The sequence below is a fragment of the Falco cherrug genome, chromosome 5 (assembly GCF_023634085.1).
Source record: "Falco cherrug isolate bFalChe1 chromosome 5, bFalChe1.pri, whole genome shotgun sequence".
Taxonomy (NCBI): Eukaryota; Metazoa; Chordata; class Aves; order Falconiformes; family Falconidae; genus Falco; species Falco cherrug.
The window spans coordinates 25,946,418-26,173,608 of record NC_073701.1 but is presented as its reverse complement, the minus strand read 5'-3'; the positions used below and the strand labels follow the sequence as shown (position 1 = coordinate 26,173,608).

Sequence of the window (227,191 nt, the reverse complement as noted above, 5' to 3'; positions counted from 1 at the left end):
CTCTTACATCTTCAGTAAGAAGATATTATGGACTGCTCAGGCAAGCTGCTGACTTTGCAACTTCTTTGCCTCCAGAGGGATGAGGATACCTTTCGTCAGCACCCACGAAATTGTGCATGCAACATGGCCACATCTGTGTGTGGGAACAATGCAATGGGGCATCACCTTCCTTCAGAGCCTTGTGCCATGGTGTGAGGCTCCTGCTGAGTCCTTTCCAGCAGGCTTTCTTGGCATGCGGGACCTGACAGTAGCACACTTCCTCCTGATGCCAGGGGACCACCTGTGTGAAGCACCAGCGATATCTGACCCATGCACGGTGGCAGAGAGAAGCCATAATGGTGCCTCCTGTACCACAGACATGCAGCAGCAATGGATCATGAGACAGAAGTCAAATGAGTGAGTCTTCCACTTTCAGTGTTAGAAAGCAGGTCAGCAGCAAGCACAGGGGGAAACTGGTGCAGCTGGGACATCTGCCACCACATGCCAAGGATCTCATTCTTTTGGTCTTGATGTGAAATTATTCTCTTCCAGAAGAGGATTGATATCTTATAGCCTCCCCTTTTATTTCCCACTAAAAATGAGGTGTTCAGGTCACCTCCTGGCTTTTATTTGTGTGCTTGCAGGTGCCAACATTAGGTTTTACTTCTGCAAACATAAAGAACAAAGCAGTGACTCAGAGGTAAAACACTGATTTATTTCCTGACTTCAGCCACCTCAGCTGGGCTGGGTGTATGGAGATGAATATACTTACAAAGAGCACTAGTACCTGCTGACTTTATTGCAATGAGCTAGAGATTCTTGTAAACTTTAGCTACGTACAGTTCATGGATTTGTACCGAGGATCAATCATTAACTCATTCAGATAAAAATCTTCTTCCAGAACACTGGTGTGCCTTTAAATCTTCCTCTGAACTCAGACAGTCTGAGTACTGAGTAGTCTTTAGTATTACTGATTTAAACAAATAAAGAGCAAGAGAGGCAGAGAACTGCTCATTAATAATTTGCAAAGCACTTCACTGAGGAGGAAGTATCGGCCTTTCTTGACAAGGCAGGAAAATGAGGTATTATGGGACACAGTGATTTGTTCAAAGTTGACCAAGATGTCAATACAGTAGTAAAATACAAAATGTTACCTTGTGAGAATGAAAGTAAGATTGAAAATAGAAGACATTTCTCTGTTTCTCTTATGGGTGATAATGAGATTAACCCAAATATTAGCCAATTGTTCAACTGCCAATCTTTATCCAGGCACGATTATAACTTATTATGGAACTTTGTACTTGCCTCTTTAGACATAGAGCTCTGCTTCTGGAAAAAGAACAGCTAAGGAAGCAAGGGCAAATGCACGCACCCTACTCAACCAAGCAGTAGAACTTGGTTAATTTTGTTTTCTGCGATGTTATCAGCGAGCAGTAACTTATTACAATGTCACTGGAAAACAAAGGTCACCTCAGCAAAAAGAATCTATGGCAAGAGACTGGTCACAAAAGATTATTCTTTTGAGAAAATCCTCCTGAAACACACATATATTTAAAGCAGCAAGATGACAGCTTGAGATAGAAGCCATTCACGCAGTCATTAAATCCATGGAAATTGTAGAGCATTTGTACATTGCAGTGCGGTACGGGCTTCTCAGAGTACCTTGTTGGCTCTCTTTTCAGTTTGTTACAACACAGACCCGGAGCAGCTGGTTCTAGCTGGCTCTGAACCGCCGTACATCAGCAACAGGTCCATTCTGCCTGCTTTAACAGGGTAACAACCGGGCCTCCCCTTCTGGCATGCCCTTCCCATTTTTATACATTGCTCTCACTCTTTCTTGTTCTCCATCTCCAGGGAGAGACAGAAAGATGTTTTTTGTCTTGCTGATGTTGCCAAAAGACTCTCTAAGTGTAAAAAGTCTATCTGAGATAGATATTATCTTGGAAAACATCACCCTAAATGATTAAAAATTTAATGTAAAGAAGAGATCTGAGAACAGAAAAATAAGCTCAAAGATAGACAGTGCTGCCAATACCGCTTGAAATATATGAAGGTCAGAAAATGGCACTGCTGAATAAAAGCCTTGCAGCATACCTCCCAGCCTAGGCAAAGTGCGGGAAGAGTTACATACCCCCATGTTGTGTGGTAACTGACATAACCGGTAAGCCACAGCTAACCCGTTCAAGTGTGGGCAATAGCTGAGCCATCTGGCTCCAAAGCTTTCTGTGGGAGTGGTGAGAAATGCAGCGGTGGAGACTTGATTTAATTACACCTATTTGTATGTGGGAGGAACAACAGGAACCTTACGGCAGCACACAGAGGTACAGAAGGAAGGCAAGGATGGCTGGCAAGTTTTAACCTCAAGAAAAAGTTGGAAGAGCTCTTTTGGTATGTGAAAGGCTCGAAAGCACTCATTGCTGCTGGAGCACCAAAGCATTCAGGGAAACAGGACTTTATAGGCAATCTTTGTTTAGTTTGTGAGAAAACAAATGCTTCGGTTTGTATGTAAAACATTGTTCCTCTAGTAAACTTCTTTGTATTAACCTTTTCTTCTCTTAACGGAACCAGCCTTCAGAAGACTTGATTTTCACTAACCCCTTGAGTGAGGCTTTCTGTTGTTGCCTCTGGTCAAGTTTCTTTATTTCTGCTGGAGTTAAACTTTATTTTCTTCTTAGTTACACAATGAATCTCTTCTGGGATTCAGTTCATGGCCTCTAGCTTTGATTCCTCTGAGCACTACCTTGTGCTGTACCCAACAGTAAATCTGTGTATAACATTTTTAGAACATAAATCTACAGGACGGTGAGAAAGAAGATACGTGAACTCAGCACCTAACAAAAATACATGTGTGTTTCGAAACATTACAAACATTAGCTTATTTAGGGATGACTTGGACAGTACCTTCTCTGAGGTCTGACAGAAAAATGCCATTCTCTGATAGATATGAAACTCCAAATCAAAACTAGAATTAAAATTCAGCTTGTAATATAGAAAATCCGTACTTAAATACAAAGTGATACATAAATAACCAAGACAAGTCCTGCCTAAGTTAAGGTACAGATCATCATAAAATTTTGAATCTTCTGTGAACTGCGTATGGTATAACCCACAAACCAGTTCTGCCAGCAGGGAACTGATATAGCAAAAGATAGAGTAGGATGCTAATTAGAGAAGAATCTCACTCATCTCAGGCCGTCATGCACATTCCAGATGAAAAGTCTCTTCTGATGGCAACAGCAATTACAAAGCACAAAGCAACTGCAGTGCCTACAACAGAGATATACAGACTAAGCAAGCAACTGTGAGGGAGATACTTAACCTCGGTTAAATCAGCAGGCAAACACAGAATCCAGCATTCAAAGACATGATGTGACTTTCTGCCTGAGGCTGCAGGCTGTGGCTTCTTAGCCTGGGGAGTGGCTTACAAAAATGAGAGAGACTCAAGCCTGATGTTGGCTCTCCATGCAGCACCCAGTGTATGTATCAGAACAGGGTGGGGACCCTGAATGTATAGCGTTGTGCTGGCTTCCACCAAAATAGGCACACGGCTCTTTTGCTGCTTACTGCCCATTGTAGGACTCACCACACCTTAGGGATGATCAGAAGTAACCCACGACAAGCACTCCAAGGGGGGGGTTAGACAAATCCTAGGTATTAACTGCTGGAACAAAAAAGATGGGTAGATAGCCCTCTGAAGAAAATGCATGGCTGTTTCTTTTCACCCAGACAATGCTTCTAATACAAATCTGTTTTGTCTTGCTTGACTGGATAAAAGGGAACATTGTGTTTAACCTGTTTCCCCCTCTTGTCATTTTGGGCCCTATCAAAGGTGGTTGTAGGGACTACCCAGCAGCACATTTTGTCCAATTCCAGCCACTGTGATAAAGAATCCTATTTATACCCACTACAGCCAGGGCGTCTTTCTCCACCACACACATGAACGCTAACATGTAGCTCTGCACTATGATAACCAGAGGAAGAAACATTCCTGCTGCATACTGCCTCGATGTTAATTTTGTTTTACCCCTTTTTTGCTGCACAGAAGCATTTTGTCTGTTGCAAGCAAATGCTTGGAATTTGTTGAAAGCATGTTGAGATAAAGCTATCAAGCATATCCCTTAGTTTTACTGAAGGATTACCGCTTAGAGGGAGTAATTGCTATTCAATCAGTTCTGTTAGGCAAGTCTTGCAGAACGGCATTCGTTCAACAAAGACTGATTGCTTTTACAAGTCAGAATATTCTTCATTATCACTACAACAGGTTAACGAAGTATGTTTTGCGCTATCCAATTAATCTCAGATATTTGGATACCATTAGCAACAGTGCTTCAGCTTTGATTTGCATTAACTACAGGTGAAAACAAACTTCCATAAGGTCATGTAAGTAAAAAGGAGAGAGAAAGCAAGCTATGCTCAAGGAAATGTTCTACTCTTCTCCTGTTTCTTCTTTCTTCTGCAGTGACAATCAACAGCCACTATTTAAAAAAAAGTTTAAAAAACGTGGTCTAAGCTCCCCATTTGAGACATTTTAGCGAGGTCTGATTCCCGTGGCAAGACTGACAACTCTTCTAAGTGTACCCCATATCCAGAATCAATAGTCTCTAGATTTTTTCCAGATCAAGTTAAATTCCTTGTGGAAAATAGTGAATTAAAAAATTAGCCAAAGCTGCTCCCAATATTGCCCACAAGTTCCTTATGGTCTGACAGGAAAATACATTCCAGCAATATCCGGGGAGTGCTTTTCCCAGGAGCTGCTGGGGAGCTGGCGGTGAGCTGTGCTAATCCGCTGCTGATGGCAGCAGCCAGCTCCTGGCCACCATCTCGTATGGGCCCTGCAACTTCTCCCTCTTCTAAGAGGGGCCCATGCCTGGTTAGGTGGTGGGACAATTGGTAGTGACTCCTGGGGAAAAGATAACAGCTTGTGTGGAAGGAGCTGGTGGCTGCTATGAGCTGTTCCTCTGGCATGCTCCCTGCACGGGGTTCACAAGCTCCAGGAAGGGCTGCAGCTGGAAGAAGGGGCTCTGTCCTCATGGAAATGTGTGACCATGAAATGAAGTGCTCTTTAGCATTGCTTTGCATTTATTTCCAATGCTTAGCCTGGGAGAACTCTGCTCTCTCTTGTTGGTGCTATGATATGTGGGATTGTGCCTTATTTAAAGAGCCGTGTACTGCTAAGGTGCTGTATACATTAAATATTAACCATACTCTCTCTATGAATGATTACCTAAACATTAAAATGTTTTAGTTCTCTTCTTAACAAATCAACACTTGGAGAGCAACTCAAGGCTGATAAAACACGTGGAAAGAAAAGCATAATTATTACTTCCTTCCCTGGAAGTCTCAATATTGCAATACTCCTTTAACTTTCTTTTCCTTATTGTAAAACCCAAGCTGTCAAGTACTTAGGATTGTTTCTAATGAGGCAGATGGTACATGCACAGGAGTTTCAGCATGCTTCTCAATAATTTATAGTGACTTTAAACAGAGAGACTTCAAAGCTGTTGCTGCATTTGCAGACTCCTCTAAGTTAGCTTCATCCATCCTTGTTTTCCTTCATTCTGTTCCACATTCCACAAAGTCCCTTGGATCTTTCTGGGCTGAAATGTGACAATGTGGAGCAAAGGCTGTGAAAAGGATATAAATGCTGCTCCTATTCCACTTAAACTCGCACTTGTATCCTGAATCACAAAAATAGCATTCCATTCGTATTTATAATTTTTTGAAATGTATTTTTACCTCCAGAGATCAAACAGTGTCTAATTTGGAACTCAGTACTTCAGGCAATCTTTACGGTATACATCTGAGGCTTTATGCACTGCAAATGGCTGTAGCTTTACCATACTGAAATGTGCCATGATTTTACATTCAAGCATAAATAGCACTAAGCATAACTGCACAGACAAGGGGTCTGAAACCTCAGAAACTCCACGATCTTAGTTTAGGCTGTATCACAGATTTATAGTCAGGATTTTGAACTCAGTCTTTAAAGGAATGTCGTCACTTTAAAGGAAATCCAAGTTCTCTACTGAAAAAGAGTATCTATATTTTACTGAGCTAACATTGCTGGGGAAAGAAAAGTTTTCCCATGTTTAGACAATATTTTCATCTTGTGCCTTGTGAGTCAAATACCTTTTTGGTTTACAGGCCTGGCAGACAGTCAGAAGGAGGGCATAAGTCTAAGGAAATTAAATACAGAAAGTGGAAGTTAAACCTCAGCTATTTATAGTGAGGTTCTATTAATATTAAGCACTGCAAAAATAAGGAACGAGCTCTGAACCAAGCCGAGCACTCAAGCAATGCAGGTTCTGGAGCAGGGTATGTACCACATGGACTAAATAACTCACCTTGCTGAAAGCACCCGGCTACTGCATCTAAAACTACTTTGGTATTCCAGTGTGTGCAGGGTGGATGTATGTGGAGAGATGAAGGGTTACAAGTAAAGAAACCTGGCTCACTTTGTAGAGTGTTGATGTTTTCCCATAGCACAGTCTCAATTTGTCTATCTGTAGGTGAGAGATAACAGTAACCATTTTGCAAAGACGTTTTGGTAATGAATTAATACGCATAGAGTGCTCTGAAGATAAAAAGAACTACTTTACATTTGGCTTAGATAACAAAAACCTTTGAAAGCAGTGGTGGCTTCACAGAGGCATTTTCTTTTTAGGTAATGTAGTACTTTGAGATTGCTGGTATTTGAATGCAGTGCACTTATAGTAGTTCTAATTTTACATTTCGCATGGCTGAAGTTGAGTAACAAGCTGGTCATGAAAGCACTCGTCAGTCACATCTTCAGATTGCATGAGATACTCACGTTATGCCCACCGTCCTGTCATCTGCTCCACATAGGTAAGTGCCCAGCATCTAGATGGGACTCACTAAAGTCCATGGCACTTAGCTCCAACCCAGGGGTCTCTTTAAATCAAATTTCAAAGGAATGAACTGAATGGCAGGTCTATTCATTCTTGTCAAAGCAAGTTTTCCAACCAGCTGTGAATGACACGAGATAAACGCCGCTATAGCCATGAAGAACAGCTGCCACTTCATCTTAGAGCACTGACAAGCTGTACCACTATAGAAAGAGTTACCTGGGATGGATCAGCATTGAGCCATCTGAGTTTACAAAGGCTGTCTGCCTCTAACAGAGGTTTCTTGCCACTATAGCAGAGTCATTTAGTCTTTTATAGGGGGATAGAAGACAACCTCTGTACTGCAAAACCAGTAGCTCTTTTTCTGCTGTGATCATAGGCCTTTCCCACCTCTGGGTGGATGAACAAAATATTGGGCCCACATTTTCTGCATTCAAAATTCGATCTTCAGGGGAGCTCATGTAGCTCTCCATATTAAATTCCTAATCTGAGCAAACAGCATGACAGCATTGAATACCAAAAATCAATTTCCTTGAGAGAGGTAATCAACACTTATAAAGATGAAAGCCCTCCCCAGGGAGGGTATCCTATGAATAAATTTAAATGGACACAACTGCCTCATCATTTATTTCCAAAGTTTCCTGGTAACTCACTTAAGGGGGATGAAAGGGCTTCTCTTTCCCTCTCATATGGAAAGCTCACTCATAACATTTTCTCAATCGCGTACTATTATAACAATATTTTAAACATCTTTTTTCCTCTAAAACCAGTCACCAAACCTTATTGCTGAAGTTAGTTTCCTCCAATATGATAGAAGAGAATTTATTAATAGTAACAAGTGAAATATGCATTTTCTAATATCCCGCTTTAGTCAAGAAGGAGTAATTCTTGCAAAGGTCAATATTTTTTAACGGGTTATTAAGCTTCTACTGAATTGTCAGCTATAGTATTGAGCCTTATTTTGGTGCAAAGTCAGGACTTTCTTCTTTCATTCAGACAATGACTCAAACCTTCCACTGAGAGGAAGGCCTTACTTCAGATGAGAGCTGGCTTTATTCCAAGTATTTTTTCCCAGGATGTACATAATTACTATTATCATTTTTTCCCCTGTATTTTGTTCTATATATAAAGTCTTCTCAATGTTTGTCATTCACAGGCTGCTAGATGTGGATGTCAGCCCTTTGGTATGGCTCTTTTTATAGTACCTCTGTTCTTGTTACTGGTCTCATGAATCATGCATGAAGCCTAGCTTTCAACTTTGTTCAAAATTATGCAATAATTTTTTATGCTCAACCTGAGTTTCCAGTGGCCTGTTGGTATTTTATGTTGTTAACAGAACTAAACCATGGCTCCTGCTGCCTTTAGGTATTACGGGGAGTTTTTACCTGCATTTCTCTAAACATAACTGCAGGATTTATCAAGGGAGGTATCTAGAAACAAAGACTTGCAGTGGCAGTGACTGTAAAGTTTAGCTTCAGCTTCTTTTCCATTTTCATTTGGCATATTTCTGTAGGAAAACCAATAGTTCATTTGTCAGAAATTACCCCATATTCCACAACAAGGGGCAAAGGTGCTTCTCAAGGGAGATAGAGTGCACAGACATTTTCTTTAGAAACAAAAGATATATTTTTGGAGTTTGTTTATTTTCTTTAACCCAGACTATATAATTATTTATACCATTGCCTTTCAGAGAGCTCCACAGGACCACCTGTAGAGACGATACAGAGGAAGGGGAAGGAGCTACACAGGTTAGAAGCTTCTCCAATCAACTTTGTCATGAGAACATTCACACAAGGGGCAACCCTCTGGGAAACTGCTACCAAAACAAATAGGCGGAGGAAAAAAAGTTTGCCTTCCCCTTTTTTTAAACTCTCAGAAGAGAACTCTTTTAATTTAAAATTGAAGGGAAGGAACACCCAGTGTAAGAAAATTTTACCCAGAGCAGTCACACTTCTGCTAAAACAGTCCTGCAATGCTGTTGCCAAAGGCACTTCTGCAATGAACACAGATAAGGTGGGAGACCTCCCCAAGCTAGACGAGAAAAAGGAAGAAAAGGGCCAAGTGGGAAGAACTTTGATAAGTAACAGCTCTTGAACTGCCTTTCTGTCACCATGCACAAATTCTGTTACTATCCGAAGCATCTCTGTAGCCAGCTAAAAACAAAGCCAGCCCTCCAATTGACTTCCGTTGGGTCAAGCATCAGAGCAGGCTTGGAGGTGCAATCCTTCCTCCAGGCTCCTCCCGTTTCCTGGCCTTTCCTAAAAGCTGGACATTTGCTACCCCTCAGAGACCCTGCGAGCAGTGAGGTTCACTGGGGGAGCTGCAGCAGCTGCCTGCCTGCCAGGAGCTGAGCTCCCAGATCAGTGCGGGACTGGCTGCTGGGGGAGGATTTTGAGCCCCTTGCTGTCAGAGCAAGGCTCTTCCGCAATGGAAAAGGATGTTGTGGTACGCTGTACTGTGCACAGCACTCCCAAACCAATTTTACGCTGGCTTCAGCTCTTCTTTTGCTTCTACATCCCCTGAGGGGTATGCGGAATTCTTACAAGGAATTCTTGTACTGAGACTATGCAGATGTTGCAGCATTTCAGAGATTACTCAGATCTGTTGGAAACACTATATGGGGAATCAGTGTTTTATTATCTCTCTCAATCTCAGAAAAGAGCAAGCATCTTTGCTTTAATTCTCATTTGCGTTTCCTTTAATGTTGATTTCCCTTCTTCATTTCCTGTCTGATACCTTTGAAACTTACCGTTATGGATCTTTATGAGCTAAATAAATGTAGAAGTATAAGCCAAGCCAAGGCACTGCAAACTGATGTAAATAGAAGTAGACCAGACAGCGTGGCATTAAATGAACAAAAATGGCCAGTTTATTCACTGGAACAGTTATGCATTACACTGTAATTTTAATTGGAACATAAAGATGTAAGAATCAGTATATTGGCTTCTTTAAATTATTTTCTTCAGCACTAGAGTGTTTTTCCCAACCATTTGACTGCATGATCATATTACACATGTACAAGCACAGACTTTATGAATCCCTCACAAGGCATTAATCTAGGATTGTCTACAAGAACAAGGAAGAGTTAACATGGAAAATACTTCAATTTTAAAAACAAATGATGCATTTTTGGAAACAAGAATTATTTAACTTTTTTGCTTTTAGCATAAAGTAGCAACAAGAAGAGTTTCCAATATTCAGTCCTTAGCAAATGAACACATATACTTTTATATTCTTCACCACCTAGAAACACTCTGTCATTTAACCCCAAGAAGGCAGGACAACATACTGTCAATTCAACATAGGAGTAGCTGAGTTATTACAGCAGTAAACATACAGTATACAAATTTGTGTTTGTCACAAACTCCACCAATGTTAAAACTCGTTTGAAAGGAACACAGCAATCTGTATGGTTTGTTAGATACAGAACATCATGCAAATGGAAACATTCAAGAAATTACAAAAGTCACAAAACATCAGTTTTCTTTTTTTTTTAATTGTTTACAAAGGATCGAGTTAATTAACCCTTTAACAGTCAAACCACAGGGCTGAAAATCAATAGGACAATAACTAATAAAATTGACTTAATTTATCTGCTGGCATAGCACACACAGCCATATCTGTGAACCGGAGAGAAAAAAAAAAGCTAGATTACTCTTATTTCTTCTTCATAGCTGATAAAATAACAACGCAACTAGCAAGCCATTCTACTTGAAACTTTTATCAATCACAATGTTTATTGATTTCCCAAATATTTTTGAAATCAAATAACCAATACAAACTGTTTAACTCAGATTACTAATGCTGAGGAAAAAAACACACACTCTTTTCCATGCTTTCTTTTGCAGCAAATTGTGATAACCAAAATAAATACAGAGATTTGGAGGAAGACAGTTTTGAAACACAGGGCCCTGTCACCCAAAGTCTGCCTGCAATCAACTCCAGTCATGGAATACAGGATTTTTCCTTTACCTTTTGTCAGTTTGTCACTTGCTTGCCATTAGATTTCACAACAGGGATTTTCAAGACTTGCACAGGAAACAGATTAAAAACCAATAAGGATTTAAGCTGTGCACCTCTGAATAAAAGATACGGTGTCTCTGTGACAGTCCTCTTGCCTTTCTAGCAAGAGGAATATGCAGATCGCACAAGAAATAAGAATTTTCTAGCTTGGTTATGGATATGGAAAAGCTAAACGATGTTAAGAAACTCATGCACGCATTTTACATTGCATATTTAGATGCATATGTGCCTGAAGGCGAAAGGCAATTGCTTTTTTGTTTCTCTTCCACAGGATGCTTAATTATACTAAAAAAAATCCTTAATTGCTAAAAAAGTCTGAATATTGTATATCCCTTTCAGACTCACTGCACACACAGCAAAGGAAAATTGAAGAAAAGCAATGACTGTAATTTTTAAAAAGGTAACTATAGCAATTACCATACTTCAAAGGTAAAACATCAGTGCCTGCCATTCTCAAATGAAGACTTCCAAAGTACAAAAGAAAGAAATTTACTGTAACTTCAGTGGATATGCATCTTCCGCCAAAGAAAGGAACAGACCTCAGAAGGGCTGATATAATCTATACCTTATGACGATGATCAATGCAGCTATAGTCGAACTGGTAGCACAACTACTGACTTTGGCATTGCACGCTGAACGACAAGGTTGGTATCAAAATAAGGGCCCAGATTCATGGGTGTCATTCCCAGTGTGATAAGGACTGGGTTATATCTTACTAACAGCTTAAGTATTTTCAACATAACTGCCATGAGCAGCCTTCATAGGTGAGGTCATATTTCATAAATGAGGCTATATTTCATAAAATAATCTCCTTTCTGTTCACACTTAAATATGGCAAAAGGCTTAAGTTTACCATTTTTAAAAACAAAAAATAAACTTAAAGTCATCTTGGCATTCAAACGTGCAGTGTTAAATACAGTTTCATTCTAAGAACCCTACTGTATATTTATGATTACATTAGTTTACTGTGAAAAACGTGGATGCAGAGAGCAGAGAGATGCCAACCTGTCAATCAGATCTTTCAGAAATAATATTCCTATTACCTCCATCTAGAAGGCAGAAACTTCTATACGATTAGCATGAAAAATGGTAACATTTCCTCTTTCTGTAAAACCTCCATTTATCTTCTGACTGATAGAAAATATTTTTCCATACTATTACATTTTACAGTTCATTTATTTATCTTTTCCTCCCCATATATTTGATTTATTTCCTTTTTTTTTTTCCTTTTCTGTTTTCCCCCACACATTTCATATAAACTGGATTTCCAGAAGTAGATCATTTCACTGAACAAGGAATATTTTTTCACTACATTCGAAAATAAAACCCAAACCCAAATGTCCCAGAACTGAATAGGGTATTCCAAATCCAAAGAAATGTCAAGGCCATCACAGAGAACAAAAGCTGCCTTTCAGATACAAAAGTCAGAGCAGGGTTTGAATTGCTTCCTCACTGTGTAGGACACATTTCGGCATTTCTGAGTATACTCAACTATTACAAATACATGTATATTTTTTTCTTCATCTTTAAAAATCAGAATAAATATCAACACATCTAAATTAATTTTAAATTGGGAAAATATAAGAATTTGCAACCCTTAAAAAAACAGGCTTTCATTTCTGGTTTTGTCTGCATGTAAATATTTCGTATAAAATCTCTCACAAAGTTGTACGTTATTAATCACTATATAATAAAGAAGAATTTATCATCTCAAGTTCAAGATATGGATTTTATTTTGCACTGGTTAACTGATAAAAGTTGTCCCAGGGACCTACACAGGTACTTACAATGCAGTAACTACAGCCATTTGTACATTTACGTTGGTTTGTTTCTAGTTCTCTTACATTTCCAACACTTAAGTTTTCTTACATATAAAAAAATGTAAATTGAAAACTTAGAAATTAAATATTTAAAGCTTAAGAGAATAAAAAATTTAATAAAATCACTTATTTCTATAAAAAGGGGCCACAGTTTCTATACCATTGGATGCTGTTTCATAACTCTTGATCCACATGGACATACCAGTACAATGTTTCTATTTTCCCAATCTGCTCTGCAAATCACAACTGGAAACAAATATGTTTCTAAAGCACTGTTCTAGTACAACATTTTTTCCACTAAATTCATATCTATATAGAAAGAAAATGTATTTCACTGAATTTCTGTTTATTTTGACTTAAATTTGGGGAAAATGCATTTGATTTGGATATGAAAATAGGAAAAACTATTCCAAGTGCAGCCTGCAGTAACTGTATTCAAAGTGCAATGCAAATTCTTTTTCTTTTTAACAATATACAGTAGCTGTCTTTGTTGAACGCAGACGTGGTCACTGTATGATATTCATACACCAGTCTGACAAGGTCAAGAAATTCTGAGACACTTTTTGAAGGCAGCATTTGCCTCAGATAAAATGTTGGTTTTTAAAAAATAAAAATCAAAATAGCAGCCAATCTCAGTGTTAGACATTATAATAGAATGGAACAAGATTTCACTTGACTTTTCTATGACAAGACAACACATAGGTTAAGTACAATACAGAACAGGGATGTAAATGCGTATGAGAAGGATCATGTGAACCGCATGGATACCGAAGTCGAAACACTGCTGAGTGCTGTCTGTTTGATCTGATCAGAATTGGATATCAGTTTGTTCCTATTTTCTCCACCTCTGGCTCTGAATGTTTTGTTACAATAGCTCAGCTGCTTTGCCAAGGTTACACGACATACGTTGTTGATGACATAGAGTATTTGTATTTACAGCACCTTAGTTACTGGTACTATGGTAATAATGATTTGTTAGGCACACTGAGTGGTCACTGATCCTTTCCTCTGCTGATGTTTTGTGTATTGTAACATTTGGTAAGCACTGTTAGTAACAGAAGACTGACTTCATTTTCTCAGATCCAGGCAGAATATGAAAGAATTATTCCAACCACACCTGCAGCAATTTTTTTTTTCCCCAGCTGCTCTCCACCTTATGCTGAACTGGTTTCCCACTTGTAGGTCATACGTGTGCTGCAGAGAAGGAATAAAGACGTGGAAATATCTAAGCCTTTCTTCTGTAAATAAATTAAGGCCACCTGACAAAGCAAGGAGTCTGCTAGTTACCAACAAGCAGGCAGGGATGCAGTACTGCAGTCTTTTTTTTCTAGCTGATGACCAGACGGGAAGCTCATAGATGCTGAACCATGACTCCCTACTTAGCCGCTTGCCTTGCTGTCAGGTACTGTGCAAAATAAATTCTGCTATCTTTGATTTTGTTCTGAAACTCACTACTTTTTAAGAAAAAAACCCCAGACTTACTCAGCTTTTACAGGAAAGAATCTTTAACTAGGAACACTGTGCACTGTTGCGATAGAGTCTGTGTAGCGTAGATCACCTGAGTATTTGTCATAAATCGACATGAGCTAAGGTTCTGCGTCTGTTGATTTTTGGCAAGGAAAAAATGCACTACAGTAAAGTCTTACTAACTCTGATCCACACCATTAACCCTACCTGCATGAGTTCTTTCATCACAGAATGCTTCACACAAAATGCATACGACTTTGCCATTCGCACTAGCCTTTCACAGTAAGGCCTCGAGCTATTATCCTGAATATGGGAGCAGGAAGAAAGAATGTTTTTAAGTAGCACACAACATTTTACTTGTTTTAGATTTTCTTTCTCAGATACCGAATAGAAAGTAACCTCAAAAAACAGCACCAATTCATCTACATGTCTGAAATGCAAAAATATAGTTACATTGCAAGCAAACAACTGAAAACAAATCAATACATCATCCTTTCATCTCCTTCTTAGGCTTAATAATTATCTTTCAGTGAAGAGCTAGAACAAAACCAGAAGCTAGTGTAATAGGAATTAAAAACCAAGTGCATAAACAATATCAGTGCAGCAGCAAAATATACAGTCATTGTTAACATTCCAATTCAACCTATTCCCAACATTTTTGTGCAATAAAAATTGGCCATATGCTGGCCAATGCAACAAGCCTCTTTTTAATATTAACACAGTCATTCTTCACTTAAGCTATTTCTGTTTTTAAAAAAGAAAATCAATTAAATACAACTCTCACAAAAAAAAAAAAGACTGTATCTTATAAACACAAAATTCTGGTGCAAATAAAGTAAGAAATAAATATCACACCCTTAACAACAAAAGGAAATTTGAACTGGTTCCTATGGCTGAACTTAGAGGATGTGAGGGTAGGATTTTTGTAACATACTTTTTTTCAGTATTGGCTTAAGTCTCTCATTATTTCCGAGGTAAAGCCAAGCAGCTGGGAGAACGTTTTTGTTGACATGTTAAATTTTACTACACTTTAGTTGTGATAGCAAAGTTTGAATACAGTCGGAGGAACCATAAAAAGTCTTCTTGATAGGTTGGGCTCTGTGCTTTGTGTTCTTCTTCTCAACCTTCCCTCAGTCGCCAGAGCAGGGGATATGAATCCAGACTTGTCAATGCAGCAACAAGGCAGGATTGTCTACCCGCTTGCTGGGAACAACCCCAACCTTTGTTGCATGAACTCCACTCTGTTTGCATTTTCTCTTACGTTGCATATGAAGATTAGGGGTAAGGAGGAGGCTTAGAGAGACAGTTGAGAGGGGCACACTGAGAGCTGGAATGTGGCTGCTCTTCTGGAAGAGCATTAGGACTGAAAATTAGAAAAAAAAAAAAAAAAAGAGAAAAAGTGCTTAAAATACAGAGCAAACTTTTTACATGCACGTAAATAGTACAGGACTGGAAACAAACTTTAAAAGGGGATGAAGCCTCATCTCTGAATCTGGATCCTCAGATACACAGTATACATAAAGAAAATCCTCAGTGTGCACACACATTCAATGACACCTGGATGCATATCTGAAGTGGCACAGATATCCTGCTTGCCAGTTCATGTACACAATTTCTGTGTGCATGCTCTGATGAAAAATGCTGTGTGGAGAAATGAACGCATGTGCAAAATGGGGGAACAAATTTTGAAAGACAATATAGGTGCCATCTTTGTGGGATCATTAAAGATTTTCTATATGCAACTCTTTAATTGCTTGAAATGAAGGACAGTGCCATTCTGGAAATAAGTTTTCATAACTTTGTGAAAATGTGATCTCTTACCGAATGTGACCTATTTACTAGTACATATGAACAAATACAGTGTAACCTTCTTCATCAGGCAACCTAAGCATTACATATTTTGTAATTGACACTTCCAAAGGGGCTTTTTTGTGGTTTGTTTTCTTTTGGTTTTGTGCTGTTTGAATCCTCTTCAATTCTGTCATATACTTTGTCGCTTGGCTGTTTTTTGTGTACAATTTGTTTGAAAACAGTATTCAACCCTTAAGCCTCTAAAAGTGCATCTATAGCGTGCACTGTCCTATAGCGCAGAGGTCTGAACCAGCGTTCAGCAAACCAGGTGGGCCTGGAGTAGCAGCCTAGCAGTGGCAGCACAAAAATAAGGGGCCGCTAACACAAACATACCCCACTTCATCCTGCTGAGTGCCAGGGTGCTCCTGCTAGAAAAGTTTTGGATAATCAGGTTTGCTCATTTAAAGGCAGCTCAGCAGTCTGCACCACACAGCAGTAGGCAATGCAGGCATAAATCGCCCTGTATGATTCCTCAGCCTTGACCTGTCCTGTTGTAAAAGGATGAACTTCAGCTCATCTTGATGATGTCAAGCTAAGTGACAGCCTTTAAACTTTCAAGGAAAGCATGTGGCAAAACAAGATACCAAAATAGAATGCAAGTAAATGTAATTTATTAAAAAAAATAAATTAAAAAATCAATCAAAAACCAGTTTTCCTATGTGTCTGGGGAGACTTTTTTTCCTAATGCTTCAAATGTTCTGCAGTCTTGAAGTTATTCCAAGCTCGACAGTGTGATATATATGAAGCACAATCATTTATGTCCCTGTCTTCAAGAAAATTTGCCTTTTCCGTTTTCCTTCTTTAGAAACCGAGATGTTACATATTATCTCTGCAGCAGACTATTGGAGTGTTGGCTGAAGGGATGCAATTACTCTATTGCTGGAAATGAATCAATTTGAAATGCCAGAGGTATATGAAAATCTGCCACTGGAAATGCCAGCTATACTGAAATTGTCTGTAGTTCCACATATAGCACCTACTTGGGGAAACAAAGAAATGACATTGCACTTGCTTGAAGACAGAAACAAGTGTGCGCCATCACCATTAAGAAAGTAGATGGCAATGTCCACATTTTCAAATCAGAGAAGCCTAGGAGACAATGACCACAAATCCACAGGTATTACAATTCAGCAGGATTTACAGTCCTTGCACCTCTGGGTTTGTTTTGGGTTTTTTATTTATTTGAAGATCATAGACTTGCACATTTTAAGTTAGATTCTCTTTCACATTAATGCTCCTGAAGATGAGTTTTGTGATCGCAGAATAGCTGGTGAAAGTGGGTTATAGAAGCTCAGGACCTCACAAGCTTTGTTTTGTGCTCAGCTGTCTGAGTAGGTCAGTCCCCAACATGTAGTGTTAGGGACTATGACTCTTTGGTTTCCATATAGATTTAGTCTAACCTAAATCTCTATGTATAGATAGGCATAAATACTTAATCTAAAATATTTTCTTGCAACTTAGTAGTTGGACTTGTTTAATCGAACACTCTGAGAAGACACAAACCCTGTCTTCTCCAAGTAATTTTTTCCATGGCTGTATCCTTTTCTTCTGCCATGTTCTGTCACACACAGATGCAGATACAGCATCTAAAAAGGTGTCTGATCAAGATCTTTGCCTGCTCTACCCAAATGAGTCTGTATCAGGAGTGACTACAGATGGATCAAAAAGGTCTGCATTTACTGTCAAACTTATCCACTCATCAAGAGCCAGCCCCTGGCTTGAGCTCCTCCTAAATTTACAAGATAGGCTTAGGAGAAGCACTAGTCTTAAGTCCTTCAGAGAAACAAAACCAATTTAGAACTTGAACATCACATTTGGGGAGTAAAAACAAGGAGGTGGTCACATTACCCTATGAAGACTGCCTGACTCTCCTCCCTTTCTGTCCCATTTGATTTGTAAAGGACTTCCATAATTGTCAGGAAGGAACAGAAACTTGACCGAATTTTCCTTGCTCATTAGCAGAGATGTGTTTGTCTTTTGGGGCTTCCTTCCCAGCTTTAAAAACAAGCAACAAGCTATTCATGCTCTGAGGGAGAGGACTGGTGAGGAAATGGCCACAGTTAAGACTTATGTACAGCAATGGCCTGAAAGAGGGCCTCTTCGAGACACAGCAGGTTCTCCTCTACACAAATATGCACAAGCATATTAATGTTTTGGCATGACCTTCAGTACAAAGTCAGCTCTGACTGCAACTACTGTAATAAAAACTATCCCAGCCTATGCTCAGATTAGGAAGCACTGTGCTTAGAATTACTTTCATTATTACATTCAGATTACACACTTCTGTGCACAGAAGAAATGTAAAACTTTGTTTCACCATTCCCCTTTCAACCAATAATAAATATTAGGGGCATTAGGAAGAGAAAAATAATTACAAGGCTACAAGGCACCTTTGTAGCAACATGTATACACCCATCATTTGCAGTAGGTTTCAGTCTTTTCCTAAAGCTCTACTGTTACACCATCCTCTCTTCAGAAACACAATATATCCAGTTCAGTAATGCAGACTACCGTAGCAGTATATAAACAAAAATTAGATCAGAATCAGCAAGCGACACATGGCACTCAGTGTGCTTTTGATGGCAGTATAGGTGATCATGGCAGCAGGTCCTGGAGCTGAGCTATCAGGCACATTGACAGTCGTGGGCAGTAGAGGATGGCAGGTGAGATTAATAACACAAAGCAATAGAAAGACATGGAAGAAACTGAAGCTGTTGACTGTTAACTGAGAATAAGGAAGAATATTGTTACATTCCCCCCATGGGATATGTGCAGCTTTTAAAACACTTGGTTTTAATAGATATTTTTGTAAACCTCTCTTTAAAGGCTGGTGTCATTTGGGGATATATTCATTCAGCTGATGAGTGAAGCCTGTGTCATTTTTTGCGTTAGTATTATTTTCTGGTTTTAAGCATATCTTTTTTTTTTTCCCACCAGTGCTCTAAATGCTAATCATGTATTTCTAAAATCAATTGAAAAAGAGCATGCAAAGCCCTTCAGTGTTAGTAAGTACTCTGCTCTCTGCCTTAAAGATGCCATTTGCATGCAATATTGTCTGGCATTGATTCTAAGTGTAACAAATCAGCAATGGAAAATATAAACAGACCGGTAATATTTTCAGAATGCAACTATTCTGCATGCAGTAATATTTTACCTTATTTCTTATTTTATATAAAATACAAGCATTATTTCTTAAAAAAGATAATATTAATTTAATTTGCAGTATAAGGTTTTTTGGGTTTGTTTTTTGTTTTTATTAATACATAACTTGGGTCTACAGTTTGTCTTCTAATAAAGAAAATGAGATTTTCACTGCATTAAACAGAAACCTGAACATTATCCAAAGACAGACATGCTTTTTTTAATACTACATGATGGCAATATCTTAGCCCTGTCCAATCTTGTCCATCGGACAGGTAGTTACAGACGCTAGGAATGGTGAACATCATCCAGTAGTTTTCAGGGTAGGCCTAGGTTTGGGTGCTTGCCCCATACTCCTGAGCTTAGAAATTTGAGGTGGTGCATGGAGGGCAGAGCGAGACTTTAATGCATTGTTGCATTGGTTTACTTAGAAAATATCTTACTAAAAGTTCTAACAGATTCTTTAGATCAGGTTCCAGTTGAAATATGTAGACTTAAGCAAAAAGACACAGATGAACATGTAAATAAATTTACTAGATGTGTCCTGGAGTGTCATTTGGCTTGAATCTGTTCATAGCTTACGCAGTGAGGTTCACCAAAACCTATGCACTGGAATCACAATTACCAGAAAATCCAGAATTACACAAATCCCACTTAAAATCCAGTATAGATAATGGATGAGGGAAATCTTTCTGTATTTGATATTAAAGTTCAAAGTGAATCTATGTGTTATGGTCAGGAATACTAACTAGCTTGAACATGATTATACATACTGCAAGTTGCAGAAAACATCCGTGTGAATTACAAATCTTAACGAGCTGTTGTTTAATCCTGGGTGAGATGCCACTGAGAGGTCACGTTACTGCAAGAGTAACGTTAAAGACTTAAAAACAAGCATACCTCTCTCAAAATGGGTGACTTCAGGGCTGGACAGAACTTTAATCTGCATCATTTGGCATCACCACATGACTGAAAGCATGTCCCATGCCAGGAGGGACTGTCAGAGGACAAGGAAGGGCAGTGCAAGCTCTCGTCTTCCTCCTCTGCTGGATTTAGAAAATCTGAACCTCAGCAAGCCTAACTGGTTCTTTACATGACTTCAAATTTTACTGCAGATTTCAATTACTTTGTTTAAAGCAGATGGCAACTTCTGCCATCAGGCTGACTTGCACTAAATCTTGTTAGACTTCACTGCTTTATGACACTGTGCAGCTACTTGGCTGAGACAAGCAAGGCAACAGTGCTAATATCTCAAAAATAGTGTGTTGTTTTCACCAGAAGAGTATCAATCTAGTGGTAAAAAGCAATAGTCATTTAAAAGTCAATAGTTCAGCTAAGTATACAGGTGTGTGTTGTTTGTGAGATGACTGATCTGATTTTTTAAAAATATTAACCATATCTGTAAATATCATTACTGTTTTCTATGTGGCAGATTTTGATTTGGAAACAGTGGCAAGAAGGGCCTCTTGAACGCTTACAGTTCTGGTTGTAGCTAATGGGGTCTTCCTAACTGCAGAAGAATTCAGGGACAAACCAGAAAACCTTGAGACTTTCCGTTCGGACCTTATCCCTTTCTGTGGGTTTGTTTGCAGAACAAGGTAATGCTTGTGGATAAATGTATAGCAGCAACAAATCAGGTAGGTCTTCCATTCTGAAAAGAATTTTTAAAATTGCAGGAGCAATTTGTTTGTTAGCATTTAGGAAGGGATGGTAGTAGAGTATATTCTCCACCAGAGGAGTAGCTCTGGAAGGAACAGGACAGGCTTTGGTTTTGTGATGGTAAATTAAATAGGGTTAAAATAAGAATCATTGACATTAAACTTCTGTGTATCCAAAGCACCTAATGACATTCTCAGACTGCTGTAACATCTAAAATACAGCAGAACTACTTCGTATGGATTTTAAATGGAACTAGGTTTTTTTAGTGTGCTGTAAAACTCCTATGGTACTTATCAGTTATAATGAGCTTTTGCCAAATTTTCAGTAAGATTTTTGTAGTACCTTTAAATAGAAGGAAGTTAATAATACTTCCACTTTGTAGGGAATAAAAGATAAGCACAAATGAAGTGGCTGTTCCAAGACAACTGAGAGAGCCCCTGTGACTCTCAGAATTAGTGCTTGGCAGTGTCTGATGTGCAGTCTGAAATCTGTAGCATACCTATTTCCCGATGCACATGAAGTTTAGTGCTGTGCGGGAAACAGCTTCATTATATGTAGGGCTATAGATCAACTTGGTCACTACAGACCAGGCAAAGGTCTAAAAATAATGTAACCTATTATAGGCATAAATGAATGTATGCAAATGATGTACCATGAACAGATAAAAGAAAAATATTGTAATCTCTTTTTGCTTAGGTTTAGGTTTGTGCCTTGATTAACTCAACCACCTCAGAAGCACGATTTGACCTTTGCACCAGCTATGAACAAGGACACCAGGAGTTTACTTTTAACAACAAGATTAAGAACTGACTGCAGTGGGTCTGAGTTTCCAGGTCAAGGAGAGCTTTCTAAGAACTGTCTGCTAAAATCTTACAAATGCCTTTAAAATGCCATCTTGCAAAAGGGAAGCCTATACCTATGCCTAAAATTAAAAGTCCCCTTTTAAGTAAATTTATCTAGAAACAAAATAAAATCTTCACTATTTTGGCATCATTGAGAAACTGTCTATATAAAAAGACCAAATGAGGACTGCAAGATCCAACGCTGCATTTTTTTCCATGTTTTTACATGGATATAAGCGCATGAATGCTGTCATTCATGTCTGTGTTGTCACTGCAGAGTTATCACTGTTCCTCAAGTTGTTAAAAGTTTGCTGTTAGTGAAGAAGTGTAGGGAAGAGCTTTTGTACAAGGAAGAGGAGGGGAGTTGCAGACGTGCATGCAGCTATGTGCAAAGAGAGGAGAGTTAGTTAAGTTTACCTGACAGTCTGGCAATCTGGCCCCCTGGCTAGTTGTGAGCCGTGTGGCGGTATGGAGGCAGCAGGCTGCTGACAATCTACAAGAAACTGATAAATTAGACATATATACAGAGAGATTACAGAGCAAGGGGTTAGTAACAGTAGTACATAGGCTACGCATCTGATGGAGAGATTTAGTGAGGAATGTGTTCTTGGTTCCTTATCTCACAGAAACATCTTTTTTCTGATAGTAATAACATTAGGTTTTGCCTCTTTTTTCTTTTCAGGAGAAGCAGTAGAGACCTTGGGGTTTTGTTTTTCCTTAGCACTGGCAAATTTTTGTTTAAACAGACAGCAATAATGGGCTGTATTCAGGATCTGGGTTTAAGCCTTGTAATTCTCATTCTTCTGCTGCTGCTGAAGTTGTTTTGCTTAATCTATTATAAGAAGTGTCAATAAAGCTACTCAACTTCTCCAGTGAACTTACATCCATATAACAATTACAGATGTCATTTCATTGTGGCCTTTGAGAAAAAGCTTGCAAGAAAGTTTTCACAACTTCTAAATAGTGCTTGTGAGATTGTTTTTTGTAGAGAAAAGAGAGAACTTGATACAGTCTGTTTTCACTCTTCCGTCTAGATTATTTTATCAATTCTCTGCCAAAGCAGTTTCCTCATTAATCACTTGCAAAGCTGTATTCTAATTCTTAATTTATTAAATAACAGTAACACCAAATAATCCTTTGTTGTTACGTTTTTACTGCGACATTTGCAATATGAAGATAGCTTTAAACTCAATATGTGTGGGACTTCATGAAAGCAGCTGAACAAGAAAACCCTGCTTTCTAGCTCACTAGTTTCTACCAGGATTTCCAGATCTCAGGATCTGCTCATTTTCCCCGCAGTGGTCTGGCCTTTCATTCCACTGCCTGTGTGATTCAGACTGTCAGATAACAGTGTCAGCAGGGTCTTTTTGAACATTAAAATCTATGGATGAAATTCTGACCATCTGGAAAGCTGCTGGAGATTACTCTTTGTTTCCAGCAGGGTTTGCAGACCTATTATCTTCTCTGACTGCTTCAACCTAATTCTTAACTGACAATTCAGTGGAAAGGAGTTACTTTCCCCTGAACCTTAAAAATGAGACAAAAGCACTTCATGTACTTGGAAAGAAGTTGATTCTGTTTTTTTCAATTGGTTCCTACTTAAAGCTCAACACCAGTAATCATTTCTCTTTACAAGGTAGGTGTTTTCCAAAACCCACTTCTATTCTTTGTCTCAGTCAAGTGGAAGAATATACAAGCAATTTGCTGTCAAGGGTCTTGAGGTGACATCAGGTACAGTGCAGAGAAACACACCTTCCTAGCAACACTGAGCATCACATCAGCTATCACATTTCTGTTTCACACAAGCCCAGAGTGCTTCTCCCTACTTCCTATGAAGATCTGTGCTGACCTCCAGTGGGTGGAAGCAAGCGTACCCAAATCACTAGTTTCTTCCTGCTTCAGCCAAGAGGAGAGTGGTTTGGACCTATTTTCAATTTCACAGGTACCTACGTCAGAAAAATATATGCAGTTAGTGCTGGCACCATTGTGTCAGGAAGTAAAAATGGAATGAGAAATTATACTGTGCCATTCTCTCATTTATCAGGATGGTCACTACAGTCCTCAGTACGTCTTTTATCAGAGGAGTGCAAGAGTTTGCTGTGTATTTGACCCATGAATACAGTCATTTCAGTGCAAAGCTCAGTTAAAAGAAAAGGTGCCTGGGGGGACAGACAGGGCAGGTTAACTGCAGATGAGAAATGATTGTAAAAAAAATAATAAAATAAAATTTTAAAAAGTTAATGCCTTGTTCTAAACAAACTAGCTTGCAGAAGTCCAAAGCAAAGTCATCGCTGACAGCTTATAGAAGGTAGTCAGTGAGAAAAGGAGTACAGAACAGAATGCTGTGTGATAAAAAGATGTGGACATAAATACAGAAGATTTTGTTCTGACAGGCTTTTCCAGAACAAGGCAAATGCCTGATTTATGATCCTATTCTAATATCTCAAACATCCTGCAAATATTTTATGATTCCTCTTCATCTGCTAGATTTGGCAGAATGCATGAACAGAGTGCCAGTCTGCAAGCATTATGCAAGCTGCATAATAACTATTCCATGTGAACAAACTCCCTTGACTTCATATGAAATAACAATTTACCTGGTGTCAGCAATGCTCACATAATCTGGCTCACACTCACATCGGTATGAAATCTAGTGCTCCACATAACAAAATGGCTGAATCGTCTTCCTGCATCCTCCAGGAGTGAAGTTTTGAGGATTATGCTAAGAAAGAGCTAAGCAGAATGCATATAGCTTAGATACACACATTTCAAATTCAAAGGCGCTCATAGCTACTTATTTCCATAGCTGTGCCAGAGCTACCTTTATTCCTTCTATATTTAATCCTTTTAAGTATTTTGGAGGGTTTGTAACACTACTCTCTAATGTCATGACAACCATAAAATGACTTCTTGTTACATGGTGCTTAAAGGTGAAAACTAGCAGACAGCAATTCAGTCCTTCATTTCTGCTAAGGAACTCCTGCCTGTATCAAATAAATGTTTGCTTCTTTCTGAAATACTCTGCTGACGGTTAAGAGATTCAAAGATGTCTTTGCTGATTCTGTGGTCAGTGTCACATACCATAAAGACAAGGTAAGAAAGACATGCCCTCTTTTACTCAAAAATAAAAATAAGATAAAAAATTATGTTGGAAGATGCCTGTTCCCAGTTATTATTCAACAAGGGGTGTCAGTTAAGCTACGGAGTGAAGGAGATGCTTGGGGAACACCAGCACCAAAATTATTAATAAAGTTATTAAATACAGATTATTTTATTTCTCCATCACGTCCAGTTGCTGTGAGAAAATAAACTACTAGGGGCGCTCTGTGTGTGTGTGCTGACTGATCTCTTAAGAGTCCTTTTATGATTCTATGAACCTATAACCAAGAAATGAAGTTCAGTGACCATTTCATCCACAAAAGGCAAAGAGCTACTGTACACAAAAAAATCATATGATGGTTTTCACTGAATTCAACAGCTGGAGTCTTTACAGAGTCCCATGGCAGTATCAGACAATGTTCACCGCTATATCTGTTGGAGCTTTGAGGCTTGACTCGTGCTATACATTAGGCCTGTTCTGATTTTCCAGTTCTTAACATTTCAGCCATTTTCTAGCAATGGTGGTGTAAAGGCCTCAGAGATTTCCTCTGTCTCAGATTAGCCAGTGCTGATTTTCCTTTGGAATCTAACACCTAGTCCTAATCAGGTTCCATCAGCTCCTGATGCAAGAGCATTAAAAATACGAAGCTGAGAGAAGCTACATCTGCTCATATGAGGATTGAATGTGCTGCTATAAATTACTGGCTTAGAGCAAATCTCAAAAAGAAAAAAATGCACCAAACTCTTTTCCTGTGCTTCCCTTTGGCTCAGCCACAAGAACAACCCGTTTCCCTCATGTCACAAGGTGTGCTTTGCCCTCCGGTTTGTGAGGTGTGTGATTCTAATCAACACAGGCCTGCTTAACTGGGTTAATAGTGTCCAAGAGATGGGCATTGCCTTCTGTTGACATCAGCAATGTCCTCAGTGAAAACACTACATGCAAGCATTTTCAGTCCCACCTGCTCAGGAACCAGCATACTGCAATGGAACATTTTAGCACATTTTGACACTCAGTAAATTACTAATCTCTGTATAGTGCTGTCAAAGATAAGCATTGAGGATGCTGTGAATGAGTAACTGATACATAACATACTTTTAACTGTGTCTAGTTCAGTTAACTAGTGGAGACCTTTTTTTGGTTTATCTGAAAGGGTAAAATTGAGAATCAAGCAATGAACCAATCAAACGTTCTTTTTTTTTTTTTTTTTTTTTTTTACAGTTAATGTTACATATTTGGTATTTCTGATGTGAAAAACACTGGGAGAAAAATCTGTTCTTGGTGAAAGAAAAGCTGTCAAGAAACACTTATAACAAAATACAAGACTGAGGCTTTTTCAGTCTTTTAAAACAAATTCTCCTTACCATCCCACTGACCACCCCAGGCCAACAGAAAATCCTTGTTTCCTACCTAAAAGTTTTCAAGCTACCTAGCTTTGTGTCATGCTACCCAATGTCAATTGAACTTGCCCCATAACGTTTGAGGAATTTGATAACATGTCTATGAAGATGTTATTGACAATTTACTTGAAATGAGAAGCTGTCTCCATTTATATTGTGATGAATTGTTTTCTTTCCCAAGATGTCAATTTAATGGGAAAAAATAAATGGTTAATAGCATGAGTCAAAAGTATTGGGCAAAGAACAAATCAGTAATCTTATGACTGTGCAGAGGCAGAAACATGCTGCATCACACAGAAAGTCCTATAATGACAATAAATCAACCCTCTCTACTCAAAGGTGGGGAACAAGGAAAATTTCCAAACCCAAAAGACAAATGCGAAATGTCAAGAAGAACAGGGCAGAGAACACTAAAACTCTCACCAACCTCACCGTATTGAGATTTGTGGAGATGCTTTCAAACTGTAATCTGACAGGATGAGAAAAGTCCCAAAACTGTTTATATCCAGTGGTGACAGGCACAGAAGTTTTTACTATTTTTTGACTAGCTGGTTTCACTTACAATTTTTCTCTGTTTTTCTAAAGGATGTCAAGAAAACCTTGACCTTCCTCAAGGCCAAGAGGAACTTTAAGTGGTAATGGTTATCACAAAGAACATCTGGTGAGAGGACAGCTGTGGCTTACTTTAGGAAAAAAGCACAAACAATGGTAGAGGTCAAAGATTAGAAGTGTCTCTCCCTTCTGCTTCCAGGGTCAGCTTGGGTCTGGAAATAACACAGTTACCTCTGCCCTATGCACAGCCCCAGTGGGTCAGTCCGCCAGCTGCCAACTGGGAGCAGCTCTGTATTTCTGTGGGCTGTCCCTGGAAGTAGAGGACTATAGTGGAGCAAACCACATGGGTTCCACTCAGAGCCTGGTCAGCCTTATTAACCCCAGCTCTCAAGAGCAGGGTTGACTCGGGTTGTCCTGGCCTGGGAGCAAAGTGAGCAGCGCTGGGGGACCAAGCCATGCTGTAGAGCCATTGTACAGCTCCATGACAGCCAGCCCTGTTCTGGCACAACTAGCACACAGGCAGCCTGACGAACTTCACCAGCTGCAAGGCAGCCTCTGCACAGACATTTTCCAGTACCCAGATGCTCTGGGTTTCCACACTGTCTGAGTTTTACCTCCATTCCCATTAAACTGAATAACGGATTGTTGCTTGGAGATAGACAAATTTATCAACCAAGTACCAACTAAGTTTTGGCTTACTTCACGGTAAAGCTGATCTACTGTAAAATTTCTATGTCAAGTCTTGTAAATAGCCAGGTAACTCAGATCTTAAGCTTGCTATACAGAGAAGCTTGGTGTCTGAGATTATTGTTGGTTTGAGAAGTTTCAACAACAATGAATTCTTCCACTCCTTATTTCTTAGTCTTCTCAAAACTTATTTGAAGAATAACAGTTAAGAGATGCAAGCACACTGATGAACTCCCATTAGCACACAGAGCTGGAGGCATCAGAAACATCTATATATTGCACTAAGATGCAACAGGCCAGCAGTAGGATGCGTCTAAAATCCTCATCTCCTGTCACCTCCACATGTCCATTCTCTTCCTTCCAAATGCGGCCCAGGAATGTCCCACTGTTTCTACAGACTCTTGATACAGGCTTCCTTCTGCTCCTCTTCCTCTCAGCTCCTTACCTTCAGGACAAGGCCAGACAGAGTGAATGTAACAGAGAGCCTTCTGTTAAATGCTGCTCAAGAATAAAAGCATGTGATTAAGCTTATTGGAAGAGGTAGGGGATTTAATTGCTATTTCTTTATAGCATTTAGAGAAATGCTATCTGTCTTGGCAAAGCCAACTTGTGGAGCTTCACTAACAACTTCACGCACTACCTGGCACATAACACAGACAGACATGGTTTAGTAGGTCACTGATTCAGTGGTTTTCCAGAACGTGACAGGTTTCCTGGCTATGTTCCAGTAAGTCCTTTCATCTATACAACAGCTACAATAGATGAAGTGGTTTTTCTCCTTATTTCCTTATTCTGCATGATTTGATTTCTACTTTCTTTTTAGACCTGAATTACCCCAACCTAGAGAGCTGTTTTGCCTTCAGCCCATGTGCTTCAGCAGTAACGTGACTGCTGGCTCAAAGTACAGTGATAAAGCTATAAACCTAGCCTTGCCCTTTGCTGTAGCTCATATTCAGTATAATTTAAAAAAATAAATAATACCTAGTCATTAACAAAATTAGTGAAATGCATTTTTCTCCAGTTACAGACTAAGAACATTAAGGTTTCTTGTCAGCTCTGTAGGTTTTTTCACACTTTCTCTGTCATGATGTGTTTATATTGTTTCTCAAATGATTTCTGTGAATGCTTTAAGTAATTCCTCATTAAATCTACTGAGAAGCTAAATAATGGGTTAGTAAAATAGCAGAAATGGAAATGGTAGAAGGTGAGAATATATATTCAGTTCCTCTCTTTTATATACAGTTCATAAAAAGCACATTTAGAAAGGTCTGATGGTTCAAGAAATACTTACTCATTAAAAGACACACACATTTTAAACATTTCAAAAGAGGAAAAGACAGGTCTTAAAAATACAGGTATCGCCACACTTGTGTCTTGTTGATTACTCATCTTTCATGGAAATGTAAGTGTCTAGGATACATTTCAGACAGCCAGAAAAAACACCCACAAAACCAAACCAAAAATACTTGTGCTATTTTATGGGTGAAGAAGGGCCTGATCCAAAAGTTGAAGTCAGTGGGAACTAACTTTAGCAGGCTTTGGAAGAAACAGCATAAGGTACAACTACAAGGTTTCATAGCCCTAAGAAATACAGACAGGGAGATACTTACAATCAGGGATACTAGTCTTGATTAAAGAATTGCTGGTGAGCTTACTCCATACATCACAACATCCCAAGGAACTGCTCTATTAGAGAGCTAAAATATCAGCATGTCTAATTTAAACAGAGACTTACTTCAGCTTTGCCTATTTTCTGAGATGAGAAGCACAGTATTGAATATTCCTGTATATTTGATGTTAAAAATCAATAAGTCATGAAACCACATTAAACCTTGTCATAAAAGAAGATGAAGATGGATATTTTTTGTTACCAACATTGTCAAGGTATTTCAATAACTGTTTCAGTTAATTGATATGACTGGATTCCAAAGCCCAAAATTTTCATAGAAAGCAACAAATATCTGGTAACACGCCTTAAAGATATGATGTGTCACCTGTATACCTGTTTAGTTAGAAACAACCAGAAGTCTAACAAGATTTTACTGGAGAACTTGAACAAATGACACTAATATTAACCATTCCATCCAGCAATGACATAACTTAGATAACCATGACATAACTTAGATACACCAGCAAAGCATGGAATTCACTGCACTTTTGGGTTTTTTTAGTGTTTTAACAAACTGATTGGGGCTTCCATTAAAAGTGGGTTTTATTTCAGAACTGCTTTCTTTATATAGTGAAAAATACAAATACAAATCAAATGAAACTTGTAAAACTGCAGTGAATTCATGCCATTATTCCATTCATGCCAGCTAAATTATATTGAAGTAGCTAAATTATATTGATCAGCATGAAATGTATGGGTTTGATCTCATCAGTGATAACTGGAAAGCTAAATGCAAGAGAGAAAAAGCATAGAGCGAAAAGGTCCTATTCACAGTGGCACCAAGAGGTAAAAGTACATTGAGCCAGCTGACTTCTTCATCAGTTACAGCCAACTAATGTCCTTGGCAAGGATACTGTTCTTCAAATTCAAAATGGCCTCCACAAGGACAACGTACCATGCTTGAAATGACATAAATATGCAATGCTCATTAAGCTTACTTAAATGAGCATATCAGATGCAGGACGTGGCCCTGAGAGCAGGAAGATATATACATATATCTGTATATATGCACTAATACTGCTCATTAAACAATGAACACATATATACACAAACATGGCATGTTTACAAACCCCACAGAAAATAGAACAATGCAGAACAAAAAAGTGAACACAGATAGAAAGGTAATAATGACTGAATTATCCTTTTTGTGAAGAGCATCATGTTCCAGTGAAAAAAACCAAAACAAACCAAAACCAAAGTACACTTGATTTTAAAAAATTCTGCTGAAAAGAAATAAAATCTATTTTTCACAGAGAGCAGAGACAGATTAGAGCAATACAACATGAGTCTTGCAATAGCCAGTATCTTGCCCGATTACACAAGCTCAGACACATCTTGCAGGTACAGGATCACCATCAACACAAATACATTCTTGGTAGATAAAAATACAACATATTTATTTATAGCTGAGGATTCAGAAGAATCACCCACAGATCTCTAATGAGGCAAAGGGAAATTTGCACTCAGACTGTAAATTTGAGTTGTCAGAATAAAGTTGTGTTTTTAAAAAAATAATAGTTCTGAAGAACTTGCATGTTCCACCTGCTTTGCATTGCTTGGATGAAGCGAATCAAACTTACCTGACTGAACAATTCAGAGCAGACTAGTCTGACTAGTTAAATATTATATGGCTGCATATCTTATTTAATAGTCGTGGCTCAGTTAACCGTCTGCACTACTTTTTAAGAATAAACTTTCACTTAATGTACAGATAAATCCATATTGTTCATGAAGTAGCATTCAGAATAAAATTCTTTAACACAAAATCAGCAAAGAAAGAGGTATCTAGGCCCTAGTCATATTGATTTTCCTTTTCATTAATCTATAAAATTCCTTCATGAAGGAAAAGAAAGAAATAATTTAAAACTGTTCACTGGGTGACCTGAGCAATCAAAGATCTACAAAGCACCCTCCTAGCAAAATTCATGTCTGAGCTGACAGTGTTCCTCAAAGGACTTCTTCCACAATAATTTTCAAAAGAAGCTCTGCTTTCCTCCATGTTCAGATTTCTAACAGTCCTGCTGTTTCAAAATTGAGAAGTGCATAAAAAACGAAAAGTTGAGGTACTGAAGCAATGTTTATAGCAGCAAGGCTTAGATACCCACAAGCAGCTTTCTGACATTGGACTTAAGCTCAAAAGCAAAGCTAGAACTATTTTTGGCAAAATACTCTTGAAGAAAAAAAAATGTGCACAGCTGAAGACCTTGCACATAAAGCTGTTTCACCACACAATGAAAGAAGACACAAACCTGTTATCAAAAATTTATTCCCCCTACCTTTCCAATGCTGTAAGATATGCAGGCTCACCTCTGCAGCCAGCCTCTGCTGTGGAGAGTAGTGTCAGCCTGAGCATCCCTCGATCATTTTCCCAACCCCATCATCCAAAAGGGCAGGGTAAAGACAGCTTCATTTCCTATCAAGAGTTTCTACCCCTAATATTCCTTTTGACCATGCTTTTCCATATCTTCATGCTTCCTAAACAAGATGAAGAAGCAAGGAAGAGGAGCCAAAGCCAAGAATCTTGCCCCACATGGTAAATTCCACTTTAACATTATTTTAAGAAAAACATACAAGGAACATGAGCTTCTGATTACACAGAGAATAACCTTTTACAGAATATTTCTGAAAATTATATCCTAAACACTGCCCCTTGAAAAAGTTCAAAATCCAGAAAGAAAAAACTAAACCAGGAACACTCTACTCAGCAGACCTTCTGCCCCTTGTGTTAAAATGTGTTTGTACTACGTCCAATAGATCAATGCATTCCCAGGTTTCTAACCTATTACAGTTGAAACCACTTCCAGTGTAAAGGGCAATTAGTAAAGACAACTCTTAAGCAATTCCCTTTGAGTCTCAGCTTACAGACTTAATTGGAAGACTTCTTAGGACCTCTGCATTGGGGTGATTGACTTTTTTTCATTATTATTTTCCTTGTTAGCTTCTACTTACAGATGTTGATTAGCTCTTGGAGACACTATTAGGGTCACTCTATAGAAATTTCCTTTGGGATAGAATTTCTGTAAATTAAGGTAAATTTTATGGTAAGAATGCAAGCCAACAAACAAAAGCTAGTTGTTGGTATCATATTGTTATTCATATTTGATTTGCCTGTAAGCATAGAGCCACAGCAGAAATTAATCTTGGATTACTTCTATATTGACAGTATTAACTACATAGTCTTAATTATGTGTGACAGGTGGTGAGCTTAGTGCTTGAGCAGTTGCTGCACTATTATATGGCATTTTTTATCCTGTCTTTCCATATCAGTCTCACCTTGTGAGAATTAAATGCCATTCTGTAAATCAGTCTTGAAAGACACATGAAAAGCAAGAAAACTTTCAGGTTTAATGTGCTTTCAGAAATGAGCAACTCCACAAAATTACTTGATTTTGCTACAGTCTTTCTTTTTACAAGTTTTAGAAGAACAATTTTATGAAATGGACTTGTAACAATGAAGAACAATAAAATCTAAACCCTACAAAACAAAAACTTGGGACTGGAGTAAACTAGCATAATTCTGCTGAAACCTGTGGGGCTAGTCTGGTTGTGTCAACTAAACATCCAACCTCAGCTGGACCTTGAGTTTGAGAGAAATGTATCACATTTTAAGGCTACTTTCCTTTTTCTATTTTAATAAAGTGAAATATATGACTGTACAGAATTCTCTAGAAGGGAAAGGATTGCTTATTATGATCTTATGATCTGATTTCCTTGGAAACACGAAATACTTCACTATTCAAAGTGTTTTCCTGTGCAGGATTTTAAATACTGAAATCTGCCTGGTGATACCTTACAAGCATAACAATAGGGAAAAGAAGCATCTACCACAGTTTGTTTGGGGTGCACTCCAATGAAGGAGAGACTCTCAGGTGGGCTGTTGTTGACTCTGTTTAAGGGAGAATGCTGCAGCCATTAGTTGTTCTCCATCTCATAAGCCTGTTGGGAAACCTTTTTCTTCAGGTGCATCATCCCTGCAAGAATCTTAATTGATTTAATTTTAAGTTAAAATCACAGAACTTTATATTCAACTTTTAGAATTTCCATGCTCAAATAAACAGAGAGAAAAAAGTGGTATCAGGGCACCCACAACAGACTTTTTCTGTCATGTTCTTTCCCTGAAGAAGTCAAGATAAGCATATTTCGTATTTGGGACTGTGGGATATTAAGAGGCATCTGTTGACTTCGTCTTCAAGGAGTTTGAATGGAACTGCAATGGAAATGTCACTTCTAATACAGTGTTACACACTGTCAAATCCAGCCTTAGGCTTTCTACATGCCCTGAATTTTCATGTAGTTATGAACACAGTCATGTGCAAATGTGGGCTGGAACTGTGCTGGGCACATACTGGCTGCTTCTGTCTATCAGAAGAATAAAGACTTTAAAGTGTAAAAATAAATGTTAATAACAGAAGTAAAGAAGAAACACACAGCAAAGCTAAGTGCACACTATTATCTAGGAGAAATAACCAAGTGGCATTTTCAGCCACTGCAGTTAGGAGCTATTAGTTCAATTAGAAAGCCCAGATAAAGTCATACTGCCACAGTTTATGTTGGAGGGACATGCGTGCTGATTTAAAGCTGAGGGCAGTCAAAGGGAGACCAAGCAGGAAACTACAATCTATTTCTTGAGAGGTCTTCGGTTCAGCTGGTCTTCACCCCTGAGTCTTCACCAGAGTCTTCCTCTGAAGAAGGCAGGCAAAAGCAGTCCCAGCTTTCCCTCTGCTAGGTAGCCAGCAGCAGTCAAAGCCAGAGCTGGAGCACAGTGAAGGCAGACCCTTCTGCCAAGCACCAAGTCCAGAAGGAGATGCAAGAGAAAGACAGGCACAGCTGGCCTCTGCATGAGGCAAGGGAGCCTGCCTGGCTTCTCCCTCTATCAACTTGAGTTATTTAGGCTCCTGGCCTCCATGAAATGCATTACCAGCCTCCCAGTCCCCACCACACTGGGACCCAATGAAAGGACAGGAAAGACCACACATCATATGGATGAAATATTCAGATAAAGGAAACAGTTCACAAAATTTAAAAGAAAAAACAAACCCAAAACCTGATCCCATTTAATTTAGGCTTAATCGTTCTTACCCCACTACTGAGGACACAGCCTCAAGCCAAGCTATACTCTGCTCCACGGTGTTTGGGTTTGTGTGCTGCTCTTGCAACCCCCAGATGAAGAAGCACGTGTGGGTGGCTACACTTCTTGCTGGCTTGCTTGACTGCCTAAATCATCTGAGAACAGAAACTCTTTCTGATACAAGGCTTTTAAACATTCCCTATAAAACCCTTCACTGTTTCTTACTTTCAGGAAGCAGATAATTAGACAGAAGGTAAAAAATCCTAGTTGGTGCATCGTTCCTTTGATCTGCTAACAGTAAGAAATCTTCCAGAAACTGGTAAGAACAATGCTGAAAAAGCCCTACCTAATCCTCAATCTGGTTCTAGCACAGACCCTGCTAATACTGGAATCTGAGTGCTCAGAAATATCTCTGGTTTGAGCTGGTCGGTCTCACAGGCTGAGACTAAGGCCGTGTGATAGCATAAAATTCTGACAAATGCATTCAGAAAGCTGGGACTGTTGTAGATTCATAAGGACAACTGTAACATAAGTCATTAATACTGTCTCAAGACCCTTACATTCTGAATATGTAGAGATGTACCTAAAGTATACCAGACAAGACTGCAGGCAGACATTATTTGCTGGACAATTCTACTTTTTAGGCTGCTTCACCCTTTGGCCTCTGTTACTGGAAAAAGTGAGCGACTGCGTCAGAGTTTCTCAGTCTGTGTTGAGAATGATGATATCTCATGGGATATCAGATGGTGGTCCACAAAAATAGTGAAAATAGAAAAAAAAATATTAATGCATGAAGACAGGATACAGAGTCCCAGATTCAAAGATCACATATTTCATCATTTACTAACAATTTTACAATACACTTAAGTTGTGTTTCCCTATCTGTTGAGCATAGTTCTTTTTTTAATCATTACTTCTTCCAACCACTAGACTGCATTTATATACAGTCAGGATTCTTCACAGAAAGGTCATCCAGGCCTGGCACTTTTGTAAATTGTACATGGGAAGTACAATTACATTTAGAAGAGTCTAGTAAATTGTACTTTAGAAGATTGCCATTTTTGGGCCTAGATCCTCACATTTCCAAATTACGTAGGCGAGTTTGGCTATACAGCAAATGGAAAATCCAGTTCTTTAAAGAAATTTAAGTGTCCATCAGAAAGAAAATGATCCTTATTCTGTTATAGGACAAAGTAGAAAGAATGTAAGAGACATTGCCAGTGTTTAGGAAACAGACTCCTGTTGATGGAGTAGAAAATGAACATGCGGTCTTCCATTGCCAACAACAAAAAAAAAAAAAAGGAACTGCTGAAAGTTCAGTACTTTACACATTTTAAAGCCTTTGCTTCTTTCCCTCTCCCTGCCTTTTCCTCCCCAGGAGCCAACTCTTTTAATTTTACTGCAACATTCCTTAGGAAAATGTCTTGTTTAGACTCTCTGCAGTTTTACACTTGTCCTCTGAGTGGGTGTTATTTGCATGGCACTACTCAAAGGCGGCCTGCGATATTGCTGGCACTGAGAGATATAGCATACTATTGGGTATTGCTTAGCTTTCCAGAACAAATATCTGCTTCAGCAGAAACCACTTTATAGGCCTTAGCTTTTATATTTTCTACTTACATTTTTTGTGCATAACAAATTTCAAAACAAAGAATGAAAAAAATCACCACCAGACAAGAGTGTGCCCATTTAAAGGCTAAAGGTTCTGCTCAGACACAGAAAAAAAATAATTATCAACTTGTCTGTCAGGAGAAGAAAGATGTCACAACCTTTGAAATTGCATTCCAGTTTGCATTTCCTTTCTATGCTTGTTTGAAGCAGATGCTACATTTTGGCAGGAAACAAAGAGCAAAAGCTTCCTGCAAAGATAAACCTCATGACTCAATCTATATAAACTAAATCTCTCTGAGTTTAACATTACCCTTTAGAAAAACCTGATTGAATGCTCCAGGGTGAGCAGAAGACGGATGCTGCATAAGCTCCTGCACATTGCCAATCACTCCCTTGCTGGTCCTCACGCATCTGACTCCTCTGTCCCATTGGGTTCGTGACTTCCATGGGGACTCCAACACAACCACCAGGCTAAGCACACCCAGGCACAGGGGTGCAGCTTCTGTGGATGACAGCAGGACTGCACCCACCTATACCACAGCAGGACTTTCCCCTACTGCATCTGGAACCAGTTTGGGCCGCTGCCAGCAGAATGTCATCTCCTGCTACAGGTGATACAGAAGGAGACATTTTGCTTTTCAGGTCTCAAAAATATGCCCAAATTAGATTGCATTTGCAGTGCTGGGAGGGTTCCCTGCTCTGCTAAACACTCAGCACCACATGCACCCAAGGAAAAAATGTTTACCTGGTGTGGCCACGGTTAACCTTTTTTCCTTGCTGAGACGGTGCCCATGGATGAATTCACTCATGGAAGGGGGGCCCCTCAGAAGATATGATTCTGTGGAGGCAGGATGAGGGGGGGCTCTTAATAATTTCTGGAGGTAGGTCCCTGAAGTCCTGGGATGGCTCTGATCACAAAGGGAAGGTGAGAATAGTCTTGCAGGAGATCCAAGAAAAATACATATGGAAACAAAAGAGTTTTACTTTAATTACCTTTCAAAGCCTCATGAATGACAACATCATGTTAATGTGCTTAACAGGTAAAAATCAACTAGCGTTGCCACCCCATGTCATTTCCACAGCAGGGCACCTTGCCTGCATTGGAAATCCTGGTGCGTATTAGGGGAGGAGGAAATGAGGCTGAGTTATATCCCAGCATCCTGGAGTCAACATGTACAAGGCTCCCTGAATGTGCTCTTGTTTTTGCATTGTGACTAGAGCATATAAGAAAAGGGAATGGTTATGTAGGACTTCTCTAACAGAGAGTCCCCTTCACCTTCAGAACTGTGGAGGTCCCCACATCTATAGAGCTTTGGCAGGGCAGTCACAAGACAAGATGAGAACTCACTGCTTGAACAGCAAAATATTTGCATCAGGTTATGAATGGCAGCCATCCCCCTTCAAAAAGTTGCTTGCTCCCATGTAGAAAAACTGATCTGAGTGAACACATCCCATATTCTTTTCACACTGATGAAGAAAAAGTGAGCATCAGCGCTTAACAGATAGATGTAGATTTGTTTGTGTTAAGCACTGAAATGCTCGTAGAGCACAACCCTTTTTTTATTTCAGATGCTCGTTATGGAAAACCTTAAGGAAAACTTAAGGAAAACGTCATAAAGAAAATACATTCACACTGATATTAAAGACATACAAGATGCACTGAGACACTGACAGAATATAGTTCAAAACACTGCATTAAGGAGGAGGAAATAACAGTGAGTAGGTGGATCAGAACCACATGTTGCCAGGCTTTGAATTTCTTATTCATATCCTCCCCACCTCCTCCCCAGTCGAAGTACGGAGGAAAAAAAAATTAAAAAAAAAAGAAAATAATTATAATGTTTACAATTCAGTGAACAACTTTAATTAAAGTCTGGCCACTGCACTGTACTGTAAAGATCACTGCATGCATACCTTTTCCTCTGAGTGCCACTGCTGACCAGTAAGTTTGGTTGCTGTGGGCCCTGACTATGCAGGAGGAAAGTGTCTATGCTTGGCACGGTGGCTGATGCCTCCTCACTTACTTTAGGGCTGCCGATCTTGCTCTTTCCAAGCTTGCCTTTGCTGCGTCTGGACTGCTCATGGTCGAACTCTAAATCCTCCAGTCGCTGGGTAAGGGCAAGTTTTTGCTGGATAGCCATGCGCAACAGAGAGTTCAGGGTCTTCTTCTCATCCTCCGCAGCTGCAAGCTGCCTCTGCATCTCATCCAGCTGTGTGACGTACTCATCACACCTGGGAAAACAAACAAGGCAGAAATCTGGGGAATTGATCCAAGAACCAACCCTACTGGTGATCACATTCCTGGGCTGCAGTTACAGGGGCAGATTCAGGTCCAAGTTTTTGCCAAACATAATCCTGAAAGCAGACAGCCTGAATTCTTCCTTTCCCACTTTGAATAGATTTGGACTTGGATCTGAATGCCAACATTTCCTATTCAGCAGGAGAACCTGTATCTATAATATCAGATTAGTCTGTGTCAAAGTAATAGGCTTCTAATGCAGATGAGCAATCAGAGAGGGGTGTGGGATTATCTCCAGGCTAGACCACAAATAGCAATTCTGGGTGCTGGTTCTGCTAGTAACTCACCATGGATAAGGATGTCTACTAATTGATAAGACTATCTGCCATTAGACAGTAATATCCACTTCAGCAAAACATTACAAAAAATGATGATGAAAAAGACTGCAAGTACTCGGAACACCTGAACCATCAGATTTTGTGAAATGAGAATCCCTCAGTTGTTTGCCATTGTTAACTGAATAAAGAGGTACCATTCCAGAAACTCCACACCTGGAAGTTATTTCACATTTACTGTTAATTAATTGTTACATCTCTTGGAGGTGTGCTCAGGTATTCATTGCTACAGTTACCTGCTCCTTCTTAACCCTCAACCTCTTCTATCTGCAAGAAGAATTGTATCTTTCTCACTTGCTTTAGATCTCTCAGATTTTGAAATAAAACCCCCTTTCTCATGATTTTGTTAGCATTTAAGACTGAATTCAGTTTAGTTCTGCTTTAAACAATGATTTCTACAGTGAGCAGGAAGAGCAAGGCGTTTCAGAATGGCCTTTATCACTTAAATGGAATAGCTTCAGTTTGTTAACAACAGACCATTTATTCAGTAAGAACCAAGAGTGATAAATGCATACCGGTAGTGTATGATTCGCAGATCGCAGTACTGTCTGACCATTGGACATTTATGGCAACATCCAAGACTTTTTCATGTTAAATGATGCAGCTTTCACCAAATCTCTTCCCCATCTGAATAAATCTATATAGCTTTGCTGTGTAATTACAGCAGGGTAATTGATGAGGATTTAACTTTACCAATATCACTCACAGAAAACAAGCATAGAAAATAATTTTAGTTTTCCTTCTTATAATATGTGATGCAATAAACTGTCAAATTATTGCAAACTGAGGGATGAAACTAATTTCTCCAAAACTAACTTTCTCTTTGGGAAACAGAAATACTTGAAAATTCATAGTTATTCTTCACACATGAACACTCACATATATATATTGCACTCTCCTTTTGAGTAATTCAGGTGCTGGAAGAAAAATTACGAAGTCAGACATAGTTTCATGTACAGTTTCAGTATTATCATTCTTCTGCAGGACCTTAATAAGCATGACTGTCTATTCAAGCCTTGAGGAAGAGCGATATTTCTGAAACACTGGTTGGCTTAAAGCCAACTTGCACACCTATTTCTGCTCCAAGCCATGAGATGTCTATTGATGCTTTAGCCAGTTTCTTTGACAGAGACATTAGAATGACATCAGCATTCTGGAGATTAAATTAAATTAATTTGAAATAGGAATTAGTATAATGCCTGTGTTATGAGAGTTTTAAAGACTCATTCTTGCAACCAGATGGATCCTGTATCCAACTCTTATTCTCTGCTGCTTTCTAGGAGACATCTTTTTTTTCCAAATACATTTTCTGTTAGAAATTTTAAACAGTAACACCTGCAGCAACACCTGTAGCACAGTGCTGCCAGGAATGAACAGACTTGCTTCAGTATGCCAGTAAGAAAATTCTGGTTTTGGAAAAAGACTGGGTTTCCTCAGGCCCCAGGATGTGTTCTTGCTATTTAGGCAACTGCTTTGTAAAACAGTGTAACTGAGCACTTAAGAGACATAAGCTCCATGAAGGTGGGTATTACTAAAGCAGACTTAGACAAAACTGCTTTTCGCTACCTGCTACAAACTATAACAAAGCTGGCCCTAGGAACGTGGATATACTACACGCTGTTAGCTGGCCTTATACTTGAGACAAGAACAAATCTTGTTAATACATTTTCCTACTGTTCTGGTTAATTATATGCCCTTCCTAGAAGCCTCCCCATAACTGCTAACCCACATTTTCGGCAGTTCACTGCAGTGTTTTGTGGTTCCAGTCATCTGACCTCCACCATGACTCGAAGTTTCCCATTAATTTTCACAAACACATGGTCCATTGTCTCTGTGTTTTGTTGCTCAAGCATGGTGATTTTTTTGTTGAGAAATAGTGTTCAGAAAGGTTAAACCTAAATCGGTTAAGTAAACGCCATAATTAACTTCAGAAACTGCTGAATTAGCAGCCTCAGATCTCCTTGAATCTGCAGCAGTGAAGGTTATTCCATGTAGTGGGAGGCAGCTACTGCTTGCAGCCACGGCATTTCCCTTCACTGAAATATTCCCTGCTACATGCAAGTGTGGGATTAAGAGAGAAGTGTTGCCGATTAAAAAAGAAAAATGCATTACACTCACCCAAATTGCCTTTTGCCTACACATTTTACAAATGTTTGTGAAGTCTCACAGTATGCCAAAGAAGAAAAAGGTTAAGAGCTCCTAAGAGAGATAACCTGACACAGCACAAACCGTTGTGGACTGAGCAGGGCTCCAGGATGCATCAGGGTTCCACGAGGGTCTCTCAGAAGTACTCACACAGTAGTGAATAACGGAAGTTAGGTTATGTCCTGCTGAGTCAGCTCTTTCCAAATTTGTCTCTTGCCCCAGGACAGGTGTAAGCTGCCAGTAACTATTAAATAAACAGCACCCTTATCTTGCTGTCTGCTGGTCTACTTAATGCCAGAGCAAAAGTCAAGATTTCATCTCTTTCTCATTTCTCTTGTCTCAGTAAGGAAGCAGATAGACAGACAAGCCCACTTATTTTGTATTAACTGATCAATAAGCTTATATAGGAGTTTAAGGGAATTCTAGTTCCATCTGTCTCTCTCATCTAGGAAGGCAAACCAAATACCGAGTCAGGTTTATGCATAATTTAGGTAACATAAATCATAGCAGATCTTGAGCTAAAACCCAGTCATGCTGACAGTGACAGGCTCCTGCTCTAGCCATATAAACATAATTCTCTTCTGCTCATAAACGTTTTCTCATCTAGGATAGATCCAGGACCTGTCTGCACTTCCTAGTCCATCTCTTCAGTACACGTTTTTCATTAAATATTAATCATAAGAAAACGTTTTGATGGACGGCGAATAAAATCAATGCATGCAGCGTCAGGACTTTGGCAATATCACTAGTAATATTTCCTCTCTCCTTTTGAGTATCTCTGTTGAGGCTGGGAAAGCAAGCAAGTAGATGGACTCAGTGAAATTAGCTGCCTGAATCCCTTTAGGATCCTGCTTCAAAAGTATGTTCTCTCCTTTAGCACAAGACTTCCCTTCTTTTCCCGGGCAACTCCTATTCTAGACTGGAAAACTAATGTTTTAAAGAATTTATTTTTCATTTGCCCTCTAGATGAGTGCTGGCCACCTGTCTCACTGCCTGACACTCTCACAGCTCCTGCCGTGGGTCAGCAGCTCAGGGTTGGAGTGAGGGGCAATGACAGGCCGAACAGAAAAGGCTCTCACCATTTTTTTAGTTTTTCTGGTAGTTTACCAGTTTTTTACCAGCTTTTCTGGTTGTTTATTACTACCAGAAGCAGCCCAGGGCAAAACAAGCAGGCTAAAGGCAGGAGCTGCAAATCTGATGGGCAGCACATGGCCCTGGCATCAAACAGGAACTTCAAATCTGCTCTGCCAACACCATGCATCCCACAGGAAAGGTTTTATATGCTGCTGCTTTCTTTTTTAAGAGAGATCTTTGGGGAAAAGGGAGCTTGAACTGTATTGAGGACATATTCTTGACAGGTCTGTAGTAAATTCAGAAAGGAATCATAAGGCTAATGAATAGGTAAGAAAAAAGCTGTAGAGATCAGAACCACAGAGATTTTGGATTGGGAAAAAAAAATAGTCCCAGAAGGAAAAAGAGCAAAAGTAGAGATGCAAGCAGAATGGATGGACTTTTGAGTGGAAGGAGAGAAGAACTGAAGAAAGAGCTTAAGGATTGGAAAGATACACAAATGTAAGGGGAAAACACAGAAAAAGGATGGCTCCTGCTTTCTGTATAGGGGAGATTTGGAGAAAAGTGTTTTTGCTGTTCAGTCCAGAAACAGGTGTGCTGTGTTGTCCTTATAACATGGCATGACCTTTATCTGGTGCATTTGAGGAACAAACTGTGCAGTTCAGCACCAGAATGAACAACCATTTGGGGACCAAATGAACAGAAAAGAATGGTTTATGAAAGAGAAAGCATATTGCTCTATCAAACAGTACATGAAATAATTTTCAGGTCTATAATATAGCTCTACTATCAGCAGAATGTTCTCCCTACAGTACAAATTCAGGAGTAAGTACCATGTGATGCAGGATAACCATGGAAACCATTGTTTTATTCAACAGAAGACTAAGCAATTGCTTTTTTATGCTGAAGGTTGCTATTGCACCTAATGTTACTGCATGGAGAATCTTACAGTCTTGTATTTTCAAACAGATTTCTCTTCAACAGACATCTAGAGTATATCAGCTCTCTGTCGTTTAAATAACTGCTGTTCCAAATGGACTATTCAGAATGAGTCAATGATTTGAACATTTAGGAAGACTGATTTAATTATAAAGGCCATTATATTCCAGGGAAGGAAGGAAAAGGAATATTTTACAACAGAAAAATCAATAGGAGCACACTGATGCACAAGACCTTGCAGTGAATGACTTTTTATAACTGTGCTCAGGTAATACTAGGCAAAACTTATGACCTCAAGGGCAGAAATACATTCCATAGTCCATGTACTGACTTTTTAATCACTACAGAATGGAGTTTACCAACAACAGTAGATGCTTCAGGTGGGTGTGATGATGCATCTCACCCCCTTCTCTGGGCTCCTCTACGATCTCAGGAATCCCCATTGGGCCTTGGCATTTGAGTAATGAGTTGGGCAGTTAAGCACCCCTTCACCGTACCAGCAATTCTTGAATGACTAAGTGGGGAATGGTTCTACCTGTACCAGGAACTCCTGTTGCCTGGCAAAGGTGAAAACAAAAATGATGATCAGTCACCCTCTGACAGCCCTGGGACATTCATGACCTAAATTGTAGCCTGAGTGAAATGGTACCATAGTCACTGAAAAATGACCAACTCAGATTACGTCCAGGATGGAATTTTACAGATGACTGAAATCAATCATCTCCAACTCTATAAACAGTGGTCTTAAGTGAGACCCTTTGAGTTCTCCTGGACCGCAGCAGGCTGCGATCAGTATCTCTCTCTGAGGGGAGAGCTCACAAACTGCCAAGTTTGCAATACTAAGGGGACCATCACCGAAAGCTGACGACAGAGCCTGGGCTGATACCCCTGCTCCTCAGGGCTCAACCCTTCGCCTGTTGAGAAATGCAGAGGCATTCAGCATGAATATTTCACTAAACTTGAGGGGAACTTTTAATAGGTATACAACTTTGTACATTTGTACATATATAGCTATACACCTGCCCCTTTGTGTGCTTGTGTATGTGTGAATTGATTTAGATACCTCATAACCAGTACAGTATAAGTGTTATTATTTCAGATCCATAATTAAATCAGTTACATTTGCAGTGAATCCTGTTGATTCACTTTGTAAATGTTAATTGATGAGTAAGTGCTGCTAAAATCTTGTGATCAACCTTAAACTGTGAAGAAACCTTCATTCTCTACATACATATATCTCTATATATGTTGTCCTAAGTCTGAGACTAGGATTGGACCCAGCTGCTCTGAGCTCTATCAAGAGTTTAGAAAGCAAAGGGGTCCACTCTGAACCTTGTGACTCAATGGGAGGGTCTCCCTTGCTCTTTTACGTCTTTGGTCCCTGTGTAAACCATTGCAGCACAATTCTAACTTGATTTTAATTTGATTTTTCTTTTTGTGTATCATCCATATAATAATTGACCATTGTCATCAAACTTTGAAGTTGCACTCCCACAAATTCGTATTAAAACTATTTCCGTTAATACCTTTGATGGTAATTCTTTAAGCGACCCTAAACCACTCATTTGCGACAGCGGGGTTTATCTCTACTAACGTTAGACATTTACAAAGAGGAAATCTGTAACTCAGCAAGGCACACTGATTCCCTTTATAGTTCATAGAAGAAAACAGAAGCTTCATTGCATCCTACACACAAGACATCTAGAAAAGATACCTAGATGAATGTCCTTACTTAAGCCTAATTCTCAAAGACAAGATGCTGCTGTCTCCCACCAGCTTTAGGACATGCCTTAAACTCAGCCCAAGTGTGCACTCAGGATGCCCAAATAGGATAAGGAGCATTCAATACACCAACAACGTAGCATTCCCTTTAAGTAACAACTTCTAAATCTTTGCAAACTGCTTTTACCTTGTAGGTTCATGATTTATGCTCCACACAAGACCCTTGTTTGCTTTATGCTCATGATGCCACTCCTCTCCTCTGGAGTTAGTAGCCTTCCAGATAGTCTTATAGAGTTAGTACATTCATGCATCTCCTAGAGGAATTAGCTTGCAAGTAAAGTTCAACACATGAATTTCTAATACACACACACAACTTTCCTTTCTTGAAGAAAGTGTTTAGATACCAATGAAATCAATGGAGCTACCTTGGTTCACACCACCTGCTGAGTTGGTTCTTCATTTCCATTATGGCACTACATGTACTCTTCTGACGATGAACCTATGATGAATTTGTACACAGCACCAAGGTTATGGCCTGTAAATGTCCCTTCTCGTTCCTTCCCACCTCTCCCAGCTACTGCTGCCACTGTCATTAAGCAACAAAGGGCATTAGAAGCCTGGAAGAGGTTAAGATGGCACCTATATACTGCAGGGAGCACTAGGCAGACTTTGGCATGAAGCACAAAGTCATCTTTTTACTTATAGACTCAAGCACAAGCAAGAAATCTGCATTGTGTTTGACCATAAGGGGTGGTGGGTGGTGGAAAGCCTTGATATAACAGAATAATTTCCTGAGGATACTAATTTCCTTGCATATTTGGGATTTAAGAATTTATTGATGAAAGTGTTGGATCTTTAAAGAAATTATTTTTAGATAATCTTTTAAAACACAGCTAAACCCAAAAGCTCTTCTGAAGAAGGTGTGGGTGAAGGAAAGATGAGAGATGATTAATTACTGTTCTGCCAGGAGGAACTATGTTAGAGAAGATAAGTGAAACTTTTATCCTGTGAAGGAGAAGATAATAAATTGAATCTCACAGTGGGAGAAAATAAGAACTCATGTTGGAATGGGAAATTGCAATGGCCTCACAATTATTAGTGCTGGATTACAGCATGAGCTGGTTGATGAAATAGATTTTACTAGTGGTAAGTAATAAATCTCACAATAATGAAAACATGGGATTCCGAAGATCATCATTAACCATGTGATAGCTTTACATGACAGAATCTCTGCGTACTTCTGAATGCAAAGATCAGTCACATAAATCTACTTTTTGATTTCCACTTTAAAAAGTCCTATAAATGCAAATACACTGCAGGCATACATTGGCATTTATACTTTGCTCAAGGTTGTATTGACATTGCTATTTTCCAGCTTTATTTTCCAAGACATGCATCTCAGTAGCACTTGAAAGCTTGCGGGTTTTGCACAGTGTGCACTCTAAGACTTGTTCACCTTCATCCAGCAAACCTCCGACCTTGCAGAAAATAATTTCTGTCTCTCCTCCTAAACACCCAACATACAGGGCTAAGTCTGTTCTCACTTTGCACACACATGTTCACTTTCACAGTGCTGAGCCAGACGGTGACACCATTTCCCCTACCTGGTTGCAAACATTGCTCTCAAGGATGAGAAAGTGGCTGCGTCTTCCTTCAAAGCCTTTAATTCATTCCGTAGTTTGGTCATGGTTTCAGTTACCATTGCTTTTTCATTTTCGTATTTATTCTTCAAATTGGCTAGTGCCACTTCAGCTGTCTGAAAAGACACAAAAGGACATATACTTATGAGACAGATATCTGAAAACAGCTAAGATGCCCTGTTTTATTTTAATTTTGATTTCCTCTTCATTCACACAGTAAAAGAAGTTAGATCTGAGCTTCATCACACTGCACCCTTGAATATCTGCTTTTAAGTTGTACTCCATGAAACCAGGAAAAGGGGTAAGCACTTCAAAGGACAAAGCCAATTTCAATGCACTGGCAGCAAGTTGACGCCTTAAATGTCTCTTCAAAACTGTGCAGCTGTGTTGAGGACTCAGGCAAGTAAATTACTACAGCTTAAGGAGCTGCTACCACGTTGTTTGAGCTGCAGTAAACAACCAGGTGTGCCCGCTCACCACACTGGAAGGAGGCCACACGGCACGTGAGACTCGGCCTCTGTAGCCAAGGTGTGAACTAAGGTGTTTGGGCTCATGCTCCCTGCCAACTGAGGTTTTCCTCGGGCCAGGTGACTGCCAGGACTTGACAGCTTGCTTTGATGTCTGAGCACTGGCAATGCCTACTGTTGTGCAAACCGGCATTATTTTGGCAGTTTCAACCACTACAAAAAAAACCAAAACAAAGAAACAATTAAAAAAAACCCCTACAACAGCAACAAAAACAAAAGAAGTGGAAATTATAATTTTCCCTTAAGAGGAAAGCAGTGCTTTGTAGTCATCCTATTCATTAATTTTTTCTGCTCCCTCTTGTCTTTTTTCAATTTCATCCAGTAAATTTACTACCCTACTACTTTTAATAGTTACATTTGTCTTATTTTTGCAAGATTTGAGCTTTTTGTAGTATCATTTTGAAGTTATTCAAAATACACAGTTTTGTAGAGGCTTTATGCCTACTGCTGCTATGATACGTTTATAATTATTGCCATTGAATGAGGTGAAGAAAAAATGATTCCTTTTACATTTACTCAGTGGGGGTTATGGGTGTTTTTTTACTTCATTTAGTGCTTAAAAAGTTGCAGCATTTCATACAGGCAATCAATTTCCCCTCTTGATCTTGTGGGTTCTTGAGCCACCACCAAGGGAGAGAAGTGTCGAAGAACATCAGTTTAAAGCGACCAGCAAGGGGATGTGACACAAGGTGGTAATGGCCAAACAGTTGGAAACCTATTTTAAACTCAGTTTTCTGAAACTCAGTATGTTTCCCACTAACAATGTCTCTTAACAAAGTGCATATTAGCATCTCCTACTAAAATACAACTCTGTTTATTTGGGTCTGGTAACAGCAAGTTAGAAATGGAAGTGTTAAAATAATTCAATATTTTTTTCATATTGCATATTTACCAATAATGTTTTCTCTGCTTTCACACTAGTTTACATTGAGGGAAAAGATTTTAAAAAATCACTAGTAACTACCCGTCATTTTAAATAGATGGCTTTTTCCATGCCAAATGTGAAAGCATCAGCAATACATGTTAAAAAAATCAACCCCTTAGGGATATATTCAAATAAATGCAGCTTTTCTCAACCTTGCTGACAAATGCTTTGGTATAATGTAGGATGGTAGACACCACCCTACACCTTGGCAAGCTAAAGCTGAAATCGTCAGCTTTCTATCTTTTCAGCTATGAGCAAAAATGTACACTCGTAAATTAACATGGAGACGAATTAACCGTGTTTAATAAAACTACATTTCTGCAGGGAAATCTAGGAAACAGTGCATGAAAGGACAAATTCATATTTAATAGATATGATTAAATCAGATTTATTTAAGAATTTTCAGGTGACTAATGAGGCAGAAGTGATTTATGAGAGCACAGGTAGACTCTATAGTGCAAACTGAGTTCTGCTTTGTCCCTAAGCCAGGAACTCTGATCTCTTTGCTTTGCAAGAGAAATACAGCCCCATGTCACTTAACCTATCGTACCTCATTTTCAAATACAGAATTCATGTAAAGATTTTCCTTTGTTTAGGAATGAAAATGACTTAAAGATATGTGCTACCTAATGCTAGACTTTTTTAAAAAAGCATGTTAAATTGTTTGAACAGTGGGATTACATATTCCGTGTCAACCCAACAATTTGCACATCAGTGAAACAGTGCACAATGATCAGACAGACATTTTAGTCTGGATGTCAGGATAAGTTAAATGGACGTGTAACACCACAGGATGAAAAATAACTTAGAAATATAATTTACTTGTTGAACAAAGGTAACAGAGGAAGGACTGTGTCAAATCTTCAAACCTTTTTTTTCTCCTTGTTAAGAGTTTTCCATATAATAATACATAGAAAACAAAGCATAAATTACAAAACCTATTGGAAATTCCCGGTGGCTCTCCATGCACCAAACAAGTTTTTGAACACACCCCTTTGCAGGCTGGTGAGGGTCTCCCCTCTCAAAGTCCCCTAAGCAAATAATGAATGAGCTCTACTGAAGAGGCAAATAAAACTAACAAAAATGTGTTTTTAATAAGTAAGAGAAGAAAGAAGGGGAAGCAAGCTATGAGAGCTGCTGTTGGAAACCTGCAGCCAGGGCCAGCAGAGCAGCAGGGCACCACGTTAGCATGAGGCAGTGTGCACCCAGGAGGTCCTTGTAAGAGCTGGTGGGCACCGGATGGTGCAGATGTTCAGGTTACCTACAGCTCATTGGTTTGGGACCTGGATGCTGACTGAAGCCAATTGCTGTCAGACTCCTCAGCTCAGAGGCTGCCATTTTACAGTGCAGCTAAGTCAATTTATATTGGTTAGCTGCTGCCAAACGATTAATTACCCAGCCTTTCCCCAACCCTACCCTATGCACACCTGGTGGTTTTCTTCTGTGCCTACTGGAACCAGTTTGGGGAGTTTGAAGAGTCAGAAAACTTGCCTGAAGTACCCTGAAGCCAGAATATGTAATGGATAGTGGGGCTGAGGGGAGAAAGGGAACTTGGACTCCATCTTTCAGAGGTACCTAGCTTCATCTTATTCTTCCTCCAGCACCAGCTACAGTCTAAATTTTTCTAGTCTCCAAAATCGTACCCGCTGAGCTCTATATGTGTGGTTGTGCCTGAAAACAGTTCTGTAGGATAATCTAGATTTTAAAGACCTAGGGCAAATGGTGCATTCAGAGAGTGCTCTGAAGGGAAGGATGGGGCAAATAAAAGTCTAAGCAGTAGGTACCAGAAGGAAGCAGGTGCCTAGGACTGGCTTTGTTTTTAACAGGTTTTTTTCTGAAGCATTTGTTTTTAAACTATGGGTAACTACAAAATTGTATTAGAGAAATTAAAGAACTTTGATCCATGTAAAAATACAGCTTCTGATCAACACACTTGGAAATGGGGAGCACAAGAAAAAAGGTGAAAACTCAGAAAAATGTGTGAATACTCTTCAGTGAAATAAATAATGCAGTAAGACAGGAGAGGGGCTAATGACACTCCTGTCAGACCAGTCATGCCAAGGAACTGGGCAAACAAACTACCCAGCTGCTCAGTGAGCCACCTGAAGGCATGGGATTAACAGCTTGCAGAGAACGTAGCATTTGCTGTGCAGAAGACATCACCTGGGGCTGACAGTGAGGCCAGGAGGGAGCACAGAGTTCCAGCACCTGGGCTTCTGTGGTGTGTGAAACAAGGAAAGCAAGGAAAAGAGATCTGGGGCACACAGAGCTGAGCACCCCCTACCCCAAAACCCAGTCATGGAGCTACACAGGCTGAGGTGAGCGCACACCTGAGCCCCAGCGCTCCAGGCTCTGCCAGAACATCCTTTCCAACCCTCTCTTTATATTTACAGAAGAGATGTTTGCCCAAATCCAGCTGCCTAGGGGTTGCCACCTTAATCCTGAAATCTATGATTTTCTCTATATATCCATATTCTATGATGACTCCGTATCCCATTTACTTTACATTAACAGTGTGAGCAGCACACCAAGTAAAAAAATAGTTGATGAAAGAATATTATGTCTTACAGTGGTATTTTTTAACACAAGAAAGCATTGTCTTTTTTACACAAGAAAGCACAAAGTCTGTTATTTTAGTGCACAAATTGTATGTGGTACTGGATCTTTTCATTCAGCCTCACTTTCCCAGCAGAAATTCTACCGTATTCTGTCTATATAATATCGGAGCATTTGTTTATAGATAAGGCACTGTATGTCTGGGGTTATGAAGTTATTTTTTCTGAAGAACTTTTATGGGTTTCTCCGTTATGGGAGGTAGAGACACCATAGTTACTGCCAATGCAGATGTGAAGGTCTTACTGACTCAACTCCTTCCCATCGAACCATCTACCTATGAGAACAACCAATCATTTTTCAATCAGAACTTTAGGATATTAAATTTCCCTCACAGGCAGCTTTGCTTTCTGTGTGTTATTAGAAATCAAAATCAAAACCATTATTGAACTGGTCCTAAAAGTTACTGTATCGTTAATTTGATATTACTTTACAATTTATGCTACTTGTTAATGTTAATGCTACTTGGGTTTGCTCCACAAGACTGGTGCTGACACAGTAATTATGGCTATGAATAAATGGATACATAAATCAAGATAAGGTAAGCAAGCAAGCTAGCAAGATATATGTGCCTTGCTATCCTGAGCAATCGATTTAATAATCCATTTTCGCAGGATTAGATTTGCAGCTTCTTACAGCAAATCTTGCTGTCTTGTTTGTGTTACAGAATTTTGTGTAGTCTGTTCGCAGCTCAGCCTAACACTAAAATGTTTATATAAAAATATTACTAAAGAAAACACAGATAGAATAAAAAGAAATATCAGATATTGTCAAATGCTTTGAACTAGGCAACAGCTTGTCAGGTTCAAGCAGAAACTTATTGTATGTTGCTAAAGAATTAAAAGGCGTAGCTGCACTGCTGGAGTGCCAGGTGCACTGCAGCAAGAGACAGAAACAGAGACACCTTCAGGGCTCTCCTGCAGTCGGACAAGTCATGGTGAAGAGAACTGGAAACAATTCAAGTTAGGAGGCAGAAATTCCATTTGCTCTTTTTCTCTCCCGATGAACCATTTGCCCCTGCATAATTAACAGTACGTCAGCACACTGCGCCCAAGTGTATCACCAGGAAAACTGTATGATTCTGGTTTTGATCTGATGTTGCAATGCCTCTGTGGTGGTCACTAAATAGCACACATGCTTCCCTGGTTAAGGGTGCGATTTCTCTGCTTAAGTGTAGCCCAAAATACCCGACCCAGGGACCTGCTGCTGGTCTTCACCCCTGGATCTGAATGGTGAGATGCTCTAGGAAGGCCAGGTCTTGCTATTTTTACAGTGCGTTTGTTGTGTTCACCTTGCTTTTCCGTATTACTCCAACCAAAAAAGCTTCACCTAAAGTGTCTCTGGAGTGCTAATAAATACAGATGTTCTGTAACAGTATTGCTACAAAGCACGATGAGATGTGATCTGGCCCATCAGGAGGCTGAGGATGGGCCAGGGCATCCAGCCCCCCGCCAGCTGCAAGCTTCCCTCACCAAGGGGCCTCCCTGCAGCTCTCCCCTGCTACCCTGGGCACCAGCATGGTCTCACTGTGCCACGTAAGGGATGAAAACGCATAGTTTCATATTAATGTCGCTTTATTAGGGCTCAGGGAAGGTGGGTTTAAAAAAAAAAAAAACCAGCAAAATTCTAGCTCTTGTGGTTGTGGAGCAAACGTGAAAAACTGAATTAGATGTCCTCTTTAGGCTCGTCTAAACTGAAACCCACAAAGGAAAAAAAAAATATTCCCAGCTTATTTCTGCTTAAAAGCATTATTTTGGAGCGGAAGAAGTCTGGGGAATGAATCTTGGCTCCTGTTTTTTGAACATGAGATGTGCTTTGGGTCCTGGGATATACCCATAGCTTCAGGCTGGCAGTACTGCTAGCGCATAATAAAACTCACCTCCCTCTCTGTAACTTTAAATTTCCTCTTCCCTTTTACGTTTTTTACACATATATATTAAAATACATATTTATTTTAAATACTTTATATATTATATATAAATATATATAATTATATATTTATATATAATTATGTCATTTAACTTGAAAGTTTGAGGATGTAGATATTTGGTTTGCATGAGCAGTATTGCAGGATTCTATATCCAGTTATACAGCTACCAATATCTACGTTGCTATCCAATAAATAGAAGTTTAGTTAATAGTGCCTCCTTACCCAGCAAAGCTATTTATCCATTTCAGTGAGCACACTTAAGGATGATGCTCTATTTCTGACAGCAATAAAAGAGTAAGACTGAGTTAGATTCTCTGGTAGTATCAAAAAATAAATGACAGCTCTATGCTAATGGAAAAAAATCTTTAATTTGGAATCTAAATTGATATACTTCAATTATATCTTAATTACATTTTAATTACATGGAAAATCCGTGTATGATTGCTCAGAGCTATTATTATTGCTTAGCTAGAGATGGTCTTTAATTACTTGAATTAATATTTAACACATGTTGTATTGGAGGGGGGAAATGCTATAAAAGACTCTACATATTGAAATATTGCTGTGATTTCAAAATCCCCAATACGCTAGAAACGCGATTGCAGACACAACAACCAATTAAACTTGAAACTGTCTTGTTTCTTGGCTATTGGGAACTTTAACACTGAAATCCCATCACTGTTATCAGGTAATAGTATCCCAAGTTGTTAATTCAGGATTCATGCCCCCACGTGGTGATCACTGCACTGGTTTTAACTGGAGAAAGTCCCAGAGCACCTGCAACAATGACTCTGAGGCTGTATCCTCTTGCATTCAGGTTAAATTCTGGGCATAAGGAGAGGCACTGAAGTAAATAAAACTGTTTGCATGCTTAAATTTAACTTCTTTTGAAGTATCTGCAGACCTGGAATCTAACGGATACAAAGAGCTTGGGAGGATATATTATGCAAAAAAAGTCAACAGTACTTCTGAAAAGCACACCATTACATGGTCCACTTTTGGCATTTGATATAAAATGTGATAATTCTCAGCTTATTTGCATTGATGAAACATCAAAAATAAAGAGATTTCATTACTTTTTTAAGATGGAAACCTTTTTAAATTATAATTTGAAATGGCTTATTATCTTAAAATACAACTTTATAACAAATCCTTCTCAAAATAAAAAAATCATAGTTACTGCTTCATTCAGCTTTATCATTTAGTGATGTTCTTTTTCATAAAAAAAAAAATGCTGATTTTATTTCTCAAAGGTTTAAAAACGTGACAATGGCAGGAGACATTATTTCTGACTAAAAAGGAAAAATCAGTTAAAAAAATTCTAACTACCTGTAATGAAAATAACTCGGTACTTTGCCTTTTGTCTCATCAAATAAATGCTCAGTTTCTGTCCAAAGCCACTGGTCACACTCTTAACACCTGCCGTTCTCTTCCTAAGGCACACTTTAGCTTTTATGGCACTTATCTTTCACCCCCTTAAATCTGCTGGGGGGCATACAAGTTTTGCAGCCTGCGGAGTATTACCAAGAGCCAAGCAAAATGAAATGGGTTGTTGGCACCACCAGCCCTGCTAGACCCCACTGGCAGGGCCACCTGCAGCTGCTGAGGTGCTGGCCCAGGTGGCCTCCCCTACGCTTGCCCTCCCCACCGCTCCAGCAGTACCTGCGCTGGCAGAGGGCCAGCACACCCCTGGGAGCCTCTCCATGCACACTCCATTTTCTTTTCCAGTGTTGGCAATCTTATCATTTTGCAATAATACTAGCAGCCCCTCAGCTTTTCTCTCACTCCACAGGAAAGGTTCCTCTGCCTGTGCCCTCGGTATATAGCAGGTGCTGAGAAAAGCAGCACTGAAGAGCTTAAAGAGGAGGCGAGGAGGGAGGGAAGAAAGGCCTGCCCTCACCGTGATTGAGAGATGGGCTAAATAGCCTGTGAGTAAAATCTCTCTTCTGAAATACTCCTGCTTGCAAGTGACCTGTATAAATAGCAGGCATTCCCAACTGACTGCTTTATTAGCATCTTACCTGCTTGTTGGCTTTCAGCACTGCTCTCAGGGTTGCGATCTGTTCCCGCTTTGTACTCAGGAGCGATTTCAGTTTCAGTATCTCTTCCATTAAGGCCTCCTTGTCTTTATCGATCATAGGCGCCAGCTCCCGAGCTGCAGCACGCTGGCGCGACAGCTGCAGCGACCGATCGACAGCCTTCTGCAAGTGCTTGATTTGGTCCCTTATTATGGCATTGAGGTTATAGATGTTCATGGGCTCTTTACGGATGTCACTGGTATCGGAGACAGGAGAGGAAGGAGGGGCTGTGATGACAGGAGAAATGGTGGGTGTTTTTGTTGGGCTTTGCTCTTTGCCAGGCTCCGTGGCCTCTTTCGTCACCTGTTCGGTTGGGGTCCTGGCTTCCACAGGTGATGCCACCCCCCTTCTGGCGAGCCGCGGGGAAAGGAGGCCTCGAGGGTCATCTGGTCCCTTCAGGCTCCCACTGCGGGTGACTCTGCTTTGCCTGTAATAGTCCAACATAACCCTGTTTGGTGTCTCGTTGTTGCACAGGCAGACGTGATGGTAGAGCTGAGCCAGCTCCTCACTAAACGTCACCAGCTCGTCCTGGGCGGTGTTGAGGGTATTATGGTTTTCATTTGCTATGCTTGTCATCCTTTGCAATTCCTTTTCCATGTGGACCATTTTTTCCTGGCTTTCCTTGGTCGATTTTTCCAGGCTTGTCACCTGCTCATCATAAGTCTGGATTCTGCTCTCATACTTGGCCTTCTCTTCAGTATAATTTTCCACGTACTTATTATATTTCTCCTTTAAGGCTTTGATTTCTGCTTTAAGGTCTATCACCTCCGTAACAGCTACTTTGTATTTACATTCTAGGATCTCCAAACCATTGATGTCCACTTCATAGTCATGTGCTTCTTCACCGGGGTCTCGGCCCTTCTCACAGTCAAGCTCAGCTTTTAGCTCTTTGTTGCTCTGCAGCCCCCTCATGGCATTGACATGCTCCGTGAGCCTGTGGACTCGCTCATGTTGCTCAGTCAAGGCTCCCTTGGTGTGCTCCAGCTGTGTCTGAGACTCCTGAAGGTTGGCCAGGAGAATGGCCTTCTCTCTCTCTACCTGCAACAGAATCAAAGTGAGAAACCCAGGATCTCGTCCTACCTGTGCTGAACACCAAACTCTGCAATCACATTCATCTCCTCCGCTCTGCATACACAACTTGAGGGCTTCCAAGGCATTTTAGCCACATACACCTAAACCATAAAATCAAGTCAGAGAGATGCATGTAACTCTCAGAGGGTTATAAAGTCCCAGCCTCTGTTAAAATTTGCAATATCACCAGGTCATGATTTTACACACTGACCACCAAAGAATTACTTAGGGCCCAAGCACTAAGTGCCTAGTCAGCTAGAACAATAATACGGGATTTATTAAGACATATGTTCCTTCAACACAGGAACTGCATCACTGTCAACTGTAAGCCATTCCATTGGTACATACAAATTTCTCAATGGAGTCTGAATTTACATTTCCTGTGAATAGCTCCACCAATCCTTCACAATATTTATTTGTATCTTTGGACTGTTGCAAACTCTCATCAAGGTTTGATTACTGAATGCAAATACAGTAAACAAATGGCTGTGTATATTTCCACAGATTAAATAACCCGCTGTGTGGAAATGTAACACAGATCAGAAGAGTGAGCAAATGCCATCCCCAGGACTCCCCATCCCCAGCACTTGACTGTAAGCAAAATCCATCCTTCCAAGGACAAGGCAGAAAAAGCAGTATTTGTGGTATAACTAACTAACAAACCATTGGTTCTGACCTAGTAAGTTCTTTTCTGAATATCCACAGAGAAATGTGGATGTTGAACTGCAGAGGAGGTCATGGAGGACTCCTCTAGAGGTTTTAATGCACAGCATCTTAAAGCAAGTGAACAAGACAAACTTAAAGTTTGATCTGCTCAAGTATTTGCTACACATGATAACACCCCTGAAAGACTCCTATTTCAAGTTTTAAGTGTAATGCTCCATTTTTTCTGTGCCTTTGTCCTATTCCAAGCTGTGAATTGGGAAGCAGAGTACACTGAGATGGGATCCTTCTTGCTTTCAGGGCTTTTGCAACAGGACCCTGAGCCTACCAGCCTTACTGCTCGTCCCCCTCCATGGCTGCAGGATCTCAGCCTTGTGTTTACACGTGCAGTGAAAATGGCATGCTCCATGTTCCCTTTATGAGTGGCTGAATTACTAATTCTGAGAACGCGAAGCTTTCAGCTCTGAAAAACCCTTTAAGAAAACCCAGACTTTCCTTCCCTATCAGTATCCCCTCAGGTAGTATTTGGAAGAGAGTCAAACTGGCCACCATGCATCTTACTGAAGGAAAAGAAAAGCCTTTTAGGGACTGAGGGGCTATTACTGCCATCTCACAAAATGTTCCAAGCAGCGCTTCAGACTCCTATTTTCTCATAACAAGGCTTTTGAGCAGTGGCTGCTGCTCAGAAGTATTAAGGCACTAAAGCATATGATGATCCCCTGGTTTTACAGACAGACTTTCAAAACACAGCCTCTGGTAGAACCTGCAATCAACTGCAGGCAGAAACTGCAACAATAAAAATAGAAGCCATGTTAAAAACATCTAAAAAAATCAACCTAGTTTTCTTGTGTACAGGGGACTGATGGCTTAAGAATTAAAAAAACAGGGCCAAACCTCATCATTATTTTATGATCCGGGAAGAGCCTGTCTCCTTAGATATAGGGCGCTCCATTTTAGTCTGTGCAGAAGAGGACAGCCAAGTACCACCAGTGTATTGGTACCTTTCTCCAATTGATGCTGTTCCTCCATTGCTGCCTCAGTCTGCCTGCTACCCTGGTAGCTGCTCACTCGCTCTGTCAGCCCATTGTCCTTGAAAAAATCCAAAACAGGGCAACCTTTCCCTTTGCCAAGAGCATCTTCTTAAAAGGTGACTGCTTTACACGGATCTCTCAGTCAGACTGGCCTGGCAAGCCTCAGAGATCCACTCAGCAGAAGCCTCTTCACTAGCTTTCCGCTGCTTTTTCCATTAAGCAATCTGCCCCAAGTCTGCTCTCCCCAGAAGTTTTCAGCTGAACTCTAGTTGTTACCACCTGGTATAAACCAGCTTAGTCTTAAATTACATTACCCTTATCAGATAACGAAGGTATTTATTCCTTCAGGTTGGTAAGGTGAGCTACACGTGTGCATGAAAAATCTGAGTTTTGATTAATTTAAAGGACCGTGTCACCTTATGGTGAGAAGTCTTAAGGGTAATCAAACCCCATACATTACACACCAAAGGCGGTTGGCTTTTTAAGGTGTATAGGTCCACTGTATGTTCATACCAAAGTAGGTGATTAACCGTAGATTGCACCAGTATAAGAATAAATATAGAGCTTACAGTCAGAGAGCACCTTTCCTTCAAGAAAACAACTTGGTGTTCAAGAAACACAGTGTTTCAGTGTCCACTTAAATTAATCAGACTGAATTGATACTGCTGGATTACTATCTTAGTTGTCATACTCTATCATGAAGGAAAATTTTAACAGAGTTAATTGGGCTCTCTATGATAATTTCTCTTCTGAATATAAATGTGTTCTGGAAACAAATATTTCTTTCAAATAGAAAGTATACTCTCCAGGGAAAACATGCAACTTAAAAACCCCATATAACAACTTGGATAGTACATAAAATGAAATATGTGGATCTACTAAATTTTACTCATTCTGGTCCAGTAATTATGGATTAAACTAATCCACATCTGTTTGAAGCTGTACATACATGCTCCTATTTCCAAGGGAAAGAAAACCCCAAAGCTCCAACTCAGCCCTGAGCACACCTTCTGCATATTAATGGCTCTGCTGTTTCCAAGTATGGTAGTTACATTTCTTGTTCTAGACAATACAATACTCTCTATTTCCACCCACAGCAAACTTTTGGGAATTGCAGTTATTTTCCAGTCCAATTGGTGGAGGCTTTCTGTTGACATTGAAATCAGTAGTTGCAGTAAGAACTTTTATCATCTTAAACTAAAAATTAAAACAATTCAAAAGTAGCTTTACCTATTTTGTGATGCATCTTCCCCTTCAGAGATTTCAGTTTAAGGAGATTTCCTTCCCAATTTGTTCTATACTTGGCAATTATGGGAAAACAATTTTACCATTGTTATTTATCTCCCCCCCTCGCCCCCCCCCCCCTTTTTTTTAAATAATATCAGAATATCAGTGAATAATTCCTAATGGAGACTGGAACAAATTAACAGGAAAACTCAGCTCAAGAACCCTGAATCTCATTTGTATCAAATGGTCAGAGAGTACCAGGCAGCTGGAGAACAGGGTCAGAAGCTGGGCTGCATACCTTTTTGGTTTTTTTCTTTTTCTTTTTTTTTTTTTTTTTTTTGTAAGAGAGTTTTAACTAAAGGTTTTGAAATGAGATGTTGGTCTCAGAAATAGGAAAAGCATCACCATGGAAGAGAGAAGTCCTATGCTTTAAAGATGACATACAGAATTCTTTCCACTAGAAAATAAACACGAAGAAAGAGCAGAAAGCTTTGAGCTTTTCAGAGAAAATCTCAGAATACAAGAATTTTCAGCAAGTTACTCAATGGAATTCATTGATGGAAAGGGAACAATTACAGTTAAATCTCGCCTAGGTGTGAGTACAGATCATGGAGCAGCATCAGCATCCTAAAGCTGCAGAAGGAATTATATCTGTCATACCAACTCTTTTAGTGAAGGCTTCTTTTTGAAATTGAGGAGTGAAAAAAATTGCCACGCACATACAAAATGGCAAATCTGAAGTCTGCTTGTCTCAGAGAAGTCTGCTGTCCTATAGACATAAAAATAGTTCCCAAGAGAGGGTCAGCTCCTTCAGCAACTCCAACAGCCTCTTCAGAGAAAACAAGAGGAATAATTTTCTGCTGGGCAGAAAAGGACCTGGGGTTACTTGGTCAACAGCCAGCTGAGCACTAGCCAGCAGTGTGCCCAGGTGGCCAAAAAGGCCAACAGCATCCTGGCTTGTATCAGAACTAGTGTGGCCAGCAGGACAAGGGAAGTGATCGTCCCCCTGTACTCGGCACTGGTGAGGCCGCACCTGGAACGCTGAGCTGAGTTTTGGGCCCCTCACTGCAAGAGGGATGCTGAGGTGCTGGAGTGTGTCCAGAGACGGGCAACGGAGCTGGTGAAGGGTCTGGAGCACAAGTGTTATGAGGAGCGGCTGAGGGAGCTGGGGTTGTTTAGCACGAAGAGGAGGAGACTCAGCAGGGACCTTATTGCTCTCTACAGCTGCCTGACAGGGGGCTGTAGGCAGGCGGGTGTTGGTCTCTTCTCCCAGATAAGTGACAGGACAAGAGGAAATGGCCTCAAGTTGTGCTGGGGTAACTTTAGGTTTGATATCAGGAAAAATTTCTTCACTGAAACGGATGGTCAAGCACTGGAACAGGCTGCCCAGGGAGATGGCGGAATCACAATCCCTGGAGGTGTTTAAAAAACACATAGATGCAGTGCTTAGGGACACGGTTTAGTGATGGACTTGGCAGTCCTGGGTTAACAGTTGGACTTGATCATCTTAAAGGTCTTTTCCAACTTAAATGATTCTAATTCTATGATTCTAACACATACCAAATGTTGAGATATGGCTGAATGAACACCACATGGCAAAGATACGAAAAGGAGAAAAAAAAATCCAATTTTACTGAAGAATTAGCTTTTGTCAGTTTAACCTGATTAAATCTCCCATCTACAATGAGAAAAATTTTCAGAGGAATTTTCACATTTAATTTGTGTGACCCAAGGTGAGCAGAGGCAAATCAACAGAGAAGATGACCACTTTATAAAAAAACGTACATCAGTGTTTTGCAGTGAGCCTTTTCAGTATCTAAAGAAATCAGGTTTCCAGCTAGGTCCAGTCTTTCTTTTTAAGGCATAAACCTTGTAACAGGATTAGAATGCCAAGCAATGTTATCAACTATTGGCATGAGGGTGCTGGGGCCCAGCACTGAGACTGAGAAATGGTTATATTTATTGTGTATGGTCCTAAGTTTACAGTTGGTGACTGTCAGAAAGCTGCCTCTTTGTTTAAGAGGTATAAAATAAGTAAGTTTTCAAGTCAGAGATGATAAGAACAGTTGCAGTACTTTCAAGTAGAAGTTTGCTGATTCATCAAGTTCAATATTTAATCTAATAAAATCAAGAAAAAAACAATATTTGATTATTTCCAAGCAACTTTCACTCCAAATTTATATTGCATAAACTTCATTGTAAATATGATTGAAAATTCTTATGCTGTATTTTAAAATGTGAACATTTCAAAGCATTTCTTCTGAAGCTGTGTTTTTTAAATTTGTAACATTGCATTTCTGAATGAAACCAAAAGCTACACTATATATGTGCATGTATTATATACATAAATTTATATGTACATAGACATGCATAATTTTATGCACATATGCATATATGCACAAAATGCACACACTATTCATATTTTAATACTGGAGAAGTCTGACAAATTTTTCACAGAAATAAAATTCTAAATGTTAAGCTTTCCCACTTAAACTATGTATGTCTTACATCAAAGTTATTTGTGCAAAGCACTAGATGTCATCAGTGTTTGCCATGTCACAGCTCAGATCAAAACTTCCCATGGTGAGCTTGGCAATGAAGTAAATAAAACAATTAACTCTTCAGCAAATATAGGACAGACCATGCAGGGATTTATTTTACTTTAGCAAGCACTGAAAATTGAGTTTACCTTCCAAATCACCTTTTAGGTTTTAAGCAGTAAAGGATTCACCTTTACTTTCTTTAGAAGAGGCACTTTTTGGAAGCCTGCAGCTAGAAAATGCTGGCTGTTTCATTGATGGTGCCGAAAGCTTTCAAAGCTCTTGTGGCAGAGCTGATGCTCAACAGCTTGGGCAGCGGGACCCTTTCTCTGTGTGGCACTGTACCCCTTCTAAGATGATGTCAGCATCGGGGCTGGCAGCTTGACTTTTTATCTGGCTGGCATCCCAGACTCCTATTCTGGTTGTGCCTGGGCTGGGCTTGGATGAACAGAGAACAAACGCTCGCTGTACGGTCCCCAAGGCACCCCCTGCAGCCTGCGCATCCGCCAGGACTGCCAGTGTGGACAAGGGCACTCTGTGACATCTCACACACCACATGCTCTCCCAGTGCACGGTTATTAAGAGGAGCACTCCTCTCCTTTTGTTTTCTCTTGATGGTATGCCAAACCTTGTTCAAACTTAACGGCAAAAACTCCCTCCGACTTGCAAGGCAGAAGGATCAAATCTGTATGTATTTTAACAGGGTTTTGGTTTTTTTTCCAGATTTTGATCAAACTGAAGAGTACTTTATTCTACTTGCAATTTCAGGGACATTTCCCATTATCAAAGCAGCAAAAAAAAGAATCTAACCATCTGCAACCACAGCAACTAGGTCCTTTTCTCCTCTTTGCACTAAACATCTGCTCAGATCACACTGACTTTTTGCAGACATGCTGTTTACTAGGGATATTTCTAGCAAAACCTGGATATGAAGAAACGAAAGCAGAAGTCTGAGAACAGAACATACATGGTCAAGAACGTCACTGAGGGAAGTCATTGCAAAAGCTGGCACTAGGGTCTACTGGATCATAGGATCTACATCTAGACACTTCAGGACATCAAATTCAGCTCTTACCTGCATGAGTTGCTGCTTCAGTTTCTGTATTTCTGATATATTGAGCTCACTGAAGAGGTCAGAGACGGGGTGCAGAGATTCTCCTTTCCTACCTGTGGGAGTTCGGTAGTCACTGTTGAGTTTCACAAGAGGCCCATGGATATGTCCGTTCATTTTGTCGTCATTATTGGGCTCACCCCCATCCTCTGCAAACTTCAATCCATCTACTGATATATTAATATGGTTATTATACATACTATCATTGAGGTTGATATACTGCGAGAGTTCCTTCCTCAGATTGTTCTTTTGCTCTCTTTCATTTTTTAAAGTTTCCAGGGCTTCCTCCAGCTGATGCTCAGCAATCTCCTTCAGCCGGATGGCATCTTCTAGCTGACTATTAAGCAACACTGTCTCCTCCTCAAATCGTTTAATCTCATGCTTTAAGCCTTCATATTCAACCTGAATTAGACAAGACAAAGAACATTCATAATACTAAAACTTGAGTCATGAAAACCTGCCATTTATCAGCCTTATTGAAATAGGTGTTACAGAAACTACAGTTTGAAATACCAGGCACTGCCTGCAGCTGCAAAGAACTGACTGCAAAGAAAATGCAAGTGGAGCTTGCTCTGTTAAATACTCCATTGCTCACTTTTTCAGCATGTAAGAGTCAAGAAATACAGAACCTTTTTCTGAGTAACTTACAAGGACAAACAATGTATTTATGTATTTCATGGAAAGAGGGGTGTTTAGTAGCAGATATCCTGGTAACCATAGATTTGTTATGAATTGCCATAAGCAATGTTGGTACGTACAGATCTTATGTTAATATTGTCTGATTTATTAATTGCAAGTATTCTAAAGATGACTTCCTATCCAAATTCTTGCCAGATGTAAAGTCACTCAGGCACAGATTCTCAAGGATCGGTTTCTGAGTAGTTTTCAAAAATACGGATGGAACATACAGAAATGATAGAAGAGCCTCAACTCTCTTCTCTGTCACACAAGGCTCTCCATTATCCAAGCAGCATTTAATTTTAAAAATTAAACAGCAAACTATTCATACAATGAGTTTAAACTCTATGATGCTCCATGTTAAGAGATTTTTAAACTACCAGAAAATGCAGTAAACAGCTCATTCAGCCACACAGTCCTTGATCTGCACGATGAACACACATCCCTATGCTGTTTTGGAGCACACGGCAACTTGTTGCTCCAACAGCGCTCCCTGAAGTGTGTCCCAGCGACCTGGTGCAGCCTCACCAGGCTTGGAGGGACTTGCTCCTTCTCAGAGGGCAGGCTCTCTGCCTCAGACCGAGGTGCAGTGTTTTATCAAAGTATTTACAGGCACTGTGGGCTGAGGAAAACGTTAGCTTCTTCTCTGCTTTAAAGACACCTGCCATGTTTACACAGTCCTCTCTATTGTTCCCAACAAGAAGTAAAGCCTAGGAAAACCCAATCTAGCTCAAAACCAGTTACTCAGCAATATCTAGATGGTGCAGTAGATCCCCACTGCAGAATGCTTTGCCTTGCTGGCCCTCCTCATCTTCCTTTTCACTGCTGGAAAATCCCACAGCAATTGATGTTCATGACCATGCTTGACCAATTCTCCTAGTAAAAATGATCACCCTTTGATTTTTTTTAATTTAATTCTAATCATGTTACTCATATACCTCGTCATGTATCAGGTGAAATAATTCAATAGCTCAGTGAAAAAGAAATACTGAATTTTCATGCTTCCATAAAAATACTTTTTGCAGCTGAGGCCTTTATAATTCAAATGCATCACTATCTGCAATTTTAAGGCATTGTCCAGAATATTTTTTTATTTTATATATGTATAGATATTTAAATAAACTATAATAAGGTTCTTGTGAAAATAGAAATAGCCACCATTCCTATTGGAGTAGAATATTTATCAACCTGTCAAAAGTCTCATACTCAAACCTTTGGAAAGGCAAACTTAAAAACCAAAGCACTAATCTTCAAACCCATAAAATGGAAACATATCAAAAACAAAGTAAGTTCCAAATTCATACTGGGAATTCTTAAGTAGAAAAGGAAAATTCATGAGATTTTCAAATCTACTTTTAGGAACTTTGTATCTTTTCTGACTGGAGGGACAGGTCCATCTGAAAAATTATGTAATCCAATCAAGTAGCTATGTTTGCAACTTAAGGACATGAAAAATAAAAAAAATAAACCCCCCAACCATTTTACAATTTTAAATCCATATGAGAATCAAAGGTCTATATTATCTACCTGGTTACCATCACACAGATTCTTAATTACAAAAGTTGCAAAAAAAACCCCAAAAACCCCAGGCAGTGACAGTTTAGAACTACGACTTGTAATATATAGTTTTGAAAATTAGAGCATTAAAGTATAAAATGCTCTTGAGATTTTATCTTGTATATCAAAGTTATTTTAGGAATCCTAAGTGCATAGATATGTGATGAAAAATGACTGATTATTAAAGCCATTCAAAATATAGCAATGCTTTTCCTCTCCATAGACTGCTGCTGTTTGGTTTCACTAAGAATGAAACATTATGACAAATATAAACACTTGCAAACAGATTTTTCTGCTGGAGGAAACTAGGACAGTCCATAAAGGGTCTTTAATTTACTGATAGTGTGAAAATGTCTCCTATGAGGTTGGTGAGGAAAAAAATCCGTGCCTCAAAGGGGGAATTTGCTGGCTTGGTAAATAACGGATACAAAGATGATCCACTATAAATTCAATTTCAGGAGTGTGAAAGTCTAGGTATCTTTGCAAATAAGGAAACAACATAGCCGCTTCTATTACCTGCATATTCCCTGTCACACAGCTCCATCATTTTAAATGTTTCAATTACATTTGTGCTAGAATCCTAAAATAGTAAAAGATAGCTGAAATGGCACTGCATATTCCTGCAGGAATAAGGCAGATTTGTTACCAGGCTGCCGTTAGAAACAGCGACAGTCCTGGCTATTTGATAGAAACCCTAACTGAACCAGGCAGTAGGTTAGGACGTAAAGCAGGGGCTGCAACGCAGTGCTGTTACTATCTGCTGGCAGCTAAGGAAATGGTGTTTGGAAGTGCAACAATACGCTGATCTGGACAGTGTCTAAAAGGCAAAAAGTGTTACATCATCCAACTCAGATACTTAAATATTGATCATGGTACGTTAACTCATCTGACGTGCAAAGAAATCTCTTTTGTTCTATTTAAAGGACAACTGTGTTCTGGATTGCTTCCTCAGCGGTATGTGTGTCGCACAGCAAAGGGAGCTGCGCTTTTTCTAAGGGGAGAGAACAGACTCCATGACTTCTCACATCTGGATGAAAAGGGCCTCTTGTTTATGGGGGCTCCTTGGGGTGCATTCTGCACTGCAGTGAGAATTGCTGTGGGTTGGTTTGCCATCAGCTGCAAATTGCTGTAATGAGGAAAACAAAGGAAAAACTAGGAACACCTGATATCACCTATTTTTGAATCTTGCTAAACTTGTGGGTTAGCATGGCTGAGAAGAGAGTAGCACCAGTACACGAAAACCTGAGGAGCAGGAAAAAAAACCCGGAGAACAGGGAGAAGATTATTTCCTCTTTTCTCTGCTTCAGAAGAGGAAAGGACATGCAGGAAACCAACCAAGAGGAAAGAGAGGGCTGAACTCTGCCACTGGGCACTGAGTTGAGTCTGCAGGTAGCGAGGACAGGAAAAGCAGGAAGCAAAAAGATGCTATTCTATCTATTTTAATGATTCCTCTGCTTTTACAAAGTTCTGCAGTGAAATATTCCACCAGGATTTCACTAAAGCTGTGGTAAGAGCCTCCACATACATCAAAAAAGTTATTACACTGTTTCAGAGCAAGCATTCAGCAAAAAAACAACCAAAAAAAATGTACAAAGAAACTTCTATCAAAGTGCTCTGCGGGATCACATTATGGGATACTAGAGGAAAAGGTGTCATTTTTCAGCATAATGGCTTGAATCTTTCGTTGCTTACTTGATTCTGCTTCAGTGTGGACACCAGTTTCTGTAAAGTAATGTTTTCTTCTTCAAGCTCAGTGTAGTCCTGTAGAAGTCTCGCCTCTCGAAATTTGTATTCTCTGATTTCATCTTTCATTCGTATCCTCTGTAGTTCCACCATTTCGTTATTCTGATGAAAGAAAAGGCAAGTACATTACCATTCATGCACAGCCACTTTAATGAACACTGCCCTTAGAAAAGACTAAAGAAAAAATTGTCAAATAAAAACGATTTAACAGTGAAAATCAAGACAGCATCACCTTTTTTAAAGTGAGGCCAAGCAGTAATTTCAGGTGTGTGTTGGCAACGCAGAAATGAGAACATCTGATAAGGAAGCTTGATTAAAACAGTTTCAAAATTAGATGCTTATTGAATTGGAAAACCTGGCAAAGCTTTATCATCTCATTAATTTTATTGTTCTACGGTACAACTTGATTTAAATAAAATTACCACCTGCTTTCCACTGAAGGATGCTCTCCACTTTTATACAGAAAAGCAATGAGTAACAGCATCTGTTCTGTAAAGGCATCTGTTACTGAGCAAGACGCACTCACAGGCTGGTATCTGCAGGCATTAGGGAGGCACACAGGTAGGTGGGGGGGACCTGCCAGGCAGATGGCTGTAAGGCACTCCTCAAAAACCTGACAAATGCATTGCTGTGCTGAGCAGGATTACACCCAGGAGTCCTGAGAACACACAAGGTCACCACTTTATTTTTCCCATTAGTGAATACAGCTCCCAGGCAGCCTTATGAGAGAGCTCGCGAGGGATCAGTTTCACCAAAAATTGTTTCCATCACATTCCAGCTCTGAATGAGTTTGACATCAAGGGTCAGGTTATTCTGTGAGGACTCTGCTGGCATAACCCTGATGTAAATTGTGCTATGGGAAGATGGAGTTAACACACAGCTGGAAGAGTACAATGACATGGTGGGTAGGAGCCCCCTCCCCCTCAGCTTTGAAGAGAAGCCCACATTTTCCTGATTAATAGGAACAGGCATATTGGGTCACATCTTCTCCTTGCCTGCCAGAGAAATCTGAGCATTGCCACAGCAGGTGCTGGAGAGAAGCACTACTGCAACCTTAATGATGGGGCAGAGCCCCCTTGCTGCTGGGGTGTCAAAAAGAGCACACCTGAGCAGCAGTGAAGGGTTTCTGTAAAAGATTCCAGTGTGGAGGGAGGGCAGCCACTGGCCTCACACCTACCTGAAAAAAAGTCAAATGTTTAAGAAATCATTACAGCAGAAACTGTAGTCAGGGAGCTCTAAACACATCAATCTGTACAATTCACCTTCTGATATGTAAAGGATAAAACCCCGTGTTGTGATTTGAGGGTAAAAAGAACTTTGCTTAGCACCTAGGTTAAATAAACAATTATAAGCCCCTGGAAAATAACATTGCAAAGCATGTGGAAAAAAACGTTGATGCAAGAGTTACAAAAGCACTTTTTAAAATGAAGCCTTTTTCTTCAAGAAAAATAAAACCCATCACCCTCCCCCTAACAGCTAATTAAGAAGAAATGAAGAAACCACCAAATTTCTTAACTGAAGGCAACTGAAAAGATCCCCGGTGGCAGAAGAGTCACAGAGCACTAGATAAAAGTAACTGCAAATATTCCTGCATCCGTCACTGCCTAATAAACCTCTGAGTGAACTGTAAGACTAGTACTGCAGATGATTTCATGAAGTGAAGGCATTTGATACCTCAGGGCTGCCTTTATACATTTTGTTTCTGCCAGCATGTTCTCAGCTGTGGCAGTGATTTACACTGGCTGGCTGCGGGTATACGTGCAAGTCTGAGGCAGCGTGTGGACAGCACCAAACACACGACTCCGCTGTGTCAAGTATAATTAAGCCGCTCTGCAACTCTCCTGGTGTTTGGAAGATGATTGGCCCAGGGAATGAATAGCAACTGGCTGACATCCATCCAACACTGACAGGAGCCCCGGGAGCACGAGGCTGTGCAGAGCAGCTCTGCCTGCTTGGCTCCTGCCATGGCAGCAGCCGGCCGTTCCCAGCGGCTCAGCCTGCACCTCGCTGGGGTGAGCTCACCACCACCACCGCCACCACCACCATCACCACGCAGGACAGGCGGCTGCCAAGGGTCAGCTCATGGCCCAAACTGGCTCTGCTGTTCAACACTGCAGATTGAAAGGAAGGCCTCTCCCAAAAAGGCATAAAAAGGAACAAAAAAAGGTGGCCAGAGATGGAGGACCTGAGCAAAAATTTTTACAGAATCCTGATATATTATTTCCCTGATACAGTACAAGGCATGCTGCTTTGAAAAAGCCTCAAAAATTAACTCTGTAAGATCAGAGCACTCCTTTGTCTTTTCTGTTATTGCAAACAGCAGCAGAAAACATGAGCTGTCATCTTGCTTGAATGCACCACCATTTCCTTAAGAAGAGAGAAACCACATTCCTTCACCATTCTCAACTTCTCCTTCTCCTGTATCATCCTGGAGGTATAATCAGAAACATATATAGCTCTCCTCCCCTTCTTACACACAGAGAAACGCTCTCTGCAGAGCTACCTCTATTTGTCATTACTCATGGCATTTGGTCAAGGAAGAAACTACATGAAAAGGGAAAATGCACCAGCCGCAGCATCCCGTCTGCCAGGCCTGCCGCAGGGCTGCCTGCCGTGCTTCCCCCAACCGGGGCCAAGGCCTCCGCTGGAAGCAATCCTACTGCTCTGCCACATGGGCAAAACAAACCCAGCACATCACAGAATACAGTATCACCTTCTCAAAGTAACATAAAGCATGTGTTTGGTCACTGAAAACACCCCGGCATCATCCTCCGTGCTCCCAGATCCCTCCTCCTGTTTGCAAACATCTGCATTGTGCTGGCAAACATCCAGCTGCAAAGCGCTCTGGTGCTGTCACGGCTTCCTACGAGAGGCAGGGCTTCCACGTTACAGGGCAAAAGCCCGGTGTTATCAAGGTTTACGAGTGAGTAGCCACAGGACCTGCTGGAGGGCTGTTCTGTTGTCCTTCATAGGAGATTTCTATGCATTTTGTGGAAGCAAACTAGTCTTCAGCCTATTAAAAATATTCATGCTGAGTTTATTCTTTGTTATTGTCAGTAAGGATATTAGTTGTTTCCACCAAATGATCTAATTAAATGCAGTAACTCCTCACAACTCTCTATTGTTATTCTGAACTATTTTAAATATGTATTTCTTCAGTAGAATATATAGAGTTATAGAGGATAGACCTTAGCTGTACTGACACAGTGGCAGTAACATACAAACTTTTTATTTGGCCATTGCATCAGTCCTCTTGTGAGGTGACTTGGACTTGCATGAAAAATGCATGAGAGGATTTAAAAGCACAAGGCAAAAGGAGTCTGTCATCAGGGCAGTTATCTATACGAGCCACTAGAGGCCAATGTAACCCAAACTGTTAGTAAAAGAATTCGTAATTAAACTTTACTGGTTATCAAGCAGTGAACATTAAATCCCCAGGATAGAGCAATCAAGCCAGACGATTTTACTATGGCACTGCCTCAGGACTTCTTACGTTTCCAGAGAGGATCCCCCTATGAACTTACTGGATCTGTAAAAACCAAATTAATCCAAGAGGTGGAGCTAATGATACACGAGCAATGCTTTAATGGCTGTAAATTATTTTCAGCCCTTGTCACCAGCTGAACATGGTGCAATGGTTTTAATGGTTCGGTGCCAAAGAAGAAGGAAAAAGCCTTTCTGTGAAACTATAGGAAACAACAAAGTCCTTCAGCATTGCATCTCATTATACATGAACTCTAATTGTGGAAGATGTCAGTCACATAGCACGTCTAATGAACCTACACATAACGGAACAGACCACGAGAACTTAAAAACCAAAGGATCGGCTGAGATCAAGTCTGTTCAGGTCACCTATTCACTGGTACTTAGATATATTTTTCAGACTTGCCATATATGAATGGTGAAAGACATCTCTAGATTTTACAGGGGCAAGGACCACATCTCTGCAGTACAGCCATCACTTCAATCCTGGCAGGTCTCTGAGCATCACTGGAATACAAATATTAAATAATAAACTTTTGTACTTCTTACCAAAATTAAATGCAATATATATGAATATATTATTAATTTTTGATTCAGCATAGACTTTTAAAATGCTGTAGTCCATATGCTACATACATAGCACACTGTATTAATTGTGTTGATACATTGTAATGCATTGTGTGATATCAAATAATTGCAAGTGAGAAGGTACTTTAAAATGAAAGAATGGAAATGTCTAATGTTGAAAATTATGAGAAAGAACTATGAAGAAATATATGATTCCTCCAGGGTCATTTTTATGTCAGAACACCCCCAGTGTTGCCCAAGAAAGATACCTGTTACATTTTTGTCTCCTACAAATATACCGAAGGAAAGCAAACTGGGCAAGGGGTAGTGACCTTAAGCTGAGTGTTCTCATCTCTGAGGCAAGAAGTGAGCTCTACTGGCTTTTGATTTCCTGAACTGTGGACCCATAAATGGAACTTCTCGGAAACTGGTGGTGTTTTGAAGCCTTCTTTTTAAAGTGAGTGCAGCTCCATTAACTATTTTGGTCCTCCCCCATCTTGGAGTGCATAAAGGACATTTTTATTTCTGTTTTTTGTCTACTGGGTTTTATTCCAACAAAAATTAGGGAACTAGTGTTTGGGCTTTTTCCCTACAGTTTTTGTCATACGAATTTTCATGAAAAGATTTCAGGTCCTTACTGCAGTGACACATACTATTTTTCACACTGTAAAGCAGCCTTATAATCAGAAATTAATTATACACACCAAACTACTCTAAATCAGTACTTATCTGTTGGAATATGCAAGTCATAGCATGATGTTGTGCATAACTTTCTAATTTTCATAACTTGTAAGAGAACAATTGAAAATTTATATATTTCCAATTTAATGGCATTGTATTATAGTTGATGCAGTATGAAATCCCATTTGATCCAATGACAGGTTTTGCAGTAACAGTAAATTGAATGTAATAGAAAGTTTATGCTCAGAATAACATCCAGGATCTCATGTATTTGTTGACAAGTCTCCCTGTAAATTTGTACGTCATGTTTACTTTACTCTGCAGAGGAAAATAAAAGGTGTATTTTTTACGAAGAACAATAATAGGCATATCATAGAAAATACAATTTAACTGGGGTTCAAATTTAATTACAAACATGCTAACTTCACATGAGGAAGCACTACCAGCACAATTTTGGCCAAAATTAGGTTTGGGACTTCCTTCAGGATCATTCCTTCACAAAATTAACCCCACTTGGAAATTATTTTTGCTTCTCTTTAAGTGCATTGTTTGTATCTACTTGGCAACATGCAAATATAAATAAATCCATGAGAAATTAATGAGGAAAGAATAACCCAACCCCAAAGTACCTTTGATTCATTACTTTTAGAATATACAGATATACCCTTAGAAACTTTAAAGCCCAATTATATCTCCCCTTTAGAAGCCTCTAATGTGATTTATGGGTACACATAAACAGTGGAAAATCTCATTCTGCATCATACAGAGAATTCTTCTCACCGGCACGATGTAGCAGGACACCACTGGAAAGCCACCCCTCCTCTCCTTTCTACTGATGGAAGAATCCAGAGAGGAAAATAGTACAAATTAAAGACCCAGAAAGAGATTTGTCACATCAGGGAGGAGGCAGCCAGGGAGAATCAGGTGGTCTGCAGAGATACCCAGCTTGCCCTGGCAGGTCCTGATTTTTCATCCTGAAGGGATAAGGGAAGTTGAGAGAAGAGAGGACGAAAGGGAGAATAGAAGAGCAAGGACTATTTTTATTTACCACCAACTTGTTTTAGGTCTCCAAAGAAGGTCCTCTAGGCTAACCTTAAAGTTTCCCTTTCTCATATGCAGGAATACTCGCCTTGAAGTGAAAGAATGACATTTTCCATGCTTCCAGATATATTTAAAACCATAATGGGATTTTGTGGATGACCTAGTGTGACCTCTTCTGACCCTTTAGCAGAATTTGCAGCCCGATCATCCTGATTCATAGATGTAAATGCCTAGCTGAGCAGGGATGGAGCATGTCTTGCAGAACCATTTTTGCTTGCCTTTCAATACACAGATACCTCTATATCCCAAAATAAATAGTCAAATACTCTCTTTCCTCATTGTTAGAGGTCTGCATCCTCCTTTTTAATCTGAATTTATCTGATCTCATCCATCAAAATGCATCATTCAGTAGCATTATTAGAGTTCATGGTATTGTATCTGATCTAAGCAGCCGTATTGGCATACTACCTTCAGAGCATGAATACAGCTTCTATTATCTAAACCCAGAAACTACTGACTTTTGAAATTATGTACGATTCTGACATTCTTTAGCTTTTGATATATCATTCACTGTCTCAAAACCAGAAAAAAAAGCAGACGTGCTATTGTGCACAAGATATTTTTACAAATACATCTGTAGAACAGCATAAGCAACTATAATCTTTCCCTTCCATGGATTTACTCACAAAATGACAGCACTATGAAAGCCAAGGACAAAAAAAGCCATATATTTGTTAGCTATAGCATATTGAATAGAAGCCAGATCAAGATAATGTATGTTTCAAGTTTCTTCACCAGCAACGGCTTTTAATTAAAGCATTTACAATACATCTAATAATTTAATCCTCTGAAATGCTCAACACATTTAATTGGAATCGCTAACTCTAAAGGAGTAAGGTGAATTTCTATCAAGGGCAATTAAATGCCCCATTTATGTAGTTATCACAGAGTTTTAAACCCATAATATTTAACATTGTAAATCCTGCTACATATAAATCCTTATGAAGTATCTATTTTATTGACTTTCATATATAAAAAGACTGAATTAAGGAATGTTCTGGTGGTTTAAGTATTTAATTTAACTGCTGAATATCTGGTCACATGATATTATAATGACTTCATAAAATGAAATAAACTACAAATCTCGAATCATACATATTCATCTGAAAAATAATGGTTTGATTTGGCTGCATTTATAGCAATTAATTAATTAGTATTAATGTGTTGTATATATTAATATTTAAATTATAATTAATACCAGCACCCTGCAACAAACACTGCTATAATACTCCTAACTAATCCCATCAAAGGAAGGAAAACTTTACCAAACTAAACTGTATTAAAATAGCATGATAGGAAATTGAGACTCCAGGGTTATAGCACAGTTCAGTTACGATCTTTCTCAGTATCTGCAGAATGACGCCATACATTAACATATGATCACTGCAAATAGAAAAATATCAATTGGCTGGAAAATGTTTTGCCATAAGAAGGACATTGTGGTGGTCATTTTGTTTAAACGTAAAACTCTGCTACTCAACTCTCTCCTGCAGCTCTAGTGGCATTAAAATTTTCTAAGTGGAAGAATTTATTTCTAAATACCACACTGGCTGGGTAGAAGAGAGATGATGACACATCTATGCCTTGGAGCAGGCTGGTAATGACATCTTACAAATGCAGCACTCTCCATGGAGTCTTCCCACAGCCCATTCATGCCTATACTGGGTTTCAAATTTCTCCAGGTACCAATGGACAAAAACAAGTCCACCTAGGAGCCAGCCATAGGCCAAAGGCCAGTCCCACTCCCACTTACAGAATTGTAGAATCATTTAGGTTGGAAAATACCCTTAAGATCATAGAGTCCAACCATAAACCTAACACTGCCAAGTCCACCACTAAACCATGTCCCAAAGCACCATATCTACATGTCTTTTAGACACCTCCAGGGATGAAGACTCAGCCACTTCCCTGGGCAGCCTGTTCCAACGCTTGATCGCCCTTTCAGCGAAGAAATTTTTCCTAATATCCAATCTAAACCTCCCTTGGTGCAACATGGGATCATTTCCTCTTTTCCTATTGCTTGTTACCTGGGAGAAGAGACCAATATCCACCTCACTACAAACTCCTTTTAAGTAGTTGTGATGCCAGAAGTTTAATGTATAACCTTAGTATAATTATTAGATTGTAATCAAGAAGATCTTGTATAGATAAGATTTATGATCTAACTTGAAAGGAACATCTAGCACAAAAGAAAAGATCTGACTGAATCTCATGGAGACATAGCAAGTCTGACAGGAAAACATTGTAAAAGGACTAAGGTGGCCAGGTCATGAAGTATTTAGAAATCAACATCTCAGTAGTTGCAAAAGCAGCCCTCCAACTCAAATAAGATGAAACCACGTATATGCAAAAGAAGGGACTAATGCAAATGAATTCCAGGAAATAATCAAATATGTGTGAGATTTCAGGGAAATGTAATGCATATGTATGAGTATGCAGAATACAAAGGGCGTGGATTCAAAGACAGGGTGAGCACCTTAGGTGGAGATATCCCCAGTGCTCCTGGCACCGTAATAAAGAATGCCTGCTTTCTAAATTTAAAACAAGCCTTAGAAAGTTCATTTGACAGATCTTTTGGTAACAGTTATAGAAAGTGATAAGGTCTCCCCTCAGCCTCCTTTTCTTCAGGCTAAGCAACCCCGGTTCCCTCAGCTGCTCCTCACAAGGCTTGCGCTCCAGAGCCTTCAGCCTCCTCCATGCCTTGTCACTGCTGCCACCTGCCCAGCCCCATTGCTGCAGAGCAGGATGCTCTCCCCGGGGAGCCCTGCGCTCTGGTCGCAGTGAAAAGCACAGGGTGGGAGCGTGCAGCCAGGGTGGACAGGGCACTGCCTCCTAATGTCACACTTTAGCTGAATTACGTCGCAGTATCCTCACTATTCCTGCTGCACTGAATAGTGCCTGAGTAAGAAACACCGGAGATCGCACTCTCTGGAGCAGGGCTGTTGCCCATTCTACACCACCGATTATCCCACGGCTGACCGGGTGCTATTGTAAAGACACCAAACCCAAATCGCTCTTGTCAAATTATCTTAGGGAAAAAAAAAAAAAAAAAGAGGGGGGCATCCTGGGGCATTTTGGACTGAACAGAAATTTCTTTCCTCCTCAATTACAACCTTTGTTATGAAGGTTGTTGCTTTCTACCCACAATTTAAGAAGCCAAGGCAGTGTGACAATGCCTTAAGGCAGGCTTTTTGATGGAGGAGCCACACAGGCCTTTTCAAGCTCATCAAGAAACTAAGAGCTGGTTTGAAAGCCTAACTGATCATTTGGGAGAGGCATCTGCCAGTTACACACATCTCTTTGAGAGGCCATCTGTCAGGTGCAAAGTGCCAAATTTCCTTCCAGACCCCAGGGGCACCAGCTAACCCACAACAGAGAAGTTGTGCTAGCAGGGTGTGGGGCTGTGATCGGTTTAAGCTCAGCAGTCCCACAGCTGCTGTTCCCATGTCCTGAACCTCCCTTGGGCCAGTGCTGCCTTTCACATCACCAGCCAGATCAGGGCAGCAAGGCACCCCAGAAAACAAACAAACAGTTAGTTTTAATCGTATTTACTCCCTGACACTGCTGACAGGGTGGACACACAGACACTGGCATTAGCAGGAGGCACGGAATTGGAAAACACGCCATTTCTAGTTTGGATATGCTTGCTGCTCAGCAGCAACTGATGATCTATTCCATGTTCCAGATGTGGAAACTCAGCCCCACCAAAGTAAACTGTGAAGTTTATATGTAGCCTCCAGTAGGACTAGGATTTCATTGTATGTACTGAAGTGTTAAGGAGCAGGGAGCAGTAAAAAATCCTGAGGATGGAAAGAAGGAAAGAGACACAAAAACACCTAAATAAGGGGGGGGGGGGTGAGTATGACTATTTTAAGACCCATTGTGTTTGGTTGGCGTGGGAAAATATGTCCCTGTTTACTGACTGCTTGCTTTTGCATTGCTTTCTGCTGTCTTACTCTAATTTTTGCTGTCAGGATAGTTTCAGAGGTCCCTGTGGTAACCCACCTCTGAGTGTGCCAGGCAGTGACCCCATTCTCCCACGTTTCAGGCACAGAGCTAGCTCCTTGTAAGTTTTCCATTTCCCATGGCAACTGCCTCCCTTCCTTAGGACTGGGAGCTATTTTAATTACAGCTGGCTGCTAGCTCAATCCTACCTTCCTTACACTCCTTACACCAGTAATCAAGCCACACTGTCGAGGGATGCACGTGCCGGGCCAGGGCTCTCAGCTCAGCCTCCCCAACCTGCACTGCATTACAATACTATCCAAGCTCTGCTTTTTGCAGTTTGCATGCCAAGCCAATCTTTGGTTTTATAAATACTAGCTAGACACTTCTCCTGCTGTGCTGCATCACTGTCAGGGCTCAGGAAGCAGAGTGTGTTGATGCACAGACCCAGGGCTGGGCAGCAGTACTAATAAATCTGGTCCCTGGGACAGCACGGCTAAATTAGTAGGGGGCTGAGTTCAAATTAATCAGACATGTGATTAATCCTGATCCTCAGCTCACAAAAGATCATAAAAATCATAGGAAAATGGATCTCAAAGGGGACCTCGGACAGCATCTAGTCCATTCATCTTTCCCAGGATAGGAGCAACTACAACTGTCATTCCCAGTATCTGTAGCATCTCTTAAATACTTTCAATGACAGAACCCACCACCCTTCCCAGAAACATGGTTCCTGACTTCGCTTTTACCTTTGCCAGCAATCTCTTCTGAATGTCTAATCTGAATTTCACACTGCAGGAAGAAAACAGTATTTCTTCTCCTACCCACAAAAAAAAGGAAAATAAAAGCATCTGTTGTTCTCTGTGGGAGTCTTCCATTTACCCACTGTACCCATCTTCAGCCACCTCTCCTCTACAAACAGAAGAGCATATGAGAAATGTAGTTCCTGCCACAAAGTAAAGTTGTTAAACGTCCCTGCATGTCATACAGCAGAAAGTCACCGAGATGGGCAATGACGACAACGGTAACTAGATATTGGGGGAAAAAAAGAATAGGAGACCCCAATTAACACTCTGTATTCGTTCTTGTACCTGATTCCTCACAGTGGATTGGGAGAGGAGAAATACATTGAAAGAAGCAAATAAGAAACCATTAATACTTTTTAAAAAGTAGTGTAAGTACATAGCTAAAGGATACAAAGGTACAAATCTATTTCAAGTAGTCCTCTGCTGCTGCTGCATCCTCTATTGTGCTGTAGAGGAGCTGCAAGAGCTCAGCATCAAGGGAGCTTTGTAAGCCCATGCTCATAACAGAGCTTCCCTCAACAAAATTATTCTTGCAGATTAGAACAGTTGCAGAGGTGTTTTAAAAGCTCTTTGTGAATCTGCACCCACTGCCCTCCCAATAGCAACAGACTAGTTCCAGTTCCCCTTGAAAAACATCAATACAGTGTAAAAGGTTGCTACAAAAGGAGGAGCAAGAAAGCTAAACTTCAGTAATTCTCCTTCTCTTCTTGAAGGACAAAGACGTGGCACATTTAAATAAACACATCTGTGCCACAAAACTCAAACGTTACCATGTGGTCAATCCTGTCATTATTGAGGGGAAGTATTTCCTCAAAGTCAGGAGTAATTTCAATAATTAAAATCCATGTAACATTACCCATCTGCTGCAAAAAGAAGCACAGCGTTCTGCAGCTTATTTGACCTTGTGTGCTGCACACCCACACCCCACACCCCCCAACCCCCACACACTTATTCTTCTTGTGGCATGCCCAGAAATACCGATTCAGAAACAGGAGTTGATTAATATTGAAAGGATTAAAATGGCTTGATGACTAATTTTTTTTTTCCTCAAAGACTTAGCATTTTTATTTTAGGTAAAATATTTGAGTGACTTAGGTGGCAAATATAGCTGAGAATAAGTACCTCATCTGTCTGTAAACTACATCCTTTAGAACTGAATTTTACATGTAATTTTTATTCATTACAGTGGACATGGTGATTCATGAATACAAATGCCTATGTAGAAGATTTGGATAAAGTAAACTGCACTAAAGGTTCCTTGAATTTATTAATATGAACAATAAAATACTTGTCTTCAGCAAGTGTCTAACATTGTAGTACTCTTGACTGTTCTGTATAAATTGGTTTGAAACTTGATTTTGGCTTTTATAATCTGCCCTTTGTTTATTTTAATACAGACTGCAAATTTCACAGATTAACCTTTACATATATATATTACAGTCAACCGTAGTAATTTTTACATTGACAGTTTTCTATCTTGTCCTTAAAAGGCTGAGCAAACAAGATTCTTACTGCCTGGCACACAGGACAGAAATACAAATGTCATACATACCATAAGAACACAGTGCAAGGGCTGACTATTAACACTGTAACTCACAGAGATTATTCAAGCATGTTGCTCATAGCAGCACAGCCTTAGAATTGAATTATTCTTTTTGAAATTGAATAAGCACTGAATATTATTCACTGCCTGCAATGCATCAGAACAGGAAAAATGTCACAAAATGCCATATTTACTCAGGGAGTAAAATATCAGTAAAGTTATGGGATTGCTCAAATTTGGATATTAAAATTATGTTTACATCTCTTTTTTTCTGTTCTGTTGCACTCCCTTTTAAACCCACTGCTGTTTTCCTTTCACCCCATTTGTTTCCACTGGACTTGCATCCAGATAATGATGTGTGTTGGGTCTGATAACAGGAGCCTTGTGCTGAAATGGATTACTGACTTATTAGTAAGATATGGTTAAAAGAACTAAACTGGGAACACGCACAAAGAACTTAAACCAGCCCTTTGGTGACCTAAAGATAATATTCATTAAAGTATTGATTATTTTCTACAAACACATTGTGGCATGAGGATGACAGCATGTTACAGCAAATACTGAGGGACTGCAGTGATTGTTAGAGCACACAGAGCACACATGAGCAAAAGGGACATACACGGCAGCTCTTGGAGCTGGGCTGCAAAGTCCCCAGCTCAGCAAGAGAGGGAAGCAGTTTCTTTGTCCTTGCAGAAGCTGGGCTCAAGGAATGTGATAAACTAAGAACTGCCTTTGTCTAGATTTATGGAAATCTAGAAAAACATGCCCATGTGAGAAGTAGAGGGGAAAACATTTTATTTCAAAGACATTGAGGGAAAATTACTTTGGGGGCAATTAGAGAAAACTGGGACCTAACGGAAGCATAGTATTACAGAAAGCTTTTTGTGGTGGTTTAACCCCAGCCGGCAACCAAGCCCCACATGGCCACTCACTCACTGCCCCCACAGTGGGAGGGGAGAGAGAATTGGAAAAGTGAAAGTGAGAAAACTTGTGGGTTGAGGTAAAGACAGTTTAATAGGTAAAGCAAAAGCTGTGCATGCAAGCAAACCAAAGCAAGGAGTTAATTCACGACTTCCCATGGGCAGGCATGTGTTCAGCCATCGCCAGAAAAGCAGGGGTTCATCACGCATAATGGTTACTTGGGAAGACAAACACCATAATGCTGAATGTCTCCCCCTCCTTCTTCTTCCCCCAGTTTATGTGCTGAGTATGACGTCATACGGAATGGAATATCCCCTTGGCTAGTTCAGGTCAGCCGTCCTGGCTGTGTCCCCTCCCAGTTTCCCCTGCCCTCCAGCCCCTCCTTGACTTAGTACAAACATCACCCAGCAACAACTAAAGCCATCAGTGCGTTATCAACATTGTCCTCACACCAAACCCAAAACACAGCACTGCACCAGCTACTAAGAAGAAAATTAACTCTAACCCAGCTGAAACCAGGACACATTTTTAGGGTAAATTACAGTTATCGCTTCCAGGATGGTTGACATGCATGAAACCTTCTTTACCACAGCTCCTTAAGCATGACACACCCTTGCCATCTTAGCACATACTGATAGGAGTAATGGAGGGTGGAGCAAAGACACCCTGGCCAGGCTCTGTTGTACTCCCTGCAGGATTGGGAACTTGATGGTACCACACAGCTGATAAGATGAGAAGATGCCTGCTGCTGGGCCAACAATTTTGGCAAAATTGCTTCCCTTGGATGAGATAATCTCATTGTAATACTAATGCTCCATCCCAAAGCTGCCTGCCTCCAAGGTACTACCACACCTCACTGGGTATGCAATACCAACCAGTAACAAAAATATGTATGACTTCAGTCACTCAAGGTCCACCTAAAGGTAAAGAAAACGAACTGGGTTTAGACTGAAATAAGTCAGAAAAGGGGGAATTGTTGTCCAAACTACAAAATTATCAAACTCTAGTTTAGTGTTTAACTATAAGTTAAACATTTCTGTGCACAAAGTTTAGGTCAAGCTGACCCATCCTCTAAAGCCGTTAAATTTGATGAATGAAAGGACTTCTAATCAAGGGTCTTGTCTTTCCTGGGAAACGGACAGGCTGAGCCAATACAAAGGGTTCAAGTAAAGTCCCCCCCTCTTTAACATGACAGACACGTTCACCAAAGCTTTATCTAGCTCACTATCACTGTTTCCAAATTCCAAACTCATCCTTCGCTCAAGACTTCAAGCCTGCCAGTGGCAGCTGGGGTGCCAGACTGGCCACCATGCCTGGCCCTGGCAGCCGTGGTTGCCCGGGGCAGATGCAGGCAGCGTTACAGCCTCCCCATCTTGCTCTCTGCAGCGATAGCCCCCGAGGCACAAGGGCACACACTCGTTGGAATGCTGGACTGTAAATCTCCAGATACTGATAAGAAACTTCCATGGCAGTGAAGGATTGCAGTCCAAAGGCTTAATTGCTCCCTCTGCTTTCTAACCTCCCAGCAGGCCACTGCTGATTGATAGCTTATGCCCCCTTTGGGTTTTTTCTGACTGATTTTTAATATAAAATATAAGAAAACATTAGAGGATGGCTTCAAATTTATTACAGTGTTCTTAAATTTCCTCTGAGTTTTTAAAATAATCAACCAAGATCTTGATGTAACTATTACTAATGAAATCAAATACCAGTTTTGGCAAATAACTATTTAAATGCAAGTTTTTCAGTTCTTACTCTGTTGTATGCCCAATGGCTTGATACAGCACAACTGAATTCAGTTTTGATACAGCACAACTGAATTCAGCTGTACACTGCAAAAAAAGTGCAGCAGAATAATCAATCTAGTAAAATGACAGCCATCCTCAGGGAGGAAAAACAACATCACGCTTGAACTAGGTCAGAATTCAGACAAGCAACTGGAATAAGATGAGATTTATGAAGTCCTCCTCATTAATTGATCAATATATTCCACGTCATACCTACAGAGTCATGGACTATTCCCAGGTTTTTCATCACTGAAATATTGCTACAAGTTTCTACAGGGGAGACTACCCAGGCTGCTAACAATTTCTTGGGCTCTTAATTATTATGCTGAGGTTGAGTTTACCCAGCATCTCAACCAGAGAATCAACTTCCTGATCTTGTGTGCCTACACACAAACACAAATGCGGGACATGGGATAAGCATCACACCTACACACCTGTACCGTGCTCTCTGTGCACTGTAATGCACAACATTGCCAAATACAAGGACAGAATGAGAAAAATCCCCCAAACAGAACTTCTGGTGTAATCACAAATTTTGGCAAGGCATTACCCCTGTTAGAGACTGCACGCTTATTTAATAGCCTCTACCTTTGATCACATGGAAATTTCTGTGGCACAAGTAATTTTTCTTCAGTTTGTACAGAGCACAAGTAGCTCTTGTGAGAGACTGAAACCACAAGCAAAAAAAAAAAAAAAATAGCCTTGCAGGCACGTGCATCTGTCCTATGCCCCATCCTCAATTGATGGAGCCTTCTTACGGTCAAGTGGCCAAAATGGAGCCTTCTTATGGTCAAGTGGCCAAACTGCCCTAGTATGTGATCCCAATGTATGAAATTAAAGTGCCACCCATTTTCATGTTCCAGAGTGTGGCAGGCATTACTCTGCAGCAGTTTGGTGTCTGCTGTGGGAGCGGTGTAGCTGCAGCAAGCACAGGGAAGAAAGCTGAGCTGCTTTAGGAAAAGAACATTCCTATTACAAGTCAGAAACATTAATAGTATTAGAGATACTAAGTCAAAATCCCTGGGTTTCCATAAAGTAGGATTTCTTTCTATGTGCAATTCAAAGCCTCAAGTTTAAGTTAAAAATCGATTTCTGGCCTTGGTCCTGAGAAACTAGGAACTATTGCTTTCCCTGTGGACATTTCCAGTTATCATCACTAAAGGGGAAGCTTTTGGAGACAGCTCTCACATAGCAACAAAAGGATGAGTGAGACTACATTCTCTGAATCCTAAATGTTTTTCCCCCACACTTCTGAGCCCCTCAGAGATCATGTTAGTTGAATTACAGGAGCATCTACACAGAATTCAGATGTACTCTTGGTTATTACCCTAGCACACTACGGTGTCAAAACTGCTTCTTCTAATAGGGCCTTTTTTTGCTTGCTTTCACAAATAAATGTAGCATAAAGTCTAAAGATTTTTCTCAGTCAGTCTTATTAAGGGACTGAAGTTGCTTTAGCACTGTTCTGACAGGCCACTGTTTGACCCTGACTGAGCTGCAGTTTTATAACTGCTTTACTCAGTAAACTACATACGTAAGGGCAGGCATTCCAGTTTCCTAACAAAGGAGACAGATTTCAAGCAAAACTAAACATTCTTGTACCGAATAGAATTTTATTTTCCTTCTTCTCATTCCCTTGGGGAAGTGTTTGGGTGACCCAGAGAGCACCCACTGAATCTTTTCCAACCATTTTACTCAAATGTAAACACCGTACTGAAAGCTTTTCCTGTCCTGACTTGTCCTAAACTCAGCCATAAAAACATCACACCCTGCCTAGCACTACCAACAATTACATTTTTTCTCTCCTCTACCATTTGTTGTCCTTTTTTTCCCTCTTGAAGATTATGAGGATGTTTTTTTCTTCTGCCCCTCCAACCCTTACTTCTTATTCCCTGTTTCTTCAACAAGAGGTATGAGGATACTGAATTTGCAACAAATACTAATTTCTCTCAAATATCTGTCATTTGGGTTAAACAGGGGTTAATGAAAGACAACCAATGTGTAACAGCTAAATTCAAAGTGGTAAGAAAATAAGACTGCTAATCTTACAGGCTGCTCTTTGCCAGATTTCATCTACAAAGTGCGTTAGTACCCCAGTGATGACAGATGTTTTAAGCTGCACTTATTTATTTGCTAAAAAAGAAGAAAGTATCATACCTCAAGGACAAAAATCATAAACAGAAGTGAACAGCAGCAGCCTAGGCCACTCTGTCCCTCTGTCCTCAAGACAGCAGGCTGGTCTCTAATAATGTTTTCTCCTGAAGCTTTATGAACCTGAGGATAACTTCTGGGAATCAAAGTATTATTTTTTTAATCAAAATTTTCTCCAATGTTCCCCCTTCATTTTAAGACCATATCCTCATATTCATGGGAAAAACTTAGTTAAGAAAAACAAAACCAAATCAACAAAACCAAGCCAACTCATTTTGAAAAAGAAAGCCCAGCTGTCAGTAAAATAGTTGTGATATTCTTGGCTCTCATCTTGGCAGATGGAGAGGCTGGGGAACCACTGTGGACACAAATTTTTGTCTCCACAGTGCAGACCCCCCTAGGTGAAAATGCATATTTTAACATATATTAGCTAGCGCGTGTTATGTAGCCCATATTAAAAGCATACAATGGAGAAAGTCGGTCATAATACCCTTGCATGTTACATGGCTGAGTTCAGCCTCATCAGGTGTTACCAATGTAACATGTTAGCATGAGGATTTTAACACTGATCAGCTAATACCTGCAGAAGTGTGTGTGGGGGGGAAGTCTTTTCTTTCTTTTGTGTTTGACAAGACCCTAAATGTTTGCTTGAAAAGAATGGTAGTAAGTCAAGGTTAGTCAGAGCTCGACTAATCACACCTAAACCTTATTTTTCTCCTACAGCAGAACTACCGTCACACATTTTACTTAGGTGCGACAGACTGCGATAAGAGATATCCCATGCCACAAGCTCTAGCATCAGCCCTTTCTCTTCTACAGAAATCTTAACTGTGATCCAAATCCAGCTATTCAGGGGAAGGGTACGAGTAGGAAACTTTAAAACACTGTCAATCTGGTGAGCTTTGAATAGGATCCCCCACCTCTGGCACATGTGGGACTGGAAGGGATAGGTAAGACAGCAGCTGACTGCAAAGCATACACCAGCCCATGGCACAGCTGTCTTGCAGCAGCCTTGAGGTCAAGCACCAGCTCTCTGCCAGGCTCTGAGCAAAGACCAAAGGCTCTTCTTCTCCCAGCCCTGGGAAACGGCTCGGAGATGGAGCTCCTTCTGACTGTACCATGTATTTCATCACACCAGAACTGGTGCTGGTTGTGCATTGTGCTGATAAGGACAGTCAAGGCTCCGGATAAAGCTCAGTCAGGCTTTTTGGAAACACTGAAATGCCACAGTACTTGTTTCAGACAGGAACTCTTCCTTGTTTTCAAAGGTGAAAGGGGATTGCTTTATATAAGGCAGTCTCCATTAATATGGGCTTTCATGGGAGAACAAAAGCAAATGATGCAATTTTTCCTGCTTAGAATCTCAATTAGAAACTTGGATTTAGCACCAGTACAAAGCTTTGAGAGTAACTCGGGAATGGGAGAGAAGAGTTGATGCAGAAGACAGGATTTCTGAAAGTGAAAAAAACCCTTTTTTGAAAGAGAAAGCCAGTTGTTAATACCCTATAATTTAATAGCAAAGCAAAAAGGATGGTAGGTTCTTTAAATAATCCATCAGGGAAATTGCAGAATGTTGCTAGTATTATATCTGTTTAAACACACAAAACAGATGTGAAAGACAGCTGCTACGTGACGGAGTCTGGGTATTCTTTTGCAGGATATAAAGAACTCAATAGATTCACACTAGCATTGTTAAAAGCTCTTGAATATCGAGGGCACTGGAAAAAATATTACAATATTTGAACCTTGGGTAGGGAAAACAGTTTCAGTTAGTATTGTGGGTATGGGAATCCCAGGAATTTCTGAGCTTTAGGATGCAACACAAACTTCGTCCATCATCTCACATAGTTCACTAAGTGTCAATCACCAAATGTCAGAGGCACCACCAAATGCAAGAAGGCATCCAGTTATGAGAAACTGGGACCTCAGCCTCTGTGCCTCAGCTCCCCCATTAGGGGAAAAAACCTTCATCTAATTATAGGAAATTTGTACAAATTACATACCTTAAGAAATTAGACCACCATTAAAACACAGTGCAAAAAACCTGATTACCAGGTTAAACAATACATGCATTTATATAGAAGAGGTAAAAATTTGTAAAACATGTCTTGGTTTTAAAAAAACAAAAAAAAGTCTTACTGCAAACAAAATTTCAATTTCTTTCCATAGTATTTTATCTCTCATATGACTAAAACTAATGTGTGCTCTAAGAACAGACTGGTTAAATTATCCCACCAAATAGGCAAGGAGCTGAACAGATGGCAGCACCACTGAGGTAGCAACAGGAATCACTAGTCCTCACTTATCCAGATGAACTTTATCATTTCCGTAACATTAGAAAATTACTCACCTATGAAATACAAAGTTCTGAGGATGGGGCAGAAAACTTCCTTTTTTTCCCCTGGAATAGAAGATTATGGACTGTCTAGACACCAGCATGATAATGTTAGAAGTTCTAAAAGGAAATCACATACAGACATACCCCATTTCTGCTAATTTGTAGGCTTTTTAAAGACCACTGATTTGACAGACAACATTTAATTTAGAATGTATGTGAACTACATGCAGTCTGCTGGTAGCTACCTCGGGTTATTTTGTTTCTCTTGTAGGAAGCGGGGATTTTGGATAAGATTACCTTGAACTGCACATACACCTTTATGTTGCCCATAAAGAAGGCTGGTTTAAGAGGAAAATTAGTGTGCTCAGCCAAAACATGCATGACAGCACTTACAGGGAGCCAATCCCTTACAGACAGAAGGCAAACCATGGTTGGTTTGGGGCACTTTTGAATTTATACAGTCGTATGAAACACACAGGAAAAAAATACCTAGGTTTTAGAGAGAAACAAAGCTTCTTTTTTCCTGCTTATTTATCCCATCCTGCCATATGTTCCAAAACAAAGGAGAAAGGTCTTAATTACAGGAGTTACTGGGGTACTTTCTTGCCTACAGAGCACAGCAGAGCCTTTTCAGAAAAAGAATTGGTTTTATCACGATTTTTGTTAACGGTTGGAGTGCACAAATGAGTTTAAGTGTAGCAATGCACACTGAGACCAAGAAAATTCACTCAGTTGTACTGAAGGGAAGAGAGCAGTGTGGAGTCTGTGTGTAGGGTTTGTCTGGGTTTTTTTCATTTGACTTCGCATGCCAGTATGCAAATAGTTAAACAGCAATATTCAGCAATTTTTAGCAGCAATTTTGCAAACAATGAGGCAAATACATACTAGATACAGTCCAGCTGAAGTCAACAGTGATGCATCAGGAATCAACTTTGGTCAAGGTCTATAAACATGCTATGCAGACAAACAGGTCTTTGATGCCACTTGATATCTAGATGAGACCAGTTCCAGAAAAAAAAAAAACAAAACAACACACACCAGAAAACAAAAAGGGCAAGGGAAAGAAAGAAAGAAATGGAAGAAAGAATGGGAAAAAAAGCACTCAACAAAGGTCTCAGAAACTTGTTCTTCGCATAAGCAACTGAAAAGAGAAAGTAAAACTAAGGCCACAGACTGAAGCAGAGTTTTTAAAGTCTGGTCTTGCGCCAAGAAAGATGCTTCTTGTAGCCAGCTGTCTGTACCTTACAGACAGAAAGACTCCCAGGGTAACTCTTGCAGTGTAAGGAAGTTGGAAAAGTTCTCTGTGCTACAGAGCTTTATTCCAATGCAAATCTTGCATTCAGTTTTTCACAGTAAGTATGAGGTTTAATGTCCTTGAATAAGGGCAAGTGCAGAAAGCTGAGGGATGCTGACTTTTCCATGATGGCACAGTGCTGGAGGATATAATCCCTGCATCCCCTGAATCTTGTACAGGCTTTCTTAACCTCATTGAAGATGCACTACATGCCCGAGTTTCCCTTCAGGCTATAGTTACACTGAGGACAGCTGAAATGCATGTGCCTGGCCTGGATAAGGCACAAAAATATTAAAAGTGTAAGGCTACAAAATACACTGGAAGTCAATAAAGCACTGGTAAGAAAGGGATACAGTCCTCCTGGGAGGTGATGCACGGAAATCATGTTTGAGTACACAAGAGAAGACGTATCTGCAGTTTTCCCTTTACTCAGAACAGCAGCAAGTGAGATCTGCAAGAGCCATTTCCAGTCTGAAATAAAACCTGGTGGTATCAGCTCTGTGTGTTTTTTTCCTTATTAGCTCTTCTTAAAACACAAACACCAGTTCTGCTTACCTTACACAGCAGTGATCGTGGCAAACAAAAGCCTACCAACACGTCAATCCAGAGGCAAGCACACTTGTACAAGTCTCATATACAACCTCTTAATGTTCATTATCTTAACCAGGGAAAATGCTCTATTAGTGCTTTGGTTGTTCTTTCATATCCATGCCCCCTCATAACTCAACTGCTGTCCTACTTATCTGCTCCCAGAAAAGCCACACTGGAGCCACAGGAAATCCATCCGTCTCCTCTGGGAGAAAAATCCTCTTCAAATAAGCCCAGAGTGCTATCACTAGCTGCCAGCCTGCTACCTGGCAGCAGGGGAAACCTCCACCAGGACCGCATTTATTGCAGTCGGTGCCCTCTGAAGGCCCAGCCGTGCACAGGGGAGCTCAGCACTCACCCAGACGCATCTCCATCACCATTTTTAAACCTCCAAGTACAGCTACATCTTAAATCCGACTGGGTTTAAGAGAAGGGGTAGGATGTGATTTGGATGCATGACAACTATCTGGAACAAATAATTTGTTTTAAAGGAAGTCTGAGGCCTCTTTGGAAAAAAAAAATTAAGTACATAAATACAGAAAAACACTCACCTTAGGTAAACTGTCTCTGCTATTAAAAGAATTTGTCTTCACCTATTTTGCATAACAGAAGTTTTTTTAAATAAATTATGTTTTTATTTTTCAGTGAAGCATTTCACTCCAAGATATGTTAAAATGTGAGGCACCGGTACTGCGTGAACTTGCAGTTCAGCTGGCCAACTGCAAGGACATGGTGCCACCAACACCCCAGCAGAAGCTGCAGCACAGTTGGGGAAAGGGGGGCCAGGGGGGTGAAGGGTGTGAGAGAGAGAAAGAGAGAGAGAGAGAGAGAGAGACTGACTTCATGTAACAGGTGCACTTTGCTGAAGAGCCAAACTAGTGCTTCGGTGCTTGTTTTTATTTTCTAAAAGAAAAGTAGTGAAAATTCTAGAAAAACACTAAATAAACAAATTTTAAAAAATATCTTCTGAAGAACATGAAAGTTGTTCCCAAAACAAGTGAAAGCAAAACATCTACTTCATATATAATCAATCTCAGGCCAAATTATTTTTCCCCACCCTTGGTTGAGCAATAATAGGCTATCAAGGCCGTGCAATAAAACCCCACACTATAAAGTGAAAATTACAGCAAGAAAAAAACCTGAATCTAACTGGAGAACAGCATAGCTGAAAACACAGGTTCCATCTGTATATTCGTGACAGAAAGCAGCAATAAGTCACATTTAGAAGTTAACCCAAATCATGCTAAAATAATGAAAGTTTCTAATGGAGTACAGACAGGAGACGAAAAGCAGAAAGCCAGAGGAGAAGACGACACATGGCTCCATACCCCAACAGCCCCTGAGTTATGTGCTTCAGTGGAGGAAGTGACATGTGTGTATTTTACTTTGCTGTTGTTTTCACAACCCATTTTACCACACCATTGAATGACACCATTATAGGGCCTGAACTGTGTTTCAGCTGCATCACCAGCTTTAAAAATAACTTGACCTTCTAGACCTGGGATGGAAATGATGCTTAAAGCTGCCTCCGCTACTTCAAGGCACAACTAAGACGGGGAGTTTCTTTGCAGAGTGCAGCATAAAAAACCACAACTGCTAAACAAAGCAAAACCTGTGGGTTTAGATTTCAGTAATAAGACATGCTTTGATATTTCAAACATTGCAAGATGGTATATCTCATATCAAATTGTTGTGGTGGGACAGGAAAGAAATAGTCATGGCTAAATTTCCTTAACTCACAGCATCTAATAAAGAATAAACCATCCTATTCTGTTTTTAATGTCCTGGGCTTGCTTACAACCCCTGGGGAAAAGGTCAGTGCAATATGATATGAAAAAAACAATGATAATCCAGTTTTTGCATGTGATTCTTGATGGAAAGAAATATTCTCTCTCCAATTCACTCTAAGTTATTGCGATGATTTTTAATGAAATCACAACAGAGCAGGAAAACTCCAATAAATTTGCTACCTTTGGAAGCAAGGAGCTTTCCAGTTTTAGTCAAAGAACAAAATTTTTGCCAAGTATCCTGCCTTTATATATATGATCATGACTCTCTACCTTGAGGCACAAAATTACAGAGGCTGTAGCACTGATTATTCTGACTATGCAAAGAATCAGTGTCTCCAACATTTCTGAGCTCAGCTAAGAACTGTAGGACTGTAGACTGTGTCAGGGGAACTTCAGAGTTTCAGTTTGTAACGTGCATTTATTGGGTCTGAAAAGGAAATACAGTTCCCCAAAGTAAATAGGTATCAAAGAATGATTAATCTACATAAATGTTTCTGAATCTGAGCTGGTAGTTGATTCACCTTACCCTTCTGATTGCTGCAGTGAGAAGCTAGGTAACAGTATTCATTGAATTCCTGAAAACTGGTCCTTAGCTCATGCAGGCAATTCACAGCCTGAATTCAGCAGGAGGCAAGTGATGTTGCTGCCCTGTGTCAGAGCTGATCACACAAGAAGGGTTTATTACTATTGAATAACATGCTAAGAGGAGAAGGATTTCTTAAACAGAAACATGAGCAGGGTTGTACTTTTCTTATTTTAAGTTTCCAGACCCATGTGCTCTAAAAATTTTTCATTTTTCAAACTTCAGAACATGCACTGCCTTCTTTCCCTTGAAGACATTAAAACAATTTCAAGTGGACTAACAATACAGTAGTATTTTTAAAGTCTATTAGCAATTTAAGGTTCCATTTAATTTATAGCCTATAAAGCCATTTATTTTAAAACAGAGTTATGGCTCTGGTATGTAACTCCACTTTGTAACAGATATGGTGAAAAAAAATTTTGTAGTCAGGTTAGGAGAAGGAGTAATTCATAACTTTTAGAGGGCAGGAAAAATGATAACAGAAACTCATAACTGGCTTTCAATGGATAAAACCACAAAACAATGCAAAAATTTAATACATGAAAGCTGTTCAGGGACTGACTTTAAATCACCACTGACATTTATAGAGCATGGGCAAATGAAGTTGTATAAAAACCAGCTTTATCTCCTAGCCTCCAAACCAAGAATATTTTGATGATGACTCAAAGATCTGCAATAAAATGAATGTCAAAAACACACTAATCTCATAAATCTACATCTATAGCTATTTCTTACCTGCTTAATAACATACTGCCCAGTAAAATGCTTATGAGAATTGCTGCCAAAACAGGATGAGCGTCAGTGCTGCAAAGCGCCTATGAACATGTCTGAAAGTATCATCAGTAAGCCTATCCGTAGGCTTTCTTGGGTACCTTTTATGCTGCTGCTTCAAAACATGCTTAGATGTCTTTGTGAATTGGAACTTCTTTTCTGACATCTTGCAAAGGGGTCTGCAGATTCAGTCCTTCATTGCATTTGAAGTCTTGAACAACAAACCAAGGCCATCCTTCTCCTCCCAGATTTTCCAAGCAAGCCAAGGCAGAGTGAGCTTATGAAACCTTGTTACTGGCTTGACACAGGCCAAAATATTTAATTTCTCTCTCTAATATATTCCTAATTACTTGACAACCAAGCCCTTGTCTATACCTATTCTTCAGATTTTTTTACTTTTCCTTCCCTGCTTTTCTTATTCATCCTGAGCTCTCTGCATGCCTCATTTGAGAGAGGCAGATAGTCACTGCACATAGAATACCACTTGAGAGAAGTTGTTTGGAAAAGAATCACTTTCCTTTTCTCCATATTGAACAGAATTTTGCTCTTGCCATGTTAATCACCTACAGCTACTAAGCACAGAACCAGAACCTGGTATCTTCTCACTGCTGTTGTGTTGCCACTTCCCTTGGGAAATGAGACAGGAGGAAATATGAGCAACAAATGTAAACCACCCTCTATCATTAGCCAAAACTCACAGTATCGCATCTGTGAACAGCATTGCCTTTGCATCCCATTTTCGTGACTAGGTATGAAGGGCTGATAGGAAGTGGCCCAATTTTAATCCACTTGACTCCGAAGCTGACACTGTAATGCCACAGCCATTCTTCACATATATTTCACAGCCAGCATCAGAAAAGCCATCCTGACCATTTAACTGAAGTGAAAATCAAGTATCTATGATGATGACTTCAAGGCATATTCAGCTGAAAGAGCCAACATACTGTGCTTCAGAAGGGAAGGAAAGGCTACACAGACAGAATGAGTGAGCAGCGAAGACAAAAATGGCATTCATATCTAGTCCTACCTATTTGATAGGGTTTTGGGAACAATAACGTCACAGAAGCAGACAAGCTCTGATTATGTATGAGCATCTGCACGTACACATCTAAAACATTTGCCAGCAAAAGTGCATTTCTTTCAATCCTGAGGCTTAAAAGTGGATTTGACCATTACAATGAAAGGGTGATAACACTGTCTGACCTCTTCCTGACTTGCTGCCCTCCTCCTGGATGCTGACTGGCACCGACTGTTGAGAAAAACTAAAAATAACCAGCTTGTTTCATGTATTGTACTAAGGGCAAAGGGAGAAAAAGAGGTGGCATATTTGAGTTTCTTGCTGTTCACCCTCCTGTCATCTTCCTTTTCTATTTTTCCCCCTGAGATAAAAGTTTGTTGCAGAAAGCACAATTAGCATGGATGATGGGAGCCAAGAACTTATTAACGCTTTCATACCAGTGCCAAACTGGTAATGAGTTTGACGTTTTGAGGCAGAAGGGGGAATTGAACTGGAGAACATACTCCACAGAGGACTATGCTTAAGGTTGGCATCACATTGCCACACAGAGCAGACATCAGTTTTCTAAGATGTAGGCTGAATGAATCCAAGTGAGAAGATACCAACATAGAGAACACAGAAATATAAACCCCAAAGATGGTTGCTTTTCTCATCGCTTTCAGGGTTTCATGGGTTTTGTTTCTATGCGGCTTCTTTCTTTTTATTTGTTTGGTGGGGTTTTTTGCCAAGGAAATTTTTACTACCTGCTGACTATCCACGTATTAGACATGTCATGGTCAGTCTCACTCTGACTACACCTCACAAATAATCCACTTCTGGGGCCAGGTCACCAGCAACAACACAAGCTCTGTGCCCTGGTAGCTAAGACACATTCCCGGGAAAAGGTAAATCCTATTTCCCAAAACTACCTAGTAAATTGTAGGAGAAGCCCTTACAAATAAGACAGTACTGAAAAGGACAAGAAAAAATACACTGAAAATAAATGTGGCTTTTGAACAAATGAGAGCAGATGCAGAAGCTCAGGTACCCTGGCCGGTAATTACTGTCCACCTGTGATCGGCACGCATGACTTTCTCTCAGGGTCCAAGTACTAATCACAGTATCATAAGAGATCATTAGGTTTTTCAGATTTGTTTGGTGAATTTCATCTCTGAATCAATTACTTCAGTCCTGCACTGCTTAATCACAAGCAACATCGAAGAAAGTTCAGGAAGAAGCAGGTTAGGAAAACAGGCCATAATGCATCCATATGTAGAGAACAGGAGAAAGTCAGCAAGAGAAGGTAAAGTCAGGCAGACCTACAACGCGTGCAGGGACTCCCAGGAGAAGAGAAATACGGCTGCACCGCCTGTGCACTGAGCACTGGGAATACATCAAGATTACTGTTCTCTAAGCCTGAGTCCTGAAGGCATAAAACATTCAGCAATTGCCACATTCTAACACTGAATGGCTGATAAGAACAGCATCAGTCTCTCAGAGAAACTTGTAACTTTTTTTTTTCTTTTTGAAATTAGAGACTGCTCAGGATATTTTAAAAAATCAGAGGGAATTAACTGGAACAGGGACAACAAACTTACTTTCATTTGTGGAATATTCTTAAACAGTGGTGCATGTCACTGAAACTTATGCTTTATTTGTTTATGTACTGAGAACTTCCAGAAAAAAATTTCTCCTCCTTGTTGTGTCTTTATCTGGAAGAGTGCTTAAGCTTTTGGACTTAAGCTTCAGAAAGTCTGGCATCCAGGGTTTTCTTCCTTCCTCACTTAATCCCAAGCAAATGAATGAAGTCACGAGGTACAAATCAACACAGCTCCTGGGCTCTTGCTCCTAAGAGTCCAGATCACATTGCAAGGATTCTTTAAAAACTGGCAACACAGCTAATCCTGCCACTGCCAAAAACTGTACTACTCCACACCACTTGAATAGACAAAAGCCCAAGTTATTCTTAACCAGCAAATTAATACTGAAAAGGGTGAGTCAGCACAAGCAGTTCTTAAAAGGGCTTCCTCTTCTAGAAAGAGAAGCATGCCAGCAAAGTTATGCATTTTTAAAAAGTAGAGGCTGCACAAACCCAACATTTTCTCAAGTTCTGAGAGCTGCTAGCCCAGCCTCCAAGCAGCCACTCAGAGGTGCATGGTACCTGAGAAACAGGGATGTAACATGACTATGCTTTCCCTGGCATCCCCTCCTAGCCGCCTGCATCAGGAGGCTGAGGAACTTTCTGAGCTGGGCCCTGCCTGGGTCTGGATCTTCAAGTACAAGCAGCACTGATGGCCCCATCCTCCGTGAAATTCACCTCACTCTTCTTTAAACCCAGGTATACCTCTGGGCTCCACAGCTGTCCTCTCAGCACATTCTCACTCGATACCTTGCACAGAGGGGTACATAAAGGGCTTTGAAACACTAGCTCGGCACAAATAAGGGGTCATTATTTCACAGATCTTATGTAAGAACAAGCACTGCCAGATCCGATTTGATTAATTACTGCCCAGAGATTACAAAGTGCAGCTGAAAGGGCACCCTCTTCATGTTCTATTTGAGGCCCTGCAAAGGACCCTTTCTAAAAGAAGGAGCTGGGAATTTAAGTATTTAACAAGGTGGCACACTGTATGCAACGGTCCCTTCATTACGCTCCATTATCCCACCTGGCCTTTTTTTGACCTCCCTACTGTCCATTGTTTGGCCGTTATTCACAGCAGAGCTAAACGCCTGAACCTTGCCAAAGAAAACTGTGTCATGCATGTGTCAGATCACAAGTTTGCATCCTAAGTCACTGTCCCCGGCTCATTAACAGGAAACATAACCAATCAAAGCTGCTTTGGCTAGCTTGCAGGTATATTTGAGGGCAGGAACAGCAAAACAAGGAGCTGAAGATTACACTGAAGAAAAAGTGCCACAACAAAATGTATTTATCCTGCATTCTTGACATCCCTATTCAATTCCAGTTAGTGCTTATGAGGAGTATGAGCTTGGAAAAACAATGATTTTATGAGCAGCTATAGAATTATAGCAATTTAGGGTTATAAACCATACTTCAGGAAATAAAAGAGTAAATCTTACCATGGCCACCTCTGGTTTCACTTGCAGGAGGGAACAATTTGTTGGCCAATGCATGAAACAAGAACCAGAAGAAAGCGTTTGGTGGTAACTAAGTAATAGATCAAGTTGAATGGCAGATTTATAATTAAATCTTTATCTGTTAATAAGGGTACTCAGAAGCAGTCTACAGGGGACAGGTCTTGCTGCCCATACACAAAGCTCTTGCTTTGACAGACAATATCAGGCTACCAGTATATCTATCCCTTTCACAGCATGAGGAGAGATTTGGTAGGATTGCTTTATTTTTCTGTCTCCAAGACAAAGAAAGCCATTTTGTTTCTTTTCAGAAAGAAAGTTCTGCAAACAGGGGAAAGTAAATACACAGAGCAGAGAAAACCATTTAACAAGCACCAGCATCTAACTCTACAAAATAACACCCTCACAAAACCACTGTAAAAAAACATGGAAATTGGTAATGGAAACAAAAACATGGAAAAAAACATGGAAATGGAAGTGTCAGCAAACACCCACTGATAACAACCTGCAGCATTCTGTACCTTTCAGACTGCCTCATGCCGCAAAGCCAGGCTTTACGCTTCAGTGTGGCCTGCTGCTATTTCTTCCCATTGCAGCCCACGGCAGCCGCAGCCACCAGACCCATCTGTCCACTGCCTTCGCTCCTGCTAGGAGACATTCTACAGGGGACCTTGCGGTGGTGTGTGCCCCCCACCCCATCCTGACCTAACAATGAATGGCTGTATTTCAGCTCAAAGTGGATCTGGGGGCTCGACTTGAGCAGCACATCTATCTCATAAAACAGATAATGGATGTGATCTAACAAGCAGACAGACTGAGTGGTGCCCCGGGGGAGGCAGGGGCTCGTGGCCTGGTGTTGCTTCAGTGAAGGTCAGGAAGGTCCCCACATGACCCTAACCATGAATCTGTATCATAAATCTGGCTGTAGCAAATTCTGTAGCAGGGCCCAGCTGACCTTCCAGAACTAATACCTTGTTAAGGGCCAATCAGCACACAATAATTGACTTAGTCCCACCTCACCATGAGTATAAAATCCAACATTTTAGATATTTTTTATTATTATCATTATTTTTTTTACAATGAGAACTCTAACTGCTGGATGGGTTAACAAGCCTGTACCTCTCTCCTCCTCAAGCAGGGATGCCTCTTCGGTAAGACTTGTGTCTCTGGCTACACTGGATGTTACCCAGGATAGTCTTGTTAACAAAAGCGCTGAACCCTTAACTCAAGCTCGATTTTTCCAGTAAGTCCATTTATCAACAGCAATTCCGAACTTGTTATATCCATTGCCTTAATAAATCATCTATTTTTTTCAACTTTGTGAAATTGTTTCAGTGAAAGTCCTTAAACTGGGCTCTGACAGGCAAACATTGACTCTGATGAGTGGCTGTACATATAATCAATCCTTTAGAGTTAAAACCATTGACCAAGCCTGAGACTAGAACTGGAACTAGGCACACCTAGACTTCTCTCTGAGAAGTTTAGGAAGCAAGGGGATCCTTTCTGAACCTCGTGACTCAATGGGAGGGCTTCCCCCCCTGCCCCCAGCCACTCATTAGACTTTTATCATGACAGATCTCTTTTATAGGAACTACACCTTGCTTCACATCAGTCTGAAGTGAGCAGTTGTAAGCACTTGTAAAAGAAATAGTCACATTACTATGAACACAGTATGGATGGAAACTGTGTAAGTGTCAGGAATCAAAAACAGAACAAGGGTTAAAGGAGCAGCTTTGCAGTGATAGTGAAGGGCACCACTTGCAGTCAATCCAGTGGCCTTCACTTATAAACACACACTGTTGATTTTCCAGAGCCTGTGTGAAGAGGACAGTAATTCAGAGCAGGGACAGGGTCACTCTCCACCCTGTTCAGCCTAAAGTCCCCAGAGGTCCTGCAGCTCTCTCCAGTCTAGATAGAACACAGACAAGTGAGCAGCTTCCCAGGAAAAACACTGTTAACCGTTAACCTGCTTTTAAAGAGGTCCAGGTAAGACACAAGTATATACGGGAGTTTGGCTTGAAGCAGATCAGCAACATCTAACAAGTTTCCCATGTTACAGAACATTATGCTATTATATGATAATTAGGATTAGGGTCAATCTGAAAACCTTTCCTGAAAGCAAAAGGAAGCAATACATTTCTAGCAAACTTTTCAGCCTCTCAAGACAAAAAACCCCCACCCATTAGCACTACCAGCAAAATAGGGGAAAAAAATTTGAGAGGGTGGCTAGACAACCAGGAAGCTGGAAAACCTCCCTTCGGCAAGCTTTTCTAAAAACAGGAGGGAGAGAAGAAAAATACCTCCCAGTGGGCAAAGTAACAAATTTATATTCTAAGCCTAATTTAGAGCCGGTTCTAGCCAGTTGAAGGAAATTTCTAAAACAAAGGAATGTAAATATAGACAGTTAGACTGACGATGCTAATACTGCTATAAATTGTGATGAGAGAACCCTCCTGACAGGAGGAACAGTTCTGCTCTCTCTCTATCATGCCTTTGTTTCTAAGGCAGCTCTGACCCCCACAGTCATCTCACTGGGCTGCTGTGGCATCATTTCCCTACAGCTTCTTTTCAAAAAGCAGCGCTTGCAGGAAGGTACAGTAAGATGAAATCAGTATTACCAATGGCTGCTCTGAATACTTCACCATATCTCCTTACTCATTTTCCCTCTAGAAATGAAGCCATTGGTGCAAGTACCAGCATAATATTAGTGAGAAGATAAATACATTTATAATGCAGGCTTTATTTAATTAGCATAAATGCCCAAATAAACTTTTATTCTTCAGTAGATTGAGTGGGACGTCTGTTGATGCAGCCAGTGGAAAGCACAGAACACCACCACGAGGGAACAGGCAAGATCATGGAAGGATGCTGCACGCTTTGTTGCAGTCAATACTGCAGTTGCTTAAATCACTTCACTGTCTAGGATAATTGTCAAAGCACAATCACAGGTTCCCTATTCTATGCATGAAGGAAATTAGACAACTACGAGGGAAAGCAAGTTAGTAACACTGAAGAGGGTCCACTACTCTCCAAGAGAACTTTGTCACTGTGCCCAGGCCACTAAAAGGTGCTTCCTGCAGTACACGGTTCGTAGCAGTGATTCTTCTCCCAGACTTACCTTTTCCATGTTTCTTCAACACAGAGTTGGAGAAAACTGCTTCCTCATTTGGTAACCTGGAGCTGCCTCCCCAAAGAGCTCAGTAGCCTAGCCACTAGCCATGAGAGATCCAGGCAAAAGACCATGCTCTCTCTGAGGGATGGAGGCATTTTTTTCTGAGGGCTGTCACCTCACAGAGGAGAGACTGGGGTTCTGGTCTCTGCCCCAATTAATATTTAAGTATTTCTTATTAAACATTAATTGAAAGAGGGACTAGAACTAGTTCCCTATTCCCAGCTGAGTGGCTTAGCCTTTAGGCTACAGCCATTCTTACAAGCATGCTCACTCTCGCTCTTCCTGACCCACAAAATTCTACCTATCCCTCAAAGTGAGCAGCTTCATCTGAAGGGATGAAGTGACTGCCAACTGACTGCTAGGGCACTTTCTTCAGAGGGAGAAATGGATTCATGACCCCTCAGGCAGAGAAGAAATTGGAGCCCCAAACCTTGCTACAATCACAGAACCAGAGAGTGGAAGGACATCACTAGGTGATGAGGTCAGCTAGGCAAACATCTCTCCTTGGAGGATCCTGGTACCTACAGCAGTGCTCAATATCCAGCAACAGTGTAGTAACAGACCTCAGCCCAAGCCAGAGGTGTTCCAGAATGTGTCTGTAAACAGACATTTTTACATGGGCAGAAAGTTTTACAGGTGCTAACTTAGGCATATAACAGCTGTAGGAGCTCCCAGGAGTAGGTGACAACTGAATGTATTAAGGATCTCAGGTTTAGACCTAACTACATGCTACATTAAACATGAAGCACTATGTACCCAAATCCTGTCACAGTCTAACCCCAGAGCAACAAAACAAGAACGTGAAACTGGCGTCTGTGCTGGTTAAGCCATGACAGGGCATTAACTAGTTCCAATTTAAACATTTTAGGATTTACCCTTATCCTAAATCTTCACATTGAATAATTATGATTTTTAAATAGGAAACAGCCATAGGAATTTTTTGAAGGTATATTTAGTATAGAAATACCAGTTCTTAATATTCTTTTTTTAGATAAAAGTCAACTTGAACACAATGCCTGTAAATTTTTCCCATTTCTCATGTATTTTCAGAATGCAGATGTGGCCACTTCGCATGAGGTTACATTTCTGAAATGGCCATAGCTAGCAAAAAAACTTCTAATTATTTACCCAGCACAAGTGCTCACACTTTGCATCATACATATGTTCCCCTCAAAAAACGTCCAAGCTATCACACCCATATATTTCCTGATTAGTGCAAAGTACAAGATCTTTGTACTGCTGAAATGAATAAAAATTTAGCTATTGATTTCAAGGGCAGCAGGGCTGCACAACTTCAAATCAGATTATATTTTTTTCCCTTGGTTTCAGCACATAATGCCTCACCAACCAGTATTTTTTCTGCCCTCATCCCTGCTTTTGCCCTCCAGAAGCCCAGGTGCATGCTGTTGCCATGGCCCATTAACAATCCCGTCATATAAACCTCCCTGTTCATCTGTTATCTCCCAGACTGCAGGTACGCAGGTGCCGATTTCATTCTGCAATCCCAGCAGCTGCTGCAGTGACATTTAGTAGCATTGGCTAGCATAGGTTTTAACCCTTTGCATCCTGACTTAAGTCGTTCTTTCTCCTTTTCACTAGTCTTGTTTGGAATAAAGAGCTCACCCATCACCTGCCAGCCTCTTCAGATACAAAAGCATTCATCTACCCACCTCACACAACTAATCCTAATCTCATAACACCTACAAAACTCAAACTGTACTTTCATCTTTCATCTCCATTTTCTACAGTTTCACCTGCTTCCCTTCTTTGCTTCATGTTCTTTCCCCTCCAGCTGCCATCTGTTTTGAGTCAGATGCCCAGCCCCAAGACATCCAGCCTCCTCCTGAAGGAGGGGTACGATCTCATCACAAGAACTTTCTGCTCCAGCTTCTGAGCTGGGTCATCTGTGCTTGCTTAACCACTTCTGTCAGTTGTCAACCTCTCAAGCCAGTGATTTCATGTTCTTTATCCATCTATAAAGTGCTTACAGTTACCATAAGAAAAGACTTTTCAGTGGCACAAACGGAACAACCAGTCACCCATCTGCCAGTTGTAAGTAAACAGTGAAAAAAACAAACACCAGAGAATTAGAATATTATGGAAGATTGTATTTTTTAAATATGTTTTAGAAAGAGTATTTCTTTAGCATTTATAACAAAGGCAGGCAATTCATACGTGGTTGGAAAAAGTTAAATGAGCTAGTAACCATACTGATCTCTCCACACAGAGAGGCCATATACCACAAAATGTGTGCTGCATAACATACAGATTTTGTAAATCTGGTCTCTGACTGCTAAAAAAAAGATATCTGTGGCCTCAGTTTTAAGACCAGTGTATTTTTCGTTCAGATTACAGCAGTTTTAAAAATCACCAAATAACCTTCTATATCCCTGTATGAGGTGGGAGAAAAGAATAAAAAAAGAGCTTCCTACTTTCCAAAAATGTGTATTTTATTTAGTTAGTGATAGTTAATAACATCCCTATCCAAAACTCTAGGGATTTTTATTACATCAAAAATAATGCTGCTGATGTTTTACTCTTTTGATTATTTTAACATGAATCCAGGTGGCCATCTGTGTACAGATATTCCTGGTTCATCCTTCAGCATCAGGGTGAAACAAATACTCAAGTTCTTCAAAAACATGTCTTTTTCTAGTGATGAGCACTGAAATCTCTTTGTTTGCTTTCCTAGACTGAGGCATAATCTCCAGAGACCTGAGCCTTTTATAGCAAGAGGGATCCAATTCAACCTGCCCTGCAGATATCAGCTGTGACTGTATGACAGGTACTTGCAAAAAGGCATGAATTTTTAAACTTTGGGGCTATAGAATACCTGAGATCCCTAAAAGTCATCAGTATTCATGCGCATGTATTCTGATGGTTCACAAAATGCTCATACACATTCATATGACTATGGATTTCTGTGCAAATTCAGAAAGCAAAATGTATTTGGAAGAGAGCTCCCATTATAGACTAGAGAATGGAGAAGCACCAGCTGTGTTATTTAGGGTTACAGTACCAACAGGGGTCACTTTGTGAAACCTTAGCTATCAGTCTTCAGTATCATAAGGGACTGTGTGTCTGGATGAAGTACCATAAATTTCTTTCACCTATGCAAAAATGCTATTTCCAGAACCATACTGCAGTTTTATATTAAGTCTAAAGGTGAAAGGAGTGATTATTTTTTTTTTTTTACTTAGTTCATAAGATGTCTTAGTTATGTTTAAAAAACAACAGTAAAGCATATTATCTTGCAGGAGTGGGAGGGGGTGGGCAGGGAGGGGAAGAGACAAGATACAGCCAGGTAACTTACATTCAGAATCTACATCACTCTGTACAGTTGCTCACATGAAAACCATCCTTGTTTCTTCCTTTTTTCTCTAACTAGATTTTCAAATATACTGCTTAAAGAGACAAATTACATTCTCACTGTATTTTTCAGTGAGATCTACCTGTGGCAGCTTCTAACAATTGTCTTTACCCCAAAATGTACCAGACATTTCATTTTTCCCCCCACCTTAATGATTGTCAAGATTCACAGTAAGCTATGCCTGCATTTTCCTATTAGCAGCACCCAGAACCAAGCAAAGTTCATAAACACTTACAGTAGAAGGACATCTCACTTCTGCAGGCACTTGGACATGGCAGCCATGGGATTTGTGTGTTTGGACCAAGGTATACTGAGCTGGGTACAAGGGTCAGACTTTTTGAGCTCAAGGTGAAAAATCAGTGTAATTCAGTGTGACAAGATACGCAAGAGCCCGAGGTAGGTGTCAATTACCTCTACCTCTTATTATACTCAGGTAATTAATCATAATAGTGTGTGGTGTAAGCTTGGTAATGAACTGCCTGCACTAATCCCATTTATGTTTAAATAGTAGTTCCACAAAATAAAAGTTCAACATAGCCATGGACTTTATACCCAGGGTCCACCATCATCTTAATAATAACAATCAGTTTACTAGCCTTATTTTTATTGAAGTAAAATCCTTTCATTGCACTTTTAACTACTAGGGCTTGTTTCTATTTAGTATTACAATAGGAAATAATTGCAGCTGGTCTTACACTAGGGGTTACTATTATCTTCAAAGAAATGAGGACAATCAATATTGTAGGGAGGACAGGTACTGAAACTGCCTCCTGAATAACTTACAGATCAATAATCATGACAGACAGTGGAAGGGAGATTTGCATTTGAAGGAATCCCAAGGAGACCCCAGAGGAAAGAATCTAGTACCAAGACAAAAACGTGTATTTTCTAACCTGGTTGTTCATTTGTGACTGAACCCCAGGTCATCAGGACCTGCAGGCTTTAACCAAAGATTTTAAAAGAAAGATTTTAGGATGAATATATATAAACTTGGGAGTTTGGGGGTCTTTTTTTTTTTTAACCATCACAACAGCAGTTATAATCACATATCTGAATTGGAACTTGTGAGTAAATAGCATCAATTTACTTCTTACTGCAACCTGATTTGTATTATGGGCAAGTCCAGTGCAACCATTAAATAAGAATGTTCAGTGGGAGTAAAGGGCCCAGTTCCAGGGAGACCATGTCCCCAGGGGTTTCTGTAGGTTAAAAGGATGCCATTCCACTCAGCTGCAGAAAACATAATATTCTTTGTTAATTTGCTAAAGTCACGCAAAAGAATCACTTTCCAAGATCACCTCTTCCCACAGCTGGACAGTAGGGAAGGAGGGAAGACGGGTTATTTCCAAGCGCTGCCTTACTGAATATAGTTGCTCTGCTTAGAAAACTGAATCCATGGAAATTTGTAGGAGAAGACTGGTATGAACAAGGTATGAATGTATGTGTGAAAGCACTAGAAGAAATAGCAGAAGGATAAAAGACAAACGTGCATTGAAGGCACCTCGATGAACAGGCCATCAAGATCATAGTAGACCCATGTGCAACTTCTCAGACTCCCAGACTGCAAAAACAGCCAACACCCAGGGAAGGATACTAGAGAGCAATGAATAGATCAGCAGTGTCACACAGGGACACACAGGAGCAGGATGAGCAGAAAAGACAGAAGTTTTTGATAACCATCATCTCCTTAGGGACAAAAAAGGCACGTCTGAAATGAACACACAGTCACAAATCTATGAGAAACCCAGGACAGGTGATGAGAACTTGATAGTCGGTATTCCTTACCCTCCATTTCACTGTAATTAATGCTGGCCAGTGTGGTGGGACACACACATCTTCAGGAGTCTAAGGTGTTTGTGTCTAAGAGTCTAAGAAAGCGAGCAAGAAAAAATTTGCTAGCAAAGCTGAAGGGAAGTGTCACCTTCCTTTTGTGTATGGTCTTGTGTTGAGCCTTGCTACATCACTTGTGCAAACTAACCAACAATATAGAAAGAATAAACTAGAAAAATTATATCAGTTGTCAACTAATTGGGATATAGAAACAATAGTAAAAAACCTTCTGTCTAAAACTCCAGATTTCATGGGAAAAAAAGACAAGTTCTTAAATATTACTAAATTCTCCACTTAAATTAATCAATAACCACTGTGTCCCGTATTTCCAGCAACTACATTTGGCTTCTTTACTATGGCCCATTTTCTAAATACAAGCATGCGTATGAATTTTGCTTTAGAGTAGAAGAAAACTGGTGAAAGCTTCATCAAATTCTTGCTAATCCAGAATACCTGAGAAATCATGTGAATGTTGAGAAAGAGAAGAGTTGCATGAATATCTGAAGTGTGCAGAAAATGTGCTTATGTAAAATCCACTTATACATAGGTGTTATAAAATACAATGCAAAATGCTGAGTGCTTCAGAAATTATAGCTTCCTGAATTAGGTCTTATTATATTTGTAGGGGGTTTTATTGTTGTTCAACAATAATCTTTAAAGTTATATTTTTTTCCTTTCTAAATTGCAGCCCTTTCAGGTCAGGTGGATTCTCGGATGATCACAGACTGGTAGGTGAGCATTTTTACTTCTTGTAGTATTTTCATGACTCAGAACCATGCCATCCATGATACTCCAAGAAAATTCAGCCCTTTGCTCCCAGCACACCCCCATTTACCTCTTTCAAGTCTTGAACAATAGCCGTGAGTCTCTCATTCTCTGCCTGAACATTGGTGACCACCGCTCGGCTCTGCTTCAGCTCATTCTGCATCTCCAAAATCTTCCCAAGGTAATAAGCTTCTTTTGATGCAGATTCCTGCAGGAGGGTCTCTTCACGTGTTTCACCATCTTCAGCCACTTTGCGGTGAATCGAGAAGGATTGTCCAAATGCCTGCAAGAGGAAAACAGTGCACAGTATAAAACTACTGAAGCCCTAGAAAAATTATCAACAATAATGAGCAGCTGCATAGCCAGCGGGAATGAAATAGATCTGTGAGTCCCAAATTTTGACCCAATAAATACTGCCTTAACAGCTGAGGGCCACCATCTCATTTAGCTGAAATGAAGCATCTTGAAGCTGTTCTCATTTGCAGTATGGATTTATGGCCCCTATCCAGGCGACCTCCACTGAGATCAAGATGGTGTTCTGCTAACTAGCCATTAATTAGCACCAGTATTTAACTCTCCTGCAGGAGGCTGGTTGATAAATCGTCAATTCCTTTCTTCTTTAGTTCTACAAAATAAACGTGTGGTTTGTTTTGTTTTAAAGAGCATAAATAGCTGACAAATCATTCCAAATTGCCTTCTATTTGCAACAATCTTTTATTACAGGAGCTGATGTTATGGTATGGAAAAAAGCTCCCATAACTTGAGAAAAAGATAAATGAGCCAAGTACAAGCAGTGACCACCTACAGTGCTGGTAAGCTAAACAGAGTTTGACAGCCCCTTCATTTCGTTTGTACTCAGTGTTTTCTGCTTCTGCTGAAAAGAAACAGTATTTATGTAATTCAATAAGTTTCTAAATATATAGGCAAATTTCCAGTGATTCTCTTCCTCTTGTTACTAGCTTGGAGTGGTCAGTTTAGTAAGGCAGTATTTCTCAGTGGCAATTTCTGGTGTTATTTTGGACAGCTGTGAAGCAACCTGGAAGAAAGCAAAGTACAAGGCATGACAGTAGAAGTAAAGAAGGCATCATTTAGCTGTGAAAGACAGAGAAAAGCCTGCAATAATTTAATTACCTAAAAATAGTAACACAAAATAACACATAAATAAGAAGAGTAATAAAATATACAAAGTAAGATAAAAGCAAAGCTTGTTTTGCTTTTTTGGTGGGTTTTTTTTTAGTATTATTATTATTATTCCCTTTAAAACCAGACATTTGGTTGAAAATGACATGTTCTAATTCTGGAAAAAAGCCAAAAGAAGGCCTTTAATGTTAAGAATATTTAGCCTAACACAGGCAAAAGCTCTCTCATATATCTTAATTCAAAGAAAGTGTTTGAGAGACCATGATTTTTAATTTTTTTCCCCCCCAACATAGGAGAGAAAGATGTAAGTTGTGGTAATAGATGTTCTTTCAGTGGGTTATCCTCCTCAAAATCCTAATCTCTGCGCAGTTCTGTGAAACCAAAGTAGAGTATACATTTGTACCCACTGTAAGCAGAGGCCTACTTTGCCTTCTCATCGGTAAGAGCTACTTGCCAAATGAAATCCATTGTTTTACTGCCACTATTTATAGCCTTTCAGAACACATTCGAAGTTTTTCTGGCATTAGAACTGAAGCAGTCCCTTAGAAACTTCAAAGCAAAACCCTGTTCAAAAACTTTTTAGCTTTTAAGTCTACTTCACTTAGAGAATCCTGTGAACTCAGCATTAAAGGATTCTAAAAATATTCAATAATGTATTAACCCAGCTGTCTTCTTAAAAGATCTCAAGTTACTGAAATAGCAAGCATCAGCAACTTGCCAAATAGGATTTTCCAAATAACAAGAAATTCAATGTAATGAAACTGTTAAGCACCGATTCAGTCACTATATCTATCAATCTAAGACAACTGTTTCAGGAACACTGCTAATAAATACTATTTTACTCTCCATACTTATATCCAATGGCTCACTCTTCCTAAATTGAGACTGAGCAAAAAGTGCCAGTCTATTAAAGACCCTACAAGACAAATGTAAACACTGAATATCCGGGGGGGGGGGGGGAAATCAGAACACAATGGAACAGCAGGTCAGACTGACAGGGCCGAAGAAGCTCATGAAGACATGGGAGCTGGAGCGCTCTCTGCTAGAGAGCAATAGTTCAAGTGCTATGGGTAAATACCTGCACACAGTGTCAGTGCCCTTCCAGGTGCATAATGTATTTTTCTCACATGTACTTTGAAGGTGCATTTTGGCATGCGTGATGTTTGAGAACAGCCATGAACATAAAATTTGGGGAGGGTACATAGTATAACAGAAAGTTACTGTATACTTAACATTTCCCTGTAACTATAACTACAGAAAACGTCAGAGAAAATAATTTAAACGTTTTTTCCTATGAAACCAAATTTGAACGTTATTGCATTCAATTCAAACCTTATTCAATTTCTTTCTTAAACTACTATCAATACATTAAAAATCAAAGGAAGAAAAGAAAGGAAGCATAGTTCTCTTTCTATATTGATGGAAATTATGCAGATCCATGAAATAAGGAGAGGAACACAAGAAATCTTTTAATTAAAAAGCAAGCCCAAAAGTCCTATATTTCATGGTCTGTATAGAACACCAAAAAGCTTAAACCTTCAAAACACACTCACTTAAGGCCTTCTATGAGATGAATCACTTTTAAATTAAGCTATATATTAATATTTTTCAGCTGGTAGCCAAATATTTGTTCTATTTTAATATTATGTTTTAATAATTTGCTTAATATGTTTACTTATTTATAAAACCTTATAACCTTACTATGATATATTATTTTTTCCATTAACTGTGCTCACTGATTTCACTGAAGCAATCCCTACAGTAGCAAAAGTTAGACCCTGAAAAACTTTCCAGGTCAACTAACTGTAACAGGTGAAACCATTATCTTCCAGCCTTTACTGGATTCCAGGCCTGGACGTGACAATATGCCTCACGCCACTGCTTCACACAAACACCACGCTCAGCCAACAGCATGAATGGGCTGCAGCCTGGGAGAGCTGGAACAGCCCACTTCAACCTTCACAATTACCTCCTGAACGTGTTGGACAGTAAAGAGTCAAAAGGTCCCCAGGAGCTGAGAAATCCTTAATAGTGAAAGCCAGCAACGGATGAGATACAAACTGGAGGAGCATTTGGCACAGAGGCATTCCCATGTGAGACCTGGATGCAGTTGGCATTGGGTATGCAAGGAAAAAGCAGATGAAGCTCAAAACATGAGAAGGCGGCAACCTGGATCACAAACCAAAGAAAGTTCACTTGCATTTGGGTCAAATGTTGGATACAAACTGGTCTGCTGAACATATCTTAGGGTATTGTAGATGGGAAAATACCAGCCTGCTGTGGAAGTCTGATGGGGCAAATAGCTTTCCTTTGACACTGTGTGACACCAAGGGAGAGGAAGAAGTACCATGCAAATGCAGAGCAGATGTTCTGTGTTCACCATTGAAGAGGGTACTGATATTGTGGTCAGATACTTATACTGGAGATACATAGTTTGGCTCCTGGACAGATGCTGTTGCTGCTTAGAAGTACCGTCACCTGTATTAGTACCAAACCAGCTTCTCCCCAAACCACAGGTGATGCCAGGATGGCAAAAGCAGAGCTAGGCTTCTCCCATGCTATTCCATCTTTTCAACTAGATTAGGACAAGAACCTCAACACATGCTATGGAGTTCTCTGACCTAGCCATGAAGAAGTAACTGCAGAAGCAAAGCACTGTGGCTGTAACTGCAAGAAGAGCAGCCAATTCATTCACTTGTGTTGCTTCTATGATAGTATTTTGGATGGGTGCCGTAGCATGTCTTGCAGATGTATTAGTTACCACATTTCTTTTCAGTATGGTGCTGCCTTGCTTGGTATGGCTACTCATTATAAAAACCTAGAAATCACTGCTGGTCCCTTGGCAGCTCTTAGTTTCAGCAATCACACTGAAGAACTTTTCTGACAAAGCACATCATCTTCCCAGTTCAAGTTGGGACTCAGAGGGGGCTATATAGCCCTTTATGGCTTCTACTGCCTTGAAAAAAAACCCTCCTAGGCTATGCACAATATCTTACATCAGCTACAAAGACTGAGATACATTTACTGTTTTGACGAAGACTGTCCTAACCGCGACCAGTCTGAATTTCACTGTATCCTAGTCCCATCACTTCTCTCAAGACTTTGCTTGAAAGGATGCTCTTGACTGAGTTAGGAGATTCTTCTTTTGTAAATTTGTCATAAAGGCTGAGCAACAAGATGCCATTATATGTTGTATATATTCTAAGACCTGAGAATTGTATAACAGTACCAAGACGTTTTAAGTGTGTCTTAGAATTCAGACTTTGAGAATGATAAAATAATGATGAGTACCTGTTTGAGCACATGATAAAGGATGGCAACAGTGGGCACACGAGGTCAGTCTGATTATGGAGAAAGGCATAACTTTTGAGGAAAAGGCCATTTGCCACTCAAAGAACCCCAGATAGAAATTCCAGTGTCAGAAGCAAACCAGTATGAAAGAAATAATGCAGTTAATACAAGAGGCACGGATTTGTAAAAAAGCAATAGATAAACATGACTGTTCCAAGCAACATATGCAAGAATATTTATATGACAAATATATATAAACAGCAATAGCAAGCTAATGTGCAAGTAACATGAAATGATGTCTGTAAAATTAAAATTGTATTTAGCACTTAAAAGAAAAAAGGGAAAAAGAGAAGCTAAATGTCTGATTTAGGTGTAGAAAGCGGCACATATGCAAAAGAACAACTGAAAACACAAGTAGGTGATGAAGGATACTATTTCTATGTTTGAGTCTTATTGTTACTATACCACCTCCTGGGGCAGGAATTCTCCAGCATTAACATAGAAATCCAGTCTTCTAGTCTGTGATGATTAATAGGCAATAAAAAATTACCTGACTGCTATCAGGATGAGCAGGCAGCCTACCTTTATGGCTTTGACACTTAATGTAGTTTTTCCGATGCATAATGCAACAGCACTGAACCTGTTGAAATTATTATCTATTGCAGCTGCTAACTTGCTGCAAAGCAAAATGTATTATGTATTAGTTACCTCCACATACCTACAAAATCAGGGAAACCAGTTTGGGATTATCCAAGAGGGTAGTATATTTCCCAGGCAATTGTCAGTATGGCACCAGAGACAAAAATCTGTGCTAGAGATGCATAACTGGAGTTAATGCCAGGGACAGATTTTATTTTGTGGCATAGCTTGAATGCCCACTGATCACCAAGTATTCCCTCAGCCACTTGCAGATCTGTCTCTCTCAGATAAGAGGTGGGGGTTTGTTTTTTTTAAAGCTTACTACTTTAATTTCCGCCCCCCCTCCCCCCCCCCCTTTCACGATTCATTAACCAAGGCTCAGGATTCTCTGACATTTTTCTGCTAAGGAGGAATCAGTGGCAGGCACAGGTCTGTGAATAAATCCCCTGTAGGCAAGCCTGAGCAGTTGAGCGGGCCCTAGCCCTTCCCTCAACACCAGCTGGTACAAAACTCTCCCCTTCCCCTACAATGTGATGTGGCTCCAATTAGACACATTGTTTGCTTAGCTTGCCTCCAGTCTTTCACACCCTGCTTACCTGAATGCTTTTGAAATCAACCTGCACATAGCATTTTCTTTGCTAGTAAATCCAAGCCAGCATTCAGCCTAACTCCGAGTCTCTCTCTCCATGGCCTTCCTTACAGATCCAGGGTTTGGTTCTCATCACTCGGCTGTTTGCCATTCCCTGCTCCCTCACACTTGGAGCACACAGATTGTCCAGGGTCTTGGACAAAGACTGTATTTTATTCTTGAAGCACACAGGAGGTACCACCAAGCCTAAACTCAACTGGTGTTTCCTGGCAGCGTTGCAGTGCAACAGCAAACAAAACACCCTTGCAGAAGTGACTGGTAGGGTCCAATTATATCTGTTTTTTTACAAAGTGGGAAAGTTTTATGCCTCTAAAATTAATTTATAATTTAGACTAAATCTTTATGTAGTTGACATGATCTCCTGATGTTCATTAAAGACAGCAGAGAGACGTCAATAGATTTCCTTTTGGAACCCAGTACTGAAGTGATTGAAGTCTTCAAATGTGAATAATAGGCACATTGCAACCAAAATACAGACAAATGCATGCTTAATGATGACAGAAGAAAAAAAATTAATAGGTAACATGTGGATAGTGCATGCAAGAAGGACAGTCCGTACAGGGAAGCAGACTGAAAACTCAAAACCAGATTAAGAACACAGCCTGAATCAGCATGGGCACACCAGCAAGAAAACAAGACCATGAACTTCTGGGTTGACAGGGTAGCTGAAAACAGCTTGTGTTTTACAGCTACAGAAATGTCCCATTTGTCTGAGTCCTCCTGTGTTTGTGAAAGTAGGATGCTGAACTCTCCTACAGAGAGGCAAATGATAAAAGATGCTCAGTCCCATCACCAATTCCTTTTTCAGCTCAGACAGCAAACAAGGTTCCTAGACTTAACCAGTTCCCCAGTCAAAAGGTATATGAGATAACGGATCAAAATTCTGCTGTACCCAAGCAACTGTCTAAACACTGGTCATTTCATAATTTCCAGACTCAAGATGATCAGTTTTATGCTCCATGCCACACAACATGAATAGGATTTTGTGTTTGTGTGTCTTTGGGGTTTTTTTTCTTTTTTTAATGTAACAACATGCGTTTTACTTCATATGCCCCATCCTGGAGAAAAAAAACTCTTTAATGTTTTGAACGCTGTTTGAAGCAAGCTGACAAACGGGTTTCCTTTTTTTTTCTTAAATGATGGAAGTTGAACTTTAAAGAACAGTTGTTTTCAATTCATGCTTTGCTACCAACACTTGATATGGCCTTAAATAAATTGTTCCTCAACTTCACATTTGAAAAAATTTAGAGGACAGTAACTGCTACACAGTGGAAAGGACTGTTAACGATACACCCATTCATGATCTGAGACACAATACACTATAGTCATGAGCACAGTACAGGTAGGCAACTATGATAAATCCATAAATCTTACCTGAAGAAGCTATTTTATTACCTCCAAAGGCAAAAAGCATTTATTTCCAAATATCAGCTTAATCAACTCAATTAAATAATAATGTAAATGCTGCTACAATGGTCGTCATGTAAGTTAATATCTGCATGAAGGATTTAACTTGCAAAAAAACCTTACAAGCCAACATGCTGGAGGTTTTCTCCATGCCAGAAATACTGAAGAGATCAGATACATGGAAAACATAAGTAATACCACCACTGTTTATAGATGCAGAACAGTTGAACAAATGTCAACAATTCAGTATTTTCCCCAGGGAAGCTTTGGATAAAGGTGTGCACAGTGTGGACATCTTCTGTTTGTTCTCAGAAGATCTCTACAGTGTCTACAGGTCTGTTGAAATTCATATATCAGATGCTAATCAGCAAAACCTTCAGAAAGTATTGGGGGAAACAAGCATTTACATTCAACTCAGCTACAGGCACTGCCGTGCTTCTGCAGTCCCAGTGCATGCTGTGCTGATTTCAATCAATATGCCACGGCGTCAGGCCTTAGGCAACCATGCTGCTTTTTTATAATTAAGGAACAAAAATATTCCTAAATGTGATAGTTAGGAAATATTTAAAGAGCAAAAGAAGAAAGCACAACTATGAAAATGAACGTTCTATAATAAACTCCATTGTTCATCAGCAATCCAGTAAAAGGGAGAGCGAACAAGAATTTCCATTTAATTGCCTTTAACAGCACTCTAGATGAGGATTTAAATTCCCCATCCTGAGCATTCCCTCCAGGCACAGAAAACACTAGAAAGGGGAAGCCTGTAACAAAGAGCACCACTTATCTACAACACAACTAATTAGGCTCGTGCTGGTAATTTTAAAGCAGCTTTGTTCAAAATTAATATGGCCAATAATTAAATTATTTCTATAAACAAAATAATTCACACATTATTAATGAAACATAAGGTGGCTTAAAAAATTTGCGTTGATGTCTATATTGGTGCTTGTATGAGTTTGCACTATTGTCAGGCCAACCTCCAGCTATTACAAAATTCTAATTAAAGCCAAAAGAAGCACTAGCGGAACAAAAATGGAAGACTCAAAGATTGATTTTTTTTTTTTTTTAATCAAAATATGTCTAAGTACAAGATGGATCATGTCTTCCTTGAAGGCTGTGTTACCTTTGCAGTAAACAGCAAAATCCCATGTTTAACTGAAACATGATAGTTTATTCTTTTTTCCTTTTTTTTTTCCACTTTTCTGACTGATTCTTTTTTCTGTTTGTCTAGCTATGAAATGGCAGAGAGAACTTCAATTCCTTCTCCTGTGCCTGCTTGAATAAAGCTGCAAAGAATGTGTGCCAAAATCCAGTTCTTTAAAAAGTTGTTAGCTTGCCAGGGCATTCTATTTTTTTTTTCTATTTTCAGATATTTCTATTCTAATTTCAGATTAGCTCCCCGTATATAAACTCACATTCCATAGCAAGACCACGATTATAGCACATTTTGGGAGTGGTCTAAGCAAAGTCATGTTGAACAATGCAAACAACCCATGAAGTACACCAACTGCCTTTTATATTGCTGCTACTACTTTTGCTTCAAGTTTCAATCAGTATTGCGTAGGGAAAGATTATTTGCAGCTGCAAAAGCACAACAAAGGTAAGGAAGCAAAGAATCTTATCACAGCAAGTTAGGACTATCCCAGAGCAGCATATAAGGAAGCAGAGGCTGCATGCCCAGAATGCCTCTTCTAGAAGAGAAGGGAGGAAATAAGGAGTAGGGACACAACCATGTCCTAGATACAGATGCACACCAATCAGTGAAGCTGGATGGAGCAAGGAAAGGAAAAGCTGCTCCTTAGAAGATAATGCTCTTTGCACCTTAAAGTAAAAAAACCAGCAGAGAAATCTTGTATCAGTGTCTGCTGCAGATGCAAGGAGTGTGTCTCGATACAGATTAAAAAAATGAATGGAAAACTGTAATTTTATTGTCATAATATTAAGTTTGTGCCAACTTTCAAGTACGTTCATACAACTTCAAAAAAAATATTGTTATTTTCCCACACCATCCCTGAAGAACAAAGCTACTTATACACCTGTAGGTTACCCGCTTACTGAATCACCCGAAAGCTTTAAACTAGCTGTGCCTCGCTTTAGGAGAGATTTTGACGTTTGGTCTCAAATTTAGAAGGAAATAGTATTCCTCTGCTGCAAACAACTTAGATGTATTTACGTATATCATGGAAGCAACAGAACATCTCTATTTTATTTAGATAAACTTTTAATGTTTTGTACTATTTTCATTCCATTAAAAAAAGGAGGGATCTAAACCTATGTATTCCATGGTAAGTGGCAGTGTCTTTGCCAAGCAGCAAAATGAAAGATTTTCTTCTCTAAGAACAGGAAACTCCTCCTCTTGAATGAGAAAACAAATACTACAGGTACAATCTTGTCTTCAAAGGGCTGTAAAATGTCACCCTTGGGCAGAAGTTGTTATGCTCAGAATACTTTGTCATACAAACAAAAGAACTAAAAGCTAAAGTTTAGGGCATTTCTGCTCTTCACATTTTCAGAGAAGGAAAAAAAAAACCTATCTCCTTTGAGGTATTATTTGGATCCACAGGAAAGTCTCAAATAATTAAAGCAGCAGTATCTTATCCTTGAACGGATATTTAGAGACAAGCACAAAGCCTTGCTCTACCCTTCTTTGTGTTTCTCAAGCTTTTTCAAAATACGCCCTTATGGCTTGTCTGCCTCAATGAGTCACAGCTAGATGGGGTCCCCAAATGCAGGGGAAGAAGAGAACTCGCTACTGTCAGCATGCTCAGAGGCAAAACACCAACACCCCAATCCTCATAATGCTACTTTTCCCAACAAATGTCAATCCTCTCTGAACCTTTTCATGAACCTCTCAAGAGACAGGTTTCTATAGTTTTTGTAAATGAAACTGGCATAGAGAGGGGGTTTATTTGTCTCTCAAAAAGCAGCCATCTCTTTTGGTGCCTTTCCCCTCTCCTCAACAGGCTGAGCATAACAGCTCCATTTGGAAAATACTGAACTGGCTGTGACTAGTTCTTTATTATCCTGCTGGTAATGACCCAAGCATACCACCCGGCAGAGCTAACTGCATTCAGATGGGCTTTCCAGGAGATCTACTCCCAGCACGCACAGTGGTTCATGCTACAGGGCCATCCAGCAGCAGGCTGCTCAGGGAAGTAAGAGCCAAAGCTGACCAAAGAGCTGCAGAAGGCTCTGGCACTCCTGAGTGATCAACTAGTAAGTTAAAAGCACACTGTTAAATGCAAAGCAACACATAGGAATAGGAGCGGACCTAACTCTACAGGCATGGCAACGGGCCCTATTTAAGGCTCATTGTCAATAGCCCTGCAAAACAAGCAGCCCAGGAGCAGCAGTGGTCAGGAAGGCAAAGAGAATTTCATTGCTGGGGGTGCCTGAAAGGTTTCCTAGAGAAGAAACCTCTATATGTCTACAACTGACCTCAGCTGGAGCGAGAACTGACTTTTGGATTAATCCCAATGTTCACTGATGCTTGGAGCCTGAGGCTTCTCATGCTGAAGTACATGCTTTACTACCTGGATTAAGGTAGGTCAAAGGCTAAGATGTTTGGGGATCTGGAGCACATGGCATACAAGGAGAGGCTGAAGGAACTGGGTTTGTTCAGCACAAGTGGGAAAGGTTAAGGAAAGGGAGACCTACTCGCATTTTTCTGTTGTCTGGAGAGGGATAGAAAAGACAGAGCCCAACCCTTCTCAGAGGTGCACAGAGAAAGGGCAGGAGGCGAGAGTCACAACCTGAAACAGAGGAAAGTCCCACAAGACAAAGGGGAATTCATGTCGATAGTAGCACAGCACCAAAAGAAGTGCCCAGAGTGGCTGCGTGTTCTCCATCCTTGGAGAATTTCAAAACTCGTCTGGAACAAGACCCTGAGCAACACCTGACCGAGCTTTAAGCAGGGGATAGACAAGGTCATCTTCAGGAACACCTTCCAAACTAAACCACACTTCTCATGGACCGAGCAGTTGAAAGAGCTATGACTCATGGTTGGCCATTTTCTTAGGTATCTTCAACACCAGTCTAAAACTGAAGACAACCAAAAGCAAGATCATTATGGTTTTACCGTAATAAACAAATCTGATTATTTAAATGACACATAGACACAGGAAATGTCAACACCAGGAGAGCTGATTTCAAGTCATAAAAATCAGTCCCCAAGGGGCTCAGTCTGAGCCAAAGTCATAGTAACTAGACAAGAGGTAACTCAGGTTTGTCGCAGCCAGGGCAGTAAAAGATCTTCTAAACTGCTAAAATCCACGAACAACTATACTTACAGAATACATGTTCCTTGTATACCCCGCTAAAGTAGTCATGCTTATTAGGTTTACAGTCTTAATTTGTCTGTCATCACTTATATTTCTGTTCTCTGCAGTTCTTTATGTGAATTGTCAGCACAGCAGTTCTGCCTACTGCCTAGGTAGTTAATAAGAACAGACTCCCTCCTTGTGACCACACATGACAACGTCACCATGGCACGTGGCATCCAGGGTTGGGCTTAGCATGAGTAGCTTGGACAAACAGAGTGCAAGGAAAGAGCTCTGCATTCCAGTCCCTAGAGCTGAAGTATTTAAGTTTTGGGGAGGCAGGTGGGGCACAGATTAGCTTTTAGAAAAATAATTTGTAAACCAATGGTTTAAAAGGAAAAAGAAAGACGATTCAGAGACTTCTGCTGCTCTGGGCATTTATAAAGCTTTCTAAAAATTTAAGTTGGAAAAATCTCTAAATAAAAGCATGCCCTTCAGAAGAAGAGGCCAAAATTACAGACCTCTCATTTATTTTCAAAGGAAGGTTTAATTAGAGTGTTTCTAGCCACAGATTTACCATGGGGAACTTTATGCTTCCATTAGCGTTGATCAATGCAGCATACACTGCTGTTTCATACAATGCTATTGCAGCTGGATGCTTACTGCAAGTGTTAGATAATCTCATGCCTCCAGAGCAAGTGAGATTTTAAGGCATATGGTGGTAGTGATAATCACGTTACAGTAACAACAGCTTGCCTACTTAATACAAAAAAAAGTAAGACTTGAAGAATGGGATTGCCATAAATTGCCCCCACTGTAATCCTTAGGGAGCTTTAATTCATTTTGTACAGGCTAAGAAAAAAAATGCCCAAAACACCCAACAAAAAAACCTGCTCATTTATTCAACCAAAGACAGTGACAAAAGGAGTTTGGTGTATGCTGCTGACCAGCAGATCAGCTAATGAGAAGGGGGACTTGTCTGACATATGAGGATGTGTGAAAAGGTAGAAGGCCTGGCGCTCCCAAGTACTACTGAATTCACACCAAACACGTCTGTCTTAAGCCAACCTGATGATAAATGGAAGGTGGCAAACCATGCCCCGTGCTGAGCAGGGCTCCAGATTGATCAGGGTCCCACATGTCACCCCAACATAAGCAAAAAGCAACAGTGCAAACAAGATTTAACTTTATAAGCAAGAAATTTGCAATCTAAGCCATTTGTTCAGGCACAGCTCTTCCAGTGCTCTTCCCTAAGGACTCAGCTGTCCCTAGCACTGCTTGCCTTCTACCGCATGAAAACAGAAGAGGAAGGCAACTGCAGTGAGGATGGGATTTGAACGCCACATGCAAACCAATGAAATCAGGAATCCGCAAGCAACAGCCAGGGTTGCGGGCATGTTTATAGGATGGGCCCGTCTTGCCTCAATAAGAATCTTAAGTAGTTCTCAGCCTTGTTCTCTGACGGTGTTAAATACATAACACTTGCCGGATTATGAAAACTCCTATTTTTGAAGTTGTTTCCCAGTAAGCAAAGAATAACAAGTTTAAGAGGATAATATGCTTTTGCTTTGTCAGCAGCTTTGTCTCAGGGTGACCCATCTTCCAGACTGTAAAATAATTGCATAAGCATATGCAAATTAAACACCCATGACTTATCTAGTTCTACTGAGAAAATAACCAGAGTTTTCATTGGCTTCAGTGAAGCCCAGATTTTACCCCTGGGTATTTATTTCTGGACAACATACTGCATTTTGGCTCCTGATTCACTATATTTGCTCATGTGGAAATGCAAGCAAATTGCAAAGAGTTTGCTTTGCAAAAAAATTGCAAAAAACAACTAACTTGAAAATCAGCAAAACCTGTCAATATCAGCTCTTTCAGAAGTGGTCCTGTTTTCACAGATGCTTTCAAACTACTTCACCATCATCATCAAAATCTTCCCTTTGGAGTTTTCCTTCTCACAACAGCAGTTTTCATGGAACGGAAAGTCTTCTTTTCTCCCTTGACACCTGCCCACGGGAGCGATGCCTGTGCTGCCACAGAGCAGAGGGTCAGCGACACAGACAGGAGAACACCCCAGTCAGCAGCCAGCGAGGGAGTGCTTAGCTAGCAAGCTAAATCTGTCACAGCACCGGATGGCAGAGCTTTCCTTTTCTTTTCCAGAAAGGAAGCTTTCACACGTCTCTGAACTTGATACTTAGCAAACTGTAAAGGAATGTATTCCAATGAGTCAGATGGCCATTTGCACAGTTGAAACGTCAGAATGCAAATATCAATGCCTTCCACAAATGATTAAGATGAATGATTTCCTACTCTTCTGAAGAGATTTAAAACAAAAGTTAAAATCGGTATGAATGAAGTACAAAAGAAGATACGTGTTTGTGTGTGCTCACGTGGACACCATAAGAAAAAGCAGAATAGGGGTTAAAGGGAAAGTTAGCAGTTACTTGCTACAGAGTGCCACATACCATAGAATCATAGAACCATTTTGGTTGGAAAAGACCTTTGATAGCAAGTCTGACGTTAACCCAGAACTGCCAAATCCATTGCTAAACCATGTCCCTAAGCACTGCATCTATGCCCCCCTTTTTTTTCCCTTTTTTTTAAAAAAAAAAAAAAAAAACGCTGCCAGGGATGGTGATTCCACCACCTACCTGGTGTAACTTCAGGCTGTTTCCTCTTGTCCTGTTGCTTGTTATCTAGGAGAAGAGACCCACAGCCACCTGCCTACAACTTTTACATTTCATGTAAAAAGAAAAGGCTGATCACATTGACCTAAACATAAGATGTCAAGATAATGAACAACAGGACTGGAGCCATAATATATCCATAAGGAAAAAGAGAACTGTGAAATTCAGGATTTTTGTGGAAGAATGAAACAAAACATGAGGCACAATATCAAAACCATCACCCACTGCTAATGCATACAATCAAAAACCAGTCTGTCATTGCCAGTCAATAAAACTCAAAACACATGATGAGCATCTGATAACCCCTGTCCCACGTCACACAAATGGTCCTGACACTACTTGTGTATACATACATGTCTCAGTTCCTGAAAGTATGTGCATATGAGAGCATGAGGGAATGAAATCTATAACAGAATGAGCGCAGATGGGTAGATGTCAGGTATCTTAGTGACTCTGTAAAATGAGTATTACCTACCCCTTCCATAAGGTCTCCAGAAGCGCTAAGAATTTGCCTTGCTTTGGAGATGGTTTTTTGTTTGTTTGTTTTTTAAAGTATACCTCTCCAACATTAACAACTCATTACAATATCTCTTCATATTACCGGAGCTACACTGGCATCACTGGGCAAATGAATCTAAAACAGCTGGAATTTTCCTAAAGGCATACATTGCAAAACCCAAGCTTCTATTCATCCTTCAATGTCCTAGTGGTGCAGCTGGAAGACTGTGGTACAAAGAGTCTGTGACCAACACCCTTGCTCCCTTCTCACACGTGCAGGTGTGCTCTGGGTAGCCTGTGATACCAACCAGCCCTGACAGAGTAGCCACAACCACTTCTCCAGCACATGCTTCCATATCACAGATACCACGTGACTGCTGTACACAATAGTATAATTAATCTGTGTACACATGATCAATGCATAGATAATCAATGTTTATATATACACGACATATACTCATTTCTAAGTATATGTATAGAGCATTGTCGTGTCCTTGAAATATTATGTGCACCTGTACAAGAACTATAATTTTATTGCTATAAGACAGCATAGTATATTAGCCAGGGGACTTTTCAAACATCTGTCTTCCAGACTTGACTGCTATCAGTGATTGACAGAAAAGTATTGTGATCAAGACCCTACAGGAGTACCAGGTGGACAGAAAAGGCTGGTGACACTCACCATGGATGGAAACGATGATGTGTGCTGTGGGCCACCCAAGGCTCATCCAATGCCACAGCAGGTGAGGTCCCAGCATCCAGAGGGATGCAAGATTGCTATCACTCTCTCTATAATTTCCATCCTTTACTGAATACTTTAATTAACCAGCTTCAAGCATTGGGTGCCTTTCTTACCAAGATTCCAAAGGGACCAGGACCTCCTCAGTGCAAAACAAGTTGTCATAAGCAGTTTCCATTTATTGTCACCCTCTCATACTCTGTGCTACGAAACATTTCCATTACTAGAAGAGCATTCCTAATCTACATTTGATTATTCATTAGGTTAAAAAAAAAATACTTTCACAACATGATATCTGACAGATACGATGAAGCTGCCTATAGGGATGCTGGTTTTCCATTCATTGCTTTACAGACAAGGAACCTTTGGAGAGCATCAGACAAATCCACATCAGGAAGATACATCAGTTAATTGAAATATTTAAACATTAGAAGGGGACAGAGAGATCCCCATTGAGTCCCACTTGGAGGGAACTCCTGAGGGGGTTGACGGTTTCTTTTTTTTTTTTTTTTTTTTTAGAGCCTGCATACCCACCAGACCTCTGACCTGCAGCACATCTAGGAGTGCATTTGTAGGAAACACACCAACAGAAAGAGATACACAAAGTGAAAAAGATAGTGTCATCAAACAACATAATTCTTTCGCAGTGAATTCATAGATATTCCTTTGTGCCAAAACATAGTTATAGCTACCTTCACTGTTGGGAATCTGCAAGCCAGCCTTTTAAAGGCAGCGGTGACCCCATATAAAGTCTATGCAGATGATGTTTAAGCCAGACTTCACCACTTTCAAGTCTCTGCGTACCTAAAGAGGGACATCACAGAACAAACAAAAGCCACCTCACCCAAATGACCCTAGGAAACTGGAAGGACGTGTGCTTCTCAACATACTTTTGAAAATCTTTTAAGTACAGTTGTGTGTATAGCAACACTGACACCCTCTATGCAGCTGTGCAGTGCCCCATTAACCAGGGTCCCTAGGAAGGCAGAGAAGACAATTCCCACAGGGCTCAGGACCATCAGCCAGGACAGGATGTGGGCAGTAGTGAACCAGAATGAACGAGCCCTGCCAGACCTGGCCTGACCACTGCAGTTCCAGCCAGACTACTCTGCATTACATTTCTCAGCACTTCAGGTTTCCCACAGGCTTGCTAGTTAAACAACGGCCGGGTTCCAAAGCTCCAGGAAACATGGTCTTGCACCCAAGTTGAGTGATGCCCCCAGATGGCACAGTAAAGCCAAAAAGGTCTGCAAGAGCCAGCAGGATTTTCTTCACCCAACCCAACACTGGTCAAGCCAACCCAGGCTACCCCTGTAGAAAGCTCATCAGTCATCTCCATACCGCGTTGTCCCACAGCACTGGTTTCTGAGCTGGCCTTGCGTGGCAGGAGTCCCTTTTGCACAAAAGGCCATCTGAGTCTGTGAATCCAAGGCACCTCCAAGAGTTTCTCAGGCATTGGTTTCCCTTTACAGGATGAACTGCAAACTTGCAAAAACTGCTAACACATCACTGGGAAGTGTGACAAGATTTCATAAAGCATGGCTTGGAAGGAAATATCAGGGAAAGGAGAACGGAATTAAGTATTTTTAGTAAGTTTTAGTATTGTGCTACTATACATCTCTTCCCCAATGCAAATTAGAAAAGGCTGGCAATACACAGAACCCACAGATTTATAATGCTGTATCTTTTAAAAGAAATCGATTAGGAGAGAGTTCAAAGTAAAAAAAAAAAAAAGATCAGCTTACCTCATTGTGACTCTGCTGTTTATTACACAAATAACACCAAGACACTGTATTGTGTATTTATGTGCACAGACACCTAATTGCACACCAGTGGTGATGATTTCAGAACACTCCAGGAAATGGAGATGGATTTTTTTATTTAAAATGCTGTCCAAAACCCTTAGGCTGCTTTGGAAATAGCAGCTCATAGGTTTTTTTTCAGGGCTACTCAATCCATTTTTGCTAACACGCTCTGAGCAATTTTATGAAGGTCTGTTCAGCAGGGGCAGCACCGCAGCTCAGCTGGGCCAGCCATGTGTGGCACAGCATCCTGCAGCTGAGAAACACAGGCACGTGCTGGAACTGTGCCCAGAGAGATCACAGGAACAGTAATAAAGTGAGAGGAATCAAGTAACAGGAACCTCATCATAGTCATACCTAGCCTAAGGTCCGCTGCTTATATTGTCCTGATTAAATACAGCTGCCAATGACAGAAGTAATAAAGGTAAAGAAAAAAACCATAAATAATGTAGTATAAGAGAAAATATTTGAATTATTGTCTTTAAAATTTCTTCCAAACATTACCCAGCACGTTTTAATTTATCACTTTGAAATTCACATGGATATTATGTAAGACTCAACACAAACCAGGTTTATTGAGCTGTGTTGAAAAAAGACATCACATGGAAGAAGTAAAAAATGTTAAAATGTTTAAAATATTTGACTTCTTGGAAATACAGCAAACAATTGAGATAGCTCTGCTATCATAGCAGTATATTTATTAGGAGGCTAGTCCCAATGGGTCAAAAGGTTAAATGTCTGAGCCACTGGGAGAATTACAGGAGGCAGGAAACTATTTCATTAGATCCCAAGATAACCATGCTTCATTGCTGACCCTGGCAATACAGCACAGAATACAAATAATATTAGAATGACAGCACACAGCAACCCTTGGTGACAAAGAATAGGTATGTTTGGAAATAAAAGCAGAGACTTTGGTATTTCACTGAAGTTAAAAGCTGTAGAAGAAAGTCTGGGGTTTTGTCAAGGTCGGGGTAAGATGACAAAGTATTTTCTGTAGAAGAATCAAGCCATTTATTGAAAGCCCTGATGGCCTAGGCTTCTCAGGACAAAAAGCACTGAAAGTAAGCACAGAAAAAGCAGCCAGATTTCATCTTGTGATACCATCATAAGATGTGCTACTATTCAGACTGAGATTATGTGCTCAGCATAGAGTGAGGGTTTCTGTCTTGCATTACCCAGGAAATTAGACCAGATTGTTTTAACAACCACTAAAAACTGGACGGTTCTTACTCGCAACTTGTGTAGCTGGAGACATTTCCAACATAAAAATCTTATAAATGGTGGTTTAAAGAATCAAGTCACCAATATTTGAGTGAGCGGAGGTTAGCATGGGGGGATCGGAGGTTAGCATGGGGGATCGCTCCACCAAAGTCATGCACCCCAAGGGAACCTTTCAGCCCCCTCTTTATACAAGCCACTCGTGTCTATTCATTAACTTTCCGGGAACTCATTAACATATCTCACACCTGGACAATAGCACATTCCCATTCAAGGACCTAGTTAACATTAACATATCTTGTGCCTGGACAACTAGCACACTCCCATTCAAGGATTTAGTGTATCTTCGAGTTAAAATATTAACATATCTTGTGCCTGGACAATTAGCACACTCCCATACAAGGACCTAGTATATCTTCAAGTTAACAACATGAACATATCTCATGCCTGGACAACTAGCACACTCCCTATTTCACCCATTCAAGGATTTAGTGCATCCTCAAGTCAACAATAAGGGTCTCCTCAGATAAACATGAGCACACAGTTCTTTAAATAAATCATATATGGCCCATTATTCAATGGCAGCATGGAGAAGCGCATGTCTAATGAAAAACTTTTCATCGAAGACTCATTTATTAGCTACCTTGTAGAGGAGTCACCTACAACAGGCATCCTGATTTTAGGAACACTGAACTCTTGCTGTTGAAGTGGTACGTACCTGGAAACACATTACCCACCTGGTATCTCTAAGCAAAAGCAGCACTGCACATGAGCTACCAGCTTGTTTCAGCAGGGATCTGGCCAAGCCTCTTCCAAGGGACTGAGGACATCACTCAGGTCCTGTCACTGGCCACCTCCTTTGTCCATCACACCTCTGGAGGAAACCCAGACCTGCTTCCTGTGGCCTCTTTTCAACTGCATTGTTACTACCACTATGTTAAAGAGGGAATGACAGGAAAAACAAAGAACCAAAGGGGAACACATTTCTGCTTTGATAAAAGCAACTGCTTCTAAACCACTTCCAATCCATTTCAATTGCAAGGAGACTCATCTACTCTGCCTAACAAAAAGATGTCGTTTACCTCATTTATTTCAAGGGTAGAAAATACCATGAAACAAGAACTATTTAATCAAAAGGGAAAGATATTTAAGATGGACAAGTCCAAATGAGAAACACCATGAATAATTTAAGAAGTGATAGCAAGAGAAGAAATCACTAGCAAGAACAGCAGTTTCTTCAATGTTAAAATAGAAGTCACTGTATTATAATTTGAAAAGGACAAAAATACCGGTAGCATAGCAGTATTTAGACAGAAGTTAATAACAAGTTATTAGGAAAAATCTGTCTATATATATACACACACACTTTTAATATTGCCATGTAGCATGCATTTTCAAGGGAACCTGAGAAATTTGAGAACTCCAAAGAGCAAAGGAATATAACATAATAAGTAAATGAATAAAATTACCTGACTAAAAACCTGTTTGCTTACATCAATCATGAAGAACCCAACAGACACCATGAGGACTTTGTTAATAGCTGGATTTCCTTGTCTTCTATGGTCTTTTAACCAAATAAAGTTAATTATTCCAACAATTAAGTTAATTTTGTGAAATAAAGATCACCTTTATCTTCAGATGAGGTGTCTCATTAAGTTTTGCCACACTAAGTTCCTGCACTGTGATGGGTGGTCTACAAATAAACAAGCCGATGAAAACAGACATCTCTAAGAAACAAAACAAAACAACTCATCCAGCCTGATGGCACATTTAGACTGCTCATAAGAGACTGCAAGAAGCAGCACTTCATTGCTCTTTTCCACGGAGTCCACAGAACTGTTCCTGATCTTATCAGTATACATGGAAGTACATAAACTGGGTTTGCTTAGCCTTGAGAAAAGAAGGCTTAGGGGACACCTTACCACCATGTTCCAGTATTTAAAGGGTGGCTACAGAGAAGATGATGACTCCATTTTTACAAGGAGTCACATGGAAAAGACAGGGATAACGGGTACAAGTTACTCCTACAAAGATTCTGATGGGACACAAGAGGAAAATTTTTCAGAATGAGACCATTCAGCCATTGGAATAATCTCTCCATGGAAGTGGTGGATTTCCCAGCACTGGACACTCAATATCTGGCTGGACGGGGCACTGGGACATCTTGTCTAGACTGTGCTTTTGCCAAGAAAGGTTGGACCAGATGATCTTTGATGTCCAACCTGGTATTCTATGGTTTGATGAAGTATTGTCCTATCACCATTAAAAGGAAAATGCATTTCAAATATTTGATCTTAAGTTTGCTGTTTATGCATGGCTGGTCTGGTCACCTCCTTCTGAAGACTAGTTGTAAATCTTGGATGAAACAACTGATGGAGAATGTGGACAGTCTAAAGAAATTAAGGATTGCCAAAAGCCTGGGGGGAGGAGAAAAAACACCATCTCACTATCAGTCCACAGCAGCATCAACAGCCTAAGCAGCTAATGGAAAGGAAGTTGTTTAGCTTTCAGTGCTTTGCTGTAAGGTAGTTTCAAATGTCTCAGTCTACATGATTGAGAGCCACAGAATTACACAAGGGCTCTTGATCTGACCAGTAACTCAGGAAATACCCAGAAACAATGGATTGAAAGGATCTCCATCCGTTGTCATCGCAAAACCAGAGCAAAACAAATTCTTAGAAGCACAGGGCTCTCTGGAGGTCCTAATCCACGGACAGAAGATATATTTTTAATGGCAGTTAGGAAATGCAGAACTTTTTTTTTTTTTCCCCTTGAGATCATAAAAGTAAAGATGAAGTAGGGAACTGAGTTAGGAGCACCTGAACAGCATTAGAGCCTTTGGACACTGTGGTATATGCTAAAAATAGCCAAAAATAGGAACTGAAAAATAAGATTAAAAAGACTGAAAATAGCATTAAAACCAAAAATCCTGAAGCCCTAGAGCAGGAGCTAGAAGTTGCAACAGTAGATAGAGGAATACAAAGACAAGAAATGCAGTGCAATAGCAGAAAGGTTGTGAAGAATCTTAACAAGAGTTAAGAGATGTCCAGGAAAAGGCGGCTTCAGCAGAAAAAGGGGTAGCCATCTTTTTTAAAGAGGGGACACAAGAAAGAAATAGAAAAAAATTAAATGAAGTGCAGGCTGCCATTCAAATTGTGCTGGAGGTGAAGGAAGATCAGAACACTGCTGATCACATACTAGGTGATAAGCAAATGCCAGCTTCAGAAAGTTAGCAGGGAAAACAGGTGCAGCAACAGCCACAAGAGTTGGGGGAAATTCAAACAACTGGAGCAAAAACATCTAGTGCAACTCACTTGTTGCAGGGCTTTGAGTGTTCTACAGAACATAGTACATGCTCTCCCTGCATTCTATTAGAAAAGAAATAAACCAAATGCAAAAATTTTGAAAGAGCACATTATTAAACACAGAGAGCCAGGGATCAAAGCAAAGCAGGAATAAGCAAATTATTACTGAAATGAAATTAGATGCCAATCAAGTTAGAACCGTACCAAATTATATTAGGTGTTTAAGCAGGGAGATGTGACTGATTTGCAATGGAATAGTAAAATATAGATCAAAACGAAATTGTTCAAGCAACCAGAAAAGTAGATGACAGGGTTGTGCTCAATTCAGAAGTGCAAGATAACCCAATAACTAAAAATGAGCTAATAAGATGGAGTATTCTTTCAGTGCTTTAAAGGCTTTGCTATATTATCAAGACTGCCTTAATGTTATATATCCCTCAGATGTCTCATTTTCTTACTGTTCTTAACAAAGCAGCAGCTACTGGGAGCTGCAGCTGCATTTGTGCTCAAGAGCAAAAGGGAACACAATTATAATGAAGATAGCTTCAAAGTAACAGTATATGAAGGATGAAGTCACCTCTCAGAGGTGATTATTGCCCCACCAGATAGCTGCTAGCTTGGGTGACCTTGCAGATAACTCCTGAGAGATCAAAACATTTTACAGAAAGACTGCAAGATAAACTTCTGCATGCTTTTTTAATGAGGATGAAGAAGAGACTATTTAAGTGGTACTCTATTACACTGAGGGCCTGAAGTGTCAAGCAAAATTCATGGATGATGAGGAATCAGAAATAAAAAGATGTAGATATCTTATAACTTGCATTAAAAGACTGACCATGCCTTTAAAGGATACAAGAAACAGAAACACTGGGTAACATCAGGGAGTAATTAGAGGGGTGGGGAGAAGACACAGCTGAGATAAGAAACTACTGCTTTAGTGAAGGGCTCAGGGAAAACTATGAAGGACATGAAGTACCGAAGACTACAGTTACAGCAAGAAAACCTTTATGATCAGATTAGGGTAGCAGTAATTGTTATTTTGGGAGGGCAGGAAAACTATAAATAAATCCCAACCAGAACCACCCCTGTTTGTTAACTGGCTCCAGGACTAGAGTAAGAGTATTTAACAGGCTTGAGAACCAAAGGGAATCAGAGGGACTATGTAAACAGGAGATGCAGTTCATCAGTGCATCTGAAGGGCCTGATGTCACAGCTGCTAAGGGCAAAAAAAGAAAAGGTAACTAGCAAGGGAAAGGACTGCTCTGTGCTCAAGTGAAGTCTGACTCAAAGAAGCACAGCAAGCCATACTAGACAGCTTATTTTTAAGGGAGAATAATTCGGTGCTGATTTAGTAAGACATGCCTTTGAATGAGGTTAGTGAGAACTGGATTTCTATAGTTCACCCATACTGGGCAATAGTAGTGCCCAGCCCAAAAGAAAAACAAATGTGGGAATGTCCAAGTGAAGTACTTATTACTGGTCCAGCCCCAAACCCACAGTGCCGGTACAGGTATCTAGCAGAAGCTGAAGATGGATTGCAGTTTATTAGGGATAGTTTAGATCAGCAGGCGGCCCTGCGTTATGCACAGATCTCCAGGCTGGTCAGTGCTGCAGCAGGCAGTACACCAAATCCTAAAATACACAAAATAGCACCAAACCCAACAGAACGAGCTCTAAACCTTTCAGCTCCACAAACAGCTCCAATTGCAGCTAAAGCATGACAGAAGCTGGAAAGACAAAACTGTGTTCAGCAGTACATTTAGCAAATTTAGTAGACTAGCACTGCTATAAATTCCCTTTGATGTGCCAAGGGAAGCAGTACTGTCTTATTAACATGCTGCAGGCTTTCCTGTGCACCTGCTCTTTGTCCACCCAGCATGCTACAATTATACTCACACAGATAACTAAGCAATACCCACCCAGTTAGTAATATTCAGAGGTGGCTGAAAACCCAGAAAAAGAAACCAAGACATCATACCTTGACCCCTGACAGAAGAAGGAGAGCTGTTTCTAGACTGCCCATACAAGACCAAACCACCATTTGATCTCCCCTTTTCATAAGAACTGCATATGTGGTCGGTACTCTGATAGCCCGGTCCGTATTGCTATGTATGCATGTACTGTCCTGTTACCCCTGAAAGGGACATTCATTTCTACTACTGGGACTGTATTTGTCTGGTCAGTCTGTTCACCTGGCCTTTGAACACTGGTGGTAAAGTGGATGCAATCACTGCATTAGTCAAACATAGGTTCTTGGGCTCAACAGAAAAATGACTATGAAATTTCATAGCCTGTAGTTAATAGCAAATTAATATAGTTAATGTAACAGTCTCTTCTGACCTTCAGATTTATTCTTCTTTTAGTAGTCTTGGCCTTCTTAAAACATATCTTAAAGTGGCTCATTATCCTTTCTATTTTCACAAATTGAACACTGAAGACCCTACACTGGTAACTACTGAATTGACTCCAGTTAACTAAAAGCAGTGGTTTAATACTGTAATTATACTGACACTGTCAGTGTCCTCAAAAGCCTATCTCTTAACTGAGACACTAACATAACGCATAAGCAAAGAATACTTCTTGAGTATAAATTAGATATCATCAATGGGTTTCACAGAAGAAAATTAAAAAATAGACAGGAGTCACTAGTTAGGCAAAAAAGGAACTATATTGTAAACTCAGGAAAACTTTCTATGTAACCACACTCTTTTCACGTTACCCCTCTGTATGATCAGTCCACCTCTCCACTACTTGGCTAAGTTAATTATTCATAACTAATAAAGATTATTTTTCCTCCTAGATAGCTAGAACTTACAGATACCACTTCACTATGAATAAGTAATAACATACTGACAGGAATCTTCTATTCATCTGGTCAGGAGGATGGTGGAGATAGATCACTGTTCATTTTATACACCAAGCAGATATCACAATGATCGTGGCTTTAAACATCACCTCATCATTTTCATAATGTTTTCCAATATCAAAGTGAAGACACTAGCCAATATTTTTCAAAGAGTATTGAGTATCTATGTCTATAAATCTCAAAAAGCCTTTGAATCTTAGAAGGCAGGAGGTCAGTGCTTTCTAAATACCAAGTCCCTTGTAACCTAGTTTCAAACTGGGCACTCATAGGTAATTTATTACTGTTGTTATTTTGAAAGCTTTCTGGAAAGATAGATTCTAGTTAGTATTTCTCCCCAAAAGTTTAGCAGAAAGCCTTCTCTAGATCTAGGACATTTCATATTTTTAAATCAGAAAAATATATTAACCTTTCAGTTTGCAGAGTAAAGGATCTAGGATCCAATAAAGAGAAAGAATCAAAATCCCTTCCTTCCATACACTCATCCTGGCAATCCAAGGCTGTGTAAGTACTTTCTTATTTCTCAGAATAGGAGATACTATTTATCATACTTTGTTTTTGTTGTTCAAATTACCAAATTCGATTTGACAGTGTTACTGTCTTCAACCTAGTTGCTTTAATGTTCTATGGAACTTCTGTTGAGGGCAGTCCCAAAACCAAAGTTTTCATTCTGTTTTAAAATAGACATATGCTATAAGCATCATTAACAGCAATGGCAGGAAATTACAAATGTTTACACTTTAAAAGAACAGGTATACGCTCTTTATAAGCAAGATGGCCGAAAACATTTAGCTTAAAAAAAAAAGCCAGAAACTACATTGCCTTTCTCTCTGACTAAAAAAAAATAAATTACATCATAAAGTAGTTTGCGTGTATACAAATCATCAGCTGATGCTGTAATTTTGTATTTTTACTGACCTGTCAGAATGCTTCAGAAAATCCATATAAATATTTTAAGGTAAATCACGTAGCAGGAAGGACAGAAATGCTACCCCAATTCTCTCTTGAAACAATTGTGGTCCAAGTAAACAAAATCATAACAGTAAAATTACACAACCAATTTTAATGCTGCTGAAATAGCCTCCTGATTTGCAGAAGACATCCACATTTTTCACCCAAAGTACTGTGGATGTCAACTGTGACTATTACTTAAACCACAAGGGTTAGTGCTTTTCTGTACGCCGAATTTAAATTGGCAAATCCCTACTATAGAGAACAGTTTTGAGATAAACTAATTAGATTTTGAGCTGTTAAAACACTGACAGTGAGTGATGGCCTGGCTGCTTGCCTTAGTATTTCTGCTGAACCAGAAAGAAACCCTTACGTTAATAACAGGGCATTACTAGAAGCGTTTTAAGATAAGACACTACCTGTAATAAGGAGCAGGCATTAGTGCAATCTGAAAGTACTTTACAGAGGCCCCTGAAAGATCAGCAGATGACGGTGCGCTAAAAGCCATCATAGGTGACATTCAAGCTGAGGTTTATTGTGAAGGACAGCGTTGAAGTTACAAGGCTTCCCAAAAACTCCTACATAACTTGTATAAGTATTCATTCAAGCACAACCAGTGACTGGTGCCAAAATAGAGATCCAAAACAAACATGAGCTTGAAATGGGTCAAAAACCCCCTGATGCTATTTCTGCTTTTGCATTGTGGTCCCACCTACTTTCACATAACTATTACTAGGTCTCTAAGGCAGAAATTTTATAAGGAAGACCCAATCAGCTTCCCTAAAATATAGTTAAACACATGTACAAGAAGCTACATGCTCCATGTAGGCTTTTTTGCTATTGATTTGTTTTATGGCAGTTCTCCACTTAGTGGAGCTTTCATCACTGACCTTTGGGCATTATTCCGTAAAGTAACATACTGACTTTTTTCCACTAAGTTTCTCCAGTATTAGCTTGCTTTATTTTCATTTCAAGTGGTTCACTCAGTAGGAGCAGCCACAAGGAAAGCAGAATGGGGGGAAAAAAAATATTTTATACTTGAATACTATATCACAAGCCTTCGCTATATTTTCAGTAGTCAAAAAAAATAGAGCCTATACAAATCTCACTAGTTTAATAACCAGATAATTCTGCTGCAACATATATATATATATATATATACACACATGCACACACAGAGCACATTTACAGAAGCAGAAACTAAGGCAAAAAGAAGGTTAATGCCAAAAGCCCGAATAAGGACAGAGTTTTAGAGCTGCCACTATAGACCTCCCTTGCTTTCTTCACTAGGATTGTAGATAAATGATTTCTTTTAAAAACAGGCTACTTGTCTAAGCATATACATTTTGACAATTGGTTTCTATCTTTTCATAGCCAAGGATCAACAACAGTGGCCCAAATTCCTTCCCAGCTTGTGTGTCCATGGCAAGGGAACCCAGATCTCCTGGTCCCATGGAAATGATCCAGTTGTATTGGTTGTAATATCAGGCAGCAGGGAGGACAAGGAAGAGGGAAATGCTATGGGAGATGGGATAGGAGAGAAGAAATAAAGAACTTCAGTACTGTAAGACAGAAATCTTCCCAGATCCTTAACCTACCCACTGGTGTGACATCTACTCTGAGCAAGACTAAACTCAGTTTTGGGATACACAGGATACGTGGTGCTGTAAGAACCTCAAATAAGCTTTGACTTAAGAAAAGTTTCACTGAATTTATAAAGGCATTTTTGCATTTGCATTCCCCATTTTCTCACTAAGAGTGTACCTAACATCCATTTTGTGAGAGGAGCAAATTGCTTACCCAGGATCCCCAGACTGTTACACTGCAATAGCAATTAATCTACCAACATGACAGAGACAGCAGCATATTTGTGCATCTTAACACCCTGATCAATTTTATTGAACAAAGCTGCTGTCCATTCAAAAACTGCATCTGTAAGAAAACATCCTGAACTGCTTCTGTTAAATAAGTTCAACCAATGCAGAGTACGTCAGAACCCTCTTTAGCATAAATTTCTCATAATTTTTGAAGTGGAATAAGGAGAGAAGCTCAAACATTTAAAGCCACATTCCTTCATCCACAAAAGCATTCTCACCTCTTCAGGAAGATGGGGAGCTAGATAGCTTCTTTTAAGTACCTGGGATACTGTCAGAGACAGCTAAAAGGAAATTTGGTTTCAATGCTGGTTAGGTTTTGACTTCCATTTCAGCCTACTGAAAGTAACTGAAGAATCACATTTCTGAAAACATACAAGGAGAAAAATAAACAGAAAACCACTCAGTAATTCTAAGTGCATTTCTAACAACTGCTGACTAATTTTCAGCTTTCAATTACAAAATGCCACTAACTCCCTGCATGTCATGGACTTCATATGTAGCTCAAACCTACACCTGGAATCTCACAGCACACACTGTAAAATGAAAAGCTCCTACTAAGATGAACATTCCCTTACGTTAAAACTTCATTTGATATCTGGGTCAACTGAAAAATTGTCACACAGAAAGAACATATGCCCACAGTGTCAGCATGGTGGGCAACTAAGCCTGCAGTCTGTCCTTCTGATACTAAAAATAAGAAAATTTTAAAAAAAAAAATATCTGCCAGAAAAATCTTTCAGAAATGCTTTCTATTTACTGTCCCTTCTTCTTTCCTTTCTAGGAGCCAATTAGAGACCCATCAATTATATTTCCAAGCTGCTTTGTGATAAGTGTACTTTTACACCCAATTACTCCACTTACTTTATCAGCTGGAAAACATCTAATTTCCTTTTGCAGGTACCCTTTGGTTTTATTGACAATATCTTCTGTAAAGGTATAGGACTGAATTCATCTTTCCTGACTGAACAAGCTGTTTTCCATCACCTATCTTTTTCTATGTATTGCTTCAGAAAGTCTGTCCTACTATTCCATGGAGTTTTCATGCCTGCACAGCCTGTATTTTCATAGCATCAAACTGACAGCATCAAATTCTGCAGAGTCTGGGGATTATTTTTTTTTTTGGTAACAGCATAAAAAGTTGCTTTATGACAATGGTAAAGAATGCTTTTCAATATATCTAAATACTAATATATTTTGATATGTATGTATATGGGGTAATTATAAAGTAGAGGAAAATTTACTGCAATGGGGATGCAAACACATTTGGGCAATTAGATCTTGTATACTATTGAGCTGGGGGAGGAAGATGGGGGAAGGACTGCTTACAAGAACTCCCCTCTCTGCTTGGCTTTTGTCCAGTTTAACAGTCTGTGATACAAAGTAGCCCAACAAAATATTAAAGATTATTTTCCATGCATATACTAAGGATGGATTTATTTTAATTTATTTTGAAAAAAAAATTAATCATACGGCTTATCTACAGAACAACCACACTCAGAAGTTGTACCCTGTACATTTCACGCTAATTTTATAGTTGGTGCTGCTCGCTTCTATAGTTGATTTGCTTCACTATTTTAAAGAATACATTTTCTATTAAAGAAAAAAGAAAAGCTACCACAGAGATGAAGTGTTTCCCCTCCCACTCACTCCCACACAAAATTTATTCATTCAGCAGTCCCGGAAATTCAACAGGGAATTACCAGCCTGCTGTTCAGCAACACAGACCAGCTCCAGGGAAACAAAATTTAAAAAAAAAAATAAAAAAATAGCAGCTGTGAATTGTAGCTGCCATCAACACCGAATCTAACTGAATGCTCTTTCTGTTAATCTGCAGGAAAGAAGTCAAGTCAGAAAGAATATTATTTTATTTACCAATAAATGCTATAGAAATAAGATGGCAAAGATAACCTTATACTTCAGTGAATGAGATTGTTCAATAAAAGGAGCGCTGCACAGCTTAAGAAATTAAACCGATTGTCCTAAATCAAACAGGCTACAAGTAACTACTTTTCATGTCTTTGTGTGGTTAGCCCTGCTACCGGGGAGGAAAGCCAGCCTGTGCTATCTGTTAGCCCCCAGCTTCCCAGCTGATGCCTTGACCACGGATGAATTAAGTAGCACATGAATAGATGAGAGGGTGCTAGCTCAGCTGCTCAGGTCTCAAGCGAGAAAAATCAGTGTTTATAGAAAGAACAAGTCACTGAACTGAAAGCAGCTTAATAAGATGCCTCCTCAGGTGGCTGCAGGAGGCCCATGGTCCGAGGAACGATTGACCTATCACACTGGGAAAAGCTACAGCCACCAAGAACATCCTCCAAGCTGCATGAAGTGCTACCCACAAATAAAAACCTTGCACATGACATGGATGTGATCAAAGTATAGAGTCTGCTAAGAAGTCTGGTCAAAAATGTTTGGTTTTCTGGTTTGGTTTGTGTTTTTTGTTTGTTTGTGGGTTTGGGGGTTTTATTTTTTGTATTATCCCAAAGACAGATCCTCAGAAGGCATGTCATGACTGGCACAAAAGCCTTTCTTATAGCTCAAAGAGGCAGAATGCACTTGCCTCAGCCACTGCCAGCAGGATGGGGTCAACAGGAACATCAGTCTGACAGCACGTAACAGAGTCAGAAATCAAACCCTGTCCAGCACCATACAGGTGCACCCAGCTAGTCATGAACGAGCTAGCTCATGCACTAGCATCAGTGTGACTGTGCTGGCATGGTGCACAGCTTGGGTCAGTCGCAATCAAGAGCTCACTATGAATTAGCTGCCTGGTGGAGTGCCACTCAGTGTACTACGCTGCTTCCAGGATGCATGGCAGTCTTTCAGTCAATGTGAATCTTTCTACATGCCACTTTCTTGTGCAGATGTACCTACAGTTCCCCATGGACAACCTCTTCCAACTGATGTGGGAAAAGAAGTCACCTTCAATGAAGTTCAAAAGCATGTCCATCATCCATGTACTTAAGAGCTAAGGGCACGTAACATGGTACAAAGAGAGACTGCTTATGAAAACAGCTGTTTTCACCATGCTGCTGCAGTCACCATCTTAAATCATTACATGATCACAGAAAAGTCTCCCAGAGACCCGATGTGGATTCAGAAAGGCTGATGTACAAATGATTCGGTTTTCACCAAAAGACAACCTCAAGGAAAGCAATATGAACAAAATCCAGACCTTTGTTCAGTCTCTAGGGATCTCGTGAAAGCTTTTGCTCCATTTGGACCTTATTAAGCAAAGCAGGTTGCCCTGAAAAACTCAGCTAACAAGTCAGTTCTGGCAAGGTACAACCACCAGTCACTGCAGATGGGTACACCTGAAGACACTTTCATTAATCCTGCTAAAGAAAACAGGGATATAACTTACTTTCAGCTTTGCTTGTTATATCGTTCCCCATCATACTCACAGATGTTTCCAGGTTCTTGGGTAGTTTGAGTGAATGATTCAGCAAAGTGTACAATTTTTGCTGTCTAAAACCCACACTCTTACAGGGTTCAGGGTAAGGACTGCATGGTATATGGTCTGCAAGATGCCTAACTTTATAAAAGGCATCTTTTGTATTTTTTACAAAAGGCATACTTACATCTGCCCATCTGAAGTAATTGGTGCTACAGAGCAGTTGAAAGTAATGGCAAAGAAAGAAAAAAGAATTTCTAATGGCGTTTCAAACAAATCTTTTCCAACTAGTTGCAGAAAGGCAAGACAGAAGGTGAGAATTAAGCCAGGCAGTTGTTGTTCCTATATGAGAAAATATTCCTGGCAAAAAAATGGATTTCATAATCAAATGAACTTCATATAATACAAGAAAATAGAACATCTGCTCATGTTCGAAATATCTTCATTGCTTATTCAAAACTGTTTTTATAACCCCTATATATTACTGTCTTAGAATAGAAGATTTATCCATAGGGCTTGGAGATTTCTGAGAATCAAGCTAGGTAAGTGATGTTCTGCCTTCATCTTATTCCAGATCCCTCGAAGAACTTTGCTGTAAAGTGAATTTAAATCTACTGACATTAAGACTACATTTAGGTTAGTTACTCATTCAGTCCTTAAGAGAAGTAATTTCAAAGCTGCAAAGCAGCACTAGATCATGCACTGAACACCACTCACAAGCTCTCATTTAAGCAGCTGGATTACATGAAACATTAATATGCAATTTCTTTAAAAGTTACTGGGCTCCACAGATTTTACCTTGCTGTTTTCCTTTAGGTCACAAAGTAAGTTTGACTATGAACAGTTTTTAAGATCAGGTGACACTATTTAAAGTATGATTAATACTTTTCCAAAGGTGCGGTCTACTGGCAGGGGGGAATACTACCACCACCCAAAAAAACCCCACCAACCGACTACTAACACAAACAAAACCCACCCACCCATCAGATAATTTTCCATTAAAGATGTTCCTTTTCTACTACAGAAATAGCTACTCCTCCCCACTGTATAGACATGATATGCAGATAAAATTTTTCATGGATACAGACACCTCATTTCAAAAGCAAGTCAGATGTAGCAATTACTATACTCACTTATATAAATACATTGATCAAAGTCTTTAGGGGGAGCTGGACTCATCCCGTGGCTTAGGCCTACATTAATCACAGGCTAGGTCATACACACTTTCATAAATCTTGACTGGTAACTCTGCTTATGCTTTAAATTTCCACAATGAAACAGCTGCTCAAGTCCCTAATGGCTCAAGACGTAGGAATAAGTATGTAGATGATAATCTTGCTTCTTCAGGACACTTTTTTGCCTATTAGAAAACCAACATCTTCCTTTTCATCTCCCACCCACCCCTTGTTTTTTGGTTGGTTTGTTGTGGGTTTTTTTCCAAATATACCTAATGTTTCTGTGAAACATGATTATTATCTTAATCTGGACCTGGAGAATGACTGAAGCATCTCATACTCAAGGACTAAACTGGATTTTTGAAGTTTCAGCCCTAACACACTCAAATGAAAGATTGAGACATCTCTGCAGATGTTTTAAGATGCAGATTTGCTCTCCTAACTTAAAAGAAACACAGACTTAATGGTCATATGAAGTTCTGGTGATTTACTCTTTATTCAGCATAGAAGATGAATGTAAACATCCAAAAACTAGTTACCAAGCTCCTTGTGCTGATACATTTAAAGGACAAATATATTGATGACAGTAAGGGAGACATTTCACACTAAAAGGCATGAAAATCTGAGGTGGGTTCACTTCGAGTCATGAAAAAGAGTAAAAGCAGTGTGAAAGAGTCTCAACATTAGTAAAGGAAGAACAGCAGCGCTGCAAACCCTGTTTTAGGAGACTGAATGGCAACCAGATTGATCTAGTAATTTTTTAAGTGGATTTTCAATAAAGATGCAAAAGAGGTCTCAAAGATGCAAAAGAGATGTCAATCCAGCAAAGCACTTAAGCACGTGATAACCTTAGCATGTAAATAGGCCTCCAGGTTTCTATGGCACTAATAAAGGCGTTGTTTCATTGGATAAGAACAGAACTGATTTTCTCCTTGCAGCTACTCAGGTAATTATTTCAGGCTGAATAAGGTCTGGGCTATTCACAGACAGATTCACTATTACCTGAAAGAATGACCAGTGAGATATACCAACGAATATATTATCCTGGGTGTATTTCGCAATCCTAAAATTGAAGATTTCTCATTTATTAAATTTTCAGGGAAACTTTAATAAACTTTAATATGTGATATAAGTAATACAATAAGTATCATCTATAAATGACCTCTCCAAAGTCATTAAACATGAGGTTATGTAATGCAAATCTGCATACTTTTATTATATTTAGTCTCCCCTTGATAGTATTTTGGAAGGATCAGATAACTGTTTAACTTCTTTGAAAACAGTCAATCTTCAACTACCTTTTAGAGACAGTAATATACCATAATGAATATTTCACAGAACAAATGGGTTCTTGGTCTGTTTCCCCCAATGAGGCTTAGTGTTCAGTTTAATACAGAAAGATTAATGCACACCAGCTTTTTAACAAAACTCCATGCTATTAATAAAGCAGGGAGAATAAATACTCTTCCAAGTGGGCAGCTGTGCCCATTGAAATGGGAATCTGAATCAAAAGTCTACCCCCACTCCACAAATTTATTTCTCACAAACACTGGAATCTATCCCAGCCAGCCACATATCCATTACCAAGGCTGATTTTTCCATACTTTTCTACCGAACTCACCCCTCTAAAGATATGCTGAATCACTGGCATCACACAGCAACATATTCACAGTGCACATGTGCCAGATAACCTCAGCAGGTTTTTGTGGTTCTGCATCTGCAATGCTTGTTAGAATTAAGCTTAATAACATCAGTGAAATGCTAGATGATCTTATAAGATTACAGTATCTTTTTTTGGCTAATTGAGTTTTATATTCCATCTGCATAACGGTCCAGCTCAATTGAAAGAAAAACTTAAAGTATGTAAACACAAAAATTCAAAACAAATCAACTTGTTTTGCTTCAGCAGCAAGTTTAGGAAACATATAATCCTGAGCAAAACAAAACAATCACTCAGTTTTCTACACAGTCTGTCCTACTGTGCCATCATAGCCAAAGCCAAGTACTATTTCAAGTCCTCATTCTTCCAAGCAGTCCTGAAAAGCTATCCTCATGCAGTCCTCTTCCACAAACTACCTAAGAGTAGATAAGCAAGATGGAATTAAGAGTGAATAGAGAGACACCCACAACAGAGCATCCCTCTTGCCTGAGAGGTTGCATTCAGACACGTTAGGCAGGCTGGTTACAGCCCTGCTGGCAAAAGCGCCCCAAATCAGGGCTGGGGGCTGGCAGAGCATGGTGGGTCCCCACGCTTTCCGCCACAGCGTACTCACAACTAGGTATTGCTTCGGTCTGCGATACATGATCCTTGGCTGTCATCATCCTTCTATCTTTTACTGTTGATCCAGGAAAATAACTTCTAGAGCATCTTTTTTCCTGAAGAGAGTTGTTTTTTAACCAAGATCTATACAGCTTTCCTCTTCAGACACACAAAAGGTTACTTTGACCTCTATAATTTGCTCTCAATAGCTAAGAGAAGAGCTTAGGAGTTCCTCTTTGGCTTCTTCCAAGGAAACCAAACCAAATAAAGATACTTTCATAAGGTAGATTAATAAAGCAAAGAATTACTTGGAAGCACTGTATTTGACAGAAACAATTCCAACCATACTGTCTTTAAAAAGAAAAACACTTGATATGTGTATTACATCGTTACTGAGCAGATCGAGAATAAATCCCTAGAATAAAAGTTGCATCAACATGGCTACGAATATTTTGTATTTCAAATGTAATCCAAGCTTGTTTATCTCAGTGAAGCTTCCCATTTCCTGTATATACCCCAAGCGACAATTTCACTTCTCCTGTAATAAGATACAGGAGCTCCTCATTTTGGTACAATCATCTACTTACCACTCATACAGGCCAAACTACAGCAGATTCAAAGTAAGCAATGTGGAAAATGTAATAGCTCTGTAAATCAATAAGGGTGTTAAAAGTGCAGAGAGGAGGGGAAGGACAGCCACTGCCTGGAGATCACAGTCCAAGGATTCTTTCTGCTGTACCTCTCAGTTATCCGACACCTACCTGTGATGAGAGCTTTTTTTCCCCCCCAAGTTGATTTATTCCACTGCAGTTTCTCTGGTGTTAAGAGCTAAATTGCAGAACTTGAGGCTACAAGATAGAATTGCGTGAGAAATATTTGCATAGATTTTACTAATACATATTCAGCAGAATCAGAGAAAGCCTTTGGTCAGCTGGCAGGATGTATCTCTCAGCTTACATACTTTTGGCACATGTCTACATTTCCCCTTCTCCTTCCTTTGTTAAAAATGCAGCAAAATAAGCAAGTGAAAGCAAAATCCTGCTAATTCCTTCAGGACAGAATTAATGTGGCCTGATCCGAAAAGCTTTCTCTTCAGAAACCACTTAATGAATCATTGTCCCTTAGTATTTCCAGGAGGCATGTGCAGATTACTTTGCATCTTTAATTCAGGAGTCTAGAGCAAGTAACAGGAGAGTTGCAGTTGCTGCCTACGCATGTAGTTCCACCCATTTAGAAGTAACATGCTCTCCAAGAGCATCCTATTATATTTCAAATATTCTCGTACGCTTCACCATTCCAATTCACCAAAATCAGATGAATCTATTTAAAATGTTTTATTCAGCTATTATTAACAAATCTAATATTCATGTAGCATTCCTGCTATGGCTTGTGGAAAGGAATAGAAGTCTATACTAAGATTATTTTTAACCCACTTTTTGCATTCTGACCTAAGGTTACAGTCAGTCAGCTCCAGCAAAGGCACTGGGCTGGCCCCAGGACCGACCACAACTAAATACCGTAGGATGGCTTTCTTGAGGCAACATGCAAGCAGCCGAGATCATTCCTTTTCCTGGTAGGAACAAAACAGAAGTTGGGGTTTTTTTTGGAAGGTGGGAGGGGGGCAGAAGTTAACTTCAAAGTGAAGAAGGCTAATTTTTATATTAATATTTTATGCATTTTTATGGAACTAAAAATATTCTGTACTTGATCTACATCTGTATTAACAGTCTGTTTGAAAAGCAAAAGAAACATATAGTAAGATATAGTAACATGAGACGATAAAATAAAAAAAAGAAAATACTTCGTTCTGCTCGTGGAAATAGCATGCATGATCTATACTCAGTATGGCCCCTGTTGATCACAAGGAACAGAGATTTCTTTTTATCACAGTTACTTCATAATGACAGAACTTAATTACACCTATAAAGAAAAGCAGCAAAGTGCCCTCTGCCTTGTCAGCTTTTTTCTGTGACAAGTCTGAGCACTACACGAAAATAAGGATGGAAAAATTCCCATGAAAAGGTTTTGATTAGAGCACACACAACCCTGTTACCAGATGTAGGCATAAACTCTACTTAAGGTTATTTAAGGGCATAAGTGGAAGACTTAAGAAGCCCGTCAGGAAAAGTACAGAGACACAAGATAAGGAACTCCTAGGCAGTGCTTTTGTCTGGAAGATGAGGAGATAAGGCACTGAATAATGAACCTTTTCCATTGCCTAGGTTTTGATGGTTAGATTGCTACAGTTGTTGCTCAGTTATATATTGAACACACACGTCCAACAAGCCCACAGACATCAAACGAGGGAAGCAGTGCAGTAAAGGTTATATAGAACATGTGAAGAGCCTTGGGTTAGCCTGAACTAGCACAAGACTGAGCACACAAGGAAGAAACCCTGCAGCCTCTGTCCAAGGGACAGATCTGCAGCGGCTGGTGGAAGGGCTGATCAACAGGGGATTCACTTCTCTAATTACAATGCTGATGGGTTAATTGCACACATTGTCTTGAATAACTTCTGCCTTACATATTGGGCTGCAACCTCTGTCTTGAAGTTGAAACACTATCCTTGAACACTTAAACTTGGAGTAACGTAGATGAAGAGATAAAACAATGCTAGGGCTTTCTTGTACAAAAATCCTTCCTGAGTTGCTATTTCAGTTTATGGATGAGGAGCTGCATATTCTTTTCTCCCCTCTTCTGCCACATGCTTCAGGGGCTCAGGGCAATGGAATATATCTGAAGGTACTCCTAGCCTGGTGCTTTCTTAAAATGATCTTTTCCACTGTGATATTAATGCCTTTCCCGTCTGTTTGTTGAAGATAAAGCCCTTTCTCTTACATTTTATGTCTGTTAATTTATCTGACAGAAATGCATGAAATTATACTAGCTGCAACTCTGAAGACTTTGTTTTCCTCCCAGAGAATGAAAGTTGTATTTCCTTTTCATCCTTAAGGTCTTCTTAGAACTGTTATTTCCAGTGTATACCTCAACTGCGGCATTCTTTCAAAGTAAAGGCTTTAGTGTAAAGTGCATGATTTTTCCATATTGCAATAAATCTGATTTTATCAGCTCTGTTTAGGAGAAATAGTCAGAGCACATGAATCATATTAGATGGATAACTCCCAGCATGACTGGAGTTTTCAGTAAACATAGCAAATGACATACTAATAAAGCAGATGAGAGACTTGGCACTCAGAGGGTGGTTTTTTTTAAGTCACTTCTCCCAAATTCTTACTGTACTGGCACTCCTTTTCTCAACAGCTTATAAAAATCAGACTAAGGAAAGTCAAAATGCCTTGCCAAGGACTGCTCAATGACATGGGCAGGCTTCCACCTGGCTCTTTGCTGATCCCTCACATAACAAGGTTAATTAGTTACAAACACTATCATCATCTCGAAGCCCAGCCTAAAATTCTGCCATTTCATTATTTAGGAGTGTTTTGGTTTTATTTCTTGAGCAACAGTCCTCTGCACCATTTTCTACACCCAAATACCAGACAACCTCACCTTCATAATGAATGCAACTTTGCAATATCACTAAAGACAAAATGCCAATCCAATTTGAGTTCCTAAGACTCTACAGTGATGGCTTCTGACAAGGTAATCCAGGCACGGCGTGTTTTCAAGACATTAGATCTGAGGTGGCAGTCCTGGGTAACACTAGCTTTGCTGCTCCAAGCATCCCTGGATAGAAGGACATAAGCATCCCTTGGGTCCTTATAGTCATACGCTACTCAGGGCTTTCCTCACCGTTACCCTTCCTGAAGCTGCCAATATTTCTTGTTTACGCTGTTGGCAAATCTGTATTTAGTTTGTGCCTGCGTTTGAACCTTGCCCGGCAAGCTTACCAGTCCTCAGGACTTCTCTTGTCGCAAGGACACCTCAAGTACTTCTGCTGTTTCAGCTATTGCTCCCCACAGTAGTCTCAGCCCTGACACTTTGTCCTTTCCTTTATACAAGTATCCGTGACAGAACTCAGGCAAAAGTAATTTTGATTTAAAAAGGCAGAAGAGATGAAAACCAGCTCTTTGTGCTTGCTCCAGTCTGCTTCAGCCTGATAGTGGGATTTTAACGATAATCTGTTTGTTTCTCTTTAGATCAAGAGATTCATTTTTTCCCCTTCAAGGTGGTGAAAATGTTTCCTCTTTCTTTTAACCATTGGGAAAACACTACTAAAATTTGAAATGGAGGCTGAGCTGTGGAACTTGCCTATTCACGTTAAAAATATTTTTAACCAGTCACAAATTGTACAGTTTAGATGGTATTCAGACATGCAACAGTATCTGTGTACACATATACACACTGACAACCAAATCTCAGACATACAGAATAAGGTATACTCCAAAATACCACTGAAGCCACTGAACACACTAATTTCACTTAAATCTGCAGCACGTCATGTATCACCACCACTTGCATATACCCTAATCAAGAGACTGTGGATGCCAGCAGGAACCCCCTGATTGACTTCAGAGGATCTCGACTCAGGCCTCAGTGTTGTTCCCACTTGCAAACATTCCTGCCTGCTGGCCCTAGCCAGCAAGTGAGTCCAAAATGGAGTTCTGATTGATTTAAAATATATATATATCTATTCAGAATACGCTGAAAACTCATCTCTCTAGTGGAATTTTGTTTAAAGAATAACCACCTGCAAAATCTGTATTCATCTACAGCTATATTCTGTATTTTCCAGCTTCCCTTGAAAGAATAATTTCCATCTGTTTTAACAATGTTTGAGATCAAAAACCGGTTTAATCATCTTCTCAGCACAAAAACATTGCCACATACCTAAGAAAAAATAAAAGAAGTCAAATTTGCATTTTAAGCCTAAAATAACTGTGAAACCACTAAAGACAGTAAGGCTGGCTTTTCCCCAGTCACATCATCTGAAGCTGTCTGGGCAGGTACAGCCAGTGAGGGATGGGAGGGTGCTGGGTTACTCAAGTCCAGCCTCACATTCCCATAGCCTTACAGTAGAGAGAGGAACGCAGATAGTATGTGTTTTTTTAAAAAAAATGTTTCCTTACTTGACCATCTCAAACTTACTTAAAAGCATAGGACACCATTGTTATTGGATGTCCCAAAAGACTAGACCCTTCCAAACTTGATATAAATCCAAGCAATTCTACCATATATCTTCATGTAGAAGGAACAACTTCCAACTGAGTTTTATTATTTACCATTGCAGCTTTAAATCAAGGACTGCTGCTGCTTAGAAGGGAGTTAAGGGCATGCATTGAGCTTACTAATTAAACAGTTAATTGCCAAGAATGATGACAATGAACTTGACCACAGAGGAAAGAAAAGGAAAACAACGATAAACGTTTTAAAGGTTGTAATTGCAGGAAGAACAGCTCCTCATGTTTAACTGAGGATATCAGATTTGAAGTAGCAATGGAATATCTTCATGAAGCTGAAACAACAAGTGGACCTTACACAACTACATGGTAAAGCACAGTAATTATACCACAGATGGCAGAGAAACAAGTAGTCATATCTCACCAACAAGACTTACACAGATACTTAGTCAAATTTCTCATTCTACCGCACCCACTAACTGTGTGATTATACCTTCCCATCTTCCTACAGGGCTCAAAATAGTTAAGACACCTGGATGTATCATAAACAGTTTCTGATATGTCAAGGTACTGATTTCATCATGACTTGCTTCTTGCATACACTTATCAAAATCAATTGCCAATAAAAGTCAAGAAGATGAAAAAAGTTAAGAAGGTGTAAATAAGATTGTTTATGAGATTCATTCACCATTTGCTTTAGTAGATGCAGGACCAGCCCGTTTCAAGGGATCTCTTTCTTCATTACATTGAGCCAGTTACAGACATAGTACTAAAAAAAAGCCGACCAATTCTTCTTGTATGATTTGCAGTACCATCTAGAAGAATGCAGACATTCATAGTACATCTTCCCAATACATATTGGAATAGTAAGCCCAGATCTCCAGTAGTTCTGCCATTTGCTTCTCCTCATCCTCCAGCATGTTACTTTTTTGCTGGTAAAAGAAAACCAGCAATAGAATTATTAGATCAGTGTTGTATTTCCTACAGAATTTCTGTTCTGTACTATTTCAACAAAGAAAGTGGTAGCAAGTCTGCTAAAAGCTAGACTACTCAGTTATAGATTCCCTGACTCAGCCAAACTGTAGGGCAAGCCACTAAGGGACACTTCTCCCCCAAATTTATATTGGCCCTTCCCCCTGCAACTGTTCTTGAGACCTGTACAGTGCCCATAACACACATTATATCCCCCCCTGCTCTTCCAAAGGAGAAATGGAGTCCCGTGACGCCTGTATTTGAGTCCACATAAGGGGAATAAAGCAGGAAAACGTGAAGCAGAAACAAGTGTGGAAAATGGGTCCTCAATCAGAGTGTCAGCCTGCCCTGCACCCCTGATTAGACAGGGGAGGAGAGCTAAATATATGTTCTCCTCCCCTTCAACTACCCCCTCTTGCTTCCTCAGGTAACAGCCTGCTTTTAAAGGACTTAAAGAAAACACACACAATTCCCGCACCCCACCCCCAATAAAATCACCCATTCACCTTAGCGCAGCCTAAAAATATGTGACTAAACAGAGGGGGGAAAAGTGCATAAATAACAGAGGAGCAGATAGTTTGGTATGTTTCCTTTGACACAGGTCTTGCCGCATTGAAGACCATCTATAGCAAGATAAATTGAAAGCAAGGTAAAATCTGGAAGTCAGTAACTTCACCCTCCAATCTCACTTAGAAATTCTAAGCTATCGTTATGTTTTTGAAATCTTACGCAAACTCCCTTTTCTATTGCAAGAGAACCAAGGACAACAAAAAGGAGAAAAAAATATTAGCATCTTCCAGAAAACATTATCTTCAATTCTCCAACTAGATGCTTATCCAGCTGCTGAACACATCACTATATCCTCTGCATCAATAAACTCCAAAATAATCGTTATTCAATGTCTAACCAATGAAGCAGAACAAGACCAGACCAAGCACTGTAATTTCTTGGTTAAAGCATGCAGAGAGCTATAATACCACAGTCAGAGAACTGAAGAGTGCAGAGTCCCACTAAAGCTGTCACTGAAACACAATATATTAGGTGTTACCATGAATAGAGTGTACCTCAAGAAGAAGAGTTTCCTTTTATATGCACGTATATGTGGCAAACTCATCCCAGTGAATTAATATGGTGTTAAAGAAGGTGTGTTGCAGGGCTTCTTCACCTGAACATTTCTACATAAGCTTCATTTACAAAGCTACATGAAGCAAATTAGTCTGATATGCTGCATATGGACATTTCAGCTCTAGCAATGAACAGTTTGCCTGTACCTAAGATAGCACAAACAAAAAAATATTCCAGCTATGGAAGTTGCATGCTGGGCAAAAGAAAAGTATAAAGCTTGCCTCTACTGCAAGGAACTGTTTCTTCTTTTTATTCCTTAGATTTCATCTGACCCCACTGCCCTTTTCAGAAAGCAACAGAAAAGAAACCAAGTATTTGTTTTCTACCTACTGCCCACAGTTACAATAAATTCAATAGAAGTTTGATAATGTTAAAAATCACCCTCAGTTAAATAGTAGCTTAACAATGATGATGCAATTTGTATCTTCAAATTAATTGTATCATAGTATACTGGGTGCAGCTGGGATGGAGTTAACTTTCTTCACAGCAGCCCACATAGTACTGGGTTTTGTGGCTAAACTAGCGCTGATGACTTTTAGCGATTGCTGAGCAGCGCTTGCACCGTGCCAAGGCCTCCTCCTGTTCCCAGTTCTGCCCCTCCACAGCAAGAGAGGTGGGCAAGGGGCTGGGAGGGGACACAGCTAGGACAGCTGATCCCAACGGGCCAAAGGGATATCCCAGACCCCATAACATCTGGCTCTGTGATAAAACTGGAGGACAGTCTGCCCAAAGTAACCACTGCTCATCATTGGTCTGCTAGTGGGAGGTGTTGAGTGGTTCCCTTTGCATCACGTTTGCTTTCCTCTTCTTGATCAGTGTTTGGTAAATTGGCATTTGTTTCTCATCTGGTTTTTTGGTTTGGTTCTTGTGGGAGGGTACAGAAGGCCATGGAAATGGCTGTCTATGCTGTGAACTGGGTTGAACTGCCGAAGAAACTCAAAGGGCAGTCAAACATGAGCATCCCTTACCAACTCCTTCAAAAGTAGTGCCATGCCCAAGGAAGTCAGGGAGCATCCAGTTTAGGAAACAAAATCTGTAATTTAAATCAGAAGAGGCAACAGCTCATCGGCAGACAGACTGAGCAGGGCTGCTGCAGTTTAGCAGCCACAGCACAAGCTACGCTAGGCACACATCACACTGAATGCAATGAGAAATTGCCTTCAGACAAGTCTATCAAACAATTTTTCGAATCACAGCACCTTGAGACAAACTGAGCTCCCAACTATTTCTAGTATTCATCAAGCTGAAGGTGCCTAAGTGAATGAGACTGAAAATTCAGTTTCCTTCCCAGCTCTGCTGCTGATCTGAACCAGACATAGACTGAAAGCCATCAGACCATGAGCAATTAGCAGACCAAATGTGTACTGCCACAGCCGCTGCGGGGCTCCGCCTCCAGCGCTGCACCACCTCCTTACACAGGTGTGCAACTTCTTCGGGAGGTTTTAAGTCTCTACCAGCTATAAGTTCCCTAGAGCACTGTATAATTACCATTGATTTAATTTTTAAAGCCAAAAGTATCAATAAAGATACTGCTATCCAAAACGGCAACGCTAGGTTTTCCTTTACTGACAGGCAATTTGAATTAAAAAACCCAAAACCTGATCGTTTTCATTACAACAAAGATTTTAGCAAACAATTTTAAAACCTAAACAAAGAAATCAACTAGAGATCATCAAACATTAGCTCATAACATCACCTGTTATTTCATAATAACGTGTAATTATGTTATACCCTGATTTTGGGAAGCTAATGCTCTTACTTACACAAATGTGTAGGTAAAAGCAGAAGGCCAGCAGAGTCCAGGGATCTCGTCCATGCCTGTTTGTCCTCTACCTTCAGTTCACCTTGTTTATTCAGTTTCTGTCTTGAAGAGATTACTAGGTATTTTATACAGTGCCATGATTTTGTGTAGAGCCTCCAGGCTCCAACAAAAAATAAACACATCGGTAATAATGTGACAAGTTATATCAGATTCAGAACATGTCTTCATCTGAGCAGTTTTTAAACCTCTTCTGTACAGGATTTAAACCTTTTATTTACTTACATACATATAAATAGTGTGCGCATATACATATATACGTGTACATACACTCAATATGCATGTTTTACATAATATATAATTTTATAAATATTGTATATTATAACTTATAAAATGTACATATTTACATATACTTCATATATATTTTATAGTATATAATGGTGACCGGTCACCTGCTTACTCCTGATTGCTGAATCCATTTCCCTGTAAAGCAGCAATCCTTTTCCAAAAGGAAAACCACCGAGGGTATCAGAAGTAGAAAGTGATGGAAAAGCCCAAAAGGAGAGAAGAGAAGAGAAACATGGACACTGATCCCACTTCCCAGTAACGCCAGTGTCTCAGGACACGGGCAGCGGGAGCAGAGGCCTGAAGCGCAGAGTGCTGGGAAGTCTGCGTGGGTACAGCCACCAGACCCGGGAGCCTGGGCTCACACACTTCCCAGCGGAGGAGGATGGGAGCAGTGGGAAGCCTAGAGAGCATGTTCCAAGCAGAACAGCAGGAAAGAGGTCAAAATGGACCATTCCAGAAGGGAAATTTTACCTTCTTGACTTTCCCACCAGCCTTATTCCCTCCCCTGCCAACTCACTGCTTCAGAAACCAGAGCTGAGGCATTAAAATGATGCATTTGTGGACTTCATGGTGTTGCATAAGCTTCTAACTCAGACTTTACGACTGCAAGTCATTTGTATCGATTTATTTACTTTATTAGCAAGGGGAATATGTAATTCTGCATTGATGGAGAATCAAATTGAAGAAGGAATAGCTGATCAGACATTTTAAAATCACATTTTGAAGTGAAGTTTTCCAATTACATATCCAAAATTAAATAGCAAGAGTATAAAGCATCTAAATCTATAGTTAGACACTTAAATCACTGATCTTATCTGCAGATGAATGAGTTATGCAGCTGCTTTTACAAACTGGCACCTTACCTCCTCTACTTGATAAAGCTTGACAAGACCTGCTAATGTAATTATGAAAACTCTAACTGCGTAAATGACATTGCAAATTTTTACTCCTGGGCTTTGAAGGAACTGTGTTAATGGAGATCAACAGCTTCGTAGAAACACAGCTGAATACTCAGTCAGGGAAGTCTGTTCCTACTAGTCACTGCACATAAAGCAGCGGACATTGTGACTTTGAAATTCAAACCATTTTGTCATTTCCCGTCGATGTAGCCTCTCCAGCAGCATGCTGGCATAATTGCCATTAAAGCAATAATTTAGCAAGCATGAAACAACATCACCTTTGAGTAAGGAATTAATCTTTCTAGATTAAGAGATGTAAATATTTAATTTTAATGTACAAAAATTAATAAGTGGGAAAAAGAAGGAAGTTATGAATAACAATACTTACCACCTTCCCGTTGGGCATCTCAAAGTACTATAAAAAGATAAATAAGCATTATTTTCTTGATTTACCTATGGGGAACTTTGAGATCAAATTGCTCAAAGCCACAAAGTAAGCCAGAGACATAACTTAGGAGCAAAGCTGAGGCTCTTTAGTCCCACTCCAGTACCCTGCTACTGCACCGCACCTTATCATACAAATAATTTCAGAAACAACAGTGAAGAAATGCGCTCTCCTGTTGACCTCCCGAACATCACCCTTCTTTTGGTGGCTTTCTACAGACCACTTCCAACCTACCTTCCCCTTTTGGATAACTCTGTCATCTGGCAAGGCCTGCAAGGACTGCCTTGAGCATCCCAGCCAGCACCAAGCCCAGGACAGACCGCAGTGCTAGGACATCCCGATGGCTGCAGCACTCGCTGCATTCTCTGTGAAGACAACCAGGGGACCGCACCAGTAGAGGCAGCGCTGTGGGAGGATCTCCTGAGAAACCAAAGTTCTCAGTAGGGCTGAGTCAGCTCTATTGCTACCTTGTGAAGATCCAGGAATGGACATAAACAAGCATGATGTCAGCACTCAGAGAAAATTATCTGTCATATCAACCTAATAGAGCCTGAAACTTTAATGCGATATTGATTCTGCTAATGTTCCTCCATGCTATCATCTGGAAGCAAAATACCTCTTTGTTATACAGCAAACTATGCTCAGGGTCATGTGGTACAACAGTCAATATCATTATGAAGGGGTCTGAGCTTTTTCAAACAAAAAAGGCATTTAAAATCTCCCTATTCGAAGGCAGTCACTACCATTATTAGCACTAAGAGGAAAACAGGTCATGCCTAATTCCAGTCATTGTGTCTTACATCATCTAAGACAACAACACCCCAATGTAGTAGGCATGTCCTAAGCAAGCAGGTAAGGCTGGCAGAGCTGCAGGAGTCACAGGACAAGGTGCTACAGCACTAAACCAACAGCTCAGTGCTCATTTGAAAAGCTTGGGTGGTCAGAGGTTTTGTTCCTTTTCCCCCATCTCTTCTCGTCATGCGAGTCAAATACAACTTCACACACACAAAATGCCTAACAGTATGCCCACCGTATTTAAGCATCAAGATTGCCTGCTTTAAATTACAGGCTGAACATTCATCAGTTCACACTGATTTCAGAAATAATACAGCGCTTCTGTTACCAAGCTGCAGACACAGGAAAATCAGAACTGACTGGGGTGATCGGGGAAATCCTGGTAGCAAAAGGGCTTGCTATTAGACTCCTTCACTGAACTCCACACCTCTTCTTGCTCTCTATTCTTCCCCATGCCCTGTATGACAGGTTAAAACTCTGGTCCCATTTCTTCCCTCCCTTGAATTGACAGCCAGCTCTCATCTGTTATCTCACAGCTTTTTATACCATCATGATTAATAAAGTCATGGTTTTGATAAGGAAGAGAAGTAACAAGCATTTTTATTTTTTTTTTTGTGCAACCCTGCCAGGTGTCTGAAGAACTGCCTTTTGTCCAGTTTTGAAAACTGCAACATTCATGGTTATTCAAAATTTTTGCCTTTGATACTGTAACTGCAGGCAGATGAGCTCATTAAGCAGAAAGCATGGTGAATAATCTCATACACCTCGGTATGATGTACTTGAGGCTATTCCCCTCTTCTTCCCCCATGTTTGATACATGCTACCCCTCTCGTTGACTTCCCCTGCAAACAGCAGAGACCTCAGCAGGTTTGGAACGCTATCATGATGAGAAAAGCTATAACAATACACCTTTGGTCCATCTACCCCTTTTCTCCAAATACAGAGCTGACCCCCAGCAGGATCCCACTTAAAGAAGTAGTTGCCCCACTTTTGAAGTGCTTGAGAAAAATCTTCATCCTGCAGACAGCTGCAAAAACTCCTGGCAGTGAATAAGTTATGAAATGCTTCTCAAAGTGTTATAACTATAGTTAGAATATACGAGATGAGTCATAATCCTGACAAATGACACCCCCATCTGTCAGGTTCACAAAGCTGGGAAGTTTATACAGAAACTACACAACTTTCTTTCAGATAAAGCCTTCCTGCCAGATCTGTACCTTTTCTGAAATAGTGACTGGCCTCGTTCTCTGGATCAGAATGTTCTATTTTTGGATGATGCCTCATTACAACTAGGGATTGCTTCATTTTGTTTGCACTGTATCCAGCTGCAAACAGGTAAAAGCCTGGAGAGAAAAAAAAAAAAAAAAAAGTAATCCTTATTTGTCAGTGCACACACCTCTGCCAGATGGCCAAAATGAAGGATGTAGCGGGTTAAATACATTTTACCTCTGAGGGAAGTTAACTATGCAAGTGTACTGCTACTGGAAATTGTATGTACATTAAAAAACTATACCATTCATAAGCCATCCTATTTTAATCAGAAATATTCATGCAGAAAAATAATTTAAGATTAATAGTCAAGTGCAGTCAAGCTTTAACATATATAGGACATGAATGTTGTGTTATCACAGGGAAGTTTGGGGGGCTTGTTTGTTGGATATTTTCTTTCTTTTTTTTATTTTAAGATGGGAAATGCTCTCAAGCAAAGCAGGCCTTGTGGACATCAGATCTTCATTGAACACAGGAATTTCTACAGTAAAAGCAATATCTTATTTTTATATTATATTTATAAACATCTCACTTTAGGAAAAAGATAAAACCATCTACTTTGCTGTTTAAATGCTATCCAAATAGCTACATGATCACTGAACTGAAGATGCTATAGGGATGACTCATACAAAGAAGTTTATGCTCCAAGCACAAGACCTGCAAGCCTTTATATGATAAACACAGAATTTTTTGTGATGTTTAGAAAAAAAAAACCAAGAACTTATTTTAATGAACTGTTTTTACTTTACGTGCAATTATTTTTCTCAGAAAAAAACCCCACCATATCTGAAGCACACACTAAAATTTGCAAAGTACCATCTCTGTTCCCAAGTACTTAAATCTAAGGTGATCTTAAAATGTTTTATTGCTTTGAGTAGGGTCAGGTTGTTTGTTTTTTTTTTCATGCCTGTGTAGGAGATACTACCAGGGTATCCTCAGATGCACTCTGCCTCTTCATTTCAGTTAGGTCATTCAGTTTTGTATCACAATTCAGGTGTTTCAAAGAGCCCGTTCCTTCTTCACTGAAGGGAGCACAGGAAGAAAAGAGTAATTGAAATATTTTGTGCAAAAGTTTGTCTGGCTCATCACAGAACGAGAACACCTACAGGGAAATGAATTCACTTATAAAACGAAAACCTTTATTCAAGAATATTCTCTAAGCAGTTTCTCTTTTTCATGATTTATGAAGCTGAGTCACAGCACTTCCATGGTAAAGGAATTTTAAATGTCATTAAAAAAAAATCCATCTAGTGCAGTATCAGTCTTCACTTTTACTCTTTAATTCCTCAGAGCTTTCATTGTTTCCAACCTTCCTGGCACCTTTCAAGCTTACATTACACAGGAAAAATAAATGAGTCCCTCCCATCCTCTCCATGAACAGTAACGATGCTACAGAAACTAAGCAAGCAGGCAGGAAACCTATTCTCTAAAGCCCAGAGAATATAGTCCCAGGGGCAAGGATCTCAGTGCTAACAGCCCGGCTACGTGGACAGCTTCTCTAGCTGCTTCAGCTCCTAACAGGCATGCAGGGTCCTGCCTCTGACAGCAGCATCCCTTCAAGTTACTGCACCATGGTAATAGTTTAAGCTACAAGCGTCAGCAAAGGGTGGTCGCACACAGTACTGATGAAGGGGATGTCTGTCCAGCACGTGAAGGAGCTCTGCATGCATGAATTGGGTAGTCCCTACCACACAGTCCTTCAGTTTTTTTCACCCCCCGCTCTCGCATTCAACCACAAGGGAAAAAATAAAATAAAATTAAAAAATCACAAACTGAAGGGGAAACAAAAAGCAAAACCTGAAAACATTTCTAGTAGTTTTGTAGGACAGTTGAAAAGGAACAAAAGAGCTTGCACAGGCAGAAATGTAAGCGTAATTCAATCAAGATGTATTTTGCGGCACAAGTAATGGGTTTCAGGGCACCTTGCGGCATTAAAGGAACCGATCAGTTTATCGAGAGAGAAGGGTCTCCTTCACATTCCAGCTCAACAATGTAAATAGCTTCATAGACCTTTACCCATGGGTAGACTTGATACAAGAAATTGAATTAGCCATGCTAGCTCAATTAAATATACACAAAATTAGACCAGAATTAGTGAAAAAAAATGCTGCAAAGCTGATTATATGTTAAGCATTAGCTACTAAGAAAATTAATATTATACATTACTATAATGACTTTTAAATCTGGACAATTAATATTTTGCTCTGTATGTCTTCATTATTAGATATCACCTTTAAGTAAATGTCAGCATTTTTACACAATAGTTCAAAAAAATTTTTATTTTTTAAGAAATATCTATTCTTTTGAACTCTTCTCCTCTAAAAAAGGTACTATGGTCACTAGGTTTACTCAAAAATAGGATTTTAAGTTACCCATTTTGCACACACATACCCTGTACAGGCCAGTTTCAAGTACCCTGAATCATTATGGACCACAAACACCAACTCCCACGTGCTATATGAGAGCAGAAGACTTCAAAGGCATTGATCCAGGTCAGAAAAGAAAAGAGGAAGATCCACCAACAGGAACAGAAGTCTACCCCACATTTGAGGGAAAATAGGCTTTTCAAGGCTGTACTGGAAAACACTTCATTAAAAAAAACCCCCACTGCTTCATAGATCACCATTCCTAGTCAGCTGCTGGCAATATTTACATTATTTAAAGCTACTTCTCACTCTGCTGAGCGTGTATTAGCTCAGCGTGGACTTTCTCTAACTGCTGTGAGGTTCAGCAGATCATGCAACTTTTCTTTAAGATAACCAGCAAACTTCCGTCATCCGCTGCTCATCAGATGAGCCTCTCTGCTTCTCAGTCACTTCCCTCCTTTGGCCAAGAGGGCAATGCACAGTTTGCAGTCCCCGTCCCATCTGCAGCCGATACGAATGCTGGGGAGCAGAAAGCTTACCCTGGGCAGTGGGGAATGTTGACCTATTTTGTATGAAATGTCCTGTCTCTTCCTGTATTTCCTGGTGCCAGTCTTATTCTTCTGTTCTGCCCTGAAAACACCCCAAAACAGAAATAATTTAAAGAGTCCAGCTCTTTAAATGGTTGCTAGCTCACATTCTCAATGAAAGAATGTGAAAGATTTCTAAAGCAGCCTTCCTGAAGCTTCTAAGCCCTGTGGCAATACAAACACAAAGAATCTACTGCCTAACTTACAAATTACTTTTTTTAAAAAAAATCCTATTGTAAAGCTGCAAAACCTCCTGCCATTAGTTGTAATTTAGTTATGGCTAGCAACATTTTAACTTAAAGATATTACTTGCTAATGCAAGCTACTCTGTTAGCTAACAGGATCACACAGGTTTATGATACTCTACCTGTGATTTTATACCAGTTTCCAAAAAGCAAAGCAATTTTGATTGAACAAATGCAACTTTCACACAAAGAGTAGGCATGCCTTCCATGAGCAGGCAAAGGTGCACAGCTTGACAGTCTGTGCCAAGCACAGTCTGCTTCCATGAGTAGCCTTCCCTGGTCCCCGTCCTGACCACCCATTCCCACCTTCACACTCCCATCAGCACCAGGATCCATGCAATTGTGCTGACCGCCAGACCAGGGACCCAGAAAAGCCAACCCATTACACAACTCAAATAAATCCCAAACAAAGTAGCGTTTAATTCACTTTTCAGTCACCAGTGATCCCGTCTACTCTTCAGTGAGCTTGCTCTAGGTCAACAGGCATGATCTAGAGTCCTACGTGCTTTCCCTACAGCAAAGCGGAGCTCTTGTCTGCTGCTTTCAAGGCAGCAGCTCGAAAAACAGCCCCAGAAACCTAAAAGACTGAAGAGAGGATTTATTGGCAAATGCTATTAAAAAACAAAGTCTACAGAATAGCAGTGCAATTTACAGGTATTTCCCCATACATACACTTCTTTTCTATTTTCAGTGAGGTATAAAAGGCTGTACAAACCAGGCAAAAGCCCACATACGCTCTCCAACAGTCAGCTCTAGCAGCACCCTAGGGAAACTGCTCACAAGGAGGCAAAGCATACACCAAGATATCCTCAGAAAACATGCTGCTTTGAACATCTGGGAATTCCCGAGACAGAAATACCACCTCCTTATTTAACAGCCTTCAATAGATATTCCTGAAACATGTTCTATCATTTTGTGAAACGATGCAAAGTGCCACATGACAAGCTTTGCAGCCTAAATACATTGTGTAGAACAGTCATTCCCTAGGAGTCTCCTCCCATCAGTCACAAACACATAGATCTCCACCACATCCCTGCACTGTAGCACTTTTACAGGCTGAAGATTCATATCTTTGTTCAACATTCTGCTTTCAAGAATCATTCTGTGCCTTTAGTCACCCTTGTTGCTCTTGTCCATATCTACTCCAGTTGCGTTGTATCATTTTAGAACTGGCAGACCACAGGAAAGGGAGGCCAGAACTGCACACAGTAGCCAAGACATGGGTGCACCACTGCCCTACTGTGAAGATTTCTGCTGGTTCTCCATTCCTTCCCTAATAATTCTAATAATTCTTCTCAATTCATATTTCTTTGGGGGTGGAGGGTAGGGAGTGGCGAGGTGACCACTACGGAGAGTCTGTTTTCATAAGAATGTCTTTTATAACCTTAAGACATCACTTCGGAAGGGAAATTGGCAGCTCAAATCAATACATTGATTTTCATTTGCCCTTCCATTGCCCAGTTGCTCAAACCCATAAAGCCTGCCTGCTAGTTTTCAGTTAGGTCTCAGTTTGACCACTTTGAATACTTAAATATCATCAGCAACTTGGTCACTCCACTGTTCACTATCTTTTCCAAGTCAATATCAATATATCAAACAGTACAGGCTCCAGCAGAGACCTCTGCAATAGTTTACTGGTGCTTTATCTTCACTGTGATACTTTACTGACACCTGCACTTTGCAGTTTTTCATCCATTATTAATTCATATGAAGACTTAACTTCCTGGCCCATTGCAGTGTTGAAGTTTCTTATTTATTGGGTTTAAATAAAGAATGGTGGGGGATTTTGTCAACTACCTACACAAAATCCCAGTATACCATGTCACCTGGAAGTTATCTTTGTTCACATATTCATCATGTGCTTCAAAGGATGCAAATAAATAAGGCAAAACTTGTTGTTGCAAAAGCTATACTGACTATTCTGCTACAGATCACGTTTATCCAAAGGTTAATTACTGAACTAATATTAAAAGTAACCTCAATTATCTCCCCAACACAGACAATGGGCATTTTGGTCTTCCCTGGAAACTCTGCATCCCTCCTGCCTTTTATCATCCTTTCAGTTTTCTGTTGCAGAACCGTATTAAAGTGAGTAGTTACTTATCACAGGTAGCTTTTCTGTTCTTTGATGCATGCCATATCATAGTGATGACTTGTTATTATCTATTTTACTTATTTGTTCCTCCAGTCACTTCTACAGACACAAAGACAAATCCTTCGGTACCCCCTCTCGCATATAGAGGAGGATTGTGGCATGTAAATCTCCAACATTCTCCACCGTGAAGGCAAAAGTAAAAAATAATTTTATTTTACTGATGTGACTATGTTCTCTGAATGCTTTTTTAAAAAAAAAACAACAACACACCCCTCTACCATGGTGGTCTGTTAGCCCTGGTTGGGTGAGGGTAGGCTCAGGGAAATCAGTGACAGTATTTCTATTTCCAATGTATTTGCAAAGAAAATACTGTCTATTTACTACATGTTTACAATCTGACCTGCCAGGTTTCTGTTGCTTCTTACATCCCCCATTTGGATCCAACTTTCACTTTTCAAAGTAATCTCTGGGGTTAGTTTTGTTGGGTGTTTGGTTTTGTTGCAATATTCTCTTTTTTTTTTTTTTTTAATAACCACATTGGTTTGACTTTTCCTTTATTTCCTAACAGAATATACTCTTTTCTTTTAGTCTCCAGTACAAGGTCTTTAAACCACCACAAAGGTTTGACCCTTCACTATGACTTTCAGTGTTTGTTTGAAAAAAACACAACAAAAAACCTAACCCCAAAACCACAACACCAACCCAAACAAATCCACTCTGTTTCTGCTCCCTCAGCAGTGTTGTCTTCAGCTTCTGGGAAGGAGTCTTCTGGCTTTTGTTACCCCTGCAGAGATGCTGAATTTACACAAGCTATAATTACTACCACAGAGCAGCTTTTCTACAGTGATGTTTTGAAACTGCTCTGCATGCTCAGGAACCAGATGCTGCCTGTCCCCTTATGAATCCCCTCACTAGCTGGCCCACCAATCTGCCACTTACAGTGTCTATGATTTAGTTTCAATATCCCATCCCAACTGAGACAGACATTAAAGACACATGGGATGAGGCACAACAATGCTGCGGCGCTTCATCCCTCTAAGCTCTCTCCCGTCTTCCCCAGTAGCACTGTTGGTGTAGCCACACTGATGGCAATAATACAGTCCTGCTGCCCCATTTTTCTTTTCTATGCCTAAACTCACTGGTATTTTATGGTACTTATGGCAGGCGGCTGATCTGACTTGACTTTAAACTTTAGCATCCAGCACACTTTCTCCGTCAGCTCAGCCTACCCTGTCTTTCGCCGTACATTGACACTGCATTATCTCAGCAGCTGTCATCCTCCTACCACATTTAAGATGAATAAGTGGATATTGACATAATAAAGACAAGCATTTGTTTCCACGTTTTACTAATTATATTTACAGTATCAGTGCAGAAATATGTATACCATGTTTTGGGTTTATTTCCCTCTGTGCATATTTAAGCAGCACTCCCTTCAGTTCCACTTTTCCCTTTATCTCCTACCTAATTACTGCTGAGGGGCAAAAGAGGACTTGCAGAGAGCACAGCAGAGGAATTACTGCCCGTTTTGTTTCCAGAACTTCTGGATTCACTGTGTCAAGGATACAGGCAAGAGACCTGGATCACTGGGTCCTCTCCTACCCTTCCTAGGAACCTGTCCAAACACCTTGTGACGCCCACCATCACCCCAATACCCTACAAGCGAGTCAGCGGGTAGCCCTCTTCGAATAACAGAACCTGGTTTTAATATATTCCTCATAGTTTAATATTGCCTCCTATTTCAAAAGGCCTGGGAAGATATGTTCAGTGTGGTGGGACACATTACAAGGAGAGGCACTCATTACACCCAGTTTCCTCTCTACCACATCACTGCCAGAGTGGGGCTGCCCCTGTAGAGATGGGACTGGAAGATGTGGCTGGAAGACCACAGGGTAAATACGTAGCTTATCTGGCTTGGGACCATGGAAAGATTTATTACCACCATGTTTGTTCCCTTAAGCAATGATTCAGGGACTCAAACCTGAACAAGATTCCAAACCCTTAATACAAAGCCCTTTCCCCCACCCCACTGCCACCCCCTTCCCTGCACCAAGACACAGAACTTTACTGACAGTGTTTTACACAGATGATTATACTCAAGAAAGATTCCTCACTGTTTCAGTGAAGCTGGAAAGCACAAACATGAAAGATTAAATATCCCTATTTATGCCTGGCAGCTGATACTCCCAAATCCCCCACAACACCCTACACTGAATCTTTCACAAGAATTATAGTGGCATTCCATCACTGTGAACATAAAGCCATCTTAAAAATATACAGCAACACATCTTCGATAAGCAATTCAGAGTAGCAATGTACATCAAAAGCTGAGCTGCTATGAGAAGCCACATCCCCTCCACCAGCATCAGCACTTCAGGGAATAAGCACAGGAGCTACCACTGCACTTCCTCCTCCACAACTCCTGGACTGCAATGGTGCTGTCACTAACGAAGGATTTCAGCAATATATATGCAATTTTGAGGTGCAGGGAAAGTCAAAATATAAAGACTAGGAAACTAATGTAAAGGAAACTTTGAAAACAATTCTTACTGACATTACTAAGGAACTAAATTATCCATATTACCAAGTGCAGAAAAAGGTGCTGACACAGGTAACTGCTTGGATGAGCAGCTTTCCAGTCTCCTCTAGCTACACTAAACTTCTGCTTTTAGAAAGATGCAAGAGGTCTTACTCTTTGATAAATGTTATTTGAAGTGATTACTTATCTACTTTACATCTAAATTGCTTAGAATTAAATTTTTATTTTAATTCCTCCAAGACTCTTGTCTGCTTATCTGATAAAAACAGCAGTTTGCCAGTTGTTAGAGAGTTCTTTCCTTCATCTCCAATATTCAATATCCCTCTAGGTACATCTAGAGGTATCTAGCAGATACATGCATACTGAAAAAGAAGTTTCCTTATTGATTTATCTGAGACCCTGATCCAGTAAGCCATTTATCACTGCCATACAGATGGTCACAAATATATTTAACATGATGCATTAAACACAGAGGCTATGAAACGGTTGCACCACGTTTTCCAAGGGGCTTCTGCTTAACCTAATGTCAGAGCATGGTCTGCACCTGTGAAACAACCATACTACAGTTGCACCTACACTTTTCCACACATGAAGTTTTAGGCACACTACCAGAAGTGGGCTTTACTACTTTTTAAAAAAAAAAAAAAAAATCAAACCGATCAAATTTGCCTTTATACGTTGCTTCCAGTGCTGACCTGAACTCATTTTTTTCTGAAGTCAGATTGATGTGATACAGCTTGAAAGCCTGGAAATGATCTTACTGGCAAATTCTCAGTTTCATAAGTTACTTTATTTGTGGCAGATACATAAGCTACTGGAATTTAAAGATCTATTTAAAGATCTCTTATCACCTCTGCAAAAAACTGAAAATGGACTACAACTTGCTCTCTGCCCATGATTTATCACATGCTTGTAAGCAAGGATATTTCCCATTGCATCCTAAAATTTTACTTGAAAAATCTCTATTCAGACCAATCCTGGGGCTCCCACACTTAATTACATATCTAGACATAACGTAGATCATCTACTTCATTGAGACATCATAAAACATGTAACAAAATTCAACACAAACTCTACTGAAAACTTCCAAGGTATATTATCAGTTTTCTTATTAAATGAATGCACTTAAAAAAAAAGTTATGTAGCCATTCAGCCAACATTGTCAACTAATTCAATGCACTCTACATACAATGAAGGCACTCTACATACAATACAGAGTACAGCACAGCTCCTTGGTTTGTCAGACTAGTAAGAAATATTGCCAGGTGCTACAAATATCTTCCTTGATCTGTAGGTAGCACATCCCTCAGTACTCCTAATGCACTGTGAACAGATGATAAGAGGTGATAGTTAAATTAAACACAAGACAACTGCTCACAGTCAGTAGCTTGCTTGAGCTTGAAGCTAATGCTTTGGTTTCAGACTTGAGGAAAGGTTTGGGTCTTGAAAGGCTTGTTTGCTTTTCATCGCTTTTTCATTTGCTCTTATTAGAGCTATCACATTTCCCTCCTAGTCTCACTTACTATAGCTTTACTAATGTCACTGTAACTGTGATGGCCACCTTTTAAAAACCTACTGAATGTTATAAGCTTTTTTCTGCAGCTTCCAAATCCAGTAATATTGCTGTGGTTAGGATATAGAGAATGCATACTTCACTAATCACGGAAGCATAAGCACTACTTTTTGTGGGCTTCCCACCCCCACCCCCCCAAGACTGCTCAAGAATTTTAGTTTCATGGTAGCAATTTCTTTTCAACACTTCCTGAAAATCAGAGGAATTTTATAAAGTTTCATTCAGCTTATTACGATTCTGAATAATTGAATGCATGCACAAACAGACCACATCGCCTGTTGCAAATAAACATACACCCACCAAGCAAGCATTTATGTTTACCATACACAATTGCATTGAATGAAAGCTATCAGACCTCAATTAGTTTGGACCAAGCCCTTCACCATGGACACAATACTGCCTGATGCTAGTCTAATTTCAAGAAACATCTGCAAGACAACAGGAAAGACGAAGTCGAGAAAGTCTGACAACAGAAGAGTTTGTTTGGCTTGCAACACAGAAGGTAGCACATCTGGAATAGTCAATGCACATCTAAAAGTATATTAGGTATGCCAAATTACAGTGTAAAGCTTTATTTATTGTTTTCAATTTTTTATTGCCCTTAGAATGCCCTGAAGGTCGCTCTGCAATAATCCAAACATGCATATCTTGGACATATTAGTCACACCAGTATGCTTCAGATTTAACATATAATTAGATCCTCCCCTCTTCATTCCCTATAAGATTTTCTGTCTTTCGGTTTGAAATACCAGTCTATATCACACCTTAAAATCCAAACTCTAAATCTGAATATCTGCAACATTTCAGACAGCAAACTAAATCCCCATGTACCACCATCCCTAAGGTTTCTGCCTTGTGTTTGATGGGAACATATTACATCTTTCAGTCCAGCAAAGCTCTCTCTGACCCAAGAAGAGGCAAGTGCACATCATCCATAACAGCCTGTTTAAAACATGTTTCAACAGTTTATTTTATAGCCTCAACAAAACCAAATCACTAGTTGCAAAGGCATATTGTATGAACAATAATGGAAGGAGACAAATGCTAGTTTTTAAAAGGCTCAGTGCCTCAGGTCATTTGCAGGGAGGAACAAGGGAAAAGCTCAGAAAGTGTATTAGTTGCTGCTAGCTGGACCACCATTAACACAACATGGCTCTCACTCTGTGCTAGGTGCTTTTTAGAAATACAAGACTAGGAAGTATACCATGCTTTGATATAAGTTATCAGCAGATAGATAAGGCAGACAGCAAGAATAAAGCAACAATACCTCATCCAAGAACAATCGTCAAGGATCTTTAAATCTTCGTATTTAGACCAAAGATTATGTTTTCTGAAAACTTATGCCCACAATTCTCCTTACTGCATACAGCAACACCTGATTCCAAACACATTGGTTCTTGTCTAAAGCAATTATGGAAGCACCTAAGAGCAAACTGTTGTCTTGAGAGAGCTGATGTTTAACTATGGGTAAAACAAAATTAGAGCTAAACCCTTGGAAATACTTTGAAGTGGCAGTTGAGGGAGATTGCTAAGAAATACTCCCAAAAGGCAAAAGGTTTCAGCGACAGCTAGCATTCTAAAAGAGGAGTTTTCTAAAATTAATTCACTGACTGAGCTATATCAGCCCTTCTCTCTGTCATTTCAGTGATTTGTGGGCTAAACACACAAAGGCACTAAACCAGCAAGCAATCAAGAAAAACCTCTACACTTAGCAGGCATTACAGGAGACCCTCAGAGGCTTTAACTGCTGAATTTGGCTGCAGGTGGTTCAGCAGTGGCTACAGAGCCTATTTTGGCACCTCAGAGAGACTGTCAAGGAGCAGACTGAACCGAAGAGGGCTGCAGGAGTGTCCGATGCAATTCAAACCACACTTCAGCATCTCCTCCCCAGCACCAGGCTCTTCTCGTGCACCACACACACAAAAAAAACCCAGTTCAGGATGAGCTCATGTAATAGAGGCACCTGGAAGTTTCCACCTAATTCAGGAGCCACGCTGTCTGTGGGATTTTGAGGCTGGTTTCTTTAACCGTTCTCTTCATTTGCAGGCGTTTGCTATTACCAGCTGGCAGAGAGTTCACACCGCTGCCCTAGTACAAGTGTTGGAGGCAGAGGACCAAACACTTAAAGGCCTTGCACAGGCTTTTGCACCAGAGTTCATGATTCTGGGCTCAGCCTTTCAGCTCACAGCCTTCAGATATTAAAGTCTGGTTTTCTTTTTCAAAAATCTTTATCACAAAGTTCCTGCAGCAATCAGGTGTTACTTCCAATAAACTTTGATTCTCATTTCCAGATCAGACCAGGAGATAATAACTATGGGCACAAATAATTATCTGTCTTTCAGTTCAGATATACAATAAAGCATGTTAGAAGGTGACACTGGGATTCAAAATATCTAGTATGACAGGCTTTTGTACAGAATATAAGTTAGCAGTGATGATGAGCCATTAATATCTCCCATTAATTTTTGCTATTGTTTAAGTCTCCTGAAATACCACACAGTAAGGAATACTTTATTATAATGGATGCTCTTGGAAAATTATCCAGCACTGTGGAATGGCCAAAGCCACTGGACTGAAAACCTCAACTAATTCAGATGCTTCCTGTCTACCCACCCCTTCCCATTCAATCCTCCCAAGCTTACCAAGCTACCAAAAATATTATTTCACATCAGTTAAAGGTGCTCACTGTTCCTTTTGTCTCCCTGTGCGTCTGTTTTGTAAGTGCTTGGCACATTTGTCTCTTGGCATCTACTATTTGGTAATGAGCAAGCACCCGCCACCCATCCTACACAAATACTTCTTTACAATTTAGGTTTTGGTTGTTCTGGGGTTTTTTTTTCTGCACCTAGGTGAAAAGTAGAAAGTAAAAGCCTCTGCCTCTCCAGGTGAGCTTCTTGCCATGCATATTAACGCACAGACCTGGGCTACAAAGCAGCACGCAGCCTTTGCTCACAGCCACCCTTCTCTGGACTTGCAGGGACTCTGTCCCCAGCCCTCACCTCTCCTCCTGGGATCTGGCAGTCAGTTGACCCCAATGGAGATGCTGTCCTGCCTCCAAAGACAGACAAGTTTATTACAACTGCAGCGACTGCTTTGGTGCATACTGGGATTTTACTATCGTCCTTTGTGACCAAACATTCAACAGGCCAGTTACCTCTGGCCAGAGTTTTAAAGTGTTGACAGGTCAAACAGGGGCTGACCCTCAAATAACTGAGCTCTTCAGATAGCTACAAGTACCTACTCCACTGCCACAAACAAGTATTTGGCCAGCTGGTTTCCTCACTGTATCTTCATGGCTTAGGCTTAAGCAGCAGAGTAGCATTTTGTCACTAAAACCAAGGTAAAGACTGGATTTAAAAATAGCAAATAAAAAACCCACACACCACTTTAGACCCTGAATACTTTAAGTGCTATCCATAATTTTAAACAGATTCTTTTCCCACCTGTAGATCGTAAGTCACATCCTAGCATCTACTACACAAGAAATAATTTCAAGTTCCAGAGGGTTTTTTTACGCCTGCTTATATTGATAAAGGCACTTGAAATAGTGAAGAGAAAATCATGTTTATTGAGAAACACACACAAACCCCCACTCCTTATTTCCCAAAATAACAGGTAAAAAGTGAATCTTACACACAGCTTTACATAAGGAATTGTTATGAGCTTCAGAAGTCCTCTGACTCCTCGTTGATATTCTAACAATGCTCTGTTGTCTGAAGATGGAAACACTAAAACTTCAAGATAATAGCAGATAATATTGACATTTTAGTGTGGTAAACAAATTTCAGCTGGACAACGTGGTTTGCATACATTAATCAACCTCCTTTAAACAGTTCACTCACCAGATTGTTCCTAAATAGCTTAAGTGACTGGATACACGAATACTAGTGTCAATGCTAGAAACAAGGAGGTTATCGCTGGATTCTCCTGCTTTCCATAAAGCCAGTCTGTAAAAGAAACAGCAGGCACATGCTTCATGGAACACGCTGTTGCTATGAGACAGAAGCTGCCTTATTTCTGCATGAAATTTTGCAACCACTCTCAACCGGCTTAACAGGACTAGAGCAACACCATTAGCTCAGACTACAGACTTGTATCTGGTTTGCACCATTATGGAGCTGGCCCTTTGCCTGGCAAAAGTAAGCAAAACCTTGCAGAAGGTGTGGGAAACAAGGAGTCACTGCTCAGAGCTCCAATTCCGGCAGGAAGCCACCACCACTTTGGTTAATCCTTAAGTGCTTGCTGAGGGTAGGGCTCCTCTCCAGAAACATCCAAGCAAGAAAGCTGGAGGCGGCTGAAATCGAACAGAAACCATTTTCAGGAAATCAGCTGTTTGGATGATGAGCAAAGAGATTCAGGCAGGGCTAGGTAATGATCCAGGAAATACAGAAATAGAAGACCTATAGATGGGGTAGACTGCCATGATTGCTTTACTTTCCTCCATTTCTGTAGCCCCATGTGGATAGAGAAAGCCACTAGCTCAGGCATCAGCACAACCATCTACAGCTTCATTAAAAGAGATGTAAGCGGATTTGTTCTCGTCTCTCATGAATTCAGGCTTTCTTTCCAATTTATCCCTCCAGCGTCATTTGCACAGTCACAGACAGAAACAGGTACACTTCCACAGAAGAGATGGAGCAAGTGTGGAATCCACCCAGGCAGGCAGGGTTCCCCCTGCTGAAGTGGGAAAGAGCAACAATCTCAGGGAGCAAATGGGAAAGTGGAGAGGAGCGTACAGCTGTGCCCCTCTGGCCCGTCTCTTCCCCACTACCAGCACTGCTTTGGCTGTTCAGAGACCTGTAGCTTAACCCTGCTCAGAAAAAGTACCTTCCTGAGAAGCATCTGTGAAATCAGATCTTTGTGATCCTCCTGAAAGCACAGCCGTGCAAACAGATGAACTGACCTGCTGGCAGAAGAAGCAGCAGCCTTTTAGAGCAGCATGAGGGAAGTGGGACCCCTAAACTGAGAAGTGTCACCAGCAGAAAAGCAACACAGAACCTCAGTGGCAAGTATTGCATCATACCTGGGTGTGGGTTTGGGGTAAGCACCGTGAGGTGTGCATCACTGCTTGGAGGGAGGAGAACCACCTCCTCTCCAACGCAGAAGTACAACCAACAGAGCTATTAGGGTCTCCCCAGGTGAACAAAATCTGGGCAGAACCAGAGAGTTTACCCAGCTCCTGTGTTACAAGTGCAGCAAAAGAGATCACATCCCTCAGCCAGGGCCAGGGCCACTGAGGGTGTCATGTCCCACCTCTCAGGAGAGGGATTTCTGCAGCCACGGCATTATCACCTCACCAGTTAACTAGAATTGCACAGTCCGATCAAAGAGAAGTCCTGTTCACCTTAGCTGGAGAAAGCAAGCATCCACATTCTTAAAGGTGCTCAATGTAGAACAAACAACAATGAGAAATGGTATTTAACTGGCAAGGGTTATAGTTCCACATACTGTTTTCCTCATCTCTCTTACATCTTGGTGGAAGGAGAAGTTACATTTCAAAGAACAGCTGTTACAGATTCTGCCTTTCCCACAACCAATCTGAAGGACTCTGACTCCCACCATGACCCGTTAAGCCAGTGTGTGGCTGGAGATGTACACCCTACAAGCCACCTCCTCTGCACAGATGCACAAGGACTTCCAGCACAGGAATGATACAATATCAGCAAACAAAAAAAAAAAAAAGGCATCTTTATGATCTGCCCTGTTTAAGGAAAAAACCTATAAACTAGTTGTTAAAGAAAATACATTTTTAATTAAGCCATTTGAAGTGCTGAAGCTGCTAAATGGCAGAGTCAGGCCTCATCCCTTGGATAGCCATGATCCAAGGCTGGTTTAAAACCCAGTCAATCCAATCAATAGGAGAACAGAGAAACAATAGATGATCAATTTGTGTACATAGGTGCTCTCGGAAATGCAGGTGTTTCTAGAAAAAAAATAGTATTGTAAATAGGAACTGCTTGTTCAACGACTAAGTGTGCTTGAAGGATTGTGTGAGTTAAAGCAGGCAGAAAGAAGATCATGATCCGAGGAGGTCCTTGGAACAAAGGCAGAGACTGGAACCAGAATAGATGAATCAGCTGGGACAGCGATGGATTCGCAGAACTGGCAAGACCAAAGCAAACTTCTAAAAACTTTGACAGTGACTAATGATTTGGTAAGTGTATGTAAGCTGTGCTGTATCCCTTTGTTCTCTGCCAGTCACTGAGGTGGTGGCCCAACTCTGAGTTGTGATTGAAGCAAGCCTAGTGGTACCCATGTCTGTGTGACTTTTTCCTTTAACACTAGTTAAAGCATTCATCATTCAGTCACATTATCTTCCATTTGATACACACCACTGTTCAAAAAGTCACTGCCCAGCCTCACAGAGCAGAGTCTTTTCTATTATTGACAAAGACTCTCACATAAACAAGGACAACAGCACAATCCTCATGGGCTAAAAAGCTTGGTTTTGACCAAAGCCTGTAGAATGAAGGTCTGGAGTTATGTATAAACCTGCTAATACAGATCCTGTCACCACACTTATGCATGATGGCTTTTGCAATTCATTACTGCACAGTAGGAAAGTCTCCATTTGTTCTGCAAGCTTTTTAATAATTTCTAGTATACAGTTTTGCGTGCAGTTGCTTCAATACTTTATTTCCATAGCTGTTTATATTCTACCTCAAATATATTCATCACCAATTTAAATAAAAGCCTGCCTTTAAGCAGATAATTACTCCCAACAGAGCTTACCACAACAGTTTGCAGTTCTGCATGGACATTTTGGCAATGCTACTGAATGCATTTTGTCACAGTAAGGTAGCAAGAATAAGTTCATGATACTTTTGCTTAACAAGTACTAGTAACATCAGCCATGACGGTGCTAACCTGGCAAATAATCAAGTTCCATGCTTAATGACACATTGGATCCTTTAATAGGCAAAATGTTTCCATACAAGAAAAAAATTATTAGATTTGCTTTGTGAAGTAATAAAAAAAAATATTTTTCATTGTCACCTGCCCCTCCCTGACTTTAGTCTTTAAACTGATGGGACAGTAAACGCAGAAAAATTAATGACTGCACATCATATGGAATAAAAAACTATCCACGAACAGCTGGAAAGGAATTAATTATTGCTTACAGAAGCAGTATACTTCAGATATCCTTTGCCTTGAGCTGCACTAATTATCTAGAAATTCAGGTGTAAAGATTAAGTCAACCGCTCTTCCCAAGTCATAAACAAGCTGTTATAAACCTGGCTGCAGGATTGACGTTTCTGAGAAAATAAACTAAAATATTCATGACGGTATTCACAGTAACTATGCTTGCAAAACATAAAGCAGCACATCTTTTATTCACCTGCAGAAGAACATTTCTCTACCACAAGAATGTCTGCAGCTATGACTTCAGGTGCCCGCTTCCCCTTTGGTCTTGGTTAGCCAACCATTTCAGCATAGCCGGGGCTGTTTGATTCGCACCCTTCAAGACCCACCAGGCCCTGGCTGCTCTACCTACTAACCATTATTGGGAACAAGACCCTAGAAAGAAGGCAAATTAAAGCAAACTTCTTTGGCTTCTTCATCCTCCATTCAAGTCAGACCTTAACTTAGCACAGCCCATGAGTAGCAACCCAGAGAGCTGGCCAGCAGGGCAAGGTAGAGGGGATGGACTGGCAGGATCTTACCCACCGAGTCTCCAGCCTGCTCAGAATACACATTTTCTGCCACTTTTTGTTCTCCTGAGTAGGAAGCTTAAGCTGCCCCAGAGAGGAGGCTGCCAATACCTTTGAAAATAAGAACATGCCTTTACAGATAACACTTCTAAGAAGGAAAAATGCAGGCCACACAAGTGATAGTGACACTTTCCAGAAGCATCATAGGGACCATGCCACAGATGAGCTGTCACTGTGGCCAAAACAAGCCAAATTCAGAGGAGACACTGCACCTTGCACAGCTGGGTCTCTCAGTAACAGCCACGGCATTGAGGAGCATTCTGTCTTCAAGGTAACAGTCTGATTTGCACCTACTTGGTCACAGGAGAAACAGTTTGTGCCCAAGAGAGGCAAACATGACAAAAAGCTCATACAAGCTCCCTTCACCTCAGCATCTCTAGAACAGGTCTTCGAGTTCATAGTTTTTTCTGGGTAGCTACTGTTCCTTGCTCTCAGCTGGTCTTCTGGACCATGGAGGCTAGATGTCCTAAGTTTACTCAACTGCTGAGAACATTGGCTTTGGGGTTTGCTTTTGTGTTTTCTTTTTTAACTAAAAAAACCCCAAACAGATGTTCCGCAGGAGTTTGAGATGACGTGCATCTTACCTGTCCAGTCATTCACTTCATGATATAGGCAAAACATTGTAAGTGTGTATGCAGATCAGATCCAGATTACTCCTGCACTTAGAATCAGCATTTTTTCTGAAATGTTTTTGCAAGAAAAAAATTCTGTTCAGCAAAGTTGAACTGTTAGCAAGAAAGTATCACCTGAATAAAAAAGGAATTCTAAACAAAAACACTGCAACTGCAGAGGGGGGTGGGGGGGAACCACTAGACAGTGTGAATATTATCACTGTAATATACTGTGCAATGCTATTAATCATTGAAATTACCATGCCATTTTAAGAGCACTACAGAAAGAGTCTTGTTAGTACTGGGGAAAAATTACATCCCCTAAAAATCAAAACTGCATCAGAATATTCTCAACTTTTGAACCAGCCAAGGTGACAAGCCCTCTTGCTACAGCTGAGCTAGACTAGAAGAGGAAATCTGCTCCTTGCATTTGAGATAATCTCAATTTATGAAATCAATTCTGCTCCTGTTTTTCACAGCAGAAGTTAAGACCATATCAGTGTCTCCTGTCTGTGTTGCCAGTGAAACCCTTTGAAGCTTTGTTATACATCAAACTGCTTCATAAAAATGCACGCACATGAAAGGAGTATTTTTCCAATTCAACATTAACATTGTCTTAAGATATAATCAAATGCATGCAGCAGTTACTTGTAAAAAAATATTTCAAAAACAGTGATGACATGCATAATTACTGGTGTGGAAAGGTGTGCCTTGGGGTCACCTACCCTTAACCTCCAGGACTTCACTAAGGAACCAAAATGCAGAGAAACAGCAGCATTTACATTTCTAACAGATCAGCAGCGTGTGATGCCAGAAACTAATAACTAGGTAGTTTCAAATTAAACTGTTTACATACTTTCTAAAGCAAAATAATTGCAATATTTTATCTTGTTTTAAGAGAAATAACCATCAACAGGCTATACAAAGAGGCATCATAGTTAATGTTTCATGTTTAATTCAGTGACAGATTTGAATGCTAGATTTTAAACCAAACCACCAAACAAAATACCCACAAGTCATCACATTTATGAGATTTAAACTATGGCCCGATTGCAAAGTTCATTAACTAGAGAGGTCAAAACATACTAGGGTTTCCGTGCTGTACGTGAACAAATTAGGCAGCTATCTTTACACTCACAAGCTAAATTGCACCTGCATATAAACCCAGTAACATCAGCTGCAAAGTGCCAGAGTCAAAAAAACAAAGCATCAAAAAAAAAGTGAATGCGCTGTTCTAACAGCGATGTTGATGTTCACAACACCAGAGCCTAGTCAAACATGCTCAATAAAGGCAACCTGGGTTGCAGGGAGGTGTGCGTCTTGCCATTCACCAAGTGATGCACAGTGGTAGCAATAGCCATACATACCACCAGCACTTGCATTTAGTGGATTACAATTCCCACTAGATGAGTAGGATACCATCGTCCATTACATTTAGCAAATTCCCTCACAAATGCAAGGTTCAATGTGGCAACAGTTAGCCAGCTTCCAGCCAGACTCCTACCCGATGCTATGTAGTACATAGCTGCTAGCATTCAAAGGTATAAATAACACTCATAGGTTCATAAACTATAGGGATTTATTTCTGCTTCTGCCCTGTTCTGCAACTCAGGCAGGGCAGCAATTGCTCCTGCACAAAGAGTAACTTACAAAAGATCTTCCCAGAAGACTTTCAGCACTTTCCAATTAATTGTTCCACCCCAAGCCCCTTACAGGTAAATTCCCTTGAGCCAAATGGTGGACCCCAGCTGCATGATTATTTCGTTCCTCCTGTGCAGTCTCTTGGCAGAAAGTCTTGGAGTTGTTTTGCCTTCAGTATATCCAAATGGGAATTCCCTGAAGCCCAAGGAAGTTTGTTGTCCATTTCCCTAAGTACACTTACACTTTGGCTAGTGATGGCCACAAGTCTTTTACCCTAGAAAAACTCTCTTCTAAACTTATGGAAGATTCCTCCCATCTTTCTTCCTGCTGCATCGGATTGCACAGCTCTTTTCATTTTTGAAAAAAGTTTTCTCTTCCTCTCTGATATATATCAAAGTTGATACCTTAAATTCACCACACCCCTGTCCATACAAACTTTCTTCAAATAGGACAGACACTTTGATGAAGTTCCCGTGATAAGAAATAAAAAAAAACAACAACACACCAACAACTTATTTCTGATCACTTGTAAGGAAATGCAATCCTCCTGCAGCCCTCCATTCACTTCTTGGGTTCAAACGGTATGACTAGAACTAAACGATGGCACTGAGGAAGAAGTAGTAATATTTTCACTAAAATATCTGTTTAAATAAATGAGAGCATTTTTTCAACAAAATTCCACGCCTAACATCTGTGCACTCACCTGTACAAAAATATATTTATCCTGTTGCTGAAGTCAAATGCATATTTGAATTTCTTTCCAAATAAAAAGCAGTTTTATCTTTTAAATGATATTTTTCTCATCTTACAGTTTCTCTGATATGGCAGAAAGTTTTTCAACAAAATTTAAATGTTTTCATACAAAAAAACCCAAATCCAGTTACATCAACAGTTTTCACCATTAATCCATACCCTGAAGAGCTGCAAGGTTTCAGGGACAGAAGTCATCTCCTGTTCTGTGTCTGCACTGTGTTAGATCAGTGAGGTGCTACTCCAATGCCAACAATCACACGGGCCATAGTAACACAAATAGTAGACAGTGATGATAACATAGACCTTCCCAAGCAGAAAGCGGTAGGTGTGAAATAAGGAGATGTGCTAACCCGCAGAGGCGGCTGGTGACCTCCTACTCATGCAACCCATAACTCCATTATATAGTCTCTACACAGAAAGCAGCAAGATAGCCCCATCGTGGTGCTGACATTCTGCTTGTACATGTCAGGTGAAGGTCAGACAGCAACGGCACCTCCTTCATGAGGTGACAATCCAACATTAGAGCAGTAATGTGTCCAGCTTCAGAGAAGCTGCATGACTGGGCATGCTGGTCCCATGAGCACTGAGCTAACACGGTGGGCTGAGAAGCTACATCACCCTCTCCAGTGTCCTGTAAAACACTTCTAGCTGTTGGGAAGCAAGTTCTGATCACATCACTTGGCAGCCAACTCATACCACCCAAAAACTGTTACACTTCTGGGAGCCAATGCCATGCTGGACCCCCATCAGCTGGCAAGAGGGGCTTCAAAAGCATCTGCTGCCATGTGAGGTGCCACTCCCAGGCCACTGTCTTCACTAGCAAAAGGGTGTATTTCCACCACCTGTTCACTACCACATTTTTTTGGTTTCACCAACCAATATCAAACAGTAGGAAAGGGCCTGAGGTTTTACACTAGGACAGCCTTTGTGAAGGTGTAACAGAATGTTATTACATAGCAGTAACATTCACAGGTGCCTTCCACTCAGAACCTGCTATCATCCCGCTGATCACCCTAGCCACCCTAACTGTTAACTTGAAGTAGCCCAGGTCGGTCAGATTGAGGTCCTTAAGGAAGAGCAAAGGCTGTGCTGCGCCTCCCTAAGGCCCCGACAGCCAAATGCTGAGGCCTCAGGCTGAAGGAGTTCAGTGCAAATATAACGCAAATCTCGTTCCTGTTCATTTCTTCTCAGAACAAGAGAAAATGGCTACTTAAGAAATTGTGCATTCAATTACTTCCAGCTTTGGCAGACTTGATTTGAAACAGATACAGTTCCAATAAGAAATTGCTTTGCACCTTAAGAGCACCCATAGACTTCTGTTGTGAACAAACTGGCTTGTTAAAAGAGCTGTCAGAAGCATTTTTGATCTTCACCCCATCTCCTCTTCTCCTCAGAAAAGAATGATTCCCACCCAAGAGAGGCTAGCAGAGGCTGAAGTAGTCACCCAGCCAAGCCACTCACATAGCTTGTGGAGAACTCTGTTCAGGCTGGCACTTTGGTTAATTCTGAAGTACCTGACTCCAGACCCTTCAGATCACCTGGGAGTGACATAACCATTATGGTATTCCCTCATTTGACACCTCTTCTCTCTCTCCCTACCCTCCAATAAACTTAATTGCTCAAAGATCAGATTTGTTCCAATTTAAGCTACAGTATTCACCAAATGGAATTCTTCTTTCCAAACAGCCCTAGTTAACTCCCGCTCAATGTTTGGATTGACATCCAAATACTTTCCATGAACACATGGACTTACACATACCACCAACCTCATCTTAAAGCAGAGTTGGTTAAGACGTACATTAGTACTCAAAAAGCTGTTTCTGCCTTAGCTAAGCAACTTGGAGTACTGTACTTCCAGTGCTTTTTGATTGTGAAGATAATTGTGAAGATTGTGAAGATAAATATACTGCTGGTTTGGGTTTTGTTTTGGTGGGGTTTGTTTTGTTTAAATTTATTATGTACCTTTATAAAATAAATTCTTCAATCTTAGAATTCTATATAACATACAGCATTTTTGCTAAACTGGGCGGGGTGGTGGTGCTGGGGGGGACTCATTATCTGCAGCTATGCAATAAGGAATTGAAGGAATGAATCAGTATTTTTCATAATGCCATTTGAAAGGTTTTACAACCAAACTTATCACATTATATCTCAAAGGTATGAAGCAGTTAACTTTTTCATACTTCATTCTTTTGAAAAGCAATTTTTAAATCCTAGAAATTAGCTATCAGAATATATGTATTTCTTTAATTTTGCAATATTATCCAGACAAAACTGCATAACTACAGGCAGATGATATGGTATACAAGAGAAAACACAGCGTCAAATATGCTTTTCCATTAAGCTTCCACCACCACTTCCTATTGAAAAGTAGAGACTGCAGAGACCGTTTCTAATTAACAAAGTCCAGGTTTGGCACTGCTCAGTATTTTTTATGAACAATGTCGGCAGCTACAAAAGCTCTGAGGAGAAATGAGACATAGTAGAGGATGAACAATTCAGCAAAATCTCAATATGATTCTAGGTCAGAAAAGAGCAAATGCAATCATCATATATAGAAAGGGACTAGGAAGTAAGAATACAATTTTTCTCCCCAAGTAAGGTATCAAATACACAGATGCAGGGCTGAGAGTTCCAATAGCTCATTTCTTTTAAAGGACATTGAAAATTAGAGATTATGTAGAGAATTACAATACTGTTTCAAGGTTATACGAAACCTTGGTATTGAGGTTAAGTAGCTCACTTTGTTTAGCAGATGAAAGGCGATGGCTGGGTGACTTGACTATGAATTCTAAAAAAAAAAAAATTATAAAAAAAACACCTCAGGCAGAGATTGCTATGTCCTTGGGGCTTTTCATTCAAGCAGAGAAAAGCATAAAAAGGAACTTCCAGCTAGAATTTAAAACCAAACACATTGAAAACTGAGATTAGGTACAATTTTATTTTTTTTCAATCACTGCATTACCTACTAAAACTAATTGCCAAGGAAACAGTACAGTCTGCCTTTTAATGTCTTTGCATCCAGACTGGATGCCTTTTCAGATGCCCACACTACAAATGTAAACCATAGGGTTCAGCACAGAACTAATAGGAGAGTTACATTCCAGCTCTTACTGCCGAGGTCAGACTGTGCAAACCATAAGCACTTTTTTGCTCTTCAACTCTATGAATTTGCACGTCCAGGCAAGAGCAAATCTGAATGCTGTAGCTGTAAGCACTTTGGATGGGATTTATCTTCCCCAACATCAAGTCATGTAAAAGTTTGTTGTGCACCTTAAACAAGCCACTAGCTCCTCACAGTGGAGACACTTCCAGAAGTAACTCTTGCAGCCTGAATGTCTGTCCATCCCTCTCCCTCCCAAGAAGGGAGGCCCAAAGGCTACATGCTTAACGTTCAGTGGCAGAAGGTCAGCAAGATGAATCCAGACTTTCATGACAGCAAGTAACACTATTAAAGACAGAAGCACAAATTGGTTACTCAGGCACTGGGAATGAAATCTCAGCCTGGCTTAAAGTCAAGGGAAGGTTTGCCTTTGACTTCAGGGACTCTAGAACTTTTGCCCCTATTGTGAATGACTTGTATGGCAGGTGCACCTACTAGCCTTTTAGTCAGTGACTGGGATCCAACAGGCTGGGTGCTCTTTGGAGTAGAAAGGCAGACCTCTGCTCTAGGGGGCTCAGTGTTTATAACAAAAGCTGGCAGGGAGGTACACAGGGGCACTGGCGGGCAGAGGGAAACAACCGAACAGTATTTGTCAGAACTGGCTGCTGATGCGTTAGACTATTGAAACAGCACCAGCGTTACTCCAAAGAAATGCTCTATGAAGAGAACTGAAGGGAAGACAATGAGATTCCTCACAGAGGTGTACAGAATGTCTCTCCCAAATGTGCGTGGTGAATTCATAGAATCCTTTAGGTTGGAAAAGACCTTTAAGATCATCTTAGAAGGCATTACTTTTCAAAGCAGAAATAATACTTCACCATCACGCAATGCGAATTCCTTTTTCAATGACAGATTTAAATATTTACAATGTGCTTCCTTGATATTGAACCAAAGTGCTTCCTTCCTAAGAAAATTCACAGCAGTAACCTATGGTAACATTGCAAGATGACAGCTCATTTTCTGATGGGCTATCACTGCAGCACAGATCTCCAGCTTAACTGCTAGATAAGACTTTTTTTTTTAAACTACCCCCCCCCAAAAAAAAAAATCCAACAGGCCATGTGACCCCCTCCCCTTCATGTTTCTTGCCTTAGAGAACTAGTTTCTGTAAGAACTCATGAAGCTAAATGCAGATTTTAAAATATGCCTTTACATATGTAAAAAATAGCTAAAGAATAAATGTTTTCTCTTCTAAAATAATCCCACTAAATTATTTGCTACTAAAGGAGTCTCTGAATACAAGCCAAAGAAATATTTTGGAAAGTGTAGACAGCTGTGCATGATGCAGTTTCCCAGAAACTTACTCCAAACGCTTGAGATAGAGAAGCCTAGTAATTGGAAAAAAGAACAGAGCTACTAAAAGAACAAGAAATTAAAAGTGACACAGCGGGGTGGGGGGGAGGCAGATAACACACATGCATAAGCAATTATCTGTAATTTAACACTAAGTAAGAAGCATGTCTTATGTGATCATTAGAGATAGTTTTAAAGGACAGATACAGAGCATTACAAGTTTGAAAAAGCATATGCTAGATGTCTGTTTTTAGTGAGAGGAAGTTAAGTGAAGCAAGGTCTAAAACCTGAAAATTACTGTTCTCTCTTAATCCCAGTTCTGTTAACAGTCATAGCATGTCTGGTTTAGAGGACACATTTCTGCACCCATGCAGGGAGGGCTCCTTTAATTCTAGTCCCTGAGCTTTGAGATCCCACTACAACTGAAGAAAAAAGCACACAAAGAAAGAGAAGAAAACACACCCCCACAGTCACACACACACAATCCATCCTTTTTCTTCAAGTCCTGTCAAGCAACAAATGTATTTTGTATTGTCAAAGAACAAGTTGACATTGAGCAAATGAACTCTCCTCTCACCTTTTGAGAGGGAGAAAAAAAAAATCAGACAATGCAGTAAACAGTGCTGAAATACTAACAAGCCTGAGATTTAAAAAAAAATTATCATCTAACTAGCGTTTAGCAGAACCTGCTACTATCGAAATGAAACCAGGATGGAACTGCATTTAATTCATACCTCCAATATTACTGGTCTTCATAGTGCCCACTGACATTTTATTCTAAACAATAATTCGGAAGAACAATTGCATTTTAGGTTTCTATTAACAGTATCATGCATGCAGGCAAGTAGCAAGAACAGGACTCGTCTAACACACAGGTTTAGTTAGCGGAAAATGAGACAAAGCTGTAACCTGATGGTATCATTTATATGAAGAATACCCTGTCTTATTAACAATTAATTTTTAATAGGTGTTGATATGGCTGTAGAAAAGTTTTTTCAGCATATTTTCCATTTAATCAGAGCAACTAGTACAGAGGTTTGCAGTTGGGCACTAACTCTAAGTATCTGTAAGCATTCACCCACTTTCTTCTGCAGAAACCATCCTGAACCTAACAGTCTTGGTGCCCTCAAGGCAAGCCTTACCTATTTAATATATACAGGTAGGCATGAACAAATGTAATCATGCTACACATAATATAAGAAGTTGAAGCCTAGAAATGAGGCTACTTTGCAGCTGTAACAGACACTTCATCGTGAGGTATCATTTGAAATCTCTTTGAAGACCATCCATGATGACATAAAAGCTGCACCCAACTTCTTGTACAGCCAAAGAGAGGTAGTACATAACACTAAATGTTAAACCCAAGTCCCTTTGCCCAACGCATCCAGCACCTAAAGGATTACAGAAGCCTCATCTGTAAGATTAAGCCAGAAAAATACAGAAGGGCAAGTGAAAAGGAAACACTGATCCCTCAAAATATTTAGTGTCATACATTAACTCCTGTTGAATGGCTACAAATGTTCAAATTAATACACTGCCTAACACAGAAATGTCACAAAATTATCAGCTAACAAGCAGGGAAGTCGGTCTTTCAGCTCTACCACGTCTGACACTTGGTTAGCCCAGGGGATCAACCACTGCCACCAAAACAAAGGCGCAGTTTCATCTGAGTTACCAAGTCTCCCTCGCTTCCCCTGCCACCTCTCTTCCCCTCAGAAGAACCGAACCCTGATGTTTTAGGGTTCTGTGCTTAAAATTTTATGGTAGAGCTACCAGTTTAAAAGAAAAAAATCGGACTTTTCTGAATATCACTCCCAACTACTTGCCAATAGATCTGAAATTCACACTGAACTCACCACTTCTCACATGCCCTCAGAAAAAAAGGAATCCAGAAGCCCAGTTACCACCTCAGTTATATCTCCATAGGTGAGCTACTAGAATCGTAGAACTGAAGAAAGAGCATTATTTAAGACCTTATTTACCCGAATATGGATGAGACAATGCTGATATCTTTCAGGATGTCTCAGCAGAAGCAGCACATTTCACACAGCCAAGGCAAAGACACACAGGAAAGAGAGGTGCTGCTCACTGCTAGGCAGCTCCCGCAGCCTGCGTGCAGAGTATTTCTGACCACATGGGGAGGGGTACAAAGCCAGATAAATACATACTGATAAAAACACACATTTTGTCTCCCACAATATGCACAAGCCACAGCCCTAAAAAGACTCCCCAGACCACCCCACAGACATCCCACCCAGTTAATTCCTACTGCCCTGGCACTTACCCAGCTTCAAGCCAAACCCAAGCCCAGCACTCTCCTTAGGTATCCCCACGTCTCTTAAAAGAGAATAGGTCTTAATAATTTCAGTACTAATAAAGCAGTATAACCTTCTTAGAAGTCTCAGAAGCCCAGCACTAAAAAGCAGACAGCCCCAACAACTTTAACTCCAAGAGACAGCAAAATTTACCACCCACAGCATTAGTAAATAGTAGTAAATAGTAGTAACCTATTTTCATCTGTAATAGGAACAAATGCTCCAGAGCACTGCTCCCTGTGACTGCAGCATCCCTTCAGCATGGGGAGGTTAAAGTCCAGCACAGGAGCAGAGCAGGCAGCTGGGAGTTAAGTCTATCTCATTTCTTTACTGCAGACATGGCAGGATTGTTTATTTATTTGTTTGACCTCCCTGAAGCATCAAAAACCTCCAAAACAAACACAGCAGACCCTGAGCCACAGCACACCTTTACTCACAGCTCCTGTGCTGTCAGCTGGCCTGTATTGAGCTGGCCCTGCCTTGGGACACACAGCTGAACCAGAGAGACTGCCTAAAGCCTTCAAAACAAGCTGCATTTTGCACAGCACTGGAAACATACAGATAAAAATAGTTACCAACGCTGCTGCGAAAACTAAGGCGGGGAATAGTTCCTTGAATATTGTTTAGGATCAATCTATAGCTTTTTAATCAGGTTCCACATGGCTTCTCTGTTATAACCATGGGACATCCCTACCCCTTGAGACTTACCTCCTTTCCCTTCTCCTTTATGACCTATTTTATTTCTCACCTGACGCTATTGCTACGCCAAGCCCACAAAAAAAAGGAATCCCTTACATTTCTCTCTTGCACATAAATATCACTAAATCTCAGTGGTTAAGGGCTGTAGACCATCCTTTTCACATGCTTCTTCCAGAGCTGCATGAGGGAGCAATCAGGCAACGAGTAGCAGGCACTGAGGAATGAGAAAAGGAAGATCAATAGGTAAAGGCAGTTATCCCTTACTGTGGTGAAACAACAGCAGGAGGAATATGTATGACTGCAGGCTCAATTATCCCTGTGCGCTCCTGGTGGCATTTCAGGAAGAGTGAGAATACCTGCTTTCTTTGGACTGCTGCAAATTCATTCCTGTAAACCCCAATCATGCAGAAAACCAGGTCAGCCTGGTTTTCTTTAAATGCATCAAACCAGTCTCTTACACTGAGGTGCTCTCTCTAGAAAAAATGTCATCGAAATGCAATGGCTCTTTAGATATTGCTTAATCCAGAGGATGGGGGACCCAGCCTTAACAGCACACGGATGACTTTACCTCCAGTAAGGCATTCAGCGATGCAGCAGTAGCCACCACCAGACACCATGTACTCATGTAGACATATTGTCCCAAACATCTCATTGCATCTTTGGGAGTAAAAACTGTCACTTTATGCAATACTGAATCTGTATGAATTTAAAATTAGCTTCTTCATGACTGTCTGTGTATACCTATAATAAAAGACTTCAACACTCAGAACTTGTGGGAATGTCTGTGTCATTCATAAATTATGAACAAGACTTCTTTAAACCAGGGTAATTACTACAGGTATACAGCACTACGCAGAAATTAAATATTTACATAGAAACGCCCTACTAAAATGTCAATATTACAAAGCCTGCAATAACTGAATAAATTATTTTGGGGTGAGAACTTCAGCAATGAAACAACACAGTTTTCCGACAGAGGCAGCTGAATTTACCAGCTCTAAGTTAGAACCATTTTTCTGCTGCTTTCTTGTCCTCTGTTACATTACAGAGCACTAGCACATCTTACAAAGGCTATCATAAAATATAACGTCTTGCAATGCAGTTCACTGTAATTTCACAAGTCACTAGAAGTATTTACAGACAGGAGAAATATTTCAGAAATACTGTATGTGATTACGGCCAAAATCAGGAAATTATGGACAAAACAAAGAAAAAAACTGTTGCAGAAGATGCACATCATATTTTAATTTGAAATGAACAGTTACTGCAAACATTTTCCCCCCATGCTTTCTCAAACTACTTTGTACCTCTGTTACAAAGAAGGTAAAACTTGCCTACTCTGAATGACAGATATGTAGACAAAATTGAGACAGCCTGGGAAATATAAAAAGGCTTCCAATGGAACTGAAAGGAAATACTGCAATTTATTTTAAATTATTTTAAGCTTAATTTAGAAACTGTTTCATTTCAGCTAGTCACAGATGGAAGTTTAACGTTATTACCAAAATTATTGTGATCACAAATATAGCAGTGATTGCTGCAAACAGTAAGATTTTTACTTTTGCTTGAGATGCCATCTCTTTCCAGTTCTTGCTGACCTTTATATACCTATACAAATTGAGAGGACAGGGCAGTTGCTGTTCAGTTGTTGTTGTTTGCTTTTGGGGGACAGAGAACCAGTATTCTCCATTTTCTCTCCCTTTGCTCCTGGCAGTCCTGGGTCAGATCCCACAGAAGATCTTGGTTTACAGACATGGCAGATGCAACCCGGTGCAGCTCAGCGGAGAAGGTGTACATTGCAGGTGTCCTGCTGTTTCATGAGCATCTATCTACCCTCTTAATGGCATCTGTTCCTGTGGGATTAGAAGCCTGCATACATAGAAGTTTCATATTTAGACTACACTTATTACTGGATAAAGTTAAGCGGAAAAATAACAAGCCCAGATCACTTCATCCAAGATCTGGTTAGACAAATCTTTAGCAATGTGATCATACAAACAAAACCAAATTAGTGTGCTGTGCTCATCTAACACCTGCATCCCAGTTCCAGCTAGGTCAGGAGGTCTTCCGTGGTTTTTTCAAGCTAATACTGCTGGGGACAATCAAGTGTGCAGCCTTCTTCGGTGACATGCTCCTTTTATAAATCTGATCTCTTGCTTTACTTTAATTCACCTTTGTGAAAGTGATGGGGGAATTCAAATGCAGAAGCAAAGATCCTCCATGAATTTCACATGTACACCTGAAGTTTTGAAGCCAGCTTTAAAAACTCCTTTACCTAGACACACAGACTCACAGTGTGGTTGAGGTTGGAAGGGAGCTTTGGAGGTCACCTGGTCCAACCCCCTGCTCAAGTATGGCCACCTGGAGCTCTTTTGCCCAACACCATATATTTCTTTGCTAGCTTAATGTTGCTTTAAAAGGCCTTGCTTCTCTAAGACTTTTAAAGGAACCTTATCTATTTGATACTTTGGGAAGTAAAGTGGATCTCTGAAGTGCACAATTTATTTCATTTGCTTCTACAGTTGGTGGCTTTCAGACATAGCCTGTAACATAGTCTTGCATGAACTATGTAGCATAGAAGCTCCTTAGCTCCCCAACCCCAGCTTGCATAGCTTAAAATTAGACTTCTTTAGTATTTTCATAATAACTCTTAATATAAGTATTCAAGAAAAAGACTAGCTAGACAATGTTTCTGGTGGTCCCTTAGCTCAAGTTATGTTGAACAGATTCTGAACTATGTACCGCGACGTACTAACAGGTGATTAACTTGGGGACTGCTGTGCCTACCTTTCCTTCTTATGTCCAAGTCAGGAATTTGGCTGGCAGACCATTTGTTCACTTGGAGGGAGTTCTAAAATATATTAGATCAGCTAACATTTGCAAAAGGTACAACTTTCTAGGTTAGCCATGAGGGCCAAATTCTGCTCTTATCTGTTCCAGTGTAAGAAGCTGCCTGGTTTGTAAAAGCTGACGCTTGTGCAGCTGCCCTTTGCCTTCCCACAGCTATCACAGAAGAAAATATCCTTTCTGCAAGTAGATGCCGAACCTGAAAATGAGAAAGGAATTTGGCTTTAAACCTCACTGGGATGCCTTTCAGCATGGAAGGTGACCAAAGTTAGACCTATCACACAAACTTAGACCTATCTATCCAGGACAAACAACAAGCAGCAAGTCTTAGCCTGTTTCCTATGGGCTCTCAAAGTCTCACCTTTCCTAATAACTTGGAATCTGTTGGCTAATTATGACCAAATTTGACTGACGGATATAGACTGCAAAGGTGCTTAATCTCTCCTACCAGCTCTGTAAAAAGTGAGGCGTAGCTATCTCAATACTAAATTAACAAAAAAGCAGCAAGAATACCAATTTTCCTTTTGAAAAATTCATATTAAATAATTTTATGAAAACAAATGAGTTTACATCTCATAAGAACAACACAAAAACCAAACTGCAAACTGCATTGCTGGAGCAGCAGTTCATTTCTGACTCAAAAGACAGAGCACTGCCCACTGAGTCACCAGTACCTCCAGCATGCTGCCAAGTCCTCCCACCAAAACACTTTATAGTTCTGGAAACATCATCATGACAGTCACTGTTAGAGTTGTGTGACTTAATGCTATGAAGGACCAAATTCTTCTCTAGCATAATTCTGTTGATTTCATCATGCAGCAGCAGAGAATTCAGATCATAATTCACAGTGTTGTCATGGAGCCCAATATTTTTATTTTAAAAAAAATAATGAAAAAATACTTGCTGTACCTGGCTCTGCATACCTTATGAGTACAGATTAAAACTGCATTCTGAACTAGTACCAGTGCCTTTGGCTCCAGCCCACAACTTGATCTTTATACCAAGCTGGTACCAGAAGAGGTTTTGGTCATGGATAGGTTAAAACCACAAAACTGTAGCTTAATTACTATGGTTACCAGAGTAGAAACAGATCAGGGATTGAAAAAAAATAATTCAGAAATTACTATCCTCCTCATTAGCACAATCTACCAAGGACAATTAGCATCCTTGTGTATCTTACCGGGAGCCCAGTACTCTAAACCCCTGAACTACAATGTGACATTCTCAGTCATACTGATCATCACCATCACATCACCCGCTGTCAGCTTCCTGAAAACGTCATGTTTGCATTCACTGAAGGAATAAGGTTTTTATTAGTCATAAAAAATGTGGAGGAAAAAAGTACCTTTGGATACCTAACTTTAAGTTTCAAAGTCATTAATGCCTTTTTTGGCAGAGTTCTGACAAAGGCTACAAAGAAAGTTGTGGAAGAGGTCTCTGAAAGCCTCTACAGTTCAGCTTCCCTTACATGTGGGGAAGATGGACAGAAGGAGCTTGCAGACCTCGATGAACCCTGTGGACAGGAGGACCTGTGTTACATCATTCCTTACATTTTTCTACCACGGCTCACTAGGCTCTCTAAATGGCCACCTGTAGGCCAGGTGCCGCCCCTCCTGCAAAGGGGATTAAGAACGGCTGTTGAAGGGCTGTGACATGCCAAAGGAACTAAATGCTTTATCATGCCTCTGGGCCCAAGCTGTCGTGTGGGTGAAGGCAGGGTTCAGAACCACCATCATCTCATAAACCACACCTGGAAACAAGAGCTTACCTCTTGCAGTTGCAGCAGTTGGATCATTGTGATGGCAGTGTATTGGCAGTGCACAGCACGGCTAATTCTGCGTGCTCCGTAAGTGAATCAAGTACACAGAAACAGGAATCAGTGGTTTGCTTTGCATGATTTTGCTTCTTTCCCCCTTATTAAAAATAGCAACAGTTGAAACCCACTCCTAGTGAAAAGGGTCTTTAATCAAACAAGGTTCCATTGCGTAAGAGCTTGCTGCAAGAAAAGATGCACAAACCAGCGAGCCATCTGACAATTTAGTTTTGGGAATTTCCATCACTGCCTATGCAAACAAAGCTAAAGGTTTGTGACAGTTGCTTGTGTTTCGATTATCTCTTTCGGGATCTCAAAGTTCAAAACCACATTCTAGAGAAGCAACTGGCAGAAGGAAATTATTTCTAACAGCCCATCCACAGAGGAGGCCCCATTATTATCAGTAATTACTCATATTGCCATAGAACCTAATTGTCCCGGCCAAGAATAGAGGCTCACTGTGTTCATTCAGTACAAACAGGCGGGCAACGGCAGCCCTTGCCCCACAGAACCCACTTTCTACAAACTCCCCGTCCAAGCTCCACGTTAACCGCTGCCAGCTCCGCAAGGAGCTTGATGTGGTGCTCAACGCACCCCGTGAGATTTTGGCCAGCCAAAGAACTGCAAAAGTCATGCCTCAGGTTTCAACGAAGATTTCCCACATACTCTCATCATGAAGGGCATCCCACACGCCGGAGCCCAGCACAGTGAAGTGTGTCGTTTAACTTCTCCCCATGCAGCAATAGGAACAAGGGGTGCTTTGTGGGGCCAGGCTACCCAGGGACAGGCGAGGAGAGGCGAGATGCATTCCTCGCAGGAGAGGCGGCTGGAATTTGGCCTCTCCCCGCAATGAACAACTAGATGTGGGGAAAGACCAAAGAAAAATGAAGCGTTTCAACCAGCTGTTTAGGGATTAGTAAATGCTGATGTGAAAATCTCAGTCATAGCAAAGAGTCATGGTTTGGAAAGGGCTAAGTGGGAAGGACTGGGAAGACTGCTACAAATACTGGGATGGCAGCCAGGAGCGGTCAGCTTCCAGAGGGGGAGAGAGCAGAGCAAAAAGGGCAGCTGGGGGTGAGAGGTGGCAATGTACTCTGGGATCCCAAGTAGTTCCCATGTGCTCCGGGATCACCAGAGTATGTGAGAGAAGGACCACAAAAAGTAAAGGGAAGTGTGTGTGTGGGGGGGGGGTCCACAGGGGGCAGGATGGAAGTGAAGAGCTACCGATGGCCTCTAAAGACAAGGGTTTCACCACTGACATGCTGCCAAATAATGAATTAAGAAACAATAGAGGTTTCCGTAACTTCTTCATTCTCATTTTTCCTTAGGTTTTGACCGTGTTACAGTAGCAAAACTACCAGCAACACCTTTTCTAAATGGCCTTACTGGTCACACTGGCACCAGCGGGAGGTACTGCCAGTGCATACACTGGTCAGAGAGCACAGGCAGTTCACTGCTTTGGTTTTCTGGTTGACCAGCTTTTTAAAATGGAAGGATCTTTGGAAGATAAATGACTGGATTAGATCTGAGAAAAATCTGTGTTTTCTTTGTGATTTACCCACAGATTTCCTATGAAATTATGGCTGAACATTGTATCCCTCCACAGCTTCTGGGCCTACATTACTCATCTGTAAATGCCCTTTATTATTCCTTAATAGCAAATCCCTGACTAGGTTGTCTATTTCCACTGTAAACTCTCTAACCTTTTATTTATATGCCTGAAACTCATTATGCCAGGCATCGCAGAATCTCCAGGTACTGCTGTCATGCAACAAATCACAATTTATCCCACCCTGCTGAGACTTAGTAGGCAAAACAACAGCTCATGAAATAAGCAGTATTTTGATTTGTCAGGATGTTTTCACTTTAATGGAGTGCGGTCTGTTCTTTCACAGGGAAACAAAGAAGTAGACCTGTTTCCTAATAAAATTAGCTTTTAATAACTACAATCTTGTTTATGCTGATGCCTTCATTACTACTATGTACATGTGACACCTGTCATACACATACCAGTGGTGGTTACTCAAGTGAATTTTATTTCACCAGAGGCTCTTCCTGATGAAGACCCCAACCAATGTCAATGGCCATTGAGGCTGGATCCCTCCCAGGCTGAGACCCATCCCTCCGGCTGCAGCCAAGGTCATGCTGAGTCACTCCCTCTGGCTTTTCCCCCACATCCATCCAGTGCCAATGCTTTGGTAAGTGCTTGACTATTCATAATACTGTCACTTGCAAAGCTGCAATTCCTTTCTCCACAGACAGCACAAAGCGTTGGACTGCAAGCTCCTAAAATTGTTGCTTATCAGATTTTGGAGTCCTTTCCAAGCAGTAGATTACTTTCTGCTAAAAATGTAAGTGATAAAAGACTTGAAATAGAGGCATTTCACTCTTAACCAGAGAGCTTTCCTAAGGGAACAGTTGAGCTGGGGAACCTGGCAGGAGAAGAGTCTGCCACAAGGTTTTGGGGCAGAATTCAGGATCCCCTTTTCCAAACCCACTTCTTCAGAGTGGAATAATTAACAAGCAGATCCTTGGCAGCAAGAAAATCAGTACCCAGTCCAGCTTCACCTGTGGGTGCCTAACTCAAGTTCACTGGTAAAGAAACCAGGGGGCACATATCAAGAAGAACCTTGCAAATAAGAGATCTTAACAGAATAAAAACGGTACAGCACGGTCTTCAACTGCAGCTCTTCCTGTTATACCCAGGGAAAGGGTTATTTATACCCAAACAAAGCCTATATGCTCATTTTAAATCTCTCATCAGTCTAATCTGCTACAAAAGCAAATTCAACAGCTATAAAACACAGGCATGACCGAGTGTCTCTAATGTCGGCCCAAGGAACAGTGAGTAAAATACTTTTCTAACACCAAGTGCTAAAGCTGTACTCAAGGCATCACTGCATTTTCTGTTCTTGAATAAATAACTCTCCCCAAGCAAGAAAACAGAAAATACTTGACATCACAAGTCATGAAGCAGCATTAAATAAACTACAGCAAAAAATTTTAAAGCCAGGATCCTAAATGTGCATCTCAAAACGCACATATAGTCACCAGACAAGTGCGATCTGTAATTTCAAAGTATGTGGGCAAAAAGAAGTCATACCGGTTTCAATACAAGGTTGCTCAGCCTGCTTAATAAAGCAAACCAAATGTTTTCCATGATAACTAAAATACAGACTTTAGGGTGCAAATTACCAGGTATCTAAATTGGATCATTCAGTTCTATCACTTTAATATGGATTTTATTTTAGGAATAGTAAGCATCTAAGAATTTATAGCATCACTGTAACTTCAAATTCAGCACATTTGGAAAAAAATGTTACCACTCAACTGTGTTGTTCCAGATTTGCTACTATTTTTACACAGCTAAGCTTACAGCATCTTAAGTGAAAGTTTTGTTATTATCAGATGGCAACCATTAGTCCTTAAGTGGCAGAAAAAAACCCAACTTACCTAAGGCCCAAGAAATGGAATTACCTGATGCCCAGAGTAATGCACTCCTAACAGACATCACAATGCCTCCATCTCCCATATTGGTATACACAATTATATTCCATCTGACTACTGGTTCTCTTAGATATAGTTATATATCATACACTTTATTTCACAAAGGAGTCCTTGTTACATATCCTTACATTTTACTTAAAAATTTGTTACCAGGGAGCCAGCTTTATGTCTGAGTTATTATGGATTAGTAATTGATCTAGTGCACAATTTTAGCTTACTCCAGATGGAAGATACCTGTCAGCTGACAACTTTTTCCTTCAGGTTTCTGCTGGGTTTTGTTTGGGGTTTTTTTGCCTTGCCCTTACACATTTGGGGCTAGCCAAGTGCATGCACAAGATCAGTTACTGAGGCTCAGCAGAGTTATGACAATTTATTAAGCTGCAAGAATAAGATTACTTGTTTGAAAGCCAGTAATTATAGATATGCTAGTTCTCCCTTCTTTGCTGGGAAGAAACCTGAACTCTTAAGTTTATAACACATTTCTTGATGACAGTGCTCTTTGCCAGCAGGTGGTGGGCACAGACTTGGCAATTAAATCATTGCCCCGTCTTATCTTTGATTTACCCAAGTAGCCAGGACTTCAGCGTTAGTCTTCAAGTCATACCTGCTATAAATGACCCTGAGGCCCAACCCTGAATATAGGGTATATTGTTAGAGATAGCATTCTTCACATGAGATGCTTAAATAAAACCTTTCCTAACTGTTTGTAGGTGGGAATCACATGCAGTTGTCAAAGAAAGAAAGGACTGAATGCAGCTGTTCTCCTCAACTAAACTTGGACGAATTCCGCATGTTTGCCACTGCTGTGCAGACACCTGGAACTATCCAGAACAGCACAACCTTTTAATGCTTTGTAAAAACTCTGTGGGGTATTCAGGATATTCGAAAAACTTCTCCCATCCACCTAAAAAAATGCAACTTGCCTTTATTAATACTATGAATTATACAAACAACAAGCTATTGAGAGCACATTTTGAATAAGAGGAATCATAGATTCAAGTCGGACAATAGTTGTTAAGTATCCTGGATTAGCTGTCAAATTGAGAATCAGAGCCTATGCCTACACAGACAGTTTAACCCAATTGTGAACTCCCCGTGTACCCCCCCTACCAAATGCTCTAGCTCTCTTAAAACTCAAACGTCAAAAGTTTGAGAACTCTGTCTTGCTGGCCAGGATTCAGTGCCGTTTGGCATCCTGCATCTTGCCTTGCAGATGTGAGTAGTCAAGACTCCAGTCCTGAGCAAGATTAAATCCAGATCATGCTGTGTTCATGTTTGGCCAACAGCCAAGCTTTTATAAATGAATTATTTCACCAAGCCACCTGTTCCCTTTGCCTGACCCAAATTCCTATATTTATACTTACAGGCTTGCTGGTCCTTGTCCATCTTCCCGTCTGAGCTTTACAACTACTAGGAGCCGGTTCTCCTTCTCTTAAGTATCCAAAACAGAAGTTATAACTGCAACTGTTAACAACTTCCAGCTTCCCGCCATGGATTAGTCAGTGATGACAAACAGCCCTTCACAGTTCATTCTCAGTACACTCACATTTGAATCCATCCAGAGGACTAGGGGAACCAAGGAAAGCTGTTTGGTGTGGATAAACTTCCCAGAGGGGTGTACTGAATTCTTGGCATTGCCCCTGCTAACTGCATGTCGCCTGTGAGCTGTGAGAGGTCACAAAATTAAAAATGAACAAACTCAGATGAAGAACAACAGGAAGGAAAAATGAAGTTTATATAATTTATTTGAAATGTCCCCAGAAGTGATTGATTGAAGTGCAAGATGACTAACTCAGGTGACTGAGGATGCCTTTTATGCTTCTTGGTTAACCACAGTATTGTATATATTAGTGCTAGCACTGGAAAACTGCTTGCTGTGTAGATGGATTTAACACAGCTGTACAGCACAGAGGCAAATTAGGCATGATTCAGGGGAGCAGGAGCGATGGAGAGGGTATGGCAGCACTGTGTGGATAATGGGCCTCACTCCCAGTGCTGATCCCAAGGACTAAGTGCATTAATGTAACCTCATTGGGCATCGATTTTCCTGTCTGGGGTTACATAAACAAACAACCCCAGAAACCAGACAATTTTTTTTTTAAAAAAAAAAAAAAAGGGTTGATTTTTGCAAAACACAAAAAAGGTGAAAAAAGTGAAAAGGTATCTCCTTCCTGTGCACACATGCAGCCAATGCAATTTTAAAGCTGCCTTAAAAGTGATCTTTCCAAGGATGATTTTAATGGTGAGGGTGCTACAAAGCAGAGCTGATAAATCCTCTGCTGTTGCATTTTCAGCCCATGTTAAAGCAACATTTCTAAGTATTTCCGGGATTCCTTCAAGTCATCACAATACCTGAACATGGTATGGAAGGTCTAGGCTGCCACAAACGGCCAGTTTTCTTACATTCACACAACGATGAAAAGGGTCTTTAACATAAACAATTCATCTCCATGTCTTACAGAGCAGCAAATCAACACTAATTAAGATGTAGGGCAAAGACTGAAAAAAAGAAGATTAGAAAGTACGCACACCACCATGGACAGGAGACAAATGCTGTACAAGAATGAAAGGCAGAAAATGATCGGCTACAGACAGAGAGGGATGAGCCTCATGAGAGATGCAGAAAACAGCAGTGGACCAATTTCAGTCTTAGTGAAAGCCTTTTGGTGTTAATAGTTTTCATAGGTCTGTTCCAAAATCATAGATTTAGGACAGTGGCCTGCTTTGTCTCTTAATTATTAAGTTAATTAAGCTTTGATAGTAAAAGAAATTCAGAAACACAAATATTATAATCCCAAAATTATTTTTAATACTACCCTCTGCAGAGAAGTAGAGTCGCTGTTAAAACACTAATCTGCAATCTAGCTTAATTTCTACCTGCTTGCTTCAGCTTTAGGCACCTGCCCTTGCTGAGACACATTTTTCACCTTCTGACTAGCCCTAACTACTTCCATCTGTAGCTGGTAGAAATCATGGACTGCTTTCACAGTGCAGTATAAAAAATTGCAGGTTTCTCTCCACAATCATCTGCTGCTAGTGATGCAAGTGGATAAAGGGACAAAGGGCACATTCATGTCTCTACATGCCATATCAATTCCTCTACATCCAGAAGATACCCTCTCTCCTTCCCCATAAAATAGTGTTGTTGAGTTCACAAGGAAAAGGGGAAGGAACAGGGCTATGAAAGTCACACCACCAATGTAAGACAGTTCAGCAGAAATGAATGCATGCATTTCAGTCTCTGCCATTATAAATTTAAATCATCCCAAATAAAAAAATGGACAGTAGAGAACTGTATTGAATTAAACATTATCCCCTCAGGTATCAGACAAATATGGAAGAGAAATCTATAGCAAAGGCAACTGTGCAGCCAAAGCCCTACAATGTTTCAGAGCCATGAGGGATACAGGAAGAAGATTTTATTCCCATTGTCCATATGCTGAACAATGCAAAAACATGAGTGAAAACGAGGTGCTGAAGAACAAATGTATTTGAGCCCATTTGGAAAACCGAGAGGTTGTTCCAAGAAGAAAGCTCTTCTTCTAGAAGCCCTCAATGCATCCAGAAAAATATGATCTTTCATGTATTTTCCTCCAACTGCCAACTGCATAAGGTATATAAAAGTCACTCAGCTGCAAATCTGCTCTGACTTTGAGAATGCTCCTCGTTTTACCATGATAAATGTTCACAAATTACTGGTTTATGCCAAACCTTATTTCTCCACCAGTGTTTTGTCCCTAGTTGCACTTTCAATAAAGCCAAGTGTTCAATCTGACTGATGTGCATACAGACTGCATGCATACCACTTAGAAAGAAAATCCACAGTGCAATGCAGAATGGAAGGAAAAATATTTCACCTAAAGGAAGATGGAAAGATGGCAGCAATTTTTTTTTTTAAATCCATTACAAAAGGCCTAATTACAAACAGATGTGGACCTTTATATTGAAATCTCCTCAGTGAGCCCTAATGTTACATTTTTGAGCCTTGGACAGGAAGTAGTTCACAATAATAATGTCTGGCTCACCCATTAACACGTCGGTCAGTCACTTCAGATCTGGTACTAATCCACCATTTTCTAGAAAATCTATGGAAAATTAACTTTTTCAAGACACAAAATCTAATTGCAACTTCCAGTTATCTCTGAGGAGTTCAACCCAGATGACTGACTGATTCAATCAGAATCCCTCAGATTAGAGAGGAATTTCTTAGATTTTTTTAGATGAAAGAGTGAAATTAAGAAAACAATTTAACTATTGGGAGACAACAAATTGAATTCTATTTAGATTTATTTTGCGGGTATGTGAGCCCCGGTGTTTAAAGCTGACTATCATTGTTTAAGGATTGGCTAGTGTAGGAGGACTAAAATCACATGTACTGGCTCATAAGGATGCAACACAATTACTGAGAGCAACCGGCAATATAGGTCTCTGGGGGGGGAAAAAAAGTTCATCTACATTTTTCTTTGCATGCTGCCAAAGCTCCAACAGTAGCCCTAATTTCCCTTAAGATGATTTCAGCTGCTTATGCTTTCTGTAGGATAGTGCAGAGGATTCATTTCCTCTTAGAGGAAGCGATCCTGCCATAATTTGATCAGCATCTCCTGTAACATCAGTACCTGTTTAAGCAGATTTAAAAAAAAAAAATTTTTTTTTGTTTACCGTCCCCCTTTCCTCAGCATTCATTTCTATCCTCGTGCTGACTTTCTGGCAATACAGGTAAAACAGTTTACGGGAAGTATTGTGAACCAGATCATGCAACCAATCTGGGTTACAGACAGCATACACCCCCTCCTCGGTTATTTTTAACTGAGGTCAGTTTTCTACCCTGGTGTGACAGTATAAACAGTTGAAAGCCAGAACACCAGCACGAATGACAAAGGGAGATGTAGGGTTGTCTTGCTGGGAGATGAGCACATCAAACTGCACCCTTAGTAACCCCAGGCCAACGCAGGCTTAATGACAGGCAAGAGAAAATGAAATTCAAGCATGAAGTGAGGCTATGGCTCTGCTAATGGTCACTGTTTCCAGGCAGCATGCTGTTACATATTGGGTTGCTCACAGCAAGCTGCTACTGGAATTTAACTGGGCACAGTGGGCATCTTATCCTGCATCCTACCCCCTACCTTGCATCGTCCAAGGTCCCTTGCTGTCTGCCTCCTTTCTTCTCCAGTCCAACTTCCAGCTCACAGCAGGGTCAGCTCCGAGTTCAGACAGGGTTCCTTAGGGCTGTATCCAGCTGGGGCTTGAAAACCCCCCCGGAAGGAGACTGCACAACCTCTCTGGGCAACCTGTGGCACTGCCTGTGCTCAAGGAGAAACAGTTCTACCTTAAATCCAGTCTGAGCCTCTCTAGTTTCGGTTTCTGTCAGTTGCCTCCTCTCTTCCCACCATCAACTGCTGTGAAGAGCCTGGCTCTGTCTTCTCAATAACCTCCTTGCAGGTATGGGCAACTGCTGCTGGGTCCCCCACAGCCTTCTCTTTTCCAACCTGAACGAGCTCAGCCCCCCCAGCCTCTCCTCATAGGACAAGTGCTTCAGCTCTTCATCTTCTCGATGGTCCTCCACTGAACCCAGTTTATCAGTGTCTTTCTTGTATTAGGGAAGGCCAAAACTGGATGCTGTTTTCTAGGTGGGGTCTAACAAGTGCCAGTTTAAAAGTGATTAATCACTTTGCTTACTGGCTATGTTTCCACTAATAGCAGGCCAGGATGCTGTCAGCTTTTTCAATGTCAGGGTACACTGCTGGCCCATGTCCAGCTTGCTGTCCTCCAGGATCCCCAAACCCTTTGCTATAGACTAGATCCCCAGCCAGTCAGTCCCCAGCCTGTAATAACTGAACAAAAGCTTTGCAAGTGGCTGCTGGATCTCACAAAGGCATTGTTTATAAGTGCACCTCCCAGAATGAACTGCTTTTCCATTAGCAGTGTATGCCTTAGAGACAGAGGTAGTGTTGGCTGCATCGTGAAGGAGACCACACTGTAGAGAGTATCTGAGTACTGTCCCTCCAGGTCTGCAGCTCACTCACCCTTGCCCTGTCCCCATCTCTGAGCCGGTTCCTTGGCAGCACAGCCTTTCTGAGTGACAGAACATGAACAGACACCAAGAAGAAAGTGTTGAGATCAGGATGAGATGCTGAAAATGTTCAGCCTCGCCCAGCACAAGCCCACAGACGCTGGCACTGGAAGGAGGTGTAAAGATATACTGAGATGGCACCAGTTCACAGCTCCCAAGTCATATATCTTGGTCACGTTCATCTTTGGGGAGAATACCTCATTGGGATTTATGAGTTGCTTCACACTTTCCTAAGCATCCAGTGACGCAGACAGGCATGTAGAACAATCCCCATGTAACAGGGTCATATTTGGGATAAGAACCCTCCCCCTCTTCTGCCCTTTTTGGATCCAGAGAAGTCCCACCAGCTGCACACTTCAAAGACGGAAGAGGCAGAGGTGACTCCAGCAGCAGCCATGAGAGGCTTCAGAGGACAGTGGGGGAGCTGGAGGGGCAGCGTCATGTCAGAAGAGAGGAGAGATGGAGCCTGAGTCACTTGCATTAAAGCAGTGCAGGGGAGAGCAGAACAGAAAGGAAGGTACCAGAGACCTTTGGCTCTAGTCCTCAAAAACCCTTTTCAGTCACAGACCCAGAAGTGTTTGTGGAAGCCCTATCAGTAAACTAAGTACTTCACAATCATTGTTACAACATCTCTGAGGTAAAGAAAACAAGAAATTTTGACCTGCCATGGATAGGGCTGCTTACCCATAGCCTGGTTTCAAATAATTTACCAAGGGTTTAAAGTAAAGAAAATACCAAACTGCATCTTCAACCTGGAAATCAAATAGCCAGTGCTATGTGTAATCCAGTGGAAGACTTTGTCTCTGTAGAATGAAATACATAAAAGCCAAGAAGCCAAGTGAGATATTGCCTGAGTTAGTCAGAGAGGGAGTCAAGGAGAGGAACCTGGGGGTCTGCTCAGCTGCTATGGTCATTCTTTGATTCCCAAAGAGAAATCTCTGTTTAGGATTTACCAAGCCCAAATATCTTGCAGAGTTGGATACCAAAGCTGCCTTCTATCCCCATTTTATCTTGACTGGATGTAACTGATATTTGTCCCCTTTAAAAACATTACAGGCCGCGAGTGCACAGTAACTAATCACACAGTCACAGAACAGCTGAGGTTGGAAGGGACCTCTTGACATCATCTCATCCATCCCCCCCGCTCAAGCAGGGACAGCTACAGCAGATAGCCTAGGCAAGAAGATATTTATGAAGCCATTTTACACTTCATTAAAAGAATGAAAACTAACAACAAACATTATCCTTACAGCAAATGCAATGTGAACATGTAAGAGCACAGATACTAAAACCACTAGAAAATGTTCTCCAAAAAATATGCTGGTAATGAAACTCCCAACTCAGCTAGACAGTAAAAACAGGCTGCCTTCAGTCCCATGACTGCTAGCAATGAGTCTTATTCTCTGCATTCTTATGGACTGCAGGTTAGAAGGTACATCTGCTAAAGTAACTTTCTGAACAGAGGCCCTAAAACTATTGTGTTTTTAGCAAAGGCCCAAAATTCCACCTGTGAGATGTAATTGTGAGGCACAGAAATATCATTTACAGACTGGAAAAAAGAAAAAAAAAGCTATGAAAATTAATAAAGCTTTAAAAATAATAATGTTTTGTTTAACACTACAATCTTGCCTAGGACCACAAGTACCCTGTTTCGTAACACTGGAAGCTGTTAAAGTCAACAGAACACAGTATACCTTTTCACATTCCTGCCATTCATTTCATTTTTGAAAACATAAGGTCGGTAGCTGATAGACGTCTCAAGTTTTTTCTGGACAGCTTATATGTGTAGTAACTGCTCTAATTTGGAAGAAGAAGCCTTTATGAGGTCACTGATTAAAACCTCAAAGTTTTTGTCATGTACGTCAGTCTCATAGCCCAAAACATTGAAGTCTTAGGCTAAAACAGAGACCTATGAATACAGCACAAGAAACATCAGAGGTTACTAAAACAATTCATATTGCATGGTGGATAGCATATATCCTGTGTACAAGTATTAATATTTAATGTAATGTATTGCAAGTTGCTTTTACTTCAACATCCTATAATGGCCTTACTCTCCCATCTCACTCTCCAAGAAAGGAAATAATCATATAGCTGAGGCTCTATATTGCAATCTATATGGAAAAAGCTCTGCTGAAGTTCACTGAAGTTTTGAATTGCCAAGAAGCACAGGAGAAGACTTCAGATCCTAGACTGCTAAGACGTGACTTGGTAGTTGAAGATGGGCAGCTCTGTTTGCTTAGCTCCAAACAGCAGAACACAATAATTTAATAATGAAACCGTTAAAAAAATGAAGACTTGCCTCAATAAAATTTGACTGCAGTAACTGAATCTGTTCAGAGAAGGTCCACAGAAGGAGAGGTAACAGTCCTAAACATAATCCTGCCCACACTCTTGCACCTACTATTCCTCATGAATGGATAAACTACTTGTTTCAGCACAAACCTGAAGCCTCATTTCTATGCCCCAGTATGACTTCAGAGAGGCTACAGATGTAGGGAGGCAAAAGCAGAAGCACAGATTCTTGCTGAGGTAGTGGGTGTCTTCCGAGCTCCGCTAGTCAGTCATGGTGCTTTGATGTCCTGCCATGCAGACCCAGGCTGCTGTCCAGCCCACCCTCTATAGGACCTGCTGGGGAAGGTACGCAAAGACCCTCCTCCGCACATCTTGGACTGAGCCTTAGTAAAAAAGCCACCTTCAGACTTCTTCCGTCACTTTGAGAGCTTTCAGATGGAACCCTACAGCCCCGAAACCTATGCCCCCCAAGTCTCCACAAGGCAATTTGCCCAAACCAGCTAATTCTGCCTCACTAGTGTCATCAGAGGCACCATTTGCTTATGTCTCGGTTATGAGTCTGATCTGCGCTCAGAGAAACGTCATAATGGAGGTGGTAACAGAGAAGCTAGAAAACAGATTACAGCATCAGGAAGGGATATGAGCAAATTCTCTTTTGCAGGGCTGCATGTGCAAGAAGAATCTGTGTGGCTTCTCCTATGAAGGTTAGAAGCAAGAAAAAAAACCTCTTGCAGCCTAGGTGGGGGACAGAAATGCCCTACCTGCAGCTAAGGAGAGCTCTGGAACTGAGAGCTCTGGGCCTGGACTGGAGAAGCTCCACTCTTGCCTGGCATCAGGCAAGTTACAGGATTGCTCCTCTTCCTCTCTCTGTGGATATCTTCAGTTCCATGCTGTGGTTGGCACAGCATGAAGGCACCACCCCACGGGAGACATTCTGGGCTGCCGAGCATGCAATCCCATTGACTGCAAGAGGAGGTGAACATGGAAGAAAATTTGTGCCCATCTTTGATTTCTGCTAACCATGTTGACTAATCCCTCTTGTTACTAATTTCAACGGAATTCTTTGCACTACCCCTTCTACCTGTGGCCACGTGCACCCATGTGTCGTCCTGCTTTCTGATCGGTCTTCTTTTCTACGTTATTATGATGGGCTAATGGCTAGCTGCAGCTCTGCTAATCGCCATTGCCCCCCACACACTCCCCCAACCCAAAACTGCATTGCACTTTTCCCCCTTAATTCTGTTCCTCTATTACTGCCAGGTCCTTTCGAACAGCCCTGCCTTCACACCACTGTAAGTTATGTATCAAGGGATCTTTCTCTCTCAACCTGTGGTTACTGGTTTCAAAGTCTTGAGCCTACTGCATAGGTTCGGGGGGGGGGAGGGGGTAGGGGGGGTGGGGGGTGGGGGTGGTGAGGAGGTAGGGAGCCAGAGATCAAGTTTAAGAAGGTGAATAGGTTTTTCTGAAAAACAGTTTTATTCTTACTGAAAATACAATTTTTTCAACTCTTCTGGACACTGAACCAAGTCTGTAGCATAACTCATTTACCTGCAAGTAAAATGAAACCTTTATTTTATTAAAAATACTTCTAAAAGTGCATCAGTTTGTATTCAAAAGAATATGTACCTATATAATCTAAGTTTGTTAAGTGGCTTCCCTCAGTATAGACTATGTTCATAATTTCTAATTGACCAGAATTTCTGTTCCTTTTATACAGCAATATATTTTTGTAGAACGAAAGGATACCTTTCAAATTTGGAAGCCTACCCGTGTGACACTTCCTCTTCTCTTTACAAAATATGTAAGCAGTTCCATTCTAAGGTAGCATAACCCCCCAAAAACCCTAGAGATGCGTGCTGCAGACGTGTGTACGCCCCCCCCCCGCCCCCCCCCCTCGGCAGCTGCCGTGCCTGTGCACTGTACGGCTCTCAAGTTCCTTCCCCTGACGATGACCATGGGAAAAGCGACGGTTTTTCAGAGTCACGTTTAAGCAAAGCTGAAAGGTGAGCTGCTGCCCTCGCCCACTTTATACTTTTTGGATGTTACAAAACCACACTTGAAAGATAAAGCAAAACCACCCCTCCACTCAAATATTTCATCCTTTCAGCGTGACGCAGAAGTTTAATTTCCACTGATGGGGGGTGACCTCGAGACTACTGAATAGCTGCTTCACCCCCCCTTAGTGACAGCGATTCCCCCCACTGGCAGAATAAAGCGGGTCTATAAATAACTTCGAAAGGAACCGTCTCCCTCCTCGCGCACTGCAGACAAGTGTTTACACAGATCCCGAGTCCTCACACACTGGGTTTGCTCAGCAATCATCCCACGGGCTGTTTCATCTCCTCTTCCTAAAAAAGCCGTGGCCGATGCAGGTGCGGCCGGCGGTACCCTCCGCTGCTGCAAATGCCCCTTGCCAGAAGTTGTGGCCGCCGCCGGCGGGGGCTGGAGCGCGGCCCCGGCTCCAGGGAAATTTCCCAGGGCAGGGGGGTTGCAATCTCGTGTAATCCGTCCTTAAGCTCCGCGGTCCCGGCTGATCCTCCGGCCCCGGGAAACCCCTTCTCCCCACCCCACGAATCCCCGCAGCCGCCCCCGGGCCCGGGCATCTTTGCTCGCTCACCTGCAGGGGTGGCCCGGGGCTCCGGGCAGGGACACGCGTGGAGTGTCCTCGCACCCCCCCGCACCCGGCGGGGCTGCGCGCCCCGGGGCAGCGGGGAGAGACAAAAGCCTGGGATCGCTCACCTCCTTCAGCTGCTCCAGCTCCTGCTTGAGGCCGTCATACTCCGCCTCCAGCTCGTCGTACTGCTGCTTGAGGGTGAGCTTCTCCTCCAGCACCACCAGCCCATACTCCGCCGCCTGGATCTTCTCGTGGGTCGTCTCGGAGAGCTCCCGGGTCAGCCGCTCGATCTCGCTCTTGTAATGGTCCGCGCCCTGCAGCACCTCCTCCGCAGCCATAGCCCCGCCGGCACTGCCGCGCCGCCGCGCCGCCGCGCCGCCGAGGCAGCCAGGGGGCGGGCGCGGCCGAGGGGCGGCACCGGCACCGGCACCGCCGCCGGCGGCCTGCGGTGGCGACGGGGATGGCGACCGGGGCCGCCTGCGGCAGCCGCCGCCGAGCGCGGGGCCGCGCCGCCCCGCCGCACCCGCGGGCCGCCCCCCACCCTCCCCGCGGCCGCCCGAGAGGCGGGGAGGCCGCGTTCGCCTCTCCCGGCCCTGCGGCGGCCCCGGCTGCCGGCGGCGGGGGCGCCTGGGCCGGGCGGGCCGAGCCCCCGCTGCCCGGGGAGGCGGCGGCGCGCTGGAGGCCGGGGCGGCGGGTGGAGCGGCCGGGAGGCGCCTTCGTGCGGCGGCTGCCGGGGAGATGCTGCTGCTGGCGCCCGCCTCCTCCCGGGGAGCCGGCACCGCCGCCCCCCCCCGCCCGGTCCCTCCCCTGCGCGCTTCACGAGGACAGCGTCGCCAGGTCCGGCGTTCCCCGCCGGGGAACCGGGGACGCGGCTCCGAGGCGCGGGGGCACGGGCAGAGGCAGCCGAGGCGGGGGCAGCCGGAGTCCGCAGCGCCGCTGGCCGGGCCGCCACCCTGTGCTGGCCGCCGCGGGGCTGCGTGTGCGGGGCCGCGTGTGCGTGTGCGGAGCTGCGTGTGCGTGTGCGGGGCCGCGTGTGCGGAGCCGCTCCTGGCGCCGCCGGGCCCCCTCTCCGCGCTCCGCCGCCCCGGGGCTCCCGCCGCCCTGCCGTTTCGGCGCCTCTCGGCTTTTCGTAGCGCGTTGCGGCGATGGGCGCGTTAGCGGCGGCGCTGCTGGAAGCGGGAAGGGAGATGCAGCCTAGCACACCGCGGGAGCAGCTGCGCAGCCTCGAGTGGTACCCTGCCTCTTCGGGAAGCTGGGAAGGAAGAGCTCCCTGCTCCCTGCCCTGTCCCCGATGAATGCACATGGGAATGGGCAAGGAAACCTGGATGTGAAACAGCGGCGGGATTGGGGCATCGAGCTAAGGCCGCACTTGCATGACCGCTAGTGCAAGACCTGCGCTGCTGGTTAGACAGCAGGGCAGAACTGATGCAGATCAGAGGCGGCCACACCATTGTTTTTCTGCCAAATTAACTGGGGGGCCTAATGCATAGATTATGTTAGTTTTATACTGGCTTTATGCTGGCTGCAGAAAGACAGATGCTACTTGTCCAGCATAAAATTAGAGTGGTGCAGACAGACAGTAACTGATCTCATACAAAGCCGCCAGTAAAAAGTTAGCACACCGGATTAGGGGCATTTTACATATTTGAACTGGAAGAGTGAGTTCATCCTGGATCGATGGCCTAATGTCCCATGGCACAGCCTTTTTTGTTTGGTGCTAGGAGTCAGCCCAAGTTTACCATTTCTTCAAACTCTGGCCTGCAAACAGAGACCTGATCCCGTTGATATCAACCAAGTTTGGCTCTAGATACTAGCAGGACTGGGTTTTCACACTCTACAAACATCTCTTTTTTTTTCTTTCTAAAATAACAGCAACATAAAGTCTTTAAAATTTAACAATTGAGTTAAAATTTCCATGAAAAGGAAGGGTTTTTTTAAAAAAAAAAAGTTACGTGTACAAGATGGATATTGCTGCCCACCAGTGCAGCACTGTATTGAAAATCAAAGACAGATTCCCTTTCTTGCTGACCACATTAACAATGTGGTTTTAAACAAGCCACATCCCTTTCTGCCTCCGCTTCCCTTGTCTAAAAATGAGGTAAAAATGTTTAGATTCCTCAGCAAAGTGCTTTGAGATCTGGAAATGGAAGCACTGACACTAGTTATACAATATATGCATACAGCATGTAACATAGACTTACTTTATAAATACATATGCATGCATTCATAACTAACACATTGTAATCTAGCCTGCGTAAACACTTCTTATTGCCTAGAACATAAATGGCAGAAGCAAGGAAAGTAATAGAGGTTCTGTCAATTTTGTAGCTTGAAAGCAGCTTCCAGAAATGCACATTTTAATAGATTCTACTGTAGAAACAAGCATGAATTGTAATAGGAAAGAAACAAGTATGAATATTAATAGAGAAGGGGAGTGAGTGGCTCTCGTCAATGACTGAGTGTCAAAACAGAGAGGAAAACACCAGTACCCCAACTGTATGCCTAACCTCAACCTCCTTTTCTTAAAAGAAGATGGAAGGTTCCATAAATTAGAAAAGGGGGAAAAAAAACCCAAAACAAACCCAAAGCAGGAGCAAAATATTGTCTCAAGTTTTTTACAAGTTCTAGTTTAGCTGTCTTCCTCAGCTTTCAATCTAGGCCACCGTGCAAGCAAGCCTTTGGTGAACACGCATTCAGGAACGGATCAAAAAAACCAGCTTAAAACCAGCACTGAAAATGAGCGGTTGGGTCAAGAACAGTGTGGAATCAGGTTGAAGCAACCAGATGCCCATAGCTAATCTAGCCTTGATGTCACTCCATTTAACATCATTCAGTTGGCAATCTCACAACCCAAGGGCAGCCTCACCACATGTCTGAACATCTGCACCCCAGAGTGTGCCTGTTAGAATGTGTCAGTTTTTCTGCAATACCTCACAAGAATGAAGTCCAGCTATTGTGCACTGTGCAGAAGTTCACAGTGACTGTAGGGAAGCATCTGTAAACTGGAGGTCCTGCAGCAACTCTAAATTGAAAACACCCAGCATGCCCATGAGTTGCTATACTTAGCACCAGTTTATTCTGGCGCCTTGCCTACTAAACATATCCATTATCAAATCTTGCTCCTTTGGTGATATTTGTCTTTGTTGTAGAAGTCTGCTTCTTTAAAAATCTTCTTTTAAAAGTCCCCAATTGTCAGTTTCTCTCCACTGACTACAGAGGACCTGGCATGGCCAGCATAGATATATACATTCAGACATATATATACATTTAATTAAATGAATCCCGCCTTTCACATCCATGCCTTTTCTTAGGCCTTTAAACTAGCATCTATATTCTACTGTTGAGACTCCTCCATCTATATTTATAATGGACTACTCAGGTCACTGGTGGATCTGAAATATACTCAAGCTCTTCTCCCCAGTATAAGGAGCTCTGATTCACCTCATTCCTGACTCTGTGGAGACAAGAAAAGATGGATAGCCCCATAAATAGCATCTTAGTTATAGGAAAAGACATCATTAAAGAAGGAAGTGTTGCAGTATGACCCAAAGGTGGTCATTCTCTACTGAGGATCTCATAACTGAAGTAACGGGACCTCATTTGATGGAGACTTCTTGCTTACATAACAATGTATGGATTCAAGTGACCGTACAGTGGTGCCAGCAAAGTGCTGGTCTCAGTCGCAGATGTGGTACCTTTCGGAGCCTACTTATCAGTGCAGACAGCTATGAACAATGATATGGGCATTTAAAAATAATCTCACCACTCAGGCATGCATCACCTCATATTGGTTTAAGTCCTGCTACAATACTCATATTTTCTGCCTCCCCCAGCTCAAAAAACATGCCCTGATCTTACTAAAGGTTGGCATATCACTCTGAACTGTTATTTCTCCTTTATTTTGCCCTCATGCACCCCTTTCACATGAATATTTCAAACCAGTCTGTAGTCATTTAGTGACATTCAACATACCCTCATAAAACAAGCCTCCTTCTGATTGCATCCATTTCATGGGCAGAAATTGCCCTTCGAATTCCTGGCATGGGATACTACTAGGAATCTTAAACTAAGGATAGTAGGGCCCAGTACCAAAAAATGCTGTTCTGTTTACACATTTTTTGAGACATTCAGATATTCAAGGACAGGCAAAATGCTACAGTTCAGATCTTGCTCAAGAGAATATTATCCAAATTGCAGCTCAAAGAAGCATTTAGTGAGCTATATGAAATGAACTACTGGTTCTACATCTTAGTAGAAGCGCTGCTGTGAAAGCCACCCTCTACCATATTGCAGATGGCTGAATCTCTGCACCTACACATACACAGAAAGCGCTTTGAAACATGTGTATGGAACACCTCTGAGGACTGGAGCCCATATCTAACAACTGCTAATTAGTGGTGTTTGGCAGACTTGCTAGAGTGGCCAAAGGAAAAAAAAAAGTTATGAGGACCAATCTGTCACTGTTAGTAAGAATGGGATGGATTTCCTGAAAGTGAAAAGAGGAGAAAAGCACTGAGGGAAGGCAGTATGGCAACTGTACTGGGTCTGGTTTGGAAATAAACAAGTAGCTGTTATATTGCCAGGTCTTCTTAAGTACTGAATATAAGCACCACATTTGTAATGAATGACCAGCCAAGAGATAAAAGGGAGTCACTGAGGAGAAAATGAAATTTAAAAAGATATTTCAAGATCCTAGTGCAATAGAAATAGTAATAGGTTTTAAGAAAATTAGTTTATAGAGAATATTAAGGGAAACTAAACACAGGAGCTAATAAGCAATAATGCATATAATGAAAAGTAATGATGTTATGGTGATTAACATGAGTGTCAATATTCAGAAGAAAGGTTTTCAAACAGCAGTGTCCTCATGTGAGTCCTCTGTGAGCAACCTTTAAAGGGTCTGCAAAGGTAAATAAATCAGTATTTTTTAAAAAAGCCTATTATCAAGTGGACTTAAAATTGGTGTATAGCATCCTGTATCCCCACCAGAATAATTTTGGGCCCCAAAACCTGAAAAGGTCGAAACCCACTAATGTAGAGCATACCGAAGCCTAAAGGAAGAATGGGATAAAACAGAACACTTCAACAAGGAAATCACAAAAAAAAGGACTGTACAAAAACAGTTGGCAGAATGTTTTGTGTGTAATGAGCAGGGGTTAGAGAACCAAAAACTAGTTTTACAAGAAAACTACCAAAAATAAATTATAAGGACATTTAGAAAACATAGTCAACTAAAACTAAGTAGCAAACTGATACCTACAGTACAGAAAAAATACAGACTATGCAAAGAATGTGAATTATTATTCTTTAAAGTGAATAATACCACCTCAGACTGAAAGGGTGCTGCTTTTGGTGAGTGTTGCACATGAGTTTTGATTCAGGTTCACAGACATCAGCTGAGTTTTAACTGACAGCATTGCCCCTGGGCTCAAGACCCAAGACACAGCTCTGCCACTCTATACAGAGACATAGTACAGAAAAAAAAAAAAAAAAGGTTGAAAAAAGCACAGAAAATATTATTACACCTATTTAAACTACTAGGCACTTTTCTGTGACACAAGGAAGATCTGTCCACCTAGAATACTTTGTCCAAACAGCTTCTCAGCAATTTAGCCTAGATAAATTAGTGTCATGGTGCAAAATGTTCTTTATCAGCCAAATTTAAAACTGGGAGGAGAAGGGAGAACGTGGTTTATCTTAGATGAACCGTAAAAACGTCCTTGCCCAGAAAACCACTACAGCTGGGGCTCAGGCAAACTGCAAAGTAGCCAGCCATCTAGGGCAGCAGATTGTTATGAGATATGAGGACCACATAACTATATCCTGAAACACCTTCTTTTGCCAGAGCCTTGGAAAGCCAGGCCCCCAGTGCTGTGCCTACTGAGAGCCCGGTGATGTGGAGAAGCAAGGCAGCTTGTTTTTAGGAGACTGGAACCTTCCAGCAGTGACAAGTTCAGCTCCACTTCCCCTCTCTGAGCTTCGGCAGAGCGATGGGACAGTCTCCACTGCTTCCTGGCTGCACTTTGCACCTTGACCCTGCTCAAGATCATTTTGAACATCCTCTTCCAAAAGGCCCACAATCATTTCTTTACAGAGGCATCAACAAAGTCATACAAATGCGTGATCAGCTGCTCTTTGTCCAAACATTTTTCATTCCCAAAGAGCAGAATCAGATCAGGCAGTTTCTTCACTACACACAGTTGACTTTGCCATATTTAACACAAATCCAGCATAATAACAGCATGTTGGGGTTTTGCCTTCACAACAGCTGAGGGTTTTTTAAGCAGAAATATGCCAAAACCTGCACGAATTCAAACTCCTCAGAGCCTGCCTGCTGGCCACAGCCCCTAGCTCTCCCTGCTTGGGAATGGCCACCTCCCTCCCATGGTCCCCACCAGCTCAGCACCAGGCCGGTGCCCTGCATGCATGGGGGTCCTCCCCATGGCTGCCAGACAGCCCATCTACTGCTCCCCAGCACCCCAGCACAAAGTTGTCACGCTGCCATCAAGCCATCAGTAATGATCCCCCAAGATGAGACTGTACCTGTGGAGATTAACCAGGGGCTTTACTGCCTGGAGCACCCGGTCCCTCCACTCAACAGCAGCTTTTTGCTCTGGCAGAGGTGACCCAAACCTCCCACTGCCACTTACCCACCCAGCCAGCTGCTCCCCTTAAAGCAGAAAGGGGCAGGTCCAATCCCTTTTTTCTTGGCAATTCTACTTCTTAAACCTGATTATTATTTTTTTTCCCAGACTCTCGCAAATCATTTGCTCAATCACCTTTAGTGTCTTTCTGGGAAGTGCAGTGAAGCTATACATTATTCCTCCATTCTTCTCCTTCCTTTTATTATGTCAAGTCCCATCTTTGGAGTGAGTGCAGAGCTACCCAGTTCCTGGGCTTCCTCCTATCATCACAGTATGTGCCAAATCAGCTGGCAAAATCAGATTAATAGGTAGATCCACTGTTTGAAATAGGAGCTGACTGAAATAAACAAACTGCAGCTTATGGCCCCATTTATACTGATTGTTCTCCTCAGAAGTGGTTAGTGTAGGAGAGGAACAAATTTGTATTTAACAATGTGCCTTGTCTTGAAACTGCAAGCCTGGTATCTGCAGTGCACCTATTACACATAGCTTCAAAGAGCACTTATTTCTGCTAAAGTTAGCATTTGCCTTGCATTCCGTATCATGCATCAATGACTAAAAACATTTACAGATGATGGCTGAGAGAGAAACTGAAATTTTTGTGTGGAATCTAATTATAATGCTGTGTTGATAATATTAGTAAAATACGATTCAGACACTAAAAAAGATGTACGATTCAGCTTTTTTAAAAAAGCTAAAAGCTAATATTTTAGCACTCAGGAATAGTTGGTTATGGCCTTCTCTCAAATACAGCTGCAAAACACACATTACAATGAATGCAGAACATACAAAGAAAATTGCATTGTGTTTCTATTAAGTGAGTGTGGTATTTGGGAAAGGTGCCAGATTTATGACACTATCCTATAAAACTGGGTTTCATTAGACTTTTGCCAAAATACCTAATACAGGGGGGGTGTATTTAAAATGCTAAAATAAAGGCTTACAAAGAAAGCATGTAGATCAAAGCTACAATTATTTTCCTCAGGTAAGAGAAAAGTCAAAGCACAATTAGGAGATTAAGATCTTCAACTGCAGATTGACTTCAGTATGACATTTCCCACTCACGCTTTGTATGTCTTGGATGAAATGGTTGGTTTATCATAAAACAGGGTATCACAAGCTTAACTACTTTAAAATCTCTCTAGAAGTTTTTTTTTTTAATAATTGCATTTATACTATAAATGCTTCTTATAATAATTACATTATTTAACACACAGACAAGGATTGGAATACCTGAAAAAAGAACTGGATAAAATTATTTCATGTGAAATCTGTATTGTCAAATCTGATCCTTAAAAAAAAATTGAAACCCATAAAGAATCCTAAGGATATTTTCTTTGCGGTTTGTTTTCCCACAATATTTGGGGCTATTTTTATTTGTCTTATTCTTTCTGAGCCAGGTCAAAATTTGCTGGTATCTGGTTCCAGCTTTTGCTCACAAGCAAGACCTTTATTTTAAAAAGCAAAACAAAACAAAAACCCCCAGTTGCTGAATGAACCTTTGAGGTCCAGGAGAGATGGACTGTAACTACACCTGCAGATTAGTAGTTGCCAACCCTGACCTTACAGACCAGAAAATATGACTGAATTCCTAGAGGTCTCCTGGTGAGAAACACAGTAAGATTTTGGGATGAAGCATTTTTCTTTCAAAAGAAAGTCTTGTCAATGATGATATGCAGGAAGGTATCACGTTGTATTTTAACAACAGCTATATGAATGTATCTAGCTATAACTGTCTAAGAGTAGAGTAAACCAATCCCACAGTGCCAGAGCCTTTCCTGATATGTTTGGAAGGGGGATAAAGTTAATTGGGAGTTTCTGTGAGGTTGTCTCCTGAGGCTTTTTTCATTCCTTCTTGGATGATTAGGAGATTCTGAACGTGTAGCATTTGGACCTTGGCATGGGAAGTCTGTGAAGTGTGGTTATAACCACCTTTGGGTGCTGAATGTTACTGTTGCTTAGAAGGAGTTGCTGGTATAACCAGGCAACAAGGCAAGAGGGATGCTGCTATTTGCCTACCTTAGTTTGCCCAACTGGGCAGCAGAGGATCAAGGGAGAACAGAAGAAACAATCAAATGGTTGCCAGCATTGTACAAAATTGGGAAAAGAAATGACAGATGGCAATTCCTTTGATGCAAGGAACCCATCTGCTACTGCTTCCCCCATGAGCTCCTGGAGATACTACATGGAAAAGCTTCAGAGACAGCCTGTGAACGGCAAATGTGAATGTGGGTAGTACAGAAGAAGATAGAAGAGAGAATAGTTCTGCTCATGGAAGGGGACCTGAAAAGAAGGGGAGCTGTACGTCTTCTGCTCAGCTCTCGGTAAGTCCCAAAATAGCCTTGTGAAAAGCTGAAACAACTCAGCTATATAGGACAACATATGAAATAACTGCTCCATGATGTCCTACGTAGAATACACAAGTGATAATATCTTCTGAAAACCTAGTTACAAGCAAAGTCCATGTAAAGATCATACTATAGCTGTGGTACCAGATTGTATAGTCCTGCAGAACATCTCAGTTCTGCTGTTGACATCATCTCTGATCACACCTCTCATTCTTGCCTGCTTTGATAAGCAAAGGTAATACATCTTTATATTATTTAACATTGATGCCTGATGATTACCATTTATTATTCCTTTTAAGATTAATAAGTTCATGAATCTTCCCAATTTTCAGGCTGTCTGGCAGCTATTTTTGTCACATTTGTCTATATGATATAAATGGAACAATCTCTGCAAACACAGATAGAGACAAACTTATCTGAAAGAAGGAAAGTGCTTTGGAGCATTCAGTACAACTATGGGAAAATAAATTTGGGCACCTGATTGTCCTCCTGCTTCTGCCTGACTTCCAGCTGCCCTGATGTCTGCTGCTGATCACTCAGAGCTGTTGTTGACAGTCAACTGAATAAACAGGAAACAGCTTTCAATCAGAAAAATCACCACCATGGAGAAGACAATACAAATGCCCAGATACAAGGAGAAAATCAAATACTAACCCCTTTCTCCTCCCTGCTTTTCTTTAAGAGATTCCTTCTCTTTAATATTGTCGGAAAATGGCAGTTGCTACATTTTAAGGGATTTGGCAATTCACTGATGTTAAATGCAGAAGGGAAGGTTGATTTGCAAACTGGTCACAGATTCTCTCTGCAAGGGATCTGTCAGAGTAGAAACATGTTTTGAAAATGAATTAGCAGGATGTGGGACTTGTTTTGAACAAGCGATTCCTGATAGGAATGGTCAGGGGAGACATGTCTCTTGGATCACCTCTATGGCCGTTAGCTGGCATTCTTTGAGTCCAACCCATGGAAAGCTGGAACAGATGCACGTTTATGCACACACTTCAAGGTTATCCAAAGGAAAAGGCAAGCAGGATATACTTTATCATTGTCTTTTACAGCAAACAGTTGCGGTTTGATGTTAAGTAAACACAAAACAAGGCTTAAACACCCACAGGCACACATTTATTTATATACTTGTTTATAAATAATGGTATTACAGAGCCATTATGATCATTACCTTGATCAAGGGTTGTGTTACTGAGTGTAATGATCTATGGCTGGTAGGATAATGCAAATGCCTGAGTGTGATGAGCCTTGGGACAGGCTGAATCAACAAGTGACTGAAGAGCAATATCTGAAACGGCTGGGAAAGTGGTATTGTTGACAGATTTGGCTGATGACCTGTGTTGACATCTGGCTGTTAAGTCCCCCAGCTTTAGAGAGTAATAGAGACTGGGGGGAGTCATTGCTTTGAAGATGTCCAACACCTCATGGAAGCAGATCGCTTAAGGTGGAACCATCATATGTTGGTGCTGAGCTGCTTCCCAGAGCCCAACACGGAGGCAGGTTGGAGAGAGCAAGTGTCACATTCCCCTGAGCTTGACTGTGCCAATTCACTGTGCACGGTGAAGGTCTCAGTTAATTCTGCGTGTGCGTGTGTGTGCCCATGTGTGTAGCTTCTCCTCACACAGCCTGTCCTGTGCTTGGTGAACTGCATACGTTGAGCTTGGCAGTATCTCATTGTTTGGTTTTTCTTTTCCACCTGTGACAGACGGGAACTAGAAAAATACAGAAAAAGAGAAAGGGGGGTGGAAGGATGACTTTGGCAATGACAGTAAGAAGAAAATAAAAAGAAAATGAGAAGACATATGGGAAATGTGTAAGACTTGTGAGACTGGCTGAGAAGGGAGTTCTCGGCAGACCAGAGGCAGAACGGAGGGTGGCAGGGGTTTGTCCACCCCGCGCAGCCCTCAGGGATGGCAACCTGCCATCTGATCCTTGTCAGCAGTGTCTGGGGATATGACTGGAGAGTGAAATGGGTCCTCCCTTCCCGGCCCTTCAGGAAACACAGCCAGCGGTACATTGCTGCTCCCATGCTCACGGGAAATAGGTGTCAGGAAAGGAGCTGCCTGAGCTGACAAGCCAGCCGCCTGCTCCAGTGTGTGGCTCTCTTTTCACTCTGGGGCTTCATGCACTCCAGATTCTACTGTTTGAATAAAAATATCAAGAGAAGACGTACTTAGGTGACTAAGCACTAAAAAATAATGAAATGAAAGGGCTATTATAGCCAGCCTGGTAGATGAGACTTGATGTTGGAAAATGAGATTATATACGGGAAAGCTGTTGGCAGCCTAAGGCGAAAAGAAACCTCACTGTTAAGCAAAGTTTGTTTTAAACTATTGCTGTTAATCAGCTGTGGTTGTAATGACTGGATGCAACAAATGTAGGTAGAGGTTACATTAGCTGCTCTGAGACTCCCGATTTTCTTTTTAATGAGCAATTTGCTTAAAGAGAAAAGCAAAAAATATTACAGGTGAACAAAATTTCCCAGTGGATCACTTCCCTGACCCCATTCAGTGCACAGCATCACAAGCTGCCAGGCTGGCTCAGGGAGCAGGGAGGATCGGGATGCTGGGAATCCGGGAACAGGCACTGCCTGAGACACCGTTCCCTGAAAACCCTCTCACCTAAACCCGACAGTCTGTCCCAATTCAGGTTTACTTTAGCATGGCTAAACTGCTTCCTCTGACTGCAGTTAACCTCTACACAACTAAATACTTAAATCTTTGGAGTGTGAGCTACTGACTGTCAGTGTGAATTTTAAAAAAGCCTTTAAAGATAAAGGTCTCTGCTGCCTTTTGTTTCATTTTCTCCACATCACAGAGATCTGATGTTTGCACCGGGTGGCCCTGTATTAATGGTGTCGATTCCTTGAGACGTCTGAAATAAATCAGTACTTCTCTAAACAATACTTCATGCTGAATGTTGCAGACCTTCCAACACATGTAAAGGCCACATTTACCTGTTCTGCAGCCCATAGGACGTCTCATCCTCTCAACCACTACAGCAGCTCCGTGGCTGACACACAGGGACAGCAGAAACATACAATGCCCAGCGTGAGTGTTTGGTCTTTTAGATGGTGAAGGTGGGATTTTGTGGTAAATTCCAGATGTGTTTCTGCACCTCCCACTGCATCATTTGCAGACATTTCTGAACAATGGGTAGCAGTGGGCAGGGACAGCTCTTGCCTACTGCAAGTATTATTTGCCATAGGCATCAGTGCTTTACATTTCTACTCTCTGTTCTTCCTCATGGGTTTGTATGTCAATAGTTCCCAAGCAACTTCATTTGGTTCCCTGGGAGAGAAAAAAATCTGCTTGTTTGCTCCTTAAGCAGCTTTGCTTTCCTTAAATCCCCCTTTGACACTGTGTAGCACTCTGTTCTGCATATTCCTTTTCTTTTTGTCCTCTCTCCATTCCCCTTTATACTCCCTGATTTCCCCAGGCTTCACCTGTTGCCATACCATTGAAAAGACTAAGTTGTCCTACAAAAGCCACACTTCTTCACATCATTTAGTTTCATATTTATACTGCATAAAATAAAAAACAAGAAGCCCGTCTCTTGCAAACCCATTAATATGGTGAAAATTCACAGCATTTCTATATGTAAACTCTAATCTAAATAACACTGTCATCATTGCTGGGTTCAGCTGCTGTGTACTGACAGAACACTGCTAAAATATACATGTGATGCATCCCCATCCTTAAAAATACATAGAAAAGAAGTATATACCGATGAGACCAATTATTTTTCACTCAGCATAATGAAATGTGCCAAAGCCAGCAAGGACTCATTGTGACATTGTGAATGTATTAAACACACGTCTAAGGCTATTCTAGTCGCAGCATCAGAGGAGATCTCAGACAGACCTCTCATGCATCTCCTCCCAATGACAGCAGTTATTCAGCCATTCCTGACAGCTGTCTGTCTAGTCAGTTCTTAAAAATTTTTCTCATGGAGGCTCCAGAGTCAGGGAATCTATCTGTAGCTTCTGCCTTCGGTTTATAATTGAAGGAAATGGTTTGCCTGACAGTTTGAGCAGCAAAGTAAGTTGAAAAAAAAATTCTTTTTTTTAATTTTTGTTTCTTTTACTCTAGGCTGCTTTACAACTGGAAGCAAACACACGAAAGAAACCTTCTGTGAGATGTGGCATAAAAACCTCTATCATTTTGGGGGTTGGGATTTTTTTTGCAGAAGGGCTAGTGCTTCAGAGTGACAGAACTGACCTTGCTAGCCAGGAGTTACAGAAAGATCTCCCAGTACTGTGTGGCTAACAAAGTGCCAGAAGAAATGCAGCACTGCTGAACGCAAAGCATGGTAAAGGGTGACCCTAATCTTATGTTCCCAATAGCAAGTTCTCATGTCATCTTTTCTCACCAAAAGAAGTATTCTGCATCGCTACAGATAGTTCTTTGGAAGATGAAGCTCCCTACTCTCCAAACATCAAAAAGACCAGGAAGGGAATAGAAACTATCATTTGGTACTCCATAAAGCTATGGTGTACCCAATCTTGTGTAAAGCTCTGGTCTCTTCAAAAATGAGGTTTTACAACTAGAAAGTATACAGACAGGGAGGTTCAGATTGGTCAGAAATAGGAAACAATTTCCACTGTAGAAGAAAGTGAAGAGGATTGGTTTCCTCAGCTTGGGAAAGAGATTACTGAGGACATGATAGAGGTCTAGAAAAAAAAATCACGTGGAGCAGGTGGCGAGGGAATGATTAGTCATTGTTTTTCATGAGACAAGAACTACGGGGCACTAAATGAAATCATCAGGCAGCAGGTCAAAGACAAATGAAATAAGGTACTTTCACATGCAGTGCCTGATTGCATTGCAGGACATAACATCTTGTTTTGTTTTGATGCCTGAAGTATAAATAAATGTCAAAAGCTACTAGATGGGTTCATAGAAGAAAGATCTGTCAAGAGCAGCTGGACAAGATTATGTAGATACAATTTGTAGATCAGAAAGTCTAAATCACAAATTGCTGCAAACTGGAGGAGTATCTTGGAATAAACATGAATCTAAGATTTCCCTGGTTTTATGGCTTTTTCTTTACTAACTGCCACTGGCTATAGTAGAGATGTATATACCAGATAGGGTATATACATAGGGTACTACCTTTCCCTCAATGAAAATTTACATATCTTGAATAATTTAAAAAGTTCAAAATCTTGAAGTTGGAGGAGTGAAGACATAAGAACAATAGAAATCTGTACACATGAGAAATAAAAGAAAACACAAGTCAATCTCTTCTGTGAGGTAGAAATCAGCACTCTGTGAAATCATAAGCTTTTCCATTCTTCGCAGCAAGACTAGGATTTCATGTGGAGGATTACATTTTGTGCGGTGTCAATATGGCAAAATGATGACAATATCAGATCTCTCATTTCTCTCCCTAACTAGGTGTAAGAGGAAAAACTAGATTATTTTTTTTTCCAAAACTGACCAAACTCAGAATTTGATAGATAAATCATATGAACTGAGGAAATGCGCAGAAATGATAAGGTGAATTAAATCTGGAGCTTCCGTGTACACCCAGTCATTTTCTTCACGTTGTTTGTAAAGGTAATGCCAAGGAATTTAAGAAGGACTTAAACCAAAGTACTACTTTATGAATCAGTATTTAATTTATCCTCCAGCTCACATCCCAGCCAATGCCAAAGATGTACTAGGAAATTGATCAACAGGAGATATGATTTTCATTACAATAAGGAATGATAATTACTAGCACCATCTTGACACATAGGCCTGTAAGAAATTAGTGTTACTAGAAGAGAGATCTATTGCCTCAGCTCAAATAATAAACTGTTTTACCTCAGTGTCTCTATAACTGATTTAGAGAAAATATTCTTCAAATAATATATGGCTAGGAAAGATTTTAATGTCTATTGCCATTCACAGGACACCTAGGATTACTTATTTCTATCTAAAAATTATTTCAGATTATTCAGGTACATACTAGCAATTCTTTAAATCCCCATTGAGACTTGCAACTTTAGAAAGTTGTACTTTAAAAAGCGTGTTTATCTATCATGTGTGTTATTATGCATGTCACTGAAACTTAAGTCACGTTACCGTGAATGAAGATCCAAGTAGTATATTGATACACTGCAACATCCTCTTAATTGGCCTAGATACAGAGGAAAGTTTTGTTCCATTTGATACCTGCATCGCTTTAAATCTTTTCAGAGGCTAAAACTTAGGAGTAGGTGGTAGATATTTTATTTGTGTTTCTTTCAGCATGTTTCAACTGAAATGTATCAGCATATTTCCTTGGGACAGGGGTCATTAATACATTTTTTAGGAGGAATCCTAATAAAATTTCCCCATAGACTTAAAACCCTGGTGTCAGTGCCCAGAGAGAAATGGGGTATGTATATTTGAAAGACATGTTGGGAAAGGAAGAAGTTCTCCTCAAATAGTTCTCTTCAGCGGCACCTTTCTATGCTTCTGTGATTTGCAATATCACATCTCACTGGTGTCAGAAATGCAGCAGAATCAGGTTCTATTTTCCAACAGAAATTTCCATACAGCTCAGCCTTTTTGATCTCATAATATTCTGCAGCACTGAAGAACAAACTCAGTCAAATGATCATCAAAACATGGAAGCTGGAGGTAGATCACTGGAAGTTTTTGGCCCCATTTTAACTCTTATTCAGACCAAACTACTTTATTTTTAGTTTATACCGCTTTGCACCCCTGCCATAAATATTTTATCTTTTCACTTTGATTGCAAGTTCATAATTAATTTATATTAACACTTTTAAATCCAGAACAGGGAGCCATATAATGATTTGCAGATTTTAATAATTCTTTGCCATCTCCTGTCTCTTCTTCCATTTATCATGTACTGCCAGAGTTTCTTACCAGAATGAATAAACTTTAATCCAAGTGGTAAAGCCCTGGATAAGCTTCATCTGCAGAAGCTACAATGCTGACCCCAAACTCTGATTTTCCTTTATCTTGTGCAAATAGGTCTGCCGGTTCCTCAGCACTGTCTCCTTGACTTCCAGGGCTCTTAGTTCCTATGCCAGATAAATGCTCTGTAGCAAACAACTTGATGTAGTTCAGCTACCTAACCTAGAAAACAAGAACAGGCTTGTTCATATCTTACCTGCAGCTTCTGCACAGCCTGAGAGTACCACAAGCTGTGTCTGGTTTCCCTGTTCATGGATGATGTGATAGACCAAGTTACTCACAGACCTTCACAGGAATACCTAAACACAAGCTTTACTCTAGAGACTGATCAAGAAATTATACAAAGCTAAGGGAAACCAGCAAGACCTGCATGCAGTTTCTTTCCTCAGCTTTTTTCAACATTCCACCCCTCTAGTCCTTGTCCTTCCAGGCAGTCACCTTCTGCTTTGCTCTGCCTGATTCCAGGACAGATCTCCGCCTTCTTACTCTCTCAGAAATGGATCATCAAAGAACTCCTTTTTAAAAATTCCCTTTCTTCTGCTACCAGATGACTTTCCTCAAAGACTTCCATGCTTTGCCAGGTAATGCAAGGCTTGTTACAAGCTTAAATTAATTGCATAGGTCCCTCATACAGGAGCCAAAATCATTCTGATTAACTAGCTCTTTGTTTATTTACCCTTCAAGAAATATTAACACCCAAAGGTCTAAGGTTCTAATTAAAAGTAATTCATTGTGACTCTTTCTGGTTTTGCTGGTATACCTTTTTCCATCAAGCACTATCAAACTGGTAAGTAATCTATTTCTGATGGGGGTTTTTTTAGCTCGTTAGATTAGCATAGTTACTACATGCTAGTTTCTGAACCCAGCTGCATCACTTGTGTCATATCAACCCAACTTTGATTTTTCCAGTTCACACTGGGAAGTAGCTTTTGACAACTGGGTCAACAGGATGACAAAGTTTAATTACAGTTCAGAGTAGTCTTGATCATAAGATTCCTTCCTTCTGATGAAATCACATAAGATCAAAGACAACAGGTCATATTTTCTGCAGTATGGGCCCTTTACAGCCAACAGGAACAGTCGATTGCAAAGTCTTTTGGGCATTGAACAGTTAGCTCATTTCCTGATGTAAAAGCAACTTTTGCAGACTTAAAATTTTCCACTAGGAAAAAATTCAGTTTATTATCAGAAGTATTGAGATGAAATACTATCTTTGTTGAACTCAATGTGGAAAATACTTAAGTTGAAGTGAAGTTCAGTATTCTTCCAAGTGACCCAAAATGTTTCATTCTGAAGCACTTCTACAATAAACTGCAACTGTTGATTGCAGTGTGTTGTATGATACAAATTAGAGTACCAGTATCCATTCTTTCTTAATATCTTGGTTTCCCTAACATAATTCAGTGTGTTCTTTATTTAAACAACATGGATGCTGCATTGTGTGAGCCACAGGACTCTCATAGTGCTATGGAAAATGTGTCTGACAGGGAAATTCTGTGTTATAGTGAGCATCAGGTTGCTCAAAGGTAGCATCCAAGATGCAATGCACAATATTGGAAAAGCTGTATGTAACAAATGATGCTAAGCAAAGCATTTTTAAAATAAAAAACTGTTTTTCAGATAATATGACTTGGCTCTGAAATTATTCATATACTTATTATACAGTCCAGTAATGTTCATTTGTTGTAGAGACAAGTTCTGTTATCAGTCACAACAAATTGACTTTAAGTGGGGTTACACTAGCTTATCTAAACCTAGAATTTAATTTGTGTTACTGTAGTTTCATAAGAAGTTACAGAAAGATGTCTTTCCCTTTCAGGAATGTCAGACTGCTTTGTTTTGATGCAAATTTTTACCATTTCTAGTAGAAAATCTTGAGGGGAAAACATTTCCTATTTGCATTCCAATTTAGGTCAAAACTAATGCTGCAGTATTCTTGATCTCATTTTCACCCAGCTCTAGAAATTACCTCTTACAGTCTCGAAGCCTACCATGTGAGTTGAACGAGGGGATTGCCAACATCTCTGCCTGCACATTTGCCTTGGAGCCTCCACTGATGAGTAAAATACTTTTCCTGAGATCCTGGTAGCTATCTGTCTCCTCTTCATTAGAGCAACTCACTCTTATGGGACTCCTCCCCTGTGTTAAGTGCCGCTTTTCTTACTGCAGTTTGCGTCATTGTTCTCTCTACTGTGGCTCACAAATAAAGTTATTTTCATAAAAAGCAATGCAGTGGCTTTTATTTCAGGACCAAGGGACTGAAGTACACCCAGTTTTATTAAACAAACCTAAATATATTTCTAAAAGACCGAAAAGAAAATCAATAAGAAGTGACTAAAAAATGTATAAAGATCTGATGCATATTTAACATGAAAAATTTTTCTCTGAGAAGACTGTGTAAAATGAGGTATTTCTTCGAAACCCAGGATTTTCTGGATACTTACTTAACTCTGTTCTGCTGGCAAATTCTTTTGGCAGCACTGTGCTGCCAAGTACTTGTAAGTTTACACCGCACCACAGTACCGTAAGGCTTATCTTGCAAGGTCCAAGTACCCAAAATCAAGCACGTGCACATTCAGGAAGCATTTACCATAATACTCCAGAAGTACCAAGAGGTTTTACAGCACGCATTTGCTTTTGTCAAAGGGTCAAATTCTGTTCCTGCTTACAAATCCCTGAGGTCAACCTGAAACCAGGCCTTGGCCCTGCTGAGCTGCTGTGACTGATGCGCAGAACAATAAAAGCAGATGAATTTGATCATCCAGCTGATGAGACCCTAGACTGCCTAATCCAGAGGCAGGTGAGCTTTTAATCTTGACTCTAGGACTGTAGATGTCCCCTGTTCACACACCATGCCCAGCTCTGAGCCCACACAGACCTAAATGTCCCCTCCTAGTGCCCCTTGGTGTCTGCTTCACCACGGCTGAGACCAGGCTAGCTAAGGGAAGACAGATCTTTTTCCCTAAGTGTCTCTCATAACCTCATCCTCTCAGATGATGTCTCTCATCATCGTTTCAACTAAAATGTCTTTTAAAGTGTCTTTTACTGCTACATAGTTTTCCAAGACAGGCATGGCAACTCACCAGCCATCGTTCACAGTACAAGCAATGGCTTTCCTGGGGTCTTCCACAGTCCCTGTACACTCTGCTGACCAAATTAATTTACAGTGTAGGCATTTGCAGACATCTCACTGGAAAAATAAGATCAGGAAGCCTGCCACGTGATGAACCCATGAGGAAAGCTACTGCAGTCCCAGGCTGTTCATTGCCCCTTCCAGAGGGAAGCAGTGTCACTAGAGGATTGCATGCTTTTGGCTTTTTCAGGCAGGCATCAGAAGCTCCCCTCCCTTCCACAGTTTAAGGGTTGCAGAAGCAGACCCCAAACGTTTGACCATTTAAAAAAATAACAAGGCTACTTTGTTCTCCATCCCAATTTTTCATTGCCTAGGCTGCTCGGCTGGCAGGCAATTTCGTGAAGATACGGTCTGATAAACTGACTTTGAACACTGAATCAATTGTGTGATTTAAAGCAAGAGCTCAAACTCAGCCAGCAAATCACAAAGCAAAAAATTGATTAGAAGGAGAGTTGCAGTAAGCCACTGTAACAAAGGGCATCCTAATAGTTTTATGTTCAAAACAGTCTTTAATGATAAATAATACTGGGTCTAAGAAGTAAAGAGACTGAAATAATTGTTTATGAAATTGTAATCTATGGTTAATTTAGAAGAAAAGGAAGATTCACAGGCATCCTGATTTTAAATCTTTCTCAGCACAGCCGCCTGATCCAAAGGCCATGAAAGACTCATGGATCGGTGGTTATTAAGTGAGATCACTCACAGTATTTCTTTTCCTCTTGCTAGTTACAGAAAGGGTGGTGAGGAAAATTGGACTGACAAATCTTCCCCTAGATGGAAAGAAAAAGCAGAGCAAAAGAAAATCCATCTGTTCTCACTCCTGGAATTTCATGTTATCCCATATAAGGACAAGTTTCTACAGTACATGAATCAAAAGTCCTAAAACTGTGGGTATTACAAAATCACCAGGACAACCACCAAGTGTCAGTGACAAGGTGACTGTATCAGGCTAAGACAAAATTCGGGGTGCTTTGGGATTCCAGTGCATGGTAAGCTGCACTACAATAAATAGCACAACAGATTAATATTTCATGTCCCTTGAACTAAGGCATTTTTTAGTAGAGGAGAGATGGAGCAGAAGGAAGTGGGCAGTCACCTTAGTCCCATGTCCAGCAATCAGATGGTTTGTACCCTCCACAGCACTCCTGCCCCAGGGAGGCCACCATGAGATGACATCACTGTAACCTGCCTGGGCTGGACTGCAGGAGCATGACTAAAAGTCATTAACGTTTCAAGAAAGGGATGGAGAGCAACCCATGGAACTGGTGTGAAACACTGACAATAATGGGGTGAAAATGTGTGGTGTCCTACAAAATGAAGGGCATTTGAGAGGACTAAGCAATAAAGATCATATCTGTCACCTTAAAGCAAGGCTAATCACAGCAGCTGCACACTCAACTTATATCTTGCCTCTATACTGATGGCACATTTTCAAAACAGACAGTGTTGTCATAAAAATTACATTATATATGCATAGCACTTTATTTACATTAACCTAGTTTGTACTGGTTTTTATCAATATACTGACTTTGCTTCAATTTTCTTTTTCTTGTAGTGTAAATCCTGGTTGGTCATTAAATAGTCATAATTTCTAGTGGTCCTTCACACTGCAGCTACAATGATAATATCTGTACACTGGGTCACACCATATCCCAGGTTGAAAGAGGCTGTGTGGAGAAACCAGTGCTATGAAAGGAAACCTGCTGTGTTCCCCAGGTGTTCTTACCTTGCTTTGCCCATTACCTCATGCAAAACTGGAAAAGCCACAGAAGCCAAAACCGAACTGTGCATCTAATCCTTGTCAACTCACTGCCTTCTAGTCTCTTCCAGTTTTGTTATGTTTTGGGGTTTGTTTGTGGGGTTTTTTTGCTGTATCAGTCAATGGTCCCTGGGGAACAGATGGGCCAGGCACCACACACTGTAGAAATGCACCGAGGCAGCAACGGGGAGAGCTCATTGTATGCAAACAGAAGTATAGAACCATAGAATAGTTTGGGTTGAAAAGGACCTTTTAAAGGTTGTCTAGTGCAAGCTCCCCCTGCAATGAGCAGGGACATCTTCAACTAGATCAAGTTGCTCAGAGCCCCATCCACCCTGACCTTGAATGTTGCCAGGGATGGGGCAAATACTACCTCTCTGGGCAACATATTGCAGTGTTTCACTTCATAAAAAATGATAATAAAAAATTCATCATAAAAAATTTCTTCCTTATATCTAGTGTGAATCTACCCTCTTTTAGTTCAAAACCATTACCCCTTGTCCTATTGCAACAGGCCCTACTAAAGAGACTGTCCCCCTGCATGACTGGCAGCAAGGCTGCAAGGCACGGCAGAGAGATGGTGGCTACCCCTTCATCCTTTATCTCACTTTCCATCATCACTTCCCAATATAATCCAAGACTCTGGACCTCTAGGCTTAGGAAAAAAACGCCAGTGATGGAGAAGTGACAGTCAATTATTTCACGCCAGTGTTACTTTTGTTGTTGGTACCAACCAAGACCAGCTTCTCTCCATGGACACATGCAAATCCCCTGGGTACAGGCAGGGGCACGTTGCAAACTTTGATTTTATAGCAGAGAGCAGTGACAGTGCCAACAGGCCTGTAAAGAAGACAGATGTTGCTGCCGGGCTGAATGCAGTCCCCACACTGTCACCTAGTGGATTTAGTAATTATATCCAGAGCTCAGTTTAATAACACACTAATTTCACTGGATATACCACAGCTTAAACATTTTTTTTTTCTTGTACAGTTTCTGCCTTTTCTCATCCAGTTCTCTTAGGATTGCTCCTTCCTGAATCCTCTTTTTACAATAATTTTATTCTCTTCATTTTAATCCCTTTGTACAATAATCCCTATTCCTTTGGTTTACTGTAGTTGATGCCAAAAAAGCACAGAGTAACTGCTCAGAGACAATTTTGTCTTTAAGCAGCAAAGGTATTTATTTAATGCAATGTTGGGGGGCTAGCCGGCTCGCACCGGACAAACTAGCTCCAAAGTTTTTGGCGAAAGTCAGGTAATTTATACAGTTTTCCTGAGAGGTTACAACATCTTTACATACATACTCATTTAATTTCGACATCTAATCATCATATTCATAATAGGTGGGGTTTGGGCAGAGCTTGAGGCAAAGTCTTCTAGAATAGCCTTTGGGGAGCCTTTTGGGTGTTCGTTCCATTCTTTGGCCTTACTTTTGGGGGTTGCTTCATCTTCTTCCTGGCTTGAACTCTTAACTTTGTTCAACAACCTAGTTTCTGGAGCTTGCAAAACTTCTTGGCTCATGGCCTTCTTATGTCCTTCAAATGCCCACCTTATCTTTATTTATGACTGCTATATAGCTCAGAGTACATTCCTCCTATCTCTTACTTTAGTACCATCAGCAGAACAGAACAGGCCGTGCCATCTCTGTTATACTTCAGCATAAACAGAGCATCACCCAGAGCGTGGTACCAAACCCATCCTAACCCATCCTTTAAGACCTTGATCTGTTTCATCGTTCCCAGGCAGGCTAGTTCCCCACTGCCAGCTAGTGACTGCAGAACGTCTTTTGCTTTCTTTTAGGAAAGTATCCTCTTTTCCTTCCTTACAGTAAAGTAGGAATAAGTTTATTGTCTGTGAAAGACAGAATAAATTCTCCTTATACATTTATTGCAAGCGGCGCAGGTGCCCTTTGATACACCTCCGGTCTTGAAAGACAGATCTGCAGGCTGAACACACTAGGTGTCTGCCTCTTCACATGGTATCTGCCTTCCCAGGCTCCAACCCCACACTGTTTGCAGTCTCCTACTCTGAGAAATTCCCCAATAAACTCAAGTACTACAAGGGTAAGGAAATTATGACATACAATTATGCCAGTTATGTTTGCCTAAACCTAAAAAGTATGTAAATACAACAAACTTAGCAGTATGCAGGTATGAGAAATATTAGAAAAATGGTGTTATTAGGATGACAAGCACTCCCAAAATCGGAGTTGTCCCAGCTCAAGAAGGTCTGCAAGGGGCAGCTGTTGGCCCATAGGTTCCGCGCTCATGACACGTGTCCCACCTCATGCGTTAAGGTGGCCTGGAGAAGACGTTTGTCTTCATAGGTGTGGATTCCCAGACAGTGGGATTTACAGTGTTGATCCTATTCTGCTGAGACCTCTTGGTCTTTGATTCTGCATTTTACCCTCTCACTTTCAGTGACCTGTGACTTTCTGTACCTCCTTATTTTGCAGTCAGATTGCTCATCACTCCTGGAGAGTCAGCTCTGAATCTGTCCCAGGGGCAACCCTTCACTCCACCAGCATCCTGCAGCAGCCCTCCTGAGGAGTCAGCTCCCCAGGCTCGCCCAGAGATAACCAGTCACTTCACTCTTGCTCTGCAGCTGGTTTAACCACAGTCATTTTGCAACATCGACCTTATGGTCTACCAGAAAGGAGTTAATTAGCTAAATATATTAATGCTGTGTCAGCAATTTTATTACTGCTTTACAGTTATACTAAGTCAGTGATTTGGCCAGTCTCTGCCCCATTTGAAGAAATGCTAAATATGTTTGTGCTGGTTTGGCAGTTTTGTCACTGGCCTGTCTCAGCTCAACGGTCCCTTTTCTGTAGCAAGGGTCTATGACTCCCCACTGCTTCCAGCTTTTCTCTTACAAAAACTGAGAGAGAAGGGAAAATGACTTGTCAGAAGTTGTAAAGAAAGAATATGAGGCCACTGACATGCAACAGAAAGGGGGGGAGAGACTTTAAACATTATTTAACAGTTTACAAACCACAAGCTTATAGACCAGTTTTTCTTCTCTGTATGTGTGCTTCTGCATTCACATCAGACTCTACCAAAAACCTCTTGCATGAGTACATAATATAACATGAGGTTATTTTTAATAAAAATCTCCAGTTTAAGAACCATTTTAATGACCTTCTGCCAAAAAAAAAAGAAAAAAAAAAGTCTTTTCCACAGGCTACAGGATGATGTAGCTGGGACAAAGACACCCATTGCCATGTTCATAGCTGTCTCCTAGACAAAAGCTGGGAGTGCAGAATTCAGGCAAACTGCTCTAGAGAAAGCTGGCTTCTTCAGCAATTAATTTTCAAGAATTTAGATCGGCTTTAATGATGATAAATTAATGATGATAAATTAAGCTGGATATGATGCACAAAGGACATAAAGAATCCAGAAATCGGTGTATGTACTAGATACGACTTTGAAGCTACAAACAACTGGAAATTAAGTCGTTAGATCTTGCTAGCAGGTGGCCACTCTCCTGGAGATGACAGAAAACGTGCCCTGTCACCAAGCTCTTAATGGAAACCTGTCCCTATTGAAAGGACCACTGGAGTAATAGAAGTCATGACAGGAGAACACTTATTTCAGAGCAGAATTCTCCTTCTATAATCTTATGACAAATACATAGAACAAGTCTCCCAACTAAGGCAAGTGGATATACTTTCTTACTTGTTTTTAAACTCATTTTGGGGGGAAAGTCTTATTTCATTCCTTAATTCTGATGTGTCTCATTTCTGAGCTCTGTCCCACTGGGCTATTTCCAACTGGTACGATTTGGTCTAAGTGTTGCCTCTATACATTAGTAAAAACCATAATAGTAGAGTTCTAAGTGTCTACTGTAAAGCATTACCTTTCACAGTTGCTTGTACCACAAAAATGAAACAAAAAGGAAGCCTCTTTATTTTAGGCATGCTAACAAAAGAAAGAAACTTAAAACCTTTTCACACAGGGATAGCAGAATGGAATCACTTAAAAGAAAACTGAGAATGGTGAACACAGCCTTGAGAAGAAACCAAGACCTGATATTTTTCTTTTGGGCTCTTTGCTTGCTGGAAAAAATGGACAGTCAACTATGGGAATAGAAGCTGCCTTCCCCTCCCCTGGCAGAGGTTTCTCTACTGCTAAACCCTCAGGGGTGTGAAAACACAAGCTCACAGTGTGGGAACTCCAGCAGGCCTTACGGGGGCTTTCGGAGCTCTGCTTGTGAAACAAGTTTAACAACCCTTGAACAGATACGATCACGTGATGATGATTTTTCATGCCTGTGCTTCTGCTGTCATTTCCCTTTTGGGGAATAAACAGCCCTTTTGCTATGGTTATGGGTAACATTACGCACTGAGCAAAGGTGTCACAGCTTCTGGGCATCCTGGGAGCTAGAGCATGCCTAGGACTAGAGGACATGGACTACATGGTAATATAACATCCTGGCCATGGGTAAGGAGTGGATTTTATGTTCTTCACCTCCTTGTGCACTACTGTCACAGAGAAGTTCACGTCTTCCTCAAGGCATAGTGATTTTCTCCTTTAAATCTGCAGTGGATCACAGCCTGCTCATTCATCCTTCAGTAGGATGGGAAGGAAATAGCAAAAAAAGAAATAGAAAACTCAGGTTCAGATAAAGACAGCAGGATCACTTCCCAATTACTGTCATGGGCAAAACAGACTTGTCTTAGGGAATTTAACTTAATTCATTGCCAATTAATATAAATATTTGAGTACTGATTTGGATTTTTCTTTCAAAAAAAAAGAAACAAATGTTTATACACAGGGAAAACACTTTTCCTCCCCCATTCCCAGGCCCAGCTTCACTCCATCACTCCAGGCACTTCTCCTCCTGCCTTGTTACCACTGCAGACCACATTCAGTCCCTGCATTGAGGCAACAGGCAGTGCAGGGAGTTGGGATCAAACCATTGAAGTTTCTCTGCTGCTCTTTCCTGTGCTCCAGCATAGGTCCTCCATGACCTGCAGTCTCTTTGAGGGTGTTCCTGCTTTGTCATAGGCTCATCCATGGGCCGCAGTTCCTCTGAGGAAGTATTTTCTCTAGTCTGGGTCCTCCATGGGCAGCAGTTACTTAGGGAATATCTGCTCTACCATGGAGCACCTCCTCCTCTAACTTTGGTGCTCCTTCTACTGTTTCTCATTCTTTTGTTTCTCATTCTCTCTTTGGTGTCCTCTACCCTCTCTTAAATATGTTATTCTAGAGGAACCACCAGTTTGGGTCATGGTCGCAGCTGTGTTCTGAGGTGGATGCATTGTGGACCCAGCTGGAGCCAGGGCATCTCCTGGCCTCCTTCCACAGAGGCACCCCCTGCAGCATCCCCACTGCCAAAACCTTGCCACTAACATCCAATACAAAATTATATACCTATTGTCAGGGGAAAAAAATCAGTCCATTTTATTAATCAAATAAGAAACCACTAGCATGCTGTTATAATGTTTTACCCTCCAGGTTTCTTCCCAGACTCTCTCATTAAGGCATTGCCTAGAGTCAGAACCAAAGGGACATCTCAGCCTGACTAAACCAAGGAGCTCTGCAAACACATACCTGTTTGCTAATTTCAAGTTTATTCATCAAGAAGTTGACCTCTCAGTCACCTTTCAAAAGTCAGATCTTTCAAAAGAGAAGCTTCAAGAAGCAAAATGGCACAGTTTTAATCCACTTTGTGCTTTCTATAAGTTGTATCCACATCAGAATTAATCATGAATGTGTGTAGCAACCAAGAAAGAGTTACAAAGAAGACAGGGCTACAGAAAGACAGCAGGGATTTCTTCTGCTGAAATCCCAGGAAGACCTCTGACCAGCTCCATGTAGGAGACAGCACTTGCAGCTATAGCGTCCATACATCCAGTCACCATTGACTATGCATTTGGCCCTTCTCTGTTCCCAACACACAGACCACTGAGTAAGCAAGGTTCTCGTCAAAATACTGCAGAACATCTCTCTGCAGTTTCTTATATCCCTTGCAACAAAACATCCCAGGAGTACAGAAAAGCTGAAAGCCACTTGCACTAATCCAGCAGAGTGCATCTCCACTGGACAGTAATAAGACTTACCTTCTTTGGTTTTTGGTTGTTTTTTTTTCCTTGAGAGCCCTTCTTTACACTGTGTATGGAAACCTGTCATCTCAGTGCCAAATAAATACAAGTCAAAAGCATTCTGGGGCTAGTATTACAAGTATATTACTCGTAGTACAAGTATCCTCGGGTTGCAGTCATTACTAAACATCTCTTTCATGTTCCTCATTACATCAAAACACGTCTAGGTGAGAGACAGTAGTGAGCTACCCAGAATATATATTGTTATAGCAGAGTATAAAGATGTCTTTCAACATTAATACCACAAAATCAGCAAAGTTTACAGAGCCATTAAACCCTTAGAACTAACCTTATTTTTATATATAGTCATTTCCAGATATTAAAGCATGTTGTAATTTTGTGCTTTATTTGAGCTCTCTTTCCCATATTCTTTCTATAAAGACTATCTTTTTGTCATAATATTTTTAAATCTAAGGTTTAGGGACTTAACACATGTTTAAGTCTTGTCTGTAGCTGTTTAAGGTCTTATCAGAGAAGAAATTTGCTTTGGATGTACTTGTACATCAGAACAGGTTCACCACAGTTAGCTGCATGAGATGCAGAACAGAAATGCTGAGAAGCAACATCAGGTTTCCCAACAGAAAGCTTTTCTTGCTGGGTCTTCTGCCGAGCTACCCATCTATACTGCAGCTGCTGGAGATGCCCATAGGTGAAGCAGAGAGCACCAGAGATGGTCGTGTTTGGTCTGTTGCTGTGCAGGTCCGTGCCAAGCCAGCATGACCATAACAAGAGGTTTGATGTTAACATGCAACTTCTGTGCATGTATCCAGAGTGCTTCTTCTATGGAGCAGATGGTCTTCAGGCTTTTTATGCTGTTTCCTGTAGGTCCCCCTTGTAGTCATCATGCTGCTCCTTACAGGTATTTTCCTCTGAGCAGCTGTCTGAATGGACAGCGGCCAATTTATCAGTCACGGCAATTTATCAAAGATATTCTAATATTGGCAAGTTAATACACTGGAGACTGAAACTGTATAGAGCAGTTTAAAATAACAGCAACCTGCTGAATATGGCATCCCAAATTGCAAATTTCATTAAAGGACATTTGTTTATGGAGCTTGACAAATTACAAATGTATAACAACCCCTGACATATCTCAAGGATAACTGCCACTGAACAATTTATTCCATGTTGATAAGATCAGACAATTTTCCCTTTGTCAATATGCCTTGGCAAGCCAGTTGTGATAATGAACAGAAAAAGACCTGGGTTTTTTTCTACCTATATGATTTTTGCTGTCTTGTTATCGTCTTTTTCTTACTGTGTTGATATTTACTCCTATTTGGAAGCAGATGATCTTTGCTGATTTACTGACACAGGGATTCTTAATATTGGTATGATGATTCCATTTGTCTCTTCCTCCTGCACTAAGAACTGTGTGCAGCAAGGAACATTAATCTCTTACACATTATATTTATGGACAGTTTTGCGGTAGTTTCCTGTAAAGCATACTGCCAGATCCAGTTAGGATTTTCCTATTTATAGGAAAATGCCAATTCTACCAGCTGACAAGCTGTTGTTGCAGTCCTACTAGTTTGTATTAGGAAAACCTCCATCCACCTACAGAATATGTCTGCTATGCCCATCAAATATTTTTTACTTTCATTTTGGTTCTAATTAAATGTCCTGGAAGACAGATTTCCATGGTGGGCCACAATCTATCTCCTGCTGGGGTCTAAGAAGAGCATTCTTTTTTCTTGCTACTTGCAGAATGATTGCACACACAGGTATTTATCTTAGTCTTCATATGTATCCATTGTATTTGCAGTCTGATATTTCAAATCTATATTGTTTTGTCTGTTCCTCAAGGTCCTCCTGAGACAACACTATGGACCTAACAACATCTTTCAGGTTTGTATTGCTACTGTTCTTTCTATTTCCTTATGTCTTTGAGCATGAACAAGCACCAAACTTAATTTTGGTTCAGTTGAAAGTTGAATCCTGCAATAAATTCTCCTTGCCTATTCTTCTTTTTCTTGCCTATTCTTCTATTGCTTCTGGTAACACTGCATCTTGTTTCTGCAGTGCCTGAAGTTCAGGACAGTATCTGAAATTCTAAAGAGCAAGAGACTTTGTTGTTTTGGCCCAAATACAGCACCCTAACTTCATTCCATATTGTTCCCTAGTAAGGTATAAGCCAGCATCTCTTGTGGCTAGCTGGAAACCACATGTATACCAACCTGTGGGCTAACCCGAGGGCTGACTTCTTGCCTTTACCACAGTGTTGGGGGAAGGAAGGACTCATCATTTTTCTCCATCTCGAACCAGCCATCAGCTGTGGGACAAGGCCTGAGGAGCCAGTCTCCGAGTACAGTCCAAATGGGGACATCTTAGAACTTGTCGGCTATAAACCTTGGGAGGACAAGGAATGTGAACAGATAACAACCAACAGGATGAGTCATGCCGAGAAGAGATAAGGAGATGAGGAACAGATGGCGCCAAAGGAGAAGTAACAAAGTTTGTGCTAATTGCTGACTGTAGAAACTTACTTAAAGTGTCCTTTGTTTGTTGTTAACCAATCGGGGATTGTCTAGTATGCAATGCTTAGCTTAAAGAACCAATCTGTTTAAAGCGTGCAGCTTCTGAAAACATATATAAACTCGTGATTGTGTACAATAAATCGACATTTGTTTGCATCAAGCTGCGTCCCGTCTCTCCATCGCAGCAATCAGTGTTACCTTCTCGTGGGGGGTGGTGGTGTGACCCTGGCTGGATGCCTGGTGCCCCCCAAAGCCACTCTATCACTCCCCCTCCTTAAGCCGACAGGGGAGAGAAAATAAAACAAAAGGCTCGTGGGTCAAGATAAGGAATCACTCAAGCAATTATCGTCACAGGCAAAACAGATTCACTTAGGGAATTTACTACCAATCAAATCAGAGTAGGATAATGAGAACTAAAATAAAAAATTTAAACCACCTTCACCCCTCTCCCTTCTTCCTGGGCTTAACTTCACTCCCAATTTCTCTACCTCCTCCCCCCAGGTGTCACAGGGGACCGGGAATGGGGCTCACGGTCAGTTCATCACATGTTGCCTCTGTCACTCCTTCCTCCTCACACTCTTCCCCTGCTCCAGTATTGGGTCCCTCCCACAGAAGACAGTTCTCCATTAACTTCTCCAACATGTCTTTCCCATGGGCTGCAGGTCCTTCACAAGGTCACAGGTCCTGCCAGCAAACCTGTTTCAGTATGGGCTTCTCACAGGTTGCAGCCTCCTTTGGGCACTCACCTGCTCCAGTGTGGGCTCCTCCATGGGCTGCAGGTGGATATCTGCTCCACCATGGTCACAGCCTGCCTCGCCACAGGTCCTCACCACAGGCTGCAAGGGAATCTCTGCTCCAGCACCTGAAGCACCTCCTCCCCCTCCTTCTTCACTGACCTGCGTGTCTGCAGAGTTGCTCTTGCATATTCTCACTTCTCTCTTTTGCTGCAATTTGCTCTGAAGACTGTTTTCCCCCTGGCCTTATTAAATATGTTATCCCAGAGGCACTACCACCACCATCATTCATGGGCTCAGCCTTGGCCAGTGGTGAGTACATCTTGGAGC

The 227,191-nt window shown here is 40.7% G+C and overlaps 1 protein-coding gene across 5 annotated transcripts; it reads right to left on the bottom strand.

Moving 5' to 3' along the window:
- Window positions 1–9,691: 9,691 nt before the first annotated feature.
- On the bottom strand, window positions 9,692–197,883 carry BICD1 (BICD cargo adaptor 1). 5 transcript variants are annotated; one of them, XM_055712169.1, is made up of 11 exons: window positions 196,870–197,883; window positions 103,227–103,439; window positions 65,527–65,679; window positions 61,564–62,001; window positions 53,900–54,994; window positions 45,848–45,999; window positions 37,647–37,964; window positions 36,478–36,668; window positions 22,314–22,322; window positions 22,066–22,141; window positions 15,431–15,518 (listed from the first exon to the last, which is right to left on the bottom strand). In XM_055712169.1, the coding sequence occupies exons 1-11, from the start codon at window positions 197,080–197,082 to the stop codon at window positions 15,431–15,433; spliced, it is 2,946 nt and encodes a 981-aa protein (XP_055568144.1). In that variant the 5' UTR covers window positions 197,083–197,883. The 5 variants fall into 5 exon arrangements, with proteins under 5 accessions (XP_055568140.1, XP_055568143.1, XP_055568141.1 ...); XM_055712165.1 differs by lacking the exons at window positions 22,066–22,141; window positions 22,314–22,322 and having other exon boundaries at window positions 9,692–15,518; window positions 196,870–197,882; XM_055712166.1 differs by lacking the exons at window positions 22,314–22,322; window positions 36,478–36,668 and having other exon boundaries at window positions 15,405–15,518; window positions 37,757–37,964; window positions 196,870–197,880.
- Between the last annotated feature and the right edge of the window lie 29,308 nt (window positions 197,884–227,191).

What these genes read in the sequence shown, in the direction of transcription:
- BICD1 (XM_055712165.1), bottom strand. Translation starts at nt 197,082, where the DNA reads ATGGCTGCGGAGGAGGTGCTGCAGGGCGCGGACCATTACAAGAGCGAG. An exon ending in TGAAGCAGCAACTCATGCAG is followed by an intron (nt 54,995 to 61,563) that starts GTAAGAGCTGAA and finishes ATTCTGTTGCAG; the next exon opens with GTAGAGAGAGAGAAGGCCAT. An exon ending in AGTGGCACTCAGAGGAAAAG is followed by an intron (nt 36,669 to 37,646) that starts GTATGCATGCAG and finishes ATCTCCTGCAAG; the next exon opens with ACTATTCTCACCTTCCCTTT.